The sequence below is a fragment of the Symphalangus syndactylus genome, chromosome 19, assembly GCF_028878055.3.
Source record: "Symphalangus syndactylus isolate Jambi chromosome 19, NHGRI_mSymSyn1-v2.1_pri, whole genome shotgun sequence".
Taxonomy (NCBI): Eukaryota; Metazoa; Chordata; class Mammalia; order Primates; family Hylobatidae; genus Symphalangus; species Symphalangus syndactylus.
Window position 1 is genome coordinate 59680070 of NC_072434.2, and position 288358 is coordinate 59968427.

Genomic DNA, 288358 nt, shown 5'->3' on the forward strand with positions numbered 1-288358 from the left:
AGTGGAGGCAATAGCCTTTGGTCCCTTCTAGAAATAATAATCTGGTGGTGATCTTAGGTAATAAATCCAGCCTAACTTTCCCACCTCCTAAAGATTGCTTTTTTTTGTTTTGGATGGAATTTTGCTCTTGTCACACAGGCTAGAGCGCAGTGGTGGGATCTCGGCTCACTGCAAACTCAGCCTCCCAGGTTCAAGTGATTCTTCTGCCTCAGCCTCCTAAGTAGCTGGGATTACAGGCATGTACCATCATGCTTGGCTAATTTTGTATTTTTAGTAGAGATGGAGTTTCACCATGTTGGTCATGCTGGTCTCAAGCTCCTGACCTCAGGTGATCCTCCTGCCTTGGCTTCCAAAAGTGCTGAGATTACAGGCATAAGCCACCATGGCCAGCCCCTAAAGACTGCTATTCCTACCCTTAGTATTGGTAACTATGATTTTAGCATATCAACCCTACTTGCTAAAGGTCATCATCACGTTCAGGCTTCAAGAAGCCATCCAGAATGGCATATTCAGAATTTAACATCCTCGCCAGAATGTTAAATCACAAATCATGAGAGTGCTCCCATGTCAGTAAGCCCTAGCCTGTCCAACCTTATATTCTGTACTCCCTCTCCTCCCAGCCTCCTCAAGATCTACTTTCAAGCATGTCCTGATTCCTGCTTGTACTTATTACCCAGGTCCTGCAACTCTTTTGGTGAGGAAACTATTCCCTCCCAGAGTAGGAAGAGGTGTGGAGACAATTAGGGGAGGTGGAAGTTGGGGCAGGAGAGAAGTGACTAGGAAAGTGATCATGCAAGGATACGCCTTAGGTGGACCCACTGACATATTCTCACCTCAGATCTCAGAATTCTATCCCGTCCATATCAAGGCCCTAACTTTAGCGAGGAAAAGTCTGCCATGAGACCACCCGGAAGGCTGTTGGGTAATGAAGGCAAGAATTGACAGTAGTCAGGACTAGGTACTGGGCAGTGAGAATGGAGAGCATGGGACAGATGGGGAATATTTGTGGCAGATAGAATTGATAGGATATACAGAAAGGAGTAGGGGGTGATTCTAAAGTTTCAAACTTAGTTAGCTAAGTGAATGAGGGTATTATTTACTGAGTAGTAAAAAGAGCAGGTGTGGAGGAATTTTTTTTTTTGGAGACAGTCTTACTCTGTCACCCAGGCTGGAGTGCAGTAGTGTGATCCCAGCTTACTGCATCCTTGACCTCCTAGGCTCAAGTAATCCTCCCACCTGGTGGCTGTACAGTGAATTTTTAATTCGTCCATTGTATGTTTTATCTTTAACAATTTTGCTTCTCTTTTATATTTTTTCACCTCTCTTTTCATGTTTTCTGTTAAATTTTCAGCATGTTAAATAGTATTAATAAAAGCTGTTTTAAGATCTGTGTCTGCTAAATTCATCATTACTCTCATTTCACTGGACAGGATTAATAGCAGATTAGATATTACAGAAGAGAGAATCAGTAAACTTGAAGATGAAGCAATAGGTTCTATCCAAAATGAAATACAGAGAGAAAAAAGGCTGGGAAAATGGCCTCTAAAACTACATTAAATCATCTTAAGGCTGGGCGTGGTGGCTCACGCCTGTAATCTCAGCATTTTGGAAGGCCGAGGCTGGTGGATCACCTGAGGTCAGGGGTTCGAGACCAGCCTAGCCAACACGGTGAAACCCCGTCTCCACTAAAAACACAAAAATTAGCTGGGTGTGGTGGCACATGCCTGTAATCCCAGCTACTCGGGAGGCTGAGGCAGGAGAATCGCTTGAACCCTGGAGGCGAAGGTTGCAGTGAGTCAAGATTGTGCCATTGCACTCCAGCCTGGGTGACAGAGCAAGACTCTGTCTTAAAAAAAAAAAAAAAAAACTTTTAAAAAACATGTAATTGAGTACCAGAAGCAGAAGAGAGTGTAGGAGACAACAAATATGTGAACAAATAATGTTAAAAATTTTTACAAATTTGACAAAAACTAAAAATGTATAGCTTCAAGGAGCTCAACTAACTTCAAGCAGAATAAATACAAATAAAATCATATCAAGTCATAGCGCTAGAAAACCAAAGGGATAAAGAGAAAATCTTATTGTAGCCAGAGTAAAAGGATATGTGGGGAAGAATAAAAATAAGGAAAATACAGACCTCTTATCAGGAACTATACAAACCGGAAGACAACGGATGACTCCTGGAAAGCACTTTAAGAACAGAACAGGCTGGACACGGTGGCTCACATCTGTAATCCCAGCACTTTGGGAGACTGAGGCGGATGGATCACTTGAGGTCAGGAATTCGAGACCTGCCTGGCCATCGTGGTGAAACCCTGTCTCTACTAAAACTACAAAAATTAGCTGGGCATGGTGGCGCGTGCCTGTAATCCCAGCTACTCGAGGTGGAGGCAGGAGAATCGCTTGAACCTGGGAGGCGGAGGTTGCAGTGAGCCGAGATTGCGTCACTGCACTTTAGCCTTGGTGACAGAGCAAGAGTCAAAAAAAAAAAAAAAAGAAAGAAAAAAACAGAACAAAACAAAACACCCAACAACACAGAATTCCCAGCAAAAATATCTTCCAAAAATAAGAATAAATCAAAAATGTTCAGACACATAAAAGCTGAGGAAATTTACTGCCACAAAAAAGGAATTTCTTCAGGCAAAAGGAAAACGATAATAGAAACCTGGAATGAAGTTCATCAGAAATTATAAATAATTGGGTTAATATAGCACTAATTTCCTGTAGTTTTAAAGGTTTCCTTATAAGATAATTAACGGTTTAAATAAAAAATAATAATATGATAGGATTTATAATATATGAAGTAAAATGTATAACAACAATAGTATACAAGTTGAGAAGGGGAAAATAAAACATATGGTAACATTATATATAAAGTAGTATAATTTTATTTGAAGATAGACTCTGATAAGTTAAGGATATATATGATCAACCTCAGAGCTACCACTGCAAATAAAAACAAAACCAAAAAGCTATAGCTATAAACCAATATTGTAGAGAAAAATAAATCATAAAAATTCTCATTACCGTATTCCATAAGAAACCTAGATAAAAACCTTGAGACCAGCCTGGTCAAAAGGGTGAAACCCCGCCTCTACTAAAAATACAAAAATTAGCTGGGCATGGTGGCACATGCCTGTAATCCCAGCTACTCGGGAGGCTGAGGCAGGAGAATCACTTGAATCTGGGAGGCGGAGGTTGCAGTGAGTCGAGATTGTGCCATTGCACTCCAGCCTGGGTGACAGACCAAAACTCTATCTCACAAAAAAAAAAAAAAAAAAGAAAAGAAAAAGAAACCTAGAAAAAAACCCAAATAATAGGTAGGAAAACAAAAACAAATAGCAAGATTTAAAAGAACCATATCAAACATTGCTTTAAATATAAATATTCTAAACAGCTCAACTAATATAGCAGAGATCGCAAGACTAAATAAAAAAACTCAACTACGCTGCCTACAAAAATCATACTTCAAATGTAGACACAAATGGGTGGCCTCTTCATCTTTGATAAAGCACTGACCTCTCCATCCTGGTAAGTAGACCTTGAGTTCTAAAAACAAATAAGTATATAAGTATATAAATAAAAGTAAAGGGATGAAATAAGATACATTATATAAACAATAAACAAAAGAAAGCTGGAGTAGCTATGTCAGTATCAGATAAAGTAAATTTCACAACAAGGAATATATCTAGAGATCAAAATGATATTGCATAATAAAGTATAATTCACTAAGAATAACAATTTGTGTACACTTCTAATAACAGCTCCAAATTATATGAAGCAAAATCTGAATTGGCAGGAATAAATTGGCAGGAATAAATAGACTCACAATTATAGTTGGAAATTTCAATACTCCTCTTTCAGTAATTGATAGAGCAAGTAGATGGAAAATTCTTAATGATAGAGAATACAAGATTGACATAATTGATATTTATAGAACACTTCATACACAAAATGTAAAATACACATTTTCCCAAGGGCATCGGGAATACCCAGTAAGCTTGACAATATACTGAGACTTGGTTAGGTCTCATTAAATTTAAAATGATTGGCACCATGCAGAGTATGTTCTGTAATCGCAATAGAATTAAATTAAGATTTACAATAGAAAAATGCCTAGAAAATTTACAAATATTTGGTAATTAAGCATTATACTTTTATATAATCCACAGGTCAAATAAGAAATCGTAAGAGAAGTTAGAAAATATTTAAAAAGGAATACAAATGAAAATACGGGTGAGTTGTGGCTGACGCCTGTAATCCCAAAAGCACTTTTGGGAGGTTGAGGCATGATGATAGCTTGAGGCCTAGAGTTTGAGACCAGCCTGGGCAATACAGTGAGATCCCATCTCAACAAAAAGTAAAAAGCTTAGCTGAGCATGGTGGCATTTGCCTGCAGTCCTAGCTACTCAGGAGGCTGAAGTGGAAGGATTGCTTGTGCCAGGAGGTCGAGGCTGTCATGAGCTATGATCACATCACTACACAGCGAGACCCTGTTTCTAAGGGGGGAAAAGAGGAAAAGACAACAAACAAATTTTGGGGGTCAGGTAAAGCTAAAATATTTATATTAGAAAAAAAAGAAAGGTCTAAAATCAATTATTTAAGCTTCCAGTTTAAGAAGCTAGCAAAAAAAGAAAAACTTAAAGTATTAAGATGAGCACAGAAATCAATAAAATAGAAAATGGACAATCTTATATACATAAATCAATAAAATTAAAAGTTGGTTCTTTGAAAAGATCAATAAAGTTGGTAAAATTTTAGCTGAATGATGAGAGGGAAGTGGGTGGAGAGAACACAAATTACCAGCGTCAGGGATGAAAGAGAGAACATTACATATTACAAGGCCATTAAAAGGATGACAGAATAATCTAAAAAACAATGTACCAATAATTTTGACAACATAGATAAAATAGAAAAAAGCTTTGAAGGACAGAACCTACTAAAACTGTGTAAAATAAAATAGAACATTCAAAAAACCCTTTTTCAATTACAAAATTTAATTTATCTCCCTTTCTTTTTGAGACAGGATCTTTCTCTGTTGCCCCAGCTGGATTGCTGTGGCATGACCACAGCTCACTGCAGCCTTCACCTCCTGGGCCCAAGTGATCATCCTGCCTCAGCCTCCCCCAAGTAGCTGCATTTGCCACCATGCTCATTTAAGTGTTTTTGATTTTGTAGAGACAGGGTCTTGCTATGTTGCGCAGACTGGTTTAAACTCCTCATGCCTCGGCCTCCTAAAGTGTTGGCATTACAGGCATGAGCCACTGCTCCTAGCAAAAAGTTTAATTTCCAATTAAGACCCCCCACAGAGAAAATTCTAGGCTGAAGCACTGAAGAATAAATGATACCAATTCTACACAAACTCTTTCAGAAAAGGCATGAAGAGGAAACACTTCTCAACTAATTTTATGAAATCAGATTATACCTGAGGCTAGGTGTGGTGGCTCATGCCTGTAATCCCAGTACTTTGGGAGGTCAAGGCAGGAGGATCATTTGAGGTCAGGAGTTTGAGACCAGCCTGGCCAACATGGTGAAACCCTGTCTCTACTAAAAATACAAAAATTAGCTGGGCGTGGTGGTGTGCGCCTAAAGTCCCAGCTACTCAGGAGGCTGAGGCAGGAGAATCGCTTGAACCCAGAAGGCAGAGGTTGCAGTGAGCCGAGATTTGCCATTGCACTCCAGCCTGGCGATAGAGCAAGACTCTGTCTCAAAAAAAAAAAAAAAAAAAAAAGAATAAAGATTTTCAGGTCAGGCACGGTGGTTCACAACTGTAATCCCAGCACTTTGGGGGCTGAGGCGGGTGGATCACTTGAGGTCAGGAGTTCGAGACCAGCCTGGCCAACATGGTGAAACCTCGTTTCTACTAAAAATACAAAAATTAGCTGGGTGTGGTCGTGCGTGCCTGTAATCTCAGCTGCTCCGGTGGCTGAGGCAGGAGAATCGCTTGAACCTGGGAGACAGAGGTTGCAGTGAGCCGAGATTGTGCTACTGCATTCCAGCCTGGGCGACAGAGCCAGACTCCATCTCAAGGAAAAAAAAAAATTTTTCAGAACAGATAAAAAATAAAATCGTGTAATTATAAAATATTTACAGTTCTAATAAGCTGAAAAATGAAATGAAAAGTAAACTGCTGCTTAAAATAATAGATTATATTGTCTTCATGATGTAGCTATAGAGACGGCTCTCATTTATTGAAAGTACTCGTGGGTTTTTTTGAAGAAAAATAATTGATGAAAAGTAGTATCGCAACTTATTTAATCAAATCTAAAAAGGAAATGGAATGTGAGGAGAGATATGATGATTCCTTCAGGGGATCATGAGATTGAGAAAATATTTCTTTTTAAAGGGAAATATTTGAGCAGTTTAAGTGCTACTAGGAAGACTTAGGAAGGTAGAAGCAGTTAAAGATTCTTGTTTACAAGTGCATAATTGGGAGAGTGAAGTTCCTGAGAAGGAAGTTGCCTCAAAACACAGTATGATTGTTCAGTTTTAGGAGTAGTCAGAAAGACATTTCCCATGGTTGTAACAGGAAGAAAGGAGGTAAGAATGGGTACAGATTTGGGTCTCAGAAAGTTGAAGGTGTTCCTGTCAGAAATCTTGTTTTCTGTGAACTAGAAAATAAAGTCATCTTCTGAGAGTAAGAATGGAGATGTTTGTTGGAGGAGATTACAGAAATCCTGAAACTGGGAGAAAGGGCTGGGGAGCAGCATTGAGGCCCAGTTAGACGTCCTACATTTAAAGTATTTGCACAGTGTTGGGATTTTTTTCCAGCCCCATTCTGCAGCAATAGTGCATCAAGGGATGATATGGACATTTGCACACATACAAGTTTGGGAGATAGAACAAGAGGCAAGGGAGTTGAGGAGACTGGCAAAAGAGTGATTTCAGTGATGAACCTGCAGTTTAATCTGTAGAAAAGATGGGAAGACTCAAAGACACTGGTCCACAGGCAGAATATCGAGGTAGTGGATGAACAGTCCAGAGAGAGTAGACTGGCTCACTGAGGGAAGGGACTTAAAAAGAGGAGCAGAGAGCCAAAAAGGGACTCTTAGAGGACATCTGTGTTTGGTTGGACGGGATCCTCCCCCTACAAAACAAGCAAACCGGGGGAAAAATAAAGGGAGGGGAAGGGAAGCATAAAATTGAAGTCAGAGAAATATCACAGGAGTTACTAGAATAGTATCCATCCTATTTCCCTTGTTCAAGAAGTGAATGTATTTCTTTATTGTTCATTGTAGAAAAATGAAGCACAAGACTTGACTATACAGTGGCCACTCAATAGATATATGCTGAAGAATGACTGAATGAATAGTAAATGCAAATTTCTTATTCAAACCTTAAAAAAATCCTCTATTATCTGTCTTTCTAGCTGTTTATTTTTCCTTAAGCAGCCCATACATAGTTGAATAATTACTCTGGGAAGCAATGGAATTGTAATTTGTGTTGCAGCCAGACACAATTTGGTTCAAATTCTGAAACTACCGGACACACTAGACTGATCATGGCAATGTCTGACCAAAGTTTTCCTCCTCTACCTGCTCTCTCCCCTCCCTTTGGGGATTAGAAGGTAGAAGGTAGTAAGAACAAGGCCTTTCCCCAAATAGCAGTTTTATCTCCCAAGATGATCTGGATTTTAAATTACTATGTGCAAAGTTACTAGGGATGCAAAAATGAATTAAAGCAGATTTTACTGTAAAGGAATTTTTGAGTCTGATGGGGGAGTCAGACATAGACATAAATACAAGACAAGACATGGCGAAAATCCTAAACATGAAGTTTGCAAGTTCTAGGAAAGGTCTAGGAAATAATTATCTCTAAGGAGTGGGTGGGATTAGGGAGGTTTTATAAAAAAAAGGGACACTTGAATTGGGTACTGCAGGAACAGTCTAATGAAAGGTAAAGGCAGGGGGCTGGAAAGTTTGGTACATATTGAGGAAGACAACAGCACTAGAGATCTATTACTTTAACAATTAATTGTTTTGCTTTTGCCTTTAGAAGCTTATTTATAGTTTAATAGGGAAATAAAACGAGTATATAACATACGTAGAAAACTAGTGGGCTTCACGAAAAGCATTACACCCCGTTTTGAAGATTCTTCTGAATTTTAAATTCTGATGCAGTGTCCTCCCCCCACACCTTAATCCCGGAAAATAAGTGTTCAGAATCACCTCTTAGAAATATGATCCATAAAGGACAGCATTTAAGAGCGACATCCTGCATTGCCTAGATTCAATTTCAAATTACTGTACTTAGCTTCTATGAGCCTGTTAACTTTTTAATAAAATGAGGATAATACTTCTCTCAAAGAATTGTTAAGAATGACACCGGATAAAGAACGACACCGGATAAAGAATGCATGACAAACACAGCACCTAGATACTATGTCCTAAATTTACGTTTAATAAATAAGTAGATTGGTATGTGCAGTTTAAAAGAGGTTTCACCAGGCAGCACAGTTCCCCTGGCTGTAGGCGATAGACCACGCCTTCCTAATCAGCGGGCGCATTCCCTGACTTTTGGGGAAATAGCGGTCCAAAACGCGTCTAGCATTAGCAAAAGCACTTGGTCTCCGTCTCCCCGCAACAAAAAAAAAGAACAGCAACTCCGGCGCAGGCACCTCCAGTAGAGGGCTTGTTTTTAAAATCCATCCGAAAGGGCCAATCAGAGGCGGCAGTCTGAGTGCGCAGGCGCGGATTGGTCCGCAGCTACTTACAGTGACCAATAGGCGTGGAGGTAAGTTTGGTTGAGACCAGAAGCGGGCGAATTGGGCACCGGTGGCGGCTGCGGGCAGTTTGAATTAGACTCTGGGCTCCAGCCCGCGGAAGCCGCGCCAGAACTGTGCTCTCGGAGAGGCTGTTTTCCCGTCCCCGATAGCAAGGTGAGCGTCCTGACTGGGTCTGGATCCTGGCCCTGGCGGCGGACGGTAGGCGGCGGGCGGCGTGGGGTGCCGCTGGCTTTTTGCCGGCGGGTACCGGGCGGGGAGGCCCCTGGGATCACTCTTCCGGCCCTGTAGGCGCCGGGGACCGCCCCCTCCCACCCGACGGAACTGGAGAATCGGCCCCGGGATGTGGTTCGTAGGGGTGTCGGCGCCCCTCTGCTCGGGTTCAAACTGGTTTCGGATTAGTGTCCCAGACCCTGCTCGGTCACGGACTCACACTTTAGGTGATCATTTTCTTCCTCCGTAGAAGAATTGGAGATGACTAGGTATTTCCAAGCCGTCTTCCCAGTCCCGTAACCAACCTTATTGAAATTCGGGCCCTGGTCCTTTGTTTTATTGAGTAGATGTAAGCTTGGGTTTTGATCTGGTTGGCGACGTGGGGTGCCTATGGTTAGTTACGCGAGCATTTCTCTTCCCCTCTCTTCTTCCTCCCGTCCACATTTTTTTTTTTTTTAATAGAGATAGGCCTTCCTATGTTGCCTAGGCTGGTCTGGAACCCCTGGGCTCAAGGGATCCTCCCGCCTTGGCCTCTGTTAAGTGCCAGGATTACAAGCGTGAGCCATTACGCCCGGCCTTCCCTTCCACATTTATTTGGACGCGCCTGTGTGCCTGGCTCTGCTGTGTAATGAGGACCTAGAAATAAAAGGCATGGGTCGTGCCCTTGAGGAGCCTGATCTAGAGGAGAAGGCAGGGTTATCATTCTCAGACCCAGCCTTGGTACAGTGCACGGGGACTCTGGCTTTTTCGAGGAGGTGGGGAATTCTGACAACGGGAAAGCAGTGGTGGAGGTGGGGCAGGAGGAGGTCACACAAGAGCTTCCTTAGGGACTAAGGGACTGGGTAGTTCGGGCATGAAGAGTGCCCTCCACGTATTTAAGATAGAAAGATACAGCATTTTCTGGAAAGGACAATAGTCCTGCAAATCCTCCATGCAGGAACCTTCATCCGGAGCTTTCCTTTACTCCCCACCTCGATTCCCTGTTCCTCAAAAGTAAACTTCCGAGGTTCATTTTTTTGTTGTTCTTTTGCCCCAGTGGCCCAATACAGGTGGCTGATAGCTGATGCCTTAATGGGCCAAAATCTGCTGTAATAACAGTTAGCTTGGTCTACATCTATATTGCTCTCTATCTTAGACTTTGGAATGGAAAAGCATTCAGCTTGCCAGTCTTCTTTATGTTTATTCCCCTCATTTTCTAATCGTCTTTCTAAATTGCTCCTTTTTATATTCTGTTGGCTATAGCATCTTGATGTAATGATTTCAGTGGCTGGCTGAATTGTTTAGGGCAATTACAGTTGTGTATCTCTGGGTACAGTTCTCTGACTCCTGACAAACTAGATTGGAATGGAGGATATTGAGACAGGGTCAGTTGTCCTTTGTTGGTTGAGAGGCATGTGACTCCTTTCAGTAGTTTTGGGATAAATGGGAGTGGAATATAAGATGCTGTGTTCCAAGAACTGAGACCAAAAACAAAACAAAACAAAACAAAACAAAAAACTGGTAGCAAAACACAGCTTTCCAAGCTTCGATATCCAACTTATATGTTGTCTAAGACCTTTGCTTCTCCCTCTTAATTTTTTTTATTGTTCTTAGTACTTTCATGAACTGCTTATTGTTTTGATAAAAAGGTTCATTGATAAAATCGATTGAAAAAAACATTAAAATGGCCATTAACTTTATTTAGTAAAAAAACAAATTCTCAAACTCTTGCCTAAGTAACTGGAAAATGAATGATTTTTCTTTTTGTTTATGTTCTGAAGGCTAAAATAAAGGACAGTTGCCATATTTTCTTCCAGCTTATTTCTATTTCCTAAGATGTGGCTGAGAAGGAGGTAGGCCACTTCACCCTTTGTACCATAGGCTGAAATATACAAGTGAAAAAGTGTTTTTAAAAAATACCTAATAGCTAACATATATGGAAAGCTTACCAGGAAAGCTTACTGTTTCTAAGGCCTTAGGACGTCACCATCATTATTATCCTCATTTTACAAACAAAGGAAACAAGGCATAGAGCAGCTAAATAACTTGCCCAAGGTCATACATCTTGTAAGTGCCTGAGCTAGAAGAATCCACTTTCAATCACTAAGGTTGTACTGTATATGTCTTTCCTGGTCAGTGTCTGTCTGGAGCCTGACTTTACCACCTTTTGGAATGATTCTAGTACTAATATGGCATTCACTCTTCATACATGCATGCATTCATTATTAAAAAATGATAACTGCTTGGAAGGAGATGGGCTACCTGTGCTGTGAGTAACTATGATGGGAAACTATGGCCGGGTTGGGAATCTCAGAAAAGTTTCCCAGAGGAAGAGGCACAAAGTGTGAGTGGTAATTAATGATGTGAAGAAGGAAAGAGAAGCATTTGCAGAATATCTTGTCATGCATTTTCTTTGTTTATAGGACCTATTTCACCTGAAAACCTTACGGCAAAATATTTTTTTCTTAGCTTTTATTTTTGGTTCAGGGGTACACATGCAGGTTTGTTATATAGGTAGACTCATGTCAGGGGTGATTGTTGTACGGATTATTTTGTTGCCCAGGTACTAAGCCTAATACTCAATAGTTATTTTTTCTGCTGCTCTTCCTCTTCCAACTCTCCACCCTCAAGGAGGCCTCAGTGTCTGTTGTTCACTTCTTGGTGTTCATTTGGTTTTCTGTTCTTGCATTAGTTTGCTAAGGATAATTGCCTCTAATTCCATCTATGTTCCTGCAAAAAACATGATCTCATTCTTTTTTATGGCTGCATAGTATTCCATGGTATATATGTACTACATTTTGTTTATCCAATCTGTTATTGATGGGCACTTAGGTTGATTCCATGTCTTTGCTATTGTGAACAGTGCTGCAGTGAACATTTGTGTGTGCGTGTGCTTTTTTTTTTTTTTTGGTAGATACGGGATTTCGTCATGTTGCTCAGTCTGGTCTTGAACTCCTGAGCTCAAGTTATCCACCTGTCTTGGCCTCCCAAAGTGTTGGGATTACAGGCATGAGCCACTGTGCCTGGCCATGCATGTGTCTTTATGTTGAATGATTTATATTCCTCTGGGTATATACCCAGGAATGAAATCACTGGGTTGAATGGTAGTTGTTTTTAGCTCTTTGAGGAATTGCCATACTGCTTTCCACAATGGTTGAGCTAATTTACACTCCCACCAACAGTGTGTAAGTGTTCCCTTCGCAACTTGGCCAGCATCTGTTATTTTTTTAACTTTTTGATCATAGCCATTCTGACTGGTGTGAGATGGTATTTCATTGTGGTTTTGATTTGCATTTCTCTAATGATCAGTATATTGAGCTTTTTTTCATATGCTTGTTAGCCACATGTATATATATATATATTTTTTAGAAAAGTGTCTGTTCACGTCCTTTGCCCAGTTTTTAATGGGGTTGTTGTTTTTCTCTTTTAAATTTGTTTAAGTTCCTTATAGATGCTGGATATTAGACCTTTATCAGATGTATAGTTTGTAAATATTTTCTCCCATTCTGTAGGTTGTCTGTTTACTCTGTTGAGTTTCTTTTGCTGTGCAGAAGCTCTTCATTTTAATTAGATCCCATTTGTCAATTTTTGCTTTTGTTTTGATTGCTCTTGGCATCTTCGTCATGAAATCTTCGCCCATTCCTGTGTCCAGGATGGTATTGCCTAGGTTGTCTTCTGTGGTTTTTATAGTTTGGGGTTTTACAACATTTAAGTCTTTAATCCATCTTGAATTAATTTTTGTATATGGTGTAAGGAAGGGGTCTAGTTTCATTCTTCTGCATATGGCTAGCCAGCTATCTCATCATTTATTGAATAGGGAATCCTTTCCCCATTGTTTGTTTTTGTCAGCTTTGTCAAATAACATATGGTTGTAGGTGTGCGGCTTATTTCTGGGCTCTCTATTGTGTTCCATTGGTCTATGTGTCTGTTTTTGTACCAGTACCATGCTGTTTTGGTTACTGTAGCCCTGTAGTATAGTTTGAAGTAGGGTAATGTGATGCTGTCTGCTTTGTTCTTTTTGCTTAGGCTTGCCTTGGCTATTTGGGCTTGTTTTTGGTTCCATATCAGTTTCAAAATAGTTTTTTCTAGTTCTGTGAACAAGTCTTTGGTAATTTGATAGGAATAGCATTGAATCTGCAAATTGCTTTGGGCAGTATGCCCATTTCAATGATATTGATTCTTCATATTCATGAGCATGGGATGTTTTTCCATTTGTGTCATCTCTGATTTCTTCGAGCAGTGTTTTCTAATTCTTTTTTTTTGAGATGGAGTTTCGCTCTTTGTTGCCCAGGCTGGAGTGCAGTGGTGCGATCTTGGCTCACTAAAACCTCTGCCTGCCAAGTTCAAGCAATTCTGCTGTCTCAGCGTCCTAAGTAGCTGGTATTACAGGTGCCCGCCACCACATCCGGCTAATTTTTGTATTTTTAGTAGAGATGGGGTTTCACCCTGTTGGCCAGGCTGGTCTCGAACTCCTGACCTCAGGTGACCTGCCCTCTGCACCAGCCTCCCAAAGTGCTGGGATTACAGGCGTAAGCCACCAGGCCCAGCCTTCTAATTCTTATTGTACAGATCTTTCACCTCCCTGGTTAGCTGTATTTCTAGGTGATTTATTCATATTGTGGCAATTGTGAATGAGATTGCATTTTTGATTTGGATCTTGGCTTGGCTGTTGTTGGTGTATAGGAATGCTAGTGATTTTTGTATATTGATTTTCGTATCCTGAGAGTTGGCCAAAGTTGTTTATCAACTGAAGGAGCTTTTGGGCCAAGACTATGGGGTTTTCTAGATGTAGGATCACATTGTCTGCAAATAGGGGTAGTTTGACTTCCTCTCTTCCTATTTGGATGCCTTTTATTTCTTCCTCTTGCCTGGTTGCTCTGGCCAGGACTTCCAATACTATGTTGAATAGGAGTAGTGGAAGAGGGCATTCTTGCCTTGTGTGCCAGTTTTCAAGGGGAATGCTTTCAGCTTTTGCCCATTCAGTATGATGTTGGCTGTGGGTTTGTCATAGTTGGCTATTATTATTTTGAGGTATGTTCCTTCAATACCTAATTTATTGAGAGTTTTTAACGTGAAGGGATGTTGAATTTTTAAAGAAAGCTTTTCTGCATGAGATAATAATGTCATTTTTGTCTTTAGTTATGCTTATGTGATGAATCATATTTACTGATTTGCATATGTTGAACCAACCGTGAATCCTGGTGATGAAGCCTACTTGATTATGGTGGATTAGCTTTTTGATGTGTTGCTGGGCTTGGTTTGCAAGTATATTGTTGAGGAATTTTGCATCGTTGTTGATCAAGGATATTGGCTTGAAGTTTTCTTTTTTTGTTGGGTCTCTGCCAGGTTTTGGTATCAGGATGATGCTCGCCTCATAGAATGAGTTGAGGAGGAGGGACTCCTCCTCAATTTTTTGGAAACTGGGGATGCAGACAAAGTACCCTGTACACCCAGCAGTAATCCCACAGGAGAAGGCAGAGGCCCCAGGCCATTTAATCAGCAGCAAGGTGATTATGTGGTACGTCTTTTCACAGTTGAGTTAGATGTACTCCACCAGTTATGATGGGAATCAATTTAAATATACTTTCTTGATCCCAGAAATTCAAGTATGTGGACAGGATATTACACATGGCAGGATGATTTGTTATAGCACAACTAACATATTTCAAATGGACAAAAAATTAGTATAATTTACAGTATCTTAAGATAAATTTCCTTTGAATGGGAGCTTCTTTCCAGTCCTTTGAGGTCTACAAGACATATCTAAAAAATTTACTACTGTGGAAGATGAAGACTGTTTAAATTGAATGGGGGGCGGGAAGGGGAAGGGCCTATGGTTTTTCTTTTTGATTAACTGCTGTAACCCTGTCCTTCAGGCAGCTGAAGGATTTTCATATTTTCTTTAGACATCGTTAGGCACCAAAGCTCTTGCAGGACAACTTTGATGCTACATGAATTCTGCCATTTTGTTAGCACTGATATGGCTCTTTGGTCCACCACTCCATTAGAACTATTAACCCTATTTATGTTAATTTTTTTTAAAAATCTTACAAAGGCAGGGTGCTTCTGGGCATTTAGGCTACATTCTATTTTAAGGCTGTATACTTGACTTTCACAAATCGTTCTTTGAGGCCCAATTATCATCCCTGTCCATCTTGTGCCAGGTCTTCATCATCTTCTACACCCCAGCTAACTATGCCATCTCCTACCCCTTTCTGGCCTTCTTCGAGTTCTTCCAACAGCTGGAAACTTCGAGAGACTTTTACTCCTGATCCCATAGTGACTGCTGTCTTGCATTGCTGTTGCCCCATGTTTTGTATAATGAAAAAACTGAGCAATAGAAAGCAGGTAGTGATATAAGAAGTCAACACTGAGAAATGAGAAAAACAGAAAGCAAAGGGAAACCAAGCAGGACAGTATGTACTTCAAAATCAATTACTGGTTGCCGTCTTTCAGAGGATGGAGAAGATAGATATTATACTTTGCTATCTTTTGAAATGTGGTCTTGAAACTTGATTCTTAGGGGTGGTTAGACAGATTCATTAATTTCTGAGACTTTGTTTCCTTTTACTATGGTAAGACCAACAGTCTGGTTATTCTTTTCAGTTTATTTACAAATGTTGGAGTAATAAAGAAGGCAGAACAAAATGAGCTGGGCTTTGGAAGAATGGAAAGAAGGCCTGCCTACAAGAGCTCTTCAGAAAATTCAAGAGCTTGAAGGACAGCTTGACAAACTGAAGAAGGAAAAGCAGCAAAGGCAGTTTCAGCTTGACAGTCTCGAGGCTGTGCTGCAGAAGCAAAAACAGAAGGTACCCCTAAAGCACTCATTATTGCCACAGAACTGCTGGTATTTAAAACTGTTCACTCATTTTTGGATTAATTATTTCATCTTCTTTACATTTAGGGAAAAATGATTTTGCTATCTTCAGGTGGTAATTCCTCTCCCCTCCCCCACCCCTGTCCCAGGCCCCAGTCCCCCCCTTTTTTTTTTTTGAGTCATTTTTATTTTAATTGCTTTTAATTGTCTCCATTTCTGTCCTCATTTCTGCTTACCTGCTAATATTTAGGGCTACTGAGTTCCATTTCAACTTCCATGTGGGACCATGAATTGGGGATTGCTTTTGCACTGCATAGCAACAAGGCAAAAGGTGTCTGCTCCTAATCTGGGGACAGTATTAGAGCATTTTGCGGTTAAATGGATGTGGCTTTCTTAGACTGGGCTTTTTACCTTGGTATTCTTTAACCTTTTCAGGTCTAGTAAATGAAAACTAAACAGTACTTTTTAAAAATTACCTCTCTATGGCCGGGCGCGGTGGCTCATGCTTGTAATCCCAGCACTTTGGGAGGCCGAGGCGGGCGGATCACGAGGTCAGGAGATGGAGACCACGGTGAAACCCCGTCTCTACTAAAAATACAAAAAACTAGCCGGGCGTGGTGGCGGGCGCCTGTAGTCCCAGCTACTCAGAGAGGCTGAGGCAGGAGAATGGCGTGAACCTGGGAGGCGGAGCTTGCAGTGAGCCGAGATCGCGCCACTGCACTCCAGCCTGGGCGACAGAGCGAGACTCCGTCTCAAAAAAAAAAAAAAAAAATTACCTCTCTATTAGCCAACTAAATAGTGATACAGTCATTGCTTCTAAAAGGATTTTGCTTGTGGTAGAATTTTCTGGTTTCTAACAATAACTGGTTTTAGCAACCAAACTTGAAAATGAGTTGTTAAGGGAGATTTATAGGATTTATTTCCTATTTTTTAATTTTTGAAGGGATAGTAAAGACTCCCTTTCTAGGATGGGTATGTCTGGCCAAAGATGATATAGTACATGACTTCAAAGAAGTTTCCTTTCTATTGGCTTCAAAGTGTGATCATCTAAAATTTCTGTGTTCATATGGCTTATTGCAGCTGTGTCTCAGGAATCTAGTAGTCAATGTTAGACTCAGGTTTACCAATAATACTTGGTAAATTCACGAAATAAGGGAGTTATTGTCTTCTGAACAATTCTCATTAGGTTGAAAATGAAAAAACTGAGGGTACGAACCTGAAAAGGGAGAATCAAAGATTGATGGAAATGTGTGAAAGTCTGGAGAAAACTAAGCAGAAGATTTCTCATGAACTTCAAGTCAAGGAGTCACAAGTGAATTTCCAGGAAGGACAGCTGAATTCAGGCAAAAAACAAATAGAAAAACTGGAACAGGAACTTAAAAGGTAATATTTTGGGATGGTAGTTATAGGGATGATGTTTGTATGTATTAATCAGATGCATTTGTCTTTTCCTTTAACAATATAATTATACTTTGCAATTTTTTTTCCTGGTGGAATAAGTAATGATTCGGTCTCTGTACTGTAACTTGAAAGAGTGGAAGATTAAAAACAAACAAACAGTGATTTGGTTTTATTATTGCATAGCTCAGTATGATAGAAATTTGTCAAATGTTTGCTCCATTACTCATGCATTCATTCAGTATATGTTTATTAAGCTGTACCATGATTCAGACACTGTTGGTCACTGGGTAATACAATAATAAATAGTACTATCATACTATCAAATTATTTGATAGTATGATAATACTAGTTACATAGCATTAATTGATAGTATGATAGTACTTGTTAAAACTATCGACAGTTGTTACTGAAAAGATGGAAATTAGTTGGAGCATACTGATGGCTCGTGTTTTCTCTGGGTGGAAAAGCTGCTGTAGAGAATGAGAGGGAGAACTAGGGAATTATAAAAGGATGGAATAGCATGGAGGGCCCAGTTGAGATTGGAGACAGAATATAAGCATGCCCAATCTACAAGGTTGCGTGATAATTTAAAAAATGTTTCCTTTTGGCTGGGCGAGGTGGCTCATGCTTGTAATCCCAGCACTTTAGGAGGTCGAGGCAAGTGGATTACCTGAGGTCAGGAGTTTGAGACCAGCATGGCCAACGTGGTGAAACCCCCTCTCTACTAAAAATACAAAAATTAGCCAGATGTAGTGGCGGGCGCCTCTAATCTCAGCTACTCAGGAGGCTGAGGCAGGAGAATTGCTTGAACCTGGGAGGTGGAAGTTGCAGTGAGCCAAGTTCGTGTCATATCCTCATAGCACATTTGGCTTTAAAATATTCTTATTATCTAATAGACTACAAAAACTACATGGTTTTAAAATTTTCATTGCTAACTTTCAAATGCATTGCAGAAACTCATTTTTTCCATCAGTTGCCACTGATTAGGTTTCTGGAAGGTCTCCAACAAGGGAGGTTGAACCATTTGGAATGTTTGTTAAAACTGGAGATTGGCAATCTCATATAGTTCAACCTAGTAGAAAATGCTTTTAGCTTTGTAGTGCTTTTTTGGTGATGGTGTTTGTGTTTTTCTTCTTAGAGGAAAGGAGAAAAAATGGTTTATGAAAATAATAGCAGGGTATACTTTTGTTTAAGTAATAAATAACTTTGTTTAAAATGAAAGGATAGGGAAAAGAGAATAAGATACGAATTTAAAGTGGAAAAGAAACACTGGTTTTGCGAGGTTCTTCAAAATTCATCTCGAATCAGCAGATTTGTGATACCTTTGCTAATCTGTAGACCTGCAATGTCCAATATGGTAGTCACTGGCTATGTGTGGCAATTATGATGTACTTGAAATGTGGCTGGTGCAAATTGAGATGAGCTGTAAGTATACAATGGGTGCCAAATTCTGAAAATTTAGTATGAAAAAATGTAAAATACTAGTAACTTTCCTATTAATTACAAGTTGAGAGTATCTTGAAAATAGCAAGTTAAATTAAATATTAATTTTACTTATTTCTTGGTGCTTTTTAAATACTAATGGAACATTTCCATTGGACCTTGCTGTTTCCTACCGTAAGGTCAGATATGGTGGTTTGATTTGCTGAGAAGTCATTTTTAGCTCATACATTGCCTCTTCTCAGATTAAATTTGGAGCTAGATGGAGCTAAGGGCTTGCCTGCCTGCCTGCCTGCCTGCCTTCCTTCCTTCCTTCCTTCCTTCCTTCCTTCCTTCCTTCCTTCCTTCCTTCTCTCTCTTTCTCTCTTTCTCTCTTCCTTTCTTTTTCTTTTTGACAAAGTCTTGCTCTGTTGCCCAGGCTGGAGTGCAGTGCTGTGGTGCAATTTCAGCTCACTGCGACCTCTGCCTCCTGGGTTCAAGCGATTCTCTTGCCTCAGCCTCCCAAGTAGCTGGGACTACAGGTGCACACCACCATGCCTGGCTAATTTTTGTATTTTTAGTAGAGAGGGGTTTTCGCCAAGTTGGCCAGGCTGATCTTGAACTCCTGACCTCAGGTTATCTGCCAGCTTTGGTCTCCCAAAGTGCTGGGATTACAGGCATGAGCCACTGGGCCCGGCATTACTTTCTTTACTTCCTGTTTTAAGTAATATGTCATGGCAAAGAGACTGTGCATACTGTTAGCCATTCTAAAAGAGTGTTCATTTTATTTTTTATGTTAAACTAAAGTCAGAGACATTAGAGAGTTGGAAGAATTGAGCCCTCTTTTAATGTGGGTTTTTTGGTTTTGAAAGGTGTTCAGAGCTTACTTGCATGATAGTTCTGGATACCTTTATACAGGGTGTACATATATACAATATATAACTTATGTTTCCCATTTCTTGTAACTATTTCCAGCCATATCTTTTCTAGATGCAGGATATTGATTTAATTTTTATATCTGTGTTTTAAAAATGTCATATAATATATGATCCGTATAACAAGTCTATGTTTTTGAAATAACTGACTATCCTAAGTAATGTCATCTGTTCTCATGATTTGAGTCCATGCTTCAATGACACCACTTTCTTCCCGTGTTTCTGAAGTTCTAGGTTCTTTTATATCCCTGTCTTTGGCTTAGAATATGAAATTTGCTTGGAATATATTCTAATCCTCCAACTCTTCTTTGCTGTCTGTATTAGTCTGTTCTCACACTGCTATAAAGAACTGCCTGAGATCGGGTAAATTATAAAGGAAAGAGGTTTGATTGACTCACAGTTCCACAGGGCTTTTCTTTTCCGCTGGGAAGCTTACAATCATAGCGGAAGGGGAAGCAAGCACACCCTTCTTCACATGGTGGCAGGAAGGAGAAGAATGAGAACCAAGCATAGGAGGAAGCCCCTTATAAAACCATCAGATCTTGTGAGAACTCACTATCACGAGAATAGCATGGGAAAACCGCCCCCATGATTCAGTCACCTCTCACCAGGTCCCCCTGCCCCACCACACATGGGGATTATGGGAACTATAATTCAAGATGAGATTTGGGTGGGAACACAGCCAAACCATATCACTGTCATAGTGATTATTATAGATCTTCCTTATAGCCTTTATAACGTTGTACTTATTGGTTTATATTTCTGTTTCTTTTACTAGACTGAGTTCCTTTGAAGACACAGGACTGTGTTTATGTCTGGCACATAAGTTAGACCTTATTAAATGCCTGTTGGATAAATGAAATGGTTAAGAATTCTTAATGGATGGGTTTCTTTGTAAGTTTATTACTCTCTGGGAATGTAAGGCATTGGTATTCTGTAGCCTTTGCTCTAACTGATTTGTCTGCCTCTTGGGTCCTTTTCTAACAGGTGTAAATCTGAGCTTGAAAGAAGCCAACAAGCTGCGCAGTCTGCAGATGTCTCTCTGAATCCATGCAATACACCACAAAAAATTTTTACAACTCCACTAACACCAAGTCAATATTATAGTGGTAATGCATTTTTTTCCTTGGTATAGACAGCTTTTTGTTTAGCTTGAGATTTTAATTTTGCAAATAAATGAATTAATTCAACTTTGAATTAAACTTTTAATGTATATGTTTAAAAACTGCAGCCACTTGTTACATATCCATTTGCATATCTGTTGAATTATGTCGAGCTACTGGATTGAGCTTTTAAGCTTTTTACTTTATCCTTCTGTAGTATATTTTCAAAGAAATTCAATTTCAGAATATTTAAAACACTTATGTTTTTATTTGTTTTGATATGAGTAATTTGATCAATAGTTTGATCTATTTCCCTAACCAAAATGTTGTTTCTACTAAGATACTCATTTCTAGACTATCAAAATCATTGTTGATCTGTGAATTCCTTCATGGAATCAATGATTGAAAGAAAACTGTATTTGATTGTCTGTTTCTAGGTTCCAAGTATGAAGATCTAAAAGAAAAATATAATAAAGAGGTTGAAGAACGAAAAAGATTAGAGGCAGAGGTTAAAGCCTTGCGGGCTAAAGTAAGTTAATTATAGGCCCTATAATAGAGTATGCAGTTATAGAATACTTTGATATAAAATAGAACAAGGTTAGAGAAAAATCTGTTTTACATAGAGCTGGCCTTTTTTGTGTGTGTGCGTGTGTGCTGAGAAAAGATTTTGGGCTCAGTGGAGGTGATTATTTTTTAGTTTTAAAAAAAGGGTGGAGTGAGTAAAATAGAGTTGGGAGGTTAGTTCATCTCTAAATATTAAATGTTCATATAATGTCCACTTAATTATTTCCCTATGAAGACCTAGTGATCAGGGCTATTCTTGGAGACAGTGGGGCCAGAGAATTAGTCGTGATGCTCCCTGCCTGGCTTTATCACCTGGAGGCAGTTGCTTCCTATATAGTCCTTTTGACCTATTGAATTTTACCTCTACCATTTTTGTTCACATGTTATTTGCTGAAAACAGTTTCCAGTTTGGCACTTACTGGTGGCTTTCCACTAAACATAAGGACTTGACGAGATGGCACAATTCAGCAAGCCCTTTAAGGCTGAATTTATAAGTAGGTACCTTAAATACTGAGAATGCAGAAGTACCTCTTGCTTAGAGCTTTAACAATTTTTATTCTTTTCATGACGTTGACCCTCATTTTGATGTCATTAGGATTCTGATATGTAGCAAAAGCATTGCTTATCAAGATGGATAAAAATTAAGTACTCATTCTCCAGTTTGTCCTAGAAATATCATGTGCTTTGTCATCCAGTTCAGTCATTTGTATCAATTCTTCCCTTGACATTGATTCCTAGAGATATTTTATGAAAATTTGAGTCTCTAGTAAACATTAACCCTCTTCCTATGGCAGAAAAAGTGCTTGCTGTAAAAATCTAATGCTGCATTCACCTCCATGTCTTGATATTTGTCAGAATGGAGGCAGAGAGAAGCATAGAAAGAACAATGCAAAGTGGTAGATCATCCACGAATGTATATTATATAATATTAAACACTCGATGTGACTTTTTTTGGGTTAGTGATATGGTGGAATGTGAGATTTTTGAAAGAGTTCTTTAGTCTGATGTTTAACTTTGATTCTCTTGGGCAAAGCTATAAGGGGAGGTAACCAAGGACAGGCTAAGAAAAGCCAGCTTTGGAATTCAGAATGAAAGTGAATACTCACATATGTTTAATGGGTTCTAAGAAGGATGCAGAATAAATAATAAGACTTAGCCTATTTTGAATAGGTTGGGCATGAGATGGTGGTAGCTTATTCCTTCAATGCTAAGAAGTCAAGCATTAGAACATTCCATCACTGGATATTAGACTTATGGTTTACTTGATTGATGAATGTTCTTTCTTGGTATGCAGTGCAACTGTTAACTTCTTGGGATTATGGCTTTATAGTCTATCTGAAAATAAATAGCCTTGAGTATATAAGATCTTTAAAGGGCTCTAAAGAGATTCTGTTTCTACAGAAAGCAAGCCAGACTCTTCCACAAACCACCATGAATCACCGTGACATTGCCCGGCATCAGGCTTCATCGTCTGTGTTCTCATGGCAGCAAGAGAAGACCCCAAGTCATCTTTCATCTAATTCTCAAAAAACTCCAATTAGGAGAGATTTCTCTGCATCTTACTTTTCTGGGGAACAAGAGGTGACTCCAAGTCGATCAATTTTGCAAATAGGGAAAAGAGATGCTAATAGCAGTTTCTTTGACAATTCTAGCAGTCCTCATCTTTTGGATCAATTAAAAGCGCAGAATCAAGGTAACATTGAGCTAAGTTAAGTTTAAATTCACTTTGCTTGAGGTAATTTCACAGGTGATTCCAGATATTTTTAATCCCATAAAGAGCTCATGTGTTTTGTTAGGCACGTCAGTGTTCAACATCCTTTTTAATCCCATAAAGTGCTTATGTGTTTTGTTAGGCACGTCAGTGTTCAACATCCTAGACTGGTTTTGTGAAATATACTGTCTCTTCAATAATGATAAAAGGCATATAGTGTTGGAATGTACTTTTATTTGTATTGAAAAGCTGGTGCCTGGAAGCCTCTAAAGTAGGTTGAGAGGCTTTGACTTATCTTTCCAGAAGCAGGACAAGTGGGTTGGTTACAGTTTACACTCCTCATGCTTCTCATCTGGCTCCTTTTGTGACCCACAGAACCAGGCTGTGGTCTGACCAGCTTTGGCCAGAGGTTGTGTGTGTGTCTGCAGAACAGCTTTGCTGTGCCCTGCCAGGTTGTCCATATGGGAGCAAACCTGTAACCTTGGCTGCTGTGCCACGCTGCAGCTGACAGCCAAGGGTACCAGGTGGTGTTTTGGAATCTACTCTGTAGAAGATGATAATTTCCAGTGCTGTGATATATTGAAAATCACTGTCAGTGTTCACTGGTGAGAGCTGTCACCTAGCCAATGCCATTGGAACCAATGTTGAGCGTATGTGGGAAAAAAGTGGAAAAAAATCATTGTTAATTTTGGCAGTATGGGAGGTTCACACTGTCTTGATGTTTACTGGAGGTAAAACTACCAGAGAATATAGGAGGGTGAACTTTTCACTCCTTAGCACTGATTTGCATTGATATGGGCACAAAACAAATATAGTTTGCTGTTGTGTAAAACCAAATGGTAATTTTAACAAAGGGTGTCATATGTGATGTACCTTTTCACAGTCTCAATAAGAAGATAGCGTTTCTGATTTTAGAAAAGCATTTCCCCCACCAAGTTTCTTTGTTAAAATGTAAGAAAATCTGTTTCTCCTGCTTTCTATAGAGTATTTGAATGCAAATGACAATAGAAACTAACTATTGAAATTCAATCCAATTAAAGTAGCTTCTATGTTTAGTGTAAATATTTGTTTCGTCAGAGATTTCAGAAAAGAATAAAACAAATGATAAGTTACGTACATTTTGGGAAGGATATATATGAATTGGAGTGTGATTTTTATTTGTGGCTTAAGAGCTAAGAAGCAAGATTAATGAGTTGGAACTACGCCTGCAAGGACAAGACAAAGAAATGAAAGGCCAAGTGAATAAGTTTCAAGAACTCCAACTCCAACTGGAGAAAGCAAAAGTGGAATTAATTGAAAAAGAGAAAGTTTTGAACAAATGTAGGGATGAACTAGTGAGAACAACAGCACAATACGACCAGGCGTCAACCAAGGTACTTGACTTTTCGTGAATTACTGGAGAAATCTTCATCTTTTCATATAATTATTTAGAAAGAGTATTTTATACATAAGTTTATGAAATAAATGTCAGTAATGTTCTTTGTTAATATATGTTAGGCACTCTTGATGCAATTGAACTAGAAAGCTGTTTTAAGTTGGGCAGATCCAGGATCAAGCCTGGTGCCGCACTTTCCCAGCTGAGTGACGTTGGGCAAGTCACTGATCTCTTTTATGTTGCAGGAGGTAATAGAGAATAAAGCAAATGTATATACAGCATCTAGCATGATGTGTGCCACATTCGAATAGGTACTTAATGGCACTTTAAAGGAGTTTTAGGACATTTGATAGGATTTAATAAATCTGCTCTTGGGATCATATATATATATATATAGTTGGTCCATTGTACCCATGAGTTCTGCATTCATGGATTCAACCAACTATGAATCGTAAGCATTTAGGGAAAAAAAAAAAAGGCCAGGCACCCGTGGTTTACACCTGAATCCCCTCACTTTGGGAGGCTGAGACACATGGATCACTTGAGGCTAGGAAATCAAGACCAGCTAGCCCACATGACAAAACCTTGTCTCTACTACAAATACAACAATTAGCCAGGTGTGGTGGTGCACACCTGTAATCCCAGCTACTTGGGAGTCTGAGGCACAAGAATTGTTTGAAACTGGGAGGCAAAGGTTGCAGTGAGCAGAGATTGCCACTGCACTCCAGCCTGGGCGACAGGGTGAGATTCTGTCTCAAAGAATGGCTTTGTCCGTACTGATCATATACAGAGCTTTTTTTCCTTGTCATTATTTCCTAAACAAATACATTATTACAAACATTTACATAGCATATACATAGTATTAGGTATCATAAGTAATCTAGAGATGATTTAAAGTGTGTGGGAGGATGTGCATAGGTTATATGCAAACACTATACCATTTTATATCAGGGAGTTGAGCATCCTCAGATTTTGGTATCTGCAGGGAGTCCTGGAACCAGTCCTTCATGGATACTGAGGGAATGACTGTACACCCACCACCGAATCTTCTTAAGACTCCAGCGGAGGCCAAGCTTCTTAGCCTGTTATTTTGTTGTTGTTGTTGTTGTTGTTCTTGTTGTTGCTTTGGTCCCAGCCTACCTCTCTAGCTAGTCTTTTCTTCTCTTTTTTCTATTACTCATTCATTTACTGACTCATTTCACAAGCATGTATTGATATTTGTGCCTGCTATATATTAGGCACTGTTCCAGACCTGGGGCTGGAACCGTGATAAATAGACAAAAATCTCCAGATCTAGGGCTGGAATAGCGATAAATTGACAAAAATCATTGCCTTGGGGAGCTTCATCTTAATAGAGGGAGGCAGAAAATAACAATAGTAACATAGTATGGTATGTGGTAATAAGTATTGTAGAGAAAAATGAATTATCTTCTAAGACCAACCATGAGGATTTGGTGTTGTTTACTGACCCTACCCTTTCTCTGGGTCCAATGTTTTCCTTATATTTGCCTTTCTGCTTGAAATGTCCTTCTTTCCAGGTCTGGCCCTTTATAGCTTTCTCATTCTTGTGAGCTCCTTCCCTCATCTCTTAATGCAGTAAGACATTTTCTCCTGGCATCCCCCTTATGACTTTTTTACTACTGTTATTTGTGTTCTAGCCCTGTGGTTCCCACACTTGGCTAATTTCCAATATCACAGAGAACCTTGAAAATTTAATTCTGTTAGATTAGATCTATGTTTGGGTGGGGCTAAGGAATTGATTTTTAATAAACTCTTTAGATATTTCTGAGGCTTTAGGTAAAAACCATTGTAGTAGACATACTTCTATTATTTGCTTTCTTGGGGCAGGTTCTTTCATTTGTTTACTTAAAACTTTTATTTTAAGATAATTGTAGATTCATATGCAGTTGTACAAAATAATAGCTTGTTAATGTGGTGGGTTACACTGATTGATTTTCACACATTTGAATAAGCCTTGCATATTTGGAATAAACCCTAATTTCTTATGGTGTATAATTTAAAAAAATATATTTCTGAATTTTTTTTTTGCTAATAACTTATTAAGGATTTTTTGTGTCTATATTCATAAAGGATATTGGTTGGCTTTCTTTTTTTCCCCTGCCATCTTTGTTTGATATTTGTATCAGGGTATCCTAGTTTCACAAATTAGAGAGTGTTCCTTCCTCTTCGGTTGTCTGAAAGAGATTGTGTAGAATTTTTTTTTTCTTTCTTTATATATTCAGTAGAATTCTCTAGTGAAATCATTTGAATCTGGAGATTTCTGGGAGTTTTAAAATACAAATTCAATTTTTAAAATAGTTACAGAACTATTAAAATTATCCATTTCATATTGGGAGAATTAGAATAGTTTGTATTTTCATCTTAGTTGTCAACTTTATACATATAGAGTTATTCACTGTATTATTCTTTTGATATTTGTAGTGATATTCCTTGTTCATTTCTGATGTTGGTAATTTGTGTCTTCTCTCTATCTCTTTGTCAGTCTTGCTAGAGATTTGTCAGTTTCGTTGACCTTTACTGATCTTTCCAAATAATCAGCCCATTGGTTCATTGATTTTTTTTTTCTCTGTTTTCAATTTCATTGATTGCTGCTTGCTTTAGGTTTATATTAATAAAAAAAAATGTCATTAGAACCTGTTGGTTGATGATGTTGTTGAGTTTGTTAATATACTTGCTGATTTTCTGTTTAGTTGTTCAATTCATTGTTGAGAGAGGATGTTGAAGTCCCCACCTATAACTGTGATTTGTCCTTTTCTCCTTTGATTTCTTCCAGTTTTTGCTTCACATATTTTGCAGCTCTGTTGGTGAATGCATATACATTTGGGATTGCTACGTCTTGGTGGATTGACTCTTTTATCACTATTTAGTGTCCATGGTAATTTTCTTTATTCTGAAGTCTACTTTGTCTGTTATTTTTTTTTTTTTTTTTTTTTTTTTTTTTTTTTGAGACGGAGTCTCGCTGTGTCGCCCAGGCTGGAGTGCAGTGGCGCAATCTCGGCTCACTGCAAGCTCCGCCTCCCGGGTTCACGCCATTCTCCTGCCTCAGCCTCTCCGAGTAGCTGGGACTACAGGCGCCCGCCACCACGCCCGGCTAATTTTTTGTATTTTTAGTAGAGACGGGGTTTCACCGTGGTCTCGATCTCCTGACCTCGTGATCCGCCCGCCTCGGCCTCCCAAAGTGCTGGGATTACAAGCGTGAGCCACCGCGCCCGGCCTGTTATTAATATAGCCACTCCAGCTTTCCTTTGACTGCTAGCATGATGTATTTCTTCCTCTTTACTTTCAACCTATTTTGTTATATTGAGGTGACTTTCATGTAGACAACATATAATTGGGCCATGTTTTTCAATATACTTTTTCACTATCTGTCTTTTTTTTTGAGATGGAGTCTGGCTCTGTTACCCAGGCTGGAGTGCAGAGGCATAATCTCAGCTCACTGCAATCTCTGCCTCCCAGATTCAAGTGATTCTCCTGCCTCAGCCTCCTGAGTAGGAGTAGCTGGGACTACAGGCACCCGCCACCACGCCCAGCTAATTTTTGTATTTTTAGTAGAGATGGGGTTTCACCATGTTGGCCAGGCTGGTCTTGAACTCCTGACCTCAGGTGATCCACCTGCCTCGGCCTCCCAAAGTGTTGGGATTACAGGCATGAGCCACTGCACCCGTCCTCCACTGTCTATCTTTTAATGGGTATATTTAGGCTATTTATACTTAATGTGATTATTGATATATTATGACCTAAGTCTGCCATTTTATTTTTTGTTTTCCGTTTCTTTCTGCTTTTTCATTTGTTTTTTTTTTTTTTTTCCTGCCTTTGTGGGTTGCTTGAACATTTTTTAAAAATCCATTTTGCTTTGTCTATATATTTTTCAGTGAATCTCTTTGTAGAGCTTATAGTGATTGTTCTAGATATTACATTATTTATACACATTTTATCACAGTCTATTGGTGTCTTCATTTCACTAGTTCTAGTGAATTTTACAGACTGTTTTCTTCCTTTTCATCCTTTTACCCTCCCTCATTTATAATAGAATTGTCTTAAATGTTTTCTGTACATACATTTAGAACTACATTTTGCTTCAACTCTTAAACATATTTTAAAAAGCTGAGGAAGAGAAGGAAAGCCTATTATATTTGTGTGTGTGTGTGTGTGTGTATGTATACGTGTGTGTGTATGTATACGTGTGTGTGTGTGTATATATGTGTGTGTGTGTGTGTATATATATATATATATATAAAATCATTGCTATGCTTGTTCTTCCTTCCCTCCTAGATTTCCTTCCAGTTTCCTTTATTTCCTTTATTTAGAGAACTTCTTTTAGCCCTTCTTTTAGGGTAAGTCTGTTGGCCACAAATCCTTAATTTTCCTTTATTTGAGAATGTCTTGATTTTCTTTTCATTCCTGAAGGTTATTCTGTTGGGTATAGGATTCTGTGTTGACAGTCCTTTTTTCCCAGTGCCATAGTGTTTTTCTTCAGGTCCTGAGCTCCTTAGTCAGTCTGCCTTCTCTCCACCTTTCAAACTTGTTTGTTTTACTATAATGTCCAGGGTTTTTATTTGTTCTAGTTAGGAAGAATAGGGAAAAGTGTGATTATTCCATCTTCCTGGAAGTAAAAATCAGGTTCGTTTTTGTATATTCTCCTAGTGCAGTGCCTTATACGGAGAAATTCTGGAAAAAGATTGATTAGATATATAAAGGGAGAATGGCGCTTCAGTGGAACTATGACCACCTTTGATCCATACATTTAATATCTTCATGCAGTCTCACTATGTAATAGTAATTTGGTCTTTTAAGTTAGAAGGACTTGGATTTGAACCTGGCTCTGCCCCATCTCAGTTTTATTGCTTTTTGAGTTATTTAATGAACTTCTGAGCACCAGTTGTCTAATCAATAAAATTGTATTAATAATGCCTTTGTCATAGGTTGTTGTAAAGATTGAGATAATTTTTGTAAAGGCTTTAGCATAGTACCTGGCACATGGTGAACTTATAATAATATTAGCTGTTATTATCATGGCTTATTTTCAAGTTCCTAGTTAATTAAGCTAATTTTCAGTTGCATTTCTGCCAAGCTAGGCCTTCCTGTGTGTAAGAATTACATTTCTCATTTTACACTTTACTTCTCTGGTTTTGGAGTGACAAATTCACCAAATCCTTGTTCTGTCTGACACATATAATGAAGTTTCTTTGCGTAAAATAATGAATTAATATTTTTGACTAGGATAGTGCTGAGAATACAGCTCTGGCTTTCTATTAGAGTCTTCCCTCCAGGTTCTTGTTTTTTGTTTTGAGACACGGTCTCACTCTGTCATCCAGGCTGGAGTGCAGTGGTGTGATCCTGGCTCACTGCAACCTCCGCTTCCTGGGCTCCTTCTACCTCAGCCTTCCTAGTAGCTGGGGCTGTAGGCGCCTGCCACCACACACCTGGCTAATTTTTGTATTTTTAGTAGAGATGGGCTTCACCATGTTGCCCAAGTTGGTATTGAACTCCTGGGCTCGAGCAGTTTGCCCACCTCAGCCTCCCAAAGTGCTGAGATTACAGGTGTGAGACATTGCACCCAACCCCCTCAGGCTCTTTTTTTTTTTTTTTTGAGACGGAGTTTCGCTCTTGTTGCCCAGGCTGGAGTGCAATGGCGCGATCTCGGCTCACTGCAACCTCCGCCTCCTGGGTTCAAGTGATTCTCCTGTCTCAGCCTCCTGGGTAGCTGGGATTACAGGCACATGCCACCACGCCCAGCTATTTTTTTTGTATTTTTAGTAGAGACAGGGTTTCACCATGTTGGTCAGGCTGGTCTCAAACTCCTGACCTCAAGTGATCCGCCCGACTTGGCCTCCCAAAGTGCTGGGATTACAGGTGTAAGCCACTGCGCCCGGCCCCTCCAGGTTCTTAATACTTGTTTGTTCTGTGCTTTTTGGGTTCCTTTTTTCCATTGAGCTAGAAATCCATGTAACTGAAAATTCAGTCTACTCTTTTCTATCTTGTCCCTAAGGATAGTATGTCCTTGTCAAATGTGTAACTGAAATAAAATTATGCTATGTTTATGCTGTTTCCAGATCTAACATTAGACTTACCTATTAAATAAAATGGAATTACTGTAACAAAAATAAATACCGTGCTCTTAAGTGAACATATGCTGTTTGTAGAGTGTCTTTTCCAAGTATTTACAAATTGTGAGATACAAGGCTTGAATTCATGGAGAAACATAGTGTTGAGCTGGCAGCAGACCTGGAGTTCAGCACCCACAGTTCACAGATAAAAAGGTCCGGAGTGAGTGCCCAGGGTCGTGTGCTACATATTTTCAAGGACTTGAGCTCTGGGCACTATTTTACAGTATTATGGAGCATTCATGACACCTAGTGGTCAGATACTCTTATATGAATTAGGTATCACTGATAATAGAATGTTGTTTAAAAATTTTTTAATAAAATGTAAGTACCTTCTAAAGACTCTTTCAACCTGCTGTGTTTAGTAGAAAAGGATTCTTGATTCGAGGACCCTTCTAGTGGACTGCATTGCAGTTTGAAGGAGTGCCAGTAGAGGGCGCCACGGGTTCATTCATTTACTCCGTGCAAGGTTTTTGTTTTTTTTTTTTTTTTTTTTTTTCCCTGAGATTTGTTAAACTTTGAACCATCATTTGAGCAGTGACTTTTTGTTTTGTTTTGTTTTGAGACAGAATCTCGCTCTAATTGCCCAGGCTGGAGTGCAGTGGCACGATCTTAGCTCACTGCAATCCCTGCCTCCTGGGTTTAAGCAATTCTCCTGCCTCAGCCTCCTGAGGAACTGGGATTACAGGCCTGCGCCACCACACCCGGCTAATTTTTGTATTTTTAGTAGAGATGGGGTTTCATCATGTTGCCTCGGCTGGTCTCGAACTCCTGACCTCAAGTGATCTGTCCACGTCGGCCTCACACAGTGCTGGGATTACAAGCGTGAGCCACTGCGCCTGGCCTGAGCAGTGACTTTTGTCTGAGTTGTTTGCTGTTGTATCCCCAATGCCTAGAACAGTGTGTGACATGTATAGTGGGCTCTCAATCAATATTTGTTAAATTCATATTTATTTTTGTTATAAATAATCTCCGTAATGCTTCTCTTTGGGCCTTTGAAAATTTAAGGACAATAAAGATAATGACAAGAGTGTCATTGAACATCTGGCCCAAAATTTTAACCTTTTGAGTTTGGTCTTTTTAAAGTTCTGATATTTGCAAAGTCATTTAGTCATGAATGACCAGCGTGGCCCCTTTCTTCTTCGGTTAGTTAATAGTTGGTGATTGACTGGTCACCAGGATTTTTGAGTGAATTCTTTGTAGCAATTGAGTATTACATAGTGTTTTCTTTTCCTCCAAATTCTCAGTTACATTTCTAATATTTCTCATAATTTTAAATCAGACTTTGGAGAATCTACATTACTAGAGCTATCTGCCAACTTGGGACACATTTCTTTTGTAGTGGAGAACTCTTCCCCACCAAGATGAAGTTGTCTTTTTATTCCCTGGTCTTTTATAGAGTTGTTTTGTAGGGCAGTTTAAGGATTCGAGCCCATGGGGAATGTATAGAGGAATGGCTTTCAACACTTAAAGAGTTAAAACCATTTTGTTCCAATCTAATTTTAGAAGAGCATCCTAAATTTTCATGTAATTCATGTCTTAAAAATTACTTAAGGGATATCTGGCTTTGTGAAAAGGCAATGGAATATTCTCTGTGCTGCTTATGGCAGCATGATTAAAAACCAGTTGTGGTACTCTCTGGAGTCCTGTGAACCTCCTGAAATTTAAAGTGGCATAGTTTGGAACATTGTGGAAAGAAGCATTTTAATATTTAAAATTTCCCGCAAAATCCATTATGCTTGAAACAGACTATCATATGAGGGTAATGGGCACCCTCTGATGATTTTACAGCTTTTAAATTACATAGGCTAACACCATTGCATTTTAACCTCTCATTTCCATGCAACAAAATGTTAGATGAATCGTTAGACATGCTGATCTTTTTTTTCATGGCACAAATTAGGAAGTATTTATTCAAGTGGGCTAATGCTTTACATCCTTGCTAATAGTTCCTAAACATAAATTGTGTGCTAAAATAATTATAGCAGTTTTTCTAAAACACAAAATATTTGTTCATTTACGTGAGTAGTATTTATTTTGTCTTGAACATTTTTATTCGTTATTAGTATACTGCATTGGAACAAAAACTGAAAAAATTGACAGAAGATTTGAGTTGTCAGCGACAAAATGCAGAAAGTGCCAGATGTTCTCTGGAACAGAAAATTAAGGAAAAAGAAAAGGAGTTTCAAGAGGTAAGGTAAATGGATTCATGAGGTGTTTGTCTGAGAGGCTTTTTATGGGTTTTTCATAGTTTGATCACTTGGAAAGGGGAGTTGTTATCACAATTTGGGAAATTCTATTAGAGGGGAAATGCTTTGTGAGCTAAAGGTCACCTTATTTTCTTTCACATCTTCACTTTTGTGCTTTTTTTTAATCTTTGAGTTTTTGATTAGAGAAGGGAATTAGTATTCAGAATTCATCCATGTTTTCTGATTTGTTTGAGATTTGGTATTCAGTAGGAAAGGATCACTTTTCTTCTTTTGGACATTTTCTGTGCTGTGAAGGAAATTGTATTACATTTTCCAGTAGGCTTTAACATTTTTTTTTCTTTCACTCTATTTCCTTTATAACTCCGGTTTTTTTTTTTTTTGAGACGGAGTCTCGCAGTGTTACCCAGGCTGGAGTGCAATGGCACAATCTTGGCTCCCTGCAACCTCTGCCCCCCAGGTTCCAGCAATTCTCCTGCCTCAGCCTCTCGAGGAGCTGGGATTACAGGCATGCACCCACACCTAATTTTTGTATTTTTAGTAGAGATGGGGTTTCGCCATGTTGGCTAGGCTGGTCTCGAACTCCCGACCTCAGGTGATCTACCCACCTCGGCCTCCCAAAGTGCTGGGATTACAGGCGTGAGCCACCATGCCTGGCCAACTCCAGTTGTTTTTAAACCTGTGGGTTGGCAAATAAATTAGGAGGGTAGTTGATGTGGTAGGGAAAGCGGTTGGCAGAAGAGTGAGGGTGGAAGGTGCCCTTCCATAAGTATCTGCCAATTTGGTTCTTTCAGGTGATTTAGCCTGAAAAAGTACCATACGGATTAAGAGTCTATAGATTTTAAATAAGAATGCCTGGAAATGTTAGCTGGTATCTTTCTGTGGTTATTAAAGTTAATGGGTAGCATATATTTCCTGTCCTACATTTAAGCCTATTTAAAGTGGTATACAGTTTTTTGTGTTTTAAACACCGTTTTTGAGTATGTTTGGTTTCTTAGTTGAGCTTTGACTGTTGTAGCTCAGTTCTTCTCTCTTGCCCCGATCCTTCAAAGTAGAGGTAATTAATTTAAGACTGAAGATGAGGTGGAAAACAGGCTAGTTTCCACGTGGTCAACTGATAGAGTCCTTCCCCTTTCCCTCAGAGACCTGGATTTGATGCCTGGGCCCAGCATGGAGCACCGAGGCTGACTATGTTCATTGTTAAGCGGACAGTTGGCTCAGCTCCCTGCTGTCTCTTGTGCTCTCTGTGCAGTCGCCCGTTAAGATGCTCATGCCTCACCCTGGAGTCTCCTTAGTGAACCGTCATCAGGCTGAGGCACCTGCCCTTTGTTTTTCAGGAGCTCTCCCGTCAACAGCGTTCTTTCCAAACACTGGACCAGGAGTACATCCAGATGAAGGCCAGACTCACCCAGGAGTTACAGCAAGCCAAGAATATGCACAATGTCCTGCAGGCTGAACTGGATAAAGTAGGGGCCGTGTCTCTCTCTCTCTCCTCAGTCATCCCCTCTTGTTCCTTGTACCTGTTACTTCTCTACCATAACTGACATATGATACTTTCAAAGAAAAAGCGCTCCACCTTCACTTTCCCTATCCAAGTGGAGAATGTACAGAACCATTCTGGCTCTAGGTTTCCTCATCTAGAGAAACAGTGGGGGTGAGTTAGGATTTCAGATCCGAAAGTCTATGGAGGTCTCTCATATTCTGTTGGTTCTTGGTTCCATGACCAGGTGGGAGCTGTCCCAAGTAATTTATGCCTCCAAGTAGTTAAAGCACTGAAAATTATAATCACTTTACTTATTTAAGACTCACTCCCAAAGTGGTCTCATCCAGTTTTGTGGCTTTACATATCATCTATGGGATGATGACTCTGCCCAGCCTGGATGTCTATTCTGGACTTCAGATGTGTGGGTGTGTGCTTGACAGTCCACTCGCATGTCTAAAGGCACTTCATAGTAACATGATAAGAATTGAACTCTAGGTTAGTTTTTCTTTTTCAAAACTACTCCTCCCTTAGGCTTCTTTACCCTGCTAACTTGCACTTCCATTCCCCACATTGCAGGGACCAAAACCTCCATGTCACTTCTATTCTTCTTTTTCTCTTACACTTGAAACTGCTGACTCTACTGATGGATACTTAGGTTATCAACATTTTCTTGTTCCCTGTGGCACTGTTGGTAACATCACGGGGCAGGTATCTGTGTATGTGTGCTGATGTTTCTGTAGGTCAGATTTCTGCACGTGAAATTGATAGCCTAAAGAACATATGCATCCCAATATTTGTGTTTTTTGTTTGTTTGTTTGTTTGTTTTGTTTTTTGAGATGGAGTCTCCATCTGTCACCCAGGCTGGAGTGCAGTGGCGTGATCTCGGCTCATTGCAGCCTCATCCTCCCGGATCTGAGTGATTCTCCTGCCTCAGCCTCCCGAGTGGCTGGGATTACAGGCGCCTGCCACCATGCCTGGCTGATTTTTGTATTTTTAGTACAGACGAGGTTTCACCAGGTTGGCCAGGCCGGCCTCAAACTCCTAACCTCAGGTGATCTGCCCACTGTGACCTCCCAAAGTGCTGGGGTTACAGGCGTGAGCCGCCCTGCCTGGCCAGCATCCTAACTTTTGACAATTACTGCCAAATTGCCCTGCATAAAAGCTGTAGCAGTTACTCTCCTACCAGGTACAAGAGAGAGCCTGCTTCCTCTCATCCTTGCTAATTGGAGGTAGTCTCGGTTTTTAAAATTTTTGCCAATCAAGGAGTGAAAAATACTATCATATCATTGTTTTAATTCACACTTCCTTGATTACCATTGAAGCTCTCTCTTTCAATAGCCATTTGTATTTTTTGTATAACGTTTTCTGTTTCTACCCATTGCCCTTTTGTTCAATCATAGAGTGCTGTATATGTTGTATTACAGATATACTGTCTTTTATTCTGTTATATATATTGAAAGTGTGTTCTCTTAGCCTGTTTCTTAACTTTTTTTCCTTTTGGTTATTTATTAATACCTAGCTGTTTTATTTTTTGTGGTTAAATCTTTTTCCTTTGTGGTCTCCTTGTCACACCCAGCCTCTTTCATCTCCTATATGCTGCCGCTGAGTGATGTTGCAAGGTCACATTATGATATTTTAAGACATATTTAGCTGTGATGTATACTGTATCTCAGCCAAAATAGATGGCATCCATTTTTATATTCCATGACCATTTTATTGTTTAAGAATACATGATTAATGAAAAAGTAAAGAACATAAAAATGAAACTTGGTCTCTTTTTCTTTTTGTAGGTCACATCAGTAAAGCAACAGCTAGAAAAAAATTTGGAAGAGTTTAAGCAGAAGTTGTGCAGAGCTGAACAGGCGTTCCAGGCGAGTCAGATCAAGGAGAATGAGCTGAGGAGAAGCATGGAGGTAAGGGAGGAGGATGCTGAATTTTCTCCACTTATGTACAGGACCAAGTGCAAAGGGAAAAGAAAATTCCTATTCCATTTGTCGGTTGCTTATCATGACTCTGTGCCATTTTCTTTTCTATTTGCCAGAAGTATTACAGAATGTTCTGCCGGGCGCGGTGGCTCACGCTTGTAATCCCAGCACTTTGGGAGGCCGAGGCGGGCGGATCACGAGGTCAGGAGATCGAGACCACGGTGAAACCCCGTCTCTACTAAAAAATACAAAAAATTAGCCGGGCGCGGTGGCGGGCGCCTGTAGTCCCAGCTACTCGGAGGCTGAGGCAGGAGAATGGCGTGAACCCGGGAGGCGGAGCTTGCAGTGAGCCGAGATTGCGCCACTGCACTCCAGCCCGGGCGACAGAGCGAGACTCTGTCTCAAAAAAAACAAACAAACAAACAAACAAAAAACAAAACAGAATGTTCTGTATATAACCCATGACAGAATATGATTGCTTATTTTTCTACTCTCTATTCTGTATATAATTACTAATATGCATCTAGCAATTATAGCATATCTAGCAATATGTGTCTACAACATGACTTGTATTAAGAATATGTGTACTCCTTCCTTAAAGGTTATTTTAGACTCCTGGGGAGGTGGAAAGATGGGAAAGGAAGGAAGGGATTTTTTAAATGGAAAGAAATTGGAAGTATCATCTAAATCCCTTTTCTAAGTGTTGACATTTGTGTCTTTCAATATTAAAAACACGTGGAAAGTCATAGATTTAAATAAAAGTAGTGACAGATAAAGAGTTTCTAGATTAAAAATTCTTTTTTTTTTTTTTTTTTTTTTTGAGACGGAGTCTCGCTGTGTCGCCCAGGCTGGAGTGCAGTGGCACGATCTTGGCTCACTGCGAGCTCCGCCTCCCGGGTTCACGCCATTCTCCTGCCTCAGCCTCTCCGAGTAGCTGGGACTACAGGCGCCCGCCACCACGCCCGGCTAATTTTTTGTATTTTTAGTAGAGACGGGGTTTCACCGTGGTCTCGATCTCCTGACCTCGTGATCTGCCCGCCTCGGCCTCCCAAAGTGCTGGGATTACAGGCGTGAGCCACTGCGCCCGGCCATTTCTAGATTAAAAATTCTTATAAAAACATCAAGCAATTGTCAGTTATATGACTCTGGCTTCAAAAGCGGACACTGACCTTCATGTTCAGCCTGTGCATGCCCTGGTTGACGGTGTCTTTGGAGACTTTGTTTTGTCCACAAAGTGGTGGATGAGGGTTCCTGAATGGCATGGATACCCTGATGGGATTTTATGCATACATACTTCAATTTGGCTTCTCTCTGAGTTTATTTAGTGGCCTGGATTTTATTTTAAAGGGCTTAATTAAGAACCATTCAGTGACATTAATAGACTGAAACAATTTGAATAGAGCCATAAATCAACATTGTAATTTTAAGAAGAGGAACAACACAAGAATCGTAGAAATTTCTTCTCCATCAAACCCCACAGGAAAGAATGTTTTTCTGTTTATTCTTTAAATGTTCCATGGTCACTTTTTAGGCTGTAAAGATTAAGAAAACTTTCTCCATAAAGAACAGTTATTTGTTCAGGTGAGGAAAGTCTAAATGTATTTATCCCCACCGCTTTGCAGAGTGTATCATGATGGTAAAATCAGAACATCTGTCAGTGGCAGACAGGCGATTGTTAAATCAGCTAACCCCAAAGGGGCAATACTGCTGGAGATAGGGGGCTGCAGCTCCAGCCACCAAAGTGGAAGAAAACTTCAAATCAGATGATAGTTTCATCAGCAAACGTTTTCAAATGGAAGTGTTTGTTTCAGCAAAACAAATGTTTGCCTTTTGGCCAGTGGGGACCAACCAACAGATGCTTCTGCTAACATTTCCACAGGCAGACTGGCATCGAACTCTTCCCTCTGTGAGCTTCCCTTTCAGCCAGGAACTCTCCCGCGACTCCACTGGCTGCCTGGTGGAAACATTTTGTAAAAGCAATCATCTGGTTAAGAGAGTCCAAACACTTTAAAAACTGCTTGCTTGGCCAAGTCGCAGTAGTGGGCTGGACATTGTCTTGCAGGTGTTTCTGAAGACTCGTTCATCCCCACAGGGTCTGGTCTGTGAGCTGTAGCACTGTCCTCAGTTAACCCTAGCCTGTACTGAGGTGCATGCATCACATTTCACTGGTATTTCATTGATGTCTGTGTCAAATGAGGGCATCTATGTGAAAGTGTCTAGCACAGGGCCTGGGGATGAAGTTAATATTTGTCTTAATTTATGGTTATGTTTATGTATGTGTCATCTTTTGAGGGCGATAGCAAGATTTCAAAGAGTTTGGCTGGCTCTTGTGTTTTGCATTGGGATTGGGACCAGATAACTGATGAACCCAGTTAGAGTGGTGGTGTAACCTAGTGGGAAAATGGTAGTGGCTTTAGAGTGAGCGAGATCTGAAATTGCATTGCTTTTCTGCCACCTACCGCGATGTGACCTTGAGACAATGGCTTACCCTTTCTCAGTCTGACTTTCCTCATCTGCATATAGGGACAAATCATTCTCCTCCCTTTTCAAGGCTGTATTCTTGGTTAAGTTAAACATTGCATGTAAAGTGCTTAGCCCAGTGCCCAGCACATAAATGCTCAGTCAGTTATTGCAGGCCACCACCTGCCCATTGCCTTGGTCTTCATCACTGCCATGACCTTTTGATGTGAGCATTGTTTGCTGTCACCTACAGGCACAGAAAGTGTGATCAGGGGACAGTGCACTTGAGATTTCTCATATTTATAATTTTGCCTGTTCTATTACTGTGTCACTCTGGGTATCTTTCTGTGTCTAATTATAAGTAAGCACTAACAAATTTAGGATGCTTATAGGTTTTGGATGCCGAAATAATGTGACAGTTGTACTGAAATTTTCCTTGTCCATGTTTAGTAAACATGCTGCTCACAATGAGAAATTATCAGTACTGGAAATGTGATTTAATGGCCCAATCAAGGGTAAAGTTAACATTTAGTATCGAAGTGAATGGAGGGTTTAGATAAGCTGCTCGTCCACTATCCAGTGCCAGCCCCATAGCATTGGGGTTAGGCAATAAAATACCATCGTTTGATAGTCAAGATGAGGGAACACTTGCCTGGGGACCTTTCCAAGCATAGGGATCTGTATTACACTAGGTCCTCTAAGGAGCTGGCTCTGGCAAGCAAGAGAGATGAGGAGGAAAGGGAAAAACACATTCTTTGCATCCATCCCTTATCCAAGTATATAGGCTTTGCCCAGCAGGGGACGTATGAAGCTATATTCATGGATGGGATCATGAAATGCCACACAGTAGCTGAAATTTGTTTTGTCTGGCCCTAGGAAATGATGCCTCCCTTGCTGCTCCTAAAGCGAAGTTGATCTGGGTGGAATTGCTTGCTAAGCTCTAATGCTGGCTTGTGGTTATAGGGATTTTTGTTGTGCTTTTCCAGCATAGTACCCAATTTTGCAAATCATGTGAGAATGCAAGAGATGCCTAGGAAAATGTATCTTTGTATGCTTAACTCATTGTTGATAATGAGATACCCAATCAAGTCTTAAGTGGCTGTAGCCTTGTGGAAAACTAATTGCTGATGGATGGCAGCTTGCACATCCATTTTCAGATGTTCATTTTCTAAATTCTGGCCTTTTAAAATTCTTGGGTTGGTCATAGCCATAGCATTATAAGCCTGCTGGGTCCCAGGATTGGCTGAACATTTCTTCGTTAGAAACAAATATTTACGGAGCTAATGCCAGAATAGAGAAAGTCATGTTAATCTTTCCATTGAGCTTACTATTCATTTAAATGTCTCCAGTTATGGACAGACATGGATTGAGACCAACAAACACATAAACATAAAATTCCCCCTCTTTCCCTGGTGCCCCCTCTCTCTTCTTTTTTCCTTCCTTCCTATTGGGACACACCTAGTTTTGCACAGTGTCTTTCCAACTTTCTTGTCAAGCCTCCAGATGCAGGTGTCATTTGATTTGATTAAAATTTTTTTTTTCTAGAGTAAGAAAATATTTTTTCATTTGCAAAATAAAAATGCTAAGTCGACCCAGGTAATTACATTCTAGTTCCTTTTCTATGTTGACCTCATTCAGCTGATCTTAGCATTGATTACAGAGATCTGGCTACTGTTAAATTTTGGGAAGAAATACTACTAATAATGCTACATTGCCCTGTCAAAGTGCTTTAAGATGTTTGTCCTTTCACATCTGTGATCTCATTTGAGGGGTGATTATTCTGAGTCTGAAGAACAAACCAGTCATTATAGGTTCCATAGTTTAATGATGCTAATTTAAATCAATAACATTGTTGCACGTTAATGATCGTGCTTTGCAAAATTTAATGCTGACTAGTGTGAATGTTAGCCTATCAATCTTGAGATCGGTTGGAGCTGCCCTTTAGTTCTGATTGATATCTTAATTCGATAGAGTGTCAGTTTAGCAGCAGGGAAGCAGGATCAGGACACCGTAGATGGGAGTATAATAACTACAACAGGTTCTGTCTTATTTTAATGATGAAATGAACGCATATACATGAACAGGGCAGCTGCCAGCAAGTTTTCAAGTACTTTCTACTAGCCAGATTCTCCCTGTTCTTGAATTTGGCTTTGCTACATCGGTACCCATCTGCTGTTAGTAACCAGACTGATAATTGAAGGCAGCCTTCCAACACAGTATTGCCACAGCCATCTGTTTTCTAACAGTGCAGTAGGGTTTTGGAGGATGGGTCTTAATTGTTTCTTTAAGATTCAGAATTTTTCCTCTACTTCACAAAGGGGTAATTTTGGTAGGTTTGAAATGCAGTTTAGAAAAAAGTTAGCTTTATATGATTTTTCCCTGCTTAAGGATATGAGGTGCTTGGTTCTCTCAGTTTGTAATGAGGTATGCCAATTCCCTGTGGTCCAAAGGGTAGCATACAGTATAGGTTGAGATACTTGTTTGTTATGTGAGTCTTATGTGGTTAATAAGCAATAAAGTTTTTCTTTGGCACGTAAATATTGCTTGCTTTTAAGATTCAGAACATATAGGCCTCCCTAGGTAGTAGAATGGAACTACACATGTACCTATGTTACTTTATTTCATGCTGTTGCGTGGATATCTCTTCAATCAGATGCCCAAAGAACCTGTTTTCACTGTGAAAGCTCAGAAGCTAGAATTAATTCTTCCTCTGTGTTCCAGCCCTCTGATTTTCCATAGCACACTCAATGTCTCTTTAGTATTTAGCACATCCTATTGTGTATTAAATGATTAGTATCACATCTTCCCCCACTGGAGGATGTCTGCCCCAAGAACAGAGACTCTCTTATTTATATTTGCATTTTTTGTAATGCACATTCCAGTATCTTGAATATTGTTGGTTTTCTTGATAAGCATTTATTGAAGGTAATTTTTCCCACAAAATCATTCCTGTAACAGCAAACCTTAAGATGGTTTTGCAATGAAAAGTAAACATTTGTGCTGAGATTTTTTTTTTTTTTTTTTGGTTTATTAACAAATCAAATGTTTGCAAAGGTATATTTGGCCATTCAGGTGTGATAGGAACTTGGAGGTTTTGTCTTGAGGATCTTGTAGATAGGATTTTCTTTTTGAGCTTACTCTTTAATAGGCATATGAACAATGAGAAAGTTCAATGAAACTTCTTGAAAGAAAAAAATTATCTTCAGATATGGGTTTGATGCTGTTGTCTTCTGTTCATAACATTATTTAAGTAAGAATGTCTGACTTCATTAGATACTCAGACGGGGAAATTGTGATTCTTTCCCTAGTGAGATACACAAACAGTTCTGCTAGGGACCTTTATTAAGGCAGAAGTCATAACTTACTTGAGCATTCGTTTTGGCTATAACCAATTAAATGTGTGTTTTAGGAAATGAAGAAGGAAAACAACCTCCTTAAGAGTCAGTCTGAGCAAAAGACCAGAGAAGTCTGCCACCTGGAGGCAGAACTCAAGAACATCAAACAGTGTTTAAATCAGAGCCAGAATTTTGCAGAAGAAATGAAAGGTAAGTAAACTTAGTGTTTTAGAGTTAACTTTCTAAGCTACTATTCCCGTGAGAGGGGATGGATGGCATTAACATATTAGAGAAACTCTTTGGATTTTTTTTCATATATTCCCTCAAAAGGATGTGCGCAGTTGATGTGGAAGAGTTTTCCCTCTTCTAGTTTTTAGTTTCCAGAGTGAGACTGGGACTTTTTTTAATTGGAACATATTGAGTCCCAAATGCCTGATGCTCAGCACTTTGAAACCAGAAGGGTAAATATTTTCCACACAAAGCTAAATTGTCAGTGCTGTCTCTCACCCCCGAGTGCTATTCTCTTGTGTCTCAAGTGTGCTTGTTAGTTACATCCAGACAGCTCATCTCCTGACTCATTACCATTTCCCTTATAATGGAAAAGCCCTATATTAAATGCATGTTTTCCAAGCTCCTAATGACCATTGTTTTTTGATGACTTACTTGACTGAATGATTTTATTTTCTTATTTTAAAGCCAAAGAATTCTGCTCTACACATCAAATGAATCCACTCTTGGTTTCATATTTGTGTGTTTGTGCCGGATGTCTTCTACATACCCTTATTTTCTCACCTGGGGTGTTTGCATATCTAGGATTTCTTTGAACTCTATCCTGTGGAATGTGTGTCACACTTCTCTGTGACTATTTTCTTTTTAAAACCCCAATCTTGATGTGGTGGCGGGCGCCTGTAGTCCCAGCTATTCGGCAGGCTGAGGCAGGAGAATGGCGTGAACCCAGGAGGCGGAGATCACGCCACTGCACTTCAGCCGGGGCGACAGAGCAAGACTCCATCTCAAAAAAATAAAACAAAAACCCAATCTCCCCAAGACAGCTTTTAGTTTTTCCACAGCAGCAGATAGAAATGTCAGTCTTCAGCTTTCTTGAAGGGAAACTGTAAGAAAAGGAACAGTTGGGGCATTTTTCAATGTTGATCACCCAGGTGATTGTTTGAGTTGCTCACAGCAAAGTGGGATGAAGCCCTTGTGGTGCTGTCTACATAAGCCCTCAACTATAAGTAGGTAGATTGAGATTGGCAGCTTAGAAGTTCGTACTGCTTTCCACTTGATATGATGTCTGAGATTGTAATACATGTTACCTTTATCATCTACTGTGGAGGTTCTCAACTTTCAATCTCCCCTAACATACTTGAGCAACATGAAGCCTTCCCATCACTGTTTAGTGAAAACATCGTGGTTATTCCCAACCAGGAGGGGCCAGTACGTATAGATGAGTCATTGGGCAGAAGACAGGAGGGTAATGGAGTTTGAAGAAGCTTCCAAATGACTGTCACATTCATAGACACTGCCACCCTTACAATGAGGGGCTGGGATGGGGGTGATAATGTTCCTCAGGAATATTCACATATAGGCCTTGAGAATTACTGATATATGGCATCATTTGCTCCTTTCTACTTAAGTCTAATCCTGTGGATGTTTTGGCTAAAATGGTGGAGTACTTATTTACTTTTCTGAGACATCAGAATTACTCTACAGTGAAGTGGGATGTTCCCATTTCAGTGCTGTTCTTGTCCCAGTTTTCTCTCTTGGAATAAATATTTGAAAAGATGGTAAAAATACACCCATATATAAACACATACAAAGAAAAGAAACAGTGCTTCGGAAAATCATCCCTTGGTATTTTATTCAATAACACGTTCTTAAGCTGCTAGAAAGAAGATGAACAAATGTGTTACTCTCCTTAAGATGACCATTGTTCTCATTGTTTTTATATAAGATAATTACCAAGTGATCCACTTTCTAGGAGGTACCCAGGCAATAATGCCAGTTTTTCCAGGGCTTGAGTAGTTGTTAGTTTGTTTGGATTTTGCCGGGGGCGGGGAGGCGTTAGCATTTCTGTAGAATAAACATTTATTACAAACATTGACAACTTTTATTTATTTATTTTTAAATAGCAAAGAATACCTCTCAGGAAACCATGTTAAGAGATCTTCAAGAAAAAATAAATCAGCAAGAAAACTCCTTGACTTTAGAGAAACTGAAGCTTGCCGTGGCTGATCTGGAAAAGCAGCGAGATTGTTCTCAAGATCTTTTGAAGAAAAGAGAACATCACATTGAACAACTTAATGATAAGTTAAGCAAGACAGAGAAAGAGTCCAAAGCCTTGCTGAGTGCTTTGGAGTTAAAAAAGAAAGAATATGAAGAATTGAAAGAAGAGAAAACTCTGTTTTCTTGTTGGAAAAGTGAAAATGAAAAACTTTTAACTCAGATGGAATCAGAAAAGGAAAACTTGCAGAGTAAAATTAATCACTTGGAAACTTGTCTGAAGACACAGCAAATAAAAAGTCATGAATACAATGAGAGAGTAAGAATGCTGGAGATGGACAGAGAAAACCTAAGTGTCGAGATCAGAAACCTTCACAACGTGATAGACAGTAAGTCAGTGGAGGTAGAGACCCAGAAACTAGCTTATGTGGAGCTACAGCAGAAAGCTGAGTTCTCAGATCAGAAACATCAGAAGGAAATAGAAAATATGTGTTTGAAGACTTCTCAGCTTACTGGGCAAGTTGAAGATCTAGAACACAAGCTTCAGTTACTGTCAAATGAAATAATGGACAAAGACCGGTGTTACCAAGACTTGCATGCCGAATATGAGAGCCTCAGGGATCTGCTAAAATCCCAAAATGCTTCTCTGGTGACAAATGAAGATCATCAGAGAAGTCTTTTGGCTTTTGATCAGCAGCCTGCCATGCATAATTCTTTTGCAAATATAATTGGAGAACAAGGAAGCATGCCTTCAGAGAGGAGTGAATGTCATTTAGAAGCAGATCAAAGTCCAAAAAATTCTGCCATCCTGCAAAATAGAGTTGATTCACTTGAATTTTCATTAGAATCTCAAAAACAGATGAACTCAGACCTGCAAAAGCAGTATGAAGAGTTGGTGCAAATCAAAGGAGAAATAGAAGAAAATCTCATGAAAGCAGAACAGATGCATCGAAGTTTTGTGGCTGAAACAAGTCAGCGCATTAGTAAATTACAGGAAGACACTTCTGCTCACCAGAATGTTGTTGCTGAAACCTTAAGTGTCCTTGAGAACAAGGAAAAAGAGCTGCAACTTTTAAATGATAAGTTAGAAACTGAGCAGGCAGAGATTCAAGAATTAAAAAAGAGCAACCATCTACTTGAAGACTCTCTAAAGGAGCTACAACTTTTATCTGAAACCCTAAGCTTGGAGAAGAAAGAAATGAGTTCCATCATTTCTCTAAATAAAAGAGAAATTGAAGAGCTGACCCAAGAGAATGGGAGCCTCAAGGAAATTAATGCATCCTTAAATCAAGAGAAGATGAACTTAATCCAGAAAAGTGAGAGTTTTGCAAACTATATAGATGAAAGGGAAAAAAGCATTTCAGAGTTATCTGATCAGTACAAGCAAGAAAAACTTATTTTACTACAAAGATGTGAAGAAACCGGAAATGCATATGAGGATCTTAGTCAAAAATACAAAGCAGCACAAGAAAAGAACTCTAAATTAGAATGCTTGCTAAATGAATGCACTAGTCTTTGTGAAAATAGAAAAAATGAGTTGGAACAGCTAAAGGAAGCATTTGCAAAGGAACACCAAGAATTCTTAACAAAATTAGCATTTGCTGAAGAAAGAAATCAGAATCTGATGCTGGAGTTGGAGACAGTGCAGCAAGCTCTGAGATCTGAGATGACAGATAACCAAAACAATTCTAAGAGCGAGGCTGATGGTTTAAAGCAAGAAATCATGACTTTAAAGGAAGAACAAAACAAAATGCAAAAGGAAGTTAATGACTTATTACAAGAGAATGAACAGCTGATGAAGGTAATGGAGACTAAACATGAATGTCAAAATCTAGAATCGGAACCAATTAGGAACTCTGTGAAAGAAAGAGAGAGTGAGAGAAATCAATGTAATTTTAAACCTCAGATGGATCTTGAAGTTAAAGAAATTTCTCTGGAGAGTTATAATGCGCATTTGGTGCAATTAGAAGCTATGCTAAGAAATATGGAATTAAAACTTCAGGAAAGTGAGAAGGAGAAGGAGTGCCTGCAGCATGAATTACAGACAATTAGAGGAGATCTCGAAGCCAGCAATTTGCAAGACATGCAGTCACAAGAAATTAGTGGCCTTAAAGACTGTGAAATAGATGCAGAAGAAAAGTATATTTCAGTGCTTCATGAGTTGTCAACAAGTCAAAACGACAATGCACACCTTCAGTGCCCTCTGCAAACAGCAATGAACAAGCTGAATGAGCTAGAGAAAATATGTGAAATACTGCAGGCTGAAAAGTGTGAACTAGTAACTGAGCTGAATGATTCAAGGTCAGAATGTATCACAGCAACTAGGAAAATGGCAGAAGAGGTAGGGAAACTAGTAAATGAAGTTAAAATATTAAATGATGACAGTGGTCTTCTCCATGGTGAGTTAGTGGAAGACATACCAGGAGGTGAATTTGGTGAACAACCAAATGAACAGCACCCTGTGTCTTTGGCTCCATTGGATGAGAGTAATTCCTACGAGCACTTGACATTGTCAAACAAAGAAGTTCAAATGCACTTTGCCGAGTTGCAAGAGAAATTCTCATCTTTACAAAGTGAACACAAAATTTTACATGATCAGCACTGTCAGATGAGCTCTAAAATGTCAGAGCTGCAGACCTATGTTGACTCATTAAAGGCCGAAAATTTGATCTTGTCAACGAATCTGAGAAACTTTCAAGGTGACTTGCTGAAGGAGATGCAGCTGGGCTTGGAGGAGGGGCTCGTTCCATCCCCGTCATCCTCTTGTGTGCCTGACAGCTCTAGTCTTAGCAGTTTGGGAGACTCCTCCTTTTACAAAGCTCTTTTAGAACAGACAGGAGAAATGTCTCTTTTGAGTAATTTAGAAGGGGCTGTTTCAGCAAACCAGTGCAGTGTAGATGAAGTATTTTGCAGCAGTCTGGAGGAGGAGAATCTGACCAAGAAAGAAACCCCTTCGGCCCCAGCGAAGGGTGTTGAAGAGCTTGAGTGCCTCTGTGAGGTGTACCGGCAGTCCCTCGAGAAGCTAGAAGAGAAAATGGAAAGTCAAGGGATTATGAAAAATAAGGAAATTCAAGAGCTCGAACAGTTATTAAGTTCTGAAAGGCAAGAGCTTGACTGCCTTAGGAAGCAGTATTTGTCGGAAAATGAACAGTGGCAACAGAAGCTGACAAGTGTGACTCTGGAGATGGAGTCCAAGTTGGCGGCAGAAAAGAAACAGACGGAACAACTGTCACTTGAGCTGGAAGTAGCACGACTCCAGCTACAAGGTCTGGACTTAAGTTCTCGGTCTTTGCTTGGCATCGACACAGAAGATGTAAGTACCTGGGATTTAAATGCCATTTCTTGGTTTACATGACTAGTAGACACTCAGTAAATGTTTGTCTAATTGAAATGTACATTAGACCTAAGTTAAAATATTTTTAGGGTTCAAGGAAATAAAATATACCAAAATGTTTTCAAAACAAACCAGAACTTGAGGAAAATGAGTAAACTTTATTTGAGGAATACATTTCTATAGGGATTAGATTTACATAGCATTATATAGAATATTACTAAAGATGTTTTTAAAGTCTGGAGAAAATTATATTATGGAGTCAGAAAGTCTTTAGAATGTGTGTTTCCACCCTTTGTGCATTAATAAAGTATACTTAAATAAGAACTTATGAATGGTAATATAATGTAAATTTTTAATCTCGCACTTTTCAGATTATTTTTGATGTTATGGCATTATCATCATGAAACTAAATACAGGAGATTCTTTATGTATTACTAAACAGTTTTCTCTCTAACAATTTACTGTGGTACAAAAATATGATTTGGTATAAGTCATTTAAAAGGACTTTAAAAAAATTGAATACATATTTGTTTAATTGCTTGTAACTTTGTCCTTTCTAGCCTGCTAGCTTAATTAATAATGCTATATAGTGTATGCATGTCACTTGATTTCTTCTGTCTGTCTCTGTGAGGTAGAGAAGGCAGGTCATGGTGAGGTGATGGCAGGTGTAGGCACAACAGCAGATCCCCAGTTTACAGATGAGAGGAAAGTGAGGCTCAAATATGTAATTTATCCAATAATGTACAGTAAGTGCTGGATTGGGGATTAAGTCCTTGGACTGGGAATCTGGTTATGAAACTTCACTTCCTTATTAAAGAATATCATAAATACTAAAGGTGGAAGCTGAGCATTTTGTTAGCCTCTTATTTAATAATTACAAAGAGATTTCATATTTAGGCTACCTGAATATTCTTAGCAAGGAAAAAATATGAAATTTAAATACATTACAAATTGTAATTGAGCCGAAGGGTTTGTCTTCAAGATAAATGCCTAACCCCAGTATCTTGCCCATAGGGGCCACTTACTGAATGTATAATTATGTTGAGCATTTGAATGAAGAGAGGAAGACGTAGTGGGAAATACACCACTTTAAGAGATGTGTTTAGCAGAGGCCACGCATCAGTTTCTAAAAAGTAATAACTAAGTCTATTCTATTTTGATTCTTTTTGAAAAATAAAATGCATGCTTGTTATGTATTATAATTACAGGCTATTCAAGGCCGAAATGAGAGCTGTGACATATCAAAAGAACATACTTCAGAAACTACAGAAGGAACACCAAAGCATGATGTTCATCAGATTTGTGATAAAGATGCTCAGCAGGACCTCAACCTAGACATTGAGAAAATAACTGAGACTGGTGCAGTGAAACTCACAGGAGAGTGCTCTGGGGAACAGTCCCCAGACACCAATTATGAGCCTCCAGGGGAAGACAAAACCCAGGGCTCTTCAGAATGCATTTCTGAATTGTCATTTTCTGGTCCTAATGCTTTGGTACCTATGGATTTCCTGGGGAATCAGGAAAATATCCCAAATCTTCAGCTGCGGGTAAAAGAGACATCAAATGAGCATTTGAGATTACTTCATGTGATAGAGGACCATGACAGAAAAGTTGAAAGTTTGCTAAATGAAATGAAAGAATTAGACTCAAAACTCCATTTACAGGAGGTACAACTAATGACCAAAATTGAAGCATGCATAGAATTGGAAAAAATAGTTGAGGAACTTAAGAAAGAAAACTCAGATTTAAGTGAAAAATTGGAATATTTTTCTTGTGATAACCAGGAGTTACTCCAGAGAGTAGAAACTTCTGAAGGCCTCAATTCTAATTTAGAAATGCATGCAGATAAATCATCACGTGAAGTTATTGAAGATAATGTAGCCAAGGTGAATGACAGCTGGAAAGAGAGATTTCTTGATGTGGAAAATGAGCTGAGGAGGATCAGATCTGAGAAAGCTAACATTGAGCATCAAGCCCTCTCCCTGGAGGCTGACTTAGAGGTCGTTCAAACAGAGAAGCTATGTTTAGAAAAAGACAATGAAAATAAGCAGAAGGTTATTGTCTGCCTTGAAGAAGAACTCTCAGTGGTCACAAGTGAGAGAAACCAGCTTCGTGGAGAATTAGATACTATGTCAAAAAAAACCATAGAACTGGATCAGTTGTCTGAAAAAATGAAGGAGAAAACACAAGAGCTTGAGTCTCATCAAAGTGAGTGTCTCCATTGCATTCAGGTGGCGGAGGCAGAGGTGAAGGAAAAGACAGAGCTCCTTCAGACTTTGTCCTCTGATGTGAATGAGCTGTTAAAAGATAAAACTCATCTCCAGGAAAAGCTGCAGAGTTTGGAAAAGGACTCACAGTCACTGTCTTTGACAAAATGTGAGCTGGAAAACCAAATTGCACAATTGAATAAAGAGAAAGAATTGCTTGTCAAGGAATCTGAAAGCCTGCAGGCCAGACTGAGTGAATCAGATTATGAAAAGCTGAACGTCTCCAAGGCCTTGGAGGCCGCACTGGTGGAGAAAGGTGAGTTTGCATTGAGGCTGAGCTCAACGCAGGAGGAAGTGCATCAGCTGAGAAGAGGCATCGAGAAACTGAGAGTTCGCATTGAGGCCGATGAAAAGAAGCAGCTGCTCGTCACAGAGAAACTGAAAGAACGCGAGCGGGAGAATGATTCACTTAAGGATAAAGTTGAGAACCTTGAAAGGGAATTGCAGATGTCAGAAGAAAACCAGGAGCTAGTGATTCTTGATGCCGAGAATTCCAAAGCAGAAGTAGAGACTCTAAAAACACAAATAGAGGAGATGGCCAGAAGCCTGAAAGTTTTAGAATTAGACCTTGTCACGTTAAGGTCTGAAAAAGAAAATCTGACAAAACAAATACAAGAAAAACAAGGTCAGGTGTCAGAACTAGATAAGTTACTCTCTTCATTTAAAAGTCTGTTAGAAGAAAAGGAGCAAGCAGAGATACAGATCAAAGAAGAATCTAAAACTGCAGTGGAGATGCTTCAGAATCAGTTAAAGGAGCTAAATGAGGCAGTAGCAGCCTTGTGTGGTGACCAAGAAATTATGAAGGCCACAGAACACAGTCTAGACCCACCAATAGAGGAAGAGCATCAGCTGAGAAATAGCATTGAAAAGCTGAGAGCCCGCCTAGAAGCTGATGAAAAGAAGCAGCTCTGTGTCTTAGAACAACTGAAGGAAAGTGAGCATCATGCAGATTTACTTAAGGGTAGAGTGGAGAACCTTGAAAGAGAGTTAGAGATAGCCAGGACAAACCAAGAGCATGCAGCTCTTGAGGCAGAGAATTCCAAAGGAGAGGTAGAGACCTTAAAAGCAAAAATAGAAGGGATGTCCCAAAGTCTGAGAGATCTGGAATTAGATCTTGTTACTATAAGGTCAGAAAAAGAAAATCTGACAAATGAATTACAAAGAGAACAAGAGCGAATATCTGAATTAGAAATAATAAATTCGTCATTTGAAAATATTTTGCAAGAAAAAGAGCAAGAGAAAGTACAGATGAAAGAAAAATCAAGCACTGCCATGGAGATGCTTCAAACACAATTAAAAGAGCTCAATGAGAGAGTGGCAGCCCTGCATAATGATCAAGAGGCCTGTAAAGCCAAAGAGCAGAATCTTAGTAGTCAAGTAGAGTGTCTTGAACTTGAGAAGGCTCAGTTGCTACAAAGCCGTGATGAGGCCAAAAATAATTATATTGTTTTGCAATCTTCAGTGAATGGCCTCATTCAAGAAGTAGAAGACGGCAAGCAGAAACTAGAGAAGAAGGATGAAGAAATCAGTAGACTACAAAATCAAATTCAAGACCAAGAGCACCTTGTCTCTAAACTGTCCCAGGTGGAAGGAGAGCACCAACTTTGGAAGGAGCAAAACTTGGAACTGAGAAATCTGACAGTGGAATTGGAGCAGAAGATCCAAGTGCTACAATCCAAAAATGCCTCTTTGCAGGACACATTAGAAGTGCTGCAGAGTTCTTACAAGAATCTAGAGAATGAGCTTGAATTGACAAAAATGGACAAAATGTCCTTTGTTGAAAAAGTAAGTGGCTATATCTGTTTATGTTGAAATATGTAGTCATGAGGCAGGAAACCATATTTTCTTCTAGACACTGTGAATTATATTTACTTCTAGACAGTGTCTGCTATATTGGACCAAACTTTGTAAAGGCTTTATGTTTACTGGGTCTTGAATTGCAGAAACACTGAGTTGGCTCTGGCAGTAGTGACTATTCTGGCTGATTCTTTGGGGGCATGTTCATGGATTGGACCAGGTTTTTAATGTGGCACCTACATATGGGCAAAGCTTTGGTTTTTGCACAGTTCCTTGTTCTAATTATATTTCCTTTTCTTAGAGTACATCAAAATAGTGGCCTCCCCATATCCAGTTGAGACTCACTGCTATAGAGAGTGTAACAGACATTATCTAGGATCAGAAAGGATCTGCCTGCCTTACTGTGTCTTTTTTGCCTTTAGGACAAAGCACTTTTAAAGATACTGATAGATTTATAACCAACAGAGCACTCATGGCTTCTAGGGTGTGTTTGGGGATTTCGTGCTTTCAGTCCCTCTTTTATACCTTCTCTTTGTGCAGTCTTCTATTGTATTGGTTGATGATTAAAGGGAAGATCTGCCATCAAGAGGCTCAATTATTAAAGAAAAATTAAGTTTTGGCCCAGTGAGCTTACTTAGTGATCTAGGACAGTGATTTTGTCACACTTAATTTTTGCTGAACAAATATTAAAGAAAAAAAGGAGTATCCACAAAATGCAATTCATCTCCGCCCTGTATTTTCTAAGAATTTTGGGGTTTTGTATACCTTGCAAGAGATGGCAGTCAGTATAGAGATGATGAGACAAACCATACCAAGCTGTTTCACTTCAAGGGGCAAATGCAAACAATAGCTTTTTAACTGTTTTTCACTAATCATAAGCATGTTTATTGCAGATTAGTATGGCACTGGGGGATTAGTAGAGATCCAAGAACTGATAAGATACTGCCTGATATGATAATCTCTGATGTTTAAGTTTAATTCAAATTAATACCTTTGTGAAAGATTTTAAGACTTAGGGATATTATCTTTCCTTGTCATTCCTTCCCTTATTGCTATTCTTCTATTCAATCTTTTCTGGGAAGAAAAGGTAAGCTTACTGGTAGGTTTTGAGAATGTTGAGTTGAGTGGATTAGTAAAGGGGGGATTAGCCAGCTTCCATTTTATGATTGAAGGCTAAAATAAATGGCATGAATATGCTGTATCAGAGTGATCAATCTGATCAAAACAGACCACCAAAAAGCAGATTCTAATGAAAGATGAAATTTCAGGTAAACACAATGACTGCAAAGGAAACTGAGCTGCAGAGGGAAATGCATGAGATGGCACAGAAAACAGCAGAGCTGCAAGAAGAACTCAGTGGAGAGAAAAATAGGCTAACTGGAGAGTTACAGCTGCTGTTGGAAGAAATAAAGAGCAGCAAAGTAAGTTTCTTTGTGACAAATGTTATTATGATCTGTTAATTCATTGTGCACACTCTCCTTATTGGTTTCTATAAGACCTTCTGTTGTTTACCTAACTTATTTTTAGCTCTTGAAAAAAATAACCCTGTGCTTATGTCATAATCAGATTTGTAGTAATCTCTACCATCCAGCACTATCATGAGCCCACAAGGAGTCGTGAGAAGCCTCTGAACACATGAAAATATCTGTCTCAGAGCCCAAATACGTTTTCATAGAAGAGGACCCTTGTACCACATTAACGCACAACAGAAGTAGATCTCATGCCGCTTTCAGCAAGTTTATCTGCCTTCCTAGCTTGCCACAGATTACAGGGCTGGAATGTTGCTAGAAACACATTCATTAATCTGCTAAGAACTAACAAAGTAACAGGACTAAAGTCACAGTTTTAGGCAGGGTTAATGTGGCCCTTCTATAGCACTTGGGCTGCCACTGCCCACTGCCATTTCCATAGTAGATATTACTAATTCATACCCTCCCCTTTTCCTGAGTCTCCTAACACTGTGTCCTGGGTAGCTGCTACCATGCAGGGAGAGCTGGCAGATGAAATGAAACCTGTTTGTCATACCTGATTAAATTATAAACGTCCCTATAGCTGTTTAGTCCTCATGCAACTTCATCCCTGAGTAGTATTTAAAGAACAGCAAAATAAGATAGTCATGATTGTGACCCTGAATAATCAAGAAATTTGAAATGATATATGTAATATTCTGTATAAAGAGTTGGAGAAATTTGTTCTTTTCTTTAAATATAGTATTTATGAAAATGGAAAGGTTTTGGCATTGAATCTCAGGAATGGACTTAGACAATATTCTGGCCATACTGCGTGGAAGAAGTTCCTCTGAATGATATTTGTGTATTGCGTCTGCTGAAATCTCTTTTGGTGTTGAGTAGCTTGGGAGTCTCCCAAGTGCGTCATTATTGTATTTCATGTATAGGCACTACTGAGAGGAGTAGTTTGGCCTCAGGCCCCTACATATGAGTGTGTTAGTTTGCATTGGCTTTATTCATTCATTTATTCATTCTGTAAATAATAAGTGCTTAGTAAGGTCAGGGGATAGACTGTTGAACCATACCTATCCTGTGTTTCCTGCACTCATGCAGCTTACAGTCTAGACACATAATAAATCATGAAATAGGCAACATGTAACAATCATAAGCGGATACATACTATAAAGGAAACAAATAATATTCTTTGCTCTGGAATAATTGGGATGTGGGGGTGTCAGGGTAGGAAACAACCTAATTTAGATAGGGTGGTCAGCAGATTTAGATAGGGTGGTCAGCAGATGTCACCTGCAAGATGACGAGTCAGCGATGCAACGACCAGGCAGAGCGGGGGAGACTTCTAGGTCTAGAGAGCAGTGTGGTCAAAACTCTGGGACTAGAAAGATCTTTGTATTTTTTTTAGAAATTGAAAGGAAGCCATTATGGCTGGAGCCAGATGGAAAATGACATGCACAAAGATTGGAGGGGTAGGAAGGGTATGGAGGGAGTAGGAAAGGTTTGGGGTGGGAATATTCACTTGGCTAGTTCAACATATAGGGAGTATTTAGAAATTATGGGAATGGTAGAAAATGATGGAGAAGAGAAGGCGGCTCAGGGCCTAGCCTGGAGGAACTCCAGCACACAAGGTGAGATGGAGGAAGAAGAGCCAGCAAAGAAAACAGAGAGAAGGCTTGATGAGGCAAACACCCAGGGGGGTCTCATGTTCTGGAAATCAAGAGGAAGGAATGTCTCAAGAAGGAGGGAGTGGCTGGGTATAGTGGCTCACGCCTGTAATCCCAGCATTTTGGGAGGCCGAGGTGGGCTGATAACTTGAGTCCAGAAGTTCGAGACCAGCCTGGGCAACATGGCAAAACTCTGTTTCTACAAAAAAACAATAAAATTAGCCAGACATGGTGGCACATACTTCGGAGGCTGAGGTGGGGGATCACCTGAGCCCTGGAGATTGAGGCTGCAGTGAGCCATGATTGTGCTACTGCACTCCAGCCTGGGCAACACAGTGAGACCCTGTCTCAAGAAAACTAAGCCAAACCAACCAACCAACCAAACAACAACAACAACAACAACAACAATAATAACAAAAAACAAAAGGAAGGAAGGAGTGGTCAGCAGCCCCAGATACTACTTAGAGGTCAATTGAGATGAGCTCATAAGAGTGTGCCTTTAATTTGCAGCATGGAGGTTGATGATGCCATGAAAAGCTTTTTTAGGAAGAGCAGGGACGAATTGATTGGAGCAGGTTAAAGAATTGAAGATGAGGAAGTAGACACTACACATACAGAAACATACAGAGATAGCTACTCAGGGTCAGGCATGGAGAAGACAAATGCTTCCAGGGTTAGAGTTTGGCCAGTTCTTCACAGTGAAGGGATGGGGCAAAAGATTGGAGGGCATTTGGAAGGAAGTTCTTATAGTGACAGAACTGGAGTCTAAGCAGCTCAAGGAAGAAAATGCAAGTCCGGAGGGGATTTGATGTGAAGATGGTAGTGGTTCTGTTGATGAGGTCAGAAATTATTGCAATGGAAGTATAAACAAGGTTGGAAGCATAGGAAGGTGTAGTCCCACAGTGGTTTAGTTGAATTCAAGGTTTCAGAGTTTCTGTGGTCTCTGGATATGACCTTGCGAGGTGGTTGGGCTGGAGCAGAGGAAAGTGTCGTTGGAGGTGAAGTCACAATTAAAAGTGAATACATTGCTAAGGATTATAGCACTATTCTGTACAGATTTTATCTTGCCCATAAACAATTTTTTTCCACGCAGTACTCATTATTTCCTAAAAATATTTCCAGGTTCTTAATTATGAGGAAGTGGTATTATGATTTTATTATTTTTCTGTTTAGGATCAATTGAAGGAGCTCATGCTAGAAAATAGTGAATTGAAGAAGAGCCTCGATTGCATGCATAAAGACCAGTTGGAAAAGGAAGGGAAAGTGAGAGAGGAAATAGCTGAATATCAGCTACGGCTTCATGAAGCTGAAAAACACCAGGCTTTGCTTTTGGACACAAACAAACAGGTGAAATATGGGGTTTGGTTACTGGGGGAGCTGGAGAGTATATTTTGATCATGGTAAGGCTTTTTTTTTTTTTTCCAAAAAAAAATCAATATTCTGGGTTATTACTATGCTATATAATCTTATAAAAGGTCTCACATTAACTTCACGATCTTTTCCCCAGGTCCCTCTCTTATTTTATCAGTTGATTTTTTTGTTTGTTTGTTTTTTGAGACGGAGTCTCTCTCTGTCGCCCAGGCTGGAGTGCAGTGGCGCAATCTCGGCTCACTGCAAGCTCCGTCTCCCGGGTTTGCACCATTCTCCTACCTCAGCCTCCCGAGTAGCTGGGACTGCAGGTGCCCGCCACCACGCCTGGTTAATTTTTTGTATTTTTAGTAGAGACGGGGTTTCCCTGTGTTAGCCAGGATGGTCTCGATCTCCTGACCTTGTGATCTGCCCACCTTGGCCTCCCAAAGTGCTGGGATTACAGGCGTGAGCCACTGCGCCTGGCCCAATTGATTTTTTAAAAAGGTATATTTCCATTTTGGAGTAGAATAATAGGAGAGTTGCAAAGTCGAAATAGTCCTTGGAAAGGCAGGGTTTTTTTTTGTTTTTCTTTTTCTTTTCTTTTTTTTTTGAAACTGAGTCTCACTCTGTCACCCAGGCTAGAGTGCAGTGGCACAATCTTGGCTCACTGCAGCCTCTGCCTCCTGGGTTCAAGCAATTCTCCTGTCTCAGCCTCCCGAGTAGCTGGGATTATAGGCGCCCGCCACCACGCCCAGCTAATTTTTGTACTTTTAGTAGAGACGGGGTTTCACCATGTTGGCCAGGATGGTCTTGAACTCCTGACCTCGTGATCTGCCCACCTCGGCCTCCCAAAGTGCTGGGATTACAGGTGTGAGCCACTGCGCTCAGCCGTTTTTTGTTTTTCTTACAATTTTTTTTTAGCTGTGCCTCCTGGCTAAAGGAACATTTTGTTTTTTTTGTTTGTTTGTTTTGCTCTAGTATGAAGTAGAAATCCAGACATACCGAGAGAAATTGACTTCTAAAGAAGAATGTCTCAGCTCACAGAAGTTGGAGATGGACCTTTTAAAGTCTAGTAAAGAAGAGCTCAGTAATTCATTGACAGCTACTACTCAGGTTTTGGAAGAATTGAAGAAAACCAAGGTATGTTCACTTTAATTTGCTTCATGATTTCGAATGGTTTATACAGGTGGTAGTGATTTTAATGGTATAGCATTAAATGTTTTCATTTTCATTTTATGAAAATGGTAGTCAAAAATGATGTCATTCATCAGTTCTCTGCTGAGTTATCTTTAAAAAAAATCAGTGGGTCATCTACAGTCTCATAGCTTGAGTAAGCTATCCATTGCCTCATGCATCCTCTCAAACTAGAGGATATTAAAGACTTCTTGAGATAGATTTGAAGATCCAGCCACACAGCAGATGAGGGCAGGCCTCTTAAGCTATAGAAAACAGTCTGATAGGCAATTCCAAAGTCTTGAATGAGCTGTTTTCAACTTCACTGTCACCGTACTCACTCTCCTGTGGCTTATGGGGAGATCTAAGTGTGGCAGAGCACCTTGGTCAGGCAGATGTGTGTGGATATTTTCCTCTTCCTCTTCACGCAAGGATCATAGAACTTTTTTTTTTTTTTTTTTAGGAACAATAAAGGTGAACCCTAGTCTCAGGATTACTAGTCTCAAGATGGTATTACTGTAATTCTACTTGGAAAAGGAGGTGTTTTCATTCCTACAGATATTTTTCATAAGATAAATACCCACAGTGTGTAATAATGAACCTGGATAATAAATATCTTCCAGCAAATATTTTACTTAGAAGACGATTATATTTTAAAAATTTTGACATTAATTGAATGTATACAAACAGAAAACTAGGTATAAATTTATTATGTTTATGGCTCTTATACAACTATCAAGGTAAAGGAAATTTACCAATTAAATACAAGTAGTAAAATTCAAAATCACAATAATTAATAATGTTCTGCTGCTACAAAATGAGATGTTGGGTTTAATAATAGAAAGAAGTAGCACTGTTGAAATAGAATTAAATGGGTCTTGAATTCATTTGTGATTGGAATCAGAAGTAGCGAGTTCTGAAAGGGTAAGGTTTACTGCAACGTTACTAATAAATAATTTCAAGATGAAATATACAAAGATGAGATCCAAGCTCTAACATCTACTTGCAACATGTGGGTTCTTTTCCATCCCCCATCCTCATTCCCCCTCCTCCTCCTGCTGCCGTTTGGTCTTCCTTTGGAAATTCATGATGCCATATCAGATGGTTTTAGAATTCTGCATTTTAATAATATAATCATATGCCATATATAATATCCCAGTGGGATCTACTATAATACTGCATAATCAAATTCATATTTCTGCAGTAAAATGTATGGATACTGTCACCAGGCAGGATAAATAGAGACTATACATACTGGGCCAGGTGTGGTGACTCATGCCTAGAATCCCAGCACTTTGGGAGGCCAAGACAGGAGGATCACTGGAGGCCAGGAATTTGCGACCAGCCTGGGCAACATATTGAGACCTCATCTCTTAAAAAAAAAAAAAAAAAATAGTTGCTTGTGATGGCAGGTACCTATAGTCCCAGCTATGCGGGAGGCTGAAGTGGGAGGATTGCTTGAGCCCAGGAGGTCACACAGTGAGCCATGATGGTGCCACTGCATTCCAGTATGGGTGACAGAGGGAGATCCTGTCTTAAAAATAAATTAATTAATTAATTAATAAAGACATAAACACCTTTATATCTGTTCAGGTTGGGTTTTGCCTCTAAATCATTTTCATAGCTCTTTTTTTTGATTTGGGAATTGTGAATAAGAATGTGAACTTGTACTACTGAGAAGTGTATGAGGACACAATTCTCCCATCATTCTGTTGTCTTTCTACTCGAGCCACAATGAAATTTAAATTTGTATAGTGAGCTATAATATCATTTGGCTTTCACTTGGTATGGCTAAAATAAATACCAAGGCAGGTATTGAAACTGTAACAGTGTGATTACAAATGGGAACACAATTCTGTCATTGAGAATTTTGGACTCATCAAGAATATGTTCCTTGTCTCCCTGCCCAGTAATCCAGTGTGATTCCCACTGGATAAATACAGACATAGTGGGCACTTAATAGACATCTCAGGAACCATAGTTTATACTTGTGATACTAAGAAAGAGAATGGCAAAACCACATTTTCAACCTGGGGGGACTTAGGAAACTGAGTAGAGAAAGTGAATGGATTTGTGCATCTTTAGATGTTTTGTATTGAATCTAATAATTCTTAAATTTACAATATATGAATCTTATGTCTCATAATTATTTTTCCATATGCTTATCAAAAGAAATTCAAGGTTTTAAATGGAATTATTTTTATTTTGTAGATGGATAATCTAAAATATGTAAATCAGTTGAAGAAGGAAAATGAACGTGCCCAGGGGAAAATGAAGTTGTTGATCAAATCCTGTAAACAACTGGAAGAGGAAAAGGAGATATTGCAGAAAGAACTCTCTCAACTTCAAGCTGCACAGGAGAAGCAGAAAACAGGTGGGTGTTAACTGATGCACATCAGCTAGCCAGAACTCTTTTCCAATAGTGAAATAACACATGGTGTGTGTGCATAGGAACTATTTTTAGTGCTGTGTTCTATTACTGAGTGCTGATTTTTTACCATTAATCCATTTTCCAATTTCTGAATTTTGTGCTTATCTTGGGATCATTATAGGACTCAGAATGAAGCCTTTTTTTCATTTTTGAGACAGGGTCTTGCTGTGTCACCCAGGTGGGAGTGCAGTGGTGCCATTATGGCTCATTGCAGCCTCAACCTCCAAGCGATCCTCCCACCTCAGCCTCCTAAGTAGCTGGAACAACAGACAGGCGCCACCACGCCCGACTAATTTTTGTATTTTTTGTAGAGACAAGGTTTTGCCATGTTGCCCAGGCAGGTCTTGAATTTCTGAGCTCAAGCAATCTGCCCACCTCGGCCTCCCAAAGTGCTGGGATTATAGGCAGGAGCCACCATGCCTGGCCTGAATGAAGCCATTTTGAAATAGAATTATCGCATCTTCTGTTCTATAAAACATGGAAAAAAACTGGTGGTACTTTTTGCTAATGAGCCATTCTAAGAAGAGTTTTTTATGTTGATGTCCAGTTACGTGGTTTCTTTGTCAATAGATTGGCATCAGAATTGGCTTTGGTAATTTATAAATAGCTGATTCTGGTTATCCTCAGTCCATTCGTATGGGTCAATTAAAGGGAACAGGTGAGGGTGGGAGGCATATTTTTAGTTGTGCAGGCAAAATAGAAAAGGAAAGAAATGATAACTCTCCTTGTCACTTTTATCCACTTATGCCCCTGGAGTGGCATGTGCTTACTGTGTGGATGATGACAAGCATAATCTGACTGGCTTCTCTGGTCTGTAGTGTGGCAGGGTGTGGGTCAACAGTCTTCCCTGTTGGAAACAGTGCTCAGGGTAGATTGGGGCTTCAGGGGATTTTTCTAATGGATTTAATACATCCATGGCAGCTGCAAGTTGACCAAGATTCCCACATTTATAGTGTTCCCCTAAACCTTGTTCATCAGACCCTTCATTGCTTTCAAATGCTTTCAGGGTGTTTTTTTGGATTTGCCTGGTCATCTGTTAGAATCTTGTCTCCCAAACCCATACAACAGAAGCTTCATAATCTTTAGTGACTTCTGTTCATCCACTTATGGTAGACAGAATGGACTGGGGAAAATAAGGATGTAAAAAGTGAACTTATTTGATTGCATATAACTGGCACTACAAGAACGTTTAATGAGTTGTCTGAAATACGAGTTTGAGATTTTGGCGGATTTTATTTAAGCTGTCCCAATGAATGTCACGGGACTAGAATATCTACCTTGATCTGATATGATACCTCCCAAACAAGAGTTGTTTGAACTATAAGAACATATACAGATATATCTCCCCCACCTCTTCAAAAAAATCAAAGAAAGAACACGTCTAAGATTATCTGCTTCACAATGCCCGTCGTTAACTAGAGAAGCATCAAGTTGCACATGATGTGTTGCTTTACTTTGGATAGGTACTGTTATGGATACCAAGGTTGATGAATTAACGACTGAGATCAAAGAACTGAAAGAAACTCTTGAAGAAAAAACCAAGGAGGCAGATGAATACTTGGATAAGTACTGTTCCTTGCTTATAAGCCATGAAAAGTTAGAGAAAGCTAAAGAGATGTTAGAGACACAAGTGGCCCATCTCTGTTCACAGCAATCTAAACAAGATTCCCGAGGGTCTCCTTTGCTAGATCCGGTTGTTCCAGGACCATCTCCAATCCCTTCTGTTACTGACAAGAGGTTATCATCTGGCCAAAATAAAGCTTCAGGCAAGAGGCAAAGATCCAGTGGAATATGGGAGAATGGTAGAGGGTCAACACCTTCTACCCCAGAGACCTTTTCTAAAAAAAGCAAGAAAGCAGTCATGAGTGGTATTCATCCTGCAGAAGACACGGAAGGTACTGAGTTTGAGCCAGAGGGACTTCCAGAAGTTGTAAAGAAAGGTATGCCTAATTTAAAAACAAAATTATTTGTGTTCTTTTGAAATTCCATATAATGGTTCACATATAAGAAGACAAAAGTATTTGCTTTTTTACATTATTGTGCAATAATCTCATTGGTGTTCGTAAACAATAGTCTGCTTTTAAATGGATGAGGCACATATTTTCCTCTAGGATCTAATTACCTGTGTCACATTAACAAAAGAGCTGGTAGATTGGAAAAATGACTGTCTAAAATCTGTTTAGAATTTGTTATTTGAATGCTGAAAAAAATCATTAAATCAAGGACGCCCATCAGGGTTTCCTACCCTTTGGTCATGTCTGACCTAGCTAGCAGGTGAGCTGGAAGGTGCACCCCGTGATGCTGGCCCCCTCGCTGGAGCCACTGACTACACTTTGTTTTGTTTTTGTTTTGTTGCTTTAAACTTGGTTTTCCCCCAGGTCTGGCCAAAGGACTGGTACCATTCTAGGAACTGTTTGTTATTGGTTCCTGACTGAAGCAATGTATTGTAATTAAGTAGGAATTTAGAAATTTTCATAGCAACTTGATATTTTTGTAACATCCAAGCACATATCATGTTTTCTATTGATTTGTTCTCATTATACTATACAAAAATATTATTCCACGGCAGATTGGAAATTCTTCGACCCCCTCCACCCCCAAATACCAAAACTGATTCTTTGCCATAGATGGTTTGAAAAGCATTGTTCTGAGTAACTCTAGCCCAAAAATAGTTATCTATCTTTCACTGGTAATTTTTATATGTAGTTAAAGTGTGAAAAACAAAAACAAATGCTGCTTTAGTTAGCCCTGAATGCAATTCTGGAGTGTGTGTTGATACACTAACTCTTAGTATCCCTGGGATTGACTTTCTTTCCTGGGTCATCAAAAGTCATGTCACTTCCTTCTGTGGAAAGAGACAACGCGAGTGAGTGTGAAATCACCTTTAGAAAGGTCAGTTTCTCTTCTCCCACCTACATGAGAGTGCTGGCCTGAAGTAGCTGTTACCATTTTACATTTTCCCCCTTCCCCTTTCTTTTTTTTTTTTTTTTTATCTTTTATTTTTCCATTATACCCTCCTTTTTTCCCCAACCCAATTTTACAATAAGGCCTGCTGGCATTCTTTAGATCTTAGAAAAATGCAAAATAAAACATCTACATAGAAGATAGAAGCAGAAAAAATTTTTTCTGTGTAGTGTTATTTTCCTCTTCTTCTCCCATTGTTGTTTTCTATGTTTCTAATAAGAGAAAACCTGCTATTTGATTCAATTTGGTGACTCCCAGGGCAACTGTGAAGTGTAATCCATTGACCACAGCGGCTAGGACAAAGTATTTTTTGGAGTTCGCATTATCCTTGTTAAAACCACCTAATGAATATCTTTTCCACTGTAGATAGAATTGGACCTAGCAGTGCTGACAGTTATTGTTTTTGCCCTTAGGGTTTGCTGACATCCCAACAGGAAAGACTAGCCCATATATCCTGCGAAGAACAACCATGGCAACTCGGACCAGCCCCCGCTTGGCTGCACAGAAGTTAGCGCTATCCCCACTGAGTCTCGGCAAAGAAAATCTTGCAGAGTCCTCCAAACCAACAGCTGGTGGCAGCAGATCACAAAAGGTAAACTAGTGTCAACATCCATCTACTGTTTGAGACCCAGAAAATTGCAGTATTACCTGGGTGAGGATCGGACACTGCACACCCTGATTCAGGAGCCCTTTCAAAAAGGCTGACCTTGTTGTGATGTAAGTCAGTCAGTCGTGAGCAAGTGACCAGGTGAGCATTACAGTATCAGGGTACATGATCTCATCCTTGAGTCAGCAGGCCACTTATATGTAGTTTGATGGAAAATGGCATTGTTACATCAAAACTCAGTGGATTTCTAAGAAAGTTTCAGGCGTTACTGATGAAGGATTTGAAGAAGTAATTTTCCTTTTTGCCACCGGTATTAGTCATTGTTTGTTTCAAACTTTACTCTCACTTATCTGCCCCCAGCTGCTAATTCTTTATTGTTTTTATTAATCCTTTACTTTCTTAGAAAAAAAAAAGCACATATTTCAATAGATATCTAAGGAAAGGAACTCTGTTTATGGATTTCTCTATTTTGATTATTGAGGATACAACAGGATCGTAGTGACCTCTGTGTACCCTACAACATCCCAGAAAATGTTATGTAGAGCATAGAGAATATTTGCTTAACAGATCTTTATTCCTGTTACTATGATCCGTACCAGCAGCTACCATTTAAGTATGCAAAGTATATGCATTTTATTTATCTTTCTCATTTTATTGAACTCTCACAGTAAGTGGTATTATGAAAGAGTGAAGAACGTGAGACTCATAAAGATTTAACCTCCCAGTGTGAACCCCTACTTCCTCTCAACTCCACAGTCTTGATCTTTCTACGATACCAGTGTTTCTCAGACTGGGGACTAGGGGGATATTTTTGGAAGTTGCTGGAATAGCTTCAAAGAATTTGAACAGTCTGTGATTTTACCTTGATTGCTCACTTGTCAGAGTTTGATCAAGTATGCGAGCTGATAACCTTGAACCAGAAAACAAAGCTTTGAAAGTGTAATAACCCCTATTTGTGTAATGTGATAATTCATAAGTGAGCAAGCACATTCTTAGGATTTGGGATACCAAATATGAACACATTGGTGGTTACACGTGGGTGATCTAAAGAGTACACTATATTTAGATTTCTTAATCTAAACATCACAACAACAGATTTGCAAATTTGTTTCTGTTGATGTATAAGAGCTATAAGCATTAAGGAGTTATACTTAGTAATAAATTCGTTCATAATATACATTATAATGAAATTTTTATTCAAGTATGAAGAAGAATGATCTGAGATTTTCTTTCACTGAAGTGGACCCATTTGTTACTCTTATTAGAAATATTCTATCATTTTGTGCAAATTTTTCTCCCCTCCCCTACCAAATTCTCTCTCACTCACATTTGGATTTAACTTTTGCATGCAGCCAACAACAAAATACTGAAGTATATACTGGAGAATATATATTTAATATACTGAATATACTGACTTTCCAATGAACATGAGAACAGCTTCTCTTTTAAGCAACTAGTGCCCCTAAACAGTGGAGCAACCAAGCTTGTCCAAAGCTGTCAACTATAAGATATCCACTGGATACTGAATACAGGAGGAGTCAGGTTTAGGGTCCTGATATGGGCCATACCATTTTCTTAGAACGGTGACTGGGAGCCACCCTTTCCCAAACCTCAGTAAAAAGTAACATCCATTCCTGTTTGTCTCACGCTTATGGAGATAAAATGAAGTATTTGTCTGACTCTCTTAGAACAGAAAACCATGACATATAGCTGGTACTCTATGCCTCCAACTGTCTTTAGGCAGCTCACTTTATTGTAATCTCTTGTTTAAATATCTGTCTTCTGATTTGCAACCTGAGTTCTGTGAGGTTACTGATTACATCTATAGTTTATGTCTAATGCAGTGTCTGACATTCAACAAATATTCACTGAATGAATGGAACTGTGAATGTCCAGAAGTGATTGCATTAATAGATGTTTATAAAGGCATGCTAGGAAATGGTCTTATGAAATCATCGCGAGTCATTTTTCTTCTGTTGCGAAGAACTGATGGTAAAAGCAGTTTGCATGTGGCGTTCAGACTTACTATCTAGGAAAAAGAGCTTTTCTCGCTAGGGGGCCTGCTCTCCTCACTGCTGTTGAATCTGCTGAGTAGGGAGTAGTAACCATGGTTTCTGCAGATTTTGTTCAGTGCATTAGCTACATGCTGTTCAGTAGGCACCAGCAGTTATGAATTGCTAAGCAATTTTGTGCACTTGCAAATGTGGGGGGAACTTTTGAGAGCAGTTATAGGAGAATTCATGATTAGATTCAAACTCTTAAAAAAACCTAGCCCAGTAATTTTTAATTTAATTCAGCATTTTCTGAGTTGCCCTGTAAAATGCTTGCTGCCTCATCGGTTAAGCGTATTACATCACTTAGTTTTAAAAATCTACAATGAGGTATTATTTCCCAAAGCAATTGCTTAGAAACTCAGGGTTGTGAGTTCTCCTTTGAGGTGACTGGCTGGGTTATGAGAGACAGTTTCCTAGGTCATTTAGCAAGACCTTTAGTGACGTCTGACAAGTTCAAAGGGGAAAAAACGGGCAAAATGCCCATTAGGTAAGGATCATTCTCTATTATGTCACTGGGATGGATAAGCTCATGAACCCCTCGTTTGTTGGGAACAAGGGAGACAGCCCTTGTAGACCTGATCTCCTGAACCTGGGCTTTGTGATCAGTTCCAGAGGACCGGCCAGTAAGCTGTAGAGCCCGTCGTGGATGGTGATGTTAGTTTTGTGGGGGTCTCACATTTTTTCCTGCTTGTGAGGGTCATTTTCACTGAACTGTCTGCATATTTGCCCTCTCCCTATTGCTACTGCAGAATCATTTATAAGACAATTAAGGTATGCATGTACTATTTTTTTTTCCTCCCCTGTGTTATTCTAGGAGGATGTACTATCTTAATAGATTAAATACTTGGTGAATTTGACTTTGTCTGGTTATAGACCATTCTGAAGCTAACCAACAGGAGGGTCAAATCCACAGTTTAAATTCTGATCACAACTACAGTGCCCTCAATTCAGTATCAGAAATTGAGTCTAGAGGGGAGAAGCCAAAAAGAGTGGACGTTAGCCATTTGATTGGGATAAAGAGTCTTACAGGCTCAAACTTTCTATTTCCTATGGGCTGTCTCTTTCTCTCTTTTTAAATGGCAAACCTAAAGATTTGTTTCTTGTACATCTGGTGGGTTTTGGGGAAACCTTGTCTTTGGAATCACTATTTCTCTTAAAAAAAAAAAAAAAAAAAAGTACCAGCAAAACTCTGTTTTATTTTTTTCCTTCAACTTTCCATGGATGGTAATTTTCCTAAGTCCTGACCTTCCAAGGCTGCGTCTTTTCAGTGTCCTGGACACACTCTGAGGGAGAAGTGAGCTTTCCTGGGATTTGATCTGTTGGCCAGATTTACTATGTTTCGTGTAATGAAAAGTATTTAACTGCCATTTTCAAGTATTTCACATGCTTCCTATGGAAAGAATATAAATGGGAAAATAATTTTCATTCCCTTTTCTTCTTGCATCAGAAGGAGATCCCTGGAAGTCAGTTGCTCAGGGAGTGTCTGTCACATAGTTACTTCTCAGCATCTGTGCTGGACACGGATCCTTGAGTCCATTATGCAAGAGGCCCTTCTCCTTTCTCTTTAAAAGATCTTCCTACTTGAATCTTCCACTCTTGCCTTTAACTTTGGTTAGGTGAAGCTTTCCTATACTTCATTTTTCTTGCTCTTTTTTCTCTTTTTTGAGCGTGTATCTTTTTTCACTAGTATATGAATTTCAATTTTTTTTTTTTTTTTAATCTTGCTCTGTCCCCCAGGCTGGAGTGCAGTGGCACTATCACGGCTCACTGCAGCCTCAAACTCCTGGGCTCAGGCGATCCTCCTGCCTCAGCCTCCTGAGTAGCTGGGACTATAGATGTGAGCCGCTAAGCCTGACCCAATTTCAAAAAATCTTCACTCACAGGTTACCTTACTCTCTCATCTACTTAAAGTCTCAAATTTTCTGAGATAACTCTTTCCTTTAAAAGGCAGGATTTTTGAGAGGGGATTTATTCTCTCCGGACTTTATTGTTAGATAGCTGCCCTTCTGCTCTAGTCCAAATTCAATATGGAAACAGGCAGCCGTAAAGGGAGAATGATTAAAATACCCTGAACAGGTCCTCGGTCATTTTAAAATTTTCCACCCTGTGGAGGTAGTATTACTCATTTGGGTTATACTTGTTTTAAACAACAGGAATGGCTAGTTAGGACAACAGAGGCAAGTTTTTCACTTAGAAATTCACTGGACGTGTACCATGTGGTCAAGCGTGTTGCGGGCTCTAGGGATATATAGGTAAATAGGGCATAGTCTTTGCCATCAGAGGTGCCAAGGGACGTCTGATGACTGGTTAGAGGTTGTACCTGGTATCCTCCTAAGTTCTCTGTTAGGTGGGGCCTGTTCTGAGGGAAGAGGAAATACTACAATTATATATAACTCCTAGAGAAGAAGAACTTAATTTAAAACTTAGTGACATAGTGCTTTATTTTTCATGTTGTGGAAATGTGAATGTGATTGAACCTCTAACAGAGATGTTTGTGTTGCAGGTCAAAGTTGCTCAGCAGAGCCCAGTGGATTCAGGCACCATCCTCCGAGAACCCACCACAAAATCTCTCCCGGTCAGTAATCTTCCTGAGAGAGGTCCGACTGACAGCCCCAGAGAGGGTCTGAGGGTCAAGCGAGGCCGACTCGCCCCCAGCCCCAAAGCTGGACTGGAGGCCAAGGGCAGTGAGAACTGTAAGATCCAGTGAAGGCACTTTGTGTGTCAGTACCCCTGGGAGGTGCCAGTCATTGAATAGATAAGGCTCTGCCTACAGGACTTTTCTTTAGTCAGGGCGTGCTTTATCAGTGAGGAGAAAACAATTCCTTAGAAGTCTTAAATATATTTTACTCTTTAGATCTCCCATGTGTAAGTATTGAAAAAGTTTGGAAGCACTGATCACCTATTAGCATTGACATTCCTCTACTGTAATGTAAATAGTATAAAGCTGTGTATGTAAAGCTTTTTGGTAACATGTTACAATGAAAATGACAAGCACTATATAACAATCTGTTTTTATGTGGATTTTACACTAAAAAAATGCAAAACACTTTTTATACTTCTAACTAACAGTCTAGGAAAATGTAGACTTTTTCTTTATGATATTCTTCTATCTGTAGTATTAGGCATGGAATAGTTTTGGATCAGGAATTTCTCAGAGCTGAGTAAAATGAAGGAAAAGCATGTTATGTGTTTTTAAGGAAAACGTGCACACATAGACATGTAGGAGTGTTTATCTTTCTCTTGCAATCTGTTTTAGACATCTTCGCTTATGTAACCTGTACATATGTGTGTGTGGGTATGTGTTTGTTTCCAGTTAGGGCTGCAGGCTTCCTAGAGGTGTGCTATACCATGTGTCTGTCATTGTGCTTTTTTCTGTTTTTAGACCAATTTTTTACAGTTCTTTGGTAAGCATTGTCATATCTGGTGTTGTATTAACCTGTGGCCTTTGTTTTCTAATAAAGTAGTCACCTTCGTTTTCTGTAAGAATGACTCCTAAGTGTAAAGGTATTACGAATATTGATACTATTTCTTGCTAATTACAACAGCCTCTTATACAAGTAAAAATGTTTGATCAAATGATACAGATCTTTAAACAAATGATCCTACCATATTTAGTTGTATTAAAAGACACAATTTGGAATATGGGTCATAAGGAGTATATGGGAATATAAGACATGCCAGCCTAGTGCCTCCTACATTCTGTGTCCCCATTAAACCACATCATCAAGGATACAGGTATGTGGTATTACCCAGCTCACTTATTGATGATAATATAGTTTTGAAAGCATGCAGGCATTATGAGCCATGTCAGATCCAAAAACATTTGAACAAGTTCTTACATCCTTGAATCAGGGTAAAAAAATTTCCCAGGGCATGCGCTAGTAAAAGATCATTTGTTCTTGGCTTTCAGTCCAAATTGATGCACAAATTCCAATAAGCACCACCATTTATATTTAAAAGTTGTCTTTTGCAAGGTGGCCTCTGTTGTTGGATAATGCTTCAGTGATATTAAGCTACTTAGTATTCATCAGCTGAAAGTGATATCCTGAGTTTCCTCTTGTTTCTTCAGTTGCTTGGGGTTGAGGTCTGGTGCAATGTCCTTATCGTAAATCATCCCAGGGCCGCCATGTGCTCAAGGGCATGACCCCGAGCAGACATTGTTGGGATCAGGCCATCAGCTTTATTGGCTGTCTCCAGCGATTGGAAGATTCCACTCAGTAGGCTTTGCTGGGTAGCGTCGTGGATCCTTGAAAGCATCTCTTCGTATTTTCCTAGGTATTGCCATAGCTGCTGCTCTTATTACTTGGATACTTGCTTTTTTGTTTGTTTGTTTGTTTGTTTTTGAGACAGAGTCTTGCTCTGTCGTCCAGGCTGGAGTGCAGTGGCATAATCTCGGCTCACTGCAACCTCTGCTTCCTAGGTTCAAGCCATTCTCCTGCCTCAGCCTCCCAGGTAGCTGGGACTGCAGGCATGTGCCACCATGCCTGGCAATTTTTTTTTGTATTTTTAGTAGAGATGGGGTTTCACCATGCTGGCCAGGCTGGTCTCGATCAGTTTTATAACTGTAGAGAATTGTTCAAAATCATGTAAGTGGACAGCCAGGACATTATTCTTTTCCTCAAGCTAACAATCCTTGTTCTGCTATGAGCTGAGCTGCATATGGGATGGAAGTAAACATGCTACCGTTCCAACTTTCAGGTACCTTATAAACCAGTTGAGTCATGAGTAAGATCCCCACTGACAAATCATATGGGAAAATGAATCAAGTTCAGAGATCTGGGAATCAGATTCTCATCTGTACAATGAGGAGCTTGGTTGAGATGATTCTTTTACCATAAATATTGTATAAGAGCTGAAAAGGACCTTTGTGTTATTGGGAGTTGCTGGCAGTCTAAGGGGACTGCATCTTCAATAAGAAAGAAATAAAAACCAAAATTTAAATGTAGCCTGATTTCTATTTCTTGAGACACTCCTCCCCTCACCCTCTCACTTGCCTTCTTTGAGATTCATTTGTGATTTTTCTCATTTGATCCCAGTTTATTTATTTTGTTGGAACTACTAAATTTTCACAGATTTGTTTGCACCTGGGAAGAAGTCAGGGCACTTCTTTCTGGGGGCCCCTAACTCAAGGAGGGGAGACCTCTTCCACTTTCCAACTGGTTTGAGTCTGCAAAAGTTTCTAACTTCTCTTAGCATGGCTCAACACCAATTGCTAGTTTAGAATTTCCAAGTTCTTCCAGAATCCTTCAGGCTATGGGCAGTATGTCATGAAAGAAATTTAAATAGTAAATAAACTGATGAGTTCTCCTAAGCCATAGGTTTATTGCACCACAGTCGGAAGTTGCACTGATCATTAGCATGTTTTTCATATTTCTCTTCTGTAGTTAAGGAGGGGGATACAATTATTTTTGGAGAGGATAGTAAGTACCTAAAATTAACTACCACTTCGTAGTTGAGAGTTATGTGCTTTCCCGCTTCTGTTCGTGTAAGCTGACTTCTCTTTGAAGGAAAAGGGGTTGTATGCTAATTCACTGACTGAGGAGAGAATAGAGCCTTGAGTGCTTCAGAAGAGCCTGGCTATTCTCATCTGAAAAGTCTGAGGACCTGAAGCTGCCATCCTACTTGCAGGCCCAGCTATGTATCTAATGCTACTACTCACTTTAGCTTTGGCTCAGCTGCTTAAAATACTGGATGGAAAGTCTTACATTTTACAAGATATTTTCATGTGTGCTGAAACTTTCACCTTTGTGAGGTAAGAGAGAGGTCAAACTTCTCACTCACAGGCCTGGGGAGATCTTGCTTAATGATAATTGTATCTCCCCATAACCTTGCAAAATGAAAATTATCCTTATCAAACAGAAGATAAAATAGGCTCAGCGTATTTGGCCCAGGAAGTAGAGTTGAGTTTCGACCTCAGCTTTCAAATACAAAGCCCATTCTCTTTCTTGTTTGTCCTGTAGCTTCTCCGGAAGCAAGCTTTTCCAGAATAATTCTGATAGTATAGATTTTCAGATGATATTAAGTGGCTTTTCCACTTTCTATGTGCAATGGCAATGAAGATATCTAGGCTGTCTGCATCTGATTTGGGTTACCTTATATTTAATTTCAAAAATGTAAAATGGGACTAGCTATACATTTTAACTCCTAAAAGGTGTCTGCTAACTAAAAGTTGTCTGGTAACTGAATGCATAAGCATTATTTGTGTAGAGGTAAATCCTTTCAAAGAGTCTTTTTTGCAATTCAACAAAGAAACCCTATTAAAAAGTGGGCATGAACAGACACTTCTCAAAAGAAGACATGCAAGTGACCAACAAACATGAAAAATTGCTCAACATGACTAATCATCAGAGAAATACAAATCAAAACCACAATAAGACACCATCTCACACCAGTCAGAATGGGTATTATTAAAACATCAGAAATTAACTTGCTGGCAAGGCTGTGGTGAAAAGGGAATGCCTATAGAGTGATGGTGGGAATACAAATTAATTCAGCCACTCAGGAAAGCGGTTTGGAGATTTCTCAAAGAACTTAAAATAGAACTACCATTCTACCCAGCAATCCCATTACTGGGTATATACCCAAAGGCAAATAAGTCATTCTGCCAAAAAGACACATGCACTCCTATGTTCGTCACAGCACTATTCACAAGAGCAAAGATATGGAATCAACCTAGGTGCCCATCAATGGTGGACTGGATGAAGAAAATGTGCTACATATACCCCATGGAATACTATGATGCCATAAATAAGAAATCATGTACTTTGCAGCAACATGGATACAATTGGAGGCCATTATCCTAAGCAGATTAACTCAGGAAACCAAATACCACAGGTTCTCACTTGTAAGTTGGAGCTAAATATTGGGTACATGTGGACATAAAGATGGGAACAATAGACACTGAGGACTACTAGATGAGGGAAGGAGGAAGGGGGGACCTAGAGTTGAGAAACTATTGGGTATTATGCTCACTACTTTGATGACGGGATCGATCATACCCCAAACCTCAGCATTATGAGATATACCCATGTAACAAACTTGCACATGTACTGCCTGTATCTAAAAAGTGGAAGTTACGTATTAAAAAAAGTTTGGTTTGGAAAACCAAATGCAAAATATTTCAAATACAAACGTTTAGTATAATGTAGACATTAAAAGTGAAAGGTGTCAGAATGCCTTGGGGTCCCATTTGACCTTGGACAAATTACTTAATTTTCTGTGCCTCAGTTTCTTTTTTTTTTCTTTTTTTTTTTTTTTTTTGAGACAGAGTCTTGCTTTGTCACCCAGGCTGGAGTGCAGTAGTATAATCTTGGCTCACTGCAACCTCCACCTCCTGTGTTCAAGCAATTCTCCTGCCTCAGCCTCCTGAGTAGCTGGGATTACAGGCACCTACCACCACGCCAGGCTAATTTTTGTATTTTTAGAAGAGACGGGGTTTCACCATGTTGGCCAGGCTGGTCTTGAACTCCTGGCCTCAGCTGATCCCCCTGCCTTGGCCTACCAAAGTGCTGGGATTACAGGCATGAGCCACCATGCCCAGCCTCAGTTTCTTTATTGTTAAAATTGGATATAAATAATAATACCTCTTGGAGTTGTCATGATGATTAGTTAATTTGTTAATACTTTACACTTATGATTTTACACTCAATAGAATGTTGGTTATTCTGTATAATTACACATAATTTCTTTCAGGTCAAGTTCCGATCTGAAATCTTCACTAATGTCAATACCATAATGCTTATTTTGCAAATGAGTTTAATCATTATAGATTTGTACATATCATTCAATTATTGATCTTGCAAATGAATCATTTACGGGTTTTTAGTTTTTGTTTGCTTGGGTCATTAAAAATATCTAAACAAAACAATCAGTACAATTTTATTTACAAATGGGTTGTGCTCCTGAAGCATAAATATAAATTAGTTGTTTGGAACTCAGAATACATTTCCTTGTAGAAACAACATTGTAAGTTGTGCCTAAGTTTAAGCCCAGGAAGCCAAGTTAGCTCTTACTATGTTAACATGACAATTAAGTTTATTTCAACCATATGGAACCTTCATTGATATCATTGTTTCTTTGGAAAAGTGTATTTTAAGGATGAAGTTGCCATAAACTCAATTTTTTACTCCTCAACTGTCTTCCCAATGTATCCCACTCTTCTCTTTCCATTTCGTGGTATTGGACAGGAATGATTTAGCAGTCTGAGGATGGAGAAATCAAGATGTAGAGTCCTGTCCACCACATTTCTACAACAGCAGCTGCTCCCAGGCTGAAAGGGAAAGTGATAGTTTTTATGCTGCAGGCAATGCCAGTTTTATGTAATGTTGGTGTATTTGTGTGTGTAAATTTAAGTGGTTTGTTAAACTACTTAACATTTTTGATGTTTTAGAAAATTACAAGGAAATACATATCCCCAAGCTTCGTATACTTTTGTTGACTTGCAAGTTGACTTCCAGCCCCCAAAATTTCCACCAGCCTCCCTCCCCTCAATTCAAAGATGGTGGCAGATGAATAAGATTACTATACTTTGTTATTCTTCCTTTTCTAGGATGCCTTGAGGATGATCCAGAGAATAATGTATAAAAATACCCCATTTGCCAAACCAAATGCTTGAAGTTTCAAATGCTTTATCTCATTTGATATTTAATAATGCTGTCAAGTGGGTCCTTACTTAAGAAGGGACCCAATGAAGTTGTTAAGTTTGTGTCAAAACAAAACTGAGAGTTCTAGTCTTGGACCGCAGCACAAGGTCCTTCATATATGACCGTACAACTTCCCAGTAGAGAGTAAAGGGATTTGATCTAGGAAGAAAACTACCAGCCTGGCAGGTTCTTTTCAGAACCCAATTCTGAGCTCAACAGGGGAAGTTTCCTTCTATTAGGGCTTAGGTCAACTCCATGCCAAAGGAAAATTTGCTTCATTTAACCTTTTGATTTGGCATCCAGGTTCCTAGCAAAAATTACACTGTTGTAATAATAAGAAATTTCACTTCTCCTACTTTTGTTTTCTCCAACACTGCTTTTGCAAGAGTGTGGAAAAATGAGCAGCTTTCTATAGTTACAGACTTTCTAGAGAAACATTAGGATATTTCTGAGTTTTAAATGTGAGCAGATCCTCTTGGTGTTGAAATCACAGCTGTGTTATCTAACAGAGCATTTGCTGGCCGCATGCCCACTCCCTCCTGCTAGACCCTGACTCCTTGGGCAGTTCACATGAGGGTGTTATTTGTCCTGGATACCATCTGTTTGTTGTTTTAACGGTCATCTTCTTGGATTTAGACCAGCAGAGGGTCATGAGGGTGCCCTGTGTTCACCCACAATGCTTTGTTCCCTCCGTGCTATTTATGCACAGCCTACATTGTATGCCTACACAGAGGCATGGTGGTCACTTTCCTTGGAACCATAAACAGGTAGGGAAGGAAAGAAGTGCCAATGCTCTGGTTTGTAAACAGGTGTACTGAGTGTGGAGATGATTTTCCTTCCAAAAAAGCCAAGACTTGACCATATCCGTGAGCTACATCTTGGCTCTGCCCAACTAGTTTTTTCAGAGGCTGGACATTCAACCTATGAGACCATCAGAGACTCAATCCATATAGAAACAGCAGATGTTCATGGACTTGCATATAGCCTGTTTTAATGCTAGGACAAATAAATGGAGGATACCCATCATTCCTAGAATTTAAAACAAGTTCTTATTGAACAAGTTCTTATTGAAATTTATCGCAAATTCTGCCTACCAATCTGTTCATATGAAAACCAGAAGCCCAAGTTACATCCTAAATCTTGTTCCAACATGTGTAGCAAAATTAGATTATTTCCCCCTTGAGACTGTCATAAACTCATTTAAGAAGAGAATATGTTGGTTTGGAAGCATCTCATACTGATTTCCCAAATCTGGTGTAGATTGCAGTCAATGAAGAGATGTCTTTTAAACCAAGTTCAACTATTTTTTAATTGTCCCCATACAGAAATTTTTTTGTTGCTGTGTCAGAGATGGTGATTGCCTATCCAATGGTCACTTCTGCTTTCCTTCTTGTCAATAGAACCCCACTATTGGGTTGGGCAGCAGTTTGCTCAGAGAATATGGACCCATTCCCAGGAAAGGATAATTAGCACAAGCCAATTATGGTGATCCCATTGTCTTTTGCCAGTTATTGGTTATGATAACCACCCTACAGTGACTAATTTTGAGGCTAGAAATGAGGCATTTCCAAGACACTGAGGATGCTAGGTCAGAAAGATGGGAAGAAACTGGGTCCTCAATTACTTTGCTAAGCTTCTGAACCAACCTTGGACTTGTCATGTCAGAAAATGAAAAATTATTTTCTAAAGCAACTTCCAGTAGGAAATCATGTTACTTCACCCACGAACTTCCTGATTGAATTGCAAATCCTGTTTCCAGATTTTTTGTTAGTCAACATCTACTCTCTTTACCTTTTCTTTGGGTTTGGCCTGCTACTGAACAAGAGAGCACTTGAAAACCCAGTTGCTTAATGAGCTTAATTTCTCCAAGTCTGTCCTGAAAAGCAATTCTACTTAGATTGGTACAAGGCACCTGTCTGAAACCTAATTTTACCCTCTGAAATGGACTGAGTTACATAGAGCAATAGATGAAGGAAGTATAAAATTTTCCAATGCCTCTTGATTTAAACTTGATTCAAACTAGGCGATTCATTCTGCCTATTGTGATTTTCCTGAACATCACATAATTGAAATTATAATCACTAAAAATCCAAAATCAAATGACTTTTGGAGTGTTCATACTTCTATTATAACAATATGGTTTAATTATCTAGGTTTTTCTTATCACTTTGAAGATGAAGAAATTGAGATCCTAAGTGGGAAATAGTTTTTTTCTACACCCCATACCATGTCCTAAAACCTATATGCCAGCTGCCCAGAATGGTGCTTTTTAAGAAATAGAACATATGGCCAGTCAGTGTGAATACTTATTTGCACATTTTCTTTTCTAGAAATGATCATTTGTGGCATTGGAAGGAGTAATAAGTTTCGATGACATTAAGAAAATTGGATCTTGAGTTTCCTGCAGGTGGAATAGCTCTCTACTCTGCCCTGCCTTTAAGACCAGGGGATATACTAGTCCCTACTAGTAGGGAAACCACGATCAGATTGCCAGCTTGGAGAGATATGTGTGCACATATTAATGGGATAGTCATGAAGACTGACACATAAAGTATGAATGCCCAGTGTTTATAGTGGCAGCATCACAGAACCTTTCCTTCCCTCACCAGGCTTTTCCCCTAGCCAAAGCCCATGCTAAAAGTCATCCTCTTTATGCATCCCAGGGCTTCTTTTTAGTAGTTTTCAAACACAGCAATGTGTGCCTTTTACACAATTTGGGCTTTACATTTTTAAAAAAACATCTTTGGATAAAGCCTGTCAGAATTTTAAGATCTCCTCTTTCTTTTTTTTTTTTTTAACTTTTGTTTTAGTTCAAGGGTATGTGTGCAGGTTTGTTATGCAGGTAAATTGCATGGTGCGGGGATGGGATTTGGCGTACAGATTATTTTGTCACCCAGGTAATAAGCATAGTACCTAATAGGCAATTTTTTGATCCTCACCCACTTCCCACCCTACATCTTCAAGTAGACCCTGCTGTCTATTGTTCCCTTCTTTGTGTCCATGTGTAGTCAATGTTTAGCTCCCACTTATAAGTCAGAACATGTGCTATTTGGTTTTCTGTTCCTGTATTAGTTGGCTTATGGCTTCCAGCTCTATCCATGTTGCTGCAAAGAACATGATTTAGTTTGTTTTTATGACTGTGTAGTATTCCGTGGTGTATATGTACCACGTTTTCTTTATCCAGTCCACCATTCATGGGCATGCAAGTTGATTCCATAAGACCTCCTTTTTTCTTCCCCCAGACTCCTTCCCTTTATGCATAGAACTTACTTGAATTAGATTCAATTTATGAAAACCAGAGGAAAATCAGAGGATGAATATTGACCTTTCCATTTGATTGCTTAGTATGCCCTTTAAATAACAGTGGATGGGCCCTACCATATTATTTTAGAAATAACTAACCACTTGACAGAAAGATTAGGCTTAGGAGAGACATTTAACAGTAAGGTATTAAAGGGTTGCACCCCACTGAAGATCAGGCTGAAATACAAATGAAGAGTCTCTGCAGTGTTCATTTGAAAAGCAAAGTATCTTTTTGGTCAATATTATAGCAACAGAGAACTCAGAAAATAGAAAAAAGTATTGTTTATCAACCCACCCCAACTCAAAAAATTATGATTTTTATCTGTAATATCAATAGTGAGAACAGGGTCTTCTCGTGTAACTTTTCATGACACATCCATAGAGAAAGGTCTTTACCGTATGTTGTTTTTTTTTTTTTCTGATGAAATTGGATTTATCCCAGAAATGCAAACTTGGCTTATCACAAACAAACAAAACAAAAAACCTACCGAGAATTCACCTAATAAATTATAAAAGAAACCCCATATGATCATCTTAGCAGGTACCAAAAAAGCATTTGATAAGTTTCAATGCTCACTTGTGGTAAAAACTTCTAGCAAACTAGAAATAGAAAGGAAATTTATTTACCTCATAAAGAAATCAAAACTGTATAATAATGACAAAAACACATCAAAAGCATTTTTTTAAAAAATCAGATATAGGGGTTGAAAAAAAAACCTTTCCATCAAAAAGTGGGCAAAGGATATGAACAGACACTTCTCAAAAGAAGACATTTATGCAGCCAACAGACACATGAAAAAATGCTCATCATCACTGGCCATCAGAGAAAAGCAAATCAAAACCACAATGAGATACCATCTTATACCAGTTAGAATGGCAATCATTAAAAAGTCAGGAAACAACAGGTGCTGGAGAGGATGTGGAGAAATAGGAACGCTTTTACACTGTTGGTGGGACTGTAAACTAGTTCAACCATTGTAGAAGACAGTGTGGCGATTCCTCAAGGATCTAGTACTAGGAATACCATTTGACCCAGCCATCCCATTACTGGGCATATACCCAAAGGATTATAAATCATGCTACTATAAAGACACATGGACATGTATGTTTATAGCAGCACTATTCACAATAGCAAAGACTTGGAACCAACACTAATGTCCATCAATGATAGACTGGATTAAGAAAATGTGGCACATATACACCATGGAATACTATGCAGCCATAAAAAGGATGAGTTCATATCCTTTGTAGGGACATGGATGAAGCTAGAAACCATCATTCTGAGCAAACTATCGCAAGGACAGAAAACCAAACACTGCATGTTCTCATTCATAGGTGGGAATTGAACAATAAGAACACTTGGACACAGGGTGGGGAACATCACACACTAGGGCCTTTCATGGGGTGGGCGGGGAAGGGATAGCATTAGGAGATATACCTAATGAAAATGACGCGTTAATGGGTGCAGCACACCAACATGGCACATGGATACATATGTAACAAACCTGCACGTTGTGCACATGTACCCTAGAACTTAAAGTATAATAATAATAAAAAAAAGAAAAAAAGGCTTTATAAATCACAGTTGATACAATTGTTTACATAGAATCCAAAAGAATTTACATTCAAATTACTAGAATAAGTAAGGGCTTGGCAATGTTGGTGGATATAAGACCAATATATAAAAACTAACTTCAAGGCTGGGCGCAGTGGCTCATGCTTGTAATCCCAGCACTTTGGGGGGCCGAGGCGGGCAGATCACTTGAGGTCAGGAGTTCGAGACCAGCCTGGCCAACATGATGAAACCCCATCTATACTAAAAATACAAAAATTAGCCGGGCATGGTGGCGTGTGCCTGTAATCCCAGCTACTTGGGAGGCTGAGGCAGGAGAATCTCCTGAACCCAGGAGGCGGAGGTTGCAGTGAGCCGAGATCGTGCCACTGCACTCCAGCCTGGGAGACAGAGTGAGATTCCATCTCAAAAAAACAAACACACAAACAAAAAGAAAGGAAACAACAAAAAAAACAAAACTACAAGATCTTTACCACATGGCCTATTGAGATAGCTGTTTACCAAGGTTTCCTCTGAGCTTTGTTTATTGTTACTTTTTTAATGTCTGAAAAAGATGAACATTTTAAAGAAGTCTTTGTTTTCAAGTTTTCTGTATTAAATTCCCACTGTAACTGGTTTCTCATGTCCAAAATAAAATAAAACTGATTAAGGTAAATAAGCCAGGGATTTTTTTTTTTTTTTAAAGATTGGTCTGCTTTGATACCATATCCATTTCACAAGTAACTGATAATCAGTGAATGGTGGTCATAATCTTCGAATGGTGGTAATCTATGAATGATAATCTATGAATGGTGATGGGTCAGGAAGAGCTGAGAGTTGATCAGTGAGGAAAGAAACAAAACAAGAAACAAGGCGGGAAAGGGGAGCACTGAGCAGATGGGAAGAGGAGGCACAATGTGGGTAAGAAAGGAATGCAAGGTTGGGGTGAGATATGCCTATCCCAAATAAAGGAGCATTTGCTCTGTTCCAGTTTCAGCTCAAGAACTGGAAGTTTGATTGTCTTGTGGAGAATTGCTAATTGCAGACTGGGAAGGGAAGACTTTGGACCTCAATCTAATAGCTATTTCCTGTTAAGGCCCTTATTTTACCACTACGGACACATGGAGGCCACTACATCACTCTCCTTGGATTTCTTTCTACTCTCATCTATTTTCCGGGCACAGAAAAAAAAACCCTCAGCTTATTTAAAGAGGTTAGCTTTGAACTGAAAATCAGATTAATTCAACCCAAACTCTAACCTAATAGTTTTAGCTTCTGCCACCACATTTTTGACCAGTGATGTTCTCCAGTATTGACTTGGACTAGTTTAGATTCTTCCACCCTAGTGCTACTTAATTTTCTGAAATAAGTTTCTCTATTACCTTCTTCATTCAGTCTTTATTCTATCCAATTTTCCATAGGCTAGGAAACAACTAGGAGGAAAGTCAAAAGATGCAGATAATCCCTAAAGGACCAAGAAAAATGACCTGTAATCACCTTAAAATAGAATGTATTATTTCTCTCTTTAACCTTCAAAGACTTCCTCATCTAATTTTCCTATTTCCATATCCCTTCTCTGCTACTTTTCTGGGCAGAATTCTTCTGAATTACCTTTGATTTCACTCTTCTATCTCCACAACCTGCTTTACAATTACATTATTCCTTATTTAAATGTTCAAAGAGATATTTTGTATCAAAGCTTATGTAAGTGACTGCTAGTTGTTCCCAATAGTTATTCTTCCTCCTCCTCCCTTCTCCTCCTCCTCCTCCTCCCTTCTCCTCCTCCTCCTCCCTTCTCCTCCTCCTCCTCCCTTCTCCTCCTCCTCCCTTCTCTTCCTCCTCCTCCCTTCTCCTCCTCCTCCTCCCTTCTCCTCCCTCCTTCCTCCTCCTCCTCCCTTCTCCTCCCTCCTTTCTCCTCCCCCTCCCCCTCCACCTCCTCCTCCTTCTCCTCCTTCTCCTCCTTCTCCTTCTCCTCCTTCTCCTTCTCCTTCTCCTTCTCCTTCTCCTTCTTCTGCTTCTGCTTCTGCTTCTGCTTCTTCTTCTTCTTCCCCCTTCATCAGCAGAACTCCACTTTCTGTCTGAGCATATTATTGCCTTTAGGAAAAATTTTTCTCGGCCTCCTTTGCAGGTACATAAGCTCATGTGATTAACTTCTGACCAATAATATATAAGCAAAATTGTCTTTTGGGACTCCTGGGAAATCTTAAAGAGAGGGGACATGGCTTTCTTCTGTTTGTCATCCTTTGTGCTTCTAATATATGGATATGGTGACTAGAACTTTGACTTAAGCCAGGAGAAAGAGAGCTGCACTCTACATGTGGGAGAGCAGAGAAATAGAAGGAGGGTGGATCCCAGGTGGCTTTGTGGAGCCCTGGACCTTCTAACTGTGGACTAAATTTCTTTCTTGTTTGAAGACTATTTTGTTTTCTTTTCAGAAGCCAAAACTAATCCTCACTAATACAAAGATTCATAATTCCTTAAGTGATGCTGAAAATTAAAATCTTCATGTGATTGCGGCAGTTACCTATGAGATCTGCTCTATGGGAATCAAACATTCATTAGAAAATAAAGCTAGAGGCAGGGAAGGCAAATTTCATATAAAAGTTGGACTCTAGAACTTGGTAACTTTCTGTGTACCCCCTTTTCCCTTCTCTGAGAAACTCCTCTCAGTTTATTCTCTGCAGCCTAGAGGGCTACAGTCATTCAGGAACTGGCTCTTGTGTCAACAAGGGTGGCAGCTCAGCTATGAAGGCCATCTGAATGTAACATTTGGACCCTGGTTCTCTGCTGCTGTCTGTTCTGCTCCCTTTTATCTTTCCCTTGGCCTGGACCTATGACTCGTCTGTTCCTGACCAGGCTGACTTATTTGTTGTTGAACCCAAGTATGGCTTTGACTTTCTACCAAAGAAAGCAAACTAACTAAAAACAAAACTTCTCCACGTACATATTCATTGTAGGCAAATTAAAAATATTTTTTTAAATGTAGGAATAAAAGAATTCACCCATTATTCCAACATTTAGTCATGACTCCAGTCATTAAACACCAGTTTAATCTCTTTATTCTATATATTGATATATATAGAATATTGATATTTTAAATATGAATTCTCCTTTTAATTTTTATTGTGCATGTAATGAGTGTTCAACAGAGAAAATTTGGGAAATATAGAAAAATAAACACAAAAAGTGATCTCATCATTTATCATTAAGAGATGGCCTCATTTTCCCTCTGCTCTTCACCTCCCTCCTCCAATTGACTAAATGGCCCTTCCGTTCACTCTGTGTCTTAAGCTAGGAATCTAGAAGACATCATTGGTTGCTTTTCTGCCTTATATCCCATATACAAGCAATCACTAAAGATTGTTGATTCTATTCTCTAAAAATCTCTTTATTCCATTTTCATGACCATTGACACCACCCTAGTACAAGCCACTTGAATTGCTCACCACACCAGCTTTTTAACGGATCTGCCTGTATCCCTTGGCTTGCTGTCGTCTTGCATGCCCTCTCTCCCCCATCTAACCAGCTCCATCCATTCTTTTTTTTTTTTTAGACATAGTCTCGCTTTGTAACCCAGTCTGGAGTGATGTGACACGATCTCAGCTCCTTGCAATCTTCGCCTCCTGAGTTCAAGCAATTCTCCTGCCTCAGCCTTCCGAGTAGCTGGGATTATAGGCATGTAGCACCACACCCAGATAATTTTTGTAATTTTAGTAGAGACTGGGTTTCACTGTGTTGCCCAGGCTGGTCTCAAACTCCTGATCTCAGGTGATCCGCCTGCCTTGGCCTCCCAAAGTGCTGAGATTACAGGCACGAGCCACTGTACCCAGCCTCCGTTCTTCTTCTCCTCCTTCTTCTTCTTCTTCTTCTTCTTCTTCTTCTTCTTCTTCTTCTTCTTCTTCTTCTTCTTCTTCTTCTTCTTCTTCTTCTTCTTCCTCCTCCTCCTCCTCCTCCTCCTCCTCCTTCTTCTTCTCCTTCTCCTTCTCCTTCTTCTTCTTTCTTTCTTCTTCTTCTTCTTCTTTCTCTTCCTCCCTGGCACAATACTGGTTTATACTTAGTCCAAGACCAATGTACACCTGGTGGCAGTTACTTAAGTTTCAGACATGCTATAAAACACAGCAAGCATCACTACTTGCATTACTCATTCTCTATTTACCATGCATTGGCTTAAATTTGTATTGCTTATCCTGTCACATCCATTGTCACTAAATGGAACATACCCTAAAATTTTTTGTAGATTTGGTCATCCCTAGCACACTACCCTGCATGGAGAAAGCTTTGATAAATAGTTATTGATCACTGTATAGCTGAACAATTAATTTTGAAAAACTGAACCATAATTGCTCAAAGTCTAGATATAGATTTTTTTTTTTCCAATTGGAAAATCAAGAATGAAATTGTGGTCTTTTAGATTTTTATAAAAAGAAGAAAACTCCAGAGTTACATGAGTTTTATTTTTAAAGTGGCGGTAACCATGATCACCTCTCAAAACACTATATTTTACTTAAACTTAGAACAAACACTTACTGTAACCTAATTAGATGGTTTATGCTTCCCTAATCTACTCATTTCTATTCCTGCATTCAAACTATTTCTAACATTCCTTGGACTCTTCCTGATTCCAAGTCCTACCTAATCCCGTAACGCCCAATGTAAGTATTGCTTTTTTGGTATAGCCTTCTCCAACCACCTCCTTGGTTATCACTTTCTCCTGGGATGATACAGTGGCCTCCCATTTGGTTTTCAGTTTAAGCACAACAGTGTAACAGATGCTGTATTTCTCTGTATATTTCTACCTCCTCATCATTTCTTTGGGGACAGTAGAGTGTCCTACATGTTTTTATACTCCCAGTTCAAGTGTAGGGACCGGTCTATAAATATTTACTGATGATTATTACCTGGATGACAGTTGCTTCTCTCTTTTACCTGGACACAACAAGCATGAGAAATTGACAAAGATGTACTGACTTCCCAGCCTTAGCCCTGGCTGGTAGCAAGAGCTACCTTACAGGATTTGTTTTTGTTAAAGTCAGACTAAATACATCTTAAACAACCACGTCTTTTTCCATAGCTGCTTCAATTGATGGATTGGGCAAACATCTCACAGAAAATTCTCTGTGATTAATCTTGTCCCAGAATCCACAGAGTTATTCTCATTATGTCTTGGATAGAGAGAAAGGTACACAGACAAGCACTTTCCTTCCACTTGTTAGATAGCCATTGTTTACTTGCCACTTATTTACAAATAAGTAAACCACTTGTTTACTTGCCACTCAGAACAACTAATTCTCACCTTTTCTTTCAGATAAGTTCAAATGGTATATAGTTCAAGGATCGAATCACAGAAAGGTCAAGAAATTGATGCCCAGGGAGTTGCATGTATTTCATCTTTTCTCTTTTAATAAGATTATCTTATATGACTTTGTAAGTACAATAGGACCTAATATATCCATTCCTCATAAATGTTGGATTTGTGAAAATGTGTGATACACTCTAGACAGATTACCATCTGTTTTTGCATTATCTGGGAAGAACATGTTTTCCAAATGAATTAAAAATGATAAATAAGATCAAGAGGAATGCTTATCACATTAACTTTTAAAGTTTATTTTTATTTTTTAAGATTCCATCTTTGCTTTAAATTTTTTTCCTAAGCTAGGCATGGTGGCTCGTGCCTGTAATCCAGGACTCTGGGAGGCCAAGATGGGAGAATTGCTTGAGGCCAGAACCTGGAGACCATCCTGGGAAACATAGTGAGACCACTACCTCTAAAAAAAATTTAACTGGGCCTGGTGGTACACACCTGTAGTCTCAGCTACTCAGGAGGCTGAGGTGGGAGGGTTGCTTGAGCCCAGGAGTTCGAGGCTGCACTGAGCTCTGAGATTGTGCCATTTGCACTCCAGTTGGGAGACAGAATGAGACCCTGTCTAAAAGAAAAAAAAAAGGTTTCCTCTTTCATCTATGGTAGTTTATAAAACCTATTTTCTCTGCTTCAGACCACCCCTTCTATCCTTGTTTTGTGAAAGAAGCCATGTTTCTGTTTTGTGATTTGGCTCTTGGCTTTCTCAGTAATAAGCACTTGAGGGATACTGGAAAGTTAGAAGAAGGAACTAGCTCCTTCTTGTTTGCTGCCGGTCAGCATCACCCTCAGCCTCTCTTTTCACTCTGGCAGTGGCAGTCTATTTCAGTAGCAGCATCTGGATTTAGTTTACAATTTTCCCAACAATCACCAGCCTCATTGTATTCCCTTACGGAACCAGCAACAGTGAAGTCCTTCTTCCAAGTTTTTGCTTTTTTTATTTTTTTACCCCGAGATGGAGTCTAGCTTTGTCACCCAGGCTGGAGTGCAGTGGCATGATCTCGGCTCACTGCAACCTCTGCCTCCTGGGTTCAAGCGATTCTCCTGCCTCAGCCTCCTGAAAAGCTGGGATTACAGGCATGTGCCATTATGCCCAGCTAATTTTTGTATTTTTAGTAGAGATGGGGTTTCACCATGTTGGCCAGGCTGGTCTTGAGCTCCTGACCTCAAGTAATCCGCCCACCTCTGCCTCCCAAAGTGTTGGGATTACAGGTGCGAGGCACAGCACCCAGCCTAGTTTTTGCTTTTTAATAATTTTTACCCCTTCCATTTGTTCCTTTGGACTTAAGAGTGTAGTAGCTGCTTAGTGTGGTTGCAAGTTTGGGAATCCTCTGTGGTTTTTTTTGCATTTTCCATTCTTCAATATTCAGTTAACAATTCTTTATATTAAATTCACTTTGTTTAAACAACTAGTAGCATTTCTGTCTCTTGACTGGACTGTGACTGATACAGATCATATAGGTTGTCTTATGTACTTGAAGGTTTATATATATATTAATATATATTTTTCTGTCTCTCATATATATGAGTATATGAGACAGACTCTTATTCTGTCACTCAGGCTGGAGTGCAGTGGTATAATCACAGCTCACTGCAGCCTCAACCTCCCAGGCTCAAGCGATCCTCCCACCTCAGCCTCCCAAGTAGCTAGGACTATAGGCACGTACCACTATGCCCAACTATTTTTATTTTATTTTATTTTTTGTAGAGACAGAGTCTCTACAAAATGTTGCTCAGGCTGGCCTTGAACCCCTGGGCTCAAGGGATCCTCCTGCCTTGGCCTCCCAAAGTGCTGAGATTACAGGTGTTAGCCATTGTGCCTCACCTAAAAATATTTTAAATAAATCCTTTAATCCATATATTTCACCTTTTCAAATTTCCACTAAATATATCTGAATTAGTGCCACATTGTAGAAATCATTATTTCCCTCTCTATAATCACCTACTTACTGGCTTGATGCTAATAGTGTACCTCAAGACTTAAAAATAATCCAAAAATTTCCATTTCCAGCTAGTAAAAATTGCTATTGTTCTGTGTTGCCCTGTCCCCCCTACCCTAGAGAGAGGGGATGACTTGGCATAGGAATATCCAAGTCAGCCCGACTCTTGTGACATTTCCAAATCACAGGAGGGAGCAGTACAGGCCACTGAGATTCATCACTCCCAGGAAGCAGATGACCCTGGGCCTTTCTTAGTCCTGCCAAGGGGAGAAGTAGCCCCAGGGAGAGCAATAGAATTGACTTAAATATTCCTTTCAATGTGGCTCAGCATGAGGGTGAATGGATTTCAAGGATAGAAGCTTTGGCTTGAAGTTGGCTATTCTGAGGTCAGAAGAAAATTTCTCCGTTGAGAAGTCTGTGCTCTGTGCTCAGAGGTGGTATTTGTGGCTCTTACACATTTGATAGCTACTTTTGCTCCTCTATCAGATTTTCCCCCTCATTGTGGGCTGGTAAGCATGAATTCATTCATAGTAAGTTTAATAGAATTTACTAAGTGAAGGCACAGCTGAGTTACAGAAAAGAGAAAATGCAACGTTATATTAAGTGTCTTCTATGTGATACAAGAGCTGGGGGCTTTCTTGACAGTAATTCTGTGAAGTAATGGTTTGATCTCTATTTTGCAGATGACGGAACTGAAGCTCTTCGAGTTAATTAACTGAAAGCCATCCCTCTACTCAAGGATAGACATGTTCCTTAATACGGGCCTATGCTTCTTTAAATCCCGCATTCTGCCCACTGTATCATACTTGTGCATGTTGACAGGGAAAATAATTGGCTTTAACAATTTGTGAAGGTTCTTCTAGTCAGAAAATTATTTGGAATACTGAAGAAAAGAAAAAACATGGGCATTGTGTTAGAGATCCACAATCTAATGGTCCACCCATTTTTCTAAATAAATTTCACTTTTTTGGAACAGTTTTAGACTTATAGAAAAATTGAGAAGCTAGAACAAAGAATTCCCACATACCCTACCCCATAGCCAGTTTCGCCTATTGTTAACATCTTATATTAGTATGACACATTTGTTAAAGTTAATGAGAACACTCTTGATACATTTTTATTAACTAAAATCCATAGTTTACCCAGATTTCCTTGGATTTTTACCTAATGTCCCTTTTCTGCTCCAGCATCCCATCCAGGACACCATGTTACATTTAGTCATGATGGCTCCTTAGGCTCCTCTTGGCAGTGACAGTTTCTCAGACTTTCCTTGTTTTTGATGACTTTGACAGTTTGACAGTTTTGAGGAGTGCTCGTCAGGCATTTTGTAGGACGTCTCTTTACTGAAATTTACCTGATTTTTTTTTCATGATTAGAATGGGTTTATAGATTTCTGGGAAGAAGATCACAGAGGTAAAGTGACATTTTCATCACATGATACCAACGGCACACATACTATCAACATGACTCGTGACTGCTGATATTGACATTGATCACCTGGCTAAGGTAGTGCTTGTTAGGTTTCTCCGTTGTAAAGCTGCTTCCCCGGCCCCTTTCTGTAGCTTGCTCTTTGGAAGGAAGTCAGTTTGTGCAGCCCACGCTTAAGGAGTGGGGAATTTTGTTCTTGCTCCTAGAGGGTGGGATATCTAAATAAATTATTTGGAATTCTTCTGCATGGGAGACTTTTCTCTTCTTATTTATTAATGCATTCAACTATTTATTTATATTATTGTGGAACGATGGGTATTTCTTTCATCCTTTAGATTTTAATCCAGTACCATTTTATTTTTTGCTTACATGATTCCAGCTTTGGACACTGGGAGCTCTTTCAGTTGGTCCCTGTGTCTCTTTAACAAACCCTTTATTAATGCCTTTTTTTTCTTTAAGCACTTCCTTATTTTCTGGAACTTGTTTCTTGTTCCAGGCTCATCTTGTATATTTTCTGCACCTCTTATTGTAATTCTATAGTTTCATATATATATATATGAAACTATAGAATATATATATATATATATATATATCTCAACAGAAAAAAAGAATTTGTGCTTTAGGAAAAGCATCATGACATGGAATCTCCTCACCCACTAGTTCTACTTTTAGAAACAGTTTAGTAAGTCAACTGCTCTTTAGGAGTTTCAGAGAGGGAAAGAGTAACAGATTTTTAACTGCCCAGTGTCTGACTGACAACACTGCATTTTTTCTTTGCCTATGGACACATTTTTTAATACTCACAAGAAGAAAAAAACATCGGCTTGCAGCTCTTTTGATTTCCTCTGAGGGATCCCCCCTCTCTTCCTCCTTCATTGGCTGAAGGAGCACAGATGAATGTGAATGCTTATTAAATAATCACTTGTTACAAATAGCTGATTAGGATTTGGGCTATGTCAACAATTGTTGCTTGCCAGGCTCTTGGCAGAGTTCTGATCACGTTAGGTTTTGGGTAATCAATTTATTCTAATACAAACCATATTGGATGGTGGAGCTTTTATGCCTTTTTATTTCCTTTAAACAGCCTTCAGAAGCAAATGCTTATTATTTTGAAATGCAGCCAAATTCTGGCCACCACAGGAGTCAACTGTTAAGATGAAGCTCCTAACACATTAGATATTTTCTTGGCTTAGGCAGAAACACTTAAAAAATTGGACAGAAAACTGATGTTTTTGATTTTCTTTCCTATCTTCAGATTATTGAAGTTTCATTAGGAAACTGATAGTAACCTTTTATTTGATGAAACTCTGTCTATAATTAAACCTTCCTCTTCCTGCTTTATTTTGCCTACAGTTTAGGTAAATAAAAGATGCCCAAGAATTCAGTATTCAAATACAGTAAAAAGTAGCAACCATGGGGTAGGGAAAAGTCCAGAAAAAGGGAGGAGGTCGGGGGGGGTTTCTGGGAAGATGTCAAGTAAAAATTGACAACCAGTGATGCAGTGAATTAGAAGGGTGATTGTGTTGAGACGCTGAGTGCTGAGCATAGAAGTTGTTTAGGGCCCTCCATGGGACGGAAGTCTATAACAAAACCATGTTCTAAAGGTCACTTAAGGATAATGTCAACAAGACAAATATTTTGAGATTTATGGGATAGTAGAAGAACGACAGGACTTCAGATAAGCACCTATGGATAAGGGTCAGAGGCATCTAAGGTTTAAGCAAAGATGACAAACTGAAATACCTGCAAGGAGTAGAGGTGACCTACATGCAGAGATACTACTGATAACATCTAACAGCTGATGAGGCACCAACACTTCCCAATCAGAAACCCGGCCAATGGGTTCCCTGTGCCACTAGAATTTCTTCTTTATCTGCTGAATGTTAGGGGAGTCTGGAGGGTGCTCAGAGGTTGGGTCTGGAACAGTTGGCAAAGCAGAGATACATTTGGAGAGACACATTTAGGTAAACAAAAGATACCCAAAATTCAGTATTCAAATACAGTAAAAAGTGGCAATCATGGGGTAGGGAAAAGCCCAGAGAAAGGGAGGAGGCCGTGTTTCATTGTAGTACAATGCTGATTTACTGTATTAGTAGGGTTCTCTAGAGGGACAGAACTAATAGGATAGATGTATAATATATATGAAGGGAAATTTATTAAGGAATATTGACTCATACGATCACAAGGAGAAGTCCCACAATAGGCCATCTGCAAGCTGAGGAGCGAGGAAGCCAGTCTGAGTCCCAAAACCTCAAAAGTAAGGAAGCTGACAATGCAGCCTTCAGTCTGTGGCCAAACACCGGAGAGCCCCTTGCAAACCACTGGTGTAAGCCCAAGAGTCCAAAAGCTAAAGAACTTGGAGCCTGATGTTCGAGGGCAGAAAGCATTCACCACGGGAGAAAGATGAAGACTGGAAGACTCAGCAAGTGGGCTTCTCTCACCTTCTGTCTGCTTTATTTTGGCTGTGCTGGAAGTTGATTAGGTGGGTCTGCCTCTTCCAGTCCACTGAGTCAAATGTTAATCTCCTTTGGCAACACCCTCACAGACACATCCAGGACCAATACTTCACATCCTTCGATCCAAACAAGTTGATGCTTAATATGAACCATCACATTTATGAACCATCTAAATTATTTCAATATTTTAACAACCTGTTTGACTAAATAGATGTGTGCTAGAGAGCTATCACTTTCCACACGGGTAAAGTGGGCTCTATGAGGAGACTATAGAGTGTGGTGCCGACTGTAGGAAGCTTGAGCAGCCTGCGCAGCCTGCACCCCTGAGTGCATTGGAGCTGGAGTCCAATGTATTTGCATGTGCATTGGAAATATCCTTTTTTTAAAACGACTCTTTAACCCTGTGCAGATGAAACAAAACACACATGCGGGATGGTCATGGGCATTTATCATTACGTGAGACTTCATATCCAGATTTCTATCTTAATAGCTAATGAATTTTAACACCAATACTTCAAGTAAGAAACTTCAGGGTTTCTTTTAACCTTTTCATACATTACTCCATTTCTTCATTTATTTATCCAACACTACTGAAGACTACTTCTTTTTCCTTACATTTCATCATTTATTTCCTAATACTTTTATTGTTAGGCTATCCGTCTCCATCTCCCAATTAACTCTCAGAACAGTACCTACCCTTACTTTCCTGCACTTTGACATTATACAGTGATGCTTATTATTTTGCTTATTATTCTCAAAATCCATTTTTTTTGCATTTCCATTTAATAATTATTGGACAACTTCCATGCACAAGGCACCATGCTGGGTGCTGTTATAAAAAAAATTATAAGACAGCTTCTTATCGCCCTCAAGGAGCTTGCTGTCTAACTTGACTCAACTATCCATCAACAAAGTCTTATTGAGGTTCTGGTTGACATCGTCTTATTTAATCCTTAGAGATGCTGATTGAATGGTCTTCTCTCTCTCTCTTTGTTTACCCTCTTTCCTCATGCTACCATAGCGATTTCCTTAGCATCTCACATCAGGGGTATATTAGTCAGGGTTCTCCAGAGAAACAGAACCAATAGGATACAGAGAAATAGATACATGGGTAGATATATATAAATATATGAGAAGATTTATTATAAGAATTAGTTCGCAGGATTGTGGAGCTCAAGAAGTCCCACAATATGCCATTTGTGGTCTGGAGACCCAGGAGAGATGGTGGCATAATTGAGTCTGAATCTGAGGCCTGAGAACCAGGAGAGTTGATGGTAGAATTCTCAGTCTGAGGCTGAAGGTTTGAGAATCACGAGCTGTGATGTTTGAAGGCAGGAGCAGATGCATGTCCCAGCTCAAGTAGAAAGCAAGAATTCATCCTTCCTCTGCCCTTTTGTTCTATTCAGGCCCTCAATGTACTGGATGATGCCCAGCAAAAATCTTCTTTTACTCAGTTTACTGATTCAACCGATGATCTCCTCTGGAAACTTTCTCACAGACACACCCAGAAGTAATGTTTTAACAGCAGTACAAAAAATAAACCATCCCAATGGCCTTGTTCTTGTTCTGTGTCTCATAGTTCTTATGAAGTCCCTGGACCGTGTCATCTCCCAGTCCCTCCACACTCTCCCCCTTTCCTTTTGCGGCATTCAGACTTGCTTGCTCAATCCAAATTCCCTTTCCCTTGCTGAGCCCTCCTGCACCCTCAGATCTCCCACTTCACCAGGAAAACATTCATCAACCCAGTTCACTAAGGCCTATGGCTTTCTCTGAGTCTTTATAGCTGAGATCACACCTCATCTGGGGAGATCCGTGCCCTCTGCCCTTGGCTGGGACATACTGTTAACACGTTTCCTAAAGGATTAGGTGCAATGTGAAATGCCACATCCAATAAGGGAAGGACGAAAAGGAGCTTGACGAAAAGGAGCACCAGATTGACTTAGCAAAAGGAACTGGGGAAAAGGACAAAAGAGAGAAGGGTAAATGTACTTTTAATTATAATTTTTAAAAGCAAAGGCTTCCCTCTTCTAAACTTCTAAGAGGCTGTGAACAGTGGTGAGTCCTGAAGCAGCTCTGTGCAGGCCACACCATAGAGATTGGTCTGTTTCACAGGTGGAAGAGAATCACTTGGATTCCATTCAAGTTGCTTTTTCCTCAGTTTACTGCCAAACCTGTGCTAAGTCAAGCAGAGAAGACATGTGGTAAGGTTAGATGAGTGGATGCCATTCCTCAATGTGTCTCTTTCTCAGATTTCTGTGGTCAAGGCTATTTACATGGAAATGAGGGTGTGCCAGGACCTCTGATCTGGTCCTGTTGCCTTTAAAGGATTAGAGTGAGAAAGCAGCCATGTCAATTTTCAGAGATTCACTTACTGTGCCATATAAAGAAATTACTGCCATACCAAATATTATGTATTGAATTTTGCCCCCCATCCCCCAAAGATATGTTGAAGTCCTAACCCTGGTACCTTAGAATATGACCTTACTTAGAAGTAGGGTCTTTACAGGAGCAACCAAGTTGAAATGAGGTCATTAGGATGGGCCCTAATCTAATAAATTGCTGTCCTTAGAGAAAGTTTGGACAGAGACAGACATGCAGAGAGGGAAGATGATATGATGATACACAGGCAGATGATGGTTATGGGAATGGAGTGATGCATCTACAATTCGAAGAATGCTAAGGATTGCTGACGAACACCAGAAGCTATGAGAGGCAAAGAATTTTCTAGAACCATCGGATGGAGCATGGCCCTGTCGACACTTTGATTTTGGACTTCTAGCCTCCAAAACTGTGAAGCAATACATTTATATTGTTTCAAGCTCCCAAGTGTTTTGGTACTTTGCTAAGGCAGTCATAGAAAACTAATACTCCTTCTTTACTTTGTCAACAGTCCCACAGCAGGCCTGCCTACAGCCTACCACAGGCCAACTAATACAAAGTAAGCTGCTTCTGATTAGAGAGTATATTGCAGACACATTTGCACACAAAATCAGTATTCAGCTATAGGCTGATAACACCTTCCATGTTACAATACAGATTCTAGATACAGTATAATGCCCTCTCTGATATTCTAGAGCTGCACTGTCCAAAACACCATTAGCCACATGTAGGTGTCTAAAATGAAACTTCAAATTATTAAATTAAAAATTCTTAGACACATTAGCCCGATATCAAGTGCTCAATAGTCATGATGACTTGTTACCGTATTGCACACCACAGATGTAGAACATGTTCATCATTGCAGAAAGTTCTGTTGGACAGTGCTGTTCTAGAGAACGAAATATTCTATTCAGTTGGTTGTTCTGGTTAACTGAGAAATACCACATATCCTTTGAAAAAAAGAAAGGAAAGAACACAAAAAAGGAGCTGATACAGTTACCTCTAAAACTGTACTTTCATAAATCTGAAGGCATGTTATAGTTTTGAAATATTTTAGGGGTAGGAGTATGACTTTCAATACTCACTGTACTGACAGAGGGCCAGAATGTTGGCAAATGGAAAGCTGGGTTGATTGAATGCTAAATAGCATTTTCTGTCGCAACTATGGCCCAAATACAAAATCTAACCACTCTGGGGAATAATTTAGGAACATTTAAAGTCATCAGAATCATTAGATCTGACTCAAGTGACGCAAAATAACCCTCCCAGCCCGATTTGGAATCAGTTCTACTGCCTTCAAAGTCGAGGCTAAGTCCTCTGAGCTTGAATATATGACAAATGTTTTTCTTTGTTTGGCTATGTTTATTCCCACATCTATTTTTTTTTCAGTGTTTGTTTCACTGAAAATGATCTATAACAATCTATAACCCTAATTACTTATTGTCTCAGAGCCATAGGACTGTTAAGGACTGGGTAGTATAGTTTGTCTCTTTGCCTCCAGTCTGGAATTCAACTGAGCAGGCTGTCTATATATTGCTGTGTACTGATCCCCATCCTTCAGGGAAACATAATCAGCTCCAGAGGATACCCAGTAGTTTGATATTACTAGCACCATTTTTCTTGCTCCCTCATTTTTCGTAATGGAATTTTTACATTTTTTCCAGATCTTTGAGTCAGAGTGACATTTAGTTTGCCCCTCTGACTTGTAGCTGCAATTTTCTTTGTGTGAACTACACAGAGGGAGACAAAATATCCCTTTTTATTGTGGTTAGAGGTCTCACCAAGGAACAGTGGCAGGAATGTAGCTCTAAATTCTTAAATAACTAAGTGATACTTTATAGACAGAGGAGACTTCAAAAATATTCTTCACTGACTTGACTTGAAGAAATTAACACACTCTTCTATTAAAAAATTTCTGTCTGTACTTAAGAGAAATGTGGTGTTCCAAGTTTTAAATAAATTGCTGGAGGAGGACCTCACCCCAACTTCTAAGCAAGGAGAGTCATCCTACTCAGTTTTATTGAGAACAGTGATTTGGATGTTTATTTCTTTTGTTCTACCAAAAAATGTTGTGTCAGTTGTGTTGCAAGAGATACAGAGCTGGCTGGGCTCTGATAAAACTTATTAGGATGGCATGATGAAGAGGAGGATATTCTCCTGGAGAAGCAGGCTGGGACTCTGTGAAGGCCTTGTTAATTCCCCAGAACAACAGGTCAGTGGGACGCAGTGGGATTCTCACCTTCCAAGACCAGCAAGCCACTGATATGATTGGCAGATTATTATGTCAATTAAGAGTAAAGAGGAATAGATGAAACAAGAGAGAGAAATTGAATAAGAGAACATTTTCTATGTAGAGGGTAGAGATGTTTTGTTACATTTTCTAGCTGCTTCTCATCCTAGTCAGTCTGTCCTTCCCTTCAGTATAGAAGATACATGGCATTTCCCATTTTAAGAAATCAAAAAACAAAAATCTAAGCCAGAAGACCCTGAGCATTTTAGAAGAATAGCTAGTATGAAAAAACTTTCTAAATTACCAAAGAATAAACATACAGGATTTCTTTGAGTAGTGAGATTTGGTCGAAATCTTTGTTCAGATTTTATGCAAATCAATTTTGTTTCTTTTCTATCTAGTTTCTGGATATCTCACTATTCACTGAAGCTGGTTTACCATGGGCTGCTCTTTCTGTTATTATTGGGGCTTTTATTGCAATTTGTAGATAATTCTTAATCTCTACTTCCAAATTCATAACTGCAGCCCAGATCTCTTTCTTGGACTTTAGATCCATGTATTCAATCCTACTCCACTTGGTGCCCCAATGGACAAGATTCCAGTTGCTTCCAGCATTCCAGTTGCTTAGCCCCAAAACCTTGGAGTCAACCTTGACTCTTGTTTTTCACATCACACATCTACCTAGTTAGGAAATTCTCTTTCAAAATATCTTAGTCTGTCCACTTCTTACCTCTTCTACAGTTACCATTTGCCACCGCCATCTCTCACTTTGGTTAGTATTACGCTAGCCACTCAGCAGTTCTCTGCTTCCATCTTTACTCTTTATAGTTTCTTGACCCAGCAGTCAGAGTTTAGGAGCCATTGCAGAGTTTTTAGCAGAGGAGTGACATGATCAGACTTACTTTTTTTTTTTTTTTTTTTTGAGATGGAGTCTCGCTCTCGTTGCCCAGGCTAGAGTGCAATGGCACAATCTCGGCTCACTGTAACCTCTGCCGCTCGGGTTCAAGTGATTCTCCTGCCTCAGCCTTCTGAGTAGCTGGGATTACAGGTGCCCACCACCATGCCTGGCTAATTTTTGTATTTTTTAGTAGAGATGGGGTTTCACCATGTTGGTCAGGCTGGTCTTGAACTCCTGACCTTAGGTGATCCACTTGCCTTGGCCTCCCAAAGTGCTGGGGTTACAGCGTGAGCCACCACACCCGGCCCAGACTTATGTTTTAAAACAACCTCCTTTTTAAAATATCACTCCTGTGGTTCGGAGATGGTGTGTTTGGTCCCACCTAGTCTCATGTTAGACTTTGATCCCCAGTGTTGGAGGTGGGGTCTGGTGGAAGGTGTTTGGATTGTGGGGATGGATTGCTCATGAATGGCTTGGTGCCATTCTCATGGGAGTGAATTCTCACTCGAGGTTCCCACAAGAATTGCTTGTTGAAAAGAGCCCGGTACCTCCTCTTCTCTCTCTGGGTTTCTCTCTCATCATATGATGACTGTCCCCCTTTGCCTTCTACCTTGAATGGAAGATTCCTGAGGCCCTCACCAGATGCAGATGCTAGCATCATGCTTCTTATACAGCCTGCTGTGAGCCAAATAAACTGTGAGCCAAATGAACACCTTTTCTTTATAAATTACCCAGCCTCAGGTGTTCCCTTATAGCAATACAAGTGGACTAAGGCAATCACCCACGCGGTAAAGCCCACTATAAACACCTGATTTAAATGACAGGCTATCTTTCCTTAGCATTCTCAATGACATTAGCCTGATCAATTTTTCACAGTACTGATTGATTTTTCTCACAATATGTAATTCACCCATTTATCACGTTTATTGACTGTCTCTCATCCCCCACTCCTGCAGAATGTAAGCTATATGAAGGCAGACATTTTGTCTATTCACTGATATATTCCAAGTATTGGAATTATACATGGCACACTGCAGGCAGTACGTGAATATTTGTTGAATGATTTTAAAATATTTTCTTTGTAACCCATCCAAGAGTCTTCAAACATGTACAGTGAAGGCGACATTCTCCCCCTGCTCCTTAGAAATATTGACCAGGTGCTCTAGTTTTTCCATTTAGAGTTAGATAATACAAGTCCTTGAGACAGTTTTTGTTACAGGGACAGAATTATTTCAGTGCTTTAAATGGCTCACTTCCATGTAATGACAGTCAAATTGAAAGTATTTCCCCCGTCCTAGCTTTTGAATCCTATAATGAGGAGGAAGCACAAATGGCTTTGGCTCCACATCCCCTGCAACCTAGTTCTACTCCTCCAACCCAGCTCACTAGCCCAGCCTTCTGACTCCTTCAGAATTGGGAAGAAGGAATTAAGGAAATGCACAGTATTCAGAGATTGGTATTTTCATGATATGTTCTTAGTGTTCATGAGGCTTGGTAAATATAAATCCAGATCTTCCCCTTAGGATCCATTTTGCGGGTTTCTGAAAAACTGCTCATTGGGAACCTCCAATAACTAGTCCTGTGATGTGGGATGCGATTGGCCACTCAACACAAACTCTCAGTCTGTGGGCATCTGGCCTCCCACCCCACAAGTTTCTCTCTGGTAAACCTCTTGAGCAAGGTCTCTTTGAACGTGGCTCCAGCCTGGCTCCCACAAGACCCACAAGACCCATGGTTAGTGGGAACCTCTCCTCCATCCTCGCCTGTGTGAAAATGCAACTCTCCCTCAGGGCTGTCCACTTTTCCTGAATGCTGCCCCTTATCCCCTTAGCCTGGCTGAGCCATGGCATCTCGCCTTTAGACTTTTCAGCTCAATCAGAGACCAGCCCATTGATTAGACCCCTAAACCTCTCACTAGATCTCAAAGTGTGGGGGTAAAACACCCCTCTTCTTCCCCTTGTGGGAGAAACAGGGCCAGAGAGGGGATGCAGAACATAATTACAGCTTCTCCAGAGAAATTCCTGCTCTTAAGTTTTTCAACTCCAACCCTGTTGGACTCCTGAGATAGGTGATGGACTAGGGATAGACAAATGGGTTGCTGAGTACCCTGTTTGCAAGTCTTGTGGAAATGCCTGGGACCTATTATTTTGTTGTCAGCCAATGGGAAGATCAAACAGAGGTAGAATGAATCATATTTTAGCACCCAGCTTACAAGTTTAAGATGTAAAGGTATGAGTTGAGGTTGTCAGGATATTCTCTAATTCTCCCCTGTTCCCACACGCTGCCCCATTCCGGGCTCAGAGCCTTCGTGTGGCTGGCTCCTCCTTCATTTCAGGTCTCAGCTTAGGTGTAGCTGTCCTTAGAGGCAATCTAGTTCCATGGCTCAAGCACAGGCTTTGGAGGTAGACAGATCATGATCAAATCTTGTCTCTTTCTCTTAGAAACTCTGTAATTTTGGAGAGGTACTCAATTTATCTCTGAGGCTCAGTTTATTTACACAGGCATATCTCATTTTGTTGTGCTTTTAGTATGCTTTGCAGACACTACGTTTTTATTTTTGTTTTTATAAATTGAAGGTTTTGTGTCAACCTTGCATCAAGCAAGTCTATTGGTGCCATTTTCCCAACAGCATGTGTTCACTTCATGTCCCTGTGCCACATTTTGGTAATTTTTGCAATATTTCAAACTTCTTCATTACTACTATATCTGTCATGGTGACTTGTAATCAGTTATCTTTAATATTACTATTGTCATTTTTGGGGGTGTCACAAACTATGCCTATATAAGTTGGCAAACTTAAATGATGAATGCTGTGTTTGTTCCAACCGCTCCACCAACTGGCTATTTCCCTGTCTCTCTCTCTGTCCTGGGGCCTCTCTATTCCCTGACATCCAACAATGTTGAAAACAGCTACTCGGAGGCTGAGGCAGGAGAATCGCTTGAGCCCAGGAGGTGGAAGTTGCAGTGAGCTGAGATTGTGCCACTGCACTCCAGCCTGGGTGACAGATAGAGACTCCATCCCAGAAAAAAAAAAAAAAGAGTCAAGTGATATGGCAAACTTCATTGTTATCTTATTGAGAAATTGCCACAGACACCCCAACTTTCAGCAAATACCACCCGGAGCAGTCAGCAGCCATCAGCATTCAGGCAAAACCCCCCACCAGCAAAAAGATTATGACTCACTGGAGGTTGAGGTTATTGTTAGCATTTTTAAGTAGCAAAATATTTTTAAATTATTTACATTTTTTGGACATAATCCTATGACACATTTAAGAGGTGACAGTACAGAGTAAACACAACTTTATATGCCCAGGGATGGCAAAATATTCTGTGACCTGCTTTATTGTGATATTCTCTTTATTGTAATGATCTGTAACTGAACCTAAAATATCTTCAAGGCATGCTTGTATTTAAAATGGGAACAATAGTAGTACCTATCTTACAGGGTTTTGTAAGCATTATATGATTTTGGATACATAGTAGTATTTCACACATCTTAAATTGTTGGAGACAGCTATCATTAATATTGTTACTACTAACACTAGTTAAAGCCATACACAAATAGTGGATAAGGACTCTGTACTTTAGAGGTAAATTTTTAGAAATTCCATATAGAGTGTGTTTTTGTTTTTTGCAAGAAGTATAACTTCATTATAAGGAAAACCAAGCAAAACAGGAATCTCAGTTTCAATCCCTGCTTATTTCAAGTAATATTTACTATGATTAGTTTCTAGTATGTAACATAAATCAGATTGCAAATGTGAGGAATGATTTGAATCCCAATCATCCCTGAATGTACGGGCACATGAAGCACTTCCTCATGAAGGCACATAGAACTCTTATCACTGAAGGCGCCATGTAAGTCAAAGGTACTGGTGGTGTCTCAATGAAACCGACTGCAATAGCCTTCTCTGCATACAAATACATTTCTTAGTTTTTAATCTGGAAAACCTGAATACGAAATCCTCAGTAGCTGATTTACTGGGAAACTAAGTTTGAATTACTTTAGAGATGCAGATTTCTAGTTAGTTCTATGATGATTCGGATGACAAAGCTAGATTTCCATTTAGAAATTCTTTCATTTACATTTATTTCTAAGAATAACTTGTGTTATTCAACAAATACTCAGTGTATTTTAAGTGGCAGTCGGGGGAAAATACAGTTTACAAAGACATTCTACCTATAAGATTACATCTCTGTTCAGAATAGGCTCAGAGCACGTGGCCTAGGTGCTGCCATTAACGACTTCTTCTTATAATTAATCTCGATGATTAAATATTTTGAGAACATTTGCTTGGTCCATTTCTTGGGCAATTCTTTTTGATTATTGATATAGCTTGGATATTTATCCCTGCTCAAATCTCATGTTGAATTGTAATTCCCAATGCTGGATGTGTGGCCTGGTGGGAGGTGTTTGGATCATGGGGGCGGATCCCTCATGGCTTGCTGCTGTCTTCATGATAGTGAGTTCTGTGAGATCTGATCATTTAAAAGTGTGTGGCACCTCCCCCCAGCCCATCCGTTTTCTGTCTCTTTCTCTCTCCTGCTCTGGCCATGTGATATGCCTGCTTTCCCCTTCCACCATGATTGGAAGCTGGCTGAGGCCTCCCCAGAAGCAGATGCTGCCATGCTTCCTGTACAGTCTGCAGAACTGTGAGCCAATTAAACCTCTTTTCTTATAAATTACCCAGTCTCAGACTTTCTTTTTTTTATAGCAGTGCAAGAATGGCCTAACATAATTATGTATAATTGATGTGATGTCATTTTTTTGTTTTCTCAAGGAAGCTAAATAATTAAGATAGATTTTAAACTTTTTTGGGGGTCAGTGTTTATGGATGTTCAAGTAATGCATTCAGCAGGATTCCAAATCTGTGGTTACTAGTTTGCTCATGACAATCACATGTTTCTGTTGCTGACCAGAAACCCAGGGTTATTATACTTGCTTTCATCTCCCCAGGCTGCACTTCTAAATTGTCAGCTGTAGAATGTCAGAGAAACTGTTCCAAATGTCAGGGAGCCCTGTGGCCTCATGCAGGTCAAGCCCCTGGGTTGCGTCTCCACCCTGCGACTGTTTGCTCTGTGACTTTCTTTCTGAATGTTTTCATTGAGAGTTCAGGCTATTGTTTGCTCGTCTCCTCACTCCTATTCTAGATTCAGAGAGCCAAAGCTTGGGAGATGGGGAATGTGGTAGAGAGAAGAGGCTTTTCTTTGCATTTCTCAGTACACTGAGATGCCTGGTTAGGGTGTTTGGGAGGAGACTTAGCACTCAGTCATCCTCCCAACAAGCCTTTCTTATCACCTTTCCTTATAATTAACCTTCCTCCTTTCATCCAAAAGCTTTTCTTCTTCTGTTACAGAGTCATGGTCTGATGTACCTGGACATTATAGACAAGCAGAGAGGGAATGGACCCGAGAGTGACCTGGCTGAATTAAAAGTGCTGCATCTAAGCGGGTGCAGGCTGTCGTCCACAGTAATGGTGCTCTTTGGAGCTGTGTGTATCTGCACTACTGCATCAGGTGACCTTATTCAGCATAATGGTACAACAGAACTTTAACTTGAAACAGGTTTATTGGATTGCTTTTAGTGTTGGCAACTAATGTTCTAATTAAGCCTCTAGGTTTTGCTTATGGAGCACTTCTATTACATCAGAAATATAAAGTATTTTGTTAGGTATTTCCTTTGAGAATGTATACAATCTGTCACAGTTGTCAAACCACAGTTTGTGGATTTAAAAGGGAATATAGATTAATAAATGGTGCTGGGAAAACTGGCTAGCCATATGTAGAAAGCTGAAACTGGATCCCTTCCTTACACCTTATACAAAAATTAATTCAAGATGGATTAAAGACTTACAGGTTAGACCTAAAACCATAAAAACCCTAGAAGAAAACCTAGGCAATACCATTCAGGACATAGGCATGGGCAAGGACTTCATGTCTAAAACACCAAAAGCAATGGCAACAAAAGCCAAAATTGACAAATGGGATCTAATTAAACTCAAGAGCTTCTGCACAGCAAAAGAAACTACCATCAGAGTGAACAGTCAACCTACAAAATGGGAGAAAATTTTCGCAACTTACTCCTCTGACAAAGGGCTAATATCCAGAATCTACAATGAACTCAAACAAATTTGCAAGAAAAAAACAAACAACTCCATCAAAAAGTGGGCAAAGGATATGAACAGACACTTCTCAAAAGAAGACATTTATGCAGCCAAAAAACACATGAAAAAATGCTCATCATCACTGGCCATCAGAGAAATGCAAATCAAAACCATAATGAGATACCATCTCACACCAGTTAGAATGGCCATCATTAAAAAGTCAGGAAACAACAGCTGCTGGAGAGGATGTGGAGAAATAGGAACACGTGTACACTGTTGGTGGGACTGTAAACTAGTTCAACCATTGTGGAAGTCAGTGTGGCGATTCCTCAGGGATCTAGAACTAGAAATACCATTTGACCCAGCCATCCCATTACTGGGTATATACCCAAAGGACTATAAATCATGCTGCTATAAAGACACACGCACACATATGTTTATTGCGGCACTATTCACAATAGCAAAGACTTGGAACCAACCCAAATATCCAAAAACGATAGACTAGATTAAGAAAATGTGGCACATATACACCATGGAATACTATGCAGCCATAAAAAATGATGAGTTCATGTCCTTTGTAGAGACATGGATGAAACTGGAAACCATCATTCTCAGTAAACTATCGCAAGGACAAAAAAACCAAACACTGCATTGTTCTCACTCATAGGTGGGAACTGAACAATGAGAACACATGGACACAGGAAGGGGAACATCACACTCCAGGGACTGTTGTGGGGTGGGGGGAAGGGGGAGGGACAGCATTAGGAGATATACCTAATGCTAAATGACGAGTTAAAGGGTGCAGCACACCAACATGGCACATGGATACATATGTAACAAACCTGCACATTGTGCACATGTACCCTAAAACTTAAAGTATAATAATAATTAAAAAAAGAAGAAAAAAAGAATATCAACATCACTGCTTGTCTCTTAGAGAAGCAGATAAGGTGCTTACTTGAAATAAAAACATTCAAATGAAGAAAAAAGTTCCATATGTTAGAAATAAAAATGGAAAATAATTATATATAGAAAAGTATTTTTGTAATCTTGAAGAGGAGAGAAGCCTTCCTAAGCAGATACAACACCAGAAATCATAAAGGAAAAACTTGCAGAATTGACTCTATAAAATTAATTTCTCATTTTTTTCCTTTTAATTGACCTTTTTAGTTTTAGATAATTGTAGATTCACTTGCAATTGTAACAAACAATACAGATATCCAGTTTCTACCAATGATAACATCTTGCAAAACTATAGTACAATATCGCAATGGAAATATTGACATTGATCCAGTCAAGACACAGAACATTTCTATCACCACAAGGAATCTTCAGTTAACTTTTTTATAATCACATCCACTTTCCTTCTGTCCGCTCTCCCTCCTTAAGCCCTTGCAACTGGGCCGGGCGCAGTGGCTCACACCTGTAATCCCACCACTTTGGGAGGCAGAGATGGGTGGATCACGAGGTCAGGAGATAGAGACCATCCTGGCTAACACGGTGAAACCTCGTCTCTACTAAAAAAATACAAAAAAATTAGCCAAGTGTGGTGGCAGTGCCTGTAGTCCCAGCTACTCAGGAGGCCGAGGCAGGAGAATGGCGTGAACCCGGGAGGTGGAGCTTGCAGTGAGCCGAGATCGTGCCATTACACTCCAGCCTGGATGACAGAGCGAGACCTCATCTCAAAACAAACAAACAAACAAACAAACACCCCTTGCAACTATAAATCTCTTCTCCATTTGTATAATTTTGTAATTTCAGTGATATAGAAATGGAATAATACAGTATGTAACCTTTCAGGATTTTTTTTTTTTTTTTAAACCAGGGTATTGCTAGGTTGCCCAGGCTGGACTTGAACTCCTAGGCTCAAGTGATCTTCCAGCCTCAGCCTACCTAGTAAGTGGAATTTTTTTTTTTTAACTGAGCATAGTTATCTGGACATTCATCTAGGATGTTGTGCCTATTGATAGTTTGTTCCTTTGGGTTCTGAGTAGTATTCCATGGTATAGATGTACCACAATTTGTTTAAGCATTCACTCCTTGAAGGACATCTGGGCTGTTTCCAGTTTTTGACTATTATAAATAAGACTGTTGTAAGGATTCTTTTACAGGATTTTTGGACATAAGTTTTCATTTCTCTAGGATAAATGCCCAGGAGTGCAATTCCTGAGCCATACAGTAGTTCATATATCAGTTTTTTTTTTTAAATAAAGAAACTGCCAGACAATTTTCCAGAGAGGCTGTAATATTTTATTTTCCCACCAGCAATGTATGAGTGATCCAGTTTCTCTGCATTCTTGCCAACATTTGGTGTTGCCACTGTATTTTCACTTCAGCCATTCTGATAGATGTGTAGTGATGTCTCATTGTGGTTTTAATTTGCATTTCTCTAGTGGCTAATGATGTTGTACATCTTTTCATGTACAGTCAAGCATCACTTAACACTGGGGATACATTCTGAGAAAGGTGACACTAGGTGATTTTTTTTCTTTTTAGTTTTTGTGAATACGTAGTAGGTATATACATTTATGGGATACATGAGATGTTTTGATACAGGAGTGTGATGTGAAATAATCACATCCTGGAAATGGGGTATCCATCCATCCATCCCCATAAATATAAAACATTTATTCTTTCAGTTGCAAACAATGCAATCATAGTCTTTAAATTATTTAAAAATGTACAGTTATTATTGACTATAATCACCGTGTTTGTACTATCAAATAGTAGTCTTGTTCATTCTTTCTATTTTTTTGTACCCATTAACCGTCCTCACCTCTCCTCCACACCCCCACTACTCTTCTTAGCCTCTGATAACCATTATTCTACTTTCTATGTCCATGAATTCAGTTGTTTTGATTTTTAGATCCCACAAATAAGTGAGAACATACAATATTTGTGTTTCTGTCCCTGGCCTATTTCCCTTAACATAATGATCTCCAGTTCCATCCAAGTTGATATGGTTTGGTCCCCATCCAAATCTCATCTTGAATTGTAGTTCCCATAATCCCCATGTGTTGTGGGAGGGATCAGGTGGTGGTTTCTCCCATCCTTGTGAGAGTTAGTTCTCACGAGATCTGATGGTTTTATAAGGGGCTTCCCCGACCCCTTCACTCTGCACTTCTCCTTGGTGCTGCCATGTGAAGAAGGATGCGTTTGCTTCTCCTTCCGCCATGACTGTAAGTTTCCTGAGGCTTTGCAAGCCCTGCAGAACTGGGAGCCAATTAAACTTCTTCCCTTTGTAAATTACCCAGTCTTGGGAATGTCTTTATTAGAAGCATGAGAATGGACTAATACACACGTTATTGCAAATGACTGGATCCCATTCTTTTTTATGGCGGCATAGTGCTCCATCTTGTGTATGTACATTTTCTTTATTCATTCATCTGCTGATGGACATTTAAGTTGGTTCCAAATCTCAGCTATTGTAAATAGTGCTGCAACAAACAGGAGTGCAGATATCTCTTTGATACACTGATTTCCTCTTTTTTGAATATATACCCAGCAGTGGGATTACTGGATGATATGGTAATTCAATTTTTAGTTTTTTGAGGAACCTCCAACAATTAGTGGTTGTACTAATTTACATTCCCATCAACAAGGTACAAGTGTTCCCTTTTCTCCACATTCTTGCCAGCATTTATTATTGCCTGACTTTTGGATATAAAACATTTTAACTGGGGTGAGATGGTATCTCATTGTAGTTTGATTTGCATTTCTGTTGCAATCAATGACATTGAGCACCTTTTCGTATGCTTGTTTGCCATTTGTATGTCTTCTTTTCATAAATGTCTATTCAAATCTTTTCCCCATTTTTTGATTGGGAAAAAGATTATTTTCTTATAGAGTTGTTTGAGTTCCTTATATATTCTGGTTGTTAATCCCTTGTGAGAAGAATAGTTTGCAAATATTCCCTCCCATTCTGTGGGTTGTATCTTCACTGTGTTGATCATATCCTTTGCTGTGCGGAAGCTTTTTAACTTGATGTGATCCCATTTGACCATTTTTGCTTTGGTTGCCTGTGCTTGTGAGTTATTGCTCAAGAAATTTTAGCCCATATTAATGTCCTGGAGATTTTTCCCAATGTTTTCTTGTAGTAATTTCATAGCTTGAGGTCTTAGATTTAAGTCTTTAATCCATTTTGGTTTGATTTTTGCATATGTGAGAGCTAGGGTTCTAGCTTCATTTTTCTGCATGTATATATTCAGTTTTCCCAGCATCATTTTTTGAAGATACTGTCTTTCCCCAGTTCATGTTCTTGGCACCTTCATTGAAAATAAGTTCCCTGTAGGTGTGTGGATTTGTTTCTGGGTCCTTTAATTCTGTTCCATTGGATTGTGTGTCTGTTTTTATGCCCATACCATGCTGTTTTGGTTACTATAGCTCAGTAGCATAATTTGAAGTCAGGTAATGTGATTCCTCCAGTTTTCTTCTTTTTACTTAGAAAAGCTTTGGCCATCTGGGTCTTCTGTTGTTCTGTATAAATTTTAGGATTGTTTTTTCTATGAAGAATGTCATTGGTATTTTGATAGGGATTGCACTGAATCTGTACATTGCTTTGGGTTGTACAGACATTTTAACAATATTGATTCTTCCAAACCATGAACATGAAATATTTTTTAACTTTTTAATGTTCTCTTCAATTTCTTTCAATTGGTGTTTTATAGTTTTCATTATAGAGAGCTTTCACTTCTTTGTCATGTTCTAGATCTTAGAGGAAAGACTTTCAGTTTCTCCCTACTCAATATATACTTGCTCTGGGTATGTCTTTTATGGCTTTCATTATGTTGAGGTATGTTTCTTCTATACCCAGTTTTTTGAGGGGTTTTTATCATGAAGGGATGTTGAATGTTATCAAATTCTTTTTCAGCATCAGTTGAAATGATCATATGGTTTTTATCATTCATTATTTTGATATAATGTATCACACTGATTGATTTGCATATGTTGAACCATCCTTGCATCCCAGGGATAAATCACACTGGGTCATAATGTATTGTTGAATTCAGTTTGCTAGTATTTTGTTGAGGATTTTGGCATCAATATTCATCAGAGATATTGGCCTGTAGTTTTTTTTTTAGCTTCTTTTCTTTCTTTCTTTCTTTCTTTCTTTCTTTCTTTCTTTCTTTCTTTCTTTCTCTTTCTTTCTTTTCTTTCTTTCTTTCTTTTCTCTTTCTTTCTCTCTTTCTTTCTTTCTCTTTCTTTCTTTCTTTCTCTTTCTCTCTTTCTTTCTTTATTTCTTCTTTTTTTCGATGTGTCTTTTTCTGGTTTTGGTATCAGGGCAATACTGGTCTTGTGGAATGAGTTTGGAAGTATTCCCTTCACCTCTATTTTTCAGAATAGTTTGAGTAGGACTTGTATTAGTTCTTTAAATTCTTGGTAAAATTCAGCAGTGAAGCCATCAGGTCCTGGACTTTTCTTTACTGGGAGACATTTTATTATGACTTAAACCTTGCTACTTGCTATTGGTCTGTTCACTTTTGAATTTCTTCCTGGTTTAATTGTAATAGGTTGTATGTGTCCAGGAATTTGTCCATTTTGTCTACATTTTCCATACTCACTACTAACGATCCTTTGAATTTCTGCAGTACCAGTTGTAATTTCTCCTGTTTCGTTTCTGATTTTATTTGTTTGTATCTTCTCTCTTTTTTTCTTAGTCTGGCTAAAGGTTTGTCAATTTTGTTTAACTTTTCAAAAAAGTAACTTTTTGTTTCTTTGATCTTTTCTGTTTTTTATTTCAATTTCATTTATTTTTGCTCTGATCTTTATTATTTCTTTTCTTCTACTAATTTTGGGTTTGGTTTGCTCCTGCTTTTCTAGTTCTTTAAGATTCATTGTTAGATTGTTTATACAAAGTTTTCCCTCTTTTTGATGTAGGCACTTGTAGCTATAAAATTCCCTCTGGCTAATGCTTTTGCTGTATTCCATAGGTTTTGGGATGTTGTATTTTCATTATCATTTGCTTCAAGAAATTTTTCAATTTGGTTTTTAATTTATTCACTGACCCACTGATCATTCAGGAGCATATTGTTTAATTTCTTTGTATTTGTGTATCTTCTAAAATTCCTCTCATTTTTAATTTCTGGTTTAATTCTACTGTGGTCAGAGAAGATTCTTGATATTATTTCAGTTTTCTTGAGTGTTTTGAGACTTGTTTTGTGACCTAACATGTGGTCTATCCTTGAGAATGATCCACGTGCTGAAGAAAAGAATATATATTTTGCAGCTCTTGGATGAAATGTTCTGCAAATAGCTATTAAATCCATTTCTTTTCTAGTGCAGATTAAGTCTGATGTTTCTTTGCTGCTTTTCTGTCTGGAAGATCTGAAAGCAGGGTGTTGAAGTCTCCATCTATTATTGTATTAAGGCCTATCTGTCTCTTTAGCTCTAATGATATCTCCTTTATATATCTAGGTTCTCCAGTGTTGGGTGCACATATATTTAAAATTGTTATATCCTTTTGCTGAATTGACTCCTTTATCATTATACTGTGACCTCCTTGGTCTCATCTTACAGTTTTGTCTTGAAATCTATTTTGTATGATATAATATAGTGACTCCTGCTCTTTTTTTGGTTTCCATTGGCACAAAATATCTTTTTGCACCCCTTTGTTTTCAGTCTATATGTGTCTTTATAGATGAAGTGTATTTTTGGTAGGCAACAGATTATGAGGTCTTTTAAAAAAAATCCATTTAGCCACTCTATGTCTTTTGATTGGAGAGTTTAGTCCATCATATGGTTTGGCTGTGTCCCCACCCAAATCTCATATTGAATTGTAGTTTCCATAATCCCCACATATCATGGGAGGGACCCGGTGGAAGGTAATTGAATAATGGGGGTGGTTACCCCCATGCTGCTGTTCTCGTGATAGTAAGTGAGTTCTCACAAGATCTGATGATAAGGATCTTTTCCCTCTTCACTCAGTACTTCTCTGTCCTGCTGCCATGTGAAGAAGGATGTATTTGCTTTTGATTCCCCTTCCTCTATGTGGAACTGTGAGTCAATTAAACCTCTTTCCTTTATAAATTACCCAGTCTTGGGTATTTCTTCATCGCAGGTGCTATGTTCCCAGGGGAATTATGGCTACCTCTGCCGAGTCATATAGGTCACCAGGGAAGTTGGGGAAAGCTGGCAGTCACAGGCCTCACCCCACTCCCACACAGCCTGTAGTCCTAAAGGCTGGTCTCACTCCCACTGTGGCCCCACAACAGTACCAAGTCTATTTCCAAGCAGCCGGTGACCAGGGCTGAGAACTTGCCTTAGAACGCCAGCCTACCCACTGAGAAAGCAAGCCAACTCAGTTTTTTGGCATCTGAGGGAGTTTGCACCAGCGATCCAGTTCCTTCAAAGGGTTTGTGGATTATCTCAGTTTTCCTGGTACGTTCCTGCAGCAGTTCTTGGAGCAAAAGTTCACGATGTGAGCCTCCACATGTTGCTCTGTCTGTCTGAGCACGAGCTACAAGCTAGTCCTGCCTCCTATCCACCATCTTAATCCTGTGTCTAGACTGCCTTTCAAGTTTACTTAGAGACACAGAGCACTTTGACCCTGGGTGGCAAGGTTTGCAGACACTCAACTTCAGACTGCTGGGATCTGCCATTCTCCTCTGGCTAGGGCTGGTTTAAATGCTCTCTCTGTGTGTGGCTTTAATTTTTGTCCAGGTTTTCTTCCTGCTCTAACCAGACAGCACTGAGTTCAATGCCTCACAATCACTGTGTTCTCCCTCCCTCAGCACACAGAGTTGCTGCCACCGGGGGTGGGAATGGGGTGGCGTCCATGATTCAGGACTGTTTTTTCTATCCTTTCATTGCCTTTTTCAGTGCTATGAAGCTAAACCAGGTACAATGAGTGCTCACTTGATTTTTGGTTCTTATGAGGGTGTTTTTTTTCAGTGTAGATAGTTGTTAACTTGATGTCCTTGCAGGGGGTCGGAGGGTGGGGGACAATCAATGGTTCCTTCTATTCTGCTATCTTTCTCTGCCTCTTGCTTCCCATTGGGTAATTGTGTCATTGTGTGAACACCACAGTGTGTACTTAAATAAACCTAGATGCTATAACCTACTATACCCCTAGGCTATGTGGCATAGCCTATTGCTTCTATACTACAAACCTGTACAGCATATTACTGCACTGAATATAGTAGGTAGCTATAATACATGGTATTTGTATATCTAAACATATTGAAATATAAAAATGATACAATAAAATATAGTATAAAAGATAAAAAATGGTACATCTATATGGGGCACTTACCATGAATACAGCTTGCAGGACTGGAAGTTGCTCTGGGTGAGTCAGTGAGTGAGTGGTGAGTGAATGTGGAGGCCTAGGACATTACTACACACTACTGTGGGCTTTATAAACACTGTACATTTAGACTACTAAATTTATAAAAAATGTCTTTCTTCAATAATAAATTAACCATAGCTTGCTGTAGCTTTTTACTTTATAAAGTTTCAATTTTTTAAACTTTTTGACTCTTTTGTAATAATACTTAGCTTAAAACACAAACATATCGTACAGCTGTGTAAAAATATTTTGCTGTATATCTTTATTCTATAAGCTTTTCTCTATGTAATTTTTTTTAAATCTTTTGCTTTTTTTTTTTTTTTGAGACGGAGTCTTGCTCTGTTGCCATGTTGGAGTGCAGTGGCGCAATCTCGGCTCACTGTAACCTTCACCTCCTGGGTTTAAGCGATTCTCATGCTTCAGCCTCCTGAGTAGCCGGGATTACAGGTATGCGCCACCACACCCAGCTAATTTTTGTATTTTTAGTAGAGACGGGGTTTCACCATGTTGGCCAGGATGGTTTCAATCTCCTGACCTCCTGATCCACCTGCCTCGGCCTCCCAAAGTGCTGGGATTACAGGTGTGAGCCACCGTGCCCGACCAAATCTTTTGCTTTTTAAGAATTTTTTTTGTTGTTGAAAACTAAGATAGAAGGACAGACATCAGCCTAGGCCTACACAGGATCAGAATCATCCATGTCACTGTCTTCCACCTTCACGTTTTCCCACTGGAAGGTCTTCAAGGGCAGCAACACACATGGAGTTGTCCTCTCCTGTGGTAACAATGCCTTCTTCTAGAATACCTCCCGAAGGACTTGCCTGAGGCTGTTTTACATTGACTTTTTGTTTTATAAGTAGGAAGAGTACACTCCAAAATAAAAATAAAAGGTATAGTAAATACATAAACCAGAAACACAGTCATCCGTTATCATTATCAAGTTTACATACTATAAAAATTGCATGTGCTATACTTTTATACAACTGGCAAGACAGCAGGTTTGTTTACACCAGCATCACCACAAACACGTGAGTAATGTATTGCACTATGAAGCTGTGATGGCTATGACTTACTAGGCCATAGGAATTTTTCAACTCCACTATAATCTTTTGAGACTGTGGTCATATGTGCAGTCTGTCATTGACTGAAACATTGTTATATGGTGCATGACTGTGCTTATTTGCTATCTGTATAGCTTTTTTGGTGAAATGTCACTTCAAGTCTTTTGCTCATATTCTAATTGGATTGTTTGCTTTTTTTTAACAGATGAGTTTTGAGAGTTATATACATATTTCTACATAGAAGTTATTTGTTGGATATGTGATTTGCAAATATCTTCTCTCACTTTGCAGCTTGTCTTTTTTTATTTTTATTTTTAAAGAGGTGGGATCTCGTTTTGTTGCCCAGGCTGGAATGCAATGGTGTGATCCTTCCATCTTAGCCTCCAAAGTAGCTGTGACTATGGGCACATGCCACTGCACCAAGCTAATTTTTAATTTTTTTGCAGAGACAGGGTTTCACTTTGTTGCCCAGGCTGGTCTTGAACTCCTGGTTTCAAGCCAACCCCAACCTCCCAAAGTGTTAGGATTACAGGTGTGCACCACTGTACCTGGCCAGTTAGCTTGTCTTTTCATTCTTTTAACAAAAACTTTTGCAGAGGAAACATTTCTAATGTTGATGAAATCCGATGATCAATTTTTAAATTTAATAGATTAAAAATTTTGGGTCAGGTTTAAGAACTCTTTGATTAGCTCTAGATTCTGAAGCTTTTTGTCCCATGATTCTTTTCTTAAAAGTTTACAGTTTTACCTTCTGCATTTAAATCCATTACATCAATTTTGAGTAACTTTTTGTATAAGGTGTGAGACTTAGTTTGAGGTTGTTTTTTCTTTGTGGTGTGTGTATGAATGTTCAATTACTCCAACACCATTTGTTGAAAAGGCTCTTTCCTTCATTAAATTGGTATTGCATATTTGTCAAAAATCAGTTGGACATATTTGTGTAGGTCTATTTTGGGGTTCTTTATTATGTTCCATTAATCTATGTATCTATCCCTCCACCAATACCACCACACAGTTTTGACAACTTTTATAAATAAGTGTTGAAATCATCATGTAGACTGATTCCTCCTATTTTATCAATCCTTTACAAAATTGTTTTAGCTATTCTACTTCCTTTTTCTTTCCATCTAAATTTTAGAATAGTATCTTTTATGTCTACAAAAATCTTGCTGAGATTTTGATGGGAATTGTTTTAAGCCAGTATATCAGTTGGGGTCTTTACTATGTTGGATCATCTAGTCTGTGAATATAGTATATCTTCCATTCATTTGTTTAGATATTCTTTGATTTCACTCATCAGCATTTTGTAGTTTTCAGCATACATGTCCTGTACCTGTTTTGTCAGATTTACAGCTATATAGTTATTTTTTTCTTTAGGCTACTCTAAATGTTATTGCTTTCTAACGTTATTGTGCCTGCACTCTTTGCTAGTATATAGAAGTGATAATTTCTTATTTTTCTGCTTTCTTCAGGTTTATTTTGATCTTCTTTTTCTAAGTTGTTGAAGTGAGGGCTTGGATGATTTTTTAATTTTTTATTATTTATTTTATTTTATTTTTTATTATACTTTAAGTTCTGGGATACATGTGCAGGACGTGCAGGTTTGTTACCTAGGTATACACGTGCCATGGTGGTTTGCTGCACCCATCAACCTGTTATCTATATTAGGTATTTCTCCTAATGCTATCCCTCCCCTAGCTCCCCACGCCCCGACAGGACCTGGTGTAAGATGTTCCCCTCCCTGTGTCCATGTGTTCTCATTTTTCAGCTCCCACTTATGAGTGAGAACTTGCGGTGTTTGGTTTTTTGTTCCTGTGTTATTTTGCTGAGTAGGATGGTTTCCAGCTACATCCATGTCCCTGCAAAGGACATGAACTCATCTTTTGATGTCCTATGGCTGCATAGTATTCCATGATGTATGTGTGCCACATTTGCTTTATCCAGTCTATCACTGATGGTCATTTGGGTTGGTTCCAAGTCTTTGCTATCATGAACAGGGCTTGGATGATTGATTTGAGACTTTTCTTCTTTTCTAATGTATGCATTTAGTGCTATAAATTTCTCTCTGAGCACTGCTTTAGCTGTGATGCACAAATATATATATATATAGAGAGATATATATTTATATATATAAATATATAAATATATATATATATTTATATATATAAATATATAAATATATATATATATATATATATATAGAGAGAGAGAGAGAGAGAGAGAGAGACAGGGTCTCATTCTATCACCCAGGTTGGAGTGCAGTGGTGTGATATCTTGGGTTACTACAACCTCCACTTCTTAGGCTCAAGTGATCCTCCCATCTCAGCCTCCTGAGTAGCTGGGACCACAGGCACAAGCCACCGTGCCTGGGAAATTTTTTGTACTTTTGGTAGAGACAGGATTTCTCCATGTTACTGGCTAGTCTTGAATTCCTGGGCTCAAGTGATCCCCGCCTTGGCCTCCCAAAGTGCTGGGATTACAGGTGTGAGCTACCATGCCCAGTAATATATTTTGTTTTAATTCAGTTCAATGTACTTTTAAATTTCCCTTATGATTTCTTTTTTGACCCACGTATTATTTATTATGTTTAGTTTCAAGATGTCTGGAGGTTTTTCTGCTCCTTTTCTGTCATTGATTTCTAGTTTGATTACATTGTGTTCAAAGAACACACTTGGTATGATTTCAATTCTTTTAAAATTGCTAACGTTTGTTTTATGGCTTAGGATATGGTCTATCTTGGTATATGTTTCATGAGAACTTGAAAAATATTCTGTTGCTGGTATAGTGTTCTAAAAATGTCATTAGACGCTGTTGGTTGATGGTGTTGTTGAGTTTTATATTCTGATTTTCTGTCTAGTTAATTTATCAACTGTTGAGAGAACATGGAGGTTTCCAACTATAATTATTTCATAAGTATTTGCTTCACATAATTTACAGTTTTGCTTTTTTTTGGTGTGTACACATTTAGAATTGCTGTCTTTTAATTGGTATATTTAGAGCATTTGCATTTAGTATAATTATTGATATTTTAGGGTTTAAGTCTGTCACTTTTACTTTTTGTCTTTGTTTATTCTCTACATTTTCCATTTAGTTTTTTTTCCTACCTTCCTGTGATTTACTCGAACATTTCCTAGAATTTTAGAACTCCATTTTGGTTTATTTATAATTTTTCTTCAGTGAATCTCTTTGTATGTTAGTGATTGCTCTAGGTATTACATTATATATAACCTTGACTGGTGTCTCAGTTGATTGCTGTCATTTTACCAGTTTGAGTAAAATATAGAGAACATACCTTTATTTATATCTTCTTGTCCTCCTCATTTATAGTATAACTGTCTGAAATATTTCCTCTGTATACTTGTATATGTAGAACCGTATCAGACAGTTTAATTTTTGCTTCAGTCACTAACCACAATTCAGAAACTTGTAGGGGAGAAGGAAAGCCTACTGTAAGTGCCTATATTTTTGCTTACTGTGCTCTTTCTTTTTGATGTTCCAAAGTTCCTTTTTAAATGATTTCCTTTTGTTTAGAGGACTATCATTAGTCATTCTCTTTTTTTTTTTTTTTTTTGAGATGAAGTCTTGCTCTGTTGCCCAAGCTGGAGTACAATGGCATGATCTTGGCTCACTGCAGCCTCCATCTTCTGGATTCAAGCAATTCTTCCGTCTCAGCCTCCTGTGTAACTGGGATTACAGGCGTGCACTACCACACCTGGATAATTTTTGTATTTTTAGTAGGAAAGGGGTTTTACCATGTTGACCAGGCTGGTCTCAAACTACTGACCTCATGTGGTCCACCCTCCTTGGCCTCCCAAAGTGCTGGGATTACAGGCGTGAGCTACCACGCCTGACCTCACTAGCCATTCTTTTGAGGTAGGTCTGCTGGTGACAAATTCTTTTAGCTTCTCTTTATCTGAGAATATCTTGGTTTCCCCTTTATCATTTATGTGTTTATCTTCATATTTTAGAGACTGAGCCTTGCTATGTTGCCCAGGCTGGAGTGCAGTGGTTTGATGACAGCTCAGTGCAGCCTCAAACTCCTGGGCTCAAGTGATCCTTCTGCCTCAGCCTCCTGAGTAGCTACCATGCCTGGCTGATTTTTTTTATTTTTAGTAGACACAGGGTCTCACTGTGTTGCCCAGGCTGGCCTCAAACTCCTAACCTCAAGTGATCTTCCCCTTGCCTTGGCCTCCCAAAGTGTTGAGATTACAGGTGTAAGCCACCATGCCCAGCCTCCACTTTCTTTCTTTTTTTAATTTTTTTTTTTTTGAGACAGAGTCTTGCTCTGTCACGTAGGCTGGAGTTCAGTGGCACGATCTCAGCTGATTGCACCCTTTGCCTCCCAGGTTCACACAATTCTCTGGCCTCAGCTTCCCAAGTAGTTGGGATTATAGGCACGTGCCATCACACTTGGATAATTTTTGTGGTTTCAGTAGAGATGGGATTTCACCATGTTGGCGAGGCTGGTCTTGAATTCCTGACCTCAAGTGAGCCATCTGCCTCGGCCTCCCAAAGTGCTGGGTTTACAGGCGTGAGATGCTACATCTAGCCCACTTTATTTCTGAAGGATATTTTTACTGGATATTTTTGAAGGATACAGGATTCTAGGTTGAAAGTGCTTGTCTTTCAGTACCTGAAAATATTGTGCCACTTCCTTCTTGCTTTTATGGTTTCTGACGAGAAGTCTGCTCTCATTCTAATTATTTTTCTCTTATAAGTAAGGTGCTGTTTTCTCTGGCTGCTTTAAAGATCTTTTCTTTTTCAGAATTTTAATTATGATGCATTTTGGTGTAGATTTCTTTGAGTTTATCTGTTTGGGATTTGCTCACATTCTTAATTCTGTAGGTTTATGTCTCCTGCCAAATTTGAGAAGTTTTCAAACATTATTTCTTCAAGAACTGTCAGTCTCAATGTCTTTCTCCCCTCCTTCCAGGACTACAATGACATGAACATTAGATCTTTTATTACAGTCTCACAGGTCCCTGAAACACTGTCCACTTTTTCAGTCTATTTTTTTCTTTGTTGCTCAGATTGGGTGATTTTGATTGTTCTATCTTCCAATTCACTGAGTCTTTTCCATTCTGCTGTTCATTCCCCCTACTGAGCCATTTACTTTTGTTACTGTATTTTTTAGTTCTAAAATTTCCATAGGATTCTTCTTTATGTCTTCTTCATATTCCTCTACTGAGGCTTTCTACTCTTTCATTTGTTTTGAGCATTTTCTTAATCGTTTATTGCAGCATCTTTGTCATGGCTGCTTTAAGGTCTTTGTCAGATACTTTAAACATCTCTAACGTCTTAGTGTTGATATGTGTTGACTGTCTTCTCATTCAGTTTGAGGTATTCCCTGTTTATGGTATGATCAATGATTTTCATTCCCACTTTTGTATTGTGTTACGAGACTATAGATCTTATTTAAATTTGAACAGGCTTTTTCTGACACTGCTGTGGCAAGGGAAGAGAGAGATCTGCCTTGTTACTGTCAAGCAGAGATACAAATCCAGGTTCCCCTTGGCCTCCATGGACATATGGAGGTTCCTCCTTTTTATTGCTGGGCAATGGGGAAAGTTCCTGTTCCCCATGTGTCTCCACTGTCACCATGGTGGAATGGTCTTACTATTGCTGGGTGATAGTGAAAATTGAGTTTCCACTAGGCCACCTCTGACGCCATCCCAATGGGGCAGTGTTTGGGTTCCTGGCTACAGCCTTGCAAAAATGGAAATGTGGGGTCCCTACTTCTCTTTGCTGGCATGAGTAGGGGTGGGTGAGAGGCAGTGTTTTTTGTGGTGTTTGGTGGTGTAGAATCTTATTGTCTAAGATTTTTCTGTTTTGCTAGGCTGCCCCTCTCATGGTCTTTTGTCTAGAGACAGTGACTTTTGTTGGGGTTTCTTTTTTCTGTGCCCATTGGCATTTCTCGGTCGTCAGCTTCTTCAGCTTGAAATCTGGGCTAAATGAGGCAGAAAGAAGATCCAGGGAACTCACCACTGTGTTGTACCTCAGGTTCCTGGGTCTCCAGCCAGTCTGCTTTGTTCTCTCCATCTTTAAGATTTCATGTTTGTTTTATGTGTAATGTCCAGGGCTTTTAGTTGTTTCTGGTGAGAGGAATAGGGTGAAGTACATTTATTCTATCTTTCCAGATGTGGAAGTATTTCTATCATTGATTTTTAGGAATTCTTCTAATATGTTGGTATTAATACTTTTCCTGTTACATATGTTGAAAATATTTTCTCCCAATTACTACTTGTCTTTTAATTTTCTTTGGAAGTCTTTTATCATGTAGGAATTATTAAGAAGACAAAAATTATTAAAACTGGGGAAAGGAAAGATAGATGATTAAAATAGAAAGAAATATGACTGGCTAAAAATCAGTATACAAAATCTGATATTAATTAATTCAGTTTGAAGCAAAATAATGAAATTATAGAAGTGCTACAAATTTTAAGATTCAAAATGTAAAGATTTGATGACAATATTTAGTTAAATATCAGTCAATCCAAGGTTTCTTGTATCTATAAGGCACTTTGAAAGGTATACACAATTTTGGAAAACTTTTCATTTTACCGTGATATCTCTAGTGGTACAAAAAGGAAAATATAAACCAAGTGAAGACGAACAATTGATAAGAAATATCATGAAGATGCTAGAAATTATTTTAAAGCCAGAGATGTAGAGTATCTGGTTTACTTTAGTTTTTGCTATTCTTGTGAAATCTACAAAAGAGCTATGAAATTAAAGCACTGGAAGTACAGAGATAATAATTCTTTTCAAAGGTGTAGAATTGCTGGTAATCTAGGTAAGATAAATACTCTGTGAGAATTAAATGATCTTTTAAGTTTATAACGGAAACATAATTTACTAAATGCGTCTAATTACTAGGCCCCACATAAAGAAAAAAATATTTCGTAAATATAAGTTTCCTTTTAGAGTGATGTCTTACTTTCCCATTTCCAAGTTGCCTTCTACCTTTTACATGCTTTTTGTATGTAGTATTAATTTTGTGATACAATGCTCTTGAGAATTCACAGCCTATGTAGTTTCCCCAGAAAAGTGTTTTAGAGGATTTCATTGTTTGGTTTTGTGTTATTGGCTCCACATAATCACATAATGCTGTATTTGACTGGATGAAAATTACTTTGGAAGTTCTGGGAGATTTTATGGATGATAACATAGGTATCTATTTTCCTATTATATCTGCAATTGGCATTCAATTTTCTACAAGGAAAGAGAACATAGACATTTGCTTAATCTTGAAACCTCATTTCAATCTTATTCTTAATAAAAAGTTACCAGAACTGTAAACCATCAGGAAAATCAATTTGATTTACACTTGCCTCTACCTGCTTATTTTCTGAGACGGTTGTTAATGCAATATGAAAGACATGTAGGGAGAATAACAAAGAGAAACTGATGAGTGAATTAGCCACAGTTGGCTGAAAAATTTTCTTCCCAAATTATAGAATCTGAAATTCTATTTAAATGTCTTCATGACATGATGTACGTATTTAATACAAAAAATGTGATTGATTATTGCATTGTGAAAAAAGTGGCGGTATGCAATACTTAATAGCCTCAAAATCAACATTTATTGGACTAGCAGTATATTTTACTGTACTGGAAAGCAGTATTTGAATAGAGCTTTTAGCTTGGAATCATATGGAATTGCCATTTTTGGAGGTCAAATATGGACAACCTCATATGGATTAATCTATACAAATTCCTTAAACAGTCCCCACATAATGGGCAAGATATTTTTAAATAGCAAACTCATAGACAGCTTTCATTGCAGTGGGTGAGTAGAAAAGAGGTTGGGAAGAGAAAGTATAGCATGTTAGACCACATGGGACTGGAAATAAGAAAGTCAGTTGTTTTGTACAGTGGGTGGGAGAACAGGTTAATTATCAAATCTTCACACCACTCCCACCTTCATGAGCACCTGTGTGCACAGATGGACTCACAGGTGGATTGAGGCGTAAAAGTCTGGATCAGTCCAGAGCAATAGGAACCAGCCAATTGCAGCATGACGGGGAGCTGCAGCTAGTGCTGCACCATGAAAAGGCGCAGTAAGCTCCGTAAACTCTGTGCAAACCAAACAGGACTAATGTGAGCTATGTAAATCACAGCTGATGGTGCTTCTCAAATCTAAACTTAAAGTAACTGCGGTCAGAAAGACAGATGCTTCTCTACAGCGAACATAAAATGCAGGCTGGCTTGGTGCTAAAACAGCATGATATGCAGAAAAAGCAATTACGGATGTATACAGATCTATATTAAAAGGAACAATGCCTTAGATCTATTGCTATCCTGGTGTGGGATCCCTAATATTTATTTGGTGCTTTGCAGAATAATTCTAGGAAAGCTCTGATGTTTTTTTCTTACAGACAGATTTATGTGCTATACCTGTTGTATCACTTGAGAACGAGTTTGAATTTATGAACCAACATACTTCAGTGAGGAACAAAGCCAAAGTTCTCTATCTGTAATGTAGCTGGCTTTCTAGAACTAGTTGCTTTAGTCGTTGGCACAAGTAGCCAATGTAGGTTTTAAAAAATCACACAACCTTCAGAATCTAAATTTCTGAGAGTTGTTTTTGGCCAAATGTGATATCTGTGGTATATTAAGAAGAAGTACATCACAGATGCCATTTTGCCCTTGAGTATGAAGCACTGACTGTGCACAACAGGGAGATAAAAGAAAAAGTAGCTCAAAACGCAGTCATCATTTCCTTTGCTGTGTGCAGTTACTGTCTCTGTGCTTGTTCACTCTAGTCGAAGAGGGGAAATGTAAAAGATACAAAGCTGTAGAGAGTTTTCGAATTATTCTCAAGGGGCTTTCCTTTTTCACTAGGAAAAATACATGGAAGGCAACTACTGTACCTAGTAAATAAAATAAAAATTTAACTTACATTGATAAAGCCAAGGAAATACATTACAATGTCCTGTGGAAAACAGTTGATTGAGTTTATGCCTTCGGCTGACTCTGAGTCTTAAGAGAACACCCAGATAGCAATAACTAGTTGAAAATCAACCCAATATGGGTATACTCATGTGGAAGAGAAGGTATTCAAGAGGAGAACAATTCAGAAGAAAGTCTAGGAGGAAAGAAAGCTTGGATCCTTATAGGCACGCATTTCTTCCTACAAAGTTCCTTTTTGCCAAAAAGATTAACTGATTTTAAAAGACTTCAATTTATTTTTCCTTAAGAATAAAAATAAAATAAATGGAATCTTTTAAACTTATTTGCTGCACACTGTCAGTCAAATTAAAATTTTAACAACCCTGAAAACATCAATTCTATACAAATTGAGACTTCATGAAGAATCTAAGATTTTTTTTTGCACTTAGTGTACTTTTGATGTGTAGTTTATGACTCACTTTTTATACATTGTGCACATTTCACTCCCACATATCTATCATGTAAAAAAAAAAAATGTAAAACCAAACATCAGGTTGCCGACATCCTGATGTCAGCATCTGTGTATAAGAAGATAATGCCAGAAAAAAGTTCTGGCAGATCTTCAAAAAAGTAGAGTCAATTTAATTCCTCCACAATTCGAATCACTTTAAAACTGTGCAAGTTCATTTCAGAGACATCCTCTGCTTCTGATTTAGTTACCAGAAATTAGTTAAACTTATATCACATGAATATTATCAGAAATATTATTAGAAAAATTTGAGGAAGCTATCACTACTAAGATTCAGATATATTATTATAATTATTTTAAATGAAATCAAATTGGTTGCAAACATACTTCCTTCAGGGCAGATTTCTGGTTTTATTTCTTAGTGGTCTTATCCATATGGTCAAAATAACTGCAAATAATAATAATCCTACTGAATGTATTTTACTAATCATTCTTCTCCCTAGGCAATGCAAACTAGTGAAATAAAGCCAGTTTCTTCCACATGGCCTAACATTGGCAGATAGCCCTACTGACCAGATAGCAGATATGCAGATTGCATTACCTATGCCTGTTGAGTGAACGAAGTTGTTGTTTGCAATTTCATTGTAGCAAATTGTAGCATATTAATCATATAGTGGGATTCCAGCCTCTCATTTAATATTTTTCTATGTATCATATTCATTTTCAAATATCTAAGATAGGGCTGATGAAAGATTATAGACAATAATATTTCAAAACTTTTTACTTTTTTTTTTTATTGAGACGGAGTCTCGCTCTGTTGCACAGCCTGGAGCACAGTGGCACTATCTCCGTTCACTCCAACCTCCAATTCCCGGGTTCAAGTGATTCTCCTGCCTCAGCCTCCTGAGTAGCTGGGATTACAGGTGCCTACAATCCATGCCTGGTTAATTTTTGTATTTTTAGTACAGACGGGGTTTCACCATGTTGGCCAAGATGGTCTCGAACTCCTGACCACAGATGATCCACCCACCTTGGCCTCTCAAAGTGCTGGGATTACAGGCTTGAGCCACAGTGCCCAGCCCTTGCTTTTTAAATATTTCAAACTTATATCTGTCATGTTGCTCTTGACAAATAACCTTGGCTTCAATTTTATTGACAAGACTGAGCTCTCTGTCACGTGTATGTCTTAATTTTCCTCCTTGCCACCTCCAAAATGCCTATGGACTCGTGTTCCATCTTTTCTAGGTAAAAACTGTCGCTTGTCTTTGCTGAGTCTAAAGCTGATATCTGAGCTGGTAGTTCCGTTTTCCCTGTCCTCTTACTTGATCACACTTTATGTGTAACCCCCAGACTCTTTCACATCTTCAGTTTTGCCTCTTCCACTTGCTCTGCTTCCTCTGCCTCTAAACATAGTGATTTTCTGCTACAACATACTTTCCCCGGATCCTGTCACCATCTCAAGTTCTAAAAATCTAGACTTGATAGCTAGACTGCCTGGTTTCAATTTTAGTTCTGCCTCTTATTAGCTGTGTGATGTGAAAGAGCTGCCTCAGCTATAAAATGGGCATAAACATAACTGTGGTGTGTTATTAAAAACAGTTCTAGGGGCAGGTGAGAGGGGAAGCCCTGATTTGTGAGTGTGCCAATTTCCATTGTGAAAATACTCCCACACTGGCTGACTTTGGGCTACTAATATGACTTCACTGATCTCTGAGTTGGGATGAGATGCCCACGTTTAGCTCTGTAGAGCAAATGCCAGATGGCTCAAGCACACCACTGAGTCTCCCTAGGGTTATTGTGATGATTAAGATGAAATAAGCAAAGCTCTGAGAACAGGACCTATTGCATGTAAGCATTCAGTAAGTGCTAGCTACTATTTCCTTATATGGAGACTTAAAAAAATCATTCCCATTTCATTTACTTCTTAAACCTTTGGGAGCACTGTGGGGATAGAGCATGAACTTTATAGTTAAATAAACCTGATTTGAATTCCTACTTCTTCACTCTGTGTTTCTGAGGTTTTTTTTTTTTTAAATATCTAAGATAGGAACAATAATGTCTACTCTTATATTTAAGATTGGGAAATTAACTTACATGGTATATGTAAAGTGCTCAGAACATAGAAAATGTTCATTAAGTGTGCATTTGCTTAATTTTCACACTGTACTAAAATTGTCTTTAATAATCAAAACAATGCAAAACAAAATGTATGAATCCAATGGTGATTTCTCAGTCCTTCATCTCCTTGGCCCTTTTGCATTATTTCATGTATTTTGTTACTCTCGATCTGAACTTCCATAATACTGAATCTTTTTAAGTTTCCTACCGCTTTGCTTTTATTATCTCCACTGATTTCTCTTCCTCTTTCTGCCCTCTGAAGGCAGATATTCTCTGGAGGTCTCTTTTCTTTGTTTCTTCATCAATCTTTTTCACTGCTCCTGCTCTGGTGTTTGCCTCTAAGCCACACTTGGTCTCTAATGCTGACCTTCCTTTCGGATTCCATCACACATTTTTACAGAACAGTCAAATTCAGCAGGGTTTCACCAGAGATAATCCCTTTACTTTGGGAATATCACTTTCCAAGATCCAACAATCCTCATGACCATTTTCAGTGACATTTTTTTCATAACACACTTTTATTTCCCATCATAATTTATTTTCACCTCCAAATACTCACCTGTCACTCTCTTTAGAAGACCTTTTTTTATCATTATACTTTAAATTCTGGGGTACGTGTGCAGAACGTGCAGGCTTGTTACATAGGTATACACGTGCCATGGTGGTTTGCTGCACCCATCAACCGGTCATCTACATTAAGTATTTCTTCTAGTGCTATCCCTCCCCAAGCCCCCCACCCCCCAACAAGCCCCAGTGTGTGATGTTCCCCTCCCTGTGCCCATGTGTTCTCATTGTTCAACTCCCACTTAAAAGTGAGGACATGCGATGTTTGGTTTTCTGTTCTTGTGTTAGTTTGCTGAGAATGATGGTTTCCAGCATCATCCACATCCCTGCAAAGGACATGAACTCATCTTTTTTATGGCTGCATAGTATTCTGTGGTGTATATGTGCCACATTTTCTGTATCCAGTCTATCATTGATGGGGATCTGGGTTGGTTCCAAGTCTTTGCTATTGTGAGCAGTGCTGCAATAAACATACATGTGCATGTGTCTTTATAGTAGAATGATTTATAACCCTTTGGATATATACCCAGTAATGGGATTGCTGGGTCAAATGGTATTTCTAGTTCTAGATCCTTGAGGAATTGCCATACTGTCTTCCATAATGGTTGAACTAATTTACACTCCCGCCAACAGTGTAAAAGCGTTCCTATTTCTCCACATCCTCTCCAGCATCTGTTGTTTCCTAACTTTTTTTTATTACCCTTAACAACTGACCATATTTATTTTTGGACTTTTTTGCTGTTTTTTTTTTAAATTTTTATTATACGTTAAGTTCTGGGGTACATGTGCACAAGGTGCAGGTTTGTTACATAGCCTTACATGCGCCATGTTGGTTTGCTGCACCCATCAACTCATCATTTACATTAGGTATTTCTCTTAATGCTATCCCTCCCCCAGACCCCCACCCCCTGACAGGCCCCAGTGTGTGATGTTCCCCTCCCTGTGTCCACGTGTTCTCATTGTTCAATTCCCACCTATGAGTGAGAACATGTGGTGTTTGGTTTTCTGTTCTTGTGATAGTTTGCTGAGAATGATGGTTTCCAGCTTCATCTATGCCCCTGCAAAGGACATGAACTCATCCTTTTTTATGTCTGCATAGTATTCCCTGGTGTATATGTGCCACATTTTCTTTATCCAGTCTATTATTGATGGATATTTGGGTTGGTTCCAAGTCTTTGCCGTTGTGAATAGTGCCACAATAAACACACATGTGCATGTGTCTTTATCATAGAATGATTTGTAATCCTTTGGGTATATACCCAGTAATGGGATTGCTGGAGTCAAATGGCATTTCTAGTTCTAGATCCTTTAGGAACTGCCACACTGTCTTCTACAATGGTTGAAATAATTTGCACTCCCACCAACAGTGTAAAAGTGTTCCTATTTTTCCACATCCTCTCCAGCATCTGTTGTTTCCTGACTTTTTAATGATGCCATTCTAACTGGTGTGAGATGGTATCTCATTGTGGTTTTGATTTGCATTTCTCTAATGGCCAGTGATGATGAGCTTTTTTTCATGTTTATTGGCTGCATAAATGTCTTCTTTTGAGAAGTGTCTGTTCATATCCTTTGCCCACTTTTTGATGGGGTTGTTTGTTTTTCTTGTAAATTTGTTTAAGTTCTTTGTAGATTCTGGACATTAGCCCTTTTTCAGATGGTTAGATTGCAAAAATTTTCTCCCATTCTGTAGGTTGCCTGTTCACTCTGCTGATAGTTTCTTTTGCTGTGCAGAAGCTCTTTAGTTTAATTAGATCCCATTTGTCTATTTTGGCTTTTGTTACCATTTCTTTTGGTGTTTTAGTCATGAAGTCCTTGCCCATGCCTATGTCCTGAATGGTATTGCTTAGGTTTTCTTCTAGGGTTTTTATGGTTTTAGGTCTTACGTTTAAGTCCTTAATCCATTTTGAGTTAATTTTTGTATAAAGTATATAAAGTGTATAAAGTGTAATTTTTGTATAAAGTGTAAGAAAGGGATCCAGTTTCAGCTTTCTACACATGGCTAGCCAGTTTTCCCAACACCATTTATAAAATAGGGGATCCTTTCCCCATTGCTTGTTTTTGTCAGGTTGGTAGAGATCAGATGGTTGTAAATGTGTGGCATTATTTCTGAGGCCTCTGTTCTGTTCCACTGGTCTGTGTATCTGTTTTGGTACCAGTACCATGCTGTTTTTGTTACTGTAGCCTTGTAGTATAGTTTGAAGTCAGGTAGCTTGATGCCTCCAGGTTTGTTCTTTTTACTTAGGATTGTCTTGGCTATTTGGGCTCTTTTTTTGGTTCTATATAAAATTTAAAGTATTTTTTTGCAATTCTGTGAAGAAAGTCAGTGGTAGCTTGATGGGGATAGCATTGAATCTATAAATTCCTTTGGGCAGTATGGCCATTTTGACAATATTGATTCTTCCTGTCCATGAGCATGGAATGTTTTTCCATTTGTTTGTGTCCTTTCTTATTTCCTTGAGCAGTGGTTTGTAGTTCTCCTTGAAGAGGTGCTTCACATCCCTTGTAAGTTGTATTCCTAGGTATTTTATTGTCTTTGTAGCAATTGTGAATGGGAGTTCACTCATGATTTGGCTCTCTGTCTGTTATTGTTGTATACGAATGCTTGTGATTTTTGCACATTGATTTTGTATCCCGAGACTTTGCCGAAGTTGCTTATCAGCTTAAGGAGATTTGGGGCTGAGATGATGTGGTTTTCTAAATATACAATCATGTCACCTGCAAACAGAGGCAATTTGACTTCCTCATTTCCTAATTGAGTACCCTTTATTTCTTTCTCTTGTCTGATTGCCCTGGCCAGAACTTCCAATACCATGTTGAATATGAGTGGTGAGAGAGGGCATCCTTGTCTTGTGCTGGTTTTCAAAGGGAATGCTTTCAGTTTTTGCCCACTCAGTGTAATACTGGCTGTTGGTTTGTCATAAATAGATTTTATTATTTTGAGATATGTTCCATCTATGCCTAGTTTATTGGGAGTTTTTAGCATGAAAGGCTGTTGAATTTTGTTGAAGGCCTTTTCTGCATCTATTGAGACAATAATGTGGTTTTTTTCATTGTTTCTGTTTATGTGATGGATTATGTTTATTGATTTGTGTATGTTGAACCAGCCTTGCATCCTAGAGATGAAGCCGTCTTGATCATGATGGATAAGCTATTTGATGAGCTGCTGGATTCGGTTTGCCAATATTTTATAGAGGATTTTCGCATCGATGTTCATAAGGGATATTGGCCTGAATTTTTCTTTTTTTGTTGTGTCTCTGCCAGGTTTTGGTATCAGGACAATGCTAGTGTCATAAAATGAGTTAGGCAGGATTCCCTCTTTTTCTATTGTTTGGAATAGTTTTAGAAGGAATGGTAACAACTCCTCTTTGCACCTCTGGTAGAATACAGCTGTGAATTTGTCTGGTCCTGAACTTTTTTTGGTTGGTAGGCTATTAATTGCTCCCTCAATTTCAGAACTTGTTATTGGTCTATTCAGGGATTCTACTTCTTCCTGGCTTAGTCATGGAAAGGTGAATGCGTCCAGGAATTTATCCATTTCGTCTAGATTTTCTAGTTTGTTTGCATAGAGGTATTTATAGTATTCTCTGATGATAGTTTGTATTGCTGTGGGATTGGTGGTGATATCCCCTTTATCATTTTTACTGTGTCTATTTGATTCTTTTCTCTTTTCTTCTTTATTATTCTGGCTAGTGGTCTATTTTGTTGATCTTTTCAAAAAACCAGCTCCTGGATTCATTGATTTTTTGAAGGGTTTTTTGTGTCTCTGTCTCCTTCAGTTCTGCTCTGATCTTAGTTATTTCTTGCCTTCTGCTAGTTTTGAATTTCTTTGCTCTTGCTTCTCTAGTTTTTTTAATTGTGATGTTAGGGTGTCAATTTTAGATCTTTCCTGCTTTCTCTTGTGGGGATTTAGTGCTACAAATTTCCCTCTACACACTGCTTTAAATGTGTCCCAGAGATTCTGGTATGTTGTGTCTTTGTTCTCATTGGTTTCAAAGGACATCTTTATTTCTGCCTTCATTTCATTATGTATCCAGTAGTCATTCAGGAGCAGGTTGTTCAGTTTCCATGTAGTTCAGAGGTTTTGAGTGAGTTACTTAATCCTGAGTTCTAGTTTGATTGCACTGTGGTCTGAGAGACAGTTTGTTGTAATTTCTGTTCTTTTACATTTGCTGAGGAGTGCTTTACTTCCAACTATGTGGTCAATTTCGGAATAAGTGCAATGTGGTGCTGAGAAGAATGTATATTCTGTTGATTTGGGGTGGAGAGTTCTGTAGATGTCTATTAGGTCCACTTGGTGCAGAGCTGGGTTCAATTCCTGTGTATCCTTTTTAACTTTCTGTCTCGTTGATCTGTCTAATGTTGACAGTGGGGTGTTAAAGTCTCCCATTATTATTGTGTGAGAGTCTAAGTCTCTTTGTAGGTCACTCAGGACTTGCTTTATGAATCTAGGTGCTCCTGTATTGCATGCATATATATTTAGGATAGTTAGCTCTTCTTGTTGAATTGATCCCTTTACCATTATGTAATGGCCTTCTTTGTCTCTTTTGATCTTTTGTTGGTTTAAAGTCTGTTTTATCAGATACTAGGATTGCAACCCCTGCCCTTTTTTGTTTTCCATTTGCTTGGTAGATCTTCCTCCCTCCTTTAATTTTGAGCCTATGTGTGTCTCTGCACGTGAGATGGGTTTCCTGAATACAGCACACTGATGGGTCTTGACTCTTTATCCAATTTGCCAGTCTGTGTCTTTTAATTGGAGCATTTAGCCCATTTACATTTAAAATTAATATTGTTATGTGTGAATTTGATCCTGTCATTATGATGTTAGTTGGTTATTTTGCTCGTTAGTTGATGCAGTTTCTTCCTAGCCTCGATGGTCTTTACAATTTGGCATGTTTTTGCAGTGGCTAGTACCGGTTGTTCCTTTCCATGTTTAGTGCTTCCTTCAGGAGCTCTTTTAGGGCAGGCCTGGTGGTGACAAAATCACTCAGCATTTGCTTGTCTGTAAAGTATTTTATTTCTCCTTCACTTATGAAACTTAGTTTGACTGGATGTTAAATTCTGGGTTGAAAATTCTTTTCTTTAAGAATGTTGAATATTGGCCCCCACTCTCTTCTGGCTTGTAGGGTTTCTGCCAAGACATCTGCTGTTAGTCTGATGGGCTTCTCTCTGTGGGTAACTATTCCTTTCTCTCTGTCTGCCCTTAACATTTTTTCCTTCATTTCAATTTTGGTGAATCTGACAATTATGTGTCTTGGGTTGCTCTTTTCATGGAGTAACTTTGTGGTGTTCTCTGTATTTCCTGAATTTGAATGTTGGCCTGTCTTGCTAGGTTGGGGAAGTTCTCCTGGATAATATCCTGAAGAATGTTTTTCAACTTGGTTCCTTTCTCCCCGTCACTTTCAGTACACCAATCAAATGTAGATTTGGTCTTTTCACATAGTCTCATACTTCTTGGAGGCTTTGTTCGTTTCTTTTCACTCTTTTTTCTCTAATCTTGTTTTCTCACTTTATTTCATTGAACTGATCTTCAGTGTCTGATGTCCTTTATTCCGCTTGATCGATTTTGCTATTGATACTTATGTATGCTTCACAAAGTTCTCACGCTGTGTTTTTCAGCTCCATCAGGTCATTTATGTTCTTCTCTAAACTGGTTATTCTAGTTAGCAAGTCATCCAACCTTTTTTCAAGGTTCTTAGCTTCCTTGCATTGAGTTAGAACATGCTCCTTTAGCTCAGAGGAGTTTGTTATTACCCACCTTTTGAAGCCTACTTCTGTCAATTTGTCAAACTCATTCTCTGTCCAGTTTTGTTCCCTTGCTGGCTAGGAGTTGTGATCCTTTGGAGGAGAAGATGTGTTCTGATTTTCGGAATTTTCAGCCTTTTGTGCTGGTTTCTCCCCATCTTCATGGATTTATCTACTTTTGGTCTTTGAAGTCAGTGACCTTTGGATGTGGTCTCTGAGTGGACATCCTTTTTGTTAATATTGATACTATTCCTTTGTGTTTGTTAGTTTTCCTTCTAACAGTCAGGCCCCTCTGCTGCAGGTCTGCTGGAGTTTGCTGGAGGTCTGCTCCAGACCCTGTTTGCCTGGGTATCACTGGCAGAGGCTGCAGACCAGCAAAGATTGCTGCCTGTTCCTTCCTCTGGAAGCTTCATCCCAGAGGGGCACCCACCAGATGCCAGCCAGAGCTCTCCTATATGAGGTGTCTGTTGGCTCCTACCGGGAAATGTCTCCTAGTCAGGATACACGGGGGTCAGGGACCCACTTGAGGAGGCAGTCTGTCCCTTATCAGAGCTCGAACGCTGTGCTGGTAGATCTGCTGCTCTCTGTTTAAGTCTTCTGAAGCTATGTCCACAACTGCCCTTTCCCCCAGGTGTTCTATCCCAGGGAGGTGGGAGTTTTATCTATAATTCCCTGACTGGGGCTGCTGCCTTTTTTCAGAGATGCCCTGCCTAGAGAGGGGGCTGTCTGGCTGCAGGGTCTTGCTGAGCTGGGGTGGGCTCCACCTAGTTCAAATTTCTCAGTGGCTTTGTTTACACTGTGAAGGTGAAACGCCTATTCACACATCAGCAATGGTGTATGCCCCTCCCCCACCAAGCTCAAGCATCCCAGGTTGAGCTCAGACTGCTGTGCTGGCTGCAAGACTTTCAAGTCAGTGGATCTGAGCTTGCTGGGCTCCCTGGGGGTGGGACCCACCAAGTTAGACCACTTGGCTCCCTGGCTTCAGCCCCCTTTCCAGGGGAGTGAATGGTTCTGTCTCTCTGGCATTCCAGTCACCAATGGGTTATGAAATAAAGCTCCTGCACCTAGCTCAGTGTCTGCTCAAATGGCTGCCCAGTTTTGTGCTGGAAACCCAGGGCGCTGGTGGCGTGCACACTGGAAGGAAACTCCTGGTCAGTGGGTTGCAAAGACTGTAGGAAAAGTGCAGTATCTCACCCAGAGAGCACAGTACAGTCCCTAATGGCTTCCCTTGGCTGGGAGATGGAGTTCCCCGACCCCCTGTGCTTCCTGGGTGAGGAGATGCCCCACCCTGCTTTGGCTTGCCCTCCTTGGGCTGCACCCACTGTCCAACCAGTCCCAGTGAGATGAACCGGGTACCTCAGTTGGAAATGCAGAAATCACTCACCTTCTGAGTTGATCTCTCTGGGAGCTGCAGACCGGAGCTGTTCCTATTCGGCCATCTTGCCAGCAACCTAGAAGGCCTTTTATGACCAGTGATCCCTCTATCTAAAATAGCTCCTATAACCCACATGACTATTAGCCCCTCCTTCTGCTTTTTCTTTCTTCACTGAGTTACACTGACCATTATAATGGATGCATACTTGCTTACTTGTTTATTGTTTGTCATTGACACTAGAAGGTAAACTTAATGAGGGCAAGGATTTTGTGTTTTTCAGCCTGGGAGCACCAGTGCCTAGAATAGTGTTGGGCAAATAGGAGGTATGCAATAAATGCACTAACAAAAAATCATGTTTGGCTTTTGAATATCGTTCTTTTTTTTCTCAACCCCAAGCTCAGAGTTAACCCTACCCAAATCATGATATACCATTATGATTAGTTAACAAAAGGCCTCCTTTTTATTACTTTAAAAAAATCTTACTCCATCTCCATACTCATTTCCTCTTACTCCTCTTTCCTCTCAAGGCATCCATGCTAATGATTCTGAAATTTCTCTTTGGTTATATGTTTCTTTGGATACAAATTTAAAACACTAAAAATAGTGTTTTAAATTTCTGTTATAGTGCTCCAGATCCCATCCTGCTTCTTATGTTCTTTCAGTGTTGTTTTTAAGAGAGCTCTGTTAGCTACAGGGTGGTATTATTACATATTTTTTAAACCTTTCCACTTCTTCAGTGATGGACATCTAGGCTGACCTCAACTCTGTTGCCAAAACTAATATCAGAATGAATAACCATAATACATGCTCCCTTATATATCCACATGAAAGCATTCTGGGATATATACACTCAAGAGTAGGATTGCTAGATTATAGATTATAGGCATAATAAATTTATTCAAAGACTACCTGATTGTTTTCAAGAATAACCATACCAATTTGTACTTCCATTAGCATTGCATGAGAATCCAATTTTCACACTGTACTATACTATCTTACATCAAGTTTTTGCAATCTGAGGAGCATATATACTTGTTTTACTTTGTATTTCCTTTATAACTAATAAGGTACTTATAATTCATTTAAGATTTGCCATCTATAAATTGTCTATTCATATTTTTTATTCTTTTTTTATGGGTTTTGACTTTTTCTTGTTGACTAGAAGGAGTTCTTTGTATATTTTAGATATTAATCTCTTAACAGTTTTGGAAATTGCAAGTATTTTCTCTTCATCTCTTCCCTGTGAATGTGTTGTCCATGATGATTTTTGTTGAATAGAAATTATTGAAATTCCTCAATATTTAAACTTGTGGCTTTTGGTTTCAAAGTCTTACATATGAGACAATTCTCCAGTACAAAGTCACAAGGATATTTTTACTGGGCTTAGTTCCTTTGGCTCTTTTACATTTAGGAACTCACCTTTATATATGGTGTGAGGTATGGATCTAACTTATTTTTTCTTCATATTATTAGTCATTTTCTTCATTACCCCCATTAAACAATTCATCATTTTTACAGGAAAGTTGTGAAGATGGTACAGAGAGCTCTTGCGTACACCTCACCCAATTTCAGTTTCTTTTAATATCATCATTTTATGTCACTGTGGCACATTTTCCAAAACTAAGAGAACAATATTGGTACAATAACTGTTAACTAAGCTGCAGACTTTTATTCAGATTTTACCAATTTTCCACTAAAAAGCCTTTGCTTTTTCTGTTCCAGGATCCAGTCCAGATTATTGTATTGCATTTAGTTTTCATGTCTCCTTAGTCTCCTCTGGTTTAGGACAGTTTCTCAGTCTTCCTTGTTCTTTCTGAACTTGACAGTTTCAAGGAGTATAGTGAGGTATTTTGCACAATGTTTTTCATTTGCATTTGTCTGATGTTTTCCTCATAATAAGATTTTGCTTTATAGATGTTTGAGAAGAATAACACAGAAGTAAATTTCCCTTCTCATTGCATAATATCAGAGGATACATGATGTCCACATTGACATCACTGTAGGTTGAATAATGTCTCCCCAAAATTTATGTCCACACAGAACCTCAGAACATGACCTTATTTGTCAGTAGGATCTTTACAAATGTAATTAGTTAAAGATCTTGACACGAAATCATGTGGGATGTATAGTGAGTCCTAAGTCCAATCACTAGTGTCTTTATAAGAGACAGAAGAGGGAGATTTGTACACAGACATACAGTACAGAATATCACTGAAGACACAGGCAGATGTTAGAGTGATGCAGCCACAAGCCTAGGAAACTTGGAGATAGCAGAAGCTGGAAAAGGTGAGCAAGGATTCTCCTTAGAACCTTCAGAAGGAAGGTGAAACTGATTACACCTTGATTTTGGACTTGCAGTCTTCAGCACTGTTAGAGAATAAAGTTTTGTTTTATTAAGCCACTAAGTTTGTGGTAATTTTTTTGTGGCAGCCCTTGGAAACTAATACAATTTGGCCAGGTTTCTTTATTATAATGTTACTGTTTTCCTTTTTCTATTATCTGTCCTTTGGAAACAAGTCATTAAGTCCAGTCCACACTCAAAGGATAGGGAAATTAAGCTCCATGTCCTGAAGGAAAGAGTGTCAACATGTATTATTTTGAATTCCCTTGTAAGGAAAGTTTGTTTCTTCTCTTCCATTTATTAATTCAGTTATTTATTTATGTCACAATGAACTCATGTATATTTATTTATATTTAGTATTATAACCCAATACTACATTGTTTATTTTATTGCTCAACTTGTTGCATCCATGGCCAATGGAAGTTCTATCAGGTTGGCTGGCCCCTGTGTCCTTTGGACATTTTCCCATTTTTCTTTTTTTTGAGTACTGTATTTTCTGTTATGTAAATATATTTCTTGCATGTCTTAATAATTTTATATATTTATTTATTATTGATATATAATAGCTCATATTTTTGAAGCACATGTAACATTTTGATACATGTATAATCAATAGATTTTTGATGACATTAATCATATACCAAGCTTCTAAATACTATTTTTGTGCTCTCCACTCTGGTGGGTTGATTTTTATATGTGTGCCAATCCTGTGCTTTTATTACTATGGCTTTGTAGTTTGTCTTAACATATGTTAAAAGGAGTTCGTTCCTTCATGTCCCCTGGTCCTGTTCTTCTTCTTTTTTTTCTGATGGAGTCTCACTCTGTTGCCAGGCTGGAGTGCAGTGGCGTGATCTTGACTCACTGCAACCTCCACCTCCAGGGTTCAAGCAATTCTCCTGCCTCAGCCTCCCAAGTAGCTGGGACTACAGGCACATGCCACCATGCCAAGCTAAGTTCTGTATTTTTAGTAGAGATGGGGTTTCACCATGCTGGCCAGGATGGTCTTGATCTCTCGACCTTGTGATCCGCTCGCCTCTGCCTCCCAAAGTGCTGGGATTACAGGTGTGTGCCACTGTGCCCGGCCTCGTCTCCTTTTTCCAAAGTATCTTAGCTCTTTGTAAACTTTATTTATTGTTATATATTTTGAATTGTTTGTTAAGTTTCCCCTGCAAATTTTGCAGAGATTTTCATTTGAATTCCAATCATTTTATAAGTTAATTCTGGAAGAAGAATTGATGTCCTTATACTATTAAGTCATTCCATCTGTGGACATGTTTTAATTTCCTTTATGTAGTATTTAAAATTTTTCATTAGTAGAATTGAAAAAAAACAGCTTCTCAATGAAGTTTTTGAGAGTTGTGACCATTATCTGTGTCATACATTATTGCTTGGATGACCCAAACACTATTTCCAACCCCTTCTGCAGTTACAGAGGACACCCTCATGAATTAGTTCTATTTCCTAGCTAGAGGGTAGTCTGGGATAGAGTTCTGCCAATGAAATATAAGCTGGAGTCTGTTGTAAAGAGGGTTCCTGTGAAAAATTCTGATTTCCTGAAAAAAGGAACAGATGTGCCTGACACCATCTTTTCCCTTTCATTCTGCTTTAAATGTGGACATGCCTAAAGCTGGAGTAGCTGTCTTGCAATTATGAGGGAAAAGACAAGAGTGGTACAAAGACAATATCCCTGATATTATTGTTCCTCTGAACAAATGCAAGCATGCACCCACCTTCAGATATGTGAGAAAAATCAACTTTTAATTGTTTAAATTGTCATAAGTTGGGCTTTTCTGGTATATGTAGCTGAACAAAAGCTTAAACTGGCATGTAATGTATTTTCCATTGTATTTTCTAACTGGATATTGGTGGCATAAACGAACACTACTGACTTTTGTAGATTGAGCTCATGTCTAATAATCTTGCTTAATTTTATTAACTTTATTGAAGTACCTGTTAGATTGATTTTTTTGAGTTTTCTATGTGTATAATCAAACCATTTGCAAATAATGCTGAACTGCCTCTACCCTCCCAATTTTTTCTTATAAGAACAATTTTCCCCATTGTCTCAGTGTACTGGCCAGGACTTGGCAGTACTAATGGTCATTTATTTTACAAAAAGTTATTGAGCACCTGTTTTATGGAGGACACTGTTCTAGTCACTGTGGCAAACAAAGCCCTCTCCATTACGCTAAGGACATTCCTGTCTTCTTTCGTATCTTAAAGAGAATTCATGTAAAGTTTTATCTGACAGTTACCAAAATTCTGGTTTTAAATATATATATTTATATTTAAAATATAAATTTTATAGACAGGCTCAGTGTCTGTCACATAGTAGATCTTTAATATTTAATATTTAATCATTTTTCTTTGTTCCTAAGGTCATCTTGTGGCCTTTTGTGCTTTTCTAGATCCTTCCCTCTCTCTCTCTCCCTTCTCCCTTGCTCCTTCCTTCTTCCTTCCTTCCTTTTTTATGCCAACCTCGGAGCCCTTCTCTTATACTCAGTTATGGACCATCCAAGGAAGCAAAAGGTGCTTACTATATATATATATATATATATATACATACTAATTCTTAAAATGAAAATGAATCAAGTGACTTTCAATAACATATTTCTTATTAAATTATATCATAGTAAGGTGTGATAGTCTTCACCAGTTTGACTTTTGCAACTTGGTCAAAAACATTCAATGCTTTTTCAATATTTTTCTTCTTTTCTTTTTCTTTCCTAATTTGAATGTCCACTGTACAATACTGAGTTAGTCATAATCCTTGCTTGTGATATAGTCTATAGTCTAATTGTTTGTCTTTGGATTTATTTATTTAGTAATATAACTGATACCCTTGCATTCATTTTCAATTCAAGAGCTATGGTGCAACTTACATCTTCATTTCTGCTTCTCTCTCTTCCTTCCATCTGCCTCTATCCTTCCTGTTATCACTATCTTGAATATTGTGCTTATCATTCTCAAATCTTTTTTTTCTTAGTTTTAGGCCTTACATTTATCTTAACATTATACTTAGTTTTGTTTGTTTTTGAACTTTCAAAGATCTCATATGTAGTCTTTTAGGCTTGCTTATTTCTCTCGATACCTGTGTATTACACAGATAATACCACGTTGCTAAATGTGTCTGTAATTAATTCATGTGCAATGCTGTGTATTATTCCATTGTGTGAATATACTACAATTTATTTATCTCCTGTTCAGTCAGTGTATCTTTTAGTTGTTTCCAGTTTTCTGCTATTATAAAGTGTTGGTATGAACATTCTTGTTGTCTTCTTGCTCATACTTGTGAGATTGTCTTTAGCTAAAAGCATATGTCTAAGAATGAAATTGCTAGGTTGAAGCATAGGCACACCTTCAATTTTAGAAGATAATGCTAAAATTTTTCTAAAGTAATCATACCAATTTATACTTCACTAGTAATGCATAAGAGGTTCTGTTGATTGACACCTGCTACTACACTTAATGTTGCAGTCTTTTTCATTTTTATCAATCATATAGGTATAATATGGACTCTCGTTTGGTCTTGGTTTGCATTTCCCTGATTTCTGCTGATTCTGAGCTCTTTGTAGGTTTATTGCTCATGTGCGATTCTTGTGACATGACTGTTAATGTTTTATTTTTGGTTCTCTGAGCCTCAGTTATTTTTTCACCTGTGAAATTCGGTTATTAATGCATATTGTATGGGATTTAATCAGATATTGTATGCAAAACATCTGGCTCAGTGTCTGTCACATAGTAGATCTTTAGTATTTAATATTTAATCATTTTTCTTTGTTCCTAAGGTCATCTTGTGGCCTTTTGTGCTTTTCTAGATCCTTCCCTCTCTCTCTCCCTTCTCCCTTGCTCCTTCCTTCTTCCTTCCTTCCTTTTTTATGCCAACCTCGGAGCCCTTCTCTTATACTCAGTTCAGTATCTGAAGCTGTGTAACCTTTATGGACCATCCAAGGAAGCAAAAGGTGCTTACTACCTTTTTGGACTCTAAGAAACTCAGCTGAATGCACCACCGCTGTTGTTTTCTCCACCTATTGAGAAATACTTCTATTTTGTCTGCAACCATGTTTTGTTGGCAATTTGTCCAGCCTCTGACCAGAGACTTCTGTTTTCTTTTGAACCCTGTGCCTATTCCTCAGATCTACTCTTCTTTATCAATATCAGCTGAGAGATCATTTTCTCCAAAGTCTCTCTAATTTCTTTCATTCTTTTTTTTTGAGACGGAGTCTCGCTCTGCCGCCCAGGCTGGAGTGCAGTGGCGCGATCTCGGCTCACTGCAAGCTCCGCCTCCTGGGTTCACGCCGTTCTCCTGCCTCAGCCTCCCGAGTAGCTGGGATTACAGGCGCCCGACACCAAACCTGGATAATTTTTTCTATTTTTAGTAGAGACGGGGTTTCACCGTGTTAGCCAGGATGGTCTCCATCTCCTGACCTCGTAATCCACGTGCCTCGGCGTCCCAAAGTACTGGGATTATAGGCGTGAGCCACCGCGACCGGCCAGGCCTCTCTTATTTCTATCCCATCCTGCAGTAAATTATCAGACACTCACTGAGTCCCAAGATATGACTCTACTGTGAGTACCAGAATCCTCTCACTCTGGGCTTTGCAAGCTTCACTGTGCATGTGAATCACCTCGGGATCTTGTTAAAATGCAGATTCTGATTCACTACATCTGAGTAGCCTCTGAGAACCTGCGTGTCTAACAAACTCAGGCGACGCAGCTGCTGCTAGTCTGTGGACTTAGAGGAGCAAAGGTCTGAGCAACTTCTGAAGGCTTCTTCCAGCACTGGTTTTTTCTGATCTGTGAGTAGTAAACTGTAACATTCTATTCGCTTTGCTATCTTTTCTCTGTTTCCTCTCTGGTTTATTAGTGATTCATTAATTGAATTAGCAAATGCTTTTTGAGTACCTGTAATGTGGTTGGCACCAATCTAGTGAAAGACAAGTGAAAGTGAAAAAACAAACACCCCTGTCTTTAAGGAACTACCACAAATACAACTTCTAAATAAAAAACAAATACCGTATACTCTTATCCTACCTTTTTTTTCTGTTCCTGATTTCATGAAATAACACTTCACACTATTTTTGGGTAACCAAGACAAATAATAGTACCCCTTTTTAGCCTTGGTTCATGTGGTGTCTTTTTAAATACTATTTTAAATTTTATTACAGTTTTCAAAAATGCTCAAGCCATTTACAATATTATCTTGTTTAGAATGAACAACTTGTATTATTTTGATGAAAGTTACTAATGGAATAAGCCAAACACACACACAAAAAGCATCCTAAGCCTCTTGCAAAGTAAACGTTTAGTGGTTTCTTTTTCATAAGGGAAAATTTGATTTCTATATCTCTTTCTTTATTTTTATTTTTACTTATTATTATTATTATACTTTAAGTTTTAGGGTACATGTGCACAATGTGCAGGTTTGTTACATATGTATCCATGTGCCATGTTGGTGTGCTGCACCCATTAACTTGTCATTTAGCATTAGTTATATCTCCTAATGCTATCCCTGCCCCCTCCCCCCACCCCACAACAGTCCCCAGAGTGTGATGTTCCCCTTCCTGTGTCCATGTGTTCTCATTGTTCAATTCCCACCTATGAGTGAGAACATGCGGTGTTTGGTTTTTTGTCCTTGCGATAGTTTACTGAGAATGATGGTTTCCAGTTTCATCCATGTCCCTACAAAGGACATGAACTCATCATTTTTTATGGCTGCATAGTATTCCATGGTGTATATGTACCACATTTTCTTAATCCAGTCTATCGTTGTTGGACATTTGGGTTGGTTCCAAGTCTTTGCTATTGTGAATAGTGCCACAATAAACATACGTGTGCATGTGTCTTTATAGCAGCATGATTTATAGTCCTTTGGGTATATACCCAGTAATGGGATGGCTGGGTCAAATGGTATTTCTAGTTCTAGATCCCTGAGGAATCGCCACACTGACTTCCACAATGGTTGAACTAGTTTACAGTCCCACCAGCAGTGTAAAAGTGTTCCTATTTCTCCACATCCTCTCCAGCAGCTGTTGTTTCCTGACTTTTTAATGGTGGCCATTCTAACTGGTGTGAGATGGTATCTCATTGTGGTTTTGATTTGCATTTCTCTGATGGCCAGTGATGATGAGCATTTCTTCATGTGTGTTTTGGATGCATAAATGTCTTCTTTTGAGAAGTGTCTGTTCATATCCTTTGCCCACTTTTTGATGGAGTTGTTTGTTTTTTTCTTGTAAATTTGTTTGAGTTCATTGTAGATTCTGGATATTAGCCCTTTGTCAGATGAGTAGGTTGCAAAAATTTTCTCCCATTCTGTAGGTTGCCTGTTCACTCTGATGGTAGTTTCTTTTGCTGTGCAGAAGCTCTTGAGTTTAATTAGATCCCATTTGTCAATTTTGGCTTTTGTTGCCATTGCTTTTGGTGTTTTAGACATGAAGTCCTTGCCCATGCCTATGTCCTGAATGGTATTGCCTAGGTTTTCTTCTAGGGTTTTTATGGTTTTAGGTCTAACCTGTAAGTCTTTAATCCATCTTGAATTAATTTTTGTATAAGGTGTAAGGAAGGGATCCAGTTTCAGCTTTCTACATATGGCTAGCCAGTTTTCCCAGCACCATTTATTAAATAGGAAATCCTTTTCCCATTGCTTGTTTTTGTCAGGTTTGTCAAAGATCGGATAGTTGTAGATATGCGGCATTATTTCTGAGGGCTCTGTTCTGTTCCATTGATCTATGTCTCTGTTTTGGTACCAGTACCATGCTGTTTTGGTTACTGCAGCCTTGTAATATAGTTTGAAGTCAGGTAGCGTGATGCCTCCAGCTTTGTTCTTTTGGCTTAGGATTGACTTGGTGATGTGGGCTCTTTTTTGGTTCCATATGAACTTTAAAGTAGTTTTTTCCAATTCTGTGAAGAAAGTCATTGGTAGCTTGATGGGGATGGCATTGAATCTATAAATTACCTTGGGCAGTATGGCCATTTTCACGATATTGATTCTTCCAACCCGTGAGCATGGAATGTTCTTCCATTTGTTTGTATCCTCTTTTATTTCATTGAGCAGTGGTTTGTAGTTCTCCTTGAAGAGGTCCTTCACATCCCTTGTAAGTTGGATTCCTAGGTATTTTATTCTCTTTGAAGCAATTGTGAATGGGAGTTCACTCATGATTTGGCTCTCTGTTTGTCTGTGATTGGTGTACAAGAATGCTTGTGATTTTTGTACATTGATTTTGTATCCTGAGACTTTGCTGAAGTTGCTTATCAGCTTAAGGAGATTTTGGGCTGAGACAATGGGGTTTTCTGGATATACAATCATGTCATCTGCAAACAGGGACAATTTGACTTCCTCTTTTCCTAATTGAATATCCTTTATTTCCCTCTCCTGCCTGATTGCCCTGGCCAGAACTTCCAACACTATGTTGAATAGGAGTGGTAAGAGAGGGCATCCCTGTCTTGTGCCAGTTTTCAAAGGGAATGCTTCCAGTTTTTGCCCATTCAGTATGATATTGGCTGTGGGTTTGTCATAGATAGCTCTTATTATTTTGAGATACGTCCCATCAATACCTAATTTATTAAGAGTTTTTAGCATGAAGGGCTGTTTAATTTTGTCAAAGGCCTTTTCTGCATCTATTGAGATAATCATGTGGTTTTTGTCTTTGGTTCTGTTTATATGCTGGATTACATTTATTGATTTGCATATGTTGAACCAGCCTTGCATCCCAGGGATGAAGCCCACTTGATCATGGTGGATAAGCTTTTTGATGTGCTGCTGGATTCGGTTTGCCAGTAATTTATTGAGGATTTTTGCATCAATGTTCATCAAGGATATTGGTCTGAAATTCTCTTTTTTGGTTGTGTCTCTGCCAGGCTTTGGTATCATCTGGCCTCATAAAATGTGTTAGGGAGGATTCCCTCTTTTTCTATCGATTGGAATAGTTTCAGAAGGAATGGTACCACTTCCTCCTTGTACCTCTGGTAGAATTCAGCTGTGAATCCATCAGGTTCTGGACTCTTTTTGGTTGGTAAGCTATTGATTATTGCCACAATTTCAGAGCCTGTTATTGGTCTATTCAGAGATTCAACTTCTTCCTGGTTTAGTCTTGGGAGGGTGTATGTGTCGAGGAATTTATCCATTTCTTCTAGATTTTCTAGTTTATTTGCGTAGAGGTGTTTGTAGTATTCTCTGATGGTAGATTGTATTTCTGTGGGATCGGTGGTGATATCCCCTTTATCAGTTTTTATTGCATCTATTTGATTCTTCTCTCTTTTCTTTATTAGTCTTGCTAGCGGTCTATCAATTTTGTCGATCTTTTCAAAAAACCAGCTCCTGGATTCATTAATTTTTTGAAGGGTTTTTTGTGTCTCTATTTCCTTCAGTTCTGCTCTGATTTTAGTTATTTCTTGCCTTCTGCTAGCTTTTGAATGTGCTTTCTCTTGCTTTTCTAGTTCTTTTAATTGTGATGTTAGGGTGTCAATTTTGGATCTTTCCTGCTTTCCCTTGTGGGCATTTAGTGCTATAAATTTCCCTCTACACCCTGCTTTGAATGTGTCCCAGAGATTCTGGTGTGTTGTGTCTTTGTTCTTGTTGGTTTCAAAGAACATCTTTATTTCTGCCTTCATTTCGTTATGTACCCAGTAGTCATTCAGGAGCAGGTTGTTCAGTTTCCATGTAGTTGAGCGGTTTTGAGTGAGTTTCTTAATCCTGAGTTCTAGTTTGATTGCACTGTGGTCTGAGAGACAGTTTGTTATAATTTCTGTTCTTTGACATTTGCTGAGGAGAGCTTTACTTCCAACTATGTGGTCAATTTTGGAATAGGTGTGGTGTGGTGCTGAAAAAAATGTATATTCTGTTGATTTGGGGTGGAGAGTTCTGTAGATGTCTATTAGGTCCACTTTGTGCAGAGCTGAGTTCAATTCCTGGGTATCCTTGTTAACTTTCTGTCTCGTTGATCTGTCTAATGTTGACAATGGGGTGTTAAAATCTCCCATTATTATTGTGTGGGAGTTTAAATCTCTTTGTAGGTCACTCAGGACTTGCTTTATGAATCTGGGTGCTCCTGTGTTGGGTGCATATATATTTAGGATAGTTAGCTCTTCTTGTTGAATCGATCCCTTTACATTATGTAATGGCCTTCTTTATCTCTTTTAATCTTTGTTGGTTTAAAGTCTGTTTTATCAGAGAGTAGGATTACAACCCCTGCCTTTTTTTTGTTTTCCATTTGCTTGGTAGATCTTCCTCCATCCGTTTATTTTGAGCCTATGTGTGTCTCTGCACATGAGATGGGTTTCCTGAATACAGCACACTGATGGGTCTTGACTCCTTATCCAATTTGCCAGTCTGTGTCTTTTAATTGGAGCATTTAGCCCATTTATATTTAAAGTTAATATTGTTATGTGTGAATTTGATCCTGTCATTATGATGTTAGTTGGTTATTTTGCTCGTTAGTTGATGCAGTTTCTTCCTAGCCTCGATGGTCTTTACAATTTGGCATGTTTTTGCAGTGGCTAGTACCGGTTGTTCCTTTCCATGTTTAGTGCTTCCTTCAGGAGCTCTTTTAGGGCAGGCCTAGTGGTGACAAAATCACTCAGCACTTGCTTGTCTGTAAAGTATTTTATTTCTCCTTCACTTATGAAGCTTAGTTTGGCTGGATATCAAATTCTGGGTTGAAAATTCTTTTCTTTAAGAATGTTGAATATCGGCCCCCACTCTCTTCTGGCTTGTAGGGTTTCTGCCAAGACATCTGCTGTTAGTCTGATGCGTTTCCCTTTGTGGGTAACCCGACCTTTCTCTCTGGCCGCCCTTAACATTTTTTCCTTCATTTCACTTTGGTGAATCTGACAATTATGTGTCTTGGAGTTGCTCTTCTGAAGGAGTATCTTTGTGGCGTTCTCTGTATTTCCTGAATCTGAATGTTGGCCTGCCTTGCTAGATTGGGGAAGTTCTCCTGGATAATATCCTGCAGAGTGTTTTCCAACTTGGTTCCATTCTCCCCGTCACTTTCAGGTACACCAATGAGATGTAGGTTTGGTCTTTTCACATAGTCCCATATTTCTTGGAGGCTTTGTTCGTTTCTTTTTATTCTTTTTTCTCTAAACTTCCCTTGTTGCTTCATTTCATTCATTTCATCTTCCATCACTGATATCCTTTCTTCCAGTTGATCGCATCGGCTACTGAGGCTTCTGCAATCTTCACGTAGTTCTGGAAACTTGGCTTTCAGCTCCATCAGCTCCTTTAAGCCCTTCTCTGCATTGGTTATCTTAGTTATACTTTCATCTATTTTTTTTTCAAAGTTTTTAACTTCTTTGCCATTGAATTTCCTCCCGTAGCTCAGAGTAGTTTGATCTTCTGAAGCCTTCTTCTCTCAACTCGTCAAAGTCATTCCCCATCCAGCTTTGTTCCATTGCTGGTGAGGAACTGCGTTCCTTTGGAGGAGGAGAGGTGCTCTGCTTTTTATAGTTTCCAGTTTTTCTGCTCTGTTTTCTCCCCATCTTTGTAGGTTTTTCTACTTTGGGTCTTTGATGATGGTGATGTACAGATGGGTTTTTGGTGTGGGTGTCCTTTCTGTTTGTTAGTTTTCCTTCTACCAGACAGGACCCTCAGCTGCAGGTCTGTTGGAGTTTGCCAGAGGTCCACTCCAGACCCTGTTTGGCTGGGTGTCAGCAGCGGTGGCTGCAGAACAGCGGATTTTTGTGAGACCGCAAATTCAGCTGTCTGATCGTTCCTCTGGAAGTTTTGTCTCAGAGGAGTACCTGGCCGAGTGAGGTGTCAGTCTGTCCCTACTGGGGGGTGCCTCCCAGTTAGGCTGCTCGGGGGTCAGGGACCCATTTTGGAGGCAGTCTGCCCATTCTCAGATCTCCAGCTGCGTGCTGGGAGAACCACTACTGTCTTCAAAGCTGTCGGACAGGGACGTTTAAGTCTGCAGAGGTTCCTGCTGTCTTTTTGTTTGTCTGTGCCCTGCCCCCAGAGGTGGAGCCTACAGAGCCAGGCAGACCTCCTTGAACTGTGGTGGGCTCCACCCAGTTTGAGCTTCCTGGCTGCTTTGTTTACCTAAGCAAGCCTGGGTAATGGCGGGCACCCCTCCTCCAGCCTCGCTGCCGCCTTGCAGTTTGATCTCCGACTGCTGTGCTAGCAATCAGCGAGACTCCGTGGGCCTAGGACCCTCCGAGCCAGGTGCAGGACACAATCTCCTGGTGTGCCTTTTTCCAAGCCCGTTGGAAAAGCACAGTATTAGGGTGGGATTGACCCGATTTTCCAGGTGCCGTCTGTTGCCCGTTTCTTTGACTAGGAAAGGGAACTCCCTGACCCCTTGCGCTTCCCGAGTGAGGCAATGCCTCACCCTGCTTCGGCTTGCACATGGTGCACTGCACCGACTCTCCTGCACCCACTGTTTGGCACTCCCTAGTGAGATGAACCCGGTACCTCAGATGGAAATGCAGAAATCACCAGTATTCTGTGTCACTCAGGCTGGGAGCTGTAGACTGGAGCTGCTCCTATTCGGCCATCTTGGCTCCACCCCTCCCTGATTTCTATATCTCTTCAAGTTCTCTTTCAGACTGACTTTCCCTATTATATGGCTTTTATTTTTTACCACAGGAAGTAATTATCAATAAACCTAAAAATGCAGGATGCCTTCATGTGTACATGCATGTCTCTGTGTGTGTGTGTGTGTATGTTTGTCTCCATAACACACTTCATGATAAAGCTTTTGAAGTGGAAGAAACTTCAAAGTTGGGCCCCAAGCTTTTGAAGTGGATCTAACCTGAAACTAATTTTCAAAACAAAATAATTATATAGCATTCTTTCTTGTGCTTCATACATGACAGAGAAGAAATTTGTGGTGGCACACAGCACCTCTACCAAAGCCTAACGAATTTAAGCCAATAAACACAGTAGTTAAGGTATTTAAGATTTTGGAGACAGTAGTAAAAATGTGTTATAAAACGAAAATTGGACTGGGTGTGGTGGCTCATGCCTGTAATCCCAGCACTTTGGGAGGCCAAGGTGGGTGTATTACCTGAGGTCGGGAGTTTGAGACCAGGTGAAACCCCATCGCTACTAAAAATACAAAAATTAGCTGGGCATGGTGGCGCATGCCTGTAATCCCAGCTACTTGGGTGGCTGAGACGGGGGAATCACTTGAACCCGGGAAGCAGAGGTTGCAGTGAGCCGAGACTGTGCCATTGGACTCTAGCCTGGGCAACAAGAGTGAAACTCTGTTCAAAAAAACAAAAGACAAAAAAACAAAAAAGGAAAATCGGAGGTTCTTTTACTGTCTGTGAGCACCATGGATTAAAACAACTGGTTAATTCGCAAGCTTGCTTTGATATGTGAAAATGATTGAGAGGTGATTGCAAAAATGCAAATTTAAGATACTTTAACACATCTCGTCAATCTCAGACTTAATCTATTCTTAATATATATTTAAAATGCAGCCAAATGACCTTTGAAGTAGAATAAAAGAATAAAAAGAGATTCTCTGAAAAAGAAAATAAAAACAATATCTAGTTTCCTTCTTTAAAAAAAGCAAAACTATTGATGGACTAGTTGATTGTGATACAATAGACAGACATTGTAACTATACTGCAAGTTCTGTTGTTTTCTAAATAAAGTTTTGTTTTTTTTTTTGAGACAGTTTCACTCTTGTTGCCCAGGTTGGAGTGCAATGGCATGACCTCAGCTCACTACACCTCTGCCTCGGGTTCAAGCAATTCTCCTGCCTCAGCCTCCTGAATAGCTGGGATTACAGGCATGCGCCACCACGCCTGGCTAATTTTGTATTTTTAGTAGAGACAGGGTTTCTCCATGTTGGCCAGGCTGGTCTTGAACTCCCGAGCTCAGGTGATTCACCCACCTCAGCCTCCCAAAGTGCTGGGATTACAGGCGTGAGCCACTGCACCTGGCCATATTTTTTCTTATATTTAAATATAATTTCAAATATTTACATTAATCAATGACATGTCAGGCTGGAAAAAGTCTAAAAGTCAGGGTTTTAAAATTTCTCGTTTATAGTCTCCAAGTAGGGCTAAAAGAGTTGAATAAAAAGAATTTAAAAGCATAAATATTACAATTCTAAAGTACAAGAGAGAATACAGTAAGCTATGGTAGAGGATACATTTATGATACAGTATGTTATTTTCATCAGGAGATTATCTTAGAACAGAATTTTTATATTGTTACTTCTGCTCATATTTTTTTGTTTGAATACTCTCTAGTTTCCAAAACCACAGTGAAGAACATATACATTATCAAAAGAATTTTGAATTCCTCTACCTTGTTCATGTTGGCTTCAGAGCATCAGTTTTTTTTTTGTTTGCATTCTATTGATCAGGCAAGTCTCCCATCCAGCCCAGTTTCAAGAGGAGGGAGGGAATTGACTTCATTTTTTGTTGGGGGGATAGCATGCTTGTATAGGGAGGAAAAAAACCTGGTGGCAGCTTTCTGGAAATAAGCTATCACAAAGATCATTCTTTGCTTGGCGTGTAAATTAACTATTACAAGACTTTGAAGACCATAATCTATGATTCTGGATTAAACCGTTTCCTGCAATTGTTTACATGATTTCTGAATGGGTGATCTCCTTCGGAAGGGGATGGCTACTGGGGCTCAATTCCTCTATATTTTGGAAAACATAGACATGAACTTTGTAGCGGAGGGTGAATGGAAGCAAAAATATTTTGAAAAAACTTAAATCACTTTAGCAACTTCAACATTATAATTATTGTATAATTATAATAATATGTTTTATTAATGGTAAATGGACTAATGTACATCTACACAAGAGAAATGATGTTTTGAAAAAATGTACCCTCTACCATAGCTTAATATATTTGCTATTATACTTTAGCATTGTAATATTTATGCTTTTTCTATAAAATATGTGCTGGAAAAGATAGTGTCTGCTGGTAATAATTTCATTAATGAAGCATAACTACAATTCTAAAGTTGACTCTTTAAACTTCTTATGAGACTATTAAAGTTTGAACACAAATTTTCATTATTAAAACCTGTCAAATGTCTTTGAGCTTAAATACTAGGAGTCTCCTAAAATTCTACTGGTTGATACCTATGTCATGAAAAGTAAAAGTTATTGTATTCTTGGGAAACTAGCAGAGGGAAGAAACAAAAACAAAATTAAATACGAATATTTTTTTTTTCCGGCTTTTGTAACATCAAGAGTTCTTGAAATATAATTATAATTTATTCTGTATTTAAACAATTTTTAACAAGTTTAAACAATTATAATTCCAGAGAAAATGAGTATTTAATGGCTGGAAAAGATCAGCACTGAAGAAGAGGTGGGGGCTGGAAACTATGGAAGAAGACTGTAGAGTTCTGGTTGCCTTGGGCTCCAATACTTCTTGACTTGGGCTATATGTCCCATGATGAGCATGAGTGACAGTTCCCAAATCAGTTTGGGTTGTGAAGGAGAATGGTAAAGAGGGTTCTCTTTCTGCTGATAAAAAGCCAGGCTTCTTTTTAACATGTCATATATATATCATGACATTTAAAACCCATAGTATTGTAAATCAATGTTATCCCCGTTTCACTGGTGAGAAAACAAGCTTATTGAGTTTGAGTAACTTGACCAGGGGGACATGGTTGAAAAATGAGGAACTAGAATGTGGTCCGAAGTCCACTGGTCTCCAAAATCCATTCACCCTGCTATTTACCACAGCAGTCCTCAACCTTTTTGGCATCAGGGACCAGTTTTGTGGGAGACAATTTTTCCATGGACCAGGGGGTCAAGGGGGAATGGTTTTGGGATAATTCAGTGTATTACATTTATTGTGCATGTTATTTCTAGTATTATTACATTGTAATATATAATGAAATAATTATACAACTCACCATAATGTAGAATCAGTGGGAGTTCTGAGCATGTTTTTCTGCAACTAGACAATCCCATGTGGGGGTAATGGGAGACAGTGACAGATCATCAGGCATTAGAGTCTCATAAGGAGTGTGCAACCTAGATCTCTTGCACACGCAGTTCACAATAGGGTTTGTGCTCCTATGAGAATCTAATGCTGCCACTGATCTGATAGGAGGTGGAGCTCAGGTGGTAATGCAAGTGATGGGGAGTGGCTGTGAATACAGATGAAGCTTTGCTCACTCACCCACTGTTCACCTCTTGCTGTGAAGCCCAGTTTCTAACGGGCCACGGACTGGTACCTGGAGACCCTGGTTTACAACATATATGAACAAACATTATATTCTCAACTGTCACCTCCAGAACCCTGTGAAGCCTATTATAATGTAATTTTACAGATGGAGAAAGTGAGGCTTAAAGATTATTTTTTTCCATGCAGGAAAAAAAAATGTAGAGTGACTTGCACAAAAACAAAACTAATAAACAGAGGGGTCAGGGCACATAGGCATTTCTAATTGCCATCTCTTTCCCCAGTGCCAAAGTTTGTGAGTCAACTCTTGCCCTCTGGTTTCTGGTTTCTCCACGTCACTAAATGCTGAGATTTATTCCTTCCTTCATTTATTCACTTATCAATAAACATTTAGTTAGTGCAAAGTATTTTATTAGGAAGGAAAAATATTTAAGGGGGTTGAAATAGTTAAGATGCTTTTCCCTAAATCTTGTCTCCTGAGATTTTAAAAAAAATGTGCATTTCATCTTTTCTTGTTTGAAACAAAAAGCAACAGCTCAAGATGGCATCTGACTGAGATTTTATTTTTATATTTAATTTTTATGTCTGGTCTGGGGTAGGTTGGATCAAATTTTAAAGAAAACCATTACTTGCAGTTAGCTGAGAATGAATGACCTAGCTTATTTTGTTGGCAAATTGCCTCCTTGACTAAGAAAAAGTCAAGGCTAGAATGATCTCTTTGTGTCCTGGAGGCTATGGCCTTGCCTACTCTAAAGCAAGTCACAAACTCAAGTCGAAAAAGGACTTAAGAGAGAAGAAGCACTTTTCTAAGAGAAAATCAAGAGAATTAGAAATAATGCCTTCCTTTCCCAAGTATTTTTTTACTTTTCTTATTATACTTGTCATTTCTATGTCAGTTTCTATATACATGCCATTTCTATGACATGTGTGCTTATGGTAGCATGGAAACTGACAGAAATGACAGGTATAATATGAAAAGTAAAAAGTACTTGGGAAAGGAAGGCAACATTTCTAATTCTCTTCCAACTTCTTTAATTTTCTAGATTATACCCTTAATTTTTATTTGTAAAACTAAGAGACATATTGCAATAATTACATACTGAAACCTTAAGGTAGATGTTACCTTTTGCATCAACCATGTGTTTTACAACTATGGTATGATTATGAGAAGTGTTTGGAGTGGGGCTAGGTTTGGGGTAGAAACCTTATTATTAGTATTTTATTAATGGTAAATGGACTAAGGTACATCTTCACAAAAGAAATGATGTTTTGAAAAAATACTTAATGACATGGAAAATGCTCATGATATAATAAAAACTAAAAAATCAGGAGACAATATCATACTATAGCCTGAGACCATAAGACTAGAAAAATAAAAGACTGAAAGGGAAAAAAAAACTTTGTTATCTCTGGGTGGGAATGTTTACTGTGATATTATTTTTCTCATTGTGCCTTCTTGTGTTTCTAAACTCTCTGTGGTGATCATGTACAAACATACCTCAGAGATAATGCAGGTTCGGTTCCAGACCACCTCAATAAAGTGAATATTGCAATAAAGTGAGTCATATGAATTTTTTGGTTTCTCAGTGCATATAAAAGTTATGTTTATACTATGCTGTAGTCTATTAAGTGCGCAATAACATGATGTAAAAAAGTACATACTTTAAATAATACTTTATTGCTAAAAATTGCTAACTGAACCTTCAGCACGTTGTTTTCTCTTTGCAAGTAGAGGATTTTGCCTTGATGTTGATAGCTGTTGACCGATCAGGGTGGTGATTGCTGAAGGATGGAGCAGTTGTGGCCATTTCTTAAAATAATATAACAATGAAGTTTGTCGCATCAATTTTCTTCCTTTCAGGAAAGTTTCTCTGTAGCATGTGATACTGTTGATAGCATTTTACACACAGTAGGATGTCTTCTGAAATTGGAGTCAATTTCTCAAACACTGCCATTGTTTTATCAAATACATTTATGTGACATCCTAAGTCCTTTGTGGTCATTTCAACAATGTTCACAGCATCTTCACCAGGAGTAGATTTCATCTCAAGAAACCACTTTCTTTGCTCATCTACAAAAAGCAACGCCTCATCTGTTGATTTTTTTTTTTTTTTAGACGGGGTCCTACTCTGTCCCACTACACTCCCAGGCTGGAGTGTAGTGGCCTGAACTCAGCTCACTGCAACCTCTGCCTCCCACGCTCAAGTGATTCTTGTGCCTCAGCCTCTCAAGTAGCTGGGATTACAGGTATGAGCCACCACACCAGATAATTTTTGTATTTTTAATAGAGATAGGGTTTTGCCATGTTGGCCAGGCTGGTCTCAAACTCTTGGTCTCAAGTGATCTGCCTGCCTTGGCCTCCCAAAGTGCTGAGATTACAGGCATGAGCCACTGTGCCCGGTCCCAGCTAATTTTTTTGCATTTTTGTAGAGATGAGATTTCACCATGTTGCCTAGGCTGGTCTCATATCCGGTTTTCTAGGTGTTTAAGGCAGGAAGATTGATACATTCAGTTGCTGTTACTCTATCCTGGTGAGATTCAGAAGCCCTTCTCTGTGGATTTTTAGTGATAGTTTTTAAGTTTCCTTCTTTCAGGCCAGTCTTTTTTTTTTTTTTTTTTTTTTTTTTTTTTTTTTTTTTTTTCAGTTTTCCCCGCTTGTTTATTTTTGCCTTTGTCTTTGACAATTGAGACTTTCCTCAAATGCCTGGTGATTCTAGGCTGTTCCTACTAAAGCCCAGGATGCTAAATGGATGAGAGGCTCCACGTTTATGAGGAAGTTTGTCATCTCATGGGATTCATTGGAGAATTAACTGATTTTTAGAGCTCTTTACATTAACAACTAAGACTGACCTTTAATGAATTAATAGTATCATTTGTTTCAAATTAAGAAGTGAGCTTACATCCTATGGAATGTGGAATTTTAAGGGAAAGCTGATAGTAAGAAATAGACTTTGTCATATATGTTAAATTATAAACTATTCCTTACTCTGTGTAAGCAAAAGAGTACTTTGTTTTATATAAATTCTTACTTTACTCTGAAAGGATGATTGAATGTTTTTTCTTGTGCAGAGTGTAATCTCCTTTGAAGAAAGGAATCATGGCCTCTTTTTTTTTCTTTTGCTATACTGAATTCTTTCTCTCCTCCAAGACCTCTACTTATCTGCTCCTTGACCCTGAAAATCATGCTCAGGGGACTGCAGAATTAATGATTTACCTGTTTAATGAAGTGCTTTGATCAGTGTTAAATACAATTTATGGGAGGCCATTGTTTTGGATGGAGCTCCTACCGTAGGCCCCATCACACCTGACCAAACCAGAAGGGAGTCACTCATGGCTAGGCTAATTCCAGGCCTAGCCTTTTTAGTTCATAATTCCTATAATAAGGGTCTTGCAGAGACCCCCACACACTGACTGCCCTGTTGAATTGTTACTAGAGACTGTGAGCAATGATAAAGAGAAATGTTTGCATATATCAAAATCTTCCCGTATCTCTTGACATGACAAATTGTCATCTGGGAATAATGAGGAGAATTATGGTACCCTGAGAATATACTATCTTCAGTGGAAGAGGTTTAAGGAAGCACCTGATAATATTATAAAATCCCCCTCTTAAATCATCTTACCTCATACATGTGTACATGCCAAAGTTATTACAAAGGAAAATAGAAAGCTATATGCCACATCATTTTGCAAGAATGGCAAGAATTAACACTTCAGCCAATACTTTTCCTAATGAAATATTCTAAATTCTAACTACCCAACTATCAAATTAATCCTTTGCAAATTGAGTAACTCTGGGACTATTTTGCTCCCTGAAGGAGTGCTATAAACTACTAGGGGGCAACATTTTACATATCAATCTGGTCTTTGCTGACCTTGGACTAAGTTCTAGTCCCTGAATTAAACATAGAGAAACTTGTGACTCATCTGGATTTTAAATTTTGGATGCTACTAGGAGAAACTTTGAAGTAAACATTGCATTTTAATATACTTATTTTTCTGAAGTGGGTGAATTGAACATTTCAGACTTTAGAACCCATAATTCATTTCTCTATGTTTTTCAAACAGAAAAAAGAACAAAGGAAAAATCCATCTTCACTATTTTAGCTCTCTGTATTATCTGCCATAGTGTTCAGTGAGATCATCTTTAAAAGGTTAAGTGACTTGGAAATTTGCAAAATGTTCCTAGTTTCATGTTCTATTCAGCTCTCCCAGGAGAGGATACTGAAGATACTGGCCATGTTAGCCATCATTATTGCTGATCCCTGGGACTATGTGAGCAACACCGTACTGAAGAAATGGGAAGAGAATAAAGATAATACACATCTGGAGCTATGCAGGACAGAGAAAAAAATATGAAGTGATTCTTGTATATATATATGCTGTTTTTACTAAGACACTTAACGACGTAAAGATTAGAGAACAATACAAGATAGGTTATCTTGTATAGGGCTGAATCATGTGGTATAAATTGTAAATCCTGAAAAGATTCAGAGAAAGGAGACATCACTGTGGGTTTAGAGGACTGGGATGGACAGCAGAATGTTCTGGGAGTTCATGTTCTAAGAGCAGATAGAATTCCTTCCGAAGCCATTAAGAAGAGCTGTGCTGTCTCCAGATGGAGCAGCGGCCAGCAAAGACAAAGAGGTGACAAAGGAGGAGTTTTGCCAAATGGGCACCTGCTGGAGGAGGATCTGACTGGAGAAGATCTGTAATACAGGAATAAAGCTGAAGACATGTTTGCATGATGATCATCATTAGCCTATCAGAACAGCTATTTTCTCTGGAAATATTTTTTTTCTACCATGCAAATTCTGTAAAACATATTTGAGGTAGGGCTTTGTGAACAAATAATGCAGCAGTTCTGTGTGGGCTGTGTCTCGGTTTGAGCCCTGTCTGGTTATGTGATAGTAGGATCGTATTTTAACTTGCTGAGATTCCAAAGCCTCCATAGCCTGTCTTGTTTCTATTTACCTTATTTACTTCCTGTTATTTTCCAACATGCACATTTCACAAGTGTCAATCTAATTTCTTCTACTTTCCATAAACTTCTACTTTCATATCTTTTACTCAGAATAAACTTTTTTTTTTTTTAATCCTTCCTTCTTATAACAATATGATGAAGGCTTGAGGCCTTTGCAGGTTATCTTGGCCTTCTTTGGTCTTCCTCTCCTTTGGACCCCTAAAACATTTTGAATCTATAGCACTCCCACCCTCATTTAATTCTTACCCATAAATTCTCTCATATTATGTACATTTTTGAGTACGGATTTGTGTGTTTCTCACTTGGTTACAATTTTTTAAATAGCAGCGGCCATGGTATAATATTCAATCCATGCTATAGGTTCATTGTTCATATGTCAGTTAAGGCAATGGGCTGATTTTTTTTTTTTTTGAGACGGAGTCTTGCTCTGTCGCCCAGGCTGGAGTGCAGTGGTGCCATCTCGGCTCACAGCAAGCTCTGCTTCCTGGGTTCGTGCCATTCTCCTGTCTCAGCCTCCCGAGTAGCTGGGACTACAGGTGCCCGCCACCATGCCCGGCTACTTTTTTGTATTTTTAGTAGAGACAGGGTTTCACCATGTTAGCCAGGATGGTCTTGATCTCCTGACCTCGTGAGCCGCCCGCCTCGGCCTCCCAAAGTGGGGCTGATGTTGTTGAATTTTTGGAATTTTTTGGATTTTTTACTTTGATCTTCTTAAGGATTGTTTGGTAAAGTTTGTGTTTAGAAGTTAAGGGGGAAAATGAAGCCGCCATATCCACCAGAGTGTGATTTTAATTTTTTGAGATCTTTCACAGTAAAAACTGTCGTAGGAAATAAGAATGAAATCTTGGAAATAGGTCTAGGGAAGCATACATAATAAAATCTATTTTTAGAATGTGTCTTATAACATTTTCCTATATGATAGTTTCATAATTTTAGGTGAATCACACTGCTGTGTTTTCCTCCCTAAAAAATTTTATATTTCCATCAGGAGATCCCTGAATATGATCTTAACAGAATTTATTATCTTTTAATGTTTATGCCCTATACAGTAAGCTTTAAAATTTATCACATATTAAAAGTAGTTATGATATTTTCTAAAATTACATTATCACAACAGATCAGTTAAAATAAAACTTTTGGCAATAAGATTATTATTGTTATGTATGATTCTAGTCAACTAGAAAAATTGTTCGGTGGGGGGAGGGGGAGGGATAGCATTAGGAGATATACCTAATGTTAAATGACGAGTTAATGGGTGCAGCACACCAACATGGCACATGTATACATATGTAACTAACCTGCACGTTGTGCACATGTACCTTAAAACTTAAAGTATAATTAAAAAAAAATTGTTCACACCTGAATGGCTAAAAAAGATTTAGAGAAATTTTTGTTTATGAATATAGATGCATCGTACTCCAATAAATGTGGAGCATCTCAACTGAAAGTTAGGTGAAGTAATACACATTTCTTTTTTTAATGTGTTTTTTTGTAAGACCTATACAATTTTTAAAGAGCAGCTACATTAAAATAATGTTGCTATTTTACTTGATTTGCTAAATTCTTCTTAAGAAGCTTATTAGAAGAAGTGATGCAGAATTATACTCAATCAAATTACTAATGTGACTTTAACAACAGAGCAAATAGATATATTTTCCTTCTGCATTTTACTTTTCAAATTCTGCTTATGTTGGTGTATTATTTCTAACTCCCACTGGCAAAAAGACATCTCTTCTTTTGTTCGAGAAGGGTATATAATATTATACAGGGGAGGATATGTGTAGGTTACATGCAAATACTGCATCATTTGTGTATGGGGCTGGAGCATCCATGATTTTTGTTATTTGTTGGGGATCCCAGGGCCAATGTCCTGAGGATACTCAGAGACAACTGTATGTTGTACACAGTTTAAATGGTACATAAAAAGATATGATGAAAAGCAAATTTCTTACTTATCTATGTCTTCCAGTTGGTAGAAAATTATCTGCCAGCAATGCAACTTTCTGTCTGAGTCAACTGCAATCAGTTTATTACATGTCATTTCAGATATGGTCTATACTTAACAGAGCCATAAATATATCCGTGTTCTATTTTTCACACAAATGGCATACAACATGGTTTCCCATCTTTTTGCACTAAGCAACATATATTGGGGATTGTTCAGTTTCAGAACCTATAGAGTTACACATTTCAGTGGCTGTTTATTAATCTATTATACAAATGTACCAAACTGCATTTAATCCATCCCCTACCAATGGGTTTCTTCCAGTCCTTTGCTCATGCCCAGTGAGTAGCTTTGTACTTAAAATGCTGAGCACATGTTGTTGCATTTCTAAAGGACAAATTTGCAGATACAGAGTTGTTGGGACAAGAAACTGTGCCTTTTAAAATTTGGTAGACATTGTTAGATTACCTCAAACATAGCACTAGTTTCACCTCCATGAAGAGGATAAGAACCTGTTTATCTTTAACCTCACCGATAATTATCAAACTTTTTGGTTTTTGGAGTTCTGATTTAATGAGGTAATAAATAAGATAAAAAATGCTATCCTATAGTTGTATTTAGAATTTCTTTTGTTAATGAAGTTCAACATTATCTTAATAGAAACATTCAAAATGTTTAAGAACCATTTCTATTAAGATAATAAATTGAATCTTGTAGTTTTATTAAGCATTTCTTTTAACGTGAGTGAAGGTCAACATCTTATAAAGGTTATAAGCCATTTGTATTGTACTGTAAATGATCTGTTGAGATTCTTTGTCTATTTCTGTTGGTCCGTGGGCCTTAGAAATTTATTTTATATTAGTGGTTAAGAACATCCTGCTGCAAATATTTTTTTCTATTTGTTTTTCACCATGATGCAATGTATCTTTTTCTTTTTCTTCTTCTTCTTTTTTTTTTTTTTTTGAGACGAAGTCTCACTCTGTTGCCCAGGTTGGGGTGCAGTGGTGCAAGTGGCTCGGCTCACTGCAACCTCCGACTCCTGGATTCAAGCGATTCTCCTGCCTCAGCCTCCCGAGAGCTGAGACTACAGGCGCCCACCACCACTCCCAGCTAATTTTTGTATTTTTAGTAGATACTGGGTTTCACCATGTTGGCCAGGCTGGTCTTGAACTCCTGACCTCAGGTGATCCGCCCACCTTCACCTTCCAAAGTGCCGGGATTATAGTAGGTGTGAGTCACCACGCCCGGCCAAGAAATGTATCTTCTTCTACATGTATTTGGGTTTGTTAATCTTTGTTCTTCTGGCTCCTGGATTTATTTGTGTCCCACTTATAAAGGCCTTTTCCACTCTAAGATTAAAGAAAAAAAAATGTTTTTCCTTAGTGTTTGCTAACATTTCATGGTTTCTTTTTCCTTTCTACTTCTTTAAATAAATGTTTTAAATCATTGCTCTATTTGATATTTGCTTGGAAATAAGGAGTAAGATAGGAATAAAGTAATATTTCTTCATATGGCTACCTTGTTGATACAGTATTATTTATTGAGTAATAAATTTATCTAGCAATCCACCTTTACTTCTGGAATGAAATGACACCTAAATCACATCTCAAAGACCTAAAAGTATTTCCACCTATTTCTGGATTAAATAAATAAATAAAAACACTCTTAATGTCTTCTTACAAAGTTGTTTCTCTGTCAAACTCTTTCATTCACTGAAAGAAAACGGTCTGTGATGCATTTTAAGAAGGCTTTTATCTTGTGGATATTTCAGGCCACATCTCTGTGTGTTCTTTGATGCTGTGTGGATGGAAAACAAAACTATTCCCTAGATTTGATATTCTCAGTTTGTCATTTTGGTTGAAATTGGATTAAAATGTTTTCCTTGATTGCAAAAAAAATTAAAAAAAAAAGACAGCATGCTTGCATTTGTCTTTTCTTCCTGGATTTCTCTACTTGACCTGTTAGGGCCTAATGGAGAAAGAAAACATGTTCTAATAATACACTCTAAAAGTTTGCTTAGAAAGTTTTTCTTTGTTAAACACTTCCATTCAAGACAAATTTAAGGTGAACATTAAAAAAAAAATTAAATGAATGAAATAGAGACACAACATACCAATACTTCTAGGATACAGCAAAAGCAGTGCTAAGAGGAAAGTTTATAGTGTTAAAAGCCTATATAAAAATATAGAAAGATCATCAGTTAACAACCTAATGTATCTCAAGGAACAACATTAGGAAAAACAAGGAAAACCAAACCCAAAGCTAGCAGAAGACAAGAAATAACAAAAATCAGAGCAGAACTAAATGAAATTGAGATGAAAAAAAAGCTGCCTCCACCCCCGCAACCCACACATGCGCATTCACCACACAGTCATACAAAGGATAAATGAAACGAAAAGTTGGTTCTTCGAAAAAATAAACAAATTAATTGTTCATTAGCTGAATTAACCAAAAAAAAAAAAAAGACAAGATTCAAGTAAGCACAATTAGAAATGACAAAGGTGACATTACAACTGATCCCATAGAAATGCAAAAGATCATCATAGACTACTATGAGCATCTCTATGATATGGGAGGGGGTCAGGGAAGTGCTAGGTAGAGAAGGGTGGGGTCCCTGGTGAGGGCTCCACACTCAGGCTTGTGCCCCTGGACCTAAGTGACAACAGGCACTTCTGTTTACAAGCCCAACTGTTGCGTTTTCTAAGACCACTCTGGCCTCCCATGACCCCTATCCTGTGCCTATAAAAACCCTGAGGCCCTAGCGGGCACAGACACAGGTGACTGAACATGGAGAGGAACACACCGGCAGAAGAACATACCCAGAGATGCTGGCTGACCCTTGACAGCAGAACGATGTTGTTGATGTGGAATTTGGCCAAGGGTCGTCAGAGGAGACCGGCCGGACTCCAGAGAAGACCAACTTCCTACTCCATCCCCCTTCTGGCTCCCCATCCACCTGCTGAGATCTACTTCCACCACCCAATAAAAAACCTCGCACCCATCCTCCAAGCCCACGTGTGTTCCGATCGGTACACTAAGCCAAGCACCTGGGAACCCAGCATACAGAAAGCCCTCTGTCCTCGTGATAAGGCACAGGGTGTAATCGAGCTGATTAACACGAGCTGCCTGCTGACGGCTAAGCTGAAAGAGCACACTGTAACACACGCCCGCTGAGACTTTGGGAGCTGTAAACACTCAATCCTAGAGGGTGTCGGAGCTCCACGACGTGCTCCCCCTAGGGGTTTGAGCAGCAGGGCACCGAAGAAGTGAGCTACACCTCCATTGCATGCCCTGGGAGGGGAACAAGGGAACTTTTCCCGTTTTATCTACAAACTAGAAAACAGAGGAAATGAGTAAGTTCCTGAAAAATACAACCTCCCAAGACTGAATCAAAAGAAATAAAAATCCTGAACAGACCAGTAATGAGTAACGGGATTGAATCAATAATAAAAAATCTTTCAAAAAAAAAAAAAAGCCCAGGCCCAGACAGATTCATAGCTGAATTATATCGGCCATACAAAAAATTGGTACCAATCCTACTGAAATTGTTCTAAAAAATTAAGGAGAAAGCAATCCTCCCCAACTTATTCTACAAAGCCAGTATCACCTTAATACCAAAGCTAGGCAAAGACATAACAGAAAAAGAAAACTACAGGCCAGTAACTCTGATGAACATAGATGCAAAATCCTTAACAAAATACTAGCAATTGAATCCAACAGCACATCAAAAAGATAATACATCATGATCAAGGGTTTTTTTTTTTTTTTTTTTTTTTTTTTTGAGACAGGGTCTCGCTCTGTTGCCCAGGCTGGAGTGATGATCAAGGGTTTTATTCCAGGGATGCAAGGATGATTCAACATATACAAGGATGCAAAAGTATTCAATAATCAAATCAATAAATGTGATTCAACACATAAACAGACTTAAAAATAAAAACTATACGATTATCTCAATAGATGCAGAAAAAGCATATAATAAAATTCACCATTGCATCATAATGAAAACTCTCAATAAGCTAAACATTTACCTTAAAATAATAAAAGTCCATATACAACAAACCGACAGACGACATCCTACTGAATGGGGAAAAGTTGAAAGCATTCCCCCTAAGAACTGGAACAAGACAAGGATGCTCACTTTCACTACTCCTATTCAGCGTAGTACTGGAAGTCTTAGCTATACCAATCAGGCAAGAGAAAAAATAAAAGTTACCCAAATTGGAAAAGAAGTAAAATTATCCCTGTTGATGATATGATACTAAAAAGAAAACCCTAAAGACTCCTCCAAAAGACTCCTAGATTTGATAAACGGCTTCAGTAAAGTTTCAGATTTTTTATGTTGTTTCATTGGGTGTCTCTTGAGTATTTTGGTACCATTATACTATTTTAATTGCTCTTTTTATTTTTTAAGAATTTTCGTATTCTTTTTTTTTCCACGGGAATTTTGGACTCAGCTTGCCTATTTATAAAGGAAATCTTATTTTATTTTAACTTCAATTACGGCAAACATATTTATGGAGAATTGGCATTTTTGCAACATTGACTATTCTTATCCAATAAAAGGATATGTCTTCCCAGTTATTAAGGCCTTATGTTGTGTCTCTCTCAGTAGTGTTTAAAATATTTCTTCTTAGAGTTTTTACATTTAGATTAGGGTTATTTCTAGACATTTTATCTTTCTGACACTATTTTGAGTGTGTGTTTTCTTCTTTAGCATGTCTTATAACTGGTTTTTGTCTGTGTTTTGAATTGATTTTGAACTTTTTGAACTCGGTTACCTTTCTGAATTTTCATATTTTTTTTTGCAGTGTGGTCATTTTGAGTGGGTTGTTTGGGATTTTCCAGGCTTATAAACACCTAATCTTCGAAAAATGTAAACACCTCCTCATTTTTACTGTTTATGTCTCTTATTTTTTTCTTTTGTTTAATTGCATTGATTAGGATGTTGAGAACAGAGTTATAAAGTGGTGACAGTTAGCTGTCTAGTCTTGTCTTTGACTTAACAGAAACTATCTTATTGCTTTTTGACTCTTCTAGATGGCAGTTCATCCATGTTTTCATATTTATTTGCACATAATTGAGAGGTCCGTTTTGCTTTGTAGTATTATTACCATATTTGCACATTCTTCCTGTTTTTCTTACTAATTTACTATTTATATGCAAAGAGCCACCTATTAAAATTGAAAGTTCAAATATACTGGAAATAGATAGCCAGCTGCTGGGTTGGGCTTTCATTTCATGATTTTATTTTTGAATCTGGAGATTTGTCATACTTTCTTATAAGCTCAGCAATTCATTTAAAAGTGTTTCAACTATTTTTATCTGGCATTTCCAGGTGTTTTATGGACAATGGCTTTCAGGATATCTAGTCTCTGTATGCTGGAAATGGAAGTCTTATTTATCTTTTTGAAGGTTAATATTTGTTTTTCAGGAAGTGCTTTTCTTTAGCTTCTTTCACTACTTTCTATCTTCCCTCTTCCATAGTTTTTCCTCTTTCTATATTTCCCTCTTCCACAGTTTTTCCTCTTTATTATTATTTTTGTCTAATAAACCCTGGTTTTTGCTGTTAAACATAATTTGCTTGCTGAGCTTATTGGATTTGAAACATAATTAGAGAAGCTCAGAAAGCACCATGCTTCATTGACTACATAATGTGAGTGAGTTGATGTCTTTTGAAAGAATCCAGGAGAAATTTTCAGTGACAACATCAGATTCTAAGATGCACTAGAGCAAGGAGTATGGATGTCTTGTCCATTCACTTGCTACATGATCTTGGGAAAGTTGCTTAACCTCTGTGAGCCTCAGTTTCCTTACTTGAAAAATGGAGATAAAGATAAAAATTAACTCATAAAATAATTTCATATAAAGATTATTTTATATAAAACACAAAAAGCAGCCTTAGTAAGCTTTTATGATTGTTTTAATGATATTATGCTAATTGCCTACCAGGATACTTAACACATGGTAGTCATTAAGGATATTTAGAAATTGAATTTTGAGTGGGTGAGCTTAACATAACGTACATGATTATCTTTTATTTAATGACTCGGCACTATGCTAATACTTTGATTGTCCCTCTCCATGAATGTTAAACTCTCTTTATCTTTGTATTCTGGTAACACCTACCTCTGGACTTATATTTGTTTGCAAGAAAAATGAAATGTCTAATTAATTTAAGCCACTGTTTGGTCAGATTTTCTATTACTTGCAGTCAAAACCAATCCTTAACGGATACAGAATTTGGATTAGAAGCTGTTAATGCCCAACATTAACACATCATTCTTCCCCACTTGAACTTCCAGAACAAAGCAACCCTTCCCCCTAACCTCGGCAGTCTACTGTTGCTTGACATAATTAAATTGTCCTTTTGTGTAAATAAAAGCGAGTTCTCATCCTCCTCAAAAGAAGATTCCCAAAGTCTCAGCTACTGTACCCATTTCCAAGTCCAGATGTCTAGATGAAGTTCTGTTGTAATTCTGCTGCAAACCTGTCTTTATATTTTGTAACCTATGCACTTGTGGTATCCCAGTGGGTTCATCTTTCCCATTGCTCAGAAAAGCCAATGCACTGAGAAAAGCAGGTTTTTTTTTTATTTGTTTGTTTTTGGCAGCAAATAGAGTTTAATTAACACAGGGGTAGCCAAGTGGAAGATGGAGCTTAGTACTCAAATCAGCCTCCGTAAGAACACAGAGGCCAGGGTTTTTATGGATAATTTGGTGGGCAGGGGACTAAGGAATGGGTGCTACTGATTAGTTGGGGATAAAATCATGTGTGTGAAAAATGGTCCTTGTGCTTTGAGTGAGGCTCTGGGTGGGGGCCACAGGACCAGCTGAGTCGTGAGTCATGGGCCCAGGAGGAGTCAGTTGGTTGCCAGAATGCAAAAGTCTGGAAAACAACTCAAATGACCAATCTTAGATTCTGCAATAGTGATATTATCCATAGGAGCAATTAGGGAAGTTACTAAGCTTGTGACCTTTGGTGCAGTAAATGATCATGGAAAGTCAAGCTATGCTTGTAGCTTAGCAGAATTCAGGCCCCTTCCATAATCTTAATCTTGTGGGCTTTCTTTAGTCTTATAGAAGCAGTTTCAGTCTCTGAAAAAGGAGGGGGTCAGTTTTGTGGAGGGACTATTATTATTCTTGATTCAAAGTTAAACCATAAACTAAATTCCTCCCATGTTTAGCTTGGCTTATGCCCAAGAATGAGCCAGGACAGCTAGCCTATAAGGCTAAAAGCAAGATGGATTCAGCGATGCTAGAGTTCTCTCACTATCACAATCTTTACAAAGGTGGTTTCACACTAAACTTCAAAGTTCACTGCCTTTATCTTATAAAAATAGCAGGAAAATGGAGAGAGAAATAAAGGAAAATTAGTTATCACATATGAATGTATGTTAAAATTAGTTGGCATATATTGATACAAATTTATGGATAGCTACTTCAGGTGTCTTTCTGTGACTAGTCCTAAGACTATAAATAGTATTTACAACTTTGTTGCTCAAGTTCTGTTTACCCTCAGACAATATCTAAACTGGTCAGCTTTCTTTTCTTTGTGGAGTGACCCACATCTTCATTTGTGGGACACCTGAGCCCTTGTTGGTACTACTTCTAGGAGGATGTTGTAGTTTTCTATGAGACTGTACCACTGGACATGATGGTACAAGGAAATGTCCCAGAAGTCTCATGAATTCCATTTTTACTTTCATGTGCCCAAATAGTATATCAGAAACCCTGTTTTCCGCTGCTAACCAAGACCAAAAAACCCAGTCCACATTGTAGTCCCATTTTGTAGCCTATTTGTCTAGTGGTTTGAGTAGCCCCATATAGTCTAGTGTCAATGTCAATATTAAGTTTAATGGAATCACTGATATGTTCTATGTAGTTATTTTTTCCATGCCTACCATTATCTCTAAACTAATAGAGCTCAGAGTCATGGACATGAGAAGCAGAACTTGGCAAATAGACTAGAGGTGTAGTAACCGATGCCACTCACACTACCATCCTTTTTCAGAAACAAATTACTGTATTTGTCAGTCTTCCTAGTTGCAAACAATGAAATCCACTCTAGCTAGTTAAGTAGAAAGGGATTTTAAAAAGTAGGTAACTCACAGTATCTCCAGGACAACTAGGAACCAGGGTTGGATTCTGCCATCATCCAGGAATAATCCCAATTATGTTGTATGAGCATCCTGGTGAAAACTCAACAATAATAATTGCTTGTCTCATGACAATGATCATGGTAGAGACTAGATGGCAGATACCCAACACACCTGACTCAGAAGAACCAGGTGCTTACATTATCATGGTGACCAGATGACTGAGTTTTTTGCACATGACTGCTGCTTCATTTTTCTCCCTTCCACATCCAAGTCTTGAATGCATGCACATTAGTGGCAGAATCTATGTTACTTGTCTGAATCTATATTGCAATGCTGTGGAAAATCATAGTTTTAAAAAATATTTTTGATTATTTGATATGGTTTGTCTTTGTGCCACCACCCAAATCTTATCTTGAATTGTAATCCCCAGGTGTTGAGGGAGGCACCTGGTGGGAGCTGATTGGATCATGGGGGCAGTTTCCCCCATGTTGTTCTTGTGACAGTGAGTGAGTTATCAAAGAGATCTGTTGGTTTTATAATGGGCTCTTCCCTCTTCGCTATTGCTGTCTTGTCTGCCACCATGTAAGACATGCCTGCTTCCTTTTCTGCCGTGATTGTAATTTTCCTGAGGCTTCCCCAACCATGTGAAACTGTGAGCCAATTAAATCTCTTTTCTTTATAAATTACCCAGTCTTGGGCAATTCTTTATAGCAGTGTGAAAACGGACTAATACATTATTCTTCAGATTGAGAGGAATCACAATATGAAAACTATCAAAATGTAGAGATATTCTTTAATATCTGCATGTCAGTCCCAAGTAACATAGTCACTACAGGCTCATTTTGACAATAATACAGCCCTAAGGTTTTTAATTGTTTAATTTTTCATTGAGGTAAAATTCACTTAACATAAAATTAACCATTTAAAAGCACAATTCAGCCATATTTAGTACATTTACATTGTCAGGCAACTGCCACATTTATCTAGTTTCTATTCTTTAATTTTTTATTTTCAGTGGATTAATCTCAATAAGCCACAGATTTATTAAAAAGAAATGCAGATAGAGGGAAGCAGGTCACCGTAATTTATACATTAGCATTTTTTGTAAAAAACTTTTAAGTTCGGGTACCTGTGCAGGTTTATTATATAAGTAAGCTTGTGTCATGGGGGTTTGTTGCACAGATTATTTTATCACCCAGGTATTAAGCCTAGTGTCTATTAGTTATTTTTTCTGGTCCTCTCCCTTGTCCCACTCTCCATCCTCCAATAAGCCCCAGTTTCTGTTGTTCCCCTCTATGTGACCATGTGTTCTCATCATTTACCTCCCATTTATAAGTGAGAACATATGATATTTTGTTTCCTGTTCCTGTGTTAGTTTTCTAAGGATAATGGCCTGCAGCTCCATCCATTCCCCTGCAAAGGACATGATATTATTTTTATGGCTGCATAGTATTCCATGGTGTATATGTACCACATTTTCTTTATCCAGTCTACCATTGATGAGCATTTAGGTTGATTCTATATCTTCATTATTGTGAACAGTGCTGCAGTGAACACAATGCATTCATGTGTCTTTATGATAGAATGATTTATATTCCCATGTGTATATACCCAGTAATGGGATTGTTTTTAGGTCTTTGAGGAATCACCACACTGTCTTCCATGATGTTTTCCCATTTATTTATGTCATCTCTGATTTTTTTGAACAGTATTGTATAGTTTTCCTTGTAGAGATCTTCCACTTCCATGGTTAGCTCTACTCCTAGGTATTTTATTCTTTTTTGTGGCAATTGTGAATGGGATTGCATTCCTGATTTGGCACTCAGCTTGACTGTTGTTGGTGTATAAGAATGCTAGTAATTTTTGTTTTAATACATTGATTTTGTATCCTGAGGCTTTGCTGAAGTTGTTTATTAGCTAAAGTATGGGGTTTTCTAGATACAGGATTATGTTGTTTGAAAACAGAGAGTTTGACTTTCTCTCTTCCTATTTGGATGCCTTTTATTTCTTTCTCTTGCCTGATTGCTCTGGATTTCCAATAATATGTTAAACAGGAATGGTGAGAGAGGGTGTTTTGTGCCAATTTTCAAGGATAATGCTTCCAGCTTTTGCCCATTCAGTATGATATTGACTGTGCATTTGTCATAGGTGATTCTTATTATTTTGAGGTATGTTCCTTCAAAACCTAGTTTATTGAGAGTTTTTAATAAAAAGGGGTGTTGAATTTTATAGAAAGCCTTTTCTGCATCAATTGAGATAATCATGTGGTTTTTGTCTTTAGTTCTGTTTATGTGATAAATCACATTTATTGATTTGCATATGTTGAACCAACCTTGCATTCCAGGGATAAATCCTACTTGATTGTAGTGGATAAGATTTTTGATGTGCTGCTGGATTCAGTTGCCAGTAGTTTATTGAGGATTTTTGCATCAATATTGATCAAGAATATTGGCCTGAAGTTTCCTTTTCTTGTTGTTGTGTCTCTGCCAGGTTTTGGTATCAGGATGATGGTGCCCTCATAGAATGAGTCCTTCCTCCTCAATTTTTGGAATAGTTCCAGTGGGAATGGTACCAGCTCTTGGTAGACTATTTATTACTAATTCAATTTTGGAGCTCATTACTGGTCTGTTCAGGGATTCAGTTTCTTCCTGGCTCAGTCTTGAAAGGGTGTACGTGTCCAAGAATTTATCCCTTTCTTCTAGATTTTCTAGCTTATGATCATAGAGGTATTTATAATATTCTCTAATAGTTATTTGTATTTCTATGGGATCAGTGGTAATATCCCCTTTGTCATTTCTAATTTTTCTTTGCATCTTCTCTCTTTCTTTTTTATCAGTTTATCTGGTGGTCTACATATTTTCTTATTTTTTTAAAAAATCAACTAGTGGATTCATTAATCTTTTGAATTTTTTTATGTGTGTCTCAATCTCCTTCAGTTCAGTTCAGTTCAGTTCTTTCTTTTAAGACAGGGTCTCACTCTGTCACTCAGGCTGGATTGCAGTGGTTGAATCTCAGCTGACTGCAACCTCTGCCTCCCGGGATCAGGCAATTCTTGTGCCCCAGCCTTCTGAGTAGGTGGGACTATAGGTGTGTGCCATCACACCCAGCTAATTTTCGTATTTTTAGTAGAGATGAGGTTTTTCCATATTGGCCAGGCCTGGTCTTGAACTCCTGGCCTCAAGTGATTCATCTGCTTTGGCCTCCCAAAGTAGTGGGATTACAGGCATGAGCCACCACACCTAGCCAATGCAGTTCTGATTTCCTGTCTTCTGCCAGTTTCAGGGTTGGTTTTCTCTTGGTTCTCTATTTCTTTTAGTTGTGATCTGAGGTTGTTAGAGTGAGATCTTTCTAACTTTTTGATGTGGGCAGTTAGTGCTATAAATTTCCCTCTTAAAACTGCCTTAGCTGTGTCCCAGAGATTCTGGTATGTTGTATTTTTGACCTCATTAGTTTAAAAAAATCTTGATTTCTGCCTTAATTCTATTGTTTACCCAAAAGTCATTAGGAGCAGGTTATTCAATTTCCATGTGATCGTATCGTTTTGAGCAAATTTCTTAGTCAGGATTTCCAATTTGATTCTGCTGTGGTCTGAGAGTGATTGTTATGATTTCAGGTCTTTTGCATTGATGAGGACAGTTTTGTGTCTGATTATGTTATCAATTTTTGAATATGTGTCGTGTGGTGATGACATGAATGTATATTCTGTTGTTTTTGGGTGGAGAGTTCTGTAGATATCTACCACGTTCATTTGATCCAGTGCTGAGTTCAGGTCCTGAAAATCTTTGTTAATTTTCTGCCTTGATGAATTGTTTCATACTTTTAGTGGGGTGTTGGAGTCTCCCACTATTGTTGTGCCAGCCTAAGTCTCTTTGAAGGTCTCTAATAACTTGCTTTATAAATCTGGGTGCTCCTGTTTTGGGTGCATATTTATTTAGGGTATTTAGATCTTCTTTTTGAATTGAACCCTTTACCATTATGTAATGCCCTTCTTTATCTTTTTTTTTTTTTTTATCTTTGTTGGTTTAAAATCTGTTTTGTCAGGTACTAGGAGTGCAACCCCTGCTTTTTTCTGTTTTCGATTTGTTTGGTAGATTTTCTTCCATCCCTTTATTTTGAGCCTATGGGTGTCATTGCATGTGAGATGGGTCTCTTTAAGACAGCATATCAATGGGTCTTGGTTCTTTATCCAGCTTGCCACTCTGTGCCTTTAAACTGGAGCATTTTATTCATTTACATTCATGGTTAATATTGATATGTGTGGATTTTATCCTGTCATAATTATGTTAGCTGGTTATTAATCCGGCTTGTTTGTGTGGTTGCTTTACAGTCACTGGTCTTTGTACTTAAGTGTGTTTTTTTGTAGTGGCTTTCCATATTTAGTATTTCTTTCCGGAACTCTTATAAGGCAGGTCTGGTGGTAACAGATTGCCTCAGCACTTGCTTGTCTGTAGAGGGTCTTATTTCTCTTTTGCTAATAAAGCATAGTTTGGCCAGATATGAAATTCTTGGTTGGAATTTCTTTTCTTTAAGAATGAATATTGGCCTCCAATCTTTTCTGGCTTGTAGGGTTTCTGCTGAGAGGTCCATTGTTAATCTGACGGGCTTCCCTTTGTAGGTGACCTGACCTTTCTCTCTAGCTACCTTTAACATGTTTTTTTTTTTTCCTTTCATTTCAACCTGGGAGAATCTGATGGTTATGGGTCTTGGGGATGATTTCTTGTGAAGTATATTACTAGGGTTATCTGCATCTCCTGAATATGAATGTTGGCTACTCTAGCTGGGTTGGGAAAGTTTTCATGAATGATATCCTAAAATATGTTTTTGAAGTTGCTTCCATTCTCCCCATCTCTTTCAGGGCCACCAATGAGTCATAGATTTCGTCTCTTTACATAATCCTATATTTCTCAGAAGTTTTTTTTCTTACTTTCTACTCTTTTCTCTCTTTGTGCTTCTGACTGCATTATTTTAAAAATGCTAATCTTCAAGCTCTGAGATTCTTTCCTTCACTTGGTTTATTCTGCTATTAATACTTGTGATTGCATTATGAAATTCTTGTGATGTGTTTTTCAGCTCCATCAGGTCGGTTATGTTCTTTTCTATACTGGCTATTTTGTCTGTCAGCTCTGGAATAATTTTATTGTGATTCTTAGCTTCCTTGGTTTGGGTTTCAATGTACTCCTGCATCTCAGTGATCTTTCTTTCTATCCGTATTCTGAATTCTGTTTCTGTCATTTCAGCCATCTCAGCTGGGTTCAGAACCTTTGTTGGAGAGGTGGTGCTGTCATTTGGAGGAAAAAAGACACTCTGGCTTTTTCACTTGTTAGGGTTATTGTGCTGGTTCTTTCTCATCTTTGAAGTTGCTGTCCTTTGGATTTTTTACACCCTATTTCATGACATTGAGTGTTTGACTGTGGTATAAGATGGATTCAGCTATTGGGCTTTATTTCTTGAAGAGTTAGGGGGCCAAGGATCAGCTCCCAGCTCCTGGACTGTGTGCTCTAACTCTGGAGAACTTGTATAAGGCCCCAACTTTGTTATATGGCTTCTTGAGGTTACAGATCCTCTGTGTTGTAGGGGCTGATGTACTCCTGGACCACTGGTCAGTCCACTCTGATGGGTGGTGTCAGCCAAAGTATTTTTTAGTGAGGTGACTGTGGGATTTGTCTTTCTTCACATGTACCAGTGGCACCAGCAGTGGCAGTGTGATGGGGTGCATGCTGGTCAGCTGCGGCAGAGTGTTAGTGGGTGCCAGGGTGCCTGCCTATGTGTGGGCATTTGCCAAAGTGGCAGAAGCAATGTGGCTCTGGGAGCTGGGGGCCCCTGCTGGCAACTGTGTGTTTGGTGGTGCTGGTGGTGGTGTTGGCACAGGGGCGGGGCTCTGGCAGGCACAGGTCTGTGTGTGTTCTCTGTGAGCCTCAGGCAGGAGTGGTTGCTCTGGGCAGGGAAGGGTCCACTCTTCTCTGTACCTAGTTTCATTCCTATGGCTGTGTTGGTGCAAGGGCAGGGTGCTGGCAGGGGTGAGGCTATCTGGCTCTGTGCCCACCAAGGCTCCAACTGCAATGGTAGTTGGTAGGGGGAGGAGAGGTGGATTGCACTCCCATCACAGCAGTGGCAGGACAGGGTGATGCATGCACACACAGTACTGGAGGGGCAAGGAAGGCAAAACCCACCCACGCACATATGTGCCAACAAAGTAATGTGTGGGATTTCTGTGGGCCTGGGGGAAGCTGCAGTGTGGGGAGGGAGCAGGTGGGCTGGTGTGTGTCCATGGGGGCTGCCCCACTGGAGCTCTCCACCAGTCAGACACAGTCTGCCAGTGCAGAAGCTATAATGTAGATCCCCACAGCACCCAAGGCTGCTCTGCAAGCAGGTGCAGCCAGGTCGTGGACCTGGAAGAGGCCAGCAGGCCAAGGGGTGCTCAGGTTGAACTGACTTGGTCTGATCAGCAAGACTGCCCTGAAGAGTCCAGGTCCGACAGTTCCTCTAGGGCTAAGGTTCCCTATGGGCGCAAGCTGAGCCTTGGGGGATGGCTGTACCTGGTCATGCTCTGCTACCAATGCTCCCACAACAAACCCTCTGGGCCCCACATCATCTGGCTTGTTTCCCCTACTTCTCTAAGCAGCTCTCCCTGCCAACTCAAGTGTTGGTGACGGGCAAAGGTTCTCCTCCTGCTGGGTTTCCAGAGACCTGTGGTGAGAACAGGTTACTCCTTGCCAGTTCAACTCACCTGTTCCCTGGAGTCATTGTGTGCCAGGAATGAGTCCCAGTGTTCAGTAGCCCTGTGCAGGCTTCCTAGCTTCTGCCTGCTTCAGACCAGCTTCTGCACTGTCCCTCCATCCACTCTTGTTGCCTTTCCTCTGAAGTTGATCTAGTTTCAAAACATTCTTGTCACCCCCTCACTAAAGAACTTCATTCTTATTAAGCAGTCAATTCCTATTTCTCCCCTTTTTCACAGTTCCTGAAGAACCAATCTGCTTCTGTCTCTATGGATTTACCTATATTTCATATAAATGAAAAGATACTCTGTGTGGCCTTTTGCTTCTGGATTTTTCACTTAATGTTTTTGAGGGTTTACATGTACCCTAAAACCCTAAAGTATAATAAAAAAATAAATAAATAAATAAATGTTTTTGAGGGTTTATTCATGTTGTAGCATGTATGACGACTATTCTTTTTTATGGCTGAATAATATTTCATTGTAAGTATATACTACAAGTTGTTTATTCATCTGTCAACTGATAGACATTTGGAATATTTCCAGCTTTTGTGAATAACCCTGCTATGAACATTGGTGTACAAATAATTGTTTTAATACTTTTGGGTATATACCTAGGAGTAGAATTGCTGGATCATATATTAATTCTATGTTTACCTTTTTGGGGAACCACAGAACTGCTCTTCACAGTGTCTGGACTATTTTATATTCCCACCAGCGATGTACAAAGATTCTAGTTTCTCCATATCTTCAACAATCCCTGTTATTTTCTGATTATATTCATCCTTGTAGGTGTGAAGTGGAATTTGCATTTCCCTAGCGACTAATGATGTGGAGTAGCTTTTAATGTGTTCATTGGCCATTTATTGGTATATATTTTTTGGAGAAATGTCTACTCATGTCTTTTGCCCATTTTTAAATTGGGTGGCTTGACTTTTGGTTGAATTGTAACAGTTCTTTACACTCTGGATACTAGATCCTTATCATATACATATATATGAGAAGATAATGAGAGAAAATATATCCACTCTTATTCTGTAGGTTGTCTTCTCACTTTATCTATAATGTGCCTTGATGCCCGAATGCTTTTTACTTTTGATGAAGCCTAGTTTATCTGATTTTTCTTTCATTGCTAATGCTTTTGTGTCATATCTAAGATTCCATTGACAAATCCAAGATAATAAATATTTATTTTTATGTTTCCTTCTATGAGTTCAGGGTTCAGTTTTAAATTTTCCAGTAAAGATTTGCACTAGGTCCCTGTATTCAACCAAGGTTTCCCTTTGGTTAAATTACTTAGTCCCTGGAACCCATGAATTAAGGAGCTTGGGGATTGGTGTTCAGAATGAAATTTAAGAATATCAATTTCTGTTATTTCTAGCCATAACACTCTTTCCAGTCTTCATTTTAAGATCTCAGTTATTGAGGAGAAAGTGAGGAAAGTTAATGGTATAGAAAATTAAGACAAGCAAGAGGAAAAAAAGGCAAGTAAATAATTTTACAGGGATTTACAGTTAAAAAGCTGTAAAGAATGTGGTATAGAAGTCAAGTCATAAAAAGAAAGCCAGAGTGTTCTTTTTCCCTTTATTTCTCCCACTTGATAGAATGATATGTTCAATTCAAGAAAAAATTTCACCCAGTTGTCCTTGTAGGCTGGTTATAGCTTTGTCTGGAACAAGAGACAGGCTCAGAAGCCAGTATATTAGTTGGAGGTTCAAGGAATTCACACTGTTTTACACATTTTTAATAACGAATTTATTCCTTAAGAGCAAGTTTTGGTCCCTTTGTTTCAATCCCTTCCCCTTCCCTCCTTCCTACTTTCTCTTTTTCTTTCTTTCTTTCTTTGTTTCTTTCTTTCTTCTTTCTTTTCTTCTTTCTTTCTCTTTCTTTCTTTCTTTCTTTGTTTGTTTCTTTCTTTCTCTTTGCTTCCTTCCTTCCTTCCTTCTTTCCTTCCTTCCTTTTTTCCTTCCTTCCTTCTTCCCTTCTTCTCTTCCTACTTTCCTTCCTTCCTTCCCTATGGGATGATAATATTTAACACCAATGTAGACACAACAATGCTATATGGTTAGAGATTTGACCTTAATTATACCCAGAACTTTGAGAAGGATGATTCCCAAAGGAGCTGAGTCCCTGTTGAGTGTGGGAGTAGGAGTGAGCTAGTTTCTTTTTCTCTTAGAACATATTGTTGCAGAAATTGCAGTCTAGGGAAATATTTAGCTTTAAAGATAATTTAGAAACTGTAATTAGTGACAATTCCAGATAAAACCTTGACATGCTATACTGAGGGAGATTAGACATGACAAGTAGAAGATAATAGGTGTTGATATATTCAAACATACCCATGAACATAGGCGTTGGTATGTTCAAACAGATCCGTTTCCTCTGACAGGATCATTTAGTCTGTTAAAAATAAACATGAGTGTAGCTAGATGGTCACTTTCCTTCCTTTTTCCCTTTGATTTTGGAAATTGTACATGCTCATTGTATTATATTCTGAAAACTCAGAAAAGAATAAAAAGTAAACACACTCATCAATAATCTCTCCCCATTCAGTGATAATTACTATTATCATCCATTTTTGTGTATTATTTTTTTCTAATCATTTTCCAAAGCAAAAGGAATAATATAAAACATATTAATACACTGTTCTTTTTCACATATACTTAAGTGTGATTTGCCCAAGATTCAGCCAAACACATTATTTGCCCACAAGAGAATGAAGGTTCTGTCGAGGCTCAGAAAATGGTACCCTAAAGTATGTCACTTTGTCATGCTGAGCACTTAGAATTAAAGGAAATTGGAAGGACTTAGAAGCTGCCTCAGAATCAAGGTCTCTCTGATCTTACCTTGTATCTCCCCATAGAGAGAGGGGAGGAGCTCTCTCTGAAATTCCTTTATCTGACTGGGGGACATTCTTCCACAAGGAACACAATTGTCTTCAATCCCCTGTCTGAAATTTCACTAACTAGGGAAGATTAACCACTGAAGAAGAAACTAAAGGTCACCCTGCCTGCCTAGACAGACTTTTCATCTATTATTCTGGGAGCTATTACCTGAGAGACTTTATCTGCAAAATAAAACAACCTCTGTTCACTGTGCAGTTCTGCCCCTCACCTTCCTATAACTTGCCATCACCTCCCTTGGAGCCCACAGGAACTTTATCCGAGGCTATTGTCTGTTCTTCATCCTACAAGGTTGTACATTAATACATTTGTATACCGTTTCTCCTGTTAATCTGTCTTTGGTCAGTTTATTTCCGCAGATTCAATGATTGAAACTTCAGAAGAGAGAAAGTTTAAATTTCCCTACAGTTCTTTTAGCAGAGAGACAGAGATACTTTCAACTTTCAATACAGGATCTTGAAGTCCATGGTAAGACAGTCATAAAAGCCAGGCTTTGTCAAGGGAGAAAAGAATTTTCAAAATTCAACAACTTTCCTCTTAACGTGTCAAGAGGAGTTTAGCAGTGTGATCAAAGAGTTTTACTACAAACCATGCAGAGAATGAAAAATCAGAATATAAAATATGGAAAGTGCCTGCCCTGGGAGGGAACAAGCAGAGAGCTGGAGGGGGAGAAGGGAGACAGGAGAAATAGAAGGGGAGTTGGGTAAAGGCTAGAGTAAGGCGACTGTGTTTGCTTTCTTGTCTCCCCTACTCCGTTCCCTCCTGTTTCTGGTCATCAGTCCAACAGTGTGGTCATGGAGTGAGGACTGGCAATATAAAAATAAATCTGATAGACACCCCAGAGAGCTTGAGAGGTTTACTCTTCCTCACTGTGATCAGAATGGTGCATGCTGAGGTGAGTAGAAAGTGGGCTTTGGTATTTCTAGTTCTAGACCCTGGAGGAATCGCCATACTGTTTTCCACAATGGTTGAACTAATTTACACTCCCACCAACAGTGTAAAAGCATTCTTATTTCTTCACATCCTCTCCAGCATCTGTTGTTTCCTGACTTTTTAATGATCACCATTCTAACTGGCATGAGATGGTTTCTCATTGTGATTTTGATTTGCATTTCTCTAATGACAAGTGATGATGAGCATTTTTTCTTAAGTATGTTGACTGCATAAATGTCTTCTTTTGAGAAGTGTCTGTTCATATCCTTTGTCCATTTTTTTAAGGGGTTGTTTGTCTTTTTCTTGTAAATTTGTTTAAGTTCTTTGTAGATTCTGGATATTAGCCCTTTATCAGATGGATAGATTGCAAAAGTTTTCTCTCAATCTGTAGGTTGCCTGTTCACTCTGCTGATAGTTTCTTTTGCCTTGCAGACTAGATAAAGAAAATGTGGCACATATGCACCATGGAATACTATGCAGCCATAAGAAAGGATGAGTTCATGTCCTTTGCAGGGACATGGATGAAACTGCAAACCATCATTCTCAGCAAAGTAACATAAGAAGAGAAAACCAAACACCACAGGTTCTCATTCATAAGTGGGAGTTGAACAATGAGAACATACAGACACAGGGAGGGGAACATCACACACCGGGGCCTGTTGGGGGTGGGGGGCTGGGAAAGGGATAGCATTAGGAGAAATATCTAATGTAAAAAAAAAAAAAAAGAAAGAAAGGCTTCCTTTACTCTGAGGTTTTTGTCTTTCTGGATTCAGTTTAAAATCTTGCTGGGAGGTCCTATCTTCAAGGCTTCTGATGCAAGAAATGGGGTGTGAGGGGATGCTGAATATTCTCTTTCTTTTAATAAAGACTTCCTATTAACCAAAAAAAAAAAAAAAAAGAAAGAAAAGAATGTGGGCTTTGGAAAGGAAGGAAGGCAGAAGCACTCATGGCAAGGTGATTTCGGGTGCTACTGGCACATCTAAAAGCAGGTCACTGTAGTGAAGAGCAAGCTACTGACTAAGCTGCTATGGAAGGAAATTTGCTACAAGAGTCCAGAAAATTTAAGCCCCCATTAGCTTCCTAGAAGTAGAATTTCTGGGTCAAAATATGAATGTTTTAAGAACATTTGATGTATATTGTCAAACTGATTTTCAGAAAAGTGATTCCAATAGTGTTTGAGATTATATTTCACTATATCTTTACAGGTATTGAACATCATTTTTTGAAGTCCTTACCAATTTGATAAGTATTGTTTTAATTTATAATTTTATAACTACTAAAGTTGAACTTTTTTTGTTTCTCTAGATATTTTTGCTTGCTCTTTCAAATTTCTCTTCTTAACCAGCGATCAATCATTTTCCATTGATGGATTTGTGTTTTTGTTGCTAAGCTATAAAACCTTTTACTAAGCACATATTAATCCCTTGTCTGCAATACTTATCACAAGTAACTGCATTGCTTTTCTTTTGTCTTTATTTCTTTTGTTTTTTTTTCTGATGTCTAGCATTTGTAAATTTTTATGTTGTCTTTTAGAAATTTCTCATTTTGAAACTGACTTTGCAAAAATTATGAGACTGAGAGAAATCTAACCTAACTGACTCCATCTTGCTTCTAGCCTCACATGCTACTGCCCTTCCTCATTCCTGGGCATAGGCCAAGCTAACTGTGGGAGGAATTTAGTTTACAGTTTAACTTTAAGCAAGGATGATAATAGTCCCTTCCCAAACTGACCCCCTTTGGGGACTGAAACTGCTTTTATAAGATTAATGAAAGACCACAAACTTAGGATTATGGAAAGGGCCTGAATTTTGCTAATATATGGGTTTAGTTAAATGATAACCAGCCATTGTTTCACAGATCACAAGATTTGTAACTTCCCCAAATGCTTCTATACATAATATCACTATGGTCAAAACCTAAGATTGGTCTTTGAGGTATTTTTCATTTTTGGGCATTTGAGTAGACCTGCTGCACCACCTGGATCTATGACTAACATTAGGGAACTGGCTCAATGACTCCTGTGACCCCAACCGAGAAACCGAGTCAGTACATGAAGGCCATTTTGGACACGCCTATGATTTCATCTTCAACCAATCAGCGGCACCTATTCCCTAGCCCCCAGCCTGTAAAATTGTTCTCTGAAATCCTAGCCTCTGAGTAGGAAGATAGATTTCAGAATTGTCTCCAGTCCTTTTGCTTGGTTGGCTCTGAGATTATTAAACCATTTGCTGCAAAAACCTGGTATTCTCAGTGCATTGGCTTTGCTGGGCAGCGGTCAAGATGAACCTGTCAGGTAATTACAAATTCTTTTACTTAATTAGAAAATTATTTACTATTCCTGAGATTAATTAAATCTGTCTCAACAGCCTAGTTGTATATGATTTTAAAAAATTTTAGTTTTGAAGTAATCAGTCTTACTGAAAAGTAGCAAGTATAGGACAAAGAATTCTCTATACATCTACCCAGATTCCCCAAATCTTAATATTTTCCAAATGTGTAAAACAAATTTGTTTTATTTTTTCTCCCTCTCTCCATATGTGTGTGTATATATACATACCCCCCTCAGAGATACACACACATGCACACCATATATATATATACACACACATACACACACACACACACATATATATACACATACACACATGGAGAGAGAGAGAAAAGGAGAAAAAAAGAAAAAACAAATTTTTTTACAAATTATATATATGTATAATATATATATTTCTGAGTCATTTGAGAGTAAATTGCATACATTACGCTCCTTTGCCTCTTTATCCTTAAATAATCCAGTGTGTATTTATTAACAATAAAAAATGTTATCCAGGACTTTTGCCGTCATGATTACCTGCATCTGAACCTGACTTTGTAGGTCAATATTTATCTTAAATGTCTAACCCAGAAATGCACACATTATTATTAAAGATATAACCTAAGTAAAATGATCAAAATTAAGACATTTTCCTGGATGAAATATTTATCTAAGAAACAACTAGCCTTGATAAAAGTTATCTTATATATAGATTTAGTCAAATTTAGCCAATTGTCCTAATAATTCCTTAATAGCAACATAACCTTCCCCCTGTATGGGATCTAATCAAAGATCATGTGTTACACTTAGCTGCCGTGTCTGGAATTTATTTTGTAGTATGACATAAGTTTTAAACTTCACTAATTTTAAATTTTCTGAGTCATTCATTGAATAGCCTATTTCCGGGGGGAAAACTGTACATGAGTCTCACATTTCTCTACATCTTACAAGCTGACTGACTGCCTTTGTTTCAGATTATCTTTTCAAAGATGTTTGTAAAGTGAATAGACTCGTACGATAGAAGCAGTGCCTCCCACTGGAGCAAAGGGTAGGGGTATTTATTGTTCAGTACAAAAGAGTCAAGTTCCTTAAGATCAGAGTTGATCTTTTGTAAAGCATCCCAGTTCATGTGAAGGCATCATTTGGCTCTCTTTGTATTTGTTTGTGAGAATTAGAGTTTAGGAAAACAATTACTCTTTTCTGGCTACTGCTCTTGACATGAGCAATACAGTCCTGTGTTTCTGATCTAGAAGACTTATGTTTTCTGCATGCAACTGTGGCAAGTTAACTGGCTAACTTGCAAGTAGGGAAAAATCTCAGATGTTTTATAGCTCTTGATATTTGTCTCTTGCTCAGGTTTAGGCTATATTATTTCTAGATTAGCCTCTGGGATTGGTAGGCATGAATATTACTGCGATAATTCTGACTCTAGCTTTGAAGCCAAAGTGAGGTAGAGGACTACACCAATGGCTTATATAATACAGGGAGTTTCCCTCTGAGGGCTTTAAGGTGGTTTTCTTGGCTATAAGCTTCATGTGAATCAGCAGTGATGTGGGGTTGCTGAAAAGATTGATGTGCTAAGGCTGTATTGGAAGGAGGGTGTTCAGAACAACGAAAGTGTTTGTAATAGCACCAGTCAAATCATATCTGGAATAATGTATTAATTTCTGAATTAGACATACAAGAGAATTATTATTATTAGCCTTTTCTTCCAAGCTTTATAGGAGCATGACCATTCTATTCTCTGTTACTATGAGTTTGACTTTTTTCTTTTAGATTCCACATATATGTGAAATCATGCAGTACTTGTCTTTTTGTGTCTGGTTTATTTACTTAGCATAATGTTCTTCAGGTTCATCCATGTTGTTGCAAGTGACAGCATATTCTTTTTTTCTAAGGCCCAATAATATTCTATTTTATATACACACACATATAATGTATATAAAATGTGTATGTATGTATAGATAATGTATATCTGTATACAGTGTATATATGTATACAATTTATGTATACACATTATATGTATACATTGTATATATAGTATATATACAATGTGTATATATAATGTATATATAACACAATAAATAAATATATGTATACACACACCTCTCTCAGAGATATTCTGAGTTCGATTCCAGACCACCGTAATAAAGAGAATATCACAGTAAAGTGAGTAGCACACAATTTTTTCATTTCTTAGTGCACATAAAATTTATGTTTACACTATATATTATAGTCCATTAAGTTTGTACTAGTATTATGTCTAAAAAATGTATGTACTTTAATTAAAATATTTTACTGCTAAAATATATTAATGATCATCTGAGCCTTCAAGGAGTCATTTTTTTTTTTTTTTTTTTGCTGGTGTAGGGTCTTGCCTTTACGTTGATGGCTGCTGACTGGTAGGGGTGGTGGTGGTTGAAACCTAGGGTAACTGTGGCCATTTCCCAGAATAAGGCAACAGTGGAACTGGCCACATTAATTGACTTTCTTTCATGAAAGATTTCTCTGTGGCATGTGCTGCTGTTTTATTGCATTTTACTCACAGTAGAACGTCTTTCAAAATTTAGAGTCTATGCTCTCAAATGCTGCTGCTGCTTTATCAATTAAGTTTTTGTAACATTGTAAATCATTTGCTGTCATTTCAACAGTGTTCACAGCATCTTTCATCAGTAGTACATTCCATCTCAAGAAACCACTTTCTTTGCTCATCTGTAAGAGGCAACTCCTCAGTTAAAATTTCCTCATGAGATTGTAGCAATTCAGTCACCCCTTCAGGCTCCACTTCTAATTGTAGTTCTCTTGCTATTTCTGTCACATCTTCACTTACTTCCTCCACTGAAGTCCTGAACCCCTCAGAGTCATGCATGAGGGTTGGAATCAACTTCTTCCAAACTCCTGTTAATCTTGATATGTTGGCCTTTTCCCATGAATCACATTCTTAATGTATGTTGAATGGTGACTACTATTCAGATGGTTTTTGACTGCCCAGATCTATCAGAGGAATTACTACGTGTGGTGGCTAAAGCCTTATGAAATTTATTTCTTAAATAATAAAACTCAAAAATCAAAATGACTCCTTGATTCGTGGGCTGCAGAATGAATGGTGCATTAAGAGGCATGAAAGTGACATTTATCTCCTATACATCTTCATCAGAGCTCTTGGGTGATCAGATGCATTGTCCATGAACAGTAATAATTTTAAACAAATCAAAAGTAGCTTGGAACCTTCACTGAAGATTATCCATGGCATTTTTTTTGGCATAACAACATAGAAAGTCACTGTGATGCTTTGTAGTAATCTTCTCAAGTCACTCACTGGTTATGTCTTGTGTATTCTCAGAAAATTCCTATGACCTTTCACTTCTGTGGACTGCTAATCACTGCTATTTATTGAGCATATACGATGCTCCAATTTCCATGTTAAGCCATGGCTTAAGTATCACAAAACCCCCAATGAGGTAGATGTTCTTACTGTTTCCATTTCACGGATGAGGAAAGTGAAGTTTAGAGAGCCCTTTGCCCGTTCTCCTGCAACTTCTATGTGGCAGAACCAGGATATGAGACCTTGTCTCACTGTCCAAACTCTTGGGCTTGGTTTCAAAATGTCCTCTACAATTTATTCAAAATGTAACATACTGCCTGACATGTAGTAGTTGCTCAAAATATATTTGTTGATGAATGAATGAATGCCTTTACATCCTTTTAGTTTATATAACTATTGGAGGCTCTGTTCATATAGTGCATTTTGATTCTGACAGTCATACACCCCCCCCCTTGATACTACTTGTGTTTTAATTCATATTATTATTTACACTGTGTATTGTTATTTATGGTAGTAGTCCATTTGTTTTACTATAAAGGAATGCCTGACATTGGGTAATTTATAAAGAAAAGATGTTCAATTGGCCTGCAGGATACAGAGTGTACAGGAAGCATAGTGTCAACATCTGCTTCTGGTTAGGCCTCAGGAAGCTTATAATTGCGGTGGAAGGTGAAGGGGGAGGAGACACATCACATGGTAGAAAGCAGGAGCAAGAGAGCAACGTGGGGGGAGATCCCAGACTTTTAAATAACAAGATCTTGCGTGAACTGAGTGAGAACTCACTTATGAAGTGGATGGTGCTAAACCTTTCAAGAGGATTCGCCCTCACAATCCAATCATCTCCCACCAGGCCCCAACTCCAACACTGTGAATTACATTTTAACATGAGATTTGGAGGGGACAAACACCTAAACCACATCATTTACTGTCTCATTTAAAACATTTATTCCACCAGATAGTAATGTCTTTGAGGAATACATAGTTTTTGTAATTCCTTGAATCACAAACCCAGTGCCTTGCTCATTTGAAGATTATTGGACTCAGGTTGGTCTCACCCTGATATAGTTTGGATCTACATCTCCACCCAAACTTCATGTTCAGTTGTAATCCTTCATGCTGAAGGTGGGGCCTGGCAGGAGGTGATTGGATTATAGGGGCAGAGTTCTCATGAATGGATTAGCACCATCCTCTCTGTGCTGTTCTCATGATAGTGAGTGAGTTATCATGAGAACTGGTTGTTTAAAAGTGTGTTGCAGCTTCCCCTGCCTCACTCTTCCCTCTGCTCCAGCCATGTAAGACGTGCCTGCTTCTCCTTCACCATCCACCATGATTGTAAGTTTCCTGAAGTCTCCTCAGAAGCAGAAACCACTATGCTCTCTGTACAGCCTGCAGAACCATGAGCCAATTAAACCTCTTTTTATTTATTTTTTTTAATAAATTACCCAGTCTCAAGTGTTTCTTTATAGAAATGTGAGAATGGTCTAATACATACCTTTGACCTCTATGCTGCATGATGGCAAGAGTCATGTTTATTTTTGCTGAATATTAAATTCTTAGGGCTGAACACAGGAGATAAACCCGTAACAGGAGCTCAAAATATTAATATTAATGTTGTATTCTAAACTATTAGAGAATGCATTAGCTTTTGATAGAACTTGGTTCTGCTCCTTAATAGCAATATGATCTTGGACAAGATAATTAACCTCTATGAACTCAGTTTCCTCATGTGTAAAATGAAACAATAACAATACCACCTACACAGGATTGTTGTAAACACTCAGCAGTTAGGATGAGCTTGATAGATGTTTTGGTTGAAAAGTATACAGAATACAAATTCACTGTTGCTGAGGATTATTTTATGATCTAGAAAATTCACTTAGAGTAACATAAAAGTGTGCTTCTTCTTGAGAAGTCCTAGAACAACATCAGTCAAAGCATCCTAGGCCAAACGCCAGGGGGATTCTGCAAAGCCTTCCATACAGCCTTCTGCCTCCATGCTCTCTAATCTAGAATTTCCCAATAGGCCAAATAAAACCAATGTTTAGGATGTTTATGGCTGTTGCATCTAAAAATTTTGTAGTAAAGAGAAAACATGCAAGAGCTCAATGAAAATGTTGTGTTCTGTAAGTAGTACTTTTCATATCTTTTAGTATGGCATGATTATGGTATAATTGCAACATTTGGCACTCTGACCACCAAATTCTTTTTTTCTTCTATCCTATAGGATTGATACTGTGTTCCTCAGATCCTCAGACCATTCTTGAGAAAATCTAGAATGTCTAGTTTCTATTCTTGTGCCAAAGTACCATAAAAGTAACCAATTCCAGTAAACAAGATGTTCTTTAGAATATAGAAGACTGGGTTAGAATAGATTTATGGATAAGTGTAATAGAAAGAGATTTCTCAAATTAGTACTTCATGAGAATGATAGATACTGAAATAATGAATGACAAACCTACCTGATGCTTAGAGAATAAAGCAAATAAAGCCATGGTTTTTGGACTTGCCTTAATCATCCTGCAAACCTCAAGGCTCAAACCACACCTCCCACTAAGTGTAAAAGTTTTAATTTGTACACAGGAGAGAAACAGAAAGGTTGTTTTCATTTTAAACACATTCCTCTTAGAGGAGAAATTTCAGAAATTTAAATATAGCAGGAGGAACAATCTTCAAGTGGAACTAAGTATAAATAAATCAAAATATATTGTCCTTCACTGCATAGTCAAGGTATTTTATTTGTGACTCTTTGTAGGAGTCAGAAAATGGTAAGACTCCTATTCATTAGAGATCATGCTATGGTGCATCTTGAGGACTGGTTACCATTTTCTTTCCTTCTTTTTTTTTAAGTTTCTCACTTTTTTAAAATTATACTTTAAGTTCTAGGGTACATGTGCACAACGTGCAGGTTTATTATGTATACATGTGCCATGTTGGTGTGCTGTACCCATTAACTTGTCATTTACATTAGGTACCATTTTCAAAGCTTTTAGATTCTTTCATGAATCAGAGAAACAGCTTCTATTCTCACATTGTGTCATGGCTGTGAATACCTGTTGGAAGCTTTAGATAATGCTTGGTAGATATTTCCCTAAGTAAACATACTTATTATTGTAGTTTATTTTTTAATGATTTCCAAGAGCTGATGTTGGAAAGTTGAGCTATCCCCAAAATGTTTCGGTTGGACTCTCAATATGCTAGTCTGAGATAGTAGCAACTGTGATTCCAATAGTAATATCCTCTTTTCCTTTATATTTTTGTCTTTCATTTTCTTGTTTTAAGCAAAAAAAAAAAAAATCCTCAACTTTGGAACAAATCTTTTCCTCTTTAGGCAGAGCTCGTTAAATTTTCTCTTTTAGGAAACAGGGCTTGGGAGGATCTTCTGTCACACTATTAACCACATTTTTCAATTACATATGTACCATAGAAAGGTAATATTCTCTATCATAGAAGGTTCTACAAGCTATTTCAAAAACTTTTCATGTTTACTTATAAAATAGTCAAAACCAAGGGAATTTTCTTCTGAAGGCCTAATTTTTCTACCATTAGGAACATTAATCGGGGGCTTACCATATGCCTGAATTTAAAATAAATATCTAACCATCTTAACCCCTTTTACAGATGAAAAAACAGAAGAGCCAGGATGTCACCCAGGCAGTGACCCTCAGAGCCTTGGTTCCTTATTATCACCTTGTAGGTGAGCAAGCCTGTGCTAGGAGCTCCAACAGAGTCTAAGAGAATTATTAGGAACACACATGAGATCCTCCACCGTGTCCTCTCTGCCTACCTTTTTAACCCTTTCCATAACCCTCAACCCTTGCCTGTAAAGTAAAAACACCCCTTCCCCCCTTTTAGTGGTTGCAAATAAATACCAGGGTAACGTAAGGTACAGAATTGAGGATGAGGCACAGAAGTAATATCTGTCAGTATCTATCACCTTTGGACCCCAGCAAACCAGCCCAAAATGCCTGGTTAATGGTGTAATACAGATTAGCAGCTGACTCTGTCTCCCAAGGGACTTTGCCAAGGCCCTAAAGGACGGAGCTGTTAACATGAAGTGTTGGCCAGGTGTGGTGGCTCAGGTCTCTAATTCCAGAACTTTGGGAGGTCAAGCTGGGAAGATTGCTTGAAGCCAGGAGTTTGAGACTAGTCTGGGCAATGTGGTGAAACCCCATCTCTACAGAAAACACAAAAATTAGCTGGGCGTAGTGGCATGTGCCTGTAGTCCCAGCTGCTCAGGAGGTTGAGGTGGGAAGGTCACCTGAGCCCAGAAGGTGGAGGTTGCAGTAAGCCAAGATCAGGCCACTGCACTGCAGCCTGGGCGACATAGCAAGACCCTATCTTGAAAAAGAAAAAAAATTGTTAAAGCAAAATCAGCAGGAGGCCATTAGCATAGGATTGCTTCTGTACCCAGAACTTTTACCCAAGCAACCCAAAACTTCACTTAGAGGCATTCCTTACAGTTGATTAATTTTGAATCAAGCTTTAGCCAATCACAAACAACCAATTAGCAGATTGGTTGTATAACTAGAGACCTTTATCAAATCCATATAAGGCAAACACCTAGTTGTAGCCAATTAAGTAATCCCTTTGCTTCTGTGTCCAGTTTGTAAAAGCTCACTGCTCATGCCACTGGAGCAAAGCTCTCTGAATCTCTTCCTGCCTTCAGCGCTGCCCAGTTAATTTGATATTTGCTCAAATAAGCTCTGTTAAATGTACTGTCTAAAGTTTTTTATTTAATATAGGTTAAAAATTAAATAAAATGAAATAATATGAAATATGACCCATTAAGTATTTCTTTAGAAAATGAGTGACTATGCGGAGCAGGCAATAGGATGCAGCATTAGTGGGTTTCCTCCAGCTTTGCCCAGTGATGGTGGGAATGGAAGAGGAATGAGGCAGGGGCCATTATCATGGTTCCTGGCAACCTCTTTTTTTTTTTTTTATGCCTTTTTTTTAATTATTTTTATACTTTAGGTTTTAGGGTACATGTGCACAATGTGCAGGTTTGTTACATATGTATCCATGTGCCATGTTGTTTTGCTGCACCAATTAACTCGTCATTTATCATTAGGTATATCTCCTAATGCTGTCCCTCCCCCCTCCCCCCACCCCACAACAGTCCTCGGAGTGTGATGTTCCCCTTCCTGTGTCCATGAGTTCTCATTGTTCAATTCCCACCTATGAGTGAGAATATGCGGTGTTTGGTTTTTTGTCCTTGCAATAGTTTACTGAGAATGATGTTTTCCAGTTTCATCCATGTCCCTACAAAGGACATGAACTCATCATTTTTTATGGCTGCATAGTATTCCATGGTGTATATGTGCCACATTTTCTTAATCCAGTCTATCATTGATGGACATTTGGGTTGGTTCCAAGTCTTTGCTATTGTGAATAGTGCCGCAATAGACATACTTGTGCATGTGTCTTTCTTAGGATAAATTTCTAGAAATGCCATTGTTGGGTGAAAATGTGTGAAGAGTTTTTTCCAGGCTTTGATAGATACATTAAGACTTGATACATTATAGAGCTATTTTGCAAAAATATTGTAACAATGTATCTATCTTACCAATAACAGTGTAAGAGAGTAAGACTTTGCATTCACATATCTTGAATGGAAAGCATTATAAGTTCAGAGTATTATTCAGCACCCCACAGAGAGCCACTGAGGAACAGCAGACTGTTTTGAGATAGATGTGTAGGTAGAAGGCACATCTGCCTGATACGTTTGTCAGAATAAAGCCTCGTAGTGACAGCCTACGTAAACAACTTCCCAAAAGCTTTTTACTGATATCAAAAGCCTGACCTGTCATTGAATTTTGCTACTTATGCAGTGCATATGGTGTATGATCAGACCTAGAAGAACAGAATGGTGAAGGTTTGGGTGTCTTTTGGGAAGTTGATAGAATATGGTGCAATATGAGTTCAAGCCTGATTCAAATTCTGTATCTGGAATGCAGTTTTAATGTCCTTTGTTTTAGAAGGATGGTCACAGACAATATTTTCTAGTCAGGCATGAATACATTATTATCATTTTAAGTCAGTAAATTTGATGGCATGTTTATTTTATATCCTATTGTATTCTCTATGAAATGTTAAGAAGCAAGGTCATATAGTATAATAAAAACCATAGAATACTGTTACTGAAGGAAAGATAAAGAACAAAAGAGCTGGTATATTTTGTTAGGTAATTAAACTAATTAGTTTTTAATAATGACTAGAATTTGTACATATTGCTTAGAAAGAATTTAATTCATAAAAATTTAATTGCTTTGAATATTTTAAATCTCTTATGAAGCCTGTGATTTAAAATTCATTGAAATCTTACTGTCTAGGGAAGATACTACAATGTGACTTGTTATAAATAAGTCAAAAATTTAATCAAAAATGTTCATTTCAGATTCTTTGAAAACAAGTAATGATTCCCTTTAGTAACTGGCTCATGTCTTTTCTAGGAAATACAAAGTGAAAAACTATAAACATGATGTACCAACCGAAGGTAGATATTATAAAATTGAACTGGAAGAAAGCAAAGGAATTTTTTAAAGGCACAGAGCACGTCCTACATTTTGTGTCTAACAGCACTGGGAATATATGGTACATTGCTATTATAACTAGGCCATATCTCTGTCTAGTTTCCCTGGATGAGGCTACCATCTCCTTTCATAATGTCTACTTCCCTGTAGTGTGGTTGTGTTTGCTTTGTTGATGTTCAAGTCATGTGAGGAGCCCTAGTTGTAATTGAATCTGGGAAGTCCAAAATCTCTGGCTGATTTTTTCTCCCCAGGTACCAATTTTTAGCCTAATAGAAAGCACCTTTGCCAGACTGGGGCACTGGTGATTTAACTTCTTTTCTTCACACAGAACATGTATCATCTCATGGGCTAGATGAGATGCCTAATGTACTGTATTCACTCAACAATCTGATTTAATAGTATCTTAGGGGTACCTACTGGGTGCTTGAGGATCTATAAAGAAAAGCATTCAAGCTACTTTTATTATAAAAAGAGAAGAAAACTCCACAAATAACTATAATGCAGAATGCTATGGCTGATGCAAGAGAAGAAACATGAAATACTGTAAAAAATTTAAAGGAAAGAGAGATCATATATGTATATTTTTTGGAAGACCTGAAAGACATCACGGAGGAGGTGGCATCTGAGGTGTGTGTTAACAGATAAATAGTATTTTGACAGGTGCAGATGTAACCTTATAGCTAAGAGAACAGGTTGAGTAAAGGTACAGCACCGTAAAAACATGACATGCTTGGAGAACAGAAAATCCTAAAGTTCTATAGAAATATGGAGAGGTAGTGAGTATAATGTCAGAAAATGCATCTGCGATGAGAGGATATCACTTAATTGAGTAGGGAAAGCAGTGGTGGTAGAGGTGAGGACTGACAGGAGATGTTAGTAAGATTTTGAGCCATGGAATGACATGATCAGAGTCTAAACATAGCCAGAAGACTCTGGTTTGAACGTCTTGGATTGCTTAGAGGAGAGAGAGGCTGAATGGGTTGGGGGGACAAGAATGGAGGCTACAGTCACAACTCAGTAGACTGACCAGAGGGCCTGAGCATGGGGGTGGTGGCCTGTATCCATTTGGAGTCCTAGTTGTGAGCAGTAGAGCATCTCTGGTTAATCTTCGCTGAAAGGTAAGTATTGGAAGGATTGGTGGGATGGCTGGAGAAACATGTATGGCAAAAAGAGTGCAGAGGAGGGGAGCGAGCTAGAACCACAGCCAAGGAGAGCCTACATGGATAATCTGGTTAGAGTCTTGCTGCTGGCTCTTGTCAGTGGACATGACTTTGACATACTGATTTTGCTGTTGTGTATACTTTCTAAACTGTTCCTACATGTTTATATCCCTTCCTTAAATTTCCAAGACCCAGGCAGAAGAATCCTACTGGTTGAGTTTTGTTCACAGGTACCAGAAGGCTGGAAGAGAGAGGCTCCCTGACTTCGGCTTCCAGAATGGGAAGTGTTGCACTGTACTTCCTCACTGAGCACCCTATGAAAAGGAAGGCTTGGGTGCTGGGAGTTCGAAAAGAACAAAGGCCAGTGTTCCCTGGACTCTATGTCTCTGACTACTTAAGAGACACTTCCCTTCTCTACACTTACACTGAAAAAGAAAATACATGGAATATTGCTCAAACAGCAAAGAAGGTATTCACTCCCTCTTCAGTGGGAAATAACCCAAAGCTTTGTCAGATTTTGCATGCGAGTCAGTATCTGTGTGAAATGCTCATTTTTTCTTCTGGGTGTGTCTTCATCCCATCTGGATATTCTGTCATCTCTGAACTAATTTTTAAAGCTGACCATCACCAATAAAACTTATGTACAATAATGGGAAAGAGGAGAGAAAGAGAAGAGAAAGTTTGTGCAGCTGATTGAGAGGCTGTTTAGAATTTATCATTCACTTCCTCCACAATCTTTTTGATAAACCTTTGCTTCAGGTGTTTGGGGATCAGAATGATTCCGATCCTATTTGTTTTTTCACTGTTATATTTGAAATGCCTATTATAGGGCCTGCCACAGAGTAGGTGAATTAATTTTTTCCCAGGACATACCTATAAAAGGAGAGTTCTAAAAGTGATAATCTGGCTTCCACTCACTCTCTTTCTCAGGAAGTAGCTGCCAGCTTATTCTTTTTGCTGGTTAGAAATAATTACTAGTTCCCTAACACCATTTCCTTCATTTTTACTCACTGGCCTGAGATACCTGAAATAGCCTGATTCCAATTCAGTGTAAACATTGCTATATTCCATAAATTTGTTTCTATGTTGGAGCATTTACAGAATCTTGCATAGTAGCTGTCCAACCTTGCAAATATTGAGTTCTTTTGGGTACTGTCACCAAGTCTCTAACAGGCAAATCCATCTCATTATATAATATCTGCTGCATCTGGATGTTGTGAAATGTGATGACACCAGTAAATCCCTTGGCCACCAACTTATTGCCTTACTCCTTTTACTATAAAGTGGGATTATGATTCAGGAGAAATAGTTGGTATACTTAGAAAAGAGCTGGCAGGGCAGCAGAAGTAGGCAGACTGGGAGGTATGAGTAACTGAATCAAGCAGCTTCCTTGTGTCTTCAGAACTTGCTCAGACCCAGTTGACTGTACATCATTTGCATCTGAAGATAAATATGCCAGAATTTATGGCTGGGAGGATCAGAGACCACCAGGCCATATACACAGCTCAAGGCCCATGGTCACTTGTGTCCTATCATAAGCCATTTACCCTGAACCTGGGCTCAATAGCAAGACATAAGTTTCCTTTTTTTTTAATTTTTAATTTTATTTTTAGCTCTGGGGTACGTGTACAGGATGTGCAGGTTTGTTACATAGGTAAATGTGTGCCATGGTAGTTTGCTGCCCCTATCCACCCATCACCTCGGTATTAAGCCCAGCATGCATTAGCTATTTTTCATAATACTCTCCCTCTCCCTACCCCACCCCCAACAGGCCCTAGAGTGTGTTGTTCCCCTCCCTGTGTCCACGTGTTCTCATTGTTTAGCTCCCACTTATAAGTGAGAACATGTGGTGTTTGGTTTTATGTTCCTGCATTAGTTTGCTGAGGATAATGGCTTCCAGCTTCATCCATGGCAAGACGTAAGTTTCTAAAGAGGGCTTTCCTCTAGAACCCAATGGGCCTCATCTAGAGGGGTTTGTTATGGTCTTGGTCCTGATCTGCTTGAGAATCTCTGACTTCTCTGCATCTTTGGGTCATAAAGTTGATGGCAGAACTCCTGGCTCTACTGGTGGGCTCTGCTGTCTACTCAGTCAGAGAAGGTTTTCTTGATGTTGGGCTTACTAAAGGTCAGTGGCTGTCAGGCCACTTGGTAAATGTGCCAGAGCATCCCTCAAACCTGACTTATTTTGCTTTCCACATTCAAAGAAATTGAGAATGTGTTGTGTCTATTTTATTGGTGGAGGGAAAAACTTGTTCTTTACTTCAGAGGAATATCGAATGCACCTGAAGCCACTGGAATTGTGACTTTTTTTCTTCACTGAGTTACCAGGCCTCTTTATTCTCATGGGATCTATCCCAAATTCTCTGGCATGCATTTCTCTTTTTCTAAGGCATCTAGAGTATGGCTACTTCCTGCTTTCCACGTCCTGCCAGCATGAGATGATATCATTGAGGTAGTGAACCAGTATGAATGTAAGGTGGTCAATGTCAATGAATGTAAGTAAGGTGGTCAATAGTTGTGACATAGAGCAGAGAATTGATCTATCTAATTCTGGGGCAAGATTGTTAAGGTTTGCTGCTGTCTTGCCAAATGCCAGAAATTTACTTGCATTGTCTATATATCGGGATGCCAAAGAAGAACCTCCCAGATTAAGAACTGAATCCCAGGTGCCAGACTTAAATTGCTTTGCTCCTATAATGAAGACAACCTATAAAACAGGTGCCCTTGTTTGTAACCACAAAACTTTCTGTTTCCAAGACCTATCTATCTTCTGCACTGGCCAAAATTAAAAAGTAGCTGATGTGTCGGTTTACCATTGTTTATCTTTTAAATTTTTGATGATGATGTTAATCTCTGCAATTTCCGCCAGAGGAGTGTTTGGTTTTTAGTTTTTAAAGTTTTGAATTTACTGTTTTGGTGAGAAGGAGTAAGAACAGACTTCTACTTGGCCTTTTCTTCCACCTTCTCTTGTATCGCCTTGGGCTAGTGAGCCAATGCAGAGGGCCAGTCTTGCAATTCCTCAGGATACACCATTCAACTATCGGCTCATGGTTGGGAGAAACAACCTCAGAATGTGTTAGGAAATTTACTGGAGTTACCGTGTGTGAGCTCCATTTATTGTTTGCCCCATCAGATGTCTGTCTACCTGGTTTGAAACATTTTTCATTGAAAAACCAAATAGAGTCTCAGTAAGCTGCCCACATATTCTGTCCTAAAGACTTTCTGGTTACTGCCAAAAAACTGAACCATTTTGATTTCTTGCCTTGGCTACTATAAAAGCAACCCTACTTTGCTACTGGAGATTAAGGCCTTTGCCAGAATACTTCAGATCCAATTGAAATCAGAAAGCCCGTTTCAACACAGTATTGTGCAATAGAATACCTAGCTTATGCAGATCAGTGACTAAAGAACTTTTTATAGATATTGGCACTGCCCTGAAAGGACGTAGTGCAGAGAGTATCCTCTGGAGCACTTTGGGGCACATAGTCTGGGAGTGAGTGGGGATGGTCACATCATAAACATACTTCAGTCATATTATCTAGTAAAGTCTCCAGTATCCATTCACTACATTACACTGAAGAATTTCTGGTATTTCATCTTTGCTTAGTGTAATCCAACACTGAGTCAAGATTCCTGTGAACCAGCAAGGACACTCTTAAAATCACTCTCAGCTATTTGAGAGGGATATCAAATCCAGAATTTATGCTAAGAGTTTCCTTAATGATCAATTAGGCCTGATCTAAAGCGATATTTTAATACCTTAAAATACATTCTTGTATATATTCTATAGAGTTTTCTCAACATAGTAAGCAGTAACATTCTACAATGTTTTCAGTATATAATAATTTGTTCTTGGGTTTGGCTTTTTTGTTGGCCCCTTGGGGCATATTTGAATCTGACTGTAGTATTGGACTGGTGACAATGAGAGGCGTGTGTGTTTGTGTGTGTGCACAAGAACATGTGTGTGCACTTCCATGCATATGTGCCTGACTGTACCCATATGTGTGCTATGGATGGAACGTAATGAAAATTAGCTTCATCTTTATAGGTAACTCTCCAAGGCAAGGAAGCTATTTAAAAAATATATCCCCCATATGACTATCCACTTTGGGTTTGCAGATTGGTATGTAAACTGCAGAGATAAAAAATAATGACCATTCAGAAAATGCTGCCAAAAGGTCGAGGACTGATTTCCCAAGGGATTCATTACCATAAAATCACTTTTTCAGACTAAGGGAGATTTCCCTGGATCAAAGGGGTTAGATTTGACTGGGTTAGAATCAGTCTTTTACTTTCTAAATCAAAATCAAGACCCACGTAATTCCACTGAGACCTTGCTTTGAATCTGATAGTCCTTATGAGCAAAGATTTCCTTCTGCTTTCTATAGCCTCGGGTTTTTTTCTTTCATTAAAACATCTGATCTTCCCAAAGATCCGATGTATTTGTTTATCACAGATAATAGCATATTAGACTTAAACAAGAACTTGATTTTCTATATGCTCTTGAGCGTACAGCCATATAACTGCAAATTTGAATTGATATGGAATTTAGTGAGCTTGTTTAAAAGTAGAATCAGAAGCTCTTCTGTCATTTATTACAGTGCTTTTTTACATAAAAAATCAATTTGAACTGTATGAGTATAATAAATCTGACATATTTCTTTAGTAAAAAATAGATGATTAAAAAATTCAGACATGAACACATCCTATAAATGTTTTATGAAATATAATTTATTTTGCCCAAATACCCATTTGTATGGAAATCTGTGGACATTTGCAAAAGACCCCACTTCTTTTGGCTCCTGCTGAGATTCTGATGATGCCAAGTCATTTGTCTCGCCCATGACCTTGGGCTGATACTACTTGGAAGAATGTTATTTACTTAAGAAAGAAAGAACAATATTAGCCACTTGAATTCAAAATTCTTCTATATTAAATTTTTCTTGTTTTTATGAAGACATCATTAAAACAACTATAAAACACTGTGAAAAGAATGTTTCACCTCCAATTTTAACTCCTTGACAGAGTAGCTATTTTTATTTTCTCTTGTGTTTCTTTCATTTTTCAAACAAGCAGGATATGCTTATGGCTTCTTGGGGAGCCCAAATTTCTTAGGCATTTAATAGGCTTTTCATCTATTTGATTTCTTTTTAAAAATAGATTCATGGGGTACACGAGCAGGTTTGTTACATGAGTATATTGCATAATGCTGAGGTTTGGGTTTCTAGTGAATGCACCACCAAATAGTGAAAGTAGTATCCCATAGATAGTTTTTTAGCCCTTGCTCCTCCCTGCCTTCCTCTCCTCTTTTGGAGTCTCCAGTGTGTATTAGTTCCGTCTTTATGCTCATGTGTACTCTACTCATTGTTTAGCTCCCACTTATAAGTGAGAACATGTGGTATTTGATTTTCTGTTTCTGAGTTACTTGATTTAGGATAATGGCATCCATTTGTATCCATGTTGTAGTGAAGGACATGATTTCATTCTTTTTATGTCTATGTAGTATTCCATGGTGTCTATATACCCTATTTTCTTTATTCAGTCCACCATTATCAACACTTAAGTTGATTCTTTGACTCTGCTATTGTGAATAGCACTGTGATAAACATACAATTGCAGGGGCATTTTTGATAAAGTGATTACTTTTCCTTCAGATAGATACCTAAGTCATGAGATTGCTGGGTCGAATGATACTTCTGTTTTTAGTTATTTGAGAAATCTCCATGTCATTTTCCACAGGGGTTGAACTAATTTACATAGTCACTAACAGTGTATAAGCATTACCTGTTCTCCAAATCTTCACCAATATCTGTTATTTTTTGATTTTTTAAAATAATAATCATTCTGGATGGTATGAGATGGTAACTCATTGTGGTTTAAATTTGCATTTCTCTGATGATTAGTGACATTTAGCATGTTTTTCGTACATTTGTTGACCACTTGTGTGTCTTTTCTTTTTATCTCCACTGCTTGAATTAGCAATGTGTGTCTTCTTTTGAGAAGTGTCTGTTCATATCCTTTGCCCACTTTTTAATGGAGTTACTTGTTTTTATCTTGTTGATTTGTTCTAGTTCCTTATAGATTCTGGATATTAGACGTTTGCCAGATGCATAGCTTGCAAATATTTTCTCCCATACTCTAGGTTGTCCACTTACTCTGTTGATTGTTTCTTTGCTGTGCAGGAGCACTTTCATTTAATTAAGTCCCATTAGTCTATTTTTGGTTTTGTTGCATTTGCTTTTGAGGTGTCAGTCATAAATTATTTGCCTAGGCCAACATCCAGAAGAGTTTTCCCTAGGTTTTCTTCTAAGATTTCTGTAGTTTCAGATGTTACATTTAGGTCTTTAATCTATATAGAGTTAACTTTTAATATGGTAAGAGATATGGCTAGCCAGTTTTCCCTGCCCAATTTGTTGGATAGGGAGTCCTTTCCTCATTGTCTATTTTTGTTGACTTTGTTAAAGATTAGTTGGTTGTAGGTATGTAGCTTTATTTGTGTATTCTCTATTTAGTTCCACTGATCTATGTGTCTAGTTTTGTACCAGTACCATGATGTTTTGGTTACTACAGACTTATAGTATAGTTTGAAGTTGGGTAATGGGATGCTTCTAGCTTTGTACTTTGTGCTTAGGATTGCTTGGGCTATTTGGGCTCTTTTTTGGTTTCATATGACTTTTAGAATTGTTTTTGTGAATTCTGTGAAAAATGACATTGGCAATTTTATAGGAATTGCATTGAATCTGTAGATTGTTTTGGGCATTATGGTAATTTTAACAATATTGATTCTTCCAACATGTGAGCATGGAATGTTTTTCCATTTATTTATGCCATCTGTGATTTCTTTCATCAGTGTTTTGTAGTTCTCCTTGTAGAGATCTTTCACCTTGTTGGTTAGATATATTCCCAGATATTTTGTTTTATTTTTCAGTATTGTAAGTGGGATTGAGTTCTTTATTTGGTTCTTAGCTTGAATGTTATTGGCATATAGAAATACTACTGATTTTCGTATGCTGATTTTGTATCCCTAAACTTCATAATGAAGTATTTTGATTAGGTTTAGAAGTCTTTTGGAGGAATCATTAGGGTTGTATAGGTATAGGATCATGTCATCAGGAAACAGAGATAATTTGACTTATTCTTTTTCTATTTGGATGCCTTTTATTTCTTTCTCTTGCCTGATTGCCCTAGCTATGTCTTTCAGCACTATGTTAAATAGGAATGGTGAGAGTGGGCATCCTTGTCTTGTTTTAGTTCTTAGGTGGAATGCTCTCAACTTTTGCCCACTTTGTATGATGTTGGCTGTGGATTTGTCATAGACACTCTTATTATTTTGAAGTATGTTCCTTCAATGCCTAGTTTGTTGAGGGCTTTTATTATGAAGGGATATTGTATTTTATCAAATGCTTTTCCCTTGTCTATTGAGATGATCATTTCATTTTTGTTTTTAATTCTGTTATGTGTTAAATTGCATTTATTGATTTGCATATATTGAACAATCCTTGCATCCCAGTAATAAAGCTCACTTGATTGTGATGAATTATCTTTTTGATATGGTGCTGGATTTGGTTTACAAATATTTTGTTGAGGATTTTTGTGTCTATATTCTTCAGGCATGTTGACCTATTTCCTTCCTTCTTTCCTTCCTTCCTTCTTTCCTTCCTTCCTTCCTTCCTTCCTTCCTTCCTTCCTTCCTTCCTTCCTTCCTCCCTTCCTTCCTCCCTCCCTCCGTCCCTCTCTCCCTCCTTCCTTCCTTCCTTCGTTCCTTCGTTCCTTCCTTCCTTCATTCTTTTCTTTTCTTTCTTTTCTTTTCTTTTCTCTTTCTTTCTTTCTTTCTTTCTTTCTTTCTTTCTTTCTTTCTTTCTTTCTTTCTTTCTTTCTTTCTTTCTCTTTCTCTCCTCTATCTCTCTCTCTTTCTTTCTTCTTTCGTGTCCTTGGCAGATTTTGGTATCAGGATGTTAATGGTTTTGTAGAATGAGTTAGGGAGGAATCCTACCTCTTCAACTGTTTGGAATAGTTTCAGTAAGATTGGTACCAGCTCTTCCCTGTACATCTGGTAGAATTTGGCTACTAATTTGTCTGGTCCTGGGCTATTATTTTGTTGTTAGATTTTTTATTATGGATTCAATTTTGTGACTTGTTATTTTATGACTTTTTCTTTGTGAACAGAGCCTTCAAGGAATATGGGATTATGTAAAGCAATCAAATCTATGACTTATTGGCATTCCTGAGAGGGAAGGAAAAGTAAGCAATAAATAAATGGAATTTATCAATTTTCTCTAGTTTTTTTAGTTTTTGCTCATAAAGATGTTCACAATTGTCTCTGAGGATCTTTTGTATTTCTGTGGTACCAGTAGTAATGTCACATGTGAGATGGGACTCTTGAAGGAAGAACGTTGGGTCTTGTTTTTTTAAATCCAGTTTTCCACTTTATGTCATTTAAGTGGAACATTTAGGCCATTCACGCTCAATTAATATTGATATGTGAGGTTTTGTTTTTGTCATAGTGTTGTTACCTAGTTGATTTGTAGTCTCAATTGTGTAATTGCTTTATAGGATCTGTGAACTTTGTCCTTACATGTGCTTTTATGGTAGCAAGTATCCATGTTTAGAACTCTGTTGAGCATTTCTTGTAGGTCTGGTCTGGTGATGATGAATTCTTTTAGCATTTGCTTGTCTGAGAAAGACTTTATTTCTCCTTTGTTTATGAAACTTAGTTTAGCAGGGTATGATATTCTTACTTATTTATTTATTTTAATAGAGATGAGGTCTTGCTTTGTTGCCTAGGCTGGTCTCAAACTCCTGGGCTCAAGTGATCCTCCCATCTTGACCTCCCAAAGTGCTGGGATTACAGGCATGAGCCACTGTGCCTGGCCTAAGGTATAATATTCTTGGCTGGCATTTTGTTTTTCTTTAATAAGGCTAAAATAGGCCCCCATTCTCTTCTGACTTTTAAGGCTTGTGCTGAAAAGTCTGCTGATAGACTGATGAAATTTCCTTCCTAGGTAATTTGGCCCTTTTCTCTAGCTGCCTTTAAGTTTTAGTTTTGACTTTGGATAGTCTGATAACTATATCCCTTGGAGATAATTGTCTTGTATACTACCTCAAAGGTCTTCTCTGAATTTCTTATATCTGGATGTTAATTTCTTTAGCAAGCTTAGGGAAATTTTCCTGAATTAGTCCCTCAAATGAATTTTCCAAGTTGCTTACCTTTCCTTCTTTTCTCTCAGAAATACCAATAAGTCATAGATTTGATTACATAATCCCATATTTCTTAAAGGCTCTGTTCATTTTTAAAAATTCTTTTTTCTTTTTTTATTTTTGTCTGAGTTAATTTGAAAGATTGGTCTTCAAGTTCTGAAATTCTTTCTTTTGCTTGGTCCAGTCTACTGTTAAAACTTCCACCTGGGTTTCGATATTCTTTTAGTGAAATTTCAATTCTAGAAGTTCTATTTTTCTTAACACAGCTATTCATATTCTGAATCTATTTTTTGTTTCTTTATGTTTGATTTGAGTTTTCTCTTGGATCTTATTGAGTTTCTTTGCAATTCATATTTTGTTTCTTTCTTTCTTTCTTTTTTTTTTTTTTTTTGATGGAGCCTTGCTCTGTTCCCTAGGCTGAAGTGCAGTGGTGTGATTTCTGCTTACTGCAAACTTCACCTGCCAGGTTCAAGCGATTCTTCTGCCTCAGCCTCTCGAGTAGCTGGGATTACAGGCACCTGTCACCACACTCAGCTAATTTTTTATTTTTATTCTTGTATTTTTAGTACAGACAGAGTTTCACCATTTTGGCCAGGCTGATCTTGAATTCCTGACCTCAGGTGATCCTCCCACCTTGGCCTCCCAACATGCTGGTATTACAGGTGTGAGCCACCGGGCCCAGCCATATATTTTAAATTCTTTATCTTTATCTCTTATTTTAGACTTTTCAATTTGGTTAGGATCCATTTTTAGAGAGCTAATGTGATCCTTTGCAGGATCAAGACACTCTGCCTTTTTGTACTGCTGGAGTTCTTGCACTGATTCTCTCTCACCTGTTGCTTCCTATTTTTGAATTTGCTACTATTTGGAAGTGACTTCTTTTTTAAATTATATTTGCCATTGAGGGTAGGGTTGTGGCATATGTTGTGTATGACTGCTTGGCTTTGTTTCTGGGTGCTTTCTCAGGGCCAGGGCTCTGTATTGGTCCCTTAGTTGTGGATAGCTTCTGTGCAGTGGCTTTTTAAGATGCAGCTTGTTGTAGTGACGTATCAGACACATGAGCTGACACACTATCTCCTGTGGGGCCAAGGGTAAAGGGGTCTCAGGAAGCTTATCTTGTGGACTAGCCCTAAGCCCTTCTGGTAACAGGTTTTTTTCCTTGTGGTGGAGTTCAGGCTGCAGTACAGTAGGTGGTGCTTGAGGGTTAGAGCCGACTGGCCTTCAGGTAGGTTAGTGATGATGAGTGGAGTGGAAGCAATGACCCTGACAAAGGGGGTGGTGGGAAGAGATCATGTTGGGGTACACTGGGGTCCTGGGATAAGGGGTAGGGTGGGGCACCAGCTTCTTGTCCTGAGCCAGCAGGAACAAAATCTGCTTCCCTACTGTGCCCCTGTTGCAGGGCTCATGACCTTCAGTTCCCATAGACTTTGTCCTTTGTTTCCTGGCTGCAGTGTGGGTGCAAACAGCAGATATGCCCCTCTGATGGCTATCACCAAAATGGGCTTGGGGCAAAGCCTCTTCCCCCAGACCACAGCAGACAACTCTATGACTTGTCTATCCTTCATTTCCAGGATGCTGTCACTCTGTGTAAGGATGGGGAGTTGGGCTCTACCCTTTGTGCAAGCCCAAATGACACAGTCTCACTTTCAGTGGGAGCGAAGACGCCACAAAAATATGACAATTGTTTTCTCCAAGTACGCATGTTCTGGTCCCCAGTGGGAAGAACCAGTGCTGTATCTGCAGCAGTAGAGGGGGATGGGGCAAGAAGATGACACCCTCTCCACATCTGTGCCTGGCATCAGTGCTGCTCCCCTCAGCGATTAGTGCTGGATTCACATTTCCTTTGTCTGAGGAGGGCTTTGTGGGGCCGTGCTCCTCCCTCCTTTAGGGGTGGTCTGTGCTGAGAGTTAGATCTCCAGGGTCCTGCTGCTCTCCGAGGACCTGCCTATTCTCTTTGCACGCCAAAATCAGACCAAGTTGTAGGGTATGTTTATGAGGCATCTGGTGCTGTGATAACTCAAAGGCAGAGAATCTCTGGGCAGACTAGTGGCCCACTTGGAGTGCACGACCAGTATGGCACCTGCTGTCTCAGTTTGGACCTGATGGGAATGCAAGAATGCCTAAGTGAGCTGGCCATCCAGTTCCCCATCCCAGGAAGTTCTCAAATCACCATGGATAGCATTGCTGTGGGTCATGAGGGCAGAAGGGCTTCCCAACAGATTGGCAATCAGCAGATTGTCAGAGAGGTGAAGGGAGTAGAGACATTGTGCTCCCACTTACCCTTTCTATGGGACCCCAAGTTCCTCAGAGATCAGCCTCTGCAAGACTCTTGCTGCTTTCTCTTTCTGCAGCCCAACCGCTTCCTGTGGGAACTCCAGCTTGTCCTGGTTCTCTTTCCCCAGTTTTCCCTCTGGAATATGTTCATTCACCAGTAACTTTGATCTTCTTTCTCAGGAGAACTGGCATCCCTTGTCCCTAATCAGCTATCTTGAAAAAAACCCCATCTGTTTGATTTCAATCAGTTTCCTGTATCAATAATCATACCTACATTTCCATACTAAGACTTCTACACTGCTATACTTCATGTTTTCATTGCTTTCTGCTTCCTTTGGTTCTTTCTCTTGACTAAATTGCTAATTCGCAAACATCTCTTTCTGTCCTACATGAAAGTGGCTCAATAGTGGGCTTTGCCTAAACTTTCACCTCTCTCTGTTGCTCTGCTATCTCTTTTTGAGTCCTTTTTGTCCCATTGAAAGGCTTTATGAGACACCACCCTCTTAGCTGAACGTCACTCATGAATCTTATAATGCACTTAGAGGTTTGAAAAAAGAGTGTGATCTTTTGATTTGATCATTGCATCAAGGCTGGGTTTTAATCAGCCTTGTTCCTCTAAGCATTTCTAAATTTTATATTTTCTGTTTGGACCTGAGAAGCAGTTACCACTTTCCACTCTACAACTCTATTAATAATGCAATTATGATGGACTCTGTTACCTCTCTTTCTTGCTTTCAAACAGGACCAATTTGTTTCTGAGCTCATCTCCTTCTTGTAAACCTTGCCAAATGCCACAATAGCAACAAGTACACAGTATTAAGAGTTTGTTTCCCCACAGCTTGCCTTAGAGGTACAAGTTCAGTCACTGCATAATCTACTTCCCAATTTGTCACAGGTGACAAATTTTTCTAAGTGTTTTGTCACTGTATAACATGATTGTCACCTTTCCAAGCCCTGTTAACAGTTTTCTTGCTGCCTGCCAATTGACCACTAAGCCCATGTGACATAGTTTAAGTTTTTATTATGGTATCACTCCGTTTTTGGGTACTAATTTTTATATCTGTCTGAACATTCTTGGTTATAGTGCAGTCAAAAACAAACTTAAAATCTCAATGGCTTAAGATAGGGAAAATTTAGTTCTTGTTCATGATGTCCAAAGAGGCTTAGCTCATCATAATGACTCAGGGCCTCAGGCTGATGGAAGCTTCATCTGAGCACATGTTTTGATGGTTGACCAGGCAGGAAAAAGATGTGCAGGATCATGCACTGAAATGACACACTTTATTCTGCTCACATTTTACTGGTCATAGCCACTCATATAATTGGGCCTAATTTCAAAGTGGGCAGGAAAAGTGCAGTCCTACTATTATGGTTTGAATTGTGTACTCCCAAAAGATGTTGAAGTCCTAATCCCCAGCACCTGTGAATGTGACCTTATTCGGAAATAGTCATTACAGAGGCAATCAAGTTAAAATGAGGACATTAGGATAGTCTCTAATCAAATACGACTGGTGTCCTTATGAAACAGGAATGTCAGAACACAGGGACAGGCATGCATAGAAGGGAGATGATGATGTAAAAATACAGGGAGAATGCCATTCATGAATTTGGGATTTTATTGAATGCTTTTTCTGTGTCTATTGAGAGGATCATATGGGTTTTGGAATGGGGTTTGGAACAAGGAATGCCCAAGGCTATCAGTAGCTAGAAGAAAAACCTGGAACACATTTTCCCTCATGGCCCTGAGAAAGAACTAACCCTCCAACACCTTGATTTTGGACTTCTAGCCTCCAGAATTGTGAGACAATACATTTCTGTTGTGTTAAGTCACTTGGTTTGTGTTACTTTATTACTGACAGCCTCAAGAAGCTAATATATCTACCAGGCGTCCAAAAGGAAAAAGTTGGGCTATTTTTGAATAACATTAATAACAATTATGTCTTTATTTGTATAACATATACATAATTTTTTACTAGTTTTAATCCAAGTTTGTAGAAAAATTTGTTTTATTTTCTTCATTTTAACATTATTTAATTAACATGTCTTTGTGTTTTTATACTGCCATCATATCTATATTATTAAATTGTTACCTTATATATTTTCATATAATCTAAAGGTTTTAATGTAAAATGTTCATGCTGTTAAGATGTATGTACTATAAATTGCAGAATCGAGATGTTTAAAAAGCTGTAAAATCCTCAGATAACATTAATTTCCAATAAAGCAATAAATATGAGGAGCTAAGAGTGAAAATATATTATATAGTGTTGCAATAAATGTACCTAATGCTAATTCTTAGAAAGAGATTATTGCCAGAATATGATTTAGTTTATTATTATGTAGATAACATTTACCAACCTGTTTTCTTTGGCTTTCTCAGAACTGAAAAAATATATGTGCCATATTAAATATTTATCTCTTAATGTTCCAAGGACAATTTCAGTGTTCTCTCTTAATTCAGAGCAAGCCCTGCTTTTCTAAGGAATAGTCAGTGAAAATATCCAAATTAAATTTTTTTCTTATTCTTAATATCTGGTGCTGCTTAAGAGGAAAATTCTTTGATCTTTGACTCCTACTCAGCTATATCTCCTTATAAGGGATGTTGTACTACACAAAGAAAAGAAACATTTTCTTTCTTCTTTCCAGTTCCCGCATTAAATTATGTATGACTCCCTGGTGTATATAAATATTTCCTTGTAGCTGGAAACTCAGTTGCAGATGGTAGAATGTCATAAATATAACTCAAAAAACCAGTAACAGACTCAGGATACTCAAGGTATATTAATTTCACACATGTATGAAAAATGCATGAGATTCTTTCTTGGAGGAGTGATGCCGTTTTTATTTTTTATCTATGTTTAAAACTGAGGGAAGTGAACACTATGACAGAACACAATGAAATATCTTCTTTAGGCTGCATTTTATGGTTTCAAGATTGAATTAAGGAAATTCTCATTTAGTGCTCTCTAATTTTGTCACATGCTGAGACCATTTAATTTAAATGCCAAGCCTGATTTAATAAATTTTAGCAAATTTTCAGCACAGTGTGTAGGAAATAAAGTTCTCAACTTTTGTTCATGTAATGCGTGTGTGATTCTTACTATACTTTGTTTTTCTTTTCTTTTTTTTTTTTTTGAGACAGTGTCTTGCTCTGTCACCCAAGCTTGAGTGCAATGGCATGATCTTGGCTCACTGCAACCTCTGCCTCCCGGGTTCAAGCAATTCTCCTGCCTCAACCTCCCAAGTAGCTGGGATTACAGGAGCCTGGCACTATGCCCGGCTAAGTTTTTCTATTTTTTTAGTAGAGACGGGGTTTCACCATTTTGGCCAGGCTGGTCTCGAACTCTTGACCTTAGGTGATCTACCTGCTTTGGACTCCCAAAGTGCTGGGATACAGGCGTGAGCCACCGCGCCTGGCTGATTCTTACTATGCTTTCATAAGTCTCCAGATATGGGTTAGTCATGGCTTTGGTTATCTGAAGAAACCTAAAAAACTGACATGTAAAATCAATTTTGTGATGTGAAATTTTGCATTAGCATCAACCATTTGCATCACCACTGCTGTCACGACAGAGGTGTTATTCCCCAAGCAATTACAACATGCTGGGCACTGTGCCAAATGCTTTACAGACATCACCTCATAAGAGCTGGAAAAGGCTATCCTCATTTCATAAATAAAAAAACAAATTTCAGAAAGATTTCATTTAACATCAGTGAGTAGTAAAATATGGATTTGAATTTGTTTGCTGTCTCTGTCTTGACCATCATTCCAGTACTTTCCAATAATTTTTCATGTAATTGTACATAAAGAAAGTGAAGCTATTTGTAGTCAGACTGGGAAAACTGTAGGAGATTTGAAATAATCTGTATTGGGTTTGGTGAAAAACATTATTATATTTTCTCTATGTTATGTAATTACTTTAAGAATAAAGTATGAGGGAAAATAGTAAACTTTACTTTTTATAGAATTTATAAATAAAATCTTGTCTCACTTTAAATAAGAGACATGAACTCACTTCTATGACCATACATTTTATTTTTGTATCATTTTAGGCCTCAAATAACCAAAGACAATTCTGACCAGACTTTTTAATGACAATTGCTTCAAATTCTTGATAATATCATCAATTAGAAACTTTCTACAATCCAGTAGGTGAAAAAATTTGAATTCATTTCAATAACCATTTACAACAGCTCAATTTTATTTAATAAATTGAAGAATTCCTTTTATTTTGTCGAAAGAGTTAGTAGTAAAGTTTCATGTGAAGATGGATAGATTTTGAATCCAATCTTTTTCACATCTGTCATTTTAGAGTAATGAAGATCTGCTGTCACCTGGAGTCACATTTATAGGAGTGCCCACCCAGCCTTCCCGTCTCATCACCCTCATTCCCATGGGGGAATGCAGTTGAACATTGCAACTGAAGGCCTTAGAGAATAACATCTTGAATTTCTAAGGGATCACTGAATATGGTCTTGACAATATACTGCAAAGAGACAAAGGTAGATGGAATGAGACTGGATGTCGTTGGCTAAAAAGATACAAAAAAGTGGGATCAAAGACAATAGATTTGGTTTTGATAAATGAAGTCACTTGTGTAAGTCTAGAGAAAACAAATTTTGATTGGAACTCAAGACTTTGACTCCAAAGCCTTTACCTACCACAAAATACTATACATTTTGATGCTATTAGAGTTCTTCGCTGTTGACTGATATTTAACATTTTAAAATGGGCAATTTCTAAAATGCTGTTCAAAGTCTTGGTTAACCTTTTAGATCATGAGATGTACTTCTCTGTCATGTTTCTTTGTTCATACTTTCCTAGCTATAACTAGGTAAAAGAGGTGAGTTCCCAGATGCAGTTGTTGCTCAGGACAGCACTGAGTCAGTGTGAATTCATGATTGTAGATCATCTAAATTTGTCAAGCACTGTGCTAAATGGTGGGATAGGGTGCTGACAATTTAGGTGTGTGGTGGGGAGGAAACCCTGAAAATGAAAAAAAGGGCTGCTGTGCATCATGTGACTAAAGAGGATGATGCTATGAACTCTACTTGAGGGCACCATGAAAGACTTTCCAAAGAAGTGACATTTCAGCTGGGTTTTGAGGGGCAAATAGGAGTTTGTGTGTATCAGAATAACCTGAGCTCTGGTCACGCAGTGAGGTAATATCACAATCTAGTGGAAAGAACATTGGTCAGGAAACCCTTGCTTCTATGTTGACTTATACAAGTATACCTCATTTTATGCATTTCACTTTATTGTGCTTTGCAGATATTGCATTTTCTGCAAATTGGTTTGTGACAAATGAACAAGTCCATCAGTACCATTTTTCCAACAACACATGCCCACTTCATGTCTCTGTGTCATGTTTTGATAATTCTTGCAATATATCAAAGTTTTTCATTATTATTCTATCTGTGATCTTTGATATTACTATTGTAAGTTTTGTGAGCTGCCACAAGACAGTGAACTTAATTGATAAATGTTGTGTGTGTTCTGACTGCTCCACTGACTGACTGAACACTTGTCTCTCTCTCTCTCTTTGGGCCTCCCTATTTTCTCAGACACAACAATATTGACATTAGGCCAATTGATAACTCTCCAATGGCCTCTAAGTGTCAACTGAGAGAAATAGTCACATATCTTTCTTTAAATCAAAAGCTAGAAATGCTTAAGCTTAGTGAGGAAGGCCTGTCAAAAGCTGAGATAGGCCAATAGCAAGGCCTCTTGTGCCATACAGTCAGCTATGCTGTGAATGCAAAGAAAGAGTTCTTGAAAAAAATTAAAAGAGCTACTTCAGTGGACATAAATTATAAGAAAGCAAAACAGTCTTATTGCTGATTTGAAGAAAGTTTTAGTTGTCTGGATAGAAGATCAAACCAGCCACAACATTCCCTTAAGCAAAAGCCCAGTCCAGTCTTGACTCTAACTTTCTTCAATTCTATGAAGCGTGAAAAAGGTGAGAAAGCTGCAGAAGAAAAGTTGGAAGCTAACAGAGTTTTTAGTTCATGAGATTTAAAGAAAGAAGTCATCTCCATAACACAAAAGTGCAACGTGAAGCAACAAGGGCTGATGTACAAGCTGCAGCATTATTTAGAAGATCTAGCTAAGATCATTGATGAAGGTAGCTATATTAAACAACAAATTTTCAATGTAAATAAAACAGCCTTCTATTGGAAGGGGGTCTAGGACTTTCATAGCTAGAGAGGAGAAGTCAATGCCTGGCTTCAAAGCTTAAAAGAACAGGCTGACTCTTGTTAAAGGCTAATGAAGCTGGTGACTTTAAGTTGAAGCCAGTACTTACTAGCCATTCTGAAAATTCCAGGGCCCTTCAGAATTACGGTAAATCTACTCTGCCTATGCTCTGGAAATGGAACAACAAAGCTTGGATGACAGCACATCTTTTTATAGATTTGTTTACTGAATATTTTAAGCCCACTGTTGAGACCTACTGCTGAGAAAAAAATATTTCTTCTAAAAGATTACTGCTCATTGACAATACAACTGGTCACCAAAGAGCTCTGTTGGAGATGCACAAGAAGATGAATGTTGCATTCATGCCTACTAACACAACATCCATTCTGCAGCTCATGGATCATGGAAAAATTTTGACTTTCAAGTCTTATTATTTAAGATATTCATTTCATAAGCTGCCATAGATAATGATTCCTCTGATGGATCTAGGCAAAAGAAATTGAAAACCTGCTGGAAAGGATTCACCATTCCAGATGCCATTAAGAACATTCATAATTCATGGGAGGAGATCTAAATGTCAACATTAACAGGAGTTTGGAAGAAGTTGATTCCAACCCTCAAGAATGACTTTGAGGAGTTCAAGACTTCAGTGGAGAAAGTAACTACAGATGTGGTGAAAACAGTAAGGGAAGTGGAATTAAAACGGAGCCTGCAGATGGGTCTGAATTGCCACAATCTCATGAGAAAACATGAATGGATGAGGAGTTGTTTATTATGGATGAACAAAGAAAGTGGTTTCTTGAGATGGACCCAACTGCTGGTGAAGATACTGTGAACAATGACAACAAAGTATCTAGAATATTAAGCTGAGTTGATAAAGCAGTGGCTGAGTTTGAGAGGATTGACACCAATTTTGAAAGAAATTTTTCTGTGGGTAAAATGCTATAAAACATTGTCACATGCTATAGAGAAATCTTTTGTGACAAGAAGAGTCAATTGACGTTGCCAACCTAGTTGTTGTCTTATTTTAAGAAATTGACACAGCCATCCGAAAATTCAGCAGCCACCACCCAGGTCAACCACTGACACTGAGGTAAAACCCTCCACCAGCAAACAGGTTATGACTTGCCAAAGGCTTAGATGATTTCAGCATTTTTTTTTTAGCAATAAAGCATATTTAACTAAGGTATGTACACTTTTTAGACATAATGCTGTTGCACACCTAATAGACTACACTATAATGTAAACGTAACTTTTTTTTGTTTTTTTTTGGAGACGGAGTTTCTCTCTTGTTGACCAGGCTGTAGTGCAATGGCATGATCTCAGCTCACTGCAACCTCCGCCTCCTGGGTTCAAGCAATTCTCCTGCTTCAGCGTCCCGAGTAGCTGGGATTACAGGCATGCACCACCACGCCCAGCTAATTTTGTATTTTTAGTAGAGATGGGGTTTCTCCATGTTGGTCAGGCTGGTCTCAAACTCCCGACCTCAGGTGATCCACCCATCTTGGCCTCCCAAAGTGCTGGGATTACAGGCATGAGCCACCGTGTCCGGCCAATGTAGACATAACTTTCATGTGCACTGGAAAACCAAAAAATTCATGTGACTCACTTTATTGCAATATTTGCTTTATTGCAGTGGTCTAGGATTAAACCTACAATATCTCTGAGGCATGCCTGTACACTGTAACTTTTGGATAAGTGATTTAGCCAAAATGACTCTATAGTATTTGTGCTGAAAATTTAAAAAAATAAAAAATTATGGACAAATGTAAGGGGATCATTCGCTCAGCATTTCCATCCTCAGTTCTTTCACAAAAGAGTTTATGACCATTTATATTTGAAACTCACATCACCTCCCTTACGCCTCTGGGTCTCCAATACTACCTGCCATTAAAAGTCATCTCTTTTCTCTCGATAAATCATTTCAAAGTTGATTCTCACTAGAGGTGAAACTGAACTACTATCTCACTATTGTTTCCACATGCTCATTGAGGAAACAATATTTGAAAAAGTTAAACATCTCTTTGAGCCCCCAGTATATGTGCAACCTTGTAGTATGTACTATGAGTACGTAAAGATGGCTGTGTTCTGCCCATTTTCTTGGGAATTCACAATCTAAAAGAAGAGATCATGAACTCTGACATAGGCAGACAAGAATACATTTAGGAAATCTGTGATTTAGTAGTGACGGGCAGATGTGCATATGAGCAGCACTCTCATAGAAATCAAACTTCAAATGAAAAGTAGTGATAGGTGGCAATGAAAGGTGGCGATAACATGAGGTCAATAAAGTGCTATCTTATTTATGCTGCACTTTCTCATATGTTGTCTCATATGATCCTCACAATAAACTCGGTATGAAGGAAGGCAGGTATCATCTTATTTTGTGGGTGAGAAACTCAGACTCAAGGAAACCAACTTACCTCCCCAGAGTTTATAGTAGTTAGTTGGAGAACTGGAATTGATTTCTAAATTCAGTCATTTTTACATGGCGGCAACTGGCTGAACACAGATTTTGGAGACTGGAGGTGGGAAAGAATGGAACTGAGAGAAAAGTTTTTGACATGATGTCTATTTTTAAAGAATTCATGCATGACCTCTAGGTTGGTTGATTTTGGGGGTAGGGAGTAGAGGTGAAACTGAACTACTATCTCACTAGTCTCATGGATTAACCAATAGGTGGCACCAGGTCCTAATGCAAACCTTTTCTCCTTAAAGCTATAGCACAGACTACTGACCTTCCTTGAGCACTTGATAATTAAATTAGACAGATTAAAGTAGGAATCATAACCCTGCTTCCTGCTTCCTGAGATATTCAGGGTCTGCTTTCTTGCGCACTTCAAATCAGTAAACAAAGAATATAAGGTAGGCATGAGAAAGTGGAAGGCATGAGGACTAGGAACATACTGACTTAGAATCAGCCATTTAGAGCTGAATACTTTTGGCCAAGCAATTTAATCCCTCTGAAGTCCAGCTCCTCACCTCTAAAGTAGTGACCACTGCCTTCCTTTCAAAACAGTTCTTGTTAAGATTAGTTATAATGTATACACCATGACTGGCACATAATAGTTGTTCAGCAAATGGTAGCTATATTTATCTGTATCTAGAAGAGAGGTAAGGAAGCCATGTGTATACCTTAATGTAACTTTAGATCCTTTTTTTCTTTTAATGAAAGACATTTCCAAGTAGTGGATCTGATGTCTGCTATTGCTGGGGTATTATTCTTGTAACTGAAACATTTAGAAGAAGATTCCTTCATGAAAAGGGATCAAGGGGGATAGCATTCCATGGTAGAAAGGAAATAAAGATGGTCTTGGATTATGCTATGAGAATTTTGATCCTCTTTCTCAGAAACAACATTATTTTGTCAAAAGTTCCAATAGGCAATGGGCCAATACATATATATTAGGTATATAGTTAAGTATTCTACATTTTTGAGATACAAAATATAGATCCTCTCACTTCAACAATTTATAGTTTAATAGAGGAAAGAGGAATAATACCCTGCAACAACTGAAAATGATAGTAGACTGTGACTATGCATATATTTAATTGCTAAATGATACAGTTATATAGAATTAGTTTTTGATTTCCTGTTCATCTAATCTAACTGCTCATTTCTGTGATGTTTGAAATGGCTAGTTATCAGAGTAATTTTGGGGGAATCATAGCCAACTTCTCAATAAATAACCCAACAGACAATAATAAATGAAATCCACAGAAGTCAAAAGTCAAGAGGGTCCCTTGCAATAATTGTGTTTTCATTCAGCAGAGCAGGTCACCCTCAGCAAGTAGAGTCTCATGAATCTGTGTGTTCATTTCTTTCAGGTTGCAAAATAATAGAGATGTCAGGTCATCCAAGGAGAAAAAGCCTTGATACAAGTTTACAAAGAAAGGAAATAAACAACGGGAAATTTTCTCAGAAGGCTTCATGGAGCCTGGAAGCTTATTCCAGTACAATATGGTTCATGCAGTCCTGTTCTCTCATGCCCCCTCTGAAAGAGGAGTTTTTTGATTCCTTCTCCTGTTGGACAATTGTAGACACTCTGCTTCTTTTGTTCCTACCATCATCAAATAACCGCCTATGGTTTCCTCATTTTTTCCTTCTTTCAATATCAACATTTCTGCTAACTTGTGGGTTGTACTCATGCCTTCTGTAAGCTTCTGAATGGCTTCTTTTAATCATTTTTCTCTGTCTCTTCTTTCCAACAACCTCTGTCTGATGACTCTTTTAGTGTCAAATAGAGGATTTGATTGCGTCAAAATATAGCATCCTCCTGGGTCACTTCTCACCAGATAAGCTTCAGGTGAACTACTTTGATCACCTTACATCAGGTTTTCTTTCCTACTTTATTTACTTCCAAGGCGTTAGGGCTGCATAGTTCAGTGCATGGAGACGTAAATGTCAGGAAACTTTCAGAAGTGAGTTACGGCCATGGTAGCCATTTGAGGATCCTCAGGAAGGGTCAGTATATTTACAGCCATATTTCGTGGTGTTCCCAAGGGGCTGCATAGACTAAGTACTGTACAAGAAATAAGAAATTATTGTTTTTGCCTGAGGTTCTCTATGTAAGCTGTGGGAACTGTGTCCATGTGTATAGATTTTTATTTCTGCTGTAACAAATGACTATGAACTTGGTGGATTAAAGCACCATAACTTTGTTATTTACAATTCTGCAGGTCAGAATCCTCCCATGAGTATCAATGGACAGAAATCTCATTGTCAGCAGGGCTGAATTCTTTTATGGAGGCTCTAGGGGAGGTTCTGTTTCCAAGATCATTGACAGAGTTCAATTCCTTGTCATTGGAGGATTGAGGACTTGTTTCCTTGCTGTTTGTCAGCTGAGGGGTATTCCCAGTGTCTAGAGGCTGCCTGTATTCCTTGGCTTGTGGCCTCTTTCTCAATCTTCAAAGGCAGCAACAGTGGGTCAAGTTGCTGTCAAGCTCCAGATCTCTCCTGCTTCTTCTTTGCTTTTCCCATCTCCCTGACTGACCCTTTTGCCTTTTTCTTCACTCTTAAGGACCCATGTAATTAGAGTCGGCCATGAGGATATTCTAGGTTAATCTCCCATTCTCCAAGCAGCAATCACACATGCAAAGTCCCTCTTGCCATGAAAGGTAATGTAAGTCACAGGTTCTGGGGACTGGGATATGGACATCTTTGAGGGAGGAGGTGACATTATTTTGCCTACTACACCATTTTTTGACATGTGCATGTCTTGACCATGGCAAATATAAATTCCTCAGAATCTATCTCAGTTTTCACATTCTTGTGGAGCATTCCCCAAATATTCTTGGCAATGCAGATCATTTCTTCCATTAACTTCCTATGGCACTTATTGGTTCTGCCACATTTTGTCACATGATCTTCAGTACTCTTGATGATTTTTGCTAATCTGAGTATATATTTTGTCATTCTGTCATTTCCTCCATGGGATTGTGAGTTCCTGAGGAAATTCATGCATCTTTTGTATTCCTCACAGCATTTACCAACTGCTGTATACATCCAAGCTGTTCAATACTATTTAAAATATTATATAAGAGGCAGTCTTTGGGGGAAGGAAGTATAGTGGAGGTTCTGTCCTAGGATGACAATCACTTCATTGATCTACTTATCTCTAAAACAGAACTGCCAAAGGATTCTTTTAATATATTTTCAAATTCCCCTTTCCTACTCTGGCAGTCAAAATTGATTAGAATTTAAGCCATTCCAGCAAGATCTTTCAGACATAGTAAAATCCCTGCCCTTGGATTTTATTGTTCTTTTGTGTGAAGAAATCTTAAATAGACAATTCAGGTAAGGTTAGGATTCAGAAACCCTCTTGGACAAAGATCACATATCATAATTTCACTAAATTCAAGTCTTCTATAAAGGTAAGAAAATAGAACTGTAGGAAGTTCAGAGTCAAGCTTGATGCCTAGATTTTATTATTCCTCTTCTCTTCCAAAGTTCAAAGAGAATGTCTATAAAGACAAGACCAGAGGTAAAAATATATGTGTTATCAAAGGGTTGGACAGTAGTCTATTAATCTGTTTCTAGGATTGCCCCTTGAGAAAGGATCTTGGGACCCATGCAATCCTGGCGTACCCACTCACTTGTGGATGGAAAGCTGGAGGAGGATGAGCATGGCAAAGCAGGCCTCTCTTCACTTACACTCTGGACGAGGAAGCCAGGGTTCCTCCCAGACGTCGAAGGCAGGCAGCCTGTGGTGAGCGGGTGGCCAAGGAGTTTGTCTTGATGTTGAGCAGCTCCCTGGTTAAGTAACCCAGTCTCTTTAGTCACTATGTGACTTTAAAACTCAGAGAAGATATTCCTCCTCCCAAAGAAGAATGGAAAACGAGGAGAGAGACTGAATGTTTTATTCCCACAGCTATATTGGAAATGTAACAAAACTCCCCTCTCCTCTGAGAACACATGAGGGTGAGCTTAAACACTAACTCATATCCTTCCCTTCAGAAAGTAAACTTTATTTTCAGCCCCTTATGTAACAGTCACCAAATTGGGCTTTTCTCACATATTTCCTCCTCTTCACAAAAATCTTGTGAGCAGACATCACCGGCACATGCTTTGATCTCTAGAGGTCATTTCCTGTCTACTCCCTCTCATCACCCCTCAGAAGAGGTCCTCTGACATGGCTTAAGGATACAAGGGGGCCGTTGGGCTAAGTGTGGGGGTTTCTTTGAGAGAATAACAGGAGTTAAAGCATGTCTTCCATGTGCAGTTCCTTTTTCATGTTTGTAGTTCCTTTTACTTTGTTTTTTGGAACCTCTTTCACCACAGAATTCTTCTCCTTTAAAACCTGTTTCCAATGTAGCAGGATATTGTAAGAGACAATTTCCAATGTCTTTTTAAAACCTATTTATTTAGGTTTACAGAAAAGTTGCGAAAATAGTATCTAGTTTACATGTGCCTTTCACTAAGCTTCTCCTGATGTTAACAACTTATCAAACCAAAGGACAGCGATCAAAACCAATGGTCAAAGCTAATAAAATGAGACATAATAACATGTTGGTTGAATCATCAAAAAAAAAAAAAAGAAATTAACATTGGTACAATTCTACTAACTCAGCTACTGGCCTTGCTCAGATTTCACTCATTTCCTTTTTTCCTTTTCCCCTAATGGCCTTTTTCTCTTCCAGGATTCTATCTAGGACTTCCCTTGAACTTAGTCTTATCTCATTAGTCTTCCCCCACTGTGATAGCTCCACATTATTCCTGTGTCTCATGATCTTGATACTTTTGATGAGTACCACTTAGTTATTTTTATAGACTGTCTCTCAATTTGGGCTTGTCTGGCGTTTTCCCATGATTAGATTGAGGTCGTGCATTTTTTATGGGAATGCTGGTGAGAATACCATAGGTGATGCTGTGTCCTCTTCAGTGCATCATATCAGGGAGTGAGATGTCCTATTATTGGTGATGTTAATTTAGATTACTTGGTTTAGATGTTACCTGCTGGATTTCAACTGTAAAGTTATTTTTACATACGAAATGAATAGTGGGGAAGATGCTTTAAAAGTACACGAATATCTTATTTTCCGTTGAGCTTGTGCCCACTAATTTTAGCATCCATTCATAGATTTTTCTCTAACAGCTATTACTGTAGTGCTTACTGAACAGCAAGTTTTATTTCCCCCTCTTCTTTTACATTTATGAATTGGAATTCTTTTGTAAAGAAGAGATGTCCCATATCTCCAATTTATGTATTTATTCAAATGTTTATTTGTATCCATAGTGACTCATTTATTTTGTGACTTATAATCCAATATTGTCATTATTATTATTTGCTCAAATTGTTCCAGTGTTGACCATTGGTGTTCCTTCCAGTTGGCTCTCTCTGGCTTGCCTCATAGCATCTCACACACATAGCGGGGGCAGGAGGGAAGATAGCTTGTTGTTATGGGCTGAATGGACACTCTCCCTCAAAAAAATTCATATGTTGAAGTCTTAACTCCTATTACCTCAGAATGTGACTCTTTTTTGAAATACAGTCTTTATAGAGGTGATTAAAGTGAGGTCATTAGGATGGGCCCTAATATGATGTAACTTTTATTTTTGTAGGAAGAGGAAATTTAGACACAGACTTGAACAAAGGGAAGATGATGTGAAGACAGAGGGAGAAGATAGCCATCTAGAAGCCAAGGAGAGAGACCTGGAAAAACAGATCCACCCACCATGGCCCTCAGAAGGAACCAATCCAACTGATGCCTTGATTTTGGTCTTTTAGCCTCCAGAACTGTGAGAAAATAAATGTCTGCTGTTTAATCTAGTCTGTGGTACATTGTTAGGGCAGTCCTAGCAAAGTAATGCACTTGTCTAGAGAAAATATTACTTTCATTAAGCCGCCAGCCTTACTGATTAATTAGTGATTGGAATTTCTTTGCAAATGCCACCCCTGAGAGAGATACTTTAGACCAATTTGAACATACTCCGAGCCTCAATATTGCTGCCACTGTCAGCCAATACACGAGTAGCAAAACTGATATCTTCAAACCACATCCTCAGGGATGCTAGAAATGTGACTTTATTTTTCTATAATTCAACTTTATCTCTCTCTTGAGCCTCATTTCTGCTCAGTGGCGGAAAATTTACCCATTTTATTCTAGTTTTGATTAAGTCTTTCAGATTAAGTCCATTTTGGGGCTTTTTTCTTCTCCTCCTTCTTCCCAGGGAAAGAAGTTTTGTGGGGCCTGACAGCATGGCCTGGGGACAGCTGTGGGGCAGCACACCTGCTGAGCAGTGCAATCCACAGTTGCGTTCTCTGCTGAGGTGGCATGTCACCACTGGAGTCTGGTGGTACAGCCCAACCCTTTCCACTTAGATGTCCACCTGTCACAACTGCAAGACTTGTTCAGGATCTACTGGGTATCTCTTTCTCTCCTCAGCCCTCTTCCATGGCCCTTTGCAGATGCCCTCCAAATTTGTTCTCCTATGATGCTATGTTGCTGCTGGAGAACCAGGAAGGCTTCCTTAGAACTTATCTGCCCCAGATACCCCATACAACCACTTCTACTACACTCCCACAGGTCCAGGGACCATATCAGACTTCCTCATGCATTGCTTCAGCTTCTCTCAGCCTCGCCTGTCTTTTGTTCCCTCCTTTGCTCTAATGACAAGCTTTGCAGGGCTCTGACTGAGTTCCCAAAGGTGATTCGCCTAATACCTATGCCTGGCCAGGGCCTCTCTGTTGACATGAAAATGTGGAATTCTGTGGAATTCTACTTGGCCCCATAAATTTACAACTTGGAAGAACTGGGTAGTTAGTGCTCCCTGCAGTAAGGCTTTGACTAATATGATACAGGAACTGATGGGTAATGGATATATTTTTTTTCCATCTTCCTCCCTCTACTCTTTCTAACAGGTAGTCTTGAGATCCATTTTACATGACTTCTCAGAGACTGATTCAGAAAGATGCAGCAATTCGTCATGTTTTACTGTGGCCAGCTTGACAATGCATCACCATTTCCTTCCCTGCCTTGCTCCCCTAGTCCCTCACTCTTGCTTCTTTTCACTCCCTAAAAAGTAGTAGCAAGTAGACCTTTTTAAGACTCTGCTTCCCCCCACAACTTTGTTCAAGCTAAGAGAAGGACTTTGCCTTTCTTTATAGGGTCCAATTGGAAATGAACCTAGTACTCCTTTGCTCTCCAAATGCCAGAATTATCTGAAGAGAAGAATTTTTACATCTTTCCCCATGCTCTAAGACCTGATCCTGGGTAGGAGATCAAGGGTTCAGAGCCTTTAAAGGCTGAAGTTTCCCCCCAAGGTCATTACATATGAAACTACCATATCATTTCCAGTATCATGTTCCACTCTATGTATGTTTCCATAATCTAACCATTGATGGTACCTTCTTCTATTGCAAATAATATGGCAGCAAATATCCTTGAACAATTGTACATTTGATAGACATTTTCCAGCTGATCTTCAAGTTGTCTGTACTATCTTCCATTGTCTCTACACTCCCATCAGCAGCATATGAGGTGGTTTGTTTCCTTCAGTTTCACCAGTGTGGAGGACTATAAAACTTTTTGATATTTGCCAATTTGATAAAGAATGGCATTTACTTTTCATTTAAATATTACCTCTCTTTTTTTCTGCCTCAGATTGGGCATCTTTTCCAGTATTTAAGAGTTATTTATAGTTTTTGTAGCTTATATGTTCCTGTTCTTTGTACATTCTTCTCTTGGTTTGTCTGTGTTACTGATTCTTCTGAGGTCATTAAAAAGGAAATTATCCCTTTGTCTGTAATAGGAGTTTCAAATACCTTTTCCTGTGTTTTTCCATTTGTATTTTGACTTTGATTATGGTGGATTTTACTGTATAGAATTTGTTATTATTATTAGTTTATCGATGGTTTCATTTGCCATATTAAAATATCAGTGAATATTTAAAACTGTAAATAATAGCCAAATAGGTTTTCTTCTTTTCTTCCCTAGCAGCACTGGAAGCAGGAGGCAGTATCACTTTTTCTTGAAGACTTTACCTAACATAATTTTTTGCAGAAGTTTGTCAGAGTGGATTTGAAGTGATGTCTATTCAGTTTTAATAAAAGAAAAACTCTATTGTCCCAACTTACAGACCTACTAGTATCTTGTATATTCCTTTAAAACTTTGGACAGGTTTTCTAAAAAAGAAAGAAGCAAAATGAACACTGTGGAACAGTCCCTTGATTAATGTTTTGGTAAAACCATTTCACTGTTAATAACTTCTATCTTCTTCTTCATTGCCCAAGTAAAAACACAGAGTAATATAGAAGAAAAAGATGATATAGATATTTTTGCTTTTGTTTCTTGACAAACATCAACGAAATAGAAAAGAATATTATCTAGGACATATTTTAACATTTGTAACATGTTTTCAAAGTGTTGCTTGTAACACATTTTCAAAACTTCTGGTATATAATGCCACTGGCATTAGAATTATCTTACAAAGGGAATTTCATTTCTAAATGTTGCAAAATTGCTTCCCTTCCTACTAGCATAAATTTAAATAATCTGACAAGGCCATTTAATTATTGGATGCATGCTCTCTTGCATACCTCAAGTAACCTCTTCTATGTTGATGACATTGTTTATTGTTAGGGAACAAGGGTAGTCTTAAGATATCTAAGCCTATGGGTTCATTATTGTCAATAAGATTGGCTTAACTTCAGCTATACTAAAGCTAAATTTATAACCTTGATTGGAAATTTCTCCAAGCCTTCCTTTAACAGAATTTAGCAAAATAACAAAAGAAAAAAATCCATTTGGCAGTGCAACACATTCATTGGGAAACTAACACGTTCTCTCTGAAAACATTTAAATCAAGCTGGTTCAACCTGTGGCCCGTGGGCCGCATGCAGCCCAGGATAGCTTTGAATGCGGCCCAATACAAATTCATAAACTTTCTTAAAACATTATGAGATAATTTTTGCAATTTTTTTAAAGCTTATCAGCTATTGTTAGTGTTAGTGTATTTTATGTGTGGCCCAAGACAATTCTTATTCTTCCAATGTGACCCAGGGAAGTCAAAAGATTGGACTCCCTGAATTTTAAACCCATACATTCTTCATTATTTGCTGTTCGTCAGAGATCCTTGAACTCTTCTGAAGATCAGCTGCATTTCCTAATGAAGCTGCAGGAGCTATCTGCCTTAGGAGACCAGGAGGGGGTCAATCGAAACCGCTTGTTTATTTTCCTTTACAAATATTGGTCCTCACACAATTTTGTTTTCTGTCCCTTAATAGCATTTGGTGTGTGTATGTGTGTTTGTGTGTGAGATATTCTTTAATCCAGATACTTTTCTGTGAAGGTTCTCAGCTTTGGTGGTTTAATGTTCTATTTTTGTGCTGGTTGGCCTCCTGCCAGGAGGTGGCGCTTTCCAGAGAGCTTCAGCTGTGGTATTATGGGGAGGAACCTGCTGGCGGTGGACAAGGCCTTAGAACTCCCAGGATTAAATGCCCTTTGTCTTCTGCTACTAGGGTGGGTAGGCGGGGACCATCAGGTGGGGGCAGGGCTAGGTGTGTCTGAACTCAAACTCTCCTTGGGCAGGTCTTGCTGTGGCTGCTGTGGGGGATGGTGGTGAGACTCCCAGGTCACTGGAGTTGTGTACCTAGGATTATGGCTGCCTCTGCTGAGTCATGCAGGTTGTTCCGGAAGTGGAGGAAAGCCAGTAGTCACAGGCCTCACCCAGCTCCCACATGCAAACCGAAGGGCCCGTCTCCTTCCACGCAGCTGCCCCCAGACTGTTTCCAGGTGGAGAGCAATACAGGATTGAAAACCTGCCCCAGGCTATTCGCCTCCCAGCTGTGAAAGAAAAAGGCTTGGTTCTTCCCCAACCAGTGTAGTCCGCACACTGGATTTGCGCCCTCCCGCAAGTTCTGGCCAGGAGGCTTCTCACCCTGTTCAAATTGTTACAAAGTTCAGCTAGAGATTTGCTTCTTCCTGTGCAGTTTTACCCCCTGCACCTCTCCTGTTGGATCTCTGCGGTACCAGGCAGGAATGCGTGCTAGGGGACCCAGTGAGCTTATGGGGCCTTTCTGCTGCTTCTCTACCCCTGTATTTCACTCGGCTCTCCACACTGATTCAGCTCCAGGTAAAGTCGGAAACGTCTCCCCCAAACAGACCTTCAGTTTCTGCAGTGGGGGTGTGTGTTCAGGAGAGGAGGGTCTCCCTTTCCCACTTCCACAGTCTGGGCACTCATAGTTTTGTGGGAGTCTCCTGGGTCCTGCAGGAGTAGTCCGCTTCCTTCAGAGGGTCTGTGGGTCCTCTCGGGATTGCTGGTTGGTTCTTGTGGTGGATCTGGAGCTAAAATTCACAATGCGAGCCACCCGCTGCTCTGTCAGGAGCTGCAATCTTGTCCTGCTTCCCATCCACCATGATCGACTTCTGTCTCTTATGTCTTTTTTTGTTTTCATTTCCCTGATAATTAGCAATGTTGAACATGCTTGCGTATACTTGTGGGTCATTTCTAGGTCGTCTTTGGAAGAATTTCTATTCAAGCCCTTTGCACATTTTTTTCTACATTTAAAAATTACTGTTGAATAACATAGACTTACAAAGTTGCAACTAAGTATTTAAGTGCTTAAGCAGATTTAATGTATTCTTTCTTCTTTTAAGAAAAATCTTGATCGTTCTACCCCAATGGGGTTTTTTTTAAAATATAGAGTATGACACATAGACACCTGTCACAAAGTTTTTCAAGAATTGAAGTTGAGATATAATTTAAATACAATAAAATGCACAGATTTAAGAGTTTATTTGCTGAGTTTTAAGAGCTGTGTATATTTGTGCTAAACATCATCCAGAAAAAACATATAGACCGTTTCCATTTTCTCCAGAAACTTTTGTTGTACCCACTTTTAGTCAGCTCACTCTCTCTCCAACAATCAATAACCTGTTGATGGACATTTGGATCATCTCCAGATTTTGATTATGAATAAGTTTGCTATGAACATTCTTGTACAAGTCTTTTTGTGGTCATATGTTTTCAATGATCTTGGGCAAATTACTAGGTGTGTAATTGCTGGCCTTGGGCCAATTATATGTTTAATTTTTCTAAGAAACTGCCAAACAGTTCACCAAAGTGGTTGTACCATTGCACATTCTCACCAGCAGTGAATGAGAGCTCTGATTGTTCCACATCACCACCAGTACTTGGTATTGTCAGTTTTTTTTTTTTTTTTTTTTAGCTATTTTAGTGAGCATGAAATGGTATCTCATTTTGGTTTTAATTTGAATTTCCCTTTGAATAATAATGAGCATCTTTTTATTTTGTATTGGTTACTTGTAAATCGTGTGTGTGTGTGTGTGTGTGTGTGTGTGAGACAAGTTTGTTCGAATATATTTGTTCCTTTTAAAAATTAGATTATTCATTTTTTCCCCTGTTGATTTGTAGGAATTCTTTGTGTATCTATATAAAGGATGCCAGGTTTTTAAAAACAGATTTTTAACCAATATATATTTTTCCTAGTCTGTGGTTTACCTATTAGTTTTGTAAGTAGTGGTTTTAATGAGCAGCAGGTTTTAATTTTGATGGAATCTAATTTATCAATTTCCACTTCTATGGCTATTACTTTTGTGACCTAAGCAATCTTCATCTACTGTAGAGTGTTATAGCTCTAGTTTTTAAGTTTAGGCCTATGATCCATCTCAAATTAATTTTTGAATGGGATGAGGTAGCAGTTGAGGTTTATTTATTTTTGTTCATGTGGATTCCAGTTTTTTCACTACCACTTGTACAAAAGACTTTGTTTCCCCCGATGAATTACCTTGGCATCTTTGGGGAAATCCACCTGCCTATATTGTGCAGATCTATTTCTGGAATCTCTATTCTGTTACACTGATTGATTTGTCTATCTCTGTAGCAATAGCACACTGTCATAATATTACTTTATGGTTAGTTTTGAATGAAGTAGTATACATCCTTTAATTTTGTTCTTCCTCAGCGTGTCAATTTCTTCATAAGCAGTCTGCTGGGATTTGTTTGAGAATGTATTAAAGAGATCAACTTGGGTCAAATGGACAAAAGAGTATTGAGTCCTTCTATTTATGAACATGAGGTATCTTTTCACTTATTTAAATGCTCTTTAATATCTCTTAGAAATTTTTGTAGTTTTCTGTGTAAAGGTCTTGTGCATTTTTGCTAGAATCATTCCTATGTGTTCAATGTTTTGGGTTGCTATTATATGTGGTATTGTTTTAAAATTACACTTTATAATTGTTTTTTGTTAACATATAGAAATACCATTGATTTCTGTATATTGACCTAAATTCTGCAGCCTTACTAAATTCACTTGCCAGTTCTAATAGAATTTGTTTTTGTAAATTCCATTGGAATTTCTTTTGATTTTTCCTTTTTTTTTTTTTAATGCAGATGGAGTCTCACTTTGTTGCCCAGGCTGTTCTTAAACTCCTGGCCTCAAGCAATCCTCCTGCCTCAGTCTCCCAAAGTGCTCGGGTTACAGGTATGAACCACTACGCCTGGCCTCTTTTACAAACTTTAAGGTAGAAGCATGGATCAGTGATTTTCCATCTTTCTTCTTTAATAATATAAACAATTCAACACTAAGCATTTCTGTTACTGGTGAAAGGTCTTGACTACGAGTCATACAGGTTCTTGGCGTTTTGAACAAAGAATTGGACAAAATGCACAAAGCAATGAAAGCACAGATTTATTGAAACAAAAGTACACTCCACAGTGTGGGATCAGGCTTGAGCAAGCACAAGCGGCTCAAGAGTGCTAATTTTAGAATTTTCATGGTTTAAATACCCTTTAGAGATTTCCCATTGGTTAATTGGTTACACCATATGTAAATGAAGCACTGTCCCAGGACCAGTCTCAATGGTCATGAGAGGTGACCAATCAGAGGCTGAAGTGAAGTTATAAAATTACACCCTATGCAAACAAAGACTTGGCCCGTTACCAATCTGACTGGTTGTGGGAGGTGGCCAGTCAGAGGTACTTTCCATTTTACTTCTGCAACGCAATGGAAAGGGTAGGGGGTTTTGCAAAGGGAGAAGCCTCTGATCCTTTCGTTACTTGGGCATAGAGAGATAGGATTTTCTTTTTGGTTCTGTTCTAGGAAGTCAGTGCAAATCAGTTTGCACTATTCTCCTGTTCTCCTGCCTCATTACCTATTCTCCTGCCTCATTACCTCCTCAGCTTAGTATTAATTGAATCCCATAAATTTACATATGTTGTGATTTAATTGTCATTTAGGTTGAAGTATTTTCAGTTTTTCTTATAATTTTCTCTTTGACTCTGGATTATTCAGAAGCACATAATTTAATTTCCAAATGTTTGTCATGAGTGTTCTTAGCTATCTTATTGTTTTAGAGTGCTAATTTAATATCAATGTGACCAGAGAGCATACTTTATCATTTCAATTTTTATAAATAAATTGAAACTAGTTTTATGGGCCAGAATACAGTCTCTCTTGGTAAGTGTTCCATGTATTCTTTTAAATTTTATCTATTTATTCTCTAATTTTTTAATTTTAATTTTTATTTGTGAGACAGAGTTTTACCATGTTGCTCAGGCTGGTTTTGAACTCCTGAGCTCAAGTGATCTACCTGCATAGGCTTCCCAAAGTGCTAGGATTACAGGCATGAGCCACCATGGCCAGCCTGTATTCTTTAAAAGGATGTGCATTCTTCATTTTGGGGTATTGTATTTTCTATGAATATAAATTAGGTCATGTTAGCTGATGATGGTGGACTAAATCTTTTATACTCTTAACTGATTTTTTGGTTTACTTTTTCTGCCAATTAGTGAGGAAGAAATATTAACTTCTCCAGCTGTGATTATAGATATTTCAATTTCTTCTCTGATTTCTGAGTTTTTGCTGCATAATTAGGTGCATACTTATTTATGAGTGATTTGAATTCTTGATAAATAGACCATATTATCATTATCGAATGTCTGTCTTTAGCTCAGATTATACTGTTTATCTTAGAGGACTTCGTTTTATACTAGTACACTAATACTAGCTTTCTATCCTTTAGTACTTGCATGGTATATGTTTTCTCACCCTTCTCCTTTCAATCAGGCTATATATTTCTATTTTGAGTGTATTTCTTATAAACAGTTAATGATTGAGGCTTTTTTTTTGTCTAGTTTAACAATCTCTGCTTTTTACATGATGTGTAACCATTTACATTTAATATAATTATTGATACTTGGGTTTAAGTATAACATCTTGGTATTGATTTTCTATTTGTCTCATCTCTTTTTCCTTTATTTCTTTGTTTCTGCCTTCTTTTGGCTGAATAAAAAATTTTGTAATATTCCACTTTGTTTCTTCTATTAACTTTTAAAGTGTATTTTAGTAATTGCTATAGAGATTGCTACATGAGCTTTGAACTTTAGTTCTACACTGAAGTAATACGGAATCTTACAACAAGGATCTTAGGACACTTGAATGGAATCTTTGTCTTCAGTGGGGTTTGGGATCTGTGTATTCATGAACCTCCTTGTATGCTTTATAGCTTTCCTACCAGATTTTTGGGTTTGTAGATGAGTGGGGGAGGAATTCTCTTTTCTCTACAAGTTACTTTCAGGTTTCTGTGCTCATGATACCTCCCTCTGCTCTGCTGATGTCCCTAGGCTTTGGAGAGTGTGTTGTAGTATACTTAGTAAAAGCCTGGTGAGCCTTGGAAAGATTTTTCTCAACTCTTGCTCTGTCCCTGCCTTTGGTGGCTTCTGCCTTGCACATGGGGAAAAATTTGTGTGTTTACCCAGCCTGTTCAACCTCTTAGATGGGAGAGACATTCTCTTCTCACTTTCTACATTCTGACAAGAAGAGGAAGTCCCTTTATATGTCAGCTTTTACCATCTAAGATCTAAAACAACTTAATCAAAGATGGCAAAATTTCACATAAACTCCATATTTCCAGTTTTCCCTGAAAATCCAGATAAATTTTACAATAATGGGTCTGTATTTCTTTTAAATAAAAATGGGCTGAAGCTGGGTAGTGATTCTCTTATATGATAAATTAAATACTCTTAACTTGCACAATCCCCTTCACTTCCTATTTATTCACTACCTGAGTCAGACATCTATCTGCCTGGACCCTGTAGGCAATGTAAATTGGAATCCCTGCTCAAGTCTTATGATTATCTCTTTAATCAATATTATAAAATAGCAACACTCTAGGCATGATAAATTGCCTTTCTAACCTTTTATTTTTGAAATATCTGCTGCTTTAAAGGGAATGTGTAAAATATATATTAATTATTAATTCCTTTACATTTCCTAAGTCCTCTCCATTTTTAAGTAATATAATCAGAACTCAGTTTTTGTGAACTCGAATTCTTTGAAGATATCTTTTGATTTCTATGCAGTGCTGCATATTTTGTGTAAGGATAATACTAGAGTGATCATTTGCACTGTGTATCATTTGTAAAAGCACAATACTAAGCATTTTCCTATCATTATCCAATGTCCCTGGAATTTGAAATATACTTAATAAATATTTTCTAGATTTACACTAGAAAAAATATGCTTTTCCATGTGTCTTAGTTTGTTTGGGCTGCTATAACAAAACATCATAAACTAGGTAGCCTAAACCACAAACATTTATTTCTCACAGTTCTAGAGGCTGGGAAATTCCAGATCAAGGAATCTGCAGATTTGGTGTCTGCTGAGGGCCTGTCTCCTGGTTCATGGATGGCTGTCTTTTTGTTTTAAGCTCACACTGGGGAAGGGGTGAGGGAGCCTTCCTCAATCTCTTTTATAAGGGCACTAATCCCATTTGTAAGGGATGATGCTCATGACCTAATCACCTCCCAAAGGCTACACCTCCTAGTAGCATCACCTTGGAGGTTAGGATTTCAACATATAAATTCTGGAGTTGGAGGGGACACAATTTTTCAGTCAATAGCACCATGCTAATATGTGAATCTTTAAAAAGCCACTTTTTTTGGGAGCATCAACCAATGATTGTCTTTAACTTAGTTACCATGAAGCTCAAAGTTAAATTTAGCATTTAGTTATAATAGCTCACTCCTACTAGTTGTTCTAGGTAATTTCTTTGAATTGGTTAGAATAATTAGGAGGAAAAGAACTAATCAGAACATTTTCACTGATGCCCATATGAGGCCCAATTTAACTGAACAAACAACACTAAATTCTTAAATTAGAAGGGAGTGATATAATTTACCTACTCCACGCCCTTGGATCCAAAGTAGAATATTCTGAGCTCAGGATTCTTCTTTGGGTTTAGTAGCAGATGGGCAGGAAGGAACCCCTCCAGGATCATGACTTGACTCAGTTTCTTGTTAAAAGCAGAAACTATAGATGACAGGACAGGCCTCAAAGCGTCATCATTTGAATACGAATAAGAAAGTCATAGTAGTCTCAGTCCCCTGGAGGGTTCAGTACTCATTGAATTCACGCTCTGCTCTGAAATTCTTTCCTGTTCCCACCTGAGTTCTGGTCATCATCACAGCTCCATCTGTGTTTATCATTCATCCACCTGCCTCTATGTTCTTAAATCAGAAAAGGGGCTTTCTTCTTATGGATATATTTACTTTAGTGTTATTGATCAAGGATCTCTGCAAAGGAGTCATGGCTTAGTTATTAAATCTTCTTAGGGTACGATATTTAATTAATACCAGGAATGAAAAACAATTGTGTGGTTAGAGCTCATGATCAGTACAAACCTTTCATTCATTGATTCAAAGTAATGCATTCAACATTTTTCCCAAAGTTAGGTAATAATGAAAATATTATTTAGAAATTTCCCGTGGAGGCTGATACCTGCTTCTTTTCTTTCTTTTGCTAAAGGTGATCATCATAAACAGAACTTAAAAAAAATGTCCACTCACAGAGGCTTGGCTTATTTATTTAACTTCTCTTTCTAATTGCTAATTTTACTTTTTAAATTATGGTTTTTTTATTATGTGTTGAACATTGTAAATTGCCGAACACATTTTTCTTTAAAATGGGAAGGCTATAAAAAATAGATATATATAACAATCTGAAACATTGAACAGATTGTGGTAAGCCATTTTTATAATTCTTTCCATAAGAAGGGTGTGGAACTGTCACGAGTCAGAAGCAAGGTCATTCTCCCTACATTGCCAAATTATATAGTCTTTCTACAGAGGAATAAGAAGCATTGTGGAGAGGCATAATAAATACACAGACATGTGATACCATCTCTAGTCCAACAACATCTAAATTAGAATCTCCTGCCAAGACTTCTCTCTAACTAACTCCATCTTGTATACTCAACTGCTTACACAAGGTTCTCACTGACATATCTAATTGTCATTTGAGCCAGGTGTGGTGGCTTATGCCTGTAATCCCAGCACTTTGGGAGGCTGAGGTGGGCGGATCACCTGAGGTCAAAAGTTGAAGACCAACCTGGCCAACATGGTGAAACCCTGTCTCTACTAAAAATACAAAAATTAGCCAGGTGTGATGGCACATGCCTATAATCCCAGCTTCTTCGGAGGCTGAGGCACAAGAATCACTTGAACCTGGGAGTTAGAGGTTGCAGTGAGCTGAGATTGCATAACTGCACTCCCGCCTGGGCAACAGAGCGAGACTCTGTCTCAAAAAAAGAAAAAAAAAAAAGGCATCTGAAAGTTAACGTGCCCCAAGATGATTCCTGAACTCCCTCACCATACCTAATCTTCTCATGTTTTTCTCTCAGTAAATAGCCAGTTCATTATTCGAATTCCTCTGACAAAGCGTCTTGAAACTATATTTAATTCTTCTCTTTTACTCATATTCCACATCTGATCCGTAATAAGTCTTACTGGCCATGTCTACAAAAAGAAAATCCTGAATCTGACCCTGTGTAAGCAGCTTTACCACTACCACCCTGGTCCAAGTCACTGTCATTTCCCACCTGGATTATTGCAATTTTCTAACTGTTTTACCTGCTCCAGTCCTGTTCCATTCAGTGTATTCCTAACAAGTCAAAGATATTATTAAGATATAGGTCAGATCTTGTCAGTCCTCTGCTCCATTTCTGTGCTCCAAACTCTTGAAGAGTTGAGTCTTCCTTTCTGTCTGACTCAAAGTAACAGCAAGAGACGTTAAAATAGCCCATGACATTTCTGTGATCTGGCTGTCCATGGCCTCCCTGATCTTCTCCTACCCTCCCCGTGTGTCTCTCCACTCCAGCCATGCTGGCCTCCTGGCCATTCCCTGACTGTTCAGGCAGCTTCGCACCTCAGGGCCTTTGCACAAGCTCTTCCTTCCTTCTGTCTGGAACACTTACTTTTTCTGGGTATTGTCATGTGTCACTCCCTCACCTTCTTCAGTCTCTTGTCCATATCATCTTCTCATGGAAAATTTTTCTGGCCAGTCTAACACTGCAATCCTCCCCAAGTCTCTCTATCCCACTTCACTATTTTTTTCTTGCTTTATTTTTTTCTCTTTAGCACATACCAGCACTCACAAATTGTGTTAGTTCCTCAGGCTGCCATAGAAAATGTACCTTAAACTAGGTGGTTTAAAACAACAGAAATTTATTCTTTTGTAGTTCAGGAGGCCAGAAGTCTGAAATCAAGAAAACGATAGGATTGGGTCCTTCTGGAGGCTCTCAGGCAACCCATTCCATGCTTCTCCCCTGGCTTCCGGTGGCAGCAGCCATCCTTGGTGTTCCTTGATTTGGAGCTGCACACTCCAATTTCTGCCCCCATCATCATGTGGTCTTCTTCCTGTTTTTCTGTATCTTTAGGTCCAATTTTTTTTCTTCTTAAAAGAACACTAGTTGGATTGAGGGCCCACCATCATCCAGCATGACCTCATCTTCACTTGATGACCCCTGCAAAGATAATATTTCCAAATAATGTCACATTCACTGGTTCCAGGTAGATGTGAAATTTTGGGGGGACTATCCAACTTAAGACACTAACTTATTAATTTAATTTATTGTCTATCCCTGTCTCCAAAGTATAAATTCATGAGAACTTTGCTCATTGCTGCATCCCTTGTGTAGGATTAGTCTGCAACACTTAGTAGGATTGAATAATGTTTAAATAAATAATGCCTTTGGTTGATCAGGCTATATTTTATTTAGATGGCAGATGCCCAGATAATATTTCAGGTGGTGATTAGCGTGTTATAAAGGGAGACCATTTTTCTAAGAAGTATAGGCTAAGGGCTAAAAATCCAACCATAATATTTTATTCTTTGACCTTTTCCCCTAGATCTACTCACAGGCTTTGGACTAGCTCTAAGTACCTTTGAAGCTCTATAAAAGTAGGTAATATTTGCTGTAAAAGACTCTGAGCTCCCTGCATAAAAGCATTATATCCATAAAGGGACTGTTCTTTTAAGCCCTCTCCAATGTCATTTGATAATAGAGGGCACTGAAAAACTTTTGATGTGCTTCTGGCTTCTCTAAATTCCCTGGATACTAGAAAATCAAATAAGACAGTCCAAGAAAAATATTTCCAAACAAAGCAAATAAAAGCCCCCAACATACTTTTGATGTCAAAGCAAAGCTCTACTCACATTTAATACCCGTGTGTACACTCTTGGGTGCAGATGAGTCAACAGCAGCTAAGTTAACAGATGAAATATGCAGCCTCCTATCTCAATATGAACCTTCACATCCCATTCAAAGAATGTAACTCCAAAACATGTGTTTTTCTCTCAACGAATGGAAACTACATTATTTGATTAGCAAAGGTCGATGTGAATATTAAATGGTGCTTTTCACTTTTTAAAATAAGCTCTTAATTTTACCATTTAGTAGTATTATTAGATCCTCATTTGACTGGGGTAAGAGGAGCATCTTGTTACTGATGTTCAATCTTATTCTATGTGAGTTGATTATTTAGTTGCCGAAGTTGTGAATTATTGGCCTGAATGAAGCTTCCTGCCAGGTTTTCACATATTCTTTCATTATAGCCATGGTTAGTGTGGGATGCTGTATTAGTCAGGGTTCTCTTGAGGGACAGAACTAATGGATATGTATATAATAAATAATTATATATATGGTATATTATACCATATATAATATATATAATTATATATAGTATATGTATATAATTTATGTATATGTATATACTTTATGTATATAAAGTATAGCATATGTATAGAGTATGTATATAATATATAGTATAATATACTATATATAATATATAATTATATATACTATAGTATATGTATATAATATATATAAATATGTATAATATGTATTATACATATAATATGTATAATATATATGTATACATATATAATATGTATAATAATATATATATATTATATATATAATATACCATATATATATACCATAATATATATGGTATAATATATAATAATATATATTATACCATATATATTATGGTATATATATTATATATACTTATATATATAAATCCCCTTATATTATATGTATATAAGGAGATTTATTAAGTAGTATTAACTCACACGATCACAAGGTCCTGCAATAGGCTGTCTGCAAGCTGAGGAGCAAGGAAGCCAGTCCAAGTCCCAAAGCTGAAGAACTTGGAGTCCAATGTTTGAGGGCAGGAAGCGTCCAGCACAGGAGAAACAGATAGGTTGGGAGGCTAGACCAGTCTAGCCTTTTCACGTTTTTCTGCCTGCTTTATATTCACTGGCAGCTGATTAGATGGTGCCCACCAGATTAAGGGTGTGTCTGCCTTCCCCAGCCCACTGACTTAAATGTCAACCTCCTTTGGCAACACCCTCACAGACATACCCAGGATCAATACTCTGCATTCTTTAATCCTGTCAAGTTGGCACTCAGTATTAATCATCACACATTCCCTGCCAGTGGGGTGCTCTCCTAGAGAGTAAATGATTTTCCTCAGTGAGAGACTGTAATGGGTTGAATCTTGTGTCCCCTTCTCACTACCCCCAAATTCATAAGTTGAAGTTCAAACCCCCATACCTCAGAATGCAATTTTATTTGAAAGTAGTGTCTTGGCAGATGCAGTTATTTAAGTTAAGATGTCATTAGGGTGGGCCCTAATGCCAATATGACTTGTGTCCTTATAAAGAAAGGAGTTTTGGACCCAGAGATGTGCAAACAGTCAAACACCATGTGAAAATGAAGACAGAGGTCAGGGCAATGCTTCTATAAGCCAAGGAACACCAGACCTTGCCAGCAAACCAGCAGAAGCCAGAGGAACAGATTCTCACAGCTCTCAGAGGGAACCAATACTGCTGACACCTTGTGGCCTCCAGAACTGTGAGACAATAAATTTCTGGTGTTTGACTCCATTTGTGGTACTTTGTTATGGCAGACTTAGCAAACTGATACAGAGACCTTGACAGCTACATCAGAACTAGATAGAGACAGAATATCACCTTGAAATTGCTGAACATGGTCTCCTATTATAGGGTGCTTATAGGATAAGTAAACCTGATTGATGGGGTAAAGGGTGAGCAAGTTTTTGTGATAAAGTTGGTGGCTGAAACATCTTGCATACAATAGGATATGCCTTGGGGCTGGTATGTCCATGGGAATTAATTGTGTGGAGTTACAGAATGAATTGCAAAGAATGAGAAGACCAGGGAACAAAGGCCTTGTGGGTGTGCATTATGGGAAATGAACTTTTCTGGAAGAGTCACTGTGAAAGGATTGGGGAGTGAAGGGCTATGAGCCTAATTTTTGAGAGCAGTTTTGATGGTGCAGGCAATGCTCCCTCTTCCAGAAAGCCATGGTTCTTCTGAGGAGTCTGGCCTGACACAGCTTCCCAGCAGTCTTGTGCCACCCTCTGGTGACGCCCCATGACCTGTGCGTTTCTGACCTGCTTTGCTTCCTAGCAGCCCCATTCACAGCAGGCCAAATCCAGAAATCCAACTTTGATCTCTCGTGTAATTCAATCTTTTCTCCTTTCCCTGGGCTCTGTGAGCAGCAGTGGGAAAGGATCCAGTGGTTTGTTCTTTTACTCTCCTTCCTACACCTTGCTCCCAGTCTCTAAGGTTAGTGGTTCAAACATGCAGAAGAAGGAATAGAGAAGAGGAGGAAGATCTTTTTCTTTAGCTACTCATACTTATTATAGTTTTCTTGCCTTTAAATGCCAGGGGTCCAACTGCAAATGTTTGCCTCCTGAGGCTCTTCCTGTGGATTCCTCCAGACCTCCCTTTGGGACCTCTGCATTGTGCCATTCCAGGCTTGGTGATCTCTCTTGCAGCCCTCTTAATATGCCCTACTCAGGTTCTTTCTACAGGGAAGTTCTAGTCTTGTGTTGTGGGCTTAATTGTGTCCACTCCACCCCCCATCCAAATTCATATTTTAAAGCTCTAATTTCTAGTACCTCCAAATGTGATTATGTCTGGAGACAGCATCTTTCCAAGACATGATTAAACTAAAATGAGGTCATTAGGGTAGGCCCCAATCCAATATGACTGATGTCCTTATAAGAAGGGCAGATCAGGATGCAGACATGCACAGAGGGAAGACCATTTGAAGACAGGGAGTTGGCTGTCAAGAAGCCAAGGAGAGAGGCCTCAGAATAAACCAACCCTGCCAACATCATGATCTTGAACATGCAGCCTCCAGGATTATGAGAAAATAAATTTCTATTATTTAAGCCACCCAATCTGTGGCGCTTTGTTATGGCAACCCTAGCAGACTAATACACCCTGGAAAGTACTTGGGTGGGACCTTTTCAAGATGGCCCTCACCTGGCTACCTTCATGGTGTCTACTAGGCTGACAGGAAGACTCCTGCCTCCCTTCCCCTCCATAATCCTACACGTTTCCTCTATTTCCATGCCCTCAATTTCAGGAAACCCCACCTAACTCTTCTTAGAATTATTGATTTCAGCAAACATGCAACCAGGGATGTGTTGTCAGACCCTCCTTTTGCAAAACCCAAAGCTCTATGATTGGTTCTCTTGGAGTCTTCCTCACCCAGCTGGGAAATGGAGACAAAAGAACCTACAGAAAGGGAAGAATGAATATCACAGCACTCTTCTTTCTATGAGTTCTCTGTGAAGACCCTCCTCTCTTCATTCATTCAGGTGGCAAATGTCTGTTGACTGTCAGGCCATGTTCTAGATACAACAGTGAACAAAACAAAGTTCCTGCTCTCTTATATTCTAAAGGGCACAAAATGTTAACAAATAAAATATGTGATATGTTAAGTGCTAAGAATAATATAAACAGCGTATGGCAGGGGCTGGTAGTTCTATTTTATATAAGATACTTTTTATAGAGGAGGGAAAGTCTTTCTGTTGCAGGGGCATATGTGTGCAACCTTGTGGGAATCGAAAGTAAAGCAATGAGCCTCTTTGAAAGAAGAACTATCCAGGCAAAGTGAGTAGTGAGACCCAGAAGACCTAGAAGTCAGAGTATGCTTGGTTTATTCATGGAAGAGGAAGAACAGCCGTGTGGCTGCAACTTAGTGATCAAGGGGAAGGTTGGTAGGAGGTACATTCCAAAATGTGAGTGTGGGCACAGATCAAGAAAGGCCTTACTGACAATTGTAAGGACTTTGAGTTTACTCCAGGGGAGTTGGGAAGCATTGAATTATTTTGAGCACGAAAGTGACATGATGTGATGAATTTTTATAGGGATCACTCTGGCTGCAAGTGAAGAATAAATTGTACAGAGGCATGGGAGGGAAGCAGGGACACCAGTGTGACAAGAGAGTCTGCACGATGCCAACTCCATGCCCATTCTCCTTTCTTACTTAGAGATTCCTGATTTCAATGAGGTGCTGATATACTCAGTTAAAAAAATACTTTTCTCAATCTTTCTTGCATGCAGGAAGGCCTTGTGAGTATAATAGTTCTGGCCGATGATATGCAATCAGAAGTTGTTGTGAGGGGTTTTCAGGAATGCTATGGGTGCAGCAAACCAGCACGGCACATGGATACATATGTAACAAACCTGCACATTGTGCACATGTACCCTAAAACCTAAAGTATAATAAGAAAATAAAAAATAAAAATAAAAAAAAAAAGAGTGCTGCCTATGCTAGCATATGCCATCTGCCCATTGTCTTTCCCTCTTTCCTGCCTAAAGGATAAGAATGATGCCTGGAATTGAAGGAGACATTATTAGGAAAATACAGTTTAAAAGCACAATGATGTACCTCCTCACATCTATCAGAATGGCTAACATTTAAGAAAAATGACAGTGCTAAGTGCTGATGAGGATGGGAGGCAGCAGGCACTCTCATGCATTGCAGGTGAGAATGCAAAATATTACAACTCCCTTGAGAACTTTTAAGGTTTTTTATAAAGTTTAACATAATCTTACTGAATGATTTAACTATACCACTTTCTATTTGCCAAGGAGAAATAGAAATTTATGTTCATATAAAAATCTGTATACAAGTGTTTATAGAAGCCTTATATGTTATCTCCAAAGACTGAAAACAACCCTAATGTCCTTGGGTGAACAGATTGACAAACTGTGGTGTGTCCATGCAATACTGTTCAGCAATACAAAAGAACAAACTACTGATATGGTCAACAACTTGTATGAATCCCACATGCATTTTGCTAAGTGAAAAGCCGAGCCTAAAAGGCTATATACTGCATCACTTCATTTCTATGACTTTCTAAAAAAGGCAAAGCAATAGGGACAGAACAGAGAAGCGTGGGCGTAAGGGAGAGGGAGGGGTTGACCCTAAAGGGACAGCATAAGAGCATTTTGGAGGGGCAATAAAACTTCTGTACCATGATTGTGGTAGATGTACATCTGTGTGCATTTCTTAAAACCCACAGAACTGTACATTCACAGGAGTAAATTTTAAAGTATGTAAAAAATGTAAAATCTGAAAAAAAAGACTGGGAAAATAATTCATGTAAATCTGTCCCTTCTGCTAGAAAAACAACCCAAAGTGGGAAAATAAAATCATCTTGATTCCTGAAGTTTAGTGGTGTGGTTCAGGAGAAAGATAACTTAATTCCCCTTTATAAATAGCCTAGTTCCCATTTATTTTTAATTTTTTAATTTTTTTTAAATTTTTTGAGACAGGCTCTTACTCTGTCTCTCAGGCTGCGGCACAGTGGCATGATCACTGCGTACTGCAGCTTCAGACTCCTGGACTCAAGTTATCTGTCCACCTCATTCCCTTGAGTAGGTGGGACTACAGGTATGTGCCACCATGCCTGGCTAATTTTTTACTTTTTATCCTTTGTAGAGACAGGGTCTTGCTATGTTGCCTGGCCTGGTCTCAAGATCCCAAACTCTAGCAATCCTTCCACCTCAACCTCCCAAAGTGCTGGGATTACAGATGTGAACCACTGTGCCTGGCCCCATTTTTAAAGGAAGTACTTGTGTTAGGAAGGCAATGTAGGGAGCAGGATAGTCTGAGAAATTGGATTTTGGTGTATTTTTTTTCCATCTTAATATCTCCTACTGAAAACATTTAAAGAGGGTCAGAACTGACAGAGAGATAAGCCATATGTTAAGCTTCTTTTCTTCCTGGTATATAAATGTTAATATGCCAGATGAATTTCACCATAGCAGTTGTTATGGGGATAACATAGGGATGAAATATCAGGAAGTTCCCCTCCCCGCCCCCGAAATCTCTTTAAACCGAGAAACATGATTTTAAAGTTTTAATATAAAAATAGTTTTGAAATCCTAGATTAGTTTTATTATTAGAAATGAAAATGATTTGGAAGGAATATTTAGTGGCGAGGAGCAATCTAATGAGACAGCTGAAATCCTACAAAAGGAGGAAGAGCAGTGGCATCTGAATGGAATAAAACTGCAGCCGGCTCAGGTCACCAGATGGCCAGCCCTGTGGAGTCTCTTTCCCTGTCACCAATTACTGCCCATGAATTTTCTTTTTAGGGACATGCTAAGAAAGTCCTATTCTTGAATTCACACACAGAATAATCATCCAGCAAGTAAGTCCCTTCTTTGCCCTAAGCTGCTCTGGCTCTCTCTGCAGGACAGAGGTGAGCTGTGGTTTAATAGAAGGCAACACCAAAAGTGTGAACCACATGCAGCCGACTTTGTGCCCTCATGGGGTGGAAACTTTTTTAAAATTTCAACTTTTATTTTAGGTTCAGGGATACATGTGCAGGTTTGTCACATGAGTATATGGCATAATGCTGAGGTTTGGGATACAAATGATCCTGTCATCCAGGTAGTGAGCATAGTACTCAATAGGTAGTTTTTCAACCCTTTTCCCACTCCCTCCCTCACCCATCTAGTAGACCCCAGTGTCTATTGTTCCTGTCTTTATGTCCATGTGTACTCAATGATTAGCTCTTACTTGTAAGTGAGAATATGTGGCATTTAGTTTTCTGTTTCTGCATTAATTCACTTAGGATAATGGCCTCCTCCTCCTCCAGCTGCATCCATGTTACTGCATAGGACATGATTTTATTCCTTTTTGTGGATGTGTAGTATTCCATGATGTATATTTACCACATTTTCTTTAATACAGTTCATCGCTGATGGGCATCTAGGTTGATTCCATGTCTTTGCTATTCTTAATAGTGCCATGATGAACATACAAGTGCATGTGTCTTTTTGTAGAATGATTTATTTTCCTTTAGGTATATGCCTAGTAATGGGATTGCTGGGGAGAATGGTAGCCTAAGTTCTTTGAGAAATCTCCAAACTGCTTTCCACAGTGGCTGAAATATTTTATGTTTCCACCAACAGTGTATAAGCTTTCCCTTTTCTCTGCAGCCTCAGCAGCATCTGTTATTTTGTGACTTAAATAATAGCCATTCTGACTGGTGTGAGATGGTGATCTTATTGTGGTTTTGATTTGCACTCTTTAATGATTAGTGATGTGGAACATTTTTTCATATGTTTGTTGGCTGCATGTATGTCTTCCTTTGAGATTGTTTGTTTATGTCCCTTGCTCACTTTATAATGTGGTTATTTGTTTTTTGCTTATTAAATTGCTTAAGTTCCTTATGGATTCTGAATATTAGACCTATGTCGGATGAATAGTTTGTGCATATTTTCTCCCATTCGGCAGGGCGTCTGTTTACTCCGTTGGTAGTTTCTTTTGCTGTGCAGAAGCTCTTAACAATTTTTGTTTCTGTTGCAATTGTTTTTGTTTTGTTTCTGTTGCAATTGCTTTTGAGGACTGGATCATAAGATCTTTGTGAAGGCCAATATCCAGAAAGGTATTTCCTTGGCTTTCTTCTAGGATTTTTTATAGTTTGAGTCTTACATTAAGTCTTAATCCATCTTGAGTTAATTTTTCTATATGATGAAGGGTAGGGTAGGGATCCAGTTTTATTTTTCTGCATATGACTAGCCAATTATCCCAAGAACAGGTGCAAATTTTAAAGGGGAAAAAGAGTAGGTTTATTTGGGAAGGGAGGTGAAGTGGAGGTCAATCAATATGTTTTCCCTACAGAGGCTTTCTTAGTCAGAGGCTAAGATAGACGCTGTGTTATCCATGTGGGTGAGCCTATAACATTTGTGATGATGCCCTTGTGTACAAATGACTTCATGGCATTCAAAATTAGTATATAGAAGGCAATGCTAAACTAGTTGTCTTTATTAGTGTACTCTGAAGTGGAGATTAAGAGGAACAGGGGAAGTAAAGGATTAGAAGGGTCCCAAAGCCCTTCTTGATTATTCTCAAGCCAGCCAGAGGCCACACCTAAATGATTCAATACTCTATTTTTAAAGCAGTTCCTTGCCCTGCTGGGCAGTAATGGTACTCTGGCCCCTAACAGTCCTCTTTTCCAGCTTTGCAAGGGCAGAGATTTCCAGGAGGGTGGAGTTGAGGAATAAAAAGGTAAGAGGGGCAAAACCATCTAAAACCTGCCCACCAGTGTTATGGCTGGGTACAGAACCCTTCCTTTGTGACCTGAAATACACCTGACACACAGGCCAGAATAATAGAAATAGGCTTAAGTCAAATTAAATCCAACAATATTTGCTAAATTGTGATTCCACATAAAAATAGTTTCCATAAGCCCTCTGTTGAGATGAAATGGGAAGTGTTTACAGAAAAGACAAGACAAAGTATGTGCCTTGCACAGAGTAGAGAATCTCCTTTGTGCCTAATTCTTCCTCTCCCCACAATTTTTCTCAAGGCTGTTGGTTTTTTTTTTCCTCATCGCTACTTAGACACAACTCCTTTCTCCGCCTCTCACTAGGGCTCCTGCAGCCCCTTCTCAACTGTAGTTTCTTGCTTCTTCTCTAGTCTGTTTCCCACAGGGTTGCCAGAGTGATTTTCTTATAACTAATATGCCAGATTTTGTCACTCCCTGCTTATCCAGTGATTTCCTTTGCACTTAGAATAAAACCCAACATTCCTTTGACAAAAACCATGTTATTGAGGTATTATTGGCATACCAAAGGCTGTCTACAACTTGATGACTTTGGAGATAAGTATACATCCGTGAAACCATCACTGTGATCCATGCCATAAACTTGTCCATTACTCCAGAACTTTTCTCCTGCCCTCATCACTCATTGCTCTTATTATTTTATGATAAGAACACAACATAGGATTTACCCTCTTAGCAAAATTTTAAGTATACAGTAGAATATTACTATCTGTGGGCACTATGCCATACAGTAGATCTTCAGAACTTATCTTATGTGACCAAAACTTCATACCCTTTGACTAATACCTCCCTGTTTTCCCTTCCCTCCAGCCCCTGGCAATAACCATCGCACTCTGCTCCTATGAGTTTGACTCTTTCAGAGTCCTTATAGAAGTGGCATTATGTAGTATTTGTCCTTCAGTGGCTGGCTTATTTCACTTAATAAAATGTCTTCCAGTTTCTTCTGTATCGTTGCAAATGGCAGGATTCCCTTTTTAAAGGCTGATGGTATTCCATTGTATATATTACATTTTCTTTGTTCATTTGTTGAAGGACACTTAGGCTGCCTCCATGTCTTGGCTCTTGTAAATAATGCTGCAATGAGCATGGGGGTGCAGATATCTCTTCCATATATTGATTTCATCTCCTTTGGATGTATATCCAGGGTGACATTGTTGGATCAAATGGTGGTTCCATTTTTAATTTTTTGAGAACCTCCATATAGCGTCTGTACCAATTTGCATTTCTACCAACAGTATAAAAGGGTTCCCGTTATTTCACCTCCTTTTCAACAATTGTTACTTTTTTTTTTTTTTTTTTTAAATAGTAGCCATCCTAAGGGGGAATAGATGTGAGATGACATCTCACTGTGGTTTTGGTTTTCATAAAACCCAACATTTTATCATGGCTTATGAGGTCTTGAGTCACAGGGCTTCTGCCCACTTCTCCACCTGCAGTCTAAAACATTTGCCTGTTTTCCTTTAACATTTGTGGGCAAACTTTCTGTTCCTCCACATGCAAAGCCCTTCCCCACTCCCAGCCTTTGCTGTTGCTGTTCCATCTGCCTGGAATGCTCTTTCTCCAGCTCATTGAGTGGCTGTCCCATTCTCAGATAGAAGGCAGGTCTTCCCTGATCACTTCATCTAAAAGGGCCCTCCTCAGGTACTCTGCTCCTCACCCCATTTATTTTCTTTGTAGCACTTCCTAGAATTAGTACTTATTTATTGTTTTTCTCACAAGAATATACACACTGTGAGGGCAGATAGCTTGTCTTATTCATTGCTGTGTCTTACACAGCCTAGAACATTCAGAGGAGTTTATAAAACATTTGTTGAATGACAACAAATGTGAGTGGAATGAACAAATGAATGGATGAGTGACTAAAAGGAGCTGTACTTTCCTAATCTTTTGTCTGTCATCTCAGTAAGTTGTCTGTCATCTCAGTAAGTTGTTTTATGGCTTAGCTATAACCCTCAGCTAGTTTTACTGGGTCACTACCAAGAAATGTCTCATTTTTCAGAATTGTGTATGAAATTGAAAAAGCTGGAGTGTCTTGGATCAGATAAAGGTAACAATTTTAACTAGTGGAGAATGTCTCACCAGAGAGGTAAAATTTTTTCACAAATGTTAACTGATCATTACCCCCACATCCCATAGCTTTATTGAGGTATAATTGACAAATGCAAATTGCATATACTTAAGGTGTACAATGTGGTGCTTTGATATACATATACATTGTGAAGTGATTACAACAATCAAGCTATTAATATATCCACTATCTCGTACAGTTACCTTTTATTTTTATGTGGTGAGAGCATTTAAGTAATACCTTAAGATGGCTATTACCATAAAGTCAAATGATAACAAGTGTTAGCCAGGATGTGAAAAAAAGGGAACCCTTGTATACCTTTGGTGAGACTGTAAATTGGTGAAACCATTATGAAAAACAGTATGTAGCATCCTCAAAAAAACTGAAAATAGAACTACTATATGATCCAGCAATCCCACTTCTGGGCATATATCCAAAGGAATTGAAAGCCGTATCTGCATGTTTATGTTTATTGCAGAATTATGTACAATAGCCAAGATGCAGAAAAAATGTGTCTGTCGACAGACTAGTGGATAAAGAAAATGTGAAACGCACACACACGCACACACACACACACAGTCCCCAACTTTTATATTTTTTGACTTTATGATGAGTTTATTGGGGTATTAAATGCATTTTGGACTTATGATATTATATTTTCAGGTTACAGTGGGTTTATCAGAATATAACCCCACTGTAAGTCAAGGAACATGTGTACATATATCTACATACATATATACCACAGTGAAATATTATTCTGCCTTAACTGATTAACTTTCAACTGCCCAATATGTCAGGTTACGAGATAGATTAGTGGGTTAGTGGTTAGGGGAAAAGCAGGGATCTGCTTACAGATGTGAGGCACAAGCTGTCAATCCCCTCTGCTGATGAAATTTGGATGGTGTGCAATTGGAGAGCAAATGCAAAAGTTAAGCCCAAAGGAAAGGATAGAGGGTGGTGTGGGGCTTATCTTCCTTCTACCATTCCCCTTCCAGATCTGAAGTTTTATTTCTGAATCTAATTAGTCCCACTACCTGCACACAGGGTGAACCCGTAATGAAGACTGCTTAACAACTATTCAAACATCCCTCTTCCCTATCCTGTAGCTGAAGTAGGAAACCTAGACTCTATCCTTAGTTCTTTCTTTCCTCTCCCACGTTCCCAATCTAATCAGCTGCCCTAATGTGTTAAGCTTACTTCTTACATGGCTCTAGACTCTTCCAATTCTCTCTACCTCCACTGTCACTGCCCTAGTCCACATCACCAACTTCATTTGCCTGGACAACTCCAGCAGCATCCTGAAGCCTGGAGTTGAGTTATCCTTAAATGCACCCTCTACTCCAAAGCCAGTGATGCTCAAAGGTGCCAATCAGATCATGCTTTTCCTCTGCTCATATCCCTAAACAACTTCTCTTGGCCCTTAGATGAAGTCATTATCTGACTTAGAGAACCTTCAGGAGTTTGCCCTTATCTTTTACTTCTTTTCAACCACTTCCCATCTCCTCTAATCCAAGTAATTTAAATTGTAAGACAGTGGACTTCTTTCAGTTCATCGAATACCATGGACCCTCTTTTCTTAAGACCTTGGAAAATCCCTCAGCCTGGGATCCTCATTCTTCCCTTCCCCACTTGGCTGGCTCCTATTCATCCTTTAGCTTGACTGGAGTGGCATTGCTTCTAGGAAGTCTTTCCTATTCTCCCAGCCTAGATTAAGGACCTTTACTAGATCCTCCTTAGACAGATGGTACTTTCTCTATCACAGCCCCCATCTCTACTAGATGCAAAGTCTCCTAGAGAAGAGACACCTTCTAGTTGGTTCATGATTCCTAATGGATGGCACAGTGCCCGGCACATAATAGGTGCTTAATAAAAGTGTATTGACTAGGCCGGGCCTGTAATCCCAGCATTTTGGGAGGGCAAGGTGGGTGGATCACTTACGGTCAGGAGTTTGAGACCAGCCTGGCCAACATGGTGAAACCCTGTCTGTACTAAAAATACAAAAATTAGCTGGGTGCAGGGGCACATGCTTGTAATCTCAGCTACTTGGGAGGCTGAGGCGGGAGGATCACATGAACCTGGGAGGCAGAAATCAGTGAACTGAGATTGTGCCACTGCACTCCAGCCCGGGCGACATAGCAAGACTCTGTCTCAAAAAAAAAAAAAAAATGTGTGTTGACTAATATTCCTGTGTTGTTTCCCAATATACTCAGTGGTGGTTGTTGGAAGACCCCATTACCATGCACGGTTCCATCCTAATACTCACTTTTGCCTTCTCTCTGTGTGACTGTGCCCTATGGTATTGTCACATGGGCAGCCTCTGCTCAACCCAAACATGCCCAGACTTTGGCTTTTCTGGTGTCTGTCTCACCTTAACAGCCAGGTTCGGTCTTAGGTCAGCTCCTGTCAGCATGACCTGTTCCAGTAACTCCTGCCCAGTTCTTCCATTAGATAATGGCAATAGTCAGAAAAAAAAAAGATAGGTATTCTTAATACTCATTATTGAGTGTAAAGAAAGGGAAACAAAGGTGAAAGGCTGGTCTTTGGCAGCCATTTCTTACAGGAAGAGGCCTTAGGCCATGGGTAGCACACATATTGGGAACTTTTCCAGATTCGCAGTTTCCAAATACTGTAACTCCAGAACAAACTAAATGGCAGACAATGAAATATCTGGGATAAGGTCTGGATGTTCAGGGAGTTGGTATATTGCTGCTCGATCTTGCCCACGCTTGAAAAACCTGTTTCAAAAGACTATCAAAATGCTCCGCCACCCCGTCCCACTCATTTTCACTGAAGGGCTTTGATTTCAAGTGTGAGGTTTGCCTTACTTTGGGGACGTCAGTGAAAGTCCTGAAGCTTTCTTGTCAATTTAGATCTCAGTGGTCTGATTCCATGAGGAGAATTTCCTTCCTACTCCTTTCCTCTCAGAGATTCTCTTCCATAAGGTGCAGTTTGACACTCACCCATGAACATCAAGAAAAGTGCTAAAATTGGATTTTTTCAATCCAACTGTCGAAAATAACAAGATGTAGCAAGGAAGGGAATTGTAGTAATAATCTTGACCCCTTTCCTACCTCCTTTGGCCTATCTTTGATACTCTCTTCTCAATATTGCCATAGAAACCGATGACTCTTTCTTGTCAGAGTGATTATACCTTTTCAGATTTTGACAACTAGAAGATACAATTGAAAGAAGCCCGGAGTCTTTAATTCCAACTTACCCCTCCCATATGGGTGCTGCTTATGCAAATTGGAGAAAATAGGCTTTGTTATGTTTTATTTTGTATTCTGCTAACAAATAGAGTGCATCTGTTTAGTGCATGTGTGAGAGGAAGAATACTGGTTACACAGACATATGGGGAAGCGTCAGATTTTCTTGGTTTTATTATATTACTTTAACTGTCTGCTTGACAGATACAGTAATCATTACTGATTGAAAATACCTTTGTCAGACAGCAATTTCCTGTGATGGGCAGCCACACGGTTCTGCATAATATATGGGGTTGACAGCTTGCAGGGGAAATCCAGAAAAAAAAAGTTGTGAAAGGGAAAAGCTTATTTTAGCCAGCAGACTTGGAAATTTCGCAGACATTATAGGATTCTTTTAAAGCTATGCATGATTTCTCCTCATCAGCTGCTAATTAAGGACATTAATTTATCTATTTGTTTGATACTGGAAACATAAGGCTTAGTTCAGCATGAGTTATAATTCATCATGGTTTTAGTATCTTTTGAATAATTCAAAATTATGCTTTGCAATAAATGATTTATGAGGAGTTTATAAGTACTCTTATTAAATCAGCATTTTTTATGTATTATTCTTTGGCATTACGAACCTCTGGAGACCATTAAAGTTTATTACGCAGTGTTTATTTTAATAAGAACCTTCTGACTTTCTGAAATGCCTAAGCATTATCCACAAGTTTCTTTCCAATATTGAATGCAGCTCTGGTTGTAAGGGAATCTTCTTCATCAATACTTTTGAAAGAAAAATCAGTGAATAGTCAAAATTTCAGCTTTTATGTAATGGCTTGTGCTGGAGTTTCCTGGTCATTTTTACTTCGTGACGCACGTGTAAACTTCCAAATTTGCAGCAGCAGCACTGGCATGCAGTGAATGGGTGCACATCTGGAAAACAACAGCGCTGACGGCTGCAGGGAAGGCTTGTGCTGGGTGCCACATATCCACTGCACCTGAAGCTGGCTGGGTCCTCAGCTCTGACTCTGGAGGGAGAAAGGAGGGACATGGACTGATGGAGAAACTGAAAAAGGATGAGAGATTGTTGGGCCTGCATTGTGCTGGGAGCATTTTAATTGAAGAATTGTCTGAACTTGGCACAAAAAACCAAACTTACTTCCCAGAGATACAGAAAGATAGACAGACAAACCCTCCCCCATCCCACATACCCTCCTCCCCCACCCATCACACACACATGAAACCATTGTATGAACCAGTTGAGATGTTGGGAACTTAACATTCAAAAACAGGGCTATAGGCATTCCTTCTCTTTTGTTTGATATTTTAATTGTTTTTCATATACTATACAATAATACACCCAAACTGGCTTTCTTATGCTAAATTTAAAGTCACGTCCACTGGCTATTGCTCTTGCTTGTCAGCCAGCAGCTCGGTGTTGGCTGAATAGCAGTGTTTGCCTCTGTAACTATTTATATAAATATTGCTTTGTATTTCATCCTTAATATTTAAATGTGAATGGAAAACAGAAAAACCAAAGTGTTGATACTAGTGATGAAACTATTGAAACAATGATTGAGGCCCTTGGAGTGTTTAATTTTAAAACTTCGGTTGGACACCCATCAATCCTAAGAGTTGACTGTCGTGTTCAATTGTAAAGAAAGAGGAAAACAGTGAAGAATAAGTTGGGAATATGCTGTTGAAGATGGCCTAAGAGGTCAAGTATAATTAGAGATTTTACTTTACATTTGAGCTTTCTTGGAAAAGCTAGCTCCATTCTAATATGTAAGATATTGTTCAACTTTTCTGTTTGGGGTTAGCATGTCTTCTTAGGAGTTTATTACGTATGAAAATCAAAGATAATCTCTCTGCCCCATCTTCCTTCTGCCTTTCAGCAAATGTGTGCTGTTAGGGTGCTAGCTAGGGTGCTGTTAGGGTATTAGGTCCTTGTCCCCTCATATATATATATATATATATATATATATATATATATATATGCACATATATTTTTTATTATTATTATTTTTATTTTTTGAGACGAAGTCTCGCTCTGTCACCCAGGCTGGAGTGCAGTGGCGCGATCTTGGCTCACTGCAGCCTCTGCCTCCCAGGTTCAAGCAACTGCCTCAGCCTCCCGAGTAGCTGGGATTACAGGCACCTACCACCATGCCTGGCTATTTTTTTGCATTTTTAGTAGAGACGGGTTTTCACCATCTTGTCCAGGCTGTTCTTGAATTCCTGACCTCATGATCCACCCGCCTCAGCCTCCCAAAGGCATGAGCCACTGCGCCCGAACGCCCCCTAATATATTAACACAGCTACTTATTATATGTGTTAAAACCCATGCGTGAATCTTGCCAACTTTCAAAAATATAAAAACTTATTTTCAACACTTTGTTTACCACAGACATTATTTTTATTTTTTATTGTGTGTCCACCTCTGAGTAGATAGAATTCTTTCCAGAGAGATAACCTATTACAATTATTTAAATGCAACTAAAGACTATTGTGGAACTTTAGAACAAAAGGGAAATGAAACAATAAACCAACTTATTATGGCTAACACTATGTTAAGATGTTCATTTTCTAAAAATCTTTGCTTTAATGACCTTGAAAGGCATAGGCAGGAAATGGAAATAGGGGGTATGGGTTGACTATCCTGTGGGGATAAGTCCTCAGAAGTAAATTAAAATTAAATTTTTAGCTTTCCTTTAAAAAATGCAACGTTGTGCATTTCACTGGGAATTCAGAAATATAGGGTCTGGATGTATATATTTGCCACTGATAAGGCGTGCACTTGAAGAAATCACTAAACTTTAGGTATTCGTAATACCTGCCTTGGCTTCCAATGGATTTTTCAAAGCAGAAAAGAGCACAGGAGAGCACGGGCTAAGGAGATAGGTGGACTTGGATTTGAATTGAGGCTGATTACTGGCTCCATGAACAAAGACACTCTGGATATCTTTCTCCTCATCTGTCAGATGGGTAGACTACCTCTTCCACAATTTTAGTGTTAATCTTTCATTGGATAACCATGTAAAGTGCCCAGTTCAGGGCTTGACAAATGATAAGACACTAAGTGATTGCTATCAAGGCAATCATTTATTGTTCTTGGGTTATAGAAGCCTAACTGTGGTAGGCTGAATAATGTCCCTCCAAAGGTATCCACATCCAAATCCCTGGAACATGCGAATATGTTATGTTACATGGGAAAAGAGACTTTTGTAGATGTGGTCAAGTTAAAGATTTTGAGATGGGGAGATTACCCTGGATTATCTGGGTGGGCCCAGTGTAATCATAAGAGTCCTTATAAGGGAGATGAAGAAAGAAGGTGATGAAGGAGAGAGAGAGAGAGAGAAAGATGCTAGATTGCTGCCTTTGAAGATAGAGGATGGGACCACAAGCCAAACAATGCTGGTGCCCTCTAGAAGATGGAAAAGATAAGGAAACAGGTTTTGCTCTAGAGCCTCCAGAGGGCCTTGCAGCCTTGCTGATGCCTTGATCTCAGCCAGTGAAACCCTTTTTGAGCTTCTGACCCCCAGAAAATATGATAATAAATTTGTGTTGTTTTAAGCCACTAATTTATGGTAATTTGTTACAGCAACAATATACTGATTATTATTATTTTGGTAACACATGAAAAGGAAAAGTGGCCTTCTTCTCTGCCCTCCTCCATCCCTCCCAACACTGTCCCATGGAATGAGACATTTTTGGTCTAGGTAAGGGCATGGTAATCCTATTGCCCTTTGCTGGTGGTTTAAGGGTAGACATGTGACTCAGTTCCACTCAGTGAGTCATAAGAAGAAGGCTGCTGGGTGGGGAGGCTCTCTGGTAAGAATTTTGTTCCCTAATAAAAGGATTCATCAAGGTAAGAAATCTTGCCTTTTTCAGCTTGCCTTGGACAAAGTTAAGGGAGGATGTAACAACTGGAGCTGCACAGCAAGGCAGTTAATTATGATGGTGAAATCTATGATGATAAAAGACTGAAATGTGTGGTCAGACAGACTGACCAGATAACAACTAATGAGTGCTTGAGGCAAAGAGAAACGGGATATATTTCCATCATCAAAGCATTAAAAAAAAGCATTGAGTTTGCAGTTCAGGCAAATTCAGTTTTCTATGGGGACTTGTGGTGAATTCAGGAACATTAGATCATGAACTCAAGATGCTCTGTCAGAAAACAAGCATCAGATGATACACTGGTATGATTGTTCCAATGTAGGGCTTGAAACTCACCTAAGCACCTTAAAAAAATATCTTTCTTTCTTTCCCTGAGCTTTTCCTAAAAGGACAAACTGATCAGGTCCCATTATACTTTCCTTGCCCAGGGCAGACTTGCTATAGAGAAGCATTCTGTAAAAGATAGGTCTCTATGGAACCTTCTAGAAGAGACATTTTTTTCTCTTTGAAGGGCCTTCTGCTGTCTTTCCTGTCGTGGCCAGTAGAAGCCCAGTTATCTTTCCAGTTATGTGGGTCAGAAACCTGGTTCTCTGCCTCTTTTCCTCCACTCACTGCATAGCTGTTTGTTGCCTTTGCCATGCTCTGTGCCTGTATCTTCCTTTGTTTCTGTCCTGGTTTTGTCCTTCATCATCCCTTGTCTAGGATTTTACAATGAAATCTCAACATGTCTCCTATGTCCCCTGTGTCTGTCCTTTCAACTCAAGATCCACACTACAACCAAATCATCTTTTCAAAATGCAAAGCTGATCATACCAACCACTGCCTTTCACCAGGTAAACCTTTCTGTAACCTACATGGTAAAGTACAAACTTCTTAGTATTATTGCTAATAAAGCCTTCCAAGGCTCCTCACTGGGCTCTGCAGCTGTGACTTTGCTTCCTAGCATCCTAAAGTTTGGTCAGTCAGAATGACCTGCAGGTCCCTGGTGGGGCCATGCTGTGTCATGCCTCCCTGCCTTTCATCACGCTGTCCCCTCTGCAGGAGTTGAAAGCCATCACCACTCTACTAACTGAATTCAAGCATCACCACCTCTGGGATGCTGTCCTGTCTCTCTTAGATGGAACTGGCCATTTTCTTTTTGTTGCATACACCCTGCCCCCTAATCCCACATGTATGTGTCTTTGTGTTACTTTCTTTCTTACTCTGTTATGTTCTTACAGGCTTATATATTGTTATTGTGATGTTAGGTGGTGAACTCTTGGAGACAGAACCATTCCGAAGCTGTCTGCCTTTTCTTGGAGCTTAATACAGTGCCTGACATTTATGAAACACTCAATCTCAAACTCTTGCATAAATAAATGAAAGAATAAATGATTGTTGGTGAGATATTAGAAAGTTAGATTAGCTTGGCAATTGAGTATTATTTTGAGCAAAAGAAAACTTACGTATTATTTCACCCTACTTTTTTATTTTATAGTTGTAGAACTGTACTGTTCAAATTGATAGTCACCAGCCACATGTATCTACTGAACACTTGAAATGTGGCTCTTCTGAATTGAGACATGCCGTGGGGTAAAACTCACACCAGATTTCAAAGACTTAGAATCCCCAAAATGTATATTTTTATATGGATTACACTTTGTAATGAAAATATTTTAAATACGTTGGATTAAAGAAAATATATTATTAAAATTAATTTTGCCTAGTTTTAAGTGTACAACCACTAGAAAATTTTAAATTACATATGGGTTTCATACTGGAGGCTTGCTTTACATTTCTGTTGGAGAGTGTTGTTCTAGAATAGGGTCAGCAAACTAAGGCATGTGGGCCATGTCTGGCTAGCCACCTGTTTTGTTATTGTTGTTGTTGTTTTGTTTTTAATGCCTGTTAACTAAGAATGTTTTTCACGTTTTTTAAATGGTTACATTTTATATAAGTAACTACATAATAGACTTAATTTTGCCTTTGGGTTCACAGTGCTCAAAATATTCACTATCTGGCTGAGCGCTTTGGCTCATACCTTTAATCTCAGCAGTTTGGGAGGCTGAGGCAGGAGAATCACTTGAGACTTGGAGTTTGAGACCAGCCTGGGTGACATAGTGAGACCTTTTCTCTACTAAAAATAGAAAACTTAGCTAGGCATGGTGGTGCATGCCTGTGGTCTCAGCTATTTTGGAAGCTAAGATGGGAGGATTGCTTGAGCCCAGGACGTTGAAGCAGCAGTGGGCTCTGGTGGTGCCACTGCACTCCAACTTGGGTTACAGAGTAAAACTCTGTCTCCAACTACCCCCAAAAAGAAAGAAATTTACTATCTGACCTTTAAGAAAACATGTGCTAACCCTATTCTAGAAGATAAGGCCCAGTGCGGTGAAATAAAATAATGATGATAACAACAAACAGTAGCTACTGCCTTAATAGTGATAGCTCCTACATCAAGTAATGCCATAACCTCAATGCTGTTAAATTATTAGCGTGTAGAGATCTACCTTAGCTATATTGATCAAAACAGTTTATAGTTCCATTCATGTAAATGGTGCTTAAAACTGCTTGAGAACATTTTTTTCTCTTGTTATTTAAACATTCTTTCTAATACTGTATTCATTTCTTAATTATCTTTTTTTAATTCAAGTATTTATAGAACATGTGTTGAGGCCAATTGTGTTGAAGGATATAGCAAAGTCCTGGCCTTCAAGGAAGCTCAGAACCCATTGGTGGAAGGATAGGCTATGAGCAAGCAATGATGATATCATGTGATTAATACTCTAATAGAGTGTGCTGTGAGAATGTGGAGTTGGAGCAGCAAACTCTGTCTGGAGGTTGGGAAATTTTTTTCAGGGAAGAAAATATTGCAGCACAGTCTTGAAGAATGAATAGATATTTTCCTTGAATAAGACAGGTATGCATTCTATGAAGAAGGAATGGCATGTATAAAGTAATAAAAGTGTTAAGTATTTGAGGGATCAAAAGAAGTTTAGTTTTGGGGAGTGTGGGTGGGAAGAGGAGGGTTGAGAAACGAGCTTGAGGGCAGATGCTGGGACTGGATCATGGAGCAGCCAGGTGTCACGGGGAAACGGCTGAACTTTCTCATTAGTGATGGGAAACCTTTGAATGAACGAATGAAAGAATTACATTATTTGTTCGTTTGTTCAATATCATAATCTGAATCTTTTCATTTCATCTTTCCAGTGATGGATTACATAGGAGTGGGGAGAAATGTATGGCTTGGAAGCCATTTACGAGGCTGTTGAAATTCTTCAAGTGAGACTGCAAAATCAGGCATGGTGGTGAGGATGGAGAGGGAAAGTCAGATTAGAGACATTTTTAGGGAGAAAGTAATTGATTTGTTTGTTGACTAGTTTAATGTATGGTGCAAAAGAAAGGAAAAAATTAAGATAGCCACTATATTTCTATACTGAGAGACACTGGAGAGTGACTCCATTAATTTAGAGAGAGAAGACAGGAAAAGGAGCAAGCAGGGAGGGGCTGGTGGTAAATGGCATTTGAGACCTTTCCAGGCTGAGCCCACTCTGAGTTTGGGACACAGATGTGGATGCATTACCAGGGGCTAAGGATGCCAAAATGAATATAGTCCCTGCCTTCCAGGCATAATCCAGTGGAGGTGGCAAGATGTCAGCAAATTACTTCAATAAAGTATGATGAGAGCTAAATACAAAGCACAGGTTGAATTGTAACAGCAGTTATAATACAGAGAGAGGATAAAAAACAAACTTCAACTCTTGAGCTATCCCTATTTTATGAACTAATATAGTCAAAGTAATGAGTTTCTACACATTTGCACTCTTGGGTTTTTAATTTTCTTTTCCTAGTCAAGAATTTTGTCTGCTTCTGTGGTTTGTAGAGAACTTTGAGATCTCTAACAAATAAATACTTATTAAACAGTAATGCAAATGGTATTTGTTTCATTTTAAAATCTCACTTCCATTTCCACATTTCTCCCACAGCTGCTCTCTTTTGGCTAAAGTTTTAATTGCTTCCTTTCTCATATCCTTTTCCTTTATATATTTTCCTCAATCGTTTTTTTTTTTTTTTAACTATGGCACCATCAGAGTTTTTGCCATTACAAACATTATTATTCTTCATGCTCCTTTACAATGCCCCGGCCTATCTCACCTTTGGGAAGAGAATGGAAAAAAAAATTGAATTTGATAATCAATATGTATTAATCTTATAAATATTTGGCTAGTTTATTTCATCCTAATCACTTTCTGACAAGGCCATTTTAAACAATGACTTATAGCCAAAATTTCCCACTGGAGGTTTTTTTTTTATATAAAAGTAAAGCTAGAAAAGGTATAATTTTGGGGATTTATATAATTTAAGCAAATTCTTCTAAGAATAACTGGTGTCACAGTTATACATTAGAGAGAGTACAGTACAAAAAGCAAGTTATCCTAATTAGATATCTTTCTGATCATCCTGTAACAGTGCATGTTCTATTCATCTGTGATAAATCTTTGAAACTTCAAAAAGAATAACTTTACTGTTATCATCTTTGAGGAGCACTCCTGGATTCTATTAGCTACCAGCTTAAAAGCCATTACAGGCAAGTGTTACAGACTCAGGGTTGCTATAGTCAAGTCCTTGTAAGTAGCTTTTCTCAACTGATTCCCTCCTTGAGTGAAGATGAATAGAATACTTGGACAACTGCTTACTAATCGTCAGTGGTAGAAATTTCATTTGCTTTCCACAGTCCCTCTTCTTCCCCTGCCCCCGCCCGTCACAGAAACAGAGAAGTTAACACACACAAACTATGGTTCTTTTCTTCTGTCCCTAATTTTCATTCTGTGAGTGAGCCTTGTATGAACCAAAGTAGAATGCTCAGATGACTTCAGCAATAGCTTCTTTTAAAATCTACTGCCACAATAGAATTTGGAGTGGTAATATCTGTTTAAATCAGAAATGATTTCCTAAAGGGTGCAATATTCTTTCAAAGTTAAGTTATTTTAACCAACAATTAAAAAGAAACTAACATACAGCCACAAATGGGCTCTTCCTGATGTTCAATATCAGTTTCAAGTTGGAAGAAACAACTTACTAAAAATTCATCATCTTGCATTGTTAATCGAGATGTGGCTAATAACTGATTGAGAATACTGGTAAGAATGTCTTCTTTGGGCCCTCAAAATGAATCTCTGCTCCTTGGCTACCTTGACTATAAAATGGGAGATAATATCTGTTCCCAGGGTTGTGAGCAGGATTAAATGTAATGAGATGTGAAAAACCATGTAAGACTGTAAAGTACTATATGAGTATAAGCAGTTATTCTTGTTGCTGTTATTGTTTCTGGTCAAGGTGGGATAGTGGTAGTAGTTTTGTAGGTTGCAGTAGTGGTGGTCCTATTAATACCCTGTCCTTCTTAAGTCAGGGTATGGCACACTGGACAGGCTGAAGGCCTAAAGGCAATGTCAGAGCAGAGCAAAGAAATAAAAAAAAAGTGAGTAGGAGAGAAAACAATGTGTCTGAGGCAGAGTGAGAGAATTGAAAAAAAATCAACAAAAGGGATAAGATGTCATTTCTACAACAAATAGAGCAATCCTAATTTATTCAAAGTGGAAAAGAGACAATTAAGGAGCACTTACAAGGAAAAAGGTGCCCAAGTGTGATGTTTCACTGAACATTCACAACTATCCCACGAGGTACGTTTTATTAGAACCATTTTGCAGGTGAGGAAACTGATAACCAGAGAGGTCAAAATCATCATACAACTGTCTATTAGAAGCCAAGATAAGAAAGTGGAAAATAGAAATCCATTGAATAAGAAAGTAAAGTAAGTGGGAACTGGGGTACAGAGGGAAAGTATGTGTTGTCTGAAGGCCCCTGAATTCATTTCCCCTTCTCCATACTGTACTAGCCCAACAAGGATGCAAGTATAGGGCAAATTTGATACCCTCTGTCTATATATGGTAGCTTTTACAATTGGACAAGGATCTCTGCAGATTCTGATGGATGTTTAGAGGGGCTGGTTCTGCCCAAGAAGGAGCTAAGTACAATTTCATGTTTGGTACAGGAATCTCTGGCTGCACTTTGGTGCCTATACTATAGGCATCTCTCTTTAAGTATATAAACACACAGATTCAAACTGCTAGAAATGACATACAGATTGCAGAAATCCAGAAAGTAGGCACATAGTGTATACAAAAAAAAAGCACAATGTAGAAAAATAATAAACTAAATTCACCTAGGGCTTCCTTTATGGCAGGCATTGTAATAAGTGATTTATATGCAATGATTCATTCACCCCACACAACAATCCTATGAGGTTGTGCTTATATTTTGCTATTTTACAGAAGACAAAAGTTAGGCACTTGGGAATTACATAATCTATCTAAGATCACACAGCAAGTAAGTGGAGGAGCTGGAAGCTGAATCCAATGACATTGACCATGTACTTAATCAAAATAGAGATTGCATTGCTCTCATGTGATAAGGAATATATTATTTCATTTTAATATTTAGTATGTTCAACAAAACATATTATTTCAATTCAAAATAATAAAACAATCGCTTGGCAAGTAAGAGGTGTGAAAAGGACAGGGAAACTATTAAAACATTTTGAGATTATGAATAAAATTAGAATACTGACTAGGTACTAGATGATATTAAAAGATTATAGTTATTTTTGGTAAGTGTTTTAATAATATTATTGTTATGTAAAAATATATCTTTTTAAAAGAAATTAACAGAGAAGTGTTTGGGAGTAACACGTCATGATATATCGGATTTGCTTTGAAATAGTTTATGAGGAAGAAAAAAAGCAAGAAAGTGAAAGCATGAAAGAGGAGAAAAGAGAGAAAGAGAGAAAGCATAAAAACAAGATGGGAAAATGCTGATGGTCATCGAGTCTGGGAGATGGATGTATGTTGGTTTACTGTGCTATTTCCTTTACTTGGTATATAGTTAAACTTTTTTCATAATGAAAATTCAAAAAAAGAAACAGTTCACTTAAGTTCCCAGAAGCCAAATGGCAATGCCAACATCCATATGGGACAAGTGAATGTGGTAAGTGCAAAGGAACGGTAATAGCACTGAGCAATTTACATGGATGTGTCATTTCAACCCACAAAATTGCCCTGTTTACTTTTCATGTGTTAGTGCTTTCTGGGAAAAAAAATGTAGAAAGGAAATAATATCATCAAGTCTGTTTGTTTACTAGGAATAACACTTGTGTAATTGTTTTAATGTGTTGTAGCTCAACATTTATTTTTAGCATTCTTTGCTTTATTGGCTAATTCAAAACATAAACACTGCCTGGCTTGAGCAAAATCAGCATGTCACTTCCACACCAGAGGAAAGTCATAATCACTTGTACTGCTCATTTGAACTTTGTGAGAAGACACATTTTCCCTTTCAAGTAGGAGACAAATATATTTGCAAAGATTTCCCCATTTAATTGCAGTCCAAACTTAAAAAAAATCTTTTCCCCAACACACTCATAGATCAAGTTTTATGAGAAAGAGGTAAAAGAAAACCAGACAGTTGATAAAAGCTCTTTCTGTTTTGAGTAGTGTATTTCTAGCTCTATCACATAGATAAATCAATATTTTGGCCAATCCTTTTTATTTTCTATACCTGTAAATGTTTGTCTTTCAATGTTTGATCCAGTGATTTCTAAAATACTTTTAGAAGATTAAAATAAGTTGTATCGACGGGTCCATGATCTCTTCTCTGAAATCCTTGCAGTCAGGTGTTTCTTGGAATTGTGAATATTTCAGGTTTTAGGACACTACTACTTTGCATATAGTCTATAACAGTAGTTTCCAACTTTTTAGCACCAGGAAACCGTTTTGTGGAAGACAATTTTTCCAGGGACATTGGGCTGTTGGGTGGGTTGGGGGTGGGGTGGGGGGGATGGTTTTGGGATGAAACTGTTCCACCTCAGATCATCAGGCATTAGATCCTCTTAGGAGTGCACAACCTGCTTCCCTCACATGTGTGGTTCACGATACAGTTCCCACTCCTATGAAAATCTAATGCGGCTGCTGATATGACAGGAGGCAGAGCTTAGGAAGTAAAGCTCACTCACCCGCTGCTCACCTCCTGCTGTGCGGTGCAGCCCGGTTCCTAACAGCCCACAGACCATAACAGTCTGTGGCCTGGGGGTTGGGGTCCCCTGTTCTATACCACATAATGTCCTCAGTGGCATGTAGGAGAGCAACGTGTAGTCAAATGCATCTTATTTATACACTAAAAGTATAAATATACCCACTAAGTGGGATCATTAAAGATTCTAAGCAGCCTCACATCAGTTTAGATCAGATTTGGCTACCTGGTGAAAGTTTTTCAATGCCTGAAGAAGGACTTTGGGTTTGTAGTACCGTGGAGGTTTCAGGATTGCAGAGGGGGACTGTGGAACTGAATGCTTGGGTAAGAGCATCAGCTGGAGGGTCGGATAGACCCACATCAAAATCTCACCCGTGACTCTTACTAGTTGTGTGACTCTCTAGACGTCATTTTCCTCACTTATGAAATGGAAAAATACCTTTTAAATAGGATTGTTGTGAAGATAATTTTCACAAAGCACTTAGCCAAATGCCTGGCCCAGTATAAGAAGTCAAAAAGCAGAAGCTGTTACAATATTATTAGTTTTATTAAAGATAAAAAACGTGTAAAAAGTATTTGTATTCTTTTATGCTGGCCTCGAGGTCTTTTTATCTCTGTGTTATTTGCTGGGTGGGGTGTGCATCTGAATTTAAGCTATTAGAGAAATTAAGCTCTAGGACGACGATTGTGGACCTGTTTTCTGTGCGGGAAATGTGTGAGAGGGGAGAAGAAAAGACACACACACACCTTTAAGGGTAAACAGCCTTTATCCCAGGTAAATGGCAATGCAAATATAATAAGCAAATTATATAATAAGCAAATAATATAGTAAGCAAATTGATATAATAAGCAAATTGCATTGGGAAGGGGAGAAGGGATTTTATATATATATATATACACATATATAAATATATATATACATATATATAAATATATATATACATATATAAATATATATATACATATATATAAATATATATATACATATATATAAATATATATATACATATATATAAATATATATATACATATATATAAATATATATATACATATATATATTTATATATATGCATATATATAAATATATATATATATATTTACACTCACCAGACTAAGGAGGATTCATGACCAGACCAGGAAGCATCGGCCTGGGCTCCAGTGTCGGCCACTCGTCTGTGAACAGATGAGGAGAGGTCTCATGAAGTTTCGGCGTGGTCTGGGCCCCTAGCTCTTTTCGTAATGAGTTGTTCCTCATGAGGCCCAGTCATGAGAGCCCTTCATGACTGGTCTTAAGCAACACAAAAAGGTCAACTTGTTTTTGCGATTGCCTGTTGTTTTTCAATAACTAACCTATAGGAATAGATTGAAATAGAGATTTCTCCAAAACAGTGCTGGATGAATGCCCCAAGGGGCTCACACAACCTGTTCTGGGAATTGGTGACCATTGTTTGTGTCCACGTTCAACTGAATTCAAATTTAATATTTAACTTCTCCTCCACAATCTCTGACTCTGATGAGTTTTGCCCAAAGTAAGTTTAACATCAACTAGGTGATCTTCTGGGGCCACAGAGCCTCTGGTTGGGTTGAACATGAGAGATTCTGTAACTTGTTCTCACCACCATCCCCAACCCCTGCAAATGAAGCAGAGTCTATTCATTAAAAATCATGCAAGTGATAGTGCATGCTCGTTGTATCAAAACGTGAGTCTCCTGCTGCATTTTCTCCCATCCCCAATTTCAGTTGTCAAAGACAACCTTTAACATTTTTTCCTACTTTCGTTTCTTCTGCTGGTAATTTCCATATCTCTAGATAATTTGCCTTTATTTCTGACCCCTCAATATGAAAAACAAGAATTAAATAATTATACTTCTTTTCCTCTCTTTCATACCTTTCCTCTAAAGTATCATCATTTTGAGTTCTTCTGTTGGTTGCTTTTATAACTCTGAAAATAATATACATAAATCTTTATTATTTGTCCAATAACTTCTTGTTATAAGATGAAAATAGTAGCTCTTATATATTTCCCTTACCTTTTCCTGTTCCCTATCATACCTTCATTGAATACTTTTTAAACTTTTATATAGAGATAGTGCTAACATTAATATTATGTGCTACATCTATAACTAAGATTTCTGTACTTTGCAGTTTAGTGTAAAACTTGAAAACCAATAAACAGAGCTTACATTACTCTGACTACATAAGAAGGTTCACTTCTGGGCCAAGTAAGCGTCCATTGCCACAATCTGAGGGCCACTCAGAGGAGAATGTTGTGAGCTTCAAGTTTAAATGGAGTCTCTCTTGTTAACTCTACCCTGTCTTAAAATCATGCCATGTTTTATTTTCTTCATATTTGGCCTATGATAATCTTGTATGGTATTTGTTTATTTGTGTTTCCTAAAGATTTTAATTGCCTTTATTTTCACCTTACATTATATGCTGTTGTTTTTTCATGCCCTCAGCCATTGCATTTAGTCTAAAGAGTCTTTCTGGTCCTTAATTTAAAAATAATGTTTAAATTACGCATATAACACATGGTTACACTATATGTTTGTAAATTTCAAACATTATAGATAAGAGTAAAGCACTTTTGACCAGCAGCCCAGTCTGAGACCACATTCCATTCTTGTATAATTTGAAAACTTGCTAAATATACAGTTTTTCTATATTGAGTTGAAATTCTTTCCACCCCTAAAATTTGCTAATTTTCACTGCTTAATATACCATCCACTATATAAGTTAATATCTTTCTTGATGGTTTTCATATCTGATCTTCAGAGATGCTGCCTACTAGAAACTTCCCATTGGAGTTAGCTAAAGCAATCTTAAATGTAACACGGGCAAGACTGAAATCCTGATTTCAATCCTGAAATCCTGATTCTCTAGCTCTAATCTTTTCCCGAAAAACCTTTCCCAACATTTCCTAATTCAATGATTTGTTGTTACTATTTACCCAATTGCCCCAGATGAAAGTTTTACCCCTTGAATCCAGTGTGTCACCAAATACTATAGATTTTATATCAGAAAAATGTCTTTAATATTCACTTTTCTCACTATGCTTTTCAGCTTAAGCTATGTTAATATAGGATCTCAGTTGGTTTACTGCAGGAGTCCGTACCAAAGAGTCTTTGCATGTGCTGTTGTCTGTGTCTGGAATGCTTTCCTTTCTATCTTTGGTTAACTCATCCTTTGACTCTTAACACAACTATTGCTTCTTTATAGAAGCCATCTCATCTCACACTCTTAAGCGTATGTCAGGTTTCTGCCCGCAGAAACTGTGTCTCATATTTCTGTACTCATATTTCAATTTATAATTAAATTCTGTCTTCCTTGCTGGATTTAAGCTCCATCAGAGTAGGGACTCTTCCTGAATTGGCACATATTTAACATCTGGGACTGTGACAACTGGCCCCTCAGTTTCAGTGTCTCAACCCCTTTTACATTAACAGTCTTTACTTCTATTTATCCTATTTCCAAGCCCCTTGTGCTCACTATAATCTGACTTTACTCAGTACATTTCCACCTCCAAGAATTCATATTCTGAAATTCCCTTCTGAAACCTTTAACTATGCATTGCCTTTTTCATTTCTCCTAGAATGTTTTCTCTGTGTTCAATACGATATCCTGTTGCAAAAGTAGTTTGGTTTTTCTGGTTATTTCATCTTTTAGCAAGTGTCATTTGCCTCTTTATCCAGTGTGGATTCCAGAACTTATCCTATCAACATTATTCTTTCTTAAAAGTTAGCTTTCTATATCTTTTTGCAATTTCTTATCCCATGTTTTGCCAATCCCCAAAATGGGTAAATAAGTTATTTCAGAAAGTGGGTACACATAGGTGAAATGGATACATTTCTTAAAAAATAACTTAGTTTTAAACAGTAAAGAAATAGGATCATTATTTAAAAGATCTTCCTGCAAAGAAAACATCAGGTTCAGACATTTTTTACCCAATGAGTTCTGCCAGACATTCAAGAAACAGAACTACAATCTTACACGAAATCTTTCAGAGAACCAAACGAGTCAGAATAATGACTAACTTATTTAAGGTAGCTAATATAACCTTGACACAAAACCCAGACAAGGATGATATAAGAAAATTTACAGGCCAATATAACTTATAAATATTGCTGCAAATATATCAAACAAAATGCTAGCAATCCAAGTTAAATAATGTATAAGAATGAAAAAAATCATGACCAAATTATTTTTTTTCCCAGAAATACTACTGTGGCTCAAAAATGTGAAAATCTGTTAGTGTAAATTTTCTCTTTAATGAATTTAAATAGAAAAAACCATATGTTCACTTCGGATGCCTAAAAGAGATTTGATAAAATTTAATGCACATTTATTACCAAAAATACCCCTAGCAACTAGAAAAAGAAGATGTGGCAGGGTCTGCTGTTTTTCTCTTATATCTTTTTATTCTTTCTCTTTGTAATAACACAACACCTTATTAGATGTTAGGCATTTAATTGCTCAAGGTAAGAACTGAGCTTCCCTTGAAGCTAGCTGTGACTATCATGAAGGCCTTTTTAATGGGACATAATTTGGAGTTATCTGTGGAATTGCAGAGTTGTACCCTTATAGGGAGGGAGCATGGCTCTCTCTTCCTCTGGTTGGAGAAGGGACCTGATGTTGAGCTATCTCAGACTCTGTGGAGGAGGAAACACCTTAGGAATGGTGGACAAATAGAAAGAAGCTAGATTCCTGATGGCTGTATACAAAGTGACTTCCTTAATAGCTTAGACTTTAATGTGACAGAGAAATGAACTTCTGTCTATATAAGGCATTTTAAAAGTTAGATCTCTGTTACAGCAGGCAAAACTTAACTAATAATAGGCGAGAATCTCCTTAACTCAATAAAGTATATTTTAAAAGTTTGTACGGAAACATCATATTCAATGATAGAGTATTTTCTTTAAGATCAGTAGTGACCACTATAATCACATATACTTAACATTTAACTGAGAGTCTTAGAGCAATAAGCCAAAAACAAAAAATAAATTTTATAACAACTAGAAAGACCAAAAAAAGCTGAGTGATACAGATTAGGTCTCTACCTTTATCAGATACTCAAAACAATCTGAAGAAAAAATATTAGAATTAATAAAAGTTACTAAAGTTTACTGGGTACACAAGTAATATACACATATAAAGCAAATAGAGCTAGAAAATATAATTATGAAAAAGTATTTATAATTACAAACAAAAAAGACACTGAGAATAAAAATTACTAAATATGAGAGCTGTATAGATAAAATAATAAAACTTAATTGAAAGATATTGTTAGCTAAATAAAATGACAGAGATTCTCACGGATAGAAAGAATACTAAATAAAAGTCAATTTTCTTCTAGTTTATATAAGCATATTAACATGTGGATATGTATATATTTATATATGTGTGTATATACACACATACATATGTATTTTTATATATATTCAATGCAATTGCAATAAAAATCCTGGTAGGATTTTCTAGTGGAACTTTAAAAGACAATTAAAAAATTACATGGAAGTGCAAAAGACCAAGAATAACAAAAACATTCTTGAAAAACAATATTAGTAGAGTCTCCTAACTAGATATCAAACTTTTTCATATAAAGTTACAGAAATTATAGCATAGGGATAAAATAAGTGACCAGTGAAATAGAATAGAGAGCATAGAAACAATCACAGCTATAGCTGAAACTGTGATTTATAATGAAGGTGTGATTGTAGATTATGCAGAAAGGATATGTTTACTCAGAATACAGTATGTTACTAAAACAATTAGTTTTCTCTATGGAACAGAAAGAAACATGAACATGAATCCCTACTTTATGCTACGTAGTAAAACCATTGTGGAAATGCATTAAGACCTTGAATGGAAAAAAAAGAATCAAAACGTTTAGAAGAAAACATGGGCTAACAATTGGTTAGTGGAGTGGTCCTTAAAAAGAGAGAAAAAGCACAAACCACAAAACAAAAGATTAATAAATTTGACTATATCAACCTTAAATTTCTGTTCATCAAAAGAGGCCATAATGAGAGTAAAAAGAGAGATTGCAACCTGGTAGAAAATATTTGAAACAGGTATTACAAATAAAAATTTCGTATACCAAATACATAAAATGGCCACAAATTTATTGAATAAATGCAACTGCCCAAAAAGGGCAAAATAAACATTAATTGGGGTTGAACAAAAAAGAGGAAACAGGATTGAACAAAAAATGAAAAAGGAAATTAGGATTGAACAAAAGAGGCCATCTTGAATGGCCAAAACTAGAGAAAATATATTAAACAAATGTGTATCCAAGAGAATGCAAACTAAAAGTGCACTAGATTGGATAATGCTAAGTATTGGAGAAGCTGTGGGCAAATGGTAAGATTATTAATTTGGTGAACCAGTTTGGTTAAAAACAGAAAACTTCACAATAAAGTTGAATGTCCACATACCTTATGACAAAGTCATTCCACTCTTGTGTATGTTTTAAGAGAAATTCTTGCGCATGTGTCAGGGATTTGCATAATATCATGAATATCAGCATTTTCCCAATAGCAAAAAATAGAGAACAACTCAAGTATTCACTAACCGGAGAATGGATAAATCAATTTTAGTGCCTCAATTGAAAGGAATACTATATATCAGTAAAAATAAATGAGTTATTACTTTAAGAATTAACTTGAATGAATCTCAAAATCATTACTGTGTTAAAAGAAATTTTCAGAAGAATATGTGATTTATGATTCTGCCTATATAAACTTTCAAATCAGGCAAAACAAATAAAATGGTCATTTAGAGATATGTGTATGGATGCATGGCAAAGGTAGAAAGAAAAGCAAGGCGCTGATTAACTCATGATTCAGTTATTGGTTATGTTTGGTGAATGGAAGTGCACTGCTCAAGGAGGTGCATAGAGGGATTCAAAGACATTAGTCATGCTGTAATTTTTAGGCTTAGAATCTGATACACTGTGTTTGCTTTTAACAATTCACAGAGGAGTGTTAAATACACTCCTCTGAATGATGTGTTACACAATTAAAAAGTAGAGGTTAAAGAAGACTATCCCTTCATTGCTTTTACTCCTTGTCCTTCCAATTCATTTTGCAAAGCATCACATTCTGGCTCATGATTCCCACTATTTTCCTGAAACTGTTGCCACTGGGATGACCAATAACTTTCTAATTAGTAGATGCAAATATATCTCACTTGAATAAGAAATCACCCTTTCTTGCAACATTCTCTTCTATTAGTGTCTCTGGAAAGCCACTCTCCCATTTCTTGTCTGCATTTAAAGAAAAAAGAAGTAAAAAGTCACTTCTGAAGGTTAAATTAACTTTAAGCCCTAAAAAAATTATTTGCCATATTTTGCAAATTGTATTTGAGTAGCAAATATTTATTAAGCACACACTATATACAGAGCATGGAAAATTCAGAAAACAATCTCCATTCTCAGATCTGTTCTTTGGCCCATCACGTATGGTATTAGTATGTTGTTGCATTGCTATAGAGAAATACCTGAGACTGGATAATTTATAAAGAAAATAAGTTTAATTGGCTCATGGTTCTGCAGGCTTTACAGGAAGCATGGTGCTGGCATCTGCTGGGCTTTTGGTCAAGCCTGAGGGCATTTTCAATCATGGTGGAAGGTGAAGAGGAAACAGGTACATCACATGGTGTGAGCAGGAGCCAGAAAGAGAGCACACATGAGAGAGAGAGAGAGAGAGACAGACAGAGAGAGAGAGACAGACAGTGAGAAGGTACCACACACTTTTCAATGACCACATCTCTCAAGAACTCACTTGCTATAGTGAAGACTGCACCAAGACATTAGGTATATGCTCCCATGATCCAAACACCTCCCACCAGGCTCCACCTCCAGCATTGAGGATTACAATTCAACATGATATTTGGCCAGGGAAAAATATCCAAAGTATATCAAGTATTATTTAGCAAAAATTAACAGTAGTCATATTATAAAGGCAATTGAATGTGATATAGGAGTTAAAGAGAAACTACTAGGGCAGATAATGAGAGTATGGGAATCCTAGGTAAGGTTTTCCTTTTTAATGAAAAGCAGCCCCCAAATCATTTTCTAACAAAGAACAGCCTGTAAAATTGAGCTGCAGACATAGACAAGCAAGCTGGAAGCCTGCACCCATGAATGCTGGCAGAAAAAAGCTACCTGGGACTAGACATGTTCACAATGGCTTCCTTCCCTTTGTCAGCTATGTGCACGGTAAGAGCAGACAAGATGGTGAAAAGGCCATTTGCATAATAAGATTAGTGCAGGGTGACTAGCCTTCCCCGAACACTATGTAAACACCACATCACACTTGGTCGAACCAATCTGTGGGTTCTACATAAATCAGAAACTGCCTCCTCAAGCCTGCCTATAAAATCTGCTGTGGTCCACCCAGGCCACCTTTTCCCTTTTGGATGCCTCGCTCTCACAAGAGAGAGAAAGCGCTGCTCTCCCCTCTCTTTTCTTCTACCTATTTAACTTTTTGCTCCTTAACCCACTCCATGAATGTGTGTCCATATCCTTAATCTCAGTGCGCGAGACAATGAACCCCAGGTATTTACCCCAGACAACAATGCCACTTCAAATGTATCACTTTTAATGTGAAAATTACTATTGTGTTTGCATAATACAGTTTTGAGTTTCAAATTAGCAAGCATTCAAAATTAAGTTTTCCCTAAATGGGTAAACACCTAATCTCTTTTCTGAGGCCTACTAGATTTATATTTTGGTTTTTATAAATATGTATGGGAAGTTTATATTAAAGATTTTGTAATTGTTGATCCTTTCATTTAATTAAACATTTGAAAGAGTGCATTTTTTCCACATTCATAAGTGATCATACGGATTTCCTCAAATTTTCCAGAGAAGAAAAAATAACTATACTTGGGTGGAGCTAGAACATGGAATGGAAAGTTTCAGTCCAAAAGGCATTTTTTCCATCAAGTTATGAACATGTGAACATGGAATTATAATTGAAACCATTTTGTATACTTCACCATCAAATTCATACTGAAAATAATGTTTTACTATTGTAAGCAACAGATAATAGAAAACTCTCACTGGTCCACAGAATTTATTAAATGTCTGCAATGGCACCACTGCATTAACCATGCTGGAGTGGTCAATGAAGTCAATGGCATGATTTTAAGGATATTAGATATGTGCAGGGGAACTAAATAAAACCTGTAGGTAAATCAATGTCTTATAGTGAACCAAAAATTTTTGAGATGGTTTAATGCAATACAATTAAGTTTAGCTAGTGCCAGATTCTAGAGTTGGTAGATTAAAACAAAACTTGCCTTTAGCTTCCTATGCTTTTTCTTTTTTATGTTCACTTTCCAATGATAATTTAAATGAGCACTGAGCAGATCAAAACCAAATATCTGAAGAGCATGTAAGGTAGAAGAACCTACAGATAATTCATTTAACCCAAATCAGCCCAATTTACGGTGAACATAAACTAGAAGAGCTTTGAGACACTGATTTTGTGGAGTCCCTGCGCCCAGTGCTACTCTCTCTGTTTCAAGTTTAGCAAAAAAGTGGTTTACATTTGTCATGCCTACATGCTGTCGTCTTATTGACTTCTCAAACCACTGCACTAAAATTGTTCTTGAAAAGATTACTCCTAAATTCATTTTGAGTTTTCAGTTAACTTAATTGAGTTACCCGTAGTATTTGCATTACTGATCAAACACTCTTTGAAATTCTCTCTGCCTCTGGCTTCCCCTGATTTCCTTTTTAACTTCTAAGACAAATCCTTCTCAGTATTTTTTCCTGATTTCACTTTGCCTTTTCCTCCATTCCCGCAATTTCCCATTTTGTTCTTTTCCTACCTGTCCCACAAATGATGGCGTCCCAGGGCTCCCTCCTTAGGTCCCTTATAGTTTCACTATTTACATTCTTTATGGTAACCATCTACTTTTTAGTTTTAAATACCAGCAGTGGTACTCTGCTCCTCCTATTCGACAGACAGCCACACATCTTCTTGTGCAGTGCCAGCTGCATCCCTGAGTCACTATGGTTAAAGTGAAGGATGGAGTAAATGGTTTTGGCCGTATTGGGCACCTGGTCACCAGGGCTGCTTTTAATTCTGGCAAAGTAGATATTGTCACCATCAATGATTCCTTCATTGACCTCAACTACATTGTCTACATGTTCCAGTATGATTTCATCCATGGCAAGTTCCATGGCACTATCAAGGCTAAGAACAGGAAGTTTGTCATCAATGGAAACCCCATCGTTATCTTCCAAGAGTGAGATCCCATCCAAATCAAATGGGGTGATACTGGTGCTGATTATGTTGTGGAGTCCACCAGCATTTTCACTACCATGGAGAAAGATGGGGCTCTTGGGGTGGGGAGTCAAAAGAGTCATCATCTCTGCTCCCTTTGCTGATTCCCCCTGTTCATGATGGTCATAAAGCATGAGAATTGTAAAAGAAAATTAGCAATGCCACCTGTACCACCAACTGAATAGCCCCCTAGCCAAGGTCATCCAGGACAACCTTGGAAATCATGGAGGGACTCATGACCACACTCCTGGTCACTGTCACCTCACCCAGAAGACCATGGATGCCCCCTCTGGGAAACTGTGGTGTGATGGCCATGAGGCTCTCCAGAAAATCATCCCTACATCTACTGGTGCTGCTAAGGCTGTGGGCAAGGTCATCCCTCAGCTAAACAAGAAGCTCACTGGCATGGCCTTCCATGTCCCCACTGCCAACATGTTGGTATGAGACCTGACCTGCCATCTGGAGAAACCTGCCAAATATGATGACACCAAGAAGGTGGTGAAGCAGGCATCAGAGGGCCTCCTCAAAGACATCCTGGGCTATACTGAGCTCCACGTTGTCTCTTTAACAGTGACACCCATTCTTCCACCTTTGATGCTGAGGCTACCGTTGCCCTCAATGACTACTTTGTCAAGCTCATGTCCTGGTATTACAGTGCAGTTAGCTACAGCAACAGAGTAGTGGACTTCGCAGACCACATGGCCTCTGAGGAGTCAGAACCACAGACCATCAACACCAACAAGAGCACGAGAGGAAGAGAGAGGCCCTCAGCTGCTAGAGAGTTCCTGCCACACTCAGTCCCCCACCACACTGAGAATCTCACCTCCTCACAGTTTCCACGCAGACCCCCTGCAGAGGGAGGGACCCAGGTATCCCTACCTTGTCATGTGCCATCAATAAAGTCTCCTGTACTCAGCCAAAAATATTAAATAATGGATAAATAAATACATATGTACATAAAAAATAAATACCAGTAATCTTCTAGAGACTTCCAAATAGGAATTTCCTTTCAAAGCTGTATCTCTTTAAAGCTGCATCTCTAGCTCCTTAAAAGGCATCTCCACTTGGGTAGTGTATCAATCAGGGTCCAGTTAGGAGATAAAAACCACACCAGTAATTTAGATAGGAAAGTTTGAATGTACAGAATTAACTAACAAAAGATGATTAATTACTAAAATGAGGAAAAAGAGGGCTGTAGAGGTAAATAGTAAATGCCAAAAGCTACAACCTCTAGGGCTATATAACCGTGAAAAACTGAGTAACTAGGATTTTAAAAGAGCTGCCCTTTCCACCTCTCTCCGAGACTGAAGTCCAGATCTCTTGGGAGAAGATGCAGCTGTTAGAGGAACATGCAGTGGTAGAAAACTTGCCAGAAGGCACAAGGCTGGAGGTGGCCTGAGAGGGTTTCTGAGGTGAATGTCCATGGCCTTCCACATGCTGATTTACTGGCTGCCAGATCCAAAGAAGAGCCACACTGAAATAGGAAGGGAGGGCCCTTCTGCTGTTATGGCCTTGCAGTATCCCTCCAGGGCTCTCTGTTGATAAAACCTAACACTGAGCCAGCTAGCAAAGGAGAAATGTTTACAGGGTCTGGCCAGTATCTCAGAGCAAGAAGGGTGGATTTAGGGGCTCAGATGTGATAAACAGAACTGGCACAAATGGTCCACTTATACCTCCAATTCAACTTGCTAAAAATGAGCAAGTTGAGCAACTCATTTTCCTCTGGTTCTTCTCTTACTCAATGGTATCACCATCTCCCTAGCTGCACCAACTGGAAATCTGTAAGGCATCCTAGATACTTCACTTTTACTCAGATACATATGGTCAGTCACCAGCAAAGCCCAGCTATGAAAAGTATGCAGAGCCATGACAGAGGCATTGTCATTCCAGCTGGCTGTGGAGTTACTTAAGAGTTGACTTGATTCCACACAAACGGTGTCTCCCAAGGGCAGTCCCTATAGGTCCAGGACCCTTGTCTCTGTGGTAGAAATTGAGCTGTTACTCATGATTCTCTCCTTTTGCTCTGCAGTTTGGAGCCTTGGGGAAAATCTCTCATATGTTTTCTTCCTTGGAACTCTTTGGAAGTGGCCAATCAGACCTGATGATGAGAGATATGTATTTTTTTTTCTTTGCTGCTTCTGTTTTGTGTCACCCAGGCAAAAATTATGTGAATGCAACAACACAGGGATATAGTCAATATTACAGAAGCCTATTTATGTCTTATTTGTAGCTTATTTTAAAACCAGTGGTTTTTACCACTAAAGTAGAATCTTTTTAGTAATCTGTAATAGGAACAGTTTTTGCTTTGAAATATACTTGTGATACAAATTGTATACAGAAAAAACCATCGTTTTAATTTAACTATTTGATGTATTCTTCATCCAAATTTCATGAGTTATTTTAAATGTTCTCTAAATATTTCTGATTTCTTCTGGAGCATGTGTCTTCAATATATGTATATTAATATACAGATGATATACATATGCTTCTCTAATCATGCATTGAGTATATATAGAAACATATGCAAATGTAGTGATAGACAGATTACATTAAAATTAATATAAAGAAATTCTAGTATTTAGTTCCGCCCTGATGGACTGTCTTGTGTGTGTCACTTAAGATTTACGTATCCAGCATTGGTGACAACTCTATTCATCTTTGTATGAACAGGGCAAACAGGAAATCAGATTTCTGTATGTTCTCTGAGGAAATATCATAGTTTCAAAACAGTGACTAGTTTGTGTCCTGTGCAGGTTCTTATTTAATAAGAAGATGCCTTCTAGCTTTGCACTCACCTTACCATACACCTCTCTGATGGGTTTCTACTCCAATCAAGGGGCAGAATGGTAGAATTGCTGAAGTTTTGTGGTATCGTAATTGCAGCTCTGTCATTAACTGATTTTGTGCCCTTGTGACTTTGTACAAGTTACCTGATCTCTTTTAGACTTGTTTTTCTGGAAATAGAAGGGTTTCAAGCCAGAATGATCAGGCTTGGGAGCCTGTAAAGCACATCGCTTTTCTGACCCATGTGTAAAGTACTGTCAGATTTATTATAAGCTGGTGCACTTAAGAGGTATCAAGAACTCCTTGACTGGTTCTGTAGTATTGAACTTTGAGACTTACGAGAAGATAGAACTGAAGCTATCAGAAAGTGGAGTTTCTGCATAAGGCACCATATCAGTGCCAGATTATCACCAACAATATTCCAGAAAGGTGGTCATCCAATTTCCACCTCTTGGGATGGAAAATTCACTCGTTTTTAAACAGATTATCTCCAGTAAGAAAAGTTTTAAGTGAAACTATGTATTTAATATCCGAAAACCAAATACATATAAATTATATACATATGTGTAATAAAATAATTTGCCTTTATATGTATACATGGTGACCCTTAGAAAATCTGAAGGCAACTATCATACTCCCCTTGGTCTCTTACCTTTAACAGAAACATGTTCAATTCTTTAAATAAGTTTTCACATGCAATGACTTCCAGCTCCCTTGCTTACTGATTTGTTATTCTCTGAATATTCTGGAATTAGTTCTGGAATTAGTTTGAAGGTTACTAGTTCCCGAAAAGTGGCCCCAGAGCTGGTTTTCTGAGCAGGCCCCAGCTCCTGCTGAGCACTGCCTCATTTTGGGGGGCAGATCATTCCTACTCCCTCTTACCTACTCACTCCAAGTGGTCTTTTCAAAGGCAAGCAAAGCTTCAAGCCTTTTGGATCAAACTCCATTCTTCATTTGTTTCTAGATAGCTGGCTGAAAGACTGAAACCTGACCAGGGCATGTGTTCTTGGATTTTCCTTCCACTGTGTCTTTCTGCTTGACCTGGATCTTTGAACCCTAAATTTTGTTAGGTTTCTTGAATACTAAAACTCATTTGTGACATCCAGTTTTCCCTGATACACTGGATTCTGACCTCATTTTTGCCCACAGGACTCCCAGTGCTATTCTTTCTGCCTGCCCGCATCCCAGGCCTAATTTCTCCAGAATTTCTTGTCTTACGGTTATCTTGAGTCTGACACAAAAGTCTCTTCTTCCTCTCAATTCCTCCAGCTCTGAATGTCTGCACCATTCATTTCACATTTATCAAACATAGGCTTGGGTCATCAGTTACCCTTAAAAGCACATGTCTGGTCTGCCCAGTTGGATTAATCATATTCTGTAGCTGGAACTAGGGTTTTTGATATTTTGATAGTCAATACAATGCTTAATGTAAATCCTTGAACAAATTAAATTCTTAATAATGCTTAATAAATAATTGTTGGGCTAAAGCTCAACACTCCTACTCCTGCGATGGCCAAACATGACTTCTCCTTTAACGTACTTTGGAAAATGATTAGGTTTTTGGACCAGTCATTAGATTTGTACCTTGAAGAATTTGTTTATTTCCTCTTCTCTGACTTTTAAAATTGTGTGACATGCTGGATATTCCTTTTAGGTTTGGTTGCCAGGAAATTTATAATGAAGTTCACCTACTGTGTTGGCTCCATGCTTCCCTTACTGTTTTCAATTCTAACTTCCAGTTTTTATTTCTATTATATTAATTGTATGTTATGCCTTTCTCTCATTTTTTAGTAAGACATTTTAAAATCCTTTCTGAGAAGGAAGGGTATTACAAATACATTTGTACAAGGCTCTTACTAATAGAAATAAAACTTTTTTAAACTTTTTTTTTTTGCATTTTGACATTTAGGAAGTAAAAAAAGAACCAATCTGAAGAAGATGTAAGAGGCAGAGTAAGTCTAGATCCCTACCCATTGAAGAAATATTTATCATTTTGCAAACAAGCTGATTGTAATTTTTTTTGAAATGTAAGATGAATTAAATAATTGGAACTTCAGATGGAAAAGAGACTAAGAGATTCATATGTTACAAATAATACTACTAAGTTACTTAGAACGGAGCCATCTGGACAGAATCCATGTTGATATGTGAAAGAAAGGCAAGTAATTTCCTTGAGATATACCTCCATGAAATATCTTCCAAAATAGGCAAAATATGAGTTTGGGGTACAATAAGAAATACTGAACTTAAATCAATGTTTAACAACTCTAAGGGACATGGAGTAACTATAAAGCAATGAGAAGTTTTGTGTGTTGTTCATTTTAACTATTTTTGAGTCCTATTCCATATTACCCTAACGTCGTGACAAGGTGAAAATGGCAAGTTTCCTGTAATCAGTGCTAGACATTAGATTGTATTCCAAATCCCATACGAATTATTTTATACTACCTAGTTTAGTGCTTTAGTTTTATATTATTGTCTAGTTGATTCAACTGATGGTTAGATACAGGAGACACAAATGCATAAGGTCTAGCAATTGATTTCAAGAGCTTACTTCCTAATAGGAGAGCATATAGACTGGAATTAATCTAATTATATCCGTTGTATTTCATCTTGCCTCTTCAAATATATGACGTATGGCTGCAGAGAAGTATGATGTCATCTTATACTTTGATACCTCCCTGTTGTGTCAGGTAGCAGTAACAACCCATATAAAAATAAGCAGGATTTTAACAAGGTGGTATGATACAACTAAACTTTTGAGATGATCCTACCATAAATCACTGTAGTGTATAAATCCACAAAAGAGAAAACAACCTTAAAGAAATTTAAAAAGAATAGAAAGGTTTTAAGTTCTAGTATCAGTTGGCATATAGTTAATTCTCAAAGTGACTGGCACAGTTATCCAAACAGCTGGTGTTTCACAAGCACTCGATGTTTGATTGATTGATGTAGAACAGTAACTAAACCATTGGAACAGTGATGTGGTCTCCAGACCACATCAGTTTATAAATCAGCTCATGTGTACATTGTAGAAGTACTCTCTTTTTTGCTAGGTGTCTTTTGTTGTAGGGTTGTCATCCATGAACCTTGCAATGGGCAAGGAAAATATATTACTTTTTCTCCCCTACACTAACAATACCTTTTACACACACACATTTAATATTTTATTTGGCACAGAAGCCTTCAGAAATGAAGACCCAGTGATCCAGGGAAAACCATATTTTTATAGACAGTCATGCAGAAATGTGATGGTAAAACCAAAAGGTATTGTTTAATGGTAATAACCTTGTGGTGGGGGGAGCTTAGTAAGGGCTGTTCTTTCAAATTCCTCTTGGCCTTCTGGTTATAGGGCATAAGCTCTCTGGAATGAGGGTCTTATGACCTTCTCTCAGGGGGATAGGTCAGAGAACTATTTCATGGCCTGCTTCAGGGGAGAAAGATGGAAGAAGGTCAGAGAGTGACTTTTGGGCTTTCATTGTTTTCTCAATTTCCTTTAGCTTAAAATACTCAGTATGCCAAGGTGGTATATTTTGGGGTATTGTGTTCTGAGCCCCAACATGAGACATCAGGATGGTGGTGATGAAGGAAAAATGTACGAATGAGGATTACAACAGAGGTGGTGTCTGGATCTGGTCTAAGATAAGACTAGCAGTGTTTCCAGATCTGAAAGACAATTACTCGGTGTTTGGAAGTCAGTCAGATATTAAGCAGGTAAGAAATGGTAATCTCAGGACTCCACTATCTGGTAAAGGATTGTTCGTGACATTTAGGGGACTGAGAAATGGAAGATCAAAGATAATGACCAAGGTCAGACAAATGTTCACCCTCTGGGAGAAATTTTAGTCAGAAAGGTTAAATGGCCCATCAGATGGAAGTATATCAATTTCTGAGGAAACAAGGAGATCTCAAGTCAGGTTTCCAGTACTTAGGAGTCTAGTAGAGGAAATAAGACAGTATTAAAAACTATAGCCCATGATAATGTTCAAAAGAAGGATATAATCAAAGTACTGTAGACCAACAAAGACTGAATGTAAGGGAAATAATATTAAGTAAATGGATATTATGTACTAAAAGCATGCTAGCTATTAAAAATGTGCAGGAGGAAGATACCATGTCAGTTGGAAGATTAGAAAAGGCTTTGTCATTAATGTCTTTAAAGTAGGTGATCAGAGAACGAGATCTGAAGCCAGATGATCTGGATTCTAATCTTATCATTGAAACACTGTGATTTTTTTTGACAATTGCTTAAATAGTTTAAACTTGGGATTTCTATTATGAAAACTTAGGACAGTAGTAGCTATCTAACCTTACAGAATGATGGTGAGAACAAAATGAGCTGAACTGTAAAGTTACTTGAAGGTGGTAAAATCTTATAAGTTATCATTTATAACAAATAAATATAATTCCATAGAAATAAATGCTCTACAAATTTTAGGTATTTGAAAAAAATGGAAAATTAAAAATGAATCCTGTTGCATTACTGCCATCATGTCATAATACTGTGACATATTTCCTTCTAATGGTAAAAGATCCATTCTACATTGCTTTATTCTTGGAAAATAGTCTAGTTATCAGAACAACAATCTATTTTATAGTGGAATATTTCTTAAGTAATTTTCTTGAAATACAATTTTTGAAATACCAATTGTATTTAACTGACATTCATATTGTTGAATATGTCAAATCCAACTTGATTTAATATAAATATTAGACAAGATTTTGGGTTCTCTTCAGAGCTAGCAAGGAATCCTTAAAAATCAGGCATAGTTAGGCTTAGGGAAAACCAAAATGTCAATGATTTGCTTTAATGGAAGATTATTTATTGGTCGTATGTATAGTTTTAGACTTATCTTACAGATTTAATCTTTGTAGCATTAATTGATAGTTTTCAGGAGGGTTTTGTCATAGTGAGAATAAAGATAACATAGTCTTGGTCTCTTTCTGCTTCAGAGTTAAGCCTCCTGTACAAACTGAGGAACGAAATCTTTTTGTGGACTACTCAAAACTGGCATCCTTGTAGGTCATCTGATAAATGGGTTATCCCCAAGTATGGCTTATGCTTTCTCCAGAGTCCAAAAGAATCTACCAAATGTGCTTCTCATTCTAACTGGTGTGAGATGGTATCTCATTGTGGTTTTGATTTGCATTTCTCTGATGGCCAGTGATGATGAGCATTTCTTCATGTGTCTTTTGGCTGCATAAATGTCTTCTTTTGAGAAGTGTCTGTTCATATCCTTTGCCCACTTGTTGATGGGGTTGTTTGTTTTTTTCTTGTAAATTTGTTTGAGTTCATTGTAGATTCTGGATATTAGCCCTTTGTCAGATGAGTAGATTGCAAAAATTTTCTCCCATTCTGTAGGTTGCCTGTTCACTCTGATGGTAGTTTCTTTTGCTGTGCAGAAACTCTTGAGTTTAATTAGATCCCATTTGTCAATTTTGGCTTTTGTTGCCATTGCTTTTGGTGTTTTAGACATGAAGTCCTTGCCCATGCCTATGTCTTGAAGGGTACGGCCTAGGTTTTCTTCTAGGGTTTTTATGGTTGTAGGTCTAACGTTTAAGTCTTTAATCCATCTTGAATTAATTTTTGTATAAGGTGTAAGGAAGGGATCCAGTTTCAGCTTTCTACATATGGCTAGCCAGTTTTCCCAGCACCATTTATTAAATAGGGAATCCTTTCCCCATTTCTTGTTTTTGTCAGGTTTGTCAAAGATCAGATAGCTGTAGATATGCGGCATTATTTCTGAGGGCTCTGTTCTGTTCCATTGGTCTATATCTCTATTTTGGTACCAGTACCATGCTGTTTTGGTTACTGTAGCCTTGTAGTATAGTTTGAAGTCAGGTAGCGTGATGCCTCCAGCTTTGCTCTTTGGCTTAGGATTGTCTTGGCAATGCAGGCTCTTTTTTGGTTCCATATGAACTTTAAAGTAGTTTTTTCCAATTCTGTGAAGAAAGTCATTGGTAGCCTGATGGGGATGGTATTGAATCTATAAATTACCTTGGGCAGTATGGCCATTTTCACGATATTGATTCTTCCAACCCATGAGCATGGAATGTTCTTCCATTTGTTTGTGTCCTCTTTTATTTCATTGAGCAGTGGTTTGTAGTTCTCCTTGAAGAGGTCCTTCACATCCCTTGTAAGTTGGATGCTTAGGTATTTTATTCTCTTTGAAGCAATTGTGAATGGGAGTTCACTCATGATTTGGCTCTCTGTTTGTCTGTTATTGGTGTATAAAAATGCTTGTGATTTTTGCACATTGATTTTGTATCCTGAGACTTTGCTGAAGTTGCCTATCAGCTTAAGGAGGAATGGCGATCATTAAAAAGTCAGGAAACAACAGGTGCTGGAGAGGATGTAGAAAAATAGGAACACTTTTACACTGTTGGTGGGACTGTAAACTAGTTCAACCATTGTGGAAGTCAGTGTGGCAATTCCTCAGGGATCTAGAACTAAAAATACCATTTGACCCAGCCATCCTATTACTGGGTATATACCCAAAGGATTATAAAACATTCTGCTATAAGGACACATGCACACGTATGTTTATTGCGGCACTATTCACAGTAGCAAAGACTTGGAACCAACCCAAATGTCCAACAATGATAGACTGAATTAAGAAAATGTGGCACGTATACACCATGGAATACTATGCAGCCATAAAAAATGATGAGTTCATGTCCTTTGTAGAGACATGGATGAAACTGGAAACCATCATTCTCAGCAAACTATTGCAAGGACAAAAAACCAAACACTACATGTTCTCACTCATAGGTGAGACTTGAACAATGAGAACACATGGACACAGGAAGGGGAACATCACACACTGGGGCCTATTGTGGGGTGGGGGGAGGGGGGAGGGATAGCATTAGCAGATATACATAATGCTAAATGACGAGTTAAAGGGTGCAGCACACCAACATGGCACATGTATACATATGTAACAAACCTGCATGTTGTGCACATGTACCCTAAAACTTAAAGTATAATAAAAAAAATAAATAAAGTACAGCTGTAGCCTGATAAGATTTTAAAAAATATATTGTGGTTATCTTTTTGTCTTTTTTTGAGGAGTTATTCTGGCATGCCCCAAATCATTGTATTCCCTAGAAATTTCACAGAAGTGTCAGGCCCCTGAACCTTGTGGGATTTTACTCCAATTGTTTCGTATGTATGTGTCTTATTAGGTGCATTATGGGTGCTTGTCAATTTCTGGACTTGTCACCAGGTGCAAATGAGTATGCTGTCATTAATATAGTAGACTGGTATGAGGTCAGAATAATTAAGGTTCTTGTGGGCTACATTATAACTGACAGCAAGACTGTTGACCTACTCCTGAGTTAAAATGGTGAAAGTATATTGCTGTCCTTGCCCTGTAAAAGTGAATTGCTTTGATCTTCCCTATGGATGGTTATCATGAATAAATCATTTGCCAACGTAATAAACACATACCATCTGCCAGAGACTGTGTTGATTTATTTTAGTAAAGGTACCCACCTGGTACAGCTGCTTCGATTATGGAGATCGCCTGCTTAAGTGTCTGCTAATCATCCTACAACCCATCTGGGGTTCACATTCAATGGAGATATGACAAAGATAATCAACATTATGTCTTTCAATATATGATGGTTCCATATATGTATGGTGGCTCCAAATTTTGTAATTCTTTTAGATGTATTGCTTCTTAGTGTGGAGGATGTGGCAGTTCAGGAGCTTCTGTTGTCATTTCTTCCTGCCGTTACTTCACAGGTTAGGAAACCAGTTGAGGGTTCTGTCAAGTGCTAAGTATATTTATCTCAATTACATAAAGAGAACTGGGGAAATAACGTTATTGGGAGAGTATGGGGGTGGTTTGTGGACCTTTGGATGATGTGCAACAGATTTTGGTTAAAACACAACTTGTCATTTGGATTCCATAAACTCTCATTTAAACAAGGATTGCCTTTGAAATCTCCTGATATCATGTTCTCTTGTACCTCATATCTAATAGTTCTAAAAAAAAATCTGTGAATTTCCCTTGTCCCAGTTCATGCTAAGGAATAATTACAGATCTCAATGAGAAAAGATGGAAATAATATACACTGTGTATCTTTGTGGAGATATTTCAAGGTCCTTCCTTAAGGGATTCAGCCTCTACTTCAATGAATAGACTCTATTCTTGGAAACACTTAGATCTTGAAATGGTGTGTAGATCACTCTTTTCTATTGCGGTGGTTGATTTCAGTCATTTTTTTTTTTGCCAGATTTTGATATTTTTGATTATATAAATCAAATGAAAACTTAGTTTGCTTTTCCCACAAGGGTGCCTAGATAATCAGTGAGGAGAAAGAAAGTATTTTCAAAAAATGCTGCTGGGAAAACTGAATATCCACATTAAAAGAATGAAGCTGAATTCCTAACTCACACTATATATAAAAATTATCTCAAAATGTATCATATATTCAAATGTAAGTGTTAAAACTATTAAACTCTTGGAAGGAAATGCAGGAGTAAATCTTTATGATCTTAAATTAGGCACTGGTTTCATAGATATAACACCAAAACCGTAAACAACAAAAGAAAAAATAGATAAGTTGGACTTAAAGTAAAGCATTTTGTGCTACAATGACACCATCAAAAAACTAAAAAGATAACTGACAGAATGAAAGAAAATATTTGCTAATCATATATCTGATAGGAGACTTATATTCAGGATATATAGGAACTCTTACAACTCAATAACCAAAAGACAGACTAACTTTTAAAATATGCAAAGGATTTGAATCAACTTTTCTTTAAAGAAAAAGTATGAATAATGTATACGCACATGGAAAGATAATTAGCATTATTAATCATCAAGAAGTGCAAATCAAAACCAGAATGAGATACAACTTCACACACACTAGGACAGCTGAAATAACAAAGAAAGACACTATCAAGTGTTGGTGGAGTTGTGGAGAAATTGGAACGCTTGTACATTGCTGGGAGATTGTCAAATGGGACAGCTACTTTGTAAAACACTTTGGCACTTTCTCAAAATGTTAAACATAGAGTAACATTATGTCCCAGCAATTCTACTTCCAAGTTTATTCACAAGATAATTGAAGTCATACACCACTCAAAAGCTTATATACAAATGTTCATTGTGGCATTATGCGTAATAGCCAAAAGTGAAAGCTACCGATAAATAGATAGACAAAATATCCATACAATTGAATATTATTTAACAATCAAAAGGAATGAAGTAATGACATGTACTTTAACATGGATGAACCTTAAAAACATTATGCTAAGTGAAAGAGGTCAGTCACAAAACGTCACGTATTGTATGATTCCGTTTATTCACAGAATATTCACAGAGATAAAAGGTAGATTAATGATTGCCAGGAGACTGGGGAAAAGGGGGAATGGGGAGCAACTGCTAATTGGGATGGGGTTTCTTTTTGGGTGTATGAAATGTTCTAAAATCACATGGTAGTGATGTTTGCACAACTCTGTGAATCTACCAAAAAATGTTGAATTGTACACTTTTAAGGGTGAATTTCAAGGTATGTTAATATTTGTCTCAATAAAACAGTTATTTTAATAATGTAGTTTGCTCTCCATCTAAGAATATCATGATCTCTTAGTCACCATCATAGATTGTATGTCAAAACATTCTGATTGGCATTCCCATGTTGCTACCCATGCAGTAAGTCAGCCCATCTTGCTTCTGACAGTTAAGTACCGCTATTTTGTCTCTGCGTTCCAAGATCCCACCAACCTCATTGATATTAGGGAGTCCAAATACATGTAGCAACCCCCATCATAACCTTAAAAATCTAGAATGGAATTTCTCAAAGATACGTCTGCCCTTTTCAAAGGATCACAGTAGTCAGTCTCTCCTGCAGGCTCTCTTGTGGAAAAGAGGCGGAGGTTCTTGAACTATATGCAGTAAATTTATTTTAACATCTCTACTTCCATATGCCTTCTAATCTTTTCTTTGGTTATGCTAAAGATGCTCTGTCAATCTAATTTCATTTGTAGTAGGCCATAAACAAGTCTGGACTTCAATGAGCTACCCCACCAAACCATTAGGAACCCTTCTATGTGCTCTTTACAAACTATTAAATCATGAGTGAAGGGTTAGTGTTCATTAGTAAATTCTCTCCTATCCAATCATATATTCTGAGTCCCCTGATTCTACTCTACATTGTTAAAATCCACTCCCACAAGTTTCTCCAGTTTCTGCCAGGTTGTATTTGCCAGGTTCTGCTATTCGTCTGTTGTAGGATACTTTCCTTGAAACTTATACTTCTCCAATCAGGCTATGATAAGACCTGACTCAGCTTTTAGCCAAGGGACAAAGAGGAACAAATAAGTTTTGTGCAGAATGGCGCAAATTGTTGCTGTCATGCTGTTTTGCTTATTTGTTAATAAAAAGTCCAACTACTTCAGCTACTCAGGAGGCTGAGGCAGGAGAATAGCCTGAACCCGGAAGGCGGAGCTTGCAGTTAGCTGAGATCACGCCACTGCACTCCAGCCTGGGCGACAGGGCGAGACTCTGTCTCAGAAAAAAAAAAAAAAGTTTACCTACTTAATATAAACTTATAGCATGCTTATATTTTATGCCACAAATATAAATATATAAATATAAATAAAAATATCAGCTTGGTAATATTTCTGATATACACTTCTGGTCTTTAAGAATTTTTTTGCAATGGTAACTGTAGAAAAGTTATCACAAAACAAACCTTATCCTTAAAATAGTAATCTCTTCCTAAAAATTCAGCAAGTAATTATTGTTTGGTGAAAGAATATACTTACAAAACAAATTAATAAGATTGCTTTGTCTGGTCCTTCAGTGAAAATTTATCCAGTGATTATATTCCTATTGATCAAGCAAAGGATGAAAGTAAAGATACTCATTTGAGAATGTATTCACTTGAGATCACCCAGAAAGAGACCCTGGCAGGAGGAATTAAGTGACTTATTTGGGACCTGTGTTCCTAGGTAGCATTAGTGGGGGAGTGGAGAAATGAGACAGGAAAGAAGACACTGACTCAGAGTACATTAATGAGCAGTTGCCACTGTGGCCAATTGGCATTTAACCCTTCTATGGATCTCCAGGAAATGATATGTGCATGGAACCCTTCAGAATGATCTCACTCAAGGAGAAAGGTGGCTGAGGCCTGTCCTCCAACTGCTGACTGTCACTGTCTGAAGTCTGTCTCTGAGAGTGTTGACTTCCTAGCTCTGGCCATCTCAGCTTACCCCAAAAATGCCCTCAGGTGGAGAGTCTCAGTTTCTTACAGTTGGACACCACTGACCTGAATGAAGACAGTAAGTACCAGGGAATATGGGCAGGATCTCAATACACTTCAGTTGAACAAATAAACATGTCCCACCTCCTTTAGCATTTGGCTCTCAAGGTCATGAATTTAATGATATTTGTTGATCTCTTATAAGTGAAGAATTAAGAAGTAAGTGGAAAGGTCATTTAACATAAGAACCCTTCCCCCACCTTACCATGAGAGTAAGCAATTTGTTTCTTTTGATTACCATGATATCCTCAGTATCTGGTAGAATACCCAATTACTATTTTTTGATGACATTATAATGTCTATTTTCTAACATTATTGAAAAGAAAGCTTTCTCTTTTTTTTTGATTTTTTAATATCATGGTTCAGAGATCTCCACTAATCAGTTAACCAGAGCCTGGTAAACAGTAGGAACTTAGTAAATATTAGTAGAATGAATAAATGAACTGAAGACTGTCATTATTACTGTTATATTTTTAGTCATGCTATATTCATTTCAATTAATACTACTATTTAGCGATTAAAATTATGTTATGTTCTAATGGAAGCTAGAGTGCTTGGTGTGCTGATAAATACCAGAAGATAGAGTTCTTTTGTAAGTGATACATGAGTCTATTTAATCTGCATACATTTTCTATTAGTTTTAGTATATGTAGAATTTCACATTACCCAGTTCGTGTCTACATTAAGAAATGTTTTGACTTTTGAAATACAAACACACATACATAAACACAAACACACGAACACACACACATGTACAAACACACACATATACAACTAGCCCTCTCATTATCCTTTCCAAGGAGATATAGGAGATTTCACTCAGTTTAGAATAATTTATATTTGGCACTGGACTATATTAAATAATTTATTTTACAAAATTTCTTTAAAAGATTTTTTTCTTAGGTTCTTGGAATTGGTTTGCCTGCCCTTGGACATGTATTTGAAAGTGGAGGTCAGCCTGACTCAGAAAAGTTTTAGTACAGCAGAAACCAACGTGGAGTTATACATGAACTTCAAGTGATCCACAAAATACAAATTCAGCTCTATATTTCCTTTATTTTGTACCTATCATTAGAGCATTTGGTGTCTTCTTTAAGTATTTTTTCCCCCTGCTTTGGCCTGGATTGTATTTGTCTGATTAATTCTTATTTATTCTATAGATATTCTCTTTTTTTTTGAGATGGAGTCTCACTCTGTCACCCAGGCTGGAGTGCAGTGGCACAATCTTGGCTCACCGCAAGCTCCACCTCCTGGGTTCATGGCATTCTCCCACCTCAGCCTCCAGAGTAGCTGGGACCACAGGCGCCCGCCACCATGCCCGGCTAATTTTTTTTTTTTTTTGTATTTTTAGTAGAGACAGGGTTTCACCATTCACAGGATGGTCTCGATCTCCTGACCTTGTGATCCGCCCACCTCGGCCTCCCAAAGTGCTGGGATTACAGGCTGAGCCACCGCGCCCGGCCTAGATATTTTCTTAAAGCCTCCATTCTCCAGGATGCCTTCCCTGAATCCTTGTTCACTAAGTAAAATTTAGGTGCTTCTGCCTATTTCCCCACAGCAAACTCAATACTTTCCCTCCAGCAGTACTGAGTAAGCTCAGTGGGAGCAGGGGCCATGTCTACTTTGTGAAACCCTCGCACCTGTCCAGAGCCTGCCACGATGCAAGTGCTCAAAATCTCAAAATGCACGAAGGACTGGAGGAATAAGTTATCCGTGATCTTTGCCTTCAACCCCATTTTTTACCCCGTCCCACCTTACCTTGCTCTCCCATACTGAACATATTTTAGTTCCTCAATCATGCCGTGTGATGTCTGTCTCCCAGGCCTGGCACATGCTGTTCCGTTCCCTGAGAGCAACTCTCTTCTTCCTCTTCATCGCGCTCAGTCTGGCTCATCCTTCAAATGTCAGCTTACAGCCACCTTCCTCTGGGAAGCCTCTCTCTCCATCTACCACTCTTCAGCTGGGCACTACGTTCCTGGCCCTGTAGCACTACCTGTGTGTTCCATCGATGCTTGTTGACATACATCTTCCCTGTTCTCACAGACTCACTCAGTTTGTGCACCTTCAATTTTTCTGGAATGAATAAATGAGTGACCTAGTGTTCTGATGAACAACTTGTGGAAGACACTTAACATACAGTGGCCTCAGAGCACCTATTTTTTGCCTTCTGGCTTCTTGGAGAAACAAAACTTAAAATGAATTGAAATTCAATTCAATTGGTTAATGGGCCTGCTTTTCCATTCAGAGTGTGAGGCATCAAATTATTTTATTTCATTTTTTATTATTTTATTTTAAGTTCTGAGATACATGTGCAGGTTGTGCAGGTTTGTTACATAGGTAAACATGTGCCTTGGTGGTTTGCTGCACCTATCATCCCATCACCTAGGTATTAAGCTGAGCATGTATTAGCTATTTATGCTGATGCTCTTCCTCCCCTTGCCCTTCCCAACAGGCCCCAGTGTGTGTTGTTCCCCTCCCTGTATCCATGTGTTCATGTTGTTCAGCTCCCACTTATAAGTGAGAACATGCAGTGCTTGGTTTTGTGTTCCTGCATTAGTTTGCTGAGGATAATAGCTTTGAGCTCCATCCATGTCCTTGCAAAGGACATGATCTTGTTCCTTTTTATGGCTGCATAGTATTCCATGGTGTGTATGTGCCACATTTTCTTTATCCAGTCTATTGTTATGCACATTTGGGTTGATTCCATGTCTTTACTATTGTGAATAGTGCTGCAGTGAACATAAATGTGCATGTATCTTTATAATAGAACGATTTATATTCCTTTGGGTATATACTCAGTAATGAGATTGCTAGGTCAGATTGTATTTCTGGTTCTAGGTCTTTGAGGAATCACCACTCTGTCTTCCACAATGGTTGAACTAATTTACATTCCCACCAACAGTGTAAAAGCATTCCTATTTCTTCACAGCCTCACCAGCATCTGTTGTTTCTTTACTTTTTAATAATCGCCATTCTAACTGGCATGAGGTGGTATCTCATCGTGGCTTTGATGTGCATTTCTCTGATGATCAGTGATGTTGACATTTTATTTTCATGTGTGTGTTGGCTGCATAAATGTCTTCTTTTGAGAAGTGTCTGTTCATGTCCTTTGCCCACTTTTTAATGGGATTGTTTGTTTTTTCTTTGTTTAAGTTCCCTATAGATTCTGTTTAAGTTCCCTATAGATTCTGGATATTAGACCTTTGTCATATGGACAGATTGCAAAAATTTTCTCCCATTCTGTAGGTTGTCTGTTTACTCTGCTGATAGTTTCTTTTGCTGTGCAGAAGCTCTTTAGTTTAATTAGATCCCATTTGTCAATTTTTGCTTTTGTTGCAATTACTTTTGACACTTTTGTCATGAAATCTTTTTGTGTGCCTATGTCCTGAATGGTATTGCCTAGATTTTCTTCTAGGGTTTTTATAGTTTTGGGTTTTACATTTAAGTCTTTAATCCATCTTGAGTTAATTTTTGTGTAAGGTGCAAGGAAAGAGTCCAGTTTCTGTTTTCTGCATATGGCTAGCCAATTCTCCCAGCACCATTTATTAAATAGGAAATCCTTTCCCCATTGCTTGTTTTTGTCAGGATTGTTGAAGATCAGATGGTTGTAGATGTGTGGTCTTATTTCTGAGTTTTCTGTTCTGTTCCATTGGTCTATGTGTCTGTTTTTGTACCAGTACCATGCTATTTTGATTACTGTAGCCTTGTAGTATAGTTTGAAGTTGGGTAGTGTGAGAGGCATTAAATTATTAAGAAAAAGTCCCTGAACTTTTTTGATTGTATATCTCATTTGTAAAAAAGCTTTGAGTACATATATTTGTATATGTATGTGCATATAAAAACACAAATATGCATGCAATATAAGCTACAATAAACAATACAAAATAAGATGAATTATCAAAATAAATGTAAATAGAAGTTATCATTTTTCTTCATACTCCTTAAATACATGCTTTAGAAATCTTTTATATAGATTTAAGAGCATCAACACAACCTGGGCTCTAAACATAATTCAGAAGGAATGACTTGGGGCATAAACTCCAGGCCTTAAGTGTGGCAGGTGTAAAATGGAAACAATAGCTACTATTTGTGGTTTTTGCAATAATTAAAGAAGATATTGTATGCAAAGATATCTAGTAGCACACTGAGCATCTATTAGGTATTAAATGTTATTTGACTTAAAATATTCCTTCTGATGAATTATTACTAAATATTTTAAGATATTCTATGTATTTCTGATATAACATATATACATATACACTGCTGCTCTTTTTCAATTATTGAAATATTAAATCATGTATTGAATTATATCTATTTTTTTTTTTTTTGAGATGGAGTCTCACACTGTCGCCCAGGCTGGAGTGCAGTGGCGTGATCTTGGCTCACTGCAAGCTCCACCTCCCGGGTTCATGCCATTCTCCTGCCTCAGCCTCCTGAGTAGCTGGGACTACAGGCACCTGCCACCACGCCCAGCTAATTTTTGTATTTTTAGTAGAGATGGGGTTTCACCTTGTTAGCAAGGATGGTTTCAATCTCCTGACCTCATGATCCACCTGCCTTGGCCTCCCAAAGTGTTGGGATTACAGGCGTGAGCCACCGTACCCGGCCGAATTATGTCTATTTTTATTAACAAAATTTATTCTGTTATATAAAGGTAATTGGAATTATAATGTTACTTTGACATAAGATTTATTTTATTTCTTTTGATATAAACTGCAAAAATATACTACAATATATACATTTCATACACCTAGAGGTATGAAAATACTCACAGGAGTGTATTCTATTATTAGGTTGGCACAAAAGAATTTGCGGTTAAAAGTAATGGCAAAAACCGCAATTACTTTTGCACCAACCTAATAGCATATACAGGTATCTGCCATTTTAAAAAGAACATGACAGTGGAAAATCACTTTGGTAAAGTTGTAATAATGTTTTCTTTTTTTGGTGAAAAGATGATCTACAAAACTCCCTCAGAGTTATGTTGATGGGACGTATTTATAAATTTGAATATTCCATGGAAAGCTGTGTATAAATAAAATAGAAAATTTCAAGTCATAAATTCAGTTTAATTGTAACTTGCTCATGTGAAGTTGTTTTAAAACACGATACAATATCTGTGTGTCTGTATGAAGAAGATACAGAGCATAGCTCATTTCTTTTTTGATTAAAGATAAATTTTCATTTGAATATCATAACACTGCTGCCTAGTGTTTTATGGTCCTAATACTATCATTTATTACTGAAGAAAAACATAAATTGGATTAAAAATCAAAGTCTCTCTATGAAAGGTTGTAGGAAAAAATTCACGGAAATGTGGAATAGAATGGAGACCAGGAGCACTTTACTCATTTACCATTTTTTCACCTAATACATTTTTAACAAAATGTCAACATGTGCTGGGCACTGTTCTAGGCCCTGGAGGTTTAGTAATCACCAAAGTGTATAAAGTCATAGGTCTCACGTGGAATGGGAACTGGTTTGAAACAGACAGTAAACAATATTCAGACAAACACATTAGAAAACATAATACAGTGAAATGTGCTTTGCAGAAAACTATATCATGTAAATGGATAAAGAATGATGGGTGAGCAGTGAAGTTGTTATTATAGATAGGTTGGTCAGGGAGTGCTTCTTTGATGAGAAGACATTTGAGCTAAGGCCTGCCTCAGGCAGAGGGAAGAGCAAGAGTAAGGCCCTGAGCTGAGTGGGCCGATATATTGAAAGAAGAGCCAAGAGATCAGTGTAGCGGAGTTGAATAAATGAGGGGAAGAGTGGTAGGTAAAATATTTTGTAGTGTATTCAGGGCCCAGATCATGTCAGGCCTTGTTATTCGTGGTGAGGACTTTGAATTTTACTTTAAAGGGGGTGGGAAGCACCTAGATGATTTTGAGCAAGGTCAGGATGGAATAAGGTGCACATTTTAGAAAGATTGCTCTAGGTGTTGTGTGGCACAAACAGAGTGGGGAGGAGGGGGGTGAGAGAGAGCAGGGATACAAGTAGGAAGCTATTAAAATATTTTGATTAAGAAATGATGATGACATGGCTGAGAAGGTGGGCATGGTAGGAAGTCTCTGGAGCCATGTCTACATATCCCAAGTCTGGATATATTTTAGTGGCAGCCATCAAAATTTGCCGAGGGATTGGACTAGAAGTGCAAGAGAAAGAGAAGTCAAACATGCCTCCAATATAATTAGCCTGAACAGCTGGATGAAAGGAGTCATCATTTACTGAAATGGAGAACACAGGGTGTGGGGAGGAAAGATAAAGAGTCTGGTTTTGGATATATTAATATAAGATGCCTGTTAAACAAAAGTAGACATGCCAATGAGATGGTTGTATACATATGTCAGGGCTGGAGATGGGAATTTAGAAACCATTATGATTAGTTGGTGTTTAAAGCCAGGAGACTGGAAGACATCACAGGATTTTCTTTTTTTAATCACTGTTTTTATTCTGGTAAGCATTAAATAATATGTTCTTCAATTTCCAATAAGGCACTCTAATATCACATAGGAAAATTCCAAGTGATGAGAAGTATGTATGTCAGGAGCTAATTTTATTCCAAGAGCTAAGGATTCTTTTGAAAATTTAGTAGATGTAATATAATTATTTAAAGGGTTTCAGATATTTTAGATGCAATTAGACTTCAAAATAAGCCTTTTCTAAGGGCTCATTTTTTACTTTAAGAATTGAAAGTAGAAAGCCTTAAAATTAGTTCGATTTAAAAAACAAAAATGAAAGTGTACCCTTTTCCAAGAATGTGAAAAGAATCTGAAAAGCATTCATGATTTGCAAAGGGTGTAAAGCAGTGAATGGTGAAATCTGAATTTGAAGCCAGGTCTCTCTTTTTCAGGGCCCGTGTTTTTATGCCATACCACATCCATGGCAGTTACTATGTTAAGGAAATAAAGAGAATGTGACATTTTCTACTCTTCTCATTTGTTTTTTTTTTTTTTTTTGGAGAAAAAGTATAAAACTTGTTTTTAAATCACCAAGGTATATAGAATTCAATTCCATTGTTTTAAAAGTTGATATTCTATTTCACATAACAGTCTGAACCATATACCTGTACTTACTTTTTATGATTATATATTTTAAAAGTTCTATTGGTTTTCCTTGTTATGAAATGAAACACAACCATTGTAAAATTCACTTAATATAAAAATATAAGGAGGAGAAAAAAACTAAAGACTCCACCAGAAAACTATTCAAACTGATAAATGAATTCAGTAAAGTTACAGGATACAAAATCAGCATACAAAAATTGGTAGTATTTCTATATGCCAACACTGAACAATCTGAAAAAGACATAAAAATGTAATCCCATTTACAGTAGCCACACATGAAATTAAATACCTAGGAATTAACCAAAGAAGTAAAAGATCTCTATAATGAAAACTGTGAAACACTGATGAAAGAAATTTTAGAGGACACCAAAAAATGAAAAGATATTTCATGTTCATGGATTGGAAGAATCAATATTTTAATATCGATACTACCCAAAGCAATCTACAGATTCAATTCCTGTCAAAATACCAATGTCTTTCTTCTCAAAAATAGAAAAAACAATCTTAAAATTTATATAAAACCATGGAAGACCTAGAATAGCCAAAGCTATCCTAAACAAAAAGAACAGAACTGGAGGAATCATATTACCTGACTTCAAATTATGCTACTGAGCTATCCTAACCAAAACAGCATGGTACTGGCATAGAAACAGACACACAGACCAATGGAACAGAATAGAGAACCCAGAAATAAATCCACACACCTACAGGGAACTCATTTTCAACAAATATGCTAAGAACATACACTGGGGAAAGACAGTCTCTTCAATAAATAGTGGTGGGAAAACTGGATAGCCTTATGCGGAAGAATGAACTTAGACCCTTATTTCTCACCATATACGAAAATCAAATCAAAATTAATTAAAGACTTAAACCTAAGACCTCAAACTATGAAACTACTACAAGAAAACATATGGGAAAAATCTCCAGGACGTTAGTCTGGGCAAAAATTTCCTGAGCAACACCCCTCAAGCACAGGCAACTAAAGCAAAAAATGGACAAATGGGATCACATCAAGTTGCAAAGCTTCTACACAGTAACGGAAACAACCAACAAAGTGGAGATAAGTTTCTCTTCACTTTGTTGGTAATGGGAGAAAATATTTGCAAACTACTCATCTGACAAGGGATTAATAACCAGAATATATAAGGAACTTAAACAACTATATGGGGAAAAAATCTAATAATCCAATCAAAAAGTGGGCAAAAGATTTGCATAGACATTTCTCAAAGGGAGACATACAAATGACAAATAGGCTTAAGAAAAATGTTCAACATCATTGATCATCAGAGAAATGCAAATAAAACTACAATAAGATGTCATCTTACCCCGGTTAAAATGTCTTATATCAAAAAAAAGACAGGCAATAAGAAATGCTGGTGAGGATATGGAGAAAAGGGAACCCTTGTACACTGTTGATGGGAATGTAAATTAGTACAACCACTATGGAGAACAGTTTGGAGGTTCTTCAAAAAACTAAAAATAGAGTTGCCATATGATCCAGCAATCCCACTGCTGTGTGTATACCAAAAAGAGAGGATATCAGTTTATCAAAGAGATATCTGCGCTCCTGCATTTATTGCAGCACTGTTCACAAAAGCCAAGATTTGGAAGCAACCTAAGTGTCCATCAACAGATGAATGGATAAAGAAAATGTGATAGATATACAAAATGGAGTACTATTCAGCCATAAAAAAGAATGAGATTCAGTCATTTGCAACAATAAGGATGGAACTTGAGATCATTAAGTGAAATAAGCCAGGCACAGGAAGACAAGCATCATATGTTCTCACTTATTTGTGGGATCTAAAAAGAAAAACAATTGAACTAATGGACATAGATAATAGAAAGATGGTTACCAGAGGCTGAGAAAGACAGTGGGTTGGGTGGGGTGGGGAGGAGGTGGGGTTGGTTAATTGGTCCAAAAAAAGAAAAAATGAGTAAGACCTACTGTTTGATAGCACAATAGGGCGACTATAGTCAATAATAACTTAATCGTACATTTTAAAATAACTAAAAGAGTATGATTGGGTTGTTGGTAACACAAAGGATAAATGCTTGAGGGAATGGATACCTCATTTCCGATAATGTGATTATTATGCATTGCATGCCTATATGCAAACATCTCATGTGCTCTGTAAATATATACACCTACTATGTACCCACATAAATAAAAAATAATATAGGTGTGTGTGTGTGTGTGTGTGTGTGTATTTAAGGAGAAAAGTTCTGCCACTTCTATCATAGAGATAATCACAATGAAAATTTTGGTGATTATATTTCGAGATTTTTTTCTGTGCATGAACATGCACATACACATACATACATACTCAAACTTTTTTTTTTTTTTTTTAACAAAGATGGAAATACAGCAAAATGACAAAGCCATGATGGATTACGGACATTTTCCCAAGCTAATAAGTAAGATCTATTTTATTTATTGTATTAGCTGCAGAGGATTACATTGGTAGGAAAATCATTTATTTAGCAAATCTCCTATTGATGGACGTTTTAACGATTTCCAATTTTTCCCATTATCAACAGTGTTGTGGACAACCATATTAAAGGATATTCTATACAATAAAAATTGTGATGTCAAGTGACAAATTATCCTTCAGAAACATTGTACCAATCTATATTCCTATTGGTAGAATATAAGATGGCCATTTCTCCAAATTCTTGCCAGCATTTTATTTTATGATAGTTACTCATGTGATCAGTGAAAAATATGTTTACATTTATTTCTTTACATATTATTTTTCAGTTGATTGTGGTAAATTAGGATTTATTCCTTGGCCACATTATAGTATTTGCTCATATTTTCATTGTGGTGGTGATTTTCCTAGTTTGTTTGTATTACTACGAGTGTTTCACATAGAAAACATCAATCTTTGATTTAATAAGTTATAAATATCCCCCCATCCCACCCAGTTTGTCTTTTGTCTCTTATTTCATATACATACATTTTCACATCAAAGTTTTAAAATTTGGTATACATCAATCTATTCTTCATACATTTTATGGCTTGATGCCATATTGAATACTGTCTCATGCACACACACGTGCATGAAAAGTATATATAACTCACAAAATTAGTCCAAGTCTTATAATTTTAGCTCATTATTTTAGCAGTGTAATAATACTGTGTGGCATTTTACATTTTTTAAAGTGCTTGCTTATGTAGTATCTTGTTTTATCCTTACAACAACTCTGAGAAATAGGCAGAATAGCCATTCATTTTTCTCATTTCATTGATGAAGAAGTTGAGATACAGAAGCATAAGAAACAAGCCTGAGATTACATAGTTAATGAGCGCTGAGACCAGAAAAAGAACATCAACTGCAACTTTGGAACTCTTCCCACACCAATTAAAGTCTTGTTAATTAATTGTTTATGTGTACAGGACTCCTAGTCAGTGTACATGTCTTCTAGTCCTATTTTCTCCCTTTAGCAATTAGGAAGAGTTGGAGGTACCTGGTGGCTACTCATGAAACACTCTGTGAAAGATGCCCTACGTCAGTGAGGACAAAGGTTTCCCCTTGAGTGATTACCACAATTGACTGGTAATGGCTACCCAGGGGACTATGAGAATGATTCTGAGGTTGCGTCTGTGCTCAGTTGGAAAGAATGTGATGACTGGATGAGTGACATTTGCATTTAGGCACAGGAAGGCCACATATTTATGCTAATGAAGAGAATAATCATGTGCACAATTTATTTTTTGCTTTTGAATTCCTTATCTGATTTTTTAAAAGCAGTTTCTCTTTCTAGTGCTTTTTAATTTATGGCATAAATTTATTCTAGTCTAGGAAACTTGTATGAGATTCATCCTTATTTCAAAACTAATTTTGTGAGTTATGTATACTTTTCATGCACGTGTGTGTGTGTTATAAAATAAATCTCTTGAAAGTCTTTGGCCTTCTTGTTCATCGCTGTATTCCCACTGCCTGCATATATTATGTGTTCAATCAGTATTTATTGAATGAATGAAAGTCTAAGTTATTTTTGCATCTTTTTTGAAGCCATAGTTCCTTTATGTGTTACTTTTCATTGATCAGAAACATAAATCTGTCCTTGTCTGGGAATTGCATAGGCTCTGAAATTGTTAGAATCAAAGAAGTTGAACAGGACATTTAATTTCAGTAAATTATTAGATTTGCCTCACAGAGCCCTGTAATTATATGGATCAAAATTTTAAAATGATTTATCTAGCTATTAGTTAGATTAAAGCATATTTATTAGAACCATGGAGCCCTAGTCTTTGAGGGAGCCTGGTAGTTGATCCATTTGCTACTCTCTCCAACAATATGAGCTCTTTGGGGTTGTAATGCTGATCTCTGTATCACCAATGCCCAGCACAGTGCCTGGTACCTTTCTGGGAGGGGACTTGTTCAGCTCAGTCTCATTTTGCTTGAAAAAATGGAGGAACCAATGGTAAATCAATTGGTCAGAGCCACCTTTTATTACATGCTTGAGTTAAAGAGCATTACAACCCAAAACTCACTGATACTTCTCTCTTTTTTAAAAAATTGTCTTCCTGTCTCTTTCCTAGGGTGGTAACGGTCATAGATTAAAGTTCCTCATTTTTTTTGTTCTTCTATTCTTTATAGCTAGATAGCTGAGTAGATTCAAGGCCCCTCCTGTAACCTGGCCATCTCTTTTTCTCTGAAGGAAACTAATGCATGATGAACCCTAAATTTATATTAGAAATGGGGGTGAGAGTGGAAAATAAAATGTCCCAGCTTAGACTAAGCTTGAGACTTGATCACTTTTGACTAAAGTACATTAAACAATCAATACGTTGATGTTTGGACACTTGTTCTGTTATTCCTTGGATATAGGGCTATTTATATGAAATCCTTTAGGGAGGAGAGCTGAGTAGCACAGAATTATTGGGGCATTCCACTATCATTGGCTTTATATCCTTTAAACAGCAATAAAATTTGGCTCGGAATCTATTATGGATCATTGCATTCACTCCATAAATGCCTGTTGAATTAATCAATACCTCCTGTCCAGCTCACAACCTAATGTTTGTCTTCCTTCTAAAGCATCTCTCAAATAACTGGTCTCTGCTTGAATTATAAGATATCAACTACCTTAATAGGACTAAAATTTTAAATTAGAACATCAGTTTGGTACTATATTTATTTTAGAGAAAAATTTGATCATTGTAGAGACAGATGGTAGAGTTTGCACCTTTTTTAAAAAAATGCAAACAGGAGCTTTTAGAAGTCTGCTGCTAAAATCACATAAGAATGGAAATTAAGGAAGCAAAGCTGGGATCTAGGAGATGCATTGTAGACATTTTACAATTCTGCACAACGACAACTGAACATGTCAATCATCTTCAGTAGCAAGTCTATAAATTTTGTAAATGAAGAGCCATATAATCTCTAAATTCAGAAAGAAAAGAAAAAACCTCTAGCTGCTGAAAATACACCTAGCACACAAGGATGAATGAAAGTAAGTATAAGCAAATGAAATGAAAGTCACTAGGCTGAAAATGTGGTTTAAAATGCTTCCCTGAGGAAAAATGTAAACATCTAACACTATTGAAGACAGCATCTATTGAT

General features: G+C 38.4%; 1 protein-coding gene and 2 pseudogenes across 9 annotated transcripts; 2 read left to right on the plus strand and 1 right to left on the minus strand.

The window, feature by feature from the left end:
* Positions 1 to 8719: 8719 nt before the first annotated feature.
* CENPF (centromere protein F) lies at positions 8720 to 149525 on the plus strand. 9 transcript variants are annotated; one of them, XM_063613910.1, is made up of 21 exons: positions 8740 to 8878; positions 15521 to 15723; positions 16918 to 17114; positions 20474 to 20595; positions 21027 to 21118; positions 22555 to 22846; positions 24035 to 24237; positions 32431 to 32556; positions 33909 to 34037; positions 35845 to 35967; positions 41849 to 41984; positions 43907 to 47310; positions 48540 to 51383; positions 52664 to 52816; positions 55696 to 55869; positions 56851 to 57012; positions 59257 to 59419; positions 60940 to 61416; positions 62854 to 63032; positions 67605 to 67676; positions 149466 to 149525. In XM_063613910.1, exons 2-21 carry the CDS (start codon positions 15562 to 15564, stop codon positions 149508 to 149510), a joined length of 9255 nt encoding a protein of 3084 aa, XP_063469980.1. In that variant the 5' UTR covers positions 8740 to 8878; positions 15521 to 15561; the 3' UTR covers positions 149511 to 149525. The 9 variants fall into 9 exon arrangements, with proteins under 9 accessions (XP_055089688.1, XP_063469980.1, XP_063469979.1 ...); XM_063613909.1 differs by lacking the exon at positions 149466 to 149525 and adding an exon at positions 91188 to 91310; XM_063613911.1 differs by lacking the exon at positions 149466 to 149525 and adding an exon at positions 86581 to 87572.
* LOC129458271 (ubiquitin-conjugating enzyme E2 variant 1-like) lies at positions 14765 to 15214 on the minus strand (annotated as a pseudogene).
* Positions 149526 to 261374: 111849 nt separating the features above from the next.
* Positions 261375 to 262577, plus strand: LOC129458272 (glyceraldehyde-3-phosphate dehydrogenase-like; annotated as a pseudogene).
* Positions 262578 to 288358: the final 25781 nt, after the last annotated feature.

What these genes read in the sequence shown, in the direction of transcription:
- CENPF (XM_055233713.2), top strand. Translation starts at nt 15,562, where the DNA reads ATGAGCTGGGCTTTGGAAGAATGGAAAGAAGGCCTGCCTACAAGAGCT. An exon ending in TGCAGGCTGAACTGGATAAA is followed by an intron (nt 34,038 to 35,844) that starts GTAGGGGCCGTG and finishes TTCTTTTTGTAG; the next exon opens with GTCACATCAGTAAAGCAACA. An exon ending in AAATGTCCTTTGTTGAAAAA is followed by an intron (nt 51,384 to 52,663) that starts GTAAGTGGCTAT and finishes ATGAAATTTCAG; the next exon opens with GTAAACACAATGACTGCAAA.